The sequence below is a fragment of the Nycticebus coucang genome, chromosome 16, assembly GCF_027406575.1.
Source record: "Nycticebus coucang isolate mNycCou1 chromosome 16, mNycCou1.pri, whole genome shotgun sequence".
Taxonomy (NCBI): Eukaryota; Metazoa; Chordata; class Mammalia; order Primates; family Lorisidae; genus Nycticebus; species Nycticebus coucang.
Genome location: NC_069795.1, coordinates 59,869,516 through 60,149,530, shown reverse-complemented (window position 1 = coordinate 60,149,530; position 280,015 = coordinate 59,869,516). Strand labels below are relative to the sequence as shown.

Genomic DNA, 280,015 nt, shown 5'->3' with positions numbered 1-280,015 from the left:
AACATTGCCATTCCCCCATTAAGAATGTAGCCTGTGTCACCTTGTCTCCATCTGAGTGGGCTTTCGCGGTTGCTTCAACTGTTAGAATATGGTGAAAGCAACACTATAGTAATACTCCTTTCACCTGCCTTTCTCTCTGGGAACATTCACTTTGGGAATCATGAGCTGCTTACCATATAAGAAATCTGGCCATCCTGAAGCCACCATGTTGAAGGGGTCATGTCAAGGTACCTCAGAGAAAGAGATCCTCAGGGAGCAGGAACATAAACTGAGCTCCCAATTGTTTGAATTTTGCCAACCCAGGAACTAGACAAGTGAATGAGCCTTCAGATGACTGGAGCCCCAGCCACTAACTGAGAAGTAATCATAAGAAGTAATACTAAAGTGGCTATTGTTTGCTTAAGCCACTAAGTTTAGGTGGTTTGTTATGTGATAACAGAAAACTAACATATCTTTATACCTGAAAGCAGGGTGCTATTGTAACAAAACCCAAAACATGTGGCAGCAGCTTTAGGTCCAGGCAGATGATAGAAGAGTCTTAATAAGATAGCTAATAGACGTCTGATGGCCTTCAAGGGTTTAAAGAAAAGTTGAGAAAATATTATTGGAGCTGAAGAAAAAGTTTTGGAGCAGTAGAAGAAAGTTTAGCAATACTGTTGAGTGTGGTAATGTGGAAAAATTGTATATAATGAAATGATAAATTTACTTGAGATTTCTAGGCAGCATGGTGTAATAACCACCCATTTTCTTTCAGCTGTATATAACTGAGATGAGGTTTATTAAAAGAAGTTATTAACTGTCCGGAAAATGTGGCCCCCAAATTGTGAGATATTGCCAATTCATAAAGACAAAAACCTTAAGAACGTCCATGAAAAGGGATTCTAAGAGTTTGGGATCAAGGTGGAAGGAATATATTGTTAACTTAAAATGTTTGCACAGATGTACTAAGTTGAGATTCTGGATTCAACGCATTAGTTAGAGTGCCTGGTAGTGATTCTAACAGATTGAAATCCAAGCCCAAAGGAATACTACAGTAAATGAAGGTGAAATTCTAGAACTTCCCTGGTTATGGTAGAGGAAAGTAAGCATCCATATACTTAAAGAGATCAAATACTAAGGCTGATTTATCTCATGTAAGATCATTTTAACTTTATCCTCCAGAGGGTCCACAGAACATTCCCTTTACCAAGACTATATGAAATGCATTCGTGAGGGAGTTCTGGCATCCTTGAAAAGCCTAGTGGTGGTTATTCTCTGCAGAGAATAATTGGTTATGGCTGTCACTGAACTGGAATCTCTCAAGTAAATGGAGAAAATGACATCTGGCGGGTAACAGAGGTGAAGTGGTAGCACTTAATTACCACGAATAAGGTTGGTGTGGTACTAGGCTAACATCCTTGGACAATTTTTGTTTGAAACTCTAACTGCATGATTAGTATATCATATCCTACACCATCAGATTGTTTGAAAACCTTTATAGCTCCATATATATTTAACATTTCTCTCCACTCTACTTTTATTCCACCCCTTATACTCACTCTTTCAAGATCATTAGAGAATATAAGTTCATTCTTTCTCTAATTCTGTTTTCCAAAACTGATTTTTCCTATACCCATTCGAGTTTCTTTCTCCTATTAGCTCTAATTACTTCATGAGAAATATATATATATATATATTATTTTTTGTAGAGACAGAGTCTCACTTTATGGCCCTCGGTAGAGTGCCATGGCATCACACAGCTCACAGCAACCTCCAACTCCTGGGCTTAAGCGATTCTCTTGCCTCAGCCTCCCAAGTAGCTGGGACTACAGGCGCCCGCCACAACACCCAGCTATTTTTTGGTTGCAGTTCAGCCGGGACTGGGCTTGAACCCACCACCCTCGGTATATGGGGCCGGCGCCTTACCAACTGAGCCACAGGCGCCACCCAGAGAAATAATTTTTAAAATTGGAAAACATATGACCATTACTTCGGCAGTAATAAAAAAAATTCACAATGAAAAAGCATACAAAGTAAAAAAATTAAAAACCTCAAATATGTAAAAAAAAAAAAAAGAAAGCTGATGTGGATCATGGATAAATATAGCAGGAGACGTCCTTAATATAGAGAAAGGGGTATTATAATAACTGATTTTGATAACTCAGTTAAATCTTGCCACCTGCCTTTTACTTTGAATCTCATTCACTTTGGTTTCCTGTTTTCCAGGGCCCTAAAGAATCAAACTTTCTGAATCTTGATTGAATTAATTGAGTAAAAATTTGGCTATAGGTCAGAATAGTGATCTAAAATAAAGGTTAAATTTAATGGAAAGAAACAATTAAGTTAACAGAATAAATGTAACTGTCTGTAAAGGTGTATGGATTGATAGGGGTCTGAAAGAATAGGATATGAAGAGCGTAGCTGACTGTAAAACACACACACATACACACACCCTAGAATGAAAGGTGACTATTTTAACTTAAGTAGAAGGATTAGAAGTTATAATCTAAATTCATTGGCCACTTATCATCCTGAAGCATTCTCTTTCGTTCCAGAAAATATATTTTGTGAGGAATAGTTACAGTTTGACAGGGGAGAGGGACCAGGGAAAGGGAAAGGAGGTGAACTACCTTATATAAGAAATGATTAAAAACACTCAAAGCACTCAAGTTGGTTTTAAAAAGTAGTGAGAGCAAGTCAAAGAATTTTAAATATTTGAAAGGCTATCAAACAATTCCAGAAGATTGCTGTAAGCATTTAAGGTATGTATAAAAAGCACCTGAATTAAAAAAATAGTTCTTAATAATTGTAGTTTAAAATGTGTAAGAGAATTTTAAGAATTACAGAGATTATAATAAAGGTTAATTAAATAAATTGAAAGGAACCAGATTTCTCATTTTTTAGCAACTTTACCTACCAGATATAATGTCTTGTGAAGTAGTAAAATTATTGATCCCAGGATTTTTTTTTTTTATTACTAAATCATAGCTGTGTACATTAATGCAATCATGGGGCACCATACACTGGTTTTATGCACAGTTTGACGCATTTTCATCACACTGGTTGACAAAGCCTTCCTGGCATTTTCTTAGTTATTGTGTTAAGACAATTATATTCTACATTTACTGAGTTTCACATGTATCCTTGTAAGATGCACTGCAGGTGTAATCCCACCAATCACCCTCCCTCCACCCTTCCCTCCTCCCTCCCCTCTCTCTCCCCCTTACCCATATTCTTAGGTTATCACTGGGTTATAGCTTTCATATGAAAGCCATAAATCAGTTTCATAGCAGGGCTGAGTACATTGGATACTTTGATCCCAGGATTTTAAGTTGAAAGCTGGATGACCACCTTTTAGAGGTGGTGATGGAGGAATTATACCTTGAATGAAAGGTTGGACTATGAGACCTCAAATGCTGTTTTCAAATTCCAGGTCAATGACTCAGATTTATTATGTGCTGGTCTGAGAATTCTTTTTCTTGGCAAGTTAGGTAAACCATAGTATATTTCTCATTAAGAAAAAAGTACAGTGGATTACTTAATTCCAGTTTGCTCATTACAAAAAACTACTATCAAGGACAGGATTACTCAGTTGTAAAGGACTTTAAATCTATAAACATGAATCAGTTCTTATAAGCCCAAAACCATACTCATTATAAATCCAAATACTGTATAAGAACTGTAGTGAAAGTCGAGGTTAAGAAATATTCCTTTACGATCAATTTTAGGTCAGGAGTTCTAATTACACGCACTATTTTGAGACATATTTTCTAAGATAGACAATAACCAAAAATAAATCTAGTAGAGCAAAAATGAAAAATAAATTTAAATATAAATTTCTTTTTATATAAAGTAAATAAATATGAAAGTATGCATAAAAATAAACAAAACATCATTAATTATAATATCAACACTAAGTTCAGCTTCTCAAGTTTAGCAAATCTAATGAATGTGTAGCAGCATTGCATTCTGGTTTCATTTGTTATTTATCTGGTGACTAATGATGCTGAGTATCTTTTCATGTGCTCATTTTTAAAAACTGGGTTGTTATCTTCTTATTGAGTTGTAAGTCTTTATAAATTCTAGGTAAAATTCTTTTGACTGATACATATGTTGCAAATATTTTGTTGTAGTCTGTGGTTTGCCTTTATTTTCCTAAGACTATCAAAATGGGGCAGTGCCTGTGGTTCAAAGGAATAGGGCGCCGGTCCCATATACTGCAGGTGGCAGGTTCAAACCCAGCCCTGGCCAAAAAAAAAAAAAAAAGAAAAGAAAAGAAAAAAAGACTATCAAAATGTTTTTGATTTTAATAAAGTCCAATGTGTCATTTTTATTTTTCAGATTTTTATGTTGTACTACATTTAGTTTGTGTGTACACATGCATACCTGGTTTTGTAGTTCTTCATGTATCTCATGTCTCAATGGGAAATAACTACAATAAACTATTCAACTTTGTAGCTATCTTTTATTAACCATAGCCTGCCATTTTTCAGGTTCTACTTAAAAGTAAAGCTACTATTTTACATCATTTTTCAAAAAGGATATTTATGGTTTCTATGGAAACACATAAATCAATAATAAGGTATTTAAAATGTTACAAATAAATATACTTAAATGCCACTTCTTTTAATGAACAAGAACTGATAGTCTAAATAATTGCCTACCAAAATCTGAAATTGAGATTCTTTCCTTCTGTAAAGTGCCAATGAATTTAAAATAGGAATCATTACAAAGCTATGCATTTCCTTTCAAAGGCCTTTTAACAATTCTTATTCTTCCAAAGTTACTAATATACAAAAAATATTCCTCAGCTAGCAAGTTTTCTCATTTCATATTCATTTTGGTTAAAGCTACTGTAAAGATATCATTCAAAGCACATTTTAAGCCTTTAGTATCAATGTGAGTAAACTGTCACAATTGTAAACTAACCTTAAAACAATGTATAATTTTTAAGGTGAAATTTTGTTATAAAAAAAAGTAAAAAAAATTAAGTCATTTTTGCTTAAGTAAGCTGCTTTTCAAAAAGACTTAAGGATACCTGAAATTGACAACAGATTTTTTAAAATTAAACTAAATGACGATATCTACAGAATACTGTTGGCTACCGGTTATCTCCATTTTGTATGCTTTTAGTAATTCATTAGTTAACTAACCAACTATATGGTTAAATCTTACACTCAGAATCACATAAGGTATTTATGTAGAAAATCAATCTAAGTGAAACCAATGTTACTTTTCAACCTACTAAATATATTATTTTCACAGGGTAAAAAAAAAAAAAAAAAAAGAAAAGAAAAGAAAAAAGAAAGACTTAAGAAGCAGGACCAGAAGGGACTTTACCACTTAACTTTATTCCCAATGCAGAAATGCCTCCAAAACCTGCAATGAAGGACAAGCTGAATGCTCCAAAAAAATGCCAGTATTACTTCCACAGGTATCAGCACCATTATCAGACAGACCTAATTACTGGAAAGGTCTTCTTTATACTGAATATTTAAATTTATCTTCCTGTGAATTTCACCTTGTGGACCTAGTTATTAGTTCTGTTTCCCAAAACTGTAAGAAATACTACACTCCGCAAATCAAACAATAAATCATCAGAGTTAGACTCTGGAAAAAACAGAATGACCAAATATACAGTTACAGAAACGAACTCAAGCTGAATCTCTTGAAAAACCAAAATAGGCCTAAAAGAATTTAATATATTTTAAGTTATAAGTTTCATATTTAGATGTCATGGAAACTCATCATAAAGAATGATCCTGAATAGACTGTGTTACACATGTATTTGCTAGTTGTCATCACACAAGAGTAAGAAAAGTAAGTTGTGGTATGTTTACAAATATGAAAATAATTTTAACAGATTTTTGAAAAATATCTGTAAGGCAACATCAATGATTTAAACAGAAGTACTAGTCCAAATGTTTTTTCAAACAATGGATCTTTTAACTTCTCCATTTTTTACTCTGAATTGTAAGAGTAAACATTAAATTTTAACATACATGTCCCTCCCACCCCGTCCAAAAAACATGTCACTTTGAGGCTTATTTTTCCTGAATGGGATTCCCAAATAGTAAGCAATATATTAAAAAAAAAAAAAGCAAAAACAAAACATAAACAAAAAAACCACTGAGTCACCAATTGGCTAACTGTTTGCCCTTAACACATTCCCAAATAACAAATACCATTAAGGCTTGGCATGGTGGTTCATGCCTATAATCCTTGCACTCTGAGAGGGCAAAGTGGGTGAATTGCCCTAAGGCTCACAGGTTTGAGATCAGCCTAAGCAAAAACAAGATCCTGTCTCTTAAAATAGCTGGTGTTGTGGTGGGTGCCTGTAGTCCCAGCTATTTGGGAGGCTGAGGTAAGAGAATTGCTTAAACCTAAGAGTTTGAGGTTGCTGTCAGCTGTGATGCCACAGCACTCTACTGAGGACTGAGGGTGACAAAGTGAGACCCTGTCTCAAAAAAACAAACAAAAAGAAATACCAATAAATCCAAAGGGATGTTATTATATATAAAAACTAAGTGGATGAGGATCTTGGTTTGAGAATATACACCAAGGAATAGATCAAATAGATCTATTCAAATAGATCACAATAGATCAAATTTAAGCAGTGGTGAAAACATCTCTCTGGGTAAGAGAGGTAACTGTCTACTACAACATCTAGAAAGAGGAAATTTGTAACTATGAAAGTCATCTGACAGGTTATCAGGGCAAACTGGGTGAAAGATTCCCACAGTTATATAAGCAAATGGAGTAATTTAGTGGCTCTAGCTCAAATGACAAAGTTCAATTCACTGACAGATAAACTGTGGTTATGACTGCTTTACCCAAAATAAATGGTTTTGAATGTTTTTGCATCTATTCAATTATTTTTTTAATGTCTTAATTTTTGCCATTTTAAAGTTTTGTAAATCAAAATGTATCTGGAATTTAATTTAGTATTTCTAACATTTCGAATTTGTAGCTTTATGAGTTATGGCCTATATTTTATTAATTAAAGTCTATTTTTTTTAAACCAATGAATGTTAAAAAAACATTTAAATTAACTCATTTAAATGTTTTCTTCAAATTTAAAATCTTCTTAAAATAAAATTTTAATTAAAATATTAATTATTAATTCATTTTATTTAAGATATCTGAATAGATTAAAAAACAATCAAGGTTGAGCCCGGTGGCTCACTCCTATAATCCCAATACTCTGGGAGGGGAAGGTGAGTGGATTGCCTGAGCTCTGGAGTCCGAGGGAGATCAGCCTGAGCAAGAGGGAGACCCCATCTGTACAAAAAAAAAACAGCTGGGTGTTGTTACAAGTGCCTATAGTCCCAGATACTTAGGAGGCGGAGGCAAGAGGAATGCTTGAGTCCAAGAGTTTGAGGTTGCTGTGACCTATGACACTACAGCTCTCAACTGAGGGTAAGAAAGTAAAACTCTGTCTTACCAAAAAAAAAAAAAAAAGTCAAAGGCTGGGCAGCACCTGTGGCTCAAAGGAGTAGGGCTCCGGCCCCATATGCCAGAGGTGGCGGGTTCAAACCCAACCTCGGCCAAAAAATTCAAAAAATAAAATAAAAAATAAAAGGTGTGCCAATTACTCAGTAAATTTGCTCTGAGATAATTCTGGATCACAAGGAAAGTGTCTAAGATAGCTTTAAACACTAGTGAAGGCTGGTTATCTGAGATAAACATCTAAAAGGTAGGTCAAACTTTCTGTGGAATCACTATGAAGAGTTAATTTTGTAAGCTCAAAATTGGGGTTGGTGAAGGACATAAATATGTGAAATCAGGACCAACCTAAAATTTGTAGGATGTAAGATTATGGTGCCAATATGTAAGTGAAGTTGATAATAATCAACAGCCTGGGACAGTCTCTCCATTGGTATTTTCAGGAAAAAAAGTAGTAGCACAGATCCGTACAGGCGCGTTCGCGATGTTTCCTCCCAGAGTGCAAGTGGGCAAGGCTTGTCATCCTGACAACTCCGGAGGGTTTGTCCACACAGCTGTACTCTTGACTTTGTTGACTGCCGAGGTCCTCCTTGCGGCCTCATGAACTGCGTTGGGACCTCTGGAACAGCTGATACGGGACCCTCCAGAATCGCTGGAAGAGCTGCCCAGCAACCTGCAAAAGGTACCCTCCCGGAGCTCCTGAAGAGCTGGCCGGGGACCCCAATCAGCACCCTCCCAGACACCGGTAAGAGCTGCACCTGCACCCTCCTGGACCTCCGGAAGAGCTGCCCTGGGACCCTCGATCAACACCCTCCCGGATCTCCAGAAGAGCTGCACCGGGACCCGCAATGGGCACCCTCACAGACCTCCGTAAGAGCTGCTCCCACCGGGACCCTAGTAAGACCTGAGTGGGACCTGATAACCCGCCTGCTGGGCCTCCACACGCCCTGACCAGGAACTCTGGGAGCCGTACAATCCCATGTCCTCCCTCCTGTACCCTCCCCCTGCCTCCACACCGAACCACTCATTTGGCCATGGACTCTGGTAGCTGCATGCCCTCCGAGCCCTCCCTGCCTCTGTGCGGAGCCCTTCTCCTGGCCAGAAACTGCTGGAGCCTTGAGACTGCTATGCCAAAGTCACTGGGTGCCAGGCATCCCAGAACTGTGTGCACAACCCCCCTTCCCCCGCCCTGTTGCTGGATCTGGGGTGTCACACTCTGGAGCTGCTCCCACAACCAGAACTCCCTGGCTGGGGCAGCCCCAAGAAGAGCTACACAGGGTCACTCCCTACAAAGATCCAGCAACAATGGAGTGATTCCCTCTTGGAGAGACACCACCCCAACTCTGAAGACAGCCATAGGCAACGGTGAAAAACAATCATGAGATGAAATGTAAGGAAAAACTCTGGCAATATGAATAATCAGAATAGATCAACTCACCCAAGGAACAATGGGCCAGACACAGCACAAGATCCCATGCACAAACAAATAGCTCGGATGTCAGAAATTGAATTCAGAATCTGGATAGCAAATAAGATCGAATTAGAATTCCAAGAAGTAACCCAAAAGATGTCTGAAGAATTCAATGAATTCAAAGACCAAATGATCAAAGATTTCGACACATTGAGACAAGAAGTTGCAGCCCTCAAAGATCTGAGAAACACAGTAGAATCCCTCAGTAACAGAATGGAGCAAGCAGAAGAAAGGATTTCTGACATCGAAGACAAAGCTTTCGAACACTCCTAAACTCTCAAAGAGGAAGAGAAATGGAGGGCAAAAACAGATCACTCTTTCAGAGAGCTCTGGGATAATTCGAAGAAAACCAATATTCGTCCAATAGGAATCCCCAAAAGCAATGAAGAGGCTTCACAAGGCACAGAGTCTCTTCTCCATGAGATTATGAAAGAGAACTTTCCAGACATGCCAAGAGATCCTGAATTTCAGATAGCTGACAGTTTCAGAACTCCAGCAGGTCTCAACCCAAATAAGACATCCCCCAGACAAATCATAATCAATTTCACTAAAGTTAATATGAAGGAGAAAATACTAAAAGCAGCCAGACAAAAGAAAACCATTACCGACAAGGGGAAGAATATTAGAATAACTGCAGATTTCTCTGCTGAAACCTTTCAAGCTAGAAGAGGATGGTCATCGACTTTTAATCTCCTAAAACAACCAAAATAACTTTCAACCCAGGATCCTATACCCAGCTAAACTGAGTTTCATTTATGATGGAGAAATTAAATACTTTAATGACATTCACATGTTGAAGAAATTTGCCATAACTAAACCAATTCTCCAGGATATTCCCAGACCTATCCTCCATAAAGACCAGCGTAATCCTCCACCACAAAAGTAAACCCACCCAGAAAATTTTGATCAAATTCCAACTTCCACAGTCGCAAAGGGATTAAAAATGTCCACTGGACTCTCAAAAGGCTTATCAATATTCTCAATTAATATGAATGATTTAATTTGTCCTCTAAGGAGACACAGGTTGACCAACTGGATACAAAAACTGAAGCCAGATATCTGCTGCATACAAGAATCGCATCTTACATTAAAAGACAAATAAAGACTCAAGGTGAAGGGATGGTTATCTATACTCCAGGCAAATGGAAAGCAGAAAAAAGGAGGTGCTGCAATCTTATTCGCAGATGCAATAGGCTTTAATCCAACCAAAATAAGGAAGGATAAGGATGGACACTTCATATTTGTTAAAGGAGATACTCAATAGGATTTTAACACCCCTTTAGTCGTGCTGGATAGATCCTCCAAAAAAGAAGCTAAGCAAAGAAATTTTAGACTTAAACTTAACTACTCAACATCTGGACTTAACAGATATCTACAGAACATTTCATCCCAACAAAACTGAATACACATTCTTCTCATCAGCCCACGGAACATACTCCAAAATCGACCACATCTTAGGCCACAAATCTAACTTCAGCAAATTAAAAAAAAAATAGAAATTATTCCTTGCATCTTCTCAGACCATTATGGAATAAAAGTTGAACTCAATAACAACAGGAATCTGCATACCCATACAAGAACATGGAAGCAAAATAACCTCATGCTGAAGGACAGACGGGTTGTAGATGAGATCAAGAAGGAAATCACCAAATTTTTGGAACAAAACAACAATGAAGACACGAATTATCAGAACCTCTGGGATACCGCAAAGGCAGTACCAAGAGGGAAATTTATAGCACTGCAAGCCTTCCTCAAGAAAACAGAAAGAGAGGTAGTTAATAACTTAATGGGACATCTCAAGCAACTGGAGAAGGAAGAACATTCCAACCCCAAACCCAGCAGAAGAAAAGAAATAACCAAAATCAGAGCAGAATTAAATGAAATTGAAAACAAAAGAATTATACAACAGATCAATAAATCCAAAAGTTGGTTTTTTGAAAAGATCAATAAAATAGATAAACCTTTGGCCAACCTAACTAGGGAAAAAAGAGTAAAAGCTCTAATTTCATCAATCAGAAATGGTAAAGATGAAATAACAACAGACCCCTCAGAAATTCAAAAAATCCTTAACAAATATTACAAGAAACTTTACTCTCAGAAATATGAAAATCTGAAAGAAATCGACCAATACTTGGAAGTACGCCACCTACCAAGACTTAGCCAGAACGAAGTGGAAATGTTGAATAGGCCTATATCAAGTTCTGAAATAGCATCAACTATACAAAATCTCCCTAAAAAGAAAAGCCCAGGACCAGATGGCTTTACGTCAGAATTCTACCAAATCTTTAAAGAAGAACTAGTACCTATATTACTAAACCTCTTCCAAAATATAGAAAAAGAAGGAATACTACCCAACATATTCTACGAAGCAAACATCACCTTGATCCCTAAACCAGGGAAAGACCCAACAAGAAAAGAAAATTGAAGACCAATATCACTAATGAATATTGATGCAAAAATACTCAATAAGATCCTAACAAACAGAATCCAACAACACATCAAAAAAATTATACACCATGACCAAGTGGGATTTATCCCAGGGTCTCAAGGATGATTCAATATACATACATCTATAAATGTAATCCAGCACATAAACAAACTAAAAAATAAAGACCATACAATTCTCTCAATTGACACAGAAAAAGCTTTTGATAATATCCAGCATCCCTTCATGATCCGAACACTTAAGAAAATTGATATAGAAGGGACAGTTCTTAAACTAATAGAGGCCATCTACAGCAAACCCACAGCCAACATCGTATTGAAGGGAGTTAAATTGAAATCATTTCCACTTAGATCAGGAACCAGGCCAGGTTGCCCATTGCCTCCATTGCTCTTTAACATTATAATGGAAGTTTTAGCCATTGCAATCAAGGAAGAAAAGGCGATCAAGGGTATCCACATAGGGTCAGAGGAGATCAAACTTTACTCTTCACAGATGATATGATCGTATATCTGGAAAACACTAGAGATTCTATTACAAAACTTTTAGAAGTGATCAAGGAATACAGCAATGTCTCAGGCTACAAAATCAACACCCATAAATCTGTAGCCTTTGCATATACCAACAATAGCCAAGCCGTAAAATCAGTCAAGGACTCTATTCCTTTTGAAATATTTGGGAGTTTATCTAACAATGGATGTGAAAGGTCTCTATAAAGAGAACTATGAACCTTTAAGAAAAGAAATAGCTGAAGATGTTAACAAATGGAAAAAAATACCACGCTCATGGCTGGGAAGAAACAACATTGTTAAAATGTCTATACTACCCAAAGCAATATATAATTTTAATGAAATTCCTATCAAAACTCCATTGTCATATTTTAAAGATCTTGATAAAATAATACTTCGTTTTATATGGAATCAGAAAAAAACCTCGAATAGCCAAAACATTACTCAGAAATAAAAAGAAAGCAGGAGGAATCACACTACCAGACCTGAGACTGTACTATAAATCGATAGTGATCAAAACAGCATGGTACTGGCACAAAAACAGAGAAGTAGATGTCTGGAACAGAACAGAGAACCAAGAGATGGATCCAGCTACTTACCGTTATTTGATCTTTAACAAGCCAATTAAAAACATTCAATGGGGAAAAGATTCCCTATTTAACAAATGGTGCTGGGTGAACTGGCTGGCGATCTGTAAAAGACTGAAACTGGATCTACACCTTTCACCATTAACTAAGATAGAATCTCACTGGATAAAAGATTTAAACTTAAGACATAAAACTATAAAAATACTTGAAGAAAGTGCAGGGAAAACTCTTGAAGGAATCAGCCTGGGTGAATATTTTATGAGGAGGACTCCCCAGGCAATTGAAGCAGTATCAAAAATACATTACTGTGACCTGTTCAAACTAAAAAGCTTCTGCACAGCCAAGAACATAGTAAGTAAAGCAAGCAGACAGCCCTCAGAATGGGAGAAAATATTTTCAGGTTATACCTCTGATAAAGGTTTAATAACCAGAATACACAGAGAACTCAAACGTATTAGCAAGAAAAGAACAAGTGATCCCATCTCAGGGTAGGCAAAGGACTTGAAGAAAAACTTCTCTAAAGAAGACAGACCCACGATCTACAGACACATGAAAAAAAGCTCATCATCCTTAATCATCAGAGAAATGCAAATCAAAACTACTTTGAGATATCACCTAACCCCAGTAAGAGTAGCCCACATAACAAAATCACAAAACCAGAGATGTTGGCGTGGATGTGGAGAAAAGGACACACTTCCACACTGCTGGTGGGAATGCACACTAATACGTTCCTTTTGGAAGGATGTTTGGAGAATACTTAGAGACCTAAAAATAGACCTGCCATTCGATCCTATAATTCCTTTACTAGATATATACCCAGAAGACCAAAAATCACAATTAACAAAGACATGTGTACCAGAATGTTTACTGCAGCCCAATTCATAATTGCTAAGTCATGGAAGAAGCCCAAGTGCCCATCAACCCACGAATGGACTAGCAAATTGTGGTACATGTATACCACGGAATATTATGCAGTCTTAAAGAAAGATGGAGACTGTACCTCTTTCCTGCTTACATGGATCCAGCTGGAACATATTCTTCTTAGCCAAGTATCTCAAGAATGGAAGAAAAAGTATCCAATATACTCAGCCCTACTATGAAGCTAATTTATAGCTTTCATATGAAGGCTATAACCCAACTATAGCACAAGAATACGGGGAAAGGGCCAAGGGAGGAGAAGGGAATGGGGAGGTCAGGGTGGAGGAAGGGAATGGATGGTGCCACACCTACGGTGCATCTTAGAATGGGTACAGGCGAAACCTACTAAATGCCGAATACAAATGTCTACATACAATAACTAAGAAAATGCCGTGAAGGGTACGTTGAACAGTTTGATGAGAATATTTCGGATTGTATATGAAACCAGCACATTGTACCCCTTGATTGCACAAATATACACAGCTATGATTTAACAATAAAAAAATATATTAATTAAAAAAAGAAATAAAAGTAGTAGCAGATATTATTAATCTGTAGTGGAGGCATTTTAGGCACTAGGCAGCAAAGAGGTCTCTCTGCAAACAAAGAGGTTTTGTTTGCATCACAGTATTAAGGTAGCTGCCCAAGGCAACTCTCCATTTAGGTCAGCTTTAATTTAGACAAGGATTCTATAACGGCAGTATACTCCAAAGGAAGAATCTGAAAAAAAAAAAAAAAAAATTACCCAGCAACATTCACTGTGGTTTACTAAATGAATGAGTGAACATTGTAAGTTTAGACATATCAGTAACATTTATCTTAATTAAGATATTTACATTAATATCTCATAAGTCCATGCTGTCTTTACCAATTTTTGATTTTTTACATGTTCAAAGAACTTCAAAAAAACAATTTGTCCAGACTAAAATTGGGTGAAATGGTCAAATTCAAAGTAAAATTAGATTGATAATGTGTATGTAAAATTTAACTGAAAAGTAAGTCCAGTATTTGAAAATAATTTAGTTGCTTTGTTCTGAACATGGAAAATAGTTCAGCTTTCTGGCCAGATTTCTCTGTATTTAAAAATGAATTCCTCCCAGTAAAGCAATAATGAATACTTTTAAGAAAGAAGGATATTAGGTCCTCTGAAATATGGGACAAATTTCATTGTACTTAGCTTACTATTTTTAACTTCAATAGTTAGTTCTTCTATTTATGAGTTAATCAAGAGTCATGAGTATAAGTCTTATAACTAAGACTTATTAGTTTGCTGTGGTAGTATAAACTTAACGTAAGTCTCAAACTACTCAATATTTAATGTTCTGATTGTTTTCAAGTATGAATAGTCTAAATCCAATTCTTTGAAAATCAAGGCAAAAAAGTTAGGAATATACTTTTTTTTTTTTTATTCATTTTTTGGCCAGGGCTGGGTTTGAATGCGCCACCTCTGGCATATGGGGCCGGCACTCTACTTCTTTGAGCCATAGGTGCCACCTGGAAAATACCCTTTTGCATGAGTTCCCAAGTAGCACTGAACCATCAATGAATACTATGGTTTAAAGTGCTTTGAAAATATTTTTGGTGGTAATTTTAAAAAACAGAAAGTTCATTTCTATTTATTATTGACAGTGATAATACTTTGTAAATAACATTATAAACTGGTACCTTTTCCAAAAGTTGCATCACTTTGTTCAAAAACAATTGGGCTATGAAATTTCCAAGCTGTTTAAAAATAATTTCCTAAGTGTTATACAGGCATAAGGATGAAATAAAATTGTCTTCTCTACCTACCAACCACGACCCCACCCCCGAAATTTCTGATACTATCTTCTCTTGCTGGAGAAACTGATTTTTATAAACAACGAATTTCACTACCACAAGTTAGCAACTATTGAACAACCCTCCGTATAAAGCAGTTTATTAGATGTCAAGAAAGGTTACAAAGAAAGTAGCAGCCATAGTTTCTGCTTCTGAAGAGCTTATAATTAAGAAAATTTGGTGAAACAAAAATACACATATTTAAGTACAAATAGTGTGTATGTAATTTTTATAACAAGTTAGTTTCTATAACTTAATGCCAAGGATACAAAAGGAAAAAAGAAGATTAGTCTTGTCCTAAGAGGCAAACATTTAATCCTTTTCCTTTAATCGTGTACTTTTCTTTTGGTATTGAGTATTGGTGACTAAAATGAAACCAGCTCTCAATGATCATTTAATCTGCAAAAAAGGAAAATACTGATAACTTAGTTGTTTTTAATTTTTTTTCTTATGACAGTCCTAATTCTCCCACTCACAGGCAATCCACCTACAAAAAAGAAACAGCAATAAGAATTAAGGACCTAAGATTTCAACTCCTTTCTGAAAAATCACTTAACTAGTGTACCGATGCTGGCTATACTTGCAAATATTTCCCTACCAATAGCGACACTGAAATACAATTTAACTTTGAAACTTTCTTGCCTAGAAACCACCACTCCAGATCTCAGATCAGTTCTGGCTTACACATACACAGTTAAGTATTAACACGTAGTATCATACATAACTTTTCCTGGATTATTTCTACAACCTTTTCTTTTAAATTTCTACAACTTACAGCAAGTCACAATGACTAAATCTCAATAATCTTACTTACATAACAAAATTGTTGGAGCCCATGTGATCGAACAAGAGCAAACAATATGACTAAAATATTTTTTCTTCATGTACCACATACTTATGTACTATTTAAAAAACTGTGTTAAATATCTACTCTGCACTAATTACTATATTTCATACAAAGATGAATAAAGCATAGAAAGAGATAATGCCTACTTCCATGCCAGGGGCCACAAAACACTATTAGAAAGGCAAAACTTTCTAATTTCCACATTTCTCCAGTGAGATAAGCATTACTTATACTATTGAGGTGTCCTGAGGATAGTACTTAATGAAAGAACTGTACTGATCAAAGGAAACAGTACTGTCTTTGAATTAATTCTTTTAAATTTTCTAATTGGCAATGAACCTTACACAGAAAAAATAAAATGATACATCATAAAATATATTAACAATATTGCCTTGATTACATAAAGTAAAAACTAACAAAAACAGCTTCTCCACACCATCATTCCATGTAGAAAGCATGGCATTACATTGTTATCATACAAACTAGACTTCATCAAAATTAAAAACTTCTGCTTTTCAAAAGTCACTGTGAAGGAGAACGAAAAGCAAGAGAATAGGAGAAAATATTTATAAATCATATATCTGACAATGAATTTGTATCCAAATATTTAAGTCAGAAACTCAACAATAAGAAAACAATCCAATACAAAATGAGCAAATATTTGAACAGACACCTCACTAAAGATTTAAAAATGCAAGCAAATTAAAACCAAAAAGAAATACAACTGCACACTTACTCGAATATCTGTAATTTTTTAACAGCTTGACCATAGTAAGTGTTGATAATGGTGTGCAGCAACTCATGCATTAATAGTGGGAGCATAAATGGTACAATAACTTAGGATGACAGTTCGGCATTTTCTTAAAAAAGCTAAACATACACTCAGCATATGATCAGGCCATTCCATTCCTGAGTGCTTACCCAACAGAAATGAAAGGATTTACATGTATTTACACAAAGATTTGTCCATAAATGTTCATAGCAGCATTGTCTGTGATAGTCCCAAACATGGAACAAGGAAAATGTCCATTAACAAGTAAATGTAGTATATAAATAAAATATAGTATTATATCTGCAAGGTATACTTACCTAAAGGGAATAAACTATTACTGATCAACACAACATGAATGAATTTCATTCATATAAACTGAAAGAAGACCAAAAATGAGATCATACTTTATTTGTATAAAATTTGAGTACATGTAAACTAACATATACAGACAGAAAACAGATCTGTAGTTGGTTCCCTGGGTATATGGAAGGGAATCTGGGGAAGGACTAGAGGGAGAGATTACCAAGAGGCACTAAGACTGCTGAAAATGATGAATATGCGCATTATTTGATTATGGTGATGTTTCCTGGGTATATATGTATACATATATGGTTAAGTATAAAGTATTAAATTCATAATTTAATATTTGCACATTGTACTTCATAAAACTGTTTTTAAAAATGGAAGAAAGTTGTTATCACAGGCGTTAGTCTATGCATTACTAAAATGTGTACTCCATAAAGATAAGAATTTTTTTCATCTTTTTACTATGTATCCTCAGTACTGGCACATAGTAAGCACTCAAGAAATACTTGTTTGATAAATGAAGGACAGACAAAAAAGAAAATGCTAGTATGAATGAAAAAGTGTAAACTTGGTAGATTTTAATTTCATCTCAATCTTTACTAAGCTTATAATAAAAGTATCAATAATATCCAAAAGAAATACATTCTGAGTTTAAATGAATTAAAGGAGTACTGGTTTTATTTATCTACTGAAATGTTTCACTGCTTGGAGTCTTTAATACTTTTACTAACAATTGCACAGCTCCTTTTTAAATAACAATAAAAGCAAACACACAGTCATTATTATACTGTGTGTCAGGTACTGCTCTAGGATGCAGCATATATAATTTATTAATGCCTATTAAAACTTAACAGTAGGTTTATCTTTTCCTTATTTATAAGAATGACTAGCAAGAGCATTAATAAACATAATAAAGACAGCACTCCTTTATACTTCAAATGTTTCATCTATATCTCATTTAAATGGATTTTATAATTTTGACAAATATTTTCAGATATTCAAAGTTTAATATTTTTTGCTTTGAAAGTTCCTCTTCAACTGAAATTTATAAATTATTTTATCCAAACTTAGTTCATTACAAACATTTTTTCATCTTCAGACCAGAATAAGGCCCTACAATTCTTTCACTACTGTCTCAAAATTGCTATTACTTATTAACTAAAGGCAACATGCAAGATGAAAACCTTTTTGCTACTCAAGAGCAAAACTATGCTAGAAAACATTCAGTACTTATTTACATGAGATGTGCGCTCAGTCACACACTTTGCTCTACTTGGAAGAAAAAATGTTAACTCTTCTATCTTCTTCCTTCCCTGAATTCAAACATTATAACTACTGGTAGTATCTGGACACATTAAAATAGTCAGATCCTGGGAGAAAACCAGACTAATGATTATTAACACAAGCAGCCCACCTAGAAAATATTATTGGGAGATAGATGGCAGTGACAAGTGTTTAAAAGAAATACATGAAACTATAAAGAGTAGAAGGGTGAACAGGTTCAAGGAATGTTTAAATGAAATATAGCCAGAATAGTAACTGAAACTAAGATACCCAGAAGACACAGCTGTAACTCTTAAACTTCAGTTTTTTAAAGCCATAAAGTTTGGTAACATCTGGGCTCCAACCATAACAGTTTTATATTTATTTATCTTCTTATAAATCAATGAGGATTATATGATTCATCTTACTAACCTGTCTTTACCAAAAATTTGGATACCAAGGAACAATGTACACACCATTCATGCTGAAATAAAAATAAAACATTTTCACATCTGCTTATAAATGTTTAAGAGTTCCTCATAATTTGTGTGATAAATACGTGTACAAAGACAAAAGAATGAGGGTTTACAGAAAAAAAAGGTGGCCTTTTAAATGCTTGAAAAGATGCTGAAACACAGTAATAATAAGATTGCAAAACTGCAATTAATGTATATGGCTTTCCTATTGGATTAGCAATAATCAAATGAAATACATTTGTATTCTTAGTGAGTTTGTAGAGAAACAGACATTTCATACATTACTGGTAGAAGTGAAAAACAGGATAATACTTATAGAGGATAATTGGGCAGTATCTATCAAAACCTTAAGTAAATCTACTGTTTGATGGAGGAAGAGCAAATTTAAAAATTACCCTGCAGATTATACTTACATAGATACAAAACACCAAATACACAGGCTAGTCACTACAGCATCACTGCTTCAAAATTTTTTGTCAATGCAAACTATGTAATATACACCCATCAGAATATGCAGACCACAAGAAAGAATGAGAATGCTTTCTGAATCTCAATAAAACATCTCTAGTATATCTTGGGAGGGAATGGCCATATATATAAGAGTATATATGTATACCTTGTGTTTTGTGTAAGAAAAAGGAAAATAGAAATGCATGAATGTGTATTTTCTTGTCTATGCTTAAATAAATACTATCCAGACCAATAAATTAATAAAAGTGATTTTCTGTAGGTGGGGATAGCGTAAATAGGAATCAAAATCAGAGTGAGACTTTAGAAAAATACCTCCTTATATTGTTATATCTCCAGAAAAAAAAAAATGTAGAAACACTCTTCCTCTACTGACCTCTCCTGACATGCTGTTATGAACATTCACTAAAGAATGCAATATACTAATAGTGAATTACTGGGAAAAAACTCAGTTTTTTTCGGACAGCAATTTCTGCTGAAGCAATATATAATCAGTATTCTTGTCCAATTATTCTGGACTGGGTAGAGTCTGTCACACTGGGTAGAGTGCCCTGGTGTCATCGAATCCCACAGCAACCTCAAACTCTTGGGCTTGAGTAATCTTTTTTTCCTCAGCCTTCCAAATAGCTGGGATACAGGTGCCTGACACTTTTTTTTCCTACTTTTTATTCTATTTTTAGTAGAGAGGAGGTCTTACACTTGCTCAGGCTACTCTTGAACTCCTTAGATCAAGCAATCCACCAGCCTCAGCATCACAGAGTGCTGGGATTAAAGGCACGAGCCACCACATCTGGTCCTAGTTTTTAAACAGATTTTTAATAGTTTTATACCAAAAGGCTACTTTTTATTATTGGTGGGTTTCAGAATTAAAGAGGGGAAAAAAGCACTATAGAAAAACTGGAAACTACAGAAAAATATAACAAAAAGTAATATTCACAGAGTTAGTATAATCACTAACTGCTAGCATTTTCATTTTGGAACATCTCTGTAGTGTTTCTTTGTTCTTTTTCATTTATTATATATTGGTATCTGGAATCTGATACACTGATATATTAGATTTTAGATACACTGACATTAAATATACTGAAATATCATACCTCTGATACAGACATTACAGAATGAACAATGCAGAAATTTTCACAGATCACAGATTGAAAAAAATATAGAGGGGCTTGACTATTTTCCTTTGTTTAAAAATTCCTTTTTTTTTTATTTTGCAGTTTTTGGCCGGGGCTGGGCCTGAACCCACCACCTCCGGCACATGGTTGCTGGTGCCCCACTCCTTTGAGCCACAGGAGCCGCCCTAATTTAAAAATTCTTTATCAACTTATGTGAGATAAAGCATCAGTTAAATAGCTTGATTTAATTATTCCACAATGCATACATGTATCAAAACATACTATACACCATAAACACATGTAGTTTTTTATGTCAACTTACACATGTTTATCATATACCTTCTATTTGCCAAGCACTGTGTTGTGCACTAAGAATTGGACACTAAACAATGGTGACATGATCCCTGCCCTCACACTGCTTATAGTCTACAGCAGAGGCTCTTACATTTTTGGCCTCAGGACCCCTCTACAAATTTTTACATTTGGTGGAACCAAATGTACATTTATCTATTATATATTTTATCTGCATTTATCCTTTTACATATTTTAACTAAGTTTTTAGAAATATTAATTCATTTTTAAAAAGTAATATGTTAATATACTACTTATGTTAATATAAATATATCTTTTTTAAAAAAAGCATGTTTTCCAAAACAAAGGTTGATGAAGAATAGTATTTTTTTCTTCCATTATTACAATGTTTTTAATATTTGGATCCAAAGAAGTCTGATTTTCATGTCTGCTACAGCATTCAATCTTTTGCCATATGTTTAGTTGAAGTATCTAAATAAAGATAGCTTCACACAGAGTCATTTATGCCAGTATTTAATTATTTCATGCTGGATATGAACAGAATGGTATAACCCCCTCCTTTCTATATCCCCCTTTGCTAGAGTTCCTAGTCAATGTAAAAAAAACAAACAAAAACCACAGAAATCACAATAAACAAGGGATAAAGAAAAGGACTGTGCCACTTGCAGCAAATACATATTACTAGAAAATGCAAGAAAATAAATTGAAAAACTACTAGAATGAATCAGGTATTTGTTAAAAGAGGCTAGCTATGTGATTCTTATATTTTTTTTAAAAAAACATTTCTATATGCTAATAATAACCAATTAGAAAAATCCACGAGGAAAGGGTGGGAAGAAAATCCCAGTGACAATCAAAATACTTAAAATGCCTATAATAAACTGAACAAAAATGTGGAAAACATATTTAAAAATACTTTATTTCAATATATTAAAATACACCAAAATAGAGACTCCCTTGATTTCTAGATGGGGCGAAATATCACTATTATGAAGTTGTCAATTCTTACTAAAGTAATACATAAGTTCACTAGGATTTGTATGGCACCTATGAAAGCAATTCTAAAGTAGATGGGGGCAGGAGAAGCCAAGTAAATTTTGGAAAGGAAAACAGAGATGTGGGAATTCGTTCCACTGAATATCAAACCACATTATAAAGCAAAAGTAACTGAAAGTGTTATCTTAGCTTAAGAAGACAAAAACAGCAATAAAAAAGTTCAAAAATAAACCTAATATATAGTGATTTATTTTAGAATAAAAGTGCCCTCAAATTTTGCAAAAGAACCGATAATTCAATAATATTTGAATAACTGGTTATTCTTTGGGGGAAAAAAATAGCTCTTTACCTCACATCATCAAATAAAAATAAATTACAGATTACTTAAAAAAAACTATAAAACAATTAAGAGTTTTGTAATTTTTTTTCTACACTCTACATCAAGAGAAAGAAGGGAATATGGAAAGACACCTTTTTAGACAAAATACAACTTCCCCCACCCCCCAAAAAAATACAAAAAAAGGCAAGTTAAATTTTGATAACAAAAACTTTTTATATGACATTACAAAGTTAAAAAAAGACGGCTATAGAACAAAAGATTATATCAGACAGTGTTCCTAAAAAACTAACAAAGGTCAAAAAAGTACCTGAAAATTTGAAAAATGATGTGACACTAGTTACAAAAGTACATATAGGCACTGATTATGAAAAGATGAACCACTTCATCTAGGAATTTACAAAACATAAATGAGCTACTTGCTCAGTTATCAAACTGGCCAAAACATTAAAAAGTTCTACTAAACAATATTGGAGAGGACACAAGGTCTTACTCTGCTATTTATGGGACTATAAATTGATGTAGTTAGTTTGGCTGAGAATATGATACTTATTTAAGTGCAAAAAATGTTTACAGCTATCCTATTTTGGTATATATTTTATAAATACATGTGTAAACTGAAATATATAAAAATATCCTCCTTGCAACAATTGTTGTAACACAAAAAAATTAGTCAAATCATTGGGTAATTTGTGATACATCAGCATGAATAAATACTGCCATAGGCATTAAGAATGAGGTGATGGCTTTAAAAAAACAATAAACTATTTATAGATGTATATGTGAATAGAGATAGAGCTACAGCAATGTACGTTGTACATTAGAATATATCCAGTAAGATAGATAAAATGCCCACTGTCACCTATCCCAGAGATTCTGAATCAGTAAATCTGAAACTGTGTTCAAGAATCATTTTTAATAACTAGTGAATTTTGATAAAAGTGGCTACAATGGTCCCTCTTTGATAAACACTGGTCTACAACAGAATAAAAGAGGCTAGCTACATGATTCCTGTATTTTGTTTTAAAAAAAGCATTTCTATATGCTAATAATAACCAATTAGAAAAATTCATGAGGAAAGGGTGGGGAGAAAATCCCAGCGACAATCAAAATACTTAAAATGTCTATAATAAACCTAACAAGAATGTGGAAAACATATAACATATTAAGTGGAAAAAGAATTTCTAAAACATTATGTATTCCATGATCTCATTTAGGTTTTTTTATAAAAAAACTGTAGATGTATATGTTATTAACATATGTGTAAAAGTAAATTAATAAAAAAAAAAGTCTGGGGGGATATTTAAATTAACAAAAGCAGTGATCTCTTAGGAAGAAAGTAACATCTTTGGGAAAGGAGGAATGAAAGAGCACTTTCACACTTGACTCTAATATACTATAAACTTCGGTAGTATTTGATTTTATTTTTTGTGCTAGGAGTATGTTTATATATTACCTGAATAATGTTAAGAAAGTAAAATAAAAATCTAAAATACATTTTAATGTCATGAGTTTATAAACATTCACTTTTGTAGAATTACCATCTAGTAACATGACAAGCTGGTGCTATTTTTTGAATACCTTTTGCCTTCAGGCAAGACATTCCTTTTTATTTCCCTCATACAGAGGGAAGGATGTCTGCCTTCATCCCTATAGTATGAAAACAGTTCCCCTTCATGGAAACTGTCTATTCACGATACCTGGCCTTATTCTCCTAATTTATATTTAAAGAGAAAATTCTCAAGAACAAATTTTGGCACTTTTACCACAAAACCAACAGTTAAGCAGGGTTGACAAATGTAGGTATGAAGGAACTGCTTCTTTCTGTGGTTTTTCAAGGAAAACCACTGGGGATATAACTAGTAGGAGTCCCTTCCATAAAGCCAAAGTAGCATTGGGATCATAAGATATTAATGATTTCCAGGCCTGCTTGGGAGGGCTGATGGCTAGTAACTTCAAGTAGGAATTACTTCATGAATTTAAAATCGACAAGTTATCTAGTAAACATGGAACATTACTAGATCATCATTTACTATTATAACATGCTATCACTGCATGAAATTAATTAAATTAACATAATTACAGATTTCTTGTGAACCAGGCAACAGTTGCTAAACAGATTAATTTAAAAACTTAAAAATTACTATTAACATATGACATTATAATACATGGATCATGATAAGTTATCTTACCAATTGGTAATAATATTAGCCTAAATTTTATTCCTAAATGCTTTTCAGAATAAAGAAGAAATATTTATTTCAAGTCAAATTCTGACTCTACTGAGCAATATTTTATAAATTAGTTTTATAACTATGAGAAAAACAATCATATTTTGAACTGCTTAGTTTTACAGTTGGGGCATGTCACAATGCTACTGAATGGTCTCTTACTCCCCAATTCCAATGTTCGTTGTCCATTGCAGGTGCTTTCTCATTAATTTTCTTTGTAAAAAAAACTTCCATTTATTTTCTATATAACACTTCCTTTTCACCTATGTTCGTGCTTTTTATTATTCAATTACAACTAAGTAATTTTATCTCCTGCTTCAAAATTCCTACTTCCAAAATTCAGGAAGTCTTCTCTAACTTCAAAGATACTACAAATTACAGTTGGTACCACTGTCAATTCAAATCATCTAAGAAAAATTTTCCTTTAGCATTTAAGCAACATCTATATAGATAGCAACCATACTTTCTTAACTAAAATCCAGGACATATGATCTCAGTCAACAATTTTTCTAACTGAGAGGCTTTTGTAAATATTCAACTTGAAAATATAAATAATAAGTCACACAACGAACTGGTTTTATTGACAAGATTAAAATTACATCCAATTAAGGGTGTTCTAGAAAATCATTAACAATGTTCTAAAAAAACCTCTTGAAATGAAATTGAGAAATTTCTGGTTAATTACTAGCTTTGTTGAGGGAGGAAGACAGCTATCCTTCTGCTACACTTAATATCTCTACAGAGTATTTTGTTGATACTTCATACTACTTGTCAAGTTCATTTAAGATGACATATTTCTACCCTCAAGACACCTGTGTAAGATGGTAAAGCAGATGCCATCAATAGTGGGTGTGTATTGCCCAAGCATGGAGCAGGAAGGGGCAGGTAAACAATAGAAGCTGAGAACATCTTGAAAGAAACATTCTTTTGGAATTTTCTCAGAAAATTAAATCGATGGAGGTATGATTTGCTTTTATTCAGGGTGAAAATACAGGAAATATTTTAAATGAAAATATTATAGAATATTCCCAAAGATAATGACCCTGATACAGGATTAGTGCTCCAATACATTGAATGGATGACAGAGGAAAAGACAAAAATAAACAAAAAATCCCCCAAAACTACAGTTAAGAATAAGAGAATTCAAATATTCTGATAGAATAAACTTTCCAAAATGCTTCATAAAGCATATTAATTTAGGTAAGGAACACAAAATAAAAGCACTGAATCAATACTTGCACATAAATTACGGGGAACCGATTCCAAAATAAAACAAAATATAGTAATCAAGAAAAAGAAGCTCTTTACCATAGTCTACCAAAGATAATCAAATTTTCTACTTTTTATTTTACATAAAATGCATGCTTTAAATATGTATGTCAATAAAATTGTATTGACAATAAGTCTTCACCCATAAGCTTTTAGTAAAAAAATCTAATACAATGTTGATTTATCTTAGCTATACTGGTCAAAACTAACTTCTCTTACTAGTTTGTAAAAAAAATTTGATCCCTTAAATGTTTCAGAGAAATAATTAAAGATGGTAAGAATTATGTATTGTATACACATATTATACACAGAATGTATTATACATACATATACATAATACATGTAATGTTTTACATATCAAAGGATATTTAATAATATATTATACACATTGAAGAACATTTAATAAATGGCTATAAAACATTTTGAAAGAAATAATATAATAGCACCTTTTATCGTATTTTACATTATTTTAAGTATACTCACGAACACATACCTGATATAGAAGGTCTTTCTGAGGCAAAGGTGGGGATCGTTCTTCATACATAGGAGGTGGTTTATGTGTGGGTGGAAGATCGATCCTGCATTAAAAAGGTTAAAAACTGTGATTGTTACATTTATCCTCCTGGCCCCCAAAAAAAGAAGAGGAGAGGAAAAATCAAGGTTCTCATTAGGTTTTTCAAAAATATTTTTCAGTACAGCTCCCATAGAAAATTCTATGTTTTAAAGATATTTTCCTCATACCATATAAATAGATAGTATTCATACTAGCCTACATATTTAAATCAGTTCTTATATTTCCAGTAATCTATCAAAGATACAAAATGAAACATTGGTTTAAATGTTCCAAAGTTCACAACCAGTCTAATTAACTCATAATTAAAGAAGCAATTCAATAGAAGCATTTTTGAAAATTATTATTCAGCAAGTCATCTAGTACACGACCAGTTCAAGTACTACATGTTTTTCTATTTGACTATGCCTGTGAACTTTTTGAAAATAATCAAATATATGTGTCATTACACTTTCTTTCAAAGTGTCATAAAAGTGATTTAAAATACTACCTTACAATGATAATTTAAAAAAAAAAAAGGCTTATACTGTTATTTTGAGAATACTTCCAAAATTGTTTTTCAAAAGCCTTGGAATACTCCCCACATATACTAAACAAATTAAGATTTTGTTTTTAATTCTTTGAGATAGTCTTTCTCTTTCACCCAGGCTAGAGTGCCATAGCCTCAGTCAATCTAACAATGACCTCAAACTTCTGGATTCTAGTAACCCTCTTGCCACAGCCTCCTGAGTAGCTGAAACTACAGGGGTATGCTGCCATCCCTGGCTAATTTTTCTGTTTTTAGTAGAGACAGGGCGTCTCTTTGCTCAGGCTGGTCTTAAACTCCTGACTCAAGCAACCTCCTGTCTTGGCCTCCCTAGGATTGTAAGCGTGAGCTATTTCACTTAGCCACAAATTAAGATTTTCAATCTACAGACCATTATAAATCTTGACACCTAAAATAAACAAAGGAAGCTTTCAGAGTGCATTTATTTTTGCCAAAACAATGTAACCTATTAAAAAACCCCGGTATTTTCATATATTTTAAATATTTAGTCATAACAAAATAGATTTAAACATGCTTTACTGCTGTCTGCATTTTAGAAAATGATTTTATATATGCCTATATTTCCACACTTTTGAAGATCACAGATAACATTTTCAGTACTTGCAATTAGTAAATCAAGCAAATGCTTATCTATATTAAAGGATAAGGAGAATGAAAGTTACAGATGCTTAAATAATAAATTATCTGTGGTCTAATAACTTCTCCATAAAGGTATAAGTTAATGTTAAATAAAATTCAAACAATAAATTAAATGATTACATTAATTAGCCTACTAGCCTACAAATCATGTTGTTGAAATTACAAAAAAGCCTGAGATAATCTGGTAACTAAGATTACATCATATGCTAGTCACTCTTGAAATATTAAAGCATTCTAGTCTCACAAGCATTACACGAAATGAGGATTTCATCATCTTTTGTTTAAAATATAATTGCTTCTTTTCATCTAATGAAAATTACCACAAATTTCTAGCTCTAACAAGCCATAGGCCATTTAGGTAAGATAACTGAGGGTCATGGGAGGTAGAGTGTTGTTCATGGTCATATTACCAATTTGATTCAATGGAGCTGAAAGTGACACCCAAGTGTCTTTAATCAAAAAAGACTAGTGCTATAATTGTGCCAGATTAGTGAAGCAAACACATACAATAAGCATTTATGAAGACAGAAGAAATACATATATTCTTTGAAAGCCAGACTTAGGTCTTAATATAAACCACACACGAAACAATACCATTAATACAGAACTTCACAATTCTCATCACAATCATCATTAGTCATTTAATTCTACAGCAAAGTGTCATTTCTGCTTTATAATTCTATCTCAATAACTAGACTAAAATTATTGCTTATGTTTTAAAGAAAAAGGTGCATATTTTATAATTCACCAAAACCAAGTATTTTTCTTTAAGGAAAAAGCTTTAAAATTCTGTGTATTTAATAACTCTACATAGTTGAAAGATATATCTACACACAGACAAACATATACAATCTAAAGAAGTAATTAAAACTTCTAAGATGGGCGGCTCCTGTGGCTCAGCGAGTAGGGTGCCGGCCCCATACACCAAGGGTGGCGGGTTCAAACCCGGCCCCGGCCAAATTGCAACAACAACAACAACAACAACAAACTTCTAAGATATTTTTATGTCTTCTAAATACTACTTCATCAAAGGCCTACATTTCTATTCTGAAGGCAAGACAGCATATCCAAATTTATATCTAATAGGCCCTTGACACTGTTCATTACCAAGAAGTAGTTTGAGACATTTGGATGAAACCAGGGTCAATTGACAAAGGCATTATCATTATCTTCACTTCCATTACTTAAATACTTTAAATGAGTAGCTATAAAGGCTACTCATATCAAGACTGCTGTATACTAAATATTCTGAGTTAAACATTAGCAAAAAAGTTACCTACACTTTGTCAAGATAGGAAGGTCTCTTTTTTCGAGGTGTCAGCAGCACAGTCACAAAGATAGCAATGATGAAAAGGGCAAGGACAGCTCCAATTACAGCTCCAGCTACGGCTATGGAAGATGTCTGTTTAAATGGAACATCTGTAAAGTAATAAAAATTAGGCTTTTCAAAAATTTTTAAAGAATTCTTAAAATTGTGTATCTTAATTTCTACAACAGGCAAAAACTATTTGATTAAAGTATGCTATTAAACAGCCAGCTTAAAGGACCCCAAATTTGATTCATTAGTTCTAGCAGTATTTGGCTAACATCCTTCATTGTTATATCAGCTGGGTACCTCAGGTTTGTTCTTTTAAAATTATGTAAATACCCCCACACAGACATCAATAAGTGAATCTATTCTCTGGGCAAACAATGTCTAGGGAAGAAAAGAAGATAGAGAAAAAGATGTAACAAATTTATGTTCTTATTATAAAAGATGATAAAACACCAATATTCTTTAAGAGAAATGACCAATACAGACATTTATGATTTTTATTCTATTAAAATAATAAAAGTTTTATTAATGAAAACAAAAACCTTCAAGAGAAAAGCAAATACCCCATATCAAATAAATATCAAAAAGTGACATTGAATATTATAAAAATTCTAAATATTTTAAAATAGAAACATTAAAAAAGAACTTGCACAAAGGTTTCCTTAACTCATGTACATTTAATACAAAGTACACTTGAAATAGCTTTTCTACTACAAAATTAAATAGAAATCCTTTCCTATTTCCTGGTTATAAACATACTGTATAATTTCTAAATACCATTTCTCTTTCCCAGACTATAACCATAAATTTAGAACATATTTAACAGTTAGCATTTCACATTTGTCTAAACAATTGAGTCCCTCTATTTCATAACTCCCAAATGAGAAAATCTACTGAAATTATTACAACTATTTATTTTCAATATGTATTAAGGGATATGGCAAAAGCATGAAGCCTTATATGTTAAGTATTAATAATTTCAGCTATGTTAACCCTAATAACTAAATTTTGTGGGATGATACGTGATATTAAGTTATGTTCCTTCATATACATGATTTTATCTTTCTAATTAATAAGTTATCAATGATCACATTATACAAAGAGAACTACAATTCTAAAGTTAATTAATCTGCTTAAGAATATTCCATCAACGAATAGTAGGGAAACAGGAGTGAAACAGAATTAGGTTGGAGTAGGGCAGAAGCCTCCACTCCATGCCTTGGGAGAAAAAGTCTTTTATAACATCTAATGTAGACTTGCTATTTGGATCCCTTGGTTGGTAATAAAGAGATTTTAGTTTTCACTTAAAACTGCAATACTCTTAAATTGTAGTAATTGTTGAAATCAAGACCTGGCAAATTCACAGAATTGAAGCACTGTTGGTTTTGAAATATATTTTAGCTACTTACCATTAGTTATTTCTGTATAAATACATAAAAGTATTTTGCAAGTGTTTTTATTAAAACGCAAGTCACATGGTTTTTTAGACTGCTAAAAAGAATTTTTTTTTGCAACTGTAAAATTATCTTAGCAAATAATTCTGAATTTATTTATTAGTGAGTTATTTTGTTAGCCTCATTCTAGACTAAAACTCTTACCCCAAATAAGTGCAAGCCACCTATTTCAATAATCTTTCCAATAATGAATAGCTAAGAAGCGCAAAAATAATGTGCAATTATTTTGAACATTATAACCCATTTTCATTCTTGATATCACCCTCATTTGCTAATACAAGCCTATATTGCTCATTTCTCTACTCCCCATCTTCGCTTGAGTATGTGCTACATGAGAAAAAGATTTGTAATTATAGTATAAATAGTACTCTGCACTTGTAAATGTTAGAGAGATTTGGGGTTACTTATAATCTGTTCTATATTACCATTTTTTTCCCACCATATAAATTATAGCTTTGACCACTGTACATAGCTATAAAATAAATGATTCTAATCAGTCTTTAATAATAAGCGAAATGAAAACTACTAACGTTATGTGATTTGGCCAAGGTCATACACCTAGTCAATGGCACAGATAAAATCTTAATTACTACTTATTTCACACTAGTTATTTTAAAGGTCTCCCTTTCATGGAAATCTTTCTTTTGCTAAAAGAACCCTATCATGTTTACCCAAGTGCACAGAATTTAAATTTTTGTTCCTATTTTAATCATAATGAGAAAGCTAATACCATATATATAATACTTCCAAAGTCACCGCAAAAACTAGGTTATTCTCTGAATGAATCCAAATTAAGATTCTGTCTATAGATCATTATAAATCCTACATCAAGTGACACATCTCCTCTAAGAAGGCATTTCACTTAATTTTAGCAATAATCTGAAATTTGGTAGTGCTCAGTAAGTGATAAAACAATCTCATAGATTTTTAATACACTAAATTAATTTCTAACTGTAAATACATACCATCTTTAAAAATCCTCAAGTAATTCTAAGTCTAGATGGTATTTCTACAACACTTTAATTATGATCGACTTATCCAATTCTGTCACATTAGTCATAATTTCTAGCTTCTAGGTTTCTATAACTCAGTGTTGACAGTGTATGTACCACAAGACTTATTCTATCTTAATTTAGGCATCTTTATTTCATCTGGTTCAACCCATCCTTTGTTCGTATTTATCCCTTCTTTTTTGCATATCTCTTCTTGCTACCAGAACAGGCTGGGAAGTGCTGAAATAAGCAATTGGAAGAAAAACTAGGTATGAATCCATTTACCAACTAGATAATCTACTTCACTGAGTAATTATGTCAAATACATATGTAAGATAGATTTCATATTTTCATTTGAATCCATCAACTGAGAAAAATAGAGAAGTAATATACTTGAAATATTACTAAAAAATATTAACAGTTGATGAAAATTAGTATCAAATGCAAAGGAAAAGCTGGTATATTTTGGTTTCAAGTCCAAGTATTTTGATAAAAATTGAGAATTTAACTCCAACACTGCCTTCTCCACATCCCTGCCCACATAAACACATACATACTACATAGGCATTATTTTCCATCAAAACCAGTACAAATGAAAATAATTAAGTGAACAAATGTATAACATATGGCACTTCAAACACTAGTTTCTTAAGTGACTGACATGAAGCAACACTGCATCACCTAAAGAGATGTTCCACTAAATCTAACGATATGCTTACAAGTAACAGGAAACAAAAAGACAAAAGTGGTAAAATATTTACCATTAAAAGATGGTGTATATGTCTCTTAAAAGCACAGCTTGCTGTTATCACAGCAGCTATAGTAACACACATTCATTGGAAACTCACCTCCAAAAAACAAAAAATAACATTCCCCAATACAAAAATAAGAGTATACTCCCCTAAAGATATTATGCATACAAGGTCAAATAAGCTTACAAAAAGTATACTGCCACAAAATAAAGATACTGTGCATATGAGGTTGGACAATTAAGTTTGCAAACTCACCCTAGACAAAAGTGACACATACCTCATTGTTGGATATCATTACGGTAACGTTTGAGGAAACTAAAGCAATTTTGGAACTCTTTTTCTAAATGGCCATCAGAACTGTCATTGTCAAAGCCGGACAGTTAAATTCACGAACTCATCCTAGAAAAAGTGCTACATACCTCATTACTAAATATCACTATGCTCACCTTCAAAGTACTTCCCACCTGGTGACCATAGTGATATTTAGTAATGAGGTATGTAGCATCTTTTCTAGGATAAGTTTGCGAATTTGTCAGGCCTCATATGACAATAGCTCTGATAGTCATTCCAGAAAAAGAGTTCAAAACTGCACTGAAGGATAGAATAGGTACCAGCATCAGTGCCTCGCTTCCTAAAGAGAGTATCTTGAAAGTGACCACAGTCATATTCAGCAATGAGGTATGTGGAACTTTCTCTAGAATGAGTTTGTGAACTTAATTGTCCAAACTTACATGTCTTTGGGCAAAATATTTAAAAATAAAACCAGTTATAAACCATACAAAAAGTTTAATATAGGTAACAGAATGTTTGAAAAAATATATATGTAAATGTTATGATAATCAAGTTTTCATCACTCTGACACAAATATTTTTAAAATGTGAAAAGTACTCTGTATACAGCTAATTCATATCTAAGAATAGATATGAATCTAATCTGAGACATAATATCCTTTTTTTTTGCTTTATTCCCTTTACCAAAACTTCAGTGATGACATCCCATATTTCACAGGTTAATGTAGTAGCCTACAAACTTCCCTTCCCACCTTTTATTTATTCCTATACTACATTATCACTGTACTACAAATTTTTCCCTATAAAGAATTCCATTCTTTACTTCTTAATAGCCCCTTTAATATTTTATCTTCTCAATATGACATTTTTTTTTTTTGTGGTTTTTGGCCGGGGCTGGGTTTGAACCCGCCACCTCCGGCATATAGGACCAGCGCCCTACTCCTTGAGCCACAGGCACCACCCTCAATATGACATCTTAACCTTCATAGACATTCAAATATTTATCTCATTACCTTTGAATAAAAGTACTCTATTTGGGTTAAGTCTCCTCAGCCTCTATCCAACAAATTACCAAGAACCTAATTTGTGTCAGGCCTTGTGCTAACTACCAAGAATGAAAAGTCCCTGTCCTCACAGTATAGAGTAAAATCCCCAAAGTAGGGATGCTGAATCTATGAATTCATCCAGTGAAGTATAGAAATATTACCACTTAACTAAAAAAAGACATTATTAAAAATAGATGTTTACTAGTATGTAATACATGGATTGGCACTGGTAGCTGTACTTGCCCAGGTGTCTGGTGTTTACCTGCCACACAGGGCACCCACGGTATCATATGAGGAAAGTGGACTCTGACAGATCCAGAACAAATCAAATAGACAGTTACACCTTGACTTGGCTGTTTTTTCTCAACATAATCAACATCCTGTGACTCATATGATTTAGGAGAGTTCAGCTGAATGAACTAGTAACTTATCTAGATGTAACCAACAGTCAAAAGTATAGAGAAATTGCATGACTGCCCCAAGAGACAGATGAATACCTGACACATGGACCTAGTGGAGTTGTCAATGCTAATCTACATGTCATATACTGGTAAACATTTATTCCTAGTAAATATCATTCCTGTAAAGAACTGGCAGAATAAACATAACACCAATAACATGGGCACAAATAGAAAAAAAAAACTGATCATCTTACTTCCAACACATAAACTTTATCAATTACATTATGATGTAAAACCACAGCAAATCTAATGAGATGTGACAAGTCAACCGAAAAAATACACGTAATCAGGAAATGAGCTAAAATATACATTTACACTCATTGACAAAAAAACTCATGCTAAACCTAACTTTGCTGAAAATACTAGCTAATGTGAAAGTCAGATTTGGGATTAGCAAGACATTGAAAAACCAATTACCTTAAACATGAAGACAAGCTCCAAAAATAGTAGTTGGGATAAAATTAAGCTCCCAAACAATACTTCTTCCATTTGAGTCTACCATTTTTGAGAGATGGCATTTTTCTTACCACATCTAAAGGCTAAGTATCAACATACTCTGAACATGGAATGAGATCTTTGACTCACTGAATCAAAAAGTATAAAATCAAGATTAAAAATAAAGACAACACATTTAATCATGAGCCTTTGAGTAAGATAAAAGGTTAGCTTTTAAAATGAAATGCAAGCATAGTTTCCTAAAATACTAGTTTGTGTTTAATGAGAAAAAAATATTGACTTGCTTAAAATATTGTATCAGACAAAAGATCCATTTTTGAACAGTTTACAATGCATGTAACACACTACTATGAAAGCGCACATATAACTGGAGCACATACAAATTTCTGATAGGTACAGTCAAAAGAGTTTTCACTGATCTAGAGAGGACAGGTAAAAACTAAAATAAAATGTGCAGTTAAAATAGTTTTAGGTAACAGCTATTAATTCTAAAGGTGAAAGCAAATTTCAAAAATCATTCGAGCTACAGCTTAAATATGGAAAGGTTTCCCAGTATGGTAGAGGAAGGGGAATTATAAAGTAAAGGGAACAGCATTAACATAATTATTCAGACATCTAAGCATAAGGTATAATCAAAAGACAGCTACTAGATGTAGACATTGAGTAACTTCTCTGTTAATAGATCTACACCCTGAGCATCAAATGGCTGCACGCACGCGCGCGCGCACACACACCCACACATAATACATATACACAAAGAAGATGTGACTTCTGATGGAAGAACATACCACCACCAAGCATGCAGTGATCGTGTCCCACTGCCCACCCCACCAAAAATCAACACTTTATCTAACCAGGGCTCTAGATTTTAATACCAATTTAGGCAAAATAAAGAGGAATGCATTTGGAAAACAACTGCAATAATTCAAACTGGGAAGCTATAAAAATAATGAAGCAATTTCATCAACAAATAAATTGCAAGGGAAAATGGAGGGTGCAGACACTGATTAAAAGATTTCTAGCTATCTTCTTGTATGGTTCATATGGGTCTTGATTAAAACTGTAAAATATACATGATTAGGAATGTGAACACGTACTGAATACTTGAAATTAAGCAATTATTAATTTTTGGTATAATAATGATATTATAGTTGCCTTTTAAAATGATCCCTATCTTTTAGAGCTACATACTGACTTATAGATGAAATGTGGCAGGAGGGATTTTGTAGGGTGGTCTTTGAGTGAAGTAAGATTGACTATGAATTGACAATAGTTAGAACTAGTACATGGAGGTTAATTTAATTCTTCTGTCCTATTTTTGTGTAATTTTCCAAAATAAACTTTTTTTTTTTTTTTTTTTTAAGAAAAAGGAGTGGGCTAGGCATCTAATTCTAGTTACACCTGGCTTTCAGACAAAATGGTCACTTAACAATTAGGTTTCTCCTGGGGTATTTCTAATAATTGAAACTGTCCAATTATATATTAGTATTATACATGTAAGGAAAAAAGGCTTTTTTTCCCAAAATTCTCAAATTTTGAGGATTATTCACTTTTTAAAGTTATTGTTCTAAAGCTCACTTTCAGTTTGCTCTATTCACACTGCCCAGACAGAATAACAGTAGCTATTAACTAAAAATCAAATAAAACAAAACTTAACCCCAAACTGAATCATATTTTACCCTTCTAAATTGAAATGAACATAAATATCACCAAAGGTTGAGGGGGAAAAAATGATGACTTAAAGGCACATAAGGCAAAAACTTTTGTAAATCAATGTTTAGTTTCAAGCTCTTGATGAAATCCTATCACTATTAAAGTCAAAGTAGTCAAAATAGATTTTTTTTTAAAAAGGGTTGCTGACTGAGATATAGATTTATAATAAAGAAAACAAATATATAAAGAGAACATTTGAAAACATACAAAACTTGATGGACTATGTACTATTCAAAGTCTCTTTCAAGAATGTGCTTTTATTGGCATACCAAGAGGGAAACAAAACAACCCATTCAAATTGTATATTATTAAAACTAAACTAAACAAAAAAAGAACACCAAAAAATGCCATTGTTCTCGAATAATTTAAAGTTTGGGGAAAAATGTAACATATCTAAAATGTCAGAAATAAGAAACAAGAGTGATGCATCACAAGGTCCTTACAAACAATTCAAAACAATGGCATTTCTAATTTTCTAATCAAAGAAGCTCACAAACAGTAAGTAAAAACATTAAAAGGAAATTTAAAAAATAATTTTTGAAATGTTAATTACAAACAGAAAGCAAATATAATAAAATCTGACTTGGGCCAAAGTAACAGTGAGAACAAGGTATCTTATAGACATGTACGGAAACAAGATAATTTATGACAATGCAATGTTATTTATGATGTATATATGAAATAGAATTAAGTGGTGATGGTTAATTAAAATCAAATTTTATAATGGCCAACATGCCAATTATCCTTAACCTAATATTATGTCTTGCTTCGGGAAGAGAACTACAAGACCAGGCAATTAAGTTAAAAAAAGTTGTCCTAGAAAAAGTGCTATATACCTCATTACTGAGTATCACTGCGGTCACCAGATGATCAAAGGGAATACTTAGAAAGTGACCATAGTGACTTTCAGCATTGAAGTATGTAGTGGTTTTTCTAGGATGAGGTCTTGAACTTATAAAATAGGTTTCTATTCCCCACAAATCATTAATTTTTATAATTAAAATAGGGTTACACACATACAAACACACATGCACACACTCTAGCAAATATCATAACGAGGCCAAGGAAGGTAATAAAAAGCATGGGCTTATTGCAGAAATATACCTTTAAAGAATTTTTTAAAAACTTTTATTTAAAGATTCATTGCATGGCTATTGGGGCTAACACCTTAATACATAACTTGGTAAAAAAAAAAAAATTATCACTAGCACAAACTTAAATGAAATCCAAACCCAATATACCAAAAATCTGAGGAAGCAGCTTTATATGGCTGGTGCATTTCTAATTAACAAGTAAACAGGAAAGACAATCCAATCTATAATTTACTCTATTAGAATTAAAAATTCAATATGAGTAGCATTTCTTTCTTATATTTTACACTGATCACTTCCATACATTAACAACTTACTTGTCCATACACTTTGCTTTAGCAATATTTGCCGAAACCAAAATCAAATCAAATGTTTTCCCATATGACTACATCTCTCAGTTTTTGCACTTACAAATTGTACTTTACTATAGCCCCTTTATGAAAAACATTTAGTCATAGTTACCTTATAAAACTTTCTTGTATTTGGCCATCAGAAGCAATACATATTGTGAAAAACCTTAGTGGTTTAACAGTAGCCTTATCAAATAGAACACTATTAGGCACATGGCAAAAAATTTCAGCTATGAAGGAAGTATTTCTTCAATATCACTTCTAAACTTAATTCCTCACTTACTGAAGTTTTAATGTATTTTAGTAAAAATGGCAGGAAAAATAAGAGTTGCATTCATCTTCATTGTATTATTGAAATATTTTAACCAGTACAAAAGAAAACCCTCAAGTAAATACAAAAATGCCAAAACAGTTCAAACTTGTATGAAGGAAATAAATATAAATATGGACAAAAAATAGTAAAAATATCCTTTTATCTTTCCTAAGACAGTACGATTTTCATGTATATCTGTCAATTAGTTGTGCATATCACTGTTACTCAAAAACGTATTTAATAAAATGTTTATTTAATATGACAAGTCTTTATGTAAACAAACATAAAGTTCTAATAAGCAACAGTGCAATGCTTCCAAAAGTCTTCAGTACTAGTGTCAGATTCTTAAAATTTAGAAACCTTTTAGTTTGTCAAATGATTAAGGTACAGAACATGTCAAATACTTACTTGTAGTTTTCCAAGTCACCCTCTCCCATAAAGAAAATGAAAAATTAAAACGTAACCACACAATGGCCATAATGTAAATGAAAGTTTCTAATCAGTAAAGTCAATATTTATATTTTTGATATATAGTTCTTAAAATATATCACTAATTTTCTTCAGATTATACTCAAGATTTATACAGAATCCTAAATATGATTATTTTGGTCAGAATCCCCATCTATGTCATGGGGATATCATTGTTGCTATTTAAATAAAAAATAAAAATCACTTCAAACAGTATATTATTAAAGAAAGTGTTCTTCCAATGACTTGGAATAAAGGGTCTTAGTTTTTGTATATAAGTGGTTATAAAACCCAGATATTTTTAACAAGGTATCAGTGAACTTTACTTAACTATATTCTTAACCTGAAATTACAGTCTTATACTAAGTATAAGAAAAGATGAATAAAATAGGTTTCTAATTTCCACAAAATACTGCTAGTTAAAGGAAATAGTTAATAGTTCCTAGAATAAAGCTTTCATTACTTGCAATATACTATGAAAATGTTAGAATTTTGATTTTTTTTAGATTTAATGAGGATTGGAACGGGGTGATAGGAAGGGTTAAAAATGTTAACTACTATACCTTTTTATTTGAAAAATAATTTATGTTTCTCCTTTCACTTCATTTCCCTGGCAATACAATCCTTTTTATCAAATGAATCATCAATTAAAAAAACATTCTTTAGGTTTCAAAATAGTGTTATTATTATAATTTTATAGAATTTCACTGTATACTTTGTTTTAGCAGTATTTATCAAAAGCAATTTAATTGCCTTAAAAAGAAGAACCAGATTTGAAGATTTAGATAATGTTTCTTTCTTGAAAGATACATGATTCTGGAAAGAATAGATTTAATTATGTAAAAAAACAAAAACAAAAAAGTCATGGTATGTTTCCAGTTTTAATTGGAAAAACAAAAATCTTGAAATACACACATTTAGAAGGAAAAATGAGATGAATTGCCAATATCAGCAAGTATTACTGATTGGTTCTATAATTCATATTTTCCTAGTTAAATCCCAAATTTCCAAGTTTATTCTAAATACTTTTTCTATACATTTACCCGTTTGAATATTAACATTAAATAACTAAAACAAAATGGTGTCAAAAATTCTTTCTATAGATTCTTGGAAAAGTCTCATTTCCAAAACTAGTACTCCAGTACACTGAAAAGCCCTCTCTGCACTGTTTCAACTACGCACCATCTTTTCATTACTAAGTGTATAGTTATTACATAAGGCATCCAAATAAGACTACTGCTAATGAACCAAAATCCATGTTCACGTAATATTTTTCCAGATGAAAAAAATTATAATTATCATGTTTAGAATGCATGTATTTTATTACTTTTATAGGTTATTTTGGACAAAAATATTGACCAGCTAATAATGCTCTTTCACACATCATGTTCACTGAGTTTTACTACCACAGTTTTAGTGCAACAAAATATCTCTGAAAAGCCACTCTACAGTAATTATGGCAAGGCTCATTAAAATGCAGAGGTAAAGATTCCATTTGTATAGAAACTTAGAAAATAATGTTTGAAAAAGAAAGATGTTCCATCAGGCTAAATATTTTTTGTATACTAAAAATATATATAAACATTTCTTGAATTAGTTTTATAGTCAATTTTGATGCAGTATCATTTAGTGGTAACAAATTTTGAGAGGTATATGTTTAACAAACAGTATACTTAAGATTATAGTCTTAGGTAAACATTTAATACACAATGGCAAGGTAGTTTCCTTTTTTTTTTTAATTTTTGTACCAAAAAAGTCATACACTTAATGTTGACATTTCTTCTTACCTGTGTGCCTCAGACCAATAAAGTACTCTGCATTAAAATTTAAATCTTGAGACAGTAGTACAGCATTGAAAAAAATTGTAAAGCAGCTTAGATACATTGAACCCAGATTTTACATTTTCATTTGTCAGATTATAATATAAAAAGCTTGAAAATCAACTTGAAAAAGCTTATCCTTCCTCAAGAAAAAGTATGAACAATCTGAAAATGATCAACAAGTATGAATGCAACATTGTACATAGTGAAACCACATTTAGTGGTTGCTAAACATACCACTCCCTCCTGGAAATTACGGAACCATCTACATGTGAAACTAAGTCATCTTCATTCTCGTCATAATGTTCATCATTGACGAACTTCATTCCCATTTTTAGATTTTCATAATAATCCATTGGTCTTTCAAACCTATTAAGATTTTCTACATTGTTCCACTGAGTTTTTTCAGGCTCTTCTAAATAGTCTTTACGTATTAGATTGTTCACTGGATTTTTGTTTTCTTTTTTTACACTGTCTGGGTAAGAATCAAGCTCATCTTGTTGAAGAACATCTATTTGTGATTCTTTTTGCATATCTGATGGTGGAATGTAGTTCTTGGCAAAGTAGTCTCCACGAAACGTCCGTCTTCTCCTATAGCAGAATATTCCAGCCAAAACACTTACAAGTACTACGAAGAGAGCCCCACCCACTACACTAGCAATAATTGTGCCAATTGTGTCATCCTTAATTGTTGCCAAAGTTGACAATGGGAAGGGCAATTTTTTATGTTCTGTTGCTAGATCCTCGATGTCAGCAGTTGAGGGACGCCACTGAATTGTAGGCTGAAGTGTGGTAGTAGTAGGAGGATCTAATGGAAACAGTAAAGATAGACAAGACACAGAAAGGCAAAGAATGTCAATGAAGGCTGATTCAGCAGCAAGTTGAAAAGACAGCACAGTTGATGAATATATACTCATAGTAATGATAGTTTTTCATTCTTAATTTTATTACAATTAGAAGGCCGTGGTACTTAATATTGTTTAAAAACTGACACTAAGTCAGTTACCAATGAAGAGAAAGGAACAAACCCTATAGCATAAATCCTAAATTATTCTACTCCAAGTTTAAAAGTGATACTGTATTCCAGAAAATAGGTATTAATTGTTTTAAATGAAGAGTATTACTTAAGCATCCTATACATAACTGGCTTAAGAATTATCATAAAGATTAAATCAAAATCAAATTCACATTTTCTTAGCCAATAGCACAAGAAAATAAAATGAAAGAATAAAAAATTAAAGTTTTCTTAATATCCATTTTTACCTATTATGGTTTATTTTTGTAATATCTGAACTTATCTTTAAAAGAATGAAAAACTATAGATTCTTGTTAAGTGGACATAGTATGAACTGTTGGTTTAATAATTCTCTCAAAAATATTTTCTTTACAAAAATTCTAAAGATATTCAGAAAAGAGATATATAGTAAATACCATTATTTACTAATTAAAAATTTAAAAAGATTGGTTTAAACTGTTACCCAGATGGCCTATTAGCAAATAAAACTAATAGAAAAAATAAAAATATAAACTACAACGTAATAAAAATGTCATATCTAATACCCCATGGTAAGATAACAGAACATTTAGGAAACAAAAGAATTTCCACTATATCTGCAAAATTTAATGCTGTTGCTTTAGGATGGTATTGCAAAAAGTAGCTAATATTTTAGAGAGAACATTCTAATAATATTTAAATATTAGATGCAAATGAACCTGTGTATTGATATTAGATTACAGAGTAGCCATTAATATTAAGAAGCAACTAAATATAAATAGTAAAAATTAAAGATTGGTTAATTGTCAATTAAAGTAGTATTTACAGGTCATGTTATACACAATTCTAGAGTTTAAAGAAACAGTAAGTCTAAAAATCTTGATTTCTTCATAGATAAAAAAGACCCAAATAGTAGATAACTTTCTAAAATTAATTTTTAAATGAATGGTACTGATAGAGGTCTTAAAAAATGATTGTTAGAAAAATACTAAATCTACATGGGGTAAGTTATTCTAATTACAAGCTAAAGTAAAATACTTACTGAAACAGGTTTCATCACGGAATGCCATATGTGTAGAATGTGGTAAAAATTTAGCAAGTATAGTATAAAGTTTTACAAGTATATTATAACTAATTTCTTATGAGTTTAACTTAGTGTAACAGGTAACTCTGTCAACTACTTTGAAGTACATATTAGCTAGCATAGCATATGTAAGTGAATCAAGGACGTTTTAATTTATAAGAATATATTCACTAACTTGACAAATTCAATCTCAAGAAACAACTATGGAATTGAAGGATCATGTCTGCTATAAAAGTAGTAAAGCCTCATGGAATTCAACTTCACAGAATTAGACACTGAAGAAATAGCCTAAACATTAAATAACTTGTAAGACAACTATTATATTTTTTGAGGAAGTAAGAGTAAGGGGAAAGTCAAATTGTAAGTACTGAATGGCATCTTTACAATGATTTCCAAAGATAAAAGTATTAAAATAAAATGGCATCAACACATTTAAATGAAAGTACAAGTCATCTAGAGTGGATTATTTGCAATTAATACACTTCTGTGTCTGTAAGATTATTAAAGGTTTTGGTATCTCTTGATATGCTAGTTTTCTCAGAACACTGAATACAGCCGAACTCTCACCAAGATATAAGTGAACATTTTTATCAAGTAGCATCCAAAAACACACAAAAAAGGCTTTTCTTGTATCTACATGCAACGTTCATTATATGAACACAAACGCTTATTATCCATTTCACTCAATTTAACAAAATATAGCTTTCAGAAAAATATAACAAAAAAAATTTAAATTTTATGCTATTTAATTTGGTTAGTGGTTCTAGAAATGTTTTAATCCACCACCACTCCTTAACCAGTGTTAAAAATAGCATAACTTTACCATTGGTATCATTTCATGAAAGAAAGACTCTTGCTAATACTTTGTTATTTGTATCTTAAGCAATGGATTTTTGACAATGCATATAAAACATTTATTTCTGTTTTCTGATTTAGAAGGAGAGTCATACTTCCCGTAAGGAAGCAGTTCTATTTTTTTTGCAGTTTTTGGCCGGGGCGGGGTCTGAACCCCCCCCCACCTCTGGTATATGGGGCTAGCGCCCTACTCCTTTGACCCACAGGCACTGCGCAGCAGTTCTATTTTTTAAATCAATAATAGCTACTTATTTAGCATGACTTCAAATCTTTTCCCGTAGCATTTCTTATTTTTTCAGTAAGACATTATTTTTCATACACTTTGCTGAATGTTCAATAAATGAGTATATAATGGATATGATTCTAATTCTCCTCACCCAAGTGAAGAACTTTTTAAGTTTATTTTTCTAACTAACAAGTTCTGTCAAAAAGAAAAACAAATAAGTAAGACCTCTACAGCTATTTTGGCCTAATAGTTACTGTATCAAAAAAAAAGTAAATGGATAGACTTTATTTTTCTTTTAGACTTTAAAACTTTAAAGTGTTATTTAAGTAAACAAAATCATGCACTTTAAACTTTAAGGATTGCCAAGTAAGTGTTAATTCTTTAAAGTTTAATGCCATACCTCAATCCTAAAATCAGTATGACCCACAATTCAAGTTTTACACAAGAATGAAGAGTTTTACAAATGGGAATAGTTATTTAATATATGAAAATCCGCTCTTCTATTTTCTGATATCAGTTAGGAAGAAAATACACACTAAATCCAACTACCAAAACAATTTCTAGCAGGTATAGGTTCTAAACAAAGAGCCACTGTACCCTTCCAATTTAGTTGAATATTGAAATCTTGAATCAATGACTTCTTATCCAAAAGTCTTATTATTTATCGATGTGGGAAAATGTGTGATAAAATCAACAATAATTTCCCTTAGTGTTGCTAACTCCACTCTGTTCTTTGTGTTTTTTTTGGATTGGGGGGGCTCTTGTCTCCTAATCTCCTCTTTGGGTTCAGTTAATCTGCTGAAGAACATCAAAGAACACTGGGAAACACTTGCTTATATTTACAGAGTTTATTATAAAGGATATTTCACAGGATACCAATGAAGAGATGGTCTCCATCCATTCTGTTCTCAATAGAACATTTAGTCTCTAGTCATAAGATAACCTTTCTTTTACATATATTATTAAAAACATTTCTAATTTTGTTTTTGAGACAGAGTCTCACTTTGTCATCCTCCATAGAGTGCCATGTTGTCATAACTCACAGCAACTTCACACTCTTGGTCTCAAGAGATTCTCTTGCCTCAGCCTCCCAAGTAGCTAAGACTACAGGTGCCTGCCACAACGTCCAGCTATTTTTGGAGATGGGGTCTCTTTCTAGCTCAGGGTTGTCTTGAACCTGTGAGCTCAGGTGATCCGCCTGCCTCAGCCTCCCAGAGTCCTGGGATTACAGGCATGAGAAACTGTGTCCGGCCTCTAAAATTTTAAAATATCCATTTTAATACTGTAGTATGAAATTTTTTCTAGATAATGAAGGGTACATATAACAATCAAAAAAATTGGATCGCTTACTCTTGTGCAAATTATGGCCTCTTACTCTGATAAAAGCCTAACTACGTTTTAGTAAGTAGTCATTTTGAAAAGGCTGCACTGTATCTAGAATACCTGACATATTCCAAGCAGTTCTTAGAGGAGTTAACTCAACATAGTACATTATTATCATAAAGTCTGGATAGAAAAGTAATGTCTAATTCTTAATTACTTGAAGAAAATCACCTCATATAACACTATCTTCTTCTAAAGTACTTACAGGTAATTGTGATTTTTCATATTGACTCAAAATTTGATTTTTTCTCCTCATAAGCATTTAGTAGATATTAAGAATGTGTAAAGTTTATCACCTGTGTTACATCAGTTCCCTCATCAAAGAGAACAAAATTACATAAGCAAAGTCTGTATTTTTTAATTATTTCCTGATTGTTTTCTTCTCACCTCTATCCACTCATGCAACAAAAGTGTATTAACACCTATGATATGCTGAACATCATTGCAGACGGTAGAAATATAGCAGTGATTAAAGCAGACAAAAATCTTGTCCTCTTAGGATTTATGTTCTAGTGAAGGAAATGACAGATAAGGAAATAAAATACGTAGTAGGCCATATGGCAGTAGTGAAGAAAAAGGCAAAAAAGGACAAAATAGTAAAGGGGTGAAAAGAGAAGGTTTTCAATTTTAAACAGTCATGAAGGAAGAAAGACTTCACTGAAAAAGGTGGTATTTCAGTGAAGACTTCAAGTGAAGGAAACAGCTATGAGGATGCCTTGTGGAAGAGTATTCCACTCAATGGAAAAAATAACTACAGACTTTGAGGTAGGAATGTGCCTGTGTGTTCGAAAAACAGACCAGTGTTGCTAAACCAGAGATGCAGTAAGAAATGACTTCAGAGAGATAATCTGGGACAAAGTCATGTATACAGCCTTCTAAGTCACTGTAAAGATTTGGTTTTCATGAGAAGTCTGTGGAAGGCTCAGAGGAGAGGAGTGATGAGATCTGACAGGTCCTTTAAAAGAATCACTCTGGCTACTCATTTGATGACAGACTGAGGTGGGGACAAAGTTAAAATAGGGATATTAAGTGGCTATTATAATAGTGAAGCTGACATTGATTAATTGATGAACCTGGTGAGGTATGAGAGAAAAAGCAAAATCAAGGATAACTATCAAGAGTTATACTTGGAGCAAATGTAAAGATAGAACAACCAGTAACTTAGAGGAAGACTGGCAGAAAAAGAGATTCAGTGTGAAGAGGCAGTAGAAAGGTCAGGACTTCAGTTTGAACATGTTTAGTTGGAAATGCCTATCAGACTTCCACATCGAGTTAATGATCATTAATAGGCAGTTAGACACACAAGTTCGAATTACTGAGAAATAGACCCAGAATGTGAGAAAGTATAAATTTAAGATCAGTGGACTATACATGACTATGCCTAAAATAAGCCTTGATATTTAAGTGATTATATAATGATAACATATTGAGCCTAAGATTTACAAGTACCAAATTGTACAACAGAAACAAAAAGTAAACAATTCTTAAGTAACCACATTTTAAATTTGTAGTTCTTGTGACTTATCTTCTAAGAGACACTATATACAAATAAGTAACCTCCTTCAGATTTCCACCAAAGCACCACCACACTGGCAGAAAGGGTTAGGGATACATATAGCTCTAAGCTTCTTGCTAGAGTTACGGCAAAAAATTCTGAGTCTCTACCATATGCCAGACTCTAAGCTAACTGCTGAGTATACAGGTGGTGAATAAACCAAACACAAACTGCTTAATAGTGAGGATAGGTAATAAGCAAAGCAATAAGCATACAAGTATACACTGTGATTGAGTGCTATCAAAGTAATACAGGGAACTGTTCTTATATTGAATGATCACACAAAGACTGAGAATATAACATTTATTAAAAAATAATATTTCTCTAAAATCTCTTTAGTTTTAGATTTGAACAGAGATAAAAACCCCGAGTACTTATTACATATTTACTGTACAAACCTGAATTTCTTAAGGCTCTCTTCTTTTTCACCCTTAATTTCCATTTGTCAAACACAAAGACTGCTATCAGTAAGGAGTTGCTCAAAATGTTTTATGTAATTCTCACAAATAAGCATTCTATAGATACTTAAAGCCACACCCAGGAAAAATACGCTTTTAGTTCTCTATATATTTTATGAATATCCAAATTTATACTTAGCCAAATTAAAAAAAATTACAGTCAAAAATCTAAGTTGTTAGTGGCTTAAGGACAAATAAGAAACATTTTAAATTTTATTTCATTAAAAAATTTTTGCTAGTATTCCTATTTCACCTCTCTGTAACGTAATAAAGAATAGCACCACATTAAGTGGCAAACAATGTTATTTAACAAGGCAAGTAATTAAAGTTAATATCCTATTTTATTTATCATACAGTTGTGTACAAAGTAGCAATCAAAGCAAAAGAAAAGAAATTATTGCTTGTTCTTGGTGTAAAAACACAAGAATCTAGAAAGTCATACAACCTGCTAAAAAAATATTCAATACTATTTAATTGAAAAATTATCTATACATAAAGATATAAATGTATATAAACTTGTATAGACATTTTGCATTTTGACATTTCTTTAAGTAAAGAAATACCATCTTACATATGTATTTCAGATAGGGCTACTTTATCAAATTACTTTTGGACTATTTGGGAAAGCCTCATAAGGAGGAATCTGTATCTCTGCAGTATAAATTATTGCTCAGGATCATACTGTTATTATTACTATTTTACAGAAATATTTTAAATAACTTATTTTGCAAGTTGATAGTAACTTACCTGAAATGTAGATGACCTTTTGATCACTTCTTTGACCAAGGGAATTGGTCACTCTACAGATATAAACTCCAGAATAATTGTAAGTCAGTGGATAGACAAAATGAAGGGTACTGTCTGAAGCCAGTAAACCATCAGGCCACTGTCCATCCAACCTAAATTTTAAAAAGCATGAACTTATTTTAAACTTCTTCAAACTATATTTACTGACAGCTAGGTAAAAGTCATTACATTTTTGAGATGTTAGTTTAAAAAGAAGTATATTTTAGATAAAATTACTATAAGTATGTTAAAAGTAATAAACTTTCATTTTAATAAAGATGAATTTACATGTAAAGCCTATTAAGACCACTATTCTTTCAGAACATCAATTCATAAAAGTTTAGGTAGGCCAACATAACAGAATGGAAAGAAAGGGGAGAAAAATATATGAAAACTTAAAAAGTATATTATTTGAAGACATACCCACTGTATCAACGAAATTAAATCTCAGTGAATTGTGGATCTTCTCATAATACATCTATAATTTTCTTAATGAAAGTGTCTTGTTTAAACATATAATTTTCTAGAACCTTGCATAACATGTTTACGAATATATACTGCACCCCTCCAAAGAGTCTCTAAAGCAGCAAAAGAAGGGTTTTCTTATAAAATAATTTCAATTGTAAGTAGGCATCAGTCACAATAAAAACAAAGAAACCATTTGGTATTAGTAACAACTCTTAAAACAACATCTATACTAATTTGGCTAAGAAACATGATACTATACACACTACACTAAACCATGTTTAAGTCCCTCTGTAAGAACTCTAAAGTTGCTCATGGAAACAGAACTAAAGTATACTATTAAAAATCACTTTTCCAATCTGACAGTACCAAAGAAAATACCAATAAGTATTTATTTGGAAACGGTTTTTAAAGCTTAAAGACACTTTTCTTTTTTTTTTTTTTTTAAATAAGATGATAAAATCAAGTAAGCCCATATGCTCAAAAATACTGCAACTTAGCTAAAAGGATTTTCAAAAAGTTCATTCACTTATTCATTCATTCAATTAATAGGAGCTTACTCTTTGCCATACATATTATGCCTTGCTGGTGGTGTTGAGATGCAAGTGAATATGCAAGTAAATAAGATTTGGTCTCTGCCTTCAATGATGTAAGTACAACAGAAGATCAACTCATCATACGGGGAAATAAGAACAATAATAAAAAGGTAGAAAGAAGCAAATCAAAATTGGAAAATAGGTACAGCGATTTCATTTTAAAATCTCATGGGTATTAAGTGGAAAAGTAATCAGTAAACTCCTTTGGAGTTGTTAGTACTTTAACTTGGCAATGAAGGAAAAAGATAATATTCTTATAGGATTTATAAAACAAAAACATTCAACCTCTTCTTAGAGGATTTTGAAAAGAACATTTTTGTAAACATGAAGTTTCCAAAGGTGAATTCTTTTTCTAGGAGGTTAACAATGAATATCAACTATACCTGTTTAACAATTGCTTTTGTACTTTGATCCACAAATTCTAATGACTTCAATTCTGAGTAATTTGAAAATGACTTATAATCTTTTAGACTTGTAAATTTGAATAAGCCATAGTTAGAAAAATCTAAATAGCACATTAAACACACAACAAAAGCATCTTCTGTTCTCTTGTACCTGTGTTATATGACTAATATCCATTGTCTGCACCCTCATAAAAACCTTGAATGACTGTTACACATGAGGAAATTAAAAACTAGAGACATTAAGACTTACTCAAAAAAAGACATCTAGAAGCTTAAATATTGGGATGAGAATCCAGAACTGCTCGACTTTCAGAAATATCCTATCAAGCAGACATCTTAACTAATGACTGCTTCCCAATCTTAAGAAAATATAAATGAAAAAAAGCCTTCCTAATTTTAAAACAGTATCTTTGCTTACTGACAAAACATTGACCAAATATACTATTTCCTTACTCTCACAAATCCCACCAAAAACAAGTATAGGAATTAAAAAGTTGTTAAAAACCTATGAGAAGGAAGAGAACAGGAGGTTGAGAAAAGATGTTTCTCATCCAGAAATGATTTTGCCCAAGGAGACATTTGGCATGTCTAGAGACCACTGTCACAACTGCTGGGGCAAGGCTCCAGAGGGTAGAAGCCAGTTGCTTCTAAAAATTCTATAATGCAAGGGACTGCCTACCACCAAAAAAGAATTATCTAGCCCCAAATGTCAATAGTTTCAAGGTTGAAAAGCTCTGGTTTAGGGGAAAGAATTACTTGCAGATAGCATATGGATTATAAAGCAGCTAGTGTTGTCCAAAGAACCCAAGGGAAGTTTGGAGTTTGACTCACTGTACTTCAGAAGGTCAGGAGGCAGAGGACTAGACATAAGGAGATTAATTAAAACAAAATAATAGATTCCTCCCAAATCTATATCAGGCATTTATCTCACAGACCAAAGAATGAAGGTTTATTCTAGAACTAAACTGAAAAGCCATGAAGAAAGACTTTCACTTTTCTACTAATAACATCTGGAGCTTCACCAGGAAAACAATGATCTCTCTACTTAATCACTCTAAGTGGAACCTAGTAAGAAGTAATCTCCACTGCAGAGAGACAGTGTCCACGAAGCACTTAGTGGACATTTTAACTCCTCACTATGAAATGACTAGACAAACAAACGAGGAATCATCTGTAAAACGAAGACAGACCCAACAACAAAACAACAACAACAACAACCCAAAACTAAAAACCTTGGGTGAAAAAAAGACAATATGGGAAGTAGAAAAAAATAATAACAAAGTATCCCTGGGAATAAACAGAAAAAGATACATTTATAAAATAAGAAAAGGGTGCTATGAAAACAAAGAATAAGAACAAACTGAAAATATGTCCAAATCTTTTTAAAATCGTTAAGTCAATGGTAAAATTTAAAAAGAAAGTCTAGGAAAAAAACATTTAAAAAATATGAGAGAAGTGAAATGATATTTACCATGTAATATACGGAAGGTCCAGTAAAAGTAAACGGTAACAAAAAGGAAATGGCCTAAAAATAAGAAAATTCTTCAAAGATAACAAACAGGTCTCAAGATTGAAATGGGCCCTAAGTACTGACAAATATGAATAAAAATCCTAGCAAAGCAATTTGAAATTTCAGAGACAAAGAGATTTATGTAGATATAAACAACACACATAAAAAGAGGAAATTAGCCACAGGCAAAACAAATAGATGAAAACCAAAGAAAACAGAATTCTGGTATACTTCTTAGCTTTCTATAAATAAGTGCCTATGGTTGAGAGTCAAACAGTGATTACAGAATTTCAAAAAGGTAGTTTAATTTTATTTGGACTGTAAAGGGTAGGAACTTGTTTACGAAATGTGTTTATGGATAAAAGGGTAGATATAAAATTAATTCTTTATTTAAGAAGAAGTCAATGCTGTTAAAAGTTGATAAAACTAGAACTAGCAGTTTAAGACTTCTGATGGTGATAGTGGAGAGCAAGATGGTGGCCGAGTAACAGCTTCCTTGCATCCGGACACCGTGAGTCTGGGGAGATAGGACTCCAGGCATCTCTGGCTGGTGGGATCTGCCTATCATCACCACTGTGAGGATACAGGGAGTCAGCAAGAGACTTCTGGACCCCAAGAGGAGGACTAAAACAGTGGAAAACTGGCAAGTGGTCACGTGTGTTCAATCGGTCAAAACCAGCCTGCAACTGTAAGCTCAGTAGCAGTGAGACTGCAAACCGGAAAGGCCTTACCTGTGAACTGTTTTGGTGTCTTTGGACTTGGCACTCAGTTGAACTGCCTTGAGGAGAGCCTGAGCGGGAGTGCGGAGAACTTTGGCCATTGTCTAGGGCTCCAGTCTGAGCCGCTGAGCCAGATGGAGCTAATAGTGTTTGGTTGTGGGCCACGGAGAGCCATTATGAGTGATGTGCCCAGCAAGCTCCGTCCGCAGTGTTGCAGAGCTAGAATCGGGTGGGAGCTGGTAACCTAGCGACTGAGTAGCCTAAGGGTGGGGTCTGAGCCCCTTTGCAGCCCTAACCCTCAGGGGCAGAGTGAGACCGGTTTTGGCACACTGGGTAAGTGGATAGCCACTTCAGCAGTGATTCCAGCGACAAGCACTTTCCTGGGAAAGCTTCTGCTCAGCAAGTTTACAAGTTCAAAGTACCTTTGAAGTGGGCTGAAGAGAGATTTAGGGTGTCTACCAGCTGGGGTTTGAGAAATCAGCAGCCTCCAGTCGTATCAGAACTGTGATTAACATCTCATACCCCAGAAGACCACGTGTTGCCCAGACAATATTCAACAACATATACACACTGTTTTGTTTTTGGTTGTTTGTTTGTTTGTTTGGTTGGTTGTTTTTTTGATTATTTTCTTGTTGATGTTCAACATAGTGCTGGAAGTTCTAGCCAATAAAATTAGGCAAGACAAGGAAATAAAGGGAATCCAAATGGGAGCAGAGGAGGTCAAACTCTCCCTCTTTGCTGACGACATGATCTTATACTTAGAGAACCCCAAAGACTCAACCAAAAGACTCCTAGAAATCATCAAAAAATACAGTAATGTTTCAGGATATAAAATCAATGTCCACAAGTCAGTAGCCTTTGTATACACCAATAACAGTCAAGATGAGAAGCTAATTAAGGACACAACTCCCTTCACCATAGTCTCAAAGAAAATGAAATACCTAGGAATATACCTAACGAAGGAGGTGAAGGACCTCTATAAAGAAAATTATGAAATCCTCAGAAAGGAAATAGCAGAGGATATTAACAAATGGAAGAACATACCATGCTCATGGATGGGAAGAATCAACATTGTTAAAATGTCTATACTTCCCAAAGCAATCTACCTATTCAATGCCATTCCTATCAAAATACCAACATGGTACTTTCAAGATTTGGAAAAAATGATTCTGCGTTTTGTATGGAACCGGAAAAAAACCCGTATAGCTAAGGCAGTTCTTAGTAATAAAAATAAAGCTGGGGACATCAGCATAACAGATTTTAGTCTGTACTACAAAGCCATAGTGGTCAAGACAGCATGGTACTGGCACAAAAATAGAGACATAGACACTTGGAATCCAAATGAAAACCAAGAAATGAAACTAACATCTTACAACCACCTAATCTTTGATAAACCAAACAAGAACATACCTTGGGGGAAAGACTCCCTATTCAATAAATGGTGTTGGGAGAACTGGATGTCTACATGTAAAAGACTGAAACTGGACCCACAACTTTCCCCACTCATAAAAATTGATTCAAAATGGATAAAGGACTTAAATTTAATTTTAGACATGAAACAATAAAAATCCTCAAAGAAAACATAGGAAAAACACTGGAAGATATTGGCCTGGGGAAAGACTTCATGAAGAAGACTGCCATGGCAATTGCAACAACAACAAAAATAAACAAATGGGACTTCATTAAACTCAAAAGCTTCTGTACAGCTAAGGAGACAATAACCAAAGCAAAGAGACAACCTACACAATGGGAAAGGATATTTGCATATTTTGATAACTAGGATCTATAGAGAACTCAAATTAATCCACATGAAAAAAGCCAACAATTCCATATATCAATGGGCAAGAGACATGAATAGAACCTTCTCTAAAGATGACAGACAAATGGCTAACAAACACATGAAAAAGTGTTCATCATGTCTATATATTAGAGAAATGCAAATCAAAACAACCCTGAGATATCATCTAACCCCAGTGAGAATGGCCCACATCACAAAATCTCAAAACTGCAGATGCTGGCGTGGATGTGGAGAGAAGGGAACACTTTGACACTGCTGGTGGGACTGCAAACTAGTACAACCTTTCTGGAAGGAAGTATGGAGAAACCTCAAAGCCCTCAAGCTAGATCTCCCATTTGATCCTGCAATCCCATTACTGGGCATCTACCCAGAAGGAAAAAAATCCTTTTATCATAAGGACACTTGTACTAAACTGTTTATTGAAGCTCAATTTACAATTGCCAAAATGTGGAAACAGCCTGAATGCCCACCAACCCAGGAATGGATTAACAAGCTGTGGTATATGTATACCATGGAATACTATTCAGCCATTAAAAAAAATGGAGACTTTACATCCTTCGTATTAACCTGAATGGAAGTGGAAGACATTATTCTTAGTAAAGCATCACAAGAATGGAGAAACATGAATCCTATGTACTCAATTTTGATATGAGGACAACTAATGACAATTAAGGTTATGGGGGGGTGAGGAAAAGCAGAAAGAGGGACGGAGGGAGGGGAGTGGGGCCTTGGTGTGAGTCACACTTTATGGGGGCAAGACATGATTGCAAGAGGGACTTTACCTAACAATTGCAATCAGTGTAACCTGGCTTATTGTACCCTCAATGAATCCCCAACAATAAAAAGACTTATGATGGTTAACTACCAGAATAAATAGCTAAAATTGCTAATGCAGCCTCTGAAGAAAAGAACTGAGGGGGCAGGAAGGTGGGTAGGGTGGGGCAGGAATTTAATTAAATTTTTCTGTTATTACTATCATCAGGTATTACACAGAAAAACAATTTTAAATATGCAGGTAAGAATACTTTTCAGTTTTAAATAATTTCCCTTTCGAAGTATATAACATTACCTGCTCCATACAGATTTGAAGGGTGGTGGATTTGCATCAGCATTACACTTGAGATTAACACCTTTTCTTCCTACAAACCAATTTCCATCATACCCTGTTATTGAAACTTCAGGAGCATCTATAAAATAAATGCAGGACAGAACAGAGTGCCTTCTGTTAATGATAAATGTGACATACAATGGGAAAGCATGACCATAATAGACTAACCTTCAGAACAAGAATCATTTTTCCTTACTCTCAATATATATAATTAATGTGGAAGATAATAATCAATAAATATTAATATTAGTTGACTGAAAGAATTAATGGGCATTTACCCCAATGCCCATTCATTAGCTAATTGTAACATTTATAGCTATAGTTATTAGAGATGCTGAATATAAGAATCATAAAATTACAATCACCAAGAACAAAATACAAGTCCTATTTTGAGAGATGCTGAAATATAGGAACAAAGCAAATGTATTATAATACTTAATTTAATGAGACATAGCATTTAAGTACCATGCAGAACCAAGTTATCATATGAAATAGTCTTTAAAGAGATATTTAATCTATAAGAAAACATTTCCTAAGAAGTTATCAAATCACTAACAAAGATTAGATTCTCTATATTACAATTAATATTCTGTGGGTATGAAGAGATATAACACAGACTTTCGATGGTAAATTACAACTACAGTAAGTTATCTAGGGCCTCAATTGTGCCAAAACATAAACTTTTATCCACTCAGTATACCCAAAGGTCTTTTAGCATATGTGTAACATATAACTCGTTGCATGAGCAAGTTATCTTTTATCTAACAGTAATACACATACATGCCTTCAAACTATAAAATCCAATACCTATTATTCAACCATCATTTTGTTTAGTTCCTAAGAAGTGCCAGGCACTGTTTTAAGTGTTCGGTATTCACACAAACTCTGTATTCATAAAATTTACATTCTAATAATAATAGGGAAGATGATATTTTAAAATATTTAACCAAAACCTCTTATAAAGGCCAAGAAGAGAAAGGATGGTAAGAGAGAATAAAAGAAGGTCTAATTCAGATTGGAGACAGGGGAGGTCATGAAAGGCTTTCCTAAAGAAGTGCTAGTTCTGCATGGTACAAAGATGCTCCATCTTTTGTATGAGCCATGTAGAAAATCAGGTATTTAGCCCATGCCCAGGTGAAAGGTTAGAGAGGCAGCTCAGTCTTTAACTCTGCCAGGAAAACCTGAACAACTGAAAGGCAAAGTTTACCAAAACAAGTGGTAAAAAAATTAGCTTTTACTAAGGTACAATTATTTTAGTAATTTAAAAAAAGAAATGCCTGCCTCTGTTAAATAGCAAGAGTTAAATACTTTTGTAACTTAAAAGTGGTAATGAAAAATGTTGCTGAAAGAGCAGTCCAGATATCGGTAAATTTAATGTCATTTTCAAAAGAGAGAAAGGGTAGGTGTTAAAGTATCCCCAGAAATCATCTTCAAATTTTGAGGTAAAAATCTGGGATATAAGATCTCATCTCCTTAATTGTGTTCACATGTTTCATAGGTCTTCAATTTAAAGAAGGAAACAAGTAATGACTACTCTTAGAACCTTTTAGGAACAAGTCAATAGAGAACAAAACCACAATTATAAAAACTTATGTTAGAAGAAATACTTTTATAATCTAGGTTTATTCCAAAATGTTTATCATAAATAACACAAATTGAAAAAAAATTATAGATATGAAGAAAAATATATAGATATGAGATATACATTAACGGTACTTATAGTTGGGAATTTTATAAGACAAAGGAAAAAGTTAAGTCTGGGAAAGCAAGGTAGGAAAAGGGGGAGAAAAAAACAAAAAACCTTTTTAATTGGATTCTCCAGAGAAGTGAGGAGAAAAGATGGTATTTGTATTTAAGAATACAATGGTAATAACAATTTTGTGTAATAAATATTCTCAAATTTAACCCTATAAATGTTGAAAAGATTTTTGGAATAAGCTTTAAAAACAATTACACCAAATGTAATAAATATGTATACTTTAAAATTTCATGCATGTCATATCAAGAACAAAAGAGTTAACAACAAAGAATAGAACTCCTTCAAAAACTTATCTAAATTTATAATCTATGCATAGATGAAAATGAAAAAATAACAGAACCTAAATGCTTTTCCTATTTTTACTTCTAATCTGCCTAATTTTTATTATCCTTGCTATAAAGTATCTGTAACCATCACCTTCTTTCTTGCTCAAAATTTGAAAATGGCATACAAATTACAATGTACCAAAAACTGAGCAACTTTATTGAAAAAGGAAAAGTAAATACACATAAACATACAAACACACACATAAAAGTATCCAAAGGTCTTTTAGCATATGTACAACATAACTACTTCAATAAACAAATTATCCATGTCTAGCAGCAAGTACATACTACTACAATATAGTTTGACCTATCTAAACTCTTCCAACATAATCAGTAAGATAAGATTAAAAACAGTATGGAAAAATACAGATTTTCAATCTAGGGAATTAAAAGATTTTTGCTAAAAGCACCATGAGAAGCTCAATGAATTAAAATGAAGAAAATGTTTATCTCTAAGCATTGTCCATCATGAGGTACAAATTTCCACAATTTTCTTAAGTTCAGCCTACTTTTAAGACTTAAAAGGATAAGGTTATATAATTTCAAGTTGGAAAGCAACATTAAAGTCATGTGTTCACTTTAAAAAACAGAAAATGTTCAAGTTAAATGAAATTTTCAAGAGCATATAAACAAAAATAGAAAAAAAATGTGATAAGGAAAAGCTATAGAAACATCTAAATACTAAATATTCAAACTAAAAATAATTTGATAAAGAAATACAGTAATGGAAGAAAATAAAAGGCATGACTAATGTTGAAAAAATAAATGTTACCATTTACTTACACTGTATGTCTAATACGAAAGAATATCGGATGTCCTTTTCCAAGGCTGGATGTTTTACAACACAAGTAATACGCCTTCCTCTAGCAAATCTGGTTGGAAACAGCTTGTACTGGCTGACAATTGTTGCTGTTTCATTTGGAAAAGAAGTTGTAGTGGATTCCATTTTACCAAGATCACCTTCCCAATCAATATGTGCAACTGGTTTTCCAGTGGCTGCGATACAAATGGCTGCTACTGTTTCATTTCCTCCATCAATTAAAGAATCTGCCCCTTTTATCAGGCTCACAGTGGGTTCAACTGTTTAAATTAAAAAAAAAAAAGTTATATTCAAACAAGAACATACTTACATCTTTCTAAACCACATTTAGACATACTTCATAAGCTTAGGGACAATTACATATAAAATCTACATACACTTTTTAGGTAATACTATCATCAATTACATTCTTGGAAAAAAAGAAGATTATAAGCTAGGAAAAATGAGAGGCCAAGATTTTATGCAACTATTATAAAGATGGCTCCCCTTGACATATATATGTCTATATATATACACACACACATATATATATACACACACACATTATAGGAACAGATGAGATTCCTCCAAATAAATATATAAAAGATTTCTATGAACTAGATGATAATTTCCTTTATGAGATTAAAGATATTGCTAATATGGAAGGAAAAAAAGCAGGTATAATATATAATGCTTCATAAATACATATAATGCTTCATTTTACAACGAAAAAACTTTAAAGTAAAGTAAGTTATCATTATGAAAGCTTGCGTTAAAAAATTAAGGGACAAAAAATGTTCCCCTGAGAATACCCACAGGCGATGATACGTTTTTCTTAACCCAGTAAGTGCCTGAATAATTTCATTTAAAACACTGCCTTTTAAACTTTTCGTTCAGTAAGTCTAAAAGGAATCTGAAAATCTGTATTGCTCCCAAGTGATGCCAATGTGGCAAATTCCCCACTCTAATGTTTCTGTTACTTTAATGCGGTCCCAACTCTACCTTTCTTGACTTTAATTCTTTTACTTTATACTTAATCTTTTGAACAACCAACACATTACTTATTCAGTGTCCCACTAAAGGAGGGTTTTCAACCTTCAATGGTAATGTCTGAAGAGATTCTGAGTTTCATAGCAGTAGAGGCCATGGACATTGCTAAACAGTCAACAATGGATGGACAGCTCACCAGAACAAAGAATTCTAATCCAAAATGTCAACAAATTGAAGAAAAACTTAATCTGAAGTATGGTCGTTCCTCAGTATACATAGAGGATTGGTTCCACCAAGGCCCCTGAGTATACCCAAATCTGTGTATACTCAAGTTCCATAGTCTGCAGAACCCACATACAGGAAAAGCCTGTGGGTTCAGCCTTCTGTATATACAGGTTTCACATCCCAGGCATACTTATTTTCAATCTGCATTTGGTTGAAAAAAATCTGTGTGTAAGCAGAAATACTCCGCTCAAACCCATGAGTCAATTGTATATTGCTTTCTGCCTCTCTGCCTTGGCTCATGTGCTTCTAATCCAGAGTGACATTTCTCTATTCTTTTACTTTTATGAACTCAAAATTCAAAGACTAGCTCAACTATTTCTTCTATAAAACATTTCTTGACTACCAAGTTCACCAATTTTTTCCTATACCCTACTCAAATAACATTTAGTCTACAACTGCAATATATCAGAAACTCTTACTGGTTTTAGGAATACAAAGTTAAATTTTAAAGTGCACTACTGCCGTTCACCACCACATGTTTATAAAAAGAACATATAAAAAAACAGAATAGTAAATGCTACAATAAATGTATGCTTAATATATAATGACAAAAAGCAAAAAAAAAAAAAAAAGCATTACATTGGCGGAAGGGATTCAAGAATGGCTTCTAAAACAATGTGATTTGATAAGTAATAGTTATCTAGAAAGAACGTAGGAAGAAACAGAAAGAAAAAGGAAGCAATCCAGACAAAAGGAGAAACACATTAAACGCAGGTTAACAAAAACTGTAAAGAGTTTATTATGACTTTAAGATTTGAGTTGCTGAAAGAGGAGCAGCAAGGGATTGAATAGGTGAAGGGTGAGAAGCAGGCATGGGCAAAATCATGACAAGTCTCATAACATAAACAGTCTTGAGTTTTAAGCCAATGAGTATTGTATTACAAGGAACTACTACATTTGAAAGCAAAATAAAAAGTGATTTTATCCTTATAAACTCCATACACAATACTATATTTAACATACAAAATATTTATTATTTTCTTAATACAGAACTTTGTGTTACCTTTTTTATTGATCTCTTACACTTCATTTTTCAGATATTTTTGCCTTGTCTCCAATCAGAAAAATTTCTTGAAAATATCAATCCCTTAAATGTAAATTATATTTCCCTACAGCTCTTAGGGCAGTGTCTTAAATGTATTAAATACTCAAATATTTAATTCCATTTTTATTTTTAAATAGTTACCTCTTAACATGAAAAAACATACAAATCTAGACATAATTGCTTCCCTGTATGTCAAAGACCCTAAAATTATATCCTTATATATTAGGTGCTGTGAACTTGTTTCGTTCTCAGCAAAGAAGATGCTGAGAACAAGTAAGGAGTATAAAAGGTTTACTAGGGAGTAATAAATTCCTGGCAGAAAAGGTAAGAGAAAGAATTGAGTAAGGGGCACTATCAGCAGACCAGACAAAGTCTTTGTCAGGCCATGTGGCAGATTTAGAGCAGATTTCCATTAAAGGAGTCTCACATTGGATGAAAATGTCCAGGAGTTTGCCCTCAGCTACCAATGCCTTGATTGGCCTGGGGAACCCCCAAAAAGAACATAACTTTAACTCAAATTTATAAAATATTATAGACCAATAAAAAATAAATTCTAAAAAACAGTGATCGTGAAGGTGTCAGCTAACCATTCACCTAGCAGGTGAGCAATGAACCTTTCTGAAGGAGTTGTGTATCTCCATACACAGCCACAGGTTACTATTATTCCTTAAACCTTGTTATATTATTCAAAAAATACTTATTAGTATTTCCAAATTGGTTTACATTTAACTGCAAGTGGATATCTTAATGCTACTAAGCTTACTGAATATTTTGCCATAAAATTTATCAGATAGGAATGGTGGAATATCATTTTAGCAACAGCACAAAATTTAAATAGCTAATAAAATCTGAAATAGAGAATTTTGATATAAAAAATTAAAACATGAGGTGTCAATGGCTCCAAGAAGATAACCTCATCTTTTCAAAAATTGAAAAATCTTAACTAAATAACTAGTAGTATTTAATTAGATTGAAAATTTGAGAGGAAGTAATGAAAATAAATGTCACAGAAACTCAGCACTCAGTGTGTAATTAAAACTTAGCACTATCTTTCATGAAGAAAAATAGCTAAATTTTAGGTAAATACAGATAAGATTTTATTTATATTAAGAGAGCGTAACATGAGAACTGTGTAATAGAATTTTTAAAAAAATCACATTTGAATTTTCTCACTTTAAATTTAAATAAAATTTCACCCATTTTAAATTCTTAAAAATACTTTTATCACAATCCTTACCACTATCAACAAAATAGGCAATTCAAGCATACTTACCTAACACAGTTACAGTTGTAGAGGACTGGGCATTTCCAAGTGGGAATGTAACAGCTTTGCATATATATTTTCCAGAATCAGAGAATCCTATGTTATGTAGAGTAATTGTTGCATCATTTAGTGAATAGTTTTTAAACAAGACTCTTCCCTGATACTCTCCTTGAACAGAGAATCCATATTGAGGATGATGAACTGCAACAGTCTGTGAACTTTTACCATGTATCTTCTCCCAAGAAATTTGCGTTATGGTTTCATTTACTTCAATTAAACACTTCAATGAAACATTCTTTCCCCATACTGCTGTGACATGTGGCTCCACAATAATTGGTCCAGCTAAGGCACCTATGGAGGGGGAGGGGATACTGTAGTTTTTAAAATGGAAAAAAGTTATGCTAACATAAAATCTCTATCCCTCCCTCTTCTCTACTCATGGGGGGTGAGGGTGGGGTGGTGCATGCACTTGTGCACACACACATTTATAACTGAACAACTAAAAGAAATGAAAAGGCTACATGTTCACTGGGTTTAATCTGAAATTCAAAAACTTGTTATCAAATTGAATACCTGATAATGTGAGTGCTCCAGGAGGAAACAAACTGAATTTAGACCAAGAATTAGCTCGGAAACAAGATCCTTCCCCAATCAAGCTATCACCTGAGTTCCCAGCCTTGGCTGACACTTTGCAGCCTTGTGAGAGACTCTCAATCAGAAGACCCCAGCTGACCCATGCCTGGATTCCTGACCCATAGAAACTGAGAGATAATAAATGAAAACTGTTTTAAAACTAAGTTTAGAGATAATTTTTTACACAGCAATAGATAAATTATACATGTAGGATCTTTCAAACCAAATATAACATCAAAATATCTTCTTTTAGAGAATCCCAATATCAAGTCTCTAATTAAAAAATCATTTAAAACAGACTGATTGCCAGAAAATACTAATGAATAAATGTTTATATAAATATGAAATTATTTTTTTCCATTTGAGGGTAAAGGAAAACAAAATTCACAAGCAAATGTTAAAATGAAATGATATAAAACTTCTTCCAAATAGTACTTATTTCCCTCCTAAAAGCAGTGGAGCAAAACTTCCATTGTTTTGAGGGAAATAAGATTAATATTCATGAATACTATAGTCAAGCAAGATACTGTTCATTGACAAATACATTAGAACAAGCCCTTGGAGTGTTTACTAATCATATAGTAGGGCTGACAAAATAACTGAACAAATACTCAAACTAAGAAGTAAACCAAAATAAGCACACAAAATATAAATCAAACAAACAATAAAGAATATCTTTAGAACTTTTATTTCTAATTAAAATGTTAAAATGAATAAAAAAGTAGAAAATATCACAAGATCTAGAAAACATGTTCAACAATAAATTTGGTATAATATTATTTCCATGAACACTTTTTGGAGGAAAAAGCAAAAGCAACAAAATAAATTACAGGACAAATTTACCATCTAAGAGATAACTAAGAAATACAGAAAGGAAATAACAACCCACACTGACTATATCTTACAGTTATGAGACAAAAAGAAAAACTTTTGCTTTTTGTAATCATCGCTTCAAAAATGTTATCAGGCCACCAAATTTACTATCTATCATTCTTTATCAAGCTATCAAGTATATATAATTACTAAGCTTTTAAAATGAATCCAAAACATGCAAAATATAAAAATGTTTAAAGACACTTAAGCTAGCTATCACAAGCCTGTTACTAAACCAGAAAATAGACCAATGAAAAAGTCTAATAAAAAATTCATGCATTATGAAATAATATTCAGCTCTGCATTTAAGAAAAATACTCCACAACCAAATAGGACTATTTTAAGAAGGTAAGGATAATCCATTCATCATATTCAAAGCTCCTACACAACTTTCTCATTTGATGCTAAAAAGGTACTTAGTAAAATTTAAATCTCACTACATGACTAAAAAAAAAAAAAAAACTGAAAAAAAAAAGATTCTTAATAATAAAGTAGATTTTTCTCAAATCAGTGGCCATGATTCCATCAAAATGGGGGGGAAAAAGGAGGGGTGTGGCTATTAAAGCAAAGATCAAGATTAAGATGTTGGTGCATTATTATTACCCTTGTTCAACTGGAAATTGAATCCAATGCAATGGGAAAAGGTAAATACTAGAAAGAAACAGAAATATAATTATTATTTGAGAAATCTAATACCTATAAAGAATTGAAGAGGCCAACTGAAAAGATATTAGAACCAATGATATGCTGGTTTAGAAAACTTAAACAAAATGTATATACACTATATATTCAGCATGTTATAGTTATTATTTGTAAATATCTTTATAAATTTATTGCAGTAAAAGTTTAAATAGTATTTATAAATGTTAAAATTTAAAATGCCTGAATAGCCAAAGCCATACTAAGCAAACAGATCAAAGCTGAAGGAAATCACATTACCTTAAATTAAATTATACCATTAAATTATACCATTAATACAAGGCAACAGTAGCCCAAACACCATGGTACTGATATAAAAACAGACACACAGATCAATGGAAAAAAACAGAAAACCCAGAAGAAAAAGCCACATATCTATAGTCAATTGATATTTGACAATGTCAACAAAATCAGACAACGGGGAAAGGACACCATTTTCAATAAATGGTGCTGGGAAAATTGGATGGCAATATGCAAAAGAATGAAACAAAACCCCTACTTCTCACCATACACAAGAATCAAATTGAAAGGGATTAAAGACTTAAATGCAAGACCCAAAACTATAAAAATACCACAATAAAATCTAGAAAGAACTCTTTTAGATTTGGGCTAAGCAAAAAAAAACATGAATAAGATCTCAACACATAGGCAATAAAAACAAAAATAAACAAATGAGACTTAATTAAACTAAAAAGCTTCTGCATGACTAAAGAAATAATCAACAAGTGAACAAACAACCTGCAGAATGGGTGAAAATATCTGCCAACTATGCATCTCACAGTGGACGGATATTCAGAATTTTTAAGAAGCTCAAACAACCAAATAAATAAATAAATCCCATTAAAAAGTAAGTAAAGAACATGAACATTTTTCAAAAGATATACAAATGGCCAAAAAGCATATGAAAAAATGCTTAACATCACTAATAATTAGAGAATTGTAAATTAAAATTACAATGAGGTATTACCTTAACACCAGTCAGAATGGCTATGACAATTCCAAAAAAATCCAAAGAATAGATAATAGCAAGATTATAAAGAAAAGGAAGCATATATACTGTTGATAGGAATGTAAATTAGTATAATCTCTATGGAAAACAGTATTAAGATTTCTCAGATAACTACAAATTGAACTACCATTGAATTCACAAGTCCCACTATTAGGTATTTACCCAAAAGACAAGAAATTATCATATCAGAAAGATACGTGTACTTACTACTCACAATAGCAAAGGTACGTAATCCACCTACATGTCTATCAATGGATGACCAGATAAAGAAAATGTGATACACACACAGAGTATTACTATTAAATCATAAAAAAAGAGTAAGACCGTATCTTTTGAAGCAACATGGATGAAACTGGAGACCATTCTCCTAAATAATTCAGAAACAGAAAGTCAAATACCCTATGTTCTCACTCATCAGTGGGACCTAAACAGTATGTACACATGAACAAGGACTATGAAATAACAGACATTAGAGACTCAGAAAGGGGGAGGGGGAGGGAGGAATGAGAAATTACTTAATGAGTGTAATGCACATTATGTGGGTGACGGTTAAACTAAAAACTCAGATTTTAATAATACATAATACTATGTATATCCATGTAACTGTACATGTACCCTTTAAATTTATTTTTTTAAAGGAAAAAGGAATATTTAAAACACCAAGTAACGAAATTGTAAAGAACCTATAAACCTAACTAAGTTACTGAAATATATGAAGTTATGACATGTTTCTAGGTGAGAAGAGTTATATACGTGTCAATTATCCCCATATCGATACACCAATTCAATGTAATTATATAGAAAACACTGATAACGTTTCTGGAAAAAATAGACTAGAAATGACAAGAAATACTTCAAAAACAACAATGGCCTAGTGAGGAGAAAGGGAAATATTAAAGTAAAAATAATAAAAAGTTTGGTATTAGTATCATAAAACAATTGAAAGTGCACAAACCAACCTATATAAATAAAGTTAGTATCTTATTTGAGTGGAGAAATAATTGGTCAAGAATGCTGAAAGGACAAGAGCTAAATACCTAGAAAAATGCAGATTCTCATTTTATACTAAATACCAGCAAAAAAAGATAAAGAAGAAAAACGAAAAATTCTAGAAGGACTGAAGACCTAAATGTACATAAAACCTAATGTACATAAAACCTTTGTATATTTTGTCAAATAACACTAATTACCAATTAGGAGTGGGATTACAAAGGATTAAAGAATGAACTGGTTTTTTGTTTGTACACTTTGATGTCAGATCATTTGTTAAGAAATAATTTTCATAATAAAAAGCAAACTAAACAAAATTATCTCTCTCAGGTGGAGGTAGAAAAAGGATGGGATAAAAAAAAAGTGTTATAAACAGAATGTTTGCAAAACCTTCCACCCCCCAAGTTGAAGCTCGAACCCAAATTTGAGGTCTCTGAGCAGTAATTACATTTAGAGAGGTCATGAGGTTAGGGCACCTGTGATGGGATTAGTGTACTTAGAGAAAAAGAAAGAGACACCAGAGCTCATTACCTCTCTTTCTCTGTCTCTGTATCTAAGCCATACGTGAGTGAGAAGGCAACCATGTGCAACCCAGAAAGAGGGCCCTAATCAGGAACTGAATCTGCCAGTACCTGGATCACAGCCTCTAGAACTAGGAAAAGTAAATGCTGTTTAAACCGCTTAGCCTATGGTATTTTGTTATAACAGCCCAAGCTGATGAAGAAGGTAGTATTAGAATAACTTGGGAGCGATACTGCTAATTTTATCTCCTCACAACCCAGAAGAGCCATGGCCTAGTAGACCATCATTATCAAAAGGAATATTTGGAGAGATTAAAAAAAAAAATGACCCACTGATTAAAAAATACATTGTAAAAACTCTGCAACATTTAAGTTGGGAAAGCCTCTCAGTATGACAGCAAAGACAAAAAAAAAAAAAAAAAAAAAACCCACAAAAACAAACAAACAAAAAAGGACTAAGCAACCCCTTAATGAAAAGAGTGTAAGAGTAGGTATTTACAAACAAATACATAAATAAAACTATACATGGCTATTTTTTAAGTGGCTTTACTAGTAAATAAATATTAATGTAACTATCGGAATTTATTTTTATTTTAATTTCTAGGAGGTAAGGAGTAAATTTTAATTTCTAACTTTTCTACAATAGTATTTTTTGCTTATTACAAAAGTAAGTTTTATTGTATGCTTTCTTGCTTCAACTCTTAAACCTTTGAGTAAGGTAAGTAGAGATAATCTGGTTCTCCCTAGATTCCATGGGCTTCTAATTACATACCTCTTTTTGGTGTTTTCATTAGCCAGAGTTCTGCTGCTTGCTTGCAAATAAGAACATCTAATACATTTCCATTCCTGGACTAAAACCAAAGGTTAAAAACCACTCTGAATAAGATTTTCCTCCTGGAATCTTAAACTGTGGAGAAAAGATTTTCTGTTGTAGTTCTTAAACCAAACTCCAAATCAGAATGCTTCCTACTCTGGATGCTGTTTCTGCTCTGTGTGCCTACGTGATTTACAGTTTTGTCATAAGCTAATTAACTGAACTTATTCTTTTAGAGAGAGATAAGATTATTTCCTCCCCTACCTATAGCTCCATGAAAACACTACAACCACGAAAACACCACTTTTACAAGTCCTTTTGTGTATTTCAACAGTCATTCATTCACACTCAGTATTTATAGAGTGCAAATGACAAAGCAATTGGAAATACACATACTCAAAACACTTCTGACAAAAAACTTAATGATTTATATAACTACTGTAAGTTATTGAAGAAAAAAGCAAATGGAAGACTAAAGATCCATATAAGAGATTACACTAAAGAAGTGTAGGAAATAAAAGCATGAATAGAGTGGCCATGGTTCCCTTTCTTTTCTCTCCCATTCCCAACAATGAACTAAGAACTAACCGATGTCATCACAAATCAATTTTGACACTACCCTTTTGAGACTATAATACTATCTTTTAACACATTTCACTTCTCAACCTACAGGCATCTTGGACATTTCAAGTCCCAGGATCTTTCAAATGTGACGATCTATAAAACAAGTACATTCAAATACGCTACAAATGAAACATTTTAGTCTGTGTCCAACTATAAACAACACTTCCAAAGATCTCTAAGTTATGGATCCTTTCAGAGTCCTCTGAATTCAGAATAATTTTAAGATAACTACTAAAGTATACATTTTCAAGAAACTAGCAATATAACAGCATCAAGTTATCCTCAAAAATTTTAGTAAACTTCAATGAATAAATTTTGCAGGAACCAAATTTATCACTAGCACATTCAATCATTAACCTGCATTGTTTTATATTGATGAATGTTTAAGTCATGTCAACTTCAAAAATATAACCAAAAAAGGGGGGGCATTTTAATAAAATCCCTAAGCAATACTTAAAACAGAAATACAGAAGAGTAAAGCCTGTGAACTGGAAAACTTATGTGGAACTATTTATAAACTGCAAACAAATATTAGACTACAAAAGAATCTCTAACTTTTGTCATAACAAGAAATAATAACTCTGGGTTCATAGAAGTTACTATACTCTAAGGAGAAACTGGGTCACATGCCAAAAACTGGTTGAAACAAGCAATCATTTCTTCATTCTTTAATTTTTCAGGATGTATCAAGTCATACTTTATCCTAGGCACTATTATAGGTGTTGGGAATAATACTGAACAGATATTACTGCCCTTTTGGAGTTTACATTTTAATGAGGACCATCTAAATTGCTGGAAAACTAGCTCAGGGCTCCCACTGATTCTGCATTATGGTGAGTTGTATAATTATTTCATTTTATGTTACAATAATAATAGAAATACAGTGCACAATAAAATGTAATCATCCCCAAATCCTCCCCACCCTCATTTGTGGCAAAATCATCTTCCACAAAACCATCTTCTACAAAACTCATCCCACTGACTAAGCACAAGTCAGATACTTTGGATACAAAGCAAAATAACAAAATTTGCTTCTGGAATGAAAAACAAGATCTGAAAGAAATAAAGAAGCCCAAATTACTCCAAGACTTTTGGTCTGAAAAGTGGAATGAGAAAGTTGCCATTTACCAAAAATGGGAACTAGTACGTGGAATATTTTTAAGAGTTAGGGGTGGAGGAGTTTAGAAGTCCAGTTTTGGACATGTTAAGTTTGACAACCAAATGACTATTTAACCTGAATTGTTTTAAACAGGATATATAATAGTGCAGGAAAAAGTAATGGACTGGAGATAAAAATTTAGAGTAATATAACCTCAATGAGATTAGATAAAATCATTCAGAGTATTAACAGTGAAAAAAAGAGCAAAACAGTCTGAATATCAAACATCTATAGTGCATTCAAACATTAAATTCAGTAAAATTCAACAAAGATGGCAAAAGAATGGCTAGGGATAGAATCAAATGGATATCCAGCATGCACGCTTACTGAAGAAAATATCTAGAAAGAAAAAGTGATCAATTATTCTAAATACTACTAATAGGTCAAAAAGAACCCTGACAAGTAGCCACTAAATTTAATGACTGTTTTGGTAGAATGGTTGAGAATAAAAGGCTTGATATGCAATGTATTTAAAAGAAAATTGAGACTTATGCTTTCAGACACAGGAGTAAAAGAATTTACCCCCATTCTCTCTAAAACCACCACTATTTCAAGACAATGGTCAGAAAAACAACAAAATTCCAATCTCTGAGAGACAATAAACAAACAAGGTGAGCCCTATGTTTGATTCTAAAAGGGCATGGGGGAAATTAGACAGAGCCAGAAAGTCTTCCTGAGTTACCTCCAAAATTGTACTAAAGGTTCTAACCAGTACAATCAGGCAAGAAAAAGAAGTAACAGGCATCCAGATCAGAAAGGAAAAAATGCAATGTCTTTATTCACAGAAAACACAATCTGTATAGGAAACGATGGAATATATAAAAAAGCTAGTACTATAGTAGTCCTTAAGCAGGACCTAAGATCAACATAACTTATTAACTGTAGATATTTCTATATCGAGTAGAACCTCTAAAAGTTGACCAACCAAAGGACTATAACAAATTTGTCAACATGTAGAGGCAGGTCAACATAAGGAACTAGGTCAACTATACGGTATGTGTGATGCATGCCCGGTCTATAAAAGTTAGGTCAATTTAAGGAGGTGGTCAACTATGAAGGTTCCACTGTATTAGCAGCAAAAAAAGATGAAAATAAGATTTTAAAAACACTGCTGTTTAAAATAGCATCAAAAAAAAAAGAAAGAAATGCAAAATAGCGATAAATCAGACCAAAAATGTAAAAAATCTGTTTAACCCTATAAAATTTGCTGAGAGAAATTCAAGAATATCTAAATAAATATACTTGATCCATAGGTCAGAAAATTCAGTATTCTTAAGACATTGATTTTCTCTAAAACGATCTATGGATTTAGCACAATCAAAATTCCATCAAGCTTTTAAAAGAAATTAACACAGTACTGCTAAAATGTATTTAGAAATAGGGCGGCGCCTGTCTCAAAGGAGTAGGGCACTAGCCCCATATGTGGGAGGTGGCAGGTTCAAACCTAGCCCTGGCCAACTACTGGAAAAAAAAAATGTATTTAGAAATATAATTCTTTGTAACTCTGGGTTACACAAAGATGTTTTAAATGTGTCCCTTAAAAGCACAATCAGTGGACTTCATAAAAATTAAAAATGTCTGTTCTTCAAAAGACACTTATACAACAAGCCACAAAGTAGGAGTAAATCTTTGCAAAACATATATTTGATAAAGGATTTATAGCTCATAAAGGCCAAAATACAAAAGACTTTTCAAAACACCTTAACAAGAAACCAAACAAGCAAATAAAAAGATGAGTAAAAGATTTGAAGAGTCATATCAAAAAAGGTACATTAATAAGCACATAAAAAGATGCTCAAACTCAAAATAAATAAATAATAAAAAAGATGCTCAAAATCATTAGAAAATGCAAATTAAGACCCACTAAGATACTATATTTCATACCCATTAGAATGAATAAAATTAAACAGACAAACAATAACAATATTAGAGAAAATGTAGAGAAATTATAACTCTACTGCATTGCTGGTTGAACTGTAAAATGGTAAAACAACATTGAAAGACATTTAGTCTCTTAAAGATAAACATATAAACACCATATGACTGATCCATATCACTATATCTTTACCCATTAGAAAAGAAAGCATTATGTCCATAGACTCGTACACAGATATTTATGACACTTAATCTGTAACAGCCAAATGCTGGAAACAAACCAAATTTCCATCAAAAGATGAATAAACAAATTGTAGTATACCCTGTAACAGCCAAATGCTGGAAACAAACCAAATTTCCATCAACAGATGAATAAACAAATTGTAGTATACCCGTACAATATACCACTAAACAATACAAAGAAATATCCTAGTAGGAACAGAGGGTAACTTTCTCAACTTGAGAAAGAACAATCTACAAAAAATTCACATCGTACTTAAAATGGTAAAAACAAAACAAAACAACAACAAAAAACAAACAAGAAGCCTCTCTGCTAAGATCAGGAACAGTGAAGGATCTCTCCTCTCACTGCCTCTTCTCCACATTATACTGGAAGTCCTTATTAATAATAAGATAAGAAAAGGAAATAAAAAGTATACTGATTAGGAAGAAATAAAAACTGTCTTTGTTCATAGGTGACAAAAAACTCTTGGAACTAGTAAATAATTACAGCAAGGTTGTAAAATATAAAGTTAATAAACAAAAGTCAATTGCTTTCTTACCAGCAAGGAAAAAGTGGAATTTGAAATTAAAACACAGTGACACTTACATCAGCATCTCAACAATGTTTAAAATTAGTATGTTCAAAAAAATATATATGCAGAAAACTACAAAACTCTGATAAAAGAACTAAATAGAAAGATATTCCATGTTCAAGGATAAGAAGACTTGATAGTCTTCCTAACTAGATCTAAAGATGTAATGAAACCCTAGTCTTCCTAACTAGATCTAAAGATGTACGAATCAAAATATCAGCAAGTTATTCTGTGGCTATCAAAAAACTAATTCTAGGCTGGGCACAGTGACTCACACCTGCAATCCTAACACTCTGGGAGGCCAAGGCAGGACGATGTCTTGAGCTCAGGAATTAGAGACCAGTCTAAGCAAGAGTAAGAACCCCGTCTCTATTAAAATAGAAAAATTAGCCAGGCATTGTGACAGGTGCCTGTAGTCCTAGGTACTCAGGGGGCTAAGACAAAAGGATTCCTTAAGCCAAAAAAGGGAGTTTGAAGTTGCTGTGATCTAGGCTGACTCCACAGACTCTGTCTCCAAATAAAGAAGCAAACAAACAAACAAATAAAAACCCACAGTAAGTAATTCTAAAATTTATAAGGAAAGGCAAAACACCCAGACTAGTTAACACCCCACTGAAAAACAAGATCAGAGGACTGACAGTATCTGACTTTAAGACTTAACACAAAGCTATACGAGTTCAAGACAGTGTGCTCAGATTCTGATAAAAGGGCAGACCAGTGGAGTAGAATAAAGCCCAGAAACAGATCCACATAAATATAATCAACTGGTCTTTTGACAAAAGAACAAAGGCAAGGCAATGGAGGAAAGATAGTATTCTCAACAAATGGTGCTTATACAACTAGATATCCACACACAAAGAAGTCAAACACAGATCTTACTATATCCTTCACAAAAATTAATTCAAAATGGATTATGGATCTAATGCAAACTATAAAATACCTCGAACATAGCAAAAAAAAATCTAAATAACCTTGAATATGACAATGACTTTTTAGATACAATACCACGTCATGAAGGAGCTCAGAGAGTCTCAGATTTTAGATCATTTCAGATTTAGGCCTTTAGTATTAGTGATACTCAGCCTGACTTTAAGGCTTTACTATTATTTGGTGGTAAAATTTATAATCAACAGTAAATAATTTTCAATCACAAGAATGGTTTTTTATTTTTCAAAACCCTACTCCCATTTGATCCTGCAATCCCATTACTGGGCATCTACCCAGAAGGAAAAAAAATCCTTTTATCATAAAGACACTTGTACTAGACTGTTTATTGCAGCTCAATTTACAATCGCTAAAATGTGGAAATAGCCTAAATGCCCACCAACCCAGGAATGGATTAACAAGCTGTGGTATATGTATACCATGGAATACTATTCAGCTATTAAAAAAAATGAAGACTTTACATCCTTCGTATTAACCTGGATGGAAGTGGAAGACATTATTCTTAGTAAAGCATCACAAGAATGGAGAAGCATGATCCTGTGTACTCAATTTTGATATGAGGACAATTAATAACAATTAAGGTCATGGGGGGGGGAGGAAAAGCAGAGAGAGGGAAGGAGGGAGAGGGGTGGGGCCTTGGTGTGTGCCACACCTTCTGGAGGCAAGACATGATTGCAAGAGGGACTTAGACCTAACAAATGCAATCAGTGTAACCTGGCTTATTGTACCCTCAATGAATCCCCAACAATAAAAAACAAACAAACAAACAAACAAAAAAAACCCTACTTACAAATTTACTTCTGGACCTTTAATTTACTTGAAACTTTTTATAAGTAGTATATAAAAACAGAGAACCTGTAAATATGTAAACGTATATTCTCCAATGCAGATATTCCAAAGAACACTGTTTTGAAAACGCTAATGCAGTGTTTTCAACACACAGCACACCGGTGTGCTGCAAAAATTTTTAAAGATGGCAGGCATGGTGTCTCATGCCTATAATCCTAGTGCTTTGGGAGGCTGACGCAGGTGGATTGCTTAAGCTCATGACTTCGAGACTACCCTGAGCAAAAGCAAGACCCTCTCTCTAAGAAAAAAACAAATGGTCGGGTTTTGTGGCAAATGCCTATAGTCCCAACTACTCAGAAGGCTGAGGCGAGAGGATCACTTGAGCCCAAGAGTTTGAGGTTGCTGTGAGCCATGATGCCATAGCACTCAACAGAGGGCAATAAAGTGAAACTGTGTCAAAAAATAATTTTTTTTTAAGATTATTATCAAAAGAAGTTCAAATGCACTTTTACTCTTTTTTTCTAATCAACATAATTTAAATGTGCCAGGAAAGTTTAACTATAGGTTCAAGTGCGCTTTGAGATTTAAAAAGGGTTGAAAAACTGCATTAATTGTATCAATTCTGATAAATGATACCTCCTATAATGAGCCAGGTCAGAATCTGTATACATATGTATGTCAACATGCATTAATAATCCAAAAATCTCAAACTTACTATTTTAAAGAAGGCATCCATAAACAAGTACATGGGGCTTATGGTTCAGTCGTATACATACTTCTCAGATCTAAGAAAGAGACTTATTAACTGTACAGAAGTAACAGAGTGGGGGAAAAAACACTGCTTTAAAGAAACATAGCTTAATTTTGATATAGAATACCAAGCACAAAACATGTACTTCTGCACTCCAAAACTGTGAGAGAATAATTTGTTGTAATCACCAAATCCATGGTAATATGTTACGGAAGCCCTAGAAAACTAATACAGAAGACTATTACATTAGACCAGGCATAAGATAATAAGATCCAGAACAAGAGTAGTGATCATATGAATAGAAACAGGGAACATATTCATATTTGCAGACTACTGAGTCCAAGAATAACTGTTAATTTAGAAGTATTTTTTCTTCTCTGTTCCAAATCCAGAGAACTTTACAAATTAAAGCCAAAGAAAAGCACAATAATAACCTCAAAAGGTGTCTCATATTTCTCCTCTAGAAAAGAAAGAATTTGGACCAGAAAAGTAGTTTTCAAAGTATTCTCTTTGTCCAACTTGAATAACCTAAATCAAGGAAGAGGTAGAAGTACTATCAAGAGAATTTCTGAAGGATAGGCCTTAGAACTCTATCACAACAGCTTCACTTTCATACATGTAAAATTTTTATACATGTAAAACTATTGGGAAAAAGGGTAAGGGGAATTAGGCTAAATATAACCAGGTTAGATGTCTAGAGTCCTTTTCACCAAATTTGTTCTTTCTTTGGTGTTTTAGACAATGATCAAAGGTAGAACCCAGAAATTTATACTATAATCCAACTACACCATTTTCTTTTACCATAATTTCCATAAAGCATCACAACAGCAGATATTCTTTATCCTTTGAATCCAGTTAACTTCTTAAATATAGCACCCAATGTAATAAGCAATCTCAAAAAAAGCAATTTTTAGGTTACTATTTTTCACTGACTCTAAGACGCATATTTTCCCCCACATCTCTACAGCAGGGATACAGGTGGTCTATGCATATACAAACTGAAGACTGTTATTCCTGGCTGCACAACTAACAGTATGCACACTATGATCTATGATCTTTAAGTCAACAAGGATCTTATTATGTTCCACTAATTCCCTCTAGTAAGATCAGGACAGCACTACAATGAAAACTTGCAAGCCTGTAAGGAAATATCAGACATGGTGGTCTTTTATGTTTTAACAAGTGAATATAACAAGCCTAAACCACCACTCTTAAAAAGGCCCTCTTGCAAAGTTGGCCTTTAACTGATACTGATGAACTTAGATTTGGGGACGGATTCTACAATTAACTGATGATAATAAGAGGTTCAATGAGCCTAAATTCTATGTACAATATCATTTATGGTGAATATCTACTTTCCTTGTTAGAGTCTGGAATTTGGGGAAGTGCTGAGCAGAGAGTACATTCATGATCATCTACCAATAAAAACTCTCTAATGAGCCTCTCAAGTTGGCAATATTTCACACATGTTCCAATTTGTTCCACGGGGAACTAGGTGCATCCTGTGTGACTCTGAAAGCTTATGCATGGTTTTCCCCAGACTTTGCCTCATGGCCCTTTGCTGATTGTTCTTGGTATCTTTTCAGTATAATAAATTTAGATTTGTATATGACACTATGAAGAGTCCTCTAAGTCCTCCTAAAAGTATTGGAGACCTTCTAATATAGAAGAATAGCCATCAAAGAATGTCGGGACCCAGGACTGGCCAGGTGTCTTGCCCTGGCCTATCTAACTGTCCAGATGTGGACCACTGGGCTACCTTGCTTGGGATCAATTCCCCTTAGGTGCCAGACAGCAATTTGTCTTAGCCAGGGGGAGAGAGAGAGAGACACGTTCTTTGAAGGACAGAAACAGTCTTAGTAGGAGAGCAAATTTTAGCAGTCTTCATAGGTGCCCTCCAAGCAGAAGAGCAAAAGAGTTAGAGTGAGCAAGTCCATGAGAGAATGAAGGAATCCGGACTAACCTCTCCTGCAGCAGCTACTTGTAGAAGTGCTCCCGTGGCTATCTGCACCATGGGTGTGGAGACTGCCGAGCACTGACTCTCATGCTCTCCTGTTAAGGAGAGCCAAATCCCTCCCCCGTGCCCTTATCACCAAGGTGTTAGGGAGATGTTATGTCACAGGTGTTTCTCATAATTACAGAGCATTCAAAGCTTAACTCTCACTTCTCCTTCCCTTGAATCATCTGGTCTCCTACAAAAGAACTCTACAGAATGAAGGAAAAAGCATGGCACAAAGAGGCAAAGCAATATAAAAACGTAAGAGTCTGAGGCTAGACACTGCGGCTCATGCCTGTAATACTAGCACTCTGGGAGGCCGAGGCGGGTGGATTGCCTGAGTACACAGGTTGGAGACCAGCCTGAGCCAGCGCAAGCCCTCGTCTCTAAAAATAGCCAGCCATTGTGGCAGGTGCCTGTAGTCCCAGATATCTGTGAGGCTGAGGCAAGAGAATCACTTAAGCCTAAGAATTTGACATTGCTGTGAGCTATGATTCCATTGCACTGTACCAAGGGCAACAGAATGAGGCTCTGTCTCCAAAAAAGTAAGAGTCTGAATGTGAAGAACAGAAATACATTAAACATGTACCAATTCTGTTTCTCTTTTCATGGATACACACAAGTTATGATAAAAACTATGCCTATATGTATGTTGAAAAATATGAAAGTCTAGTAAATATAAGTGAATACATATAAAATATTCGAAATGACGAGAGTACTGTAACTATTTTGTTTTTTCCTCTCTTAATGGTATAGCAAATCATAATATATCATAATTGACGACTATTTAATAATCAACAAAATACAGTATTTGTCACAATTTGATATCCAAAAGCTATAAATCAACATCTACAGAATAAGAATCTCACGTAATCAAGAAGGCAATGGAAGTTATGACACCAACAAAAAAAAAAAAAAAAAAAAAAAGACTAATAGAGATTTTAAAAGACTTTATATTGTTTCTACATTTCATATACTTTCTAAATACTTAAATTAAAATGTTTTATGTGAATCACTAACTATAATTCTAGAAAAACATTAATACAGGAAGACTTCATTTGGTTTAAGAAAAACACAAAGCAGGTTCAGGAGGCTGAGCAAGATGGCGGCCGAGTAACAGCTTCCTTACATCTAGGCACTGTGAGTCTGGGGAGATAGGACTCCAGGTATCTCTGGCTGGTGGGATCTGCCTACCATCACCCTGTGAGGATACAAGGAGTCAGCAAGAGACTTCTGGACCCCAAGAGGAGGACTAAAACAGTGGAAAAATGGCAAGTGGTCGCGTGTGTGCAATCCGTCTAAACCTGCCCACAACTGTAAGTTCAGAAGCAGCGAGACTGCAACCCGGAAAGGCCTTACCTGTGAACTGTTTTGCTGTCTTTGGACTTGGCACTCAGTTGAACTGCCTTGGGGAGAGACTGAGCGGGAGTGCAGAGAACTTTGGCTGTTGTCTAGGGCACCAGTCTGAGCCCCTGAGCCAGACAGAGCTAATAGTGTTTGCCTGTGGGTAACAGGGAGCCATTGTGAGCAATCTGCCCCGGCAAACTCTGCCCTCAGGGTTGCAGAGCTAGAATCCGGTGAGAGCTGGTAACCTAGCGACTGAGTAGCCTAAGGGTGGGGTCTGAGCCGCTTTGCAGCCCTAACCCTCAGGGGAAGAATGAGACCAGTTTTGGCACACCGGGTAAGTGGATAGCCACTTCAGCAGTGATTCCAGCGACAAGCACTTTCCTGGGAAAGCTTCTGCTCAGCAAGTTTACAAGTTCAAAGTGCCTTTGAAGTGGGCTGAAGAGAGATTTAGGGTGTCTACTTGCTGGAGTTTGAGAAATCAGCAGCCTCAAGTCGTATCAGAACTGTGATTAACATCTCATACCCCAGAACACCACATGTTGCCCAGACAATATTCAATAACATATACATACTGCTTTGTTTTTGGTTGTGTTTTTTTTTTTTTTTTTTGGTTTGGTTGTGTTTTTCTTGTTTATTTTAATGTTGTTGATGGTGTTTTGTTTTTTAATTTCAAGCTTTCCCATACAGATCCTTTTTCTTTCTCAATTTTTCTAGTTTAATTATAATTTCCCATTGCTGCCTTTTTCAATAACTAGAACTTCATTTTTGCTAGTGTTTCTACCGCTATTATTTGGTTTATCACCCAATTTTATCCAGTAAAGTTTTCTGTTTTCTTGTTTTGGTTTGATTTATAGCATTTTTGTCTTTCATCTCTACTTGGTGGAGGTGGGGTACTGTGTCTGATCAGGTTAGCAAAGAGCTGCTGACCTCAAGGGAACCACCCAACTGGGCACCCCCAGAAGGTGGGTTTTTTTAAGGTTGTGTCAAAGTACCCTACTGTACACCTATATTGCTCTGTCTCCCTCTTTCTGAGCCACTCTTCTTTTTGTCAATAGTCCTTTTGCCCACCCCCTCTCCTTTCTCTATTTTTTTTTTGGAATCACTCGGTCCTCCTTTCTTTCATCCCTTTTCTGCTCTTCAACCTTCTCACCCTTCTGGTCCTGTAACCCTTAGTCCACAGGCACGAGAACTTAAAGAGCAAGAGGAAGTGAAAGGAAAATTAGGGCAAGGAAACAGATAAAAGAAATCACTCATGAGGAAGAATCAGCAAAAACTCCAGGCAACATGAAGAACCAGTCCAGAACAACCCCGCCAAGGGACCATGAGGTAGCTACTGCAGATGATTCCACCTATAAAGAAATGTTAGGAATGACAGAAAGGGAATTTAGAATACACATGTTGAAAACAATGAAAGAAATGATAGAAACAAGTAGGAAACTGCTAATAAAGTGGAAAATAACCAAAAGGAAATCCAAAAACAGAATCAAATAAGAGATGAACGATATGAAGAATATAAAAAGGATATAGCAGAGCTGAAGGAACTGAAACAGTCAATTAGGGAACTTAAAGATGCAATGGAAAGTATCAGCAACAGGTTAGACCATACAGAAGAAAGAATTTCAGAGGCAGAAGACAAAGTTTTTGAGATAACTCAGATAGTAAAAGAGGCAGAAAAGAAGAGAGACAGAGCAGAACGTTCACTGTCAGAATTATGGGACTTTATGAAGCGTTCCAACATACGAGTTATAGGAATCCCAGAAGGGGAAGAAGAATGCCCCAGAGGAATGGAGGCCATACTAGAGAATATTATAAAAGAAAATTTCCCAAACATCACCAAAGATTCTGACACACTGCTTTCAGAGGGATATCAGACCCCAGGTCGCCTCAATTCTAACCGAGCTTCTCCAAGACACATTGTGATGAACCTGTCCAAAGTCAAGACAAAAGAAAAGATTCTGCAAGCTGCCAGGAGTAAGCGCCGGTTGACCTACAGGGGCAAATCCATCAGAGTGACCGCAGAGTTCTTTAAAGAAACTTTCCAAGCAAGAAGACAATGGTCATCTACCTTTAATCTACTTAAACAGAACAATTTCCAGCCCAGAATTCTGTACCCTGCTAAGCTAAGCTTCAAAATTGACGGAGAAATCAAATCATTTACGGATATACAAACATTGAGGAAATTCGCCACAACAAAACCAGCTCTACAGGAAATACTGCAACCTGTTCTGCACACTGACCACCACAATGGATCAGAAGCAAAGTAAGAACTCAGAAATTAAAGGACAGAACCTAACCTCCACACTGATGCAAAAGATAAAACTAAGCAATGGACTCTCACAAAATAAGACGAATAGAATACTACCACACTTATCAATTATCTCAATAAATGTTAATGGCTTGAATTCCCCACTGAAGAGACATAGATTGGTTGACTGGATTAAAAAACACAAGCCATCCATTTGCTGTCTGCAAGAAACACACCTGGCTTCAAAAGACAAATTCAAGCTCCGAGTCAAGGGCTAGAAGACAATTTTTCAGGCAAATGGAATTCAGAAGAAAAGAGGAGTTGCAATCTTATTTTCAGATACATGTGGATTTAAAGCAACTAAAGTCAAAAAAGACAAAGATGGTCACTTCATATTGGTCAAGGGAAAAATACAACAAGAAGATGTTTCAATTCTTTATATTTATGCACCCAATTTAAATGCTCCCAGATTCTTGAAACAGACCTTACTCCGTCTGAGCAATATGAGATCTGATAATACCATAATAACAGGGGACTTGAACACTCCTCTTACAGAGCTGGACAGATTCTCTAAACAGAAATTAAACAAAGATATAAGAGATTTAAATGAGACCCTAGAACAACTGTGCTTGATAGACGCATATAGAACACTCCACCCCAAGGATAAAGAATATGCTTTCTTCTCATCACCCCATGGAACATTCTCCAAAATTGATCATATCCTGGGACACAAAACAAATATCAACAGAATCAAAAGAATTGAAATTTTACCTTGTATCTTCTCAGATCATAAGGTACTAAAGGTGGAACTCAACTCTAACAAAAATGCTCGACCCCACCCAAAGGCATGGAAATTAAACAATCTTCTGTGAATAACAGATGGGTGCAGGAAAAAATAAAACAGGAAATCATTAACTTCCTTAAGCATAACAACAATGAAGACACAAGGTACCAAAACCTGTGGGATACTGCAAAAGCAGTTTTGAGAGGAAAATTCATCGCTTTAGATGCCTACATTCGAAAAACAGAAAGAGAGCGCATCAACAATCTCAGAAGAGATCTTATGGAATTGGAAAAAGAAGAACAATCTAAGCCTAAACTCAGTAGAAGAAAAGAAATATCCAAAATCAAATCAGAGATCAATGAAATTGAAAATAAAAGAATCATTCAGAAAATAAATGAAACAAGGAGTTGTTTTTTTGAAAAAATAAACAGATAAACCATTGGCCAGACTAACGAGGAATAGAAAAGTAAAATCTCTAGTAACCTCAATCAGAAATGATAAAGGGGAAATAACAACTGATCCCACAGAGATACAAGAGATCATCTCTGAATACTACCAGAAACTCTATGCCCAGAAATTTGACAATGTGAAAGAAATGGATCAATATTTGGAATCACACCCTCTCCCTAGACTCAGCCAGGAAGAAATAGAGCTCCTGAACAGACCAATTTCAAGCACTGAGATCAAAGAAACAATAAAAAAGCTTCCAACCAAAAAATGCCCTGGTCCAGATGGCTTCACTCCAGAATTCTATCAAACCTTCAAGGCAGAGCTTATTCCTGTACTGCAGAAATTATTCCAGAAAGTTGACGAAGAAGGAATCTTCCCCAACACATTCTATGAAGCAAACATCACCCTGATACCAAAACCAGGAAAAGACCCAAACAAAAAGGAGAATTTCAGACCAATCTCACTCATGAATATAGATGCAAAAATTCTCAACAAAATCCTAGCCAATAGATTACAGCTTATCATCAAAAAAGTCATTCATCATGATCAAGTAGGCTTCATCCCAGGGATGCAAGGCTGGTTTAACATACGCAAGTCCATAAACGTCATCCACCATATTAACAGAGGCAAAAATAAAGATCACATGATCCTCTCAATAGATGCAGAAAAAGCATTTGATAAAATCCAGCATCCTTTTCTAATTAGAACACTGAAGAGTATAGGCATAGGTGGCACATTTCTAAAACTGATTGAAGCTATCTATGACAAACCCACAGCCAATATTTTACTGAATGGAGCAAAACTGAAAGCTTTTCCTCTTAGAACTGGAACCAGACAAGGTTGTCCTCTGTCACCTTTACTATTCACAATAGTGCTGGAAGTTCTAGCCAATACAATTAGGCAAGACAAGGAAATAAAGGGAATCCAAATGGGAGCAGAGGAGGTCAAACTCTCCCTGTTTGCTGACGACATGATCTTATACTTAGAGAACCCCAAAGACTCAACCACAAGACTCCTAGAAGTCATCAAAAAATACAGTAACGTTTCAGGATATAAAATCAATGTCCACAAGTCAGAAGCGTTTGTGTACACCAATAACAGTCAAGATGAGAAGCTAATTAAGGACACAACTCCCTTCACCATAGCTTCAAAGAAAATGAAATACCTAGGAATATACCTAATGAAGGAGGTGAAGGACCTCTATAAAGAAAATTATGAAATCCTCAGAAAGGAAATAGCAGAGGATATTAACAAATGGAAGAACATACCATGCTCATGGATGGGAAGAATCAACATTGTTAAAATGTCTATACTTCCCAAAGCAATCTACCTATTCAATGCCATTCCTATCAAAATAGCAACATCGTACTTTCAAGATTTGGAAAAAATGATTCTGCGTTTTGTATGGAACTGGAAAAAAACCCCGTATAGCTAAGGCAGTTCTTAGTAATAAAAATAAAGCTTGGGGCATCAGCATACCAGATTTTAGTCTGTACTACAAAGCCATAGTGGTCAAGACAGCATGGTACTAGCACAAAAACAGAGACATAGACACTTGGAATCGAATTGAAAACCAAGAAATGAAACTAACATCTTACAACCACCTAATCTTCAATAAACCAAACAAGAACATACCTTGGGGGAAAGACTCCCTATTCAATAAATGGTGTTGGGAGAACTGGATGTCTACATGTAAAAGACTGAAACTGGACCCACACCTTTCCCCACTCACAAAGACTGATTCAAGATGGATAAAGGACTTAAATTTAAGGCATGAAACAATAAAAATCCTCCAAGAAAGCATAGGAAAAACACTGGAAGATATTGGCCTGGGGAAAGACTTCATGAAGAAGACTGCCATGGCAATTGCAACAACAACAAAAATAAACAAATGGGACTTCATTAAACTGAAAAGCTTCTGTACAGCTAAGGAGACAATAACGAAAGCAAGGAGACAACCTACACAATGGGAAAGGATATTTGCATATTTTCAATCAGACAAAAGCTTGATAACTAGGATCTATAGAGAACTCAAATTAATCCACATGAAAAAAGCCAACAATCCCATATATCAATGGGCAAGAGACATGAATAGAACTTTCTCTAAAGATGACAGACAAATGGCTAACAAACACATGAAAAAGTGTTCATCATGTCTATATATTAGAGAAATGCAAATCAAAACAACCCTGAGATATCATCTAACCCCAGTGAGAATGGCCCACATCACAAAATCTCAAAACTACAGATGCTGGCGTGGATGTGGAGAGAAGGGAACACTTTGACACTGCTGGTGGGACTGCAAATTAGTACAACCTTTCTGGAAGGAAGTATGGAGAAACCTCAAAGCACTCAAGCTAGACCTCCCATTTGATCCTGCAATCCCATTACTGGGCATCTACCCAGAAGGAAAGAAATCCTTTTATCATAAGGACACTTGTACTAGACTGTTTATTGCAGCTCAATTTACAATCGCCAAAATGTGGAAACAGCCTAAATGCCCACAAACCCAGGAATGGATTAACAAGCTGTGGTATATGTATACCATGGAATACTATTCAGCCGTTAAAAAAAAAAAAAAAAAATGGAGACTTTACATCCTTCGTATTAACCTGGATGGAAGTTGAAGACATTATTCTTAGTAAAGCATCACAAGAATGGAGAAGCATGAATCCTATGTACTCAATTTTGATATGAGGACAATTAATAACAAGGTTATGGGTGGGGAAGCAGAGAGAGGGACGGAGGGAGGGGGGTGGGGCCTTGGTGAGTGTCATAGTTTATGGGGGCAAGACATGATTGCAAGAAGGACTTTACCTAACAATTGCAATCAGTGTAACCTGGCTTATTATTGTACCCTCAATGAATGCCCAACAATAAAAAAAAAAAAAAAAGAAAAGAAAAACACAAAGCACATACTCAGCTTCTAATATTGCACCAGAATGCCTTCAAAATACCTTCACACTATGGAGAAGTGTTGTGTCATGAAGTTATTTCCTCTCAGTTCCAAACTGTACCCTTCTACATAGGCTCTGTAATAAACAAAATTGCTTTAAGTATTTCTCCTGTAATGTGAACATAGTGTTATGCTTTCTTAGGGGATGGGACTGAAGAAATATTGCAGGAAGAAAAGGCTACTGAAACTAAAGAGATTGTATCAAGGTTGCAGGACACAAAATTCAACTGAGTTGAAAACTATCAATGAATAATTCGGAAATGAAATTAAGACAATTCTGTAGACTACTACCATCAAAAAGAATAAGTATGAATGAATTCAACAATGAAGTACAAAATATATATTGAAAATTACAAAGTAATGTTAAAAAATCAAGAAAAACAAAAGATTGAACTACAGATTCAACACAATCTCTATCCAAATCCTACCTGGTACCAATCCTGAAGTCAGTAAGTTCAACCTTAAATTCATATGGAAATTAAAGAAACTTAAGAATAGTCAAACTTAAAAATTAAAGAAAAAAAATTAGAAGACAAACACTACTAAATTTCAAGACTCCGCAAAACTGCAGTGATAAAAAATATGTAGCAAAAATTATAGTAATCAAAACTGTGTGACACTAGGGTAAGGAAATATATGGATCAAAAGAATAGAACTGAGAGTACAGAAATAAATCATCACATTTATGATCAATTTATTTTCAACAAGAGGACCAAGTCAATTGAATGGGAAAAGAATAGTCTGTTCAACAAAAGGGCTTGCAACAATTAAATATCCATATATGAAAAAAGAAGATGAACCTGTTCCTCATGCCATACACAAAAGTTAAATCAAAATTAGGCTTAAATTTAAGAGCTAAAACTATAAAACTCCTAGAAGAAAATACTGTAGTAAACTTTCATAAACTTGTGTTAAAGAAACCCTTCTTTGATGTAACACCAAAAGCACAAGCAACTAAAGGATAGGAAAAGAAATAAACTGGAAGGGCGGTGCCTGTAGCTCAAAGGAGTAAGGCGTAGTTCCATATACCGGAGGTGGTGGGTTCAAACCTGGCCCTGATCAAAAACGGAAAAAAAATAAAGAAAGAAAGAAACTGGAGTTCATCAAAATTAAAAATTTCTGTGTTAAAATGGGTAACATCAAGAAGGTGCAAATATAACCCACAGACTGAAGAAAATATACACATACATAAGGTACTTTTCTCTAAAATATGAAAAACAAAAAATTCTTAAACATCAATTATAAAAATACAAATGACTCAAATGAAACATGACCATATGACTGGAATAGACACGTTTTCAAAGAAAATATATAAATGCGCTAGGTTTGACAGCTCATGCCTATAATCCCAGCCCTTCAAAAGCTGTGTGCACAACAAAGGAGAAATGTCCAGCATCTATAAGAACTCAATTCAGCAGAAGAAAAACAAACCACCTCATTAAAAAGTGGCAAATAACAACAAAAATTAACCAATGGGACTTAATTAAGCTGAAAACTTTCTGTACAACTAAGGACACAACAGTCAAAGCAAATAGACAACCTTCAGAATGGGAGAAGATATTTGCATGTTATGACTCTGACAAAGGCCTAGTAAGTAGGATCTATAGAGAACTTAATCAACAACAAAAAAAGAGCTAACAGTTCCACCTATTGCTGGGCAAGGGACATGAACAAACTTTCTCTGAGGAAGACAGAAGAACGGCTAATAAACATAAGAAAAACTGCTCATCATCCCTAATTATCACAGAACTAAAAATCAAAACCACTCTCAGATATCATTTACCCCCAAAAGGTTATCCCACATCGCAAAATCCCAGAGTTGTAAATGATAGGGCAGATGTGAAGAGGGGAACACTTCTACACTGCGGGACTGCAAACTAATACAACCTCTTTGGAAGGAAGTATGGAGAATCCTCAAAGAACTCAAATTAGATTTCCTATTTGACCCCACAGTCCTACTACTAGACATCAACCAGAGGCAAAAAAATCTTTTATCCTAAGGACATATGCACCAGATTTTTTACTGGAGCTCAATTTACTGTCTCCAGAAATGGATTAACAAACTGGCAATATGCATACCATGGAATATTATTCAGCCATAGAAAAGTTGGTGACTTTGTATTAACCCGGGTGGAGTTAAAACACATTCTTCTCAGTAAAGTATCATAAGAATGGAAAAGCAAATATCCAATGTACTCAATACTAATATGAAGCCAGTAGACCATCTAATTCATACCCACATAGAAAAATTCATTTCAATTCAAGTTGGGGTACGGGGAATGGGGGAGGAGTGTTGGAGTGCTCCCACTGAATGGGCGCAATGTAGGAGTGTATGATACACCTTTTGGGTGCAGGACATAGTTATAAGAGAGACTTCACCTAACAAATTTAAATATTGTGATCTGGTTGTACCCTCACATTAACATGAAATGAAAAAAAGGCAGCAAATGATATGAAGTCATTTTTCAAAAGAAGATATACAAATGGTAAAAAAAAAAAAAAAAAAAAAAAACCACAGAAAAAAATGCTCAACATCACTAGTCAATCAGGGAAATGCAAATTTAGACCACAATGAGATACTATGTTACTCCAATTAGAAGGGACATTATTAAAAGATTTAAAAAAGGCCAAGCGTGGTGGATCACACCTGTAATCGCAGCATTCAGGGAGACCAAGGGAGGTGGATTGCCTGAGCTCACAAGTTCGAGACCAGCCTGAGCCAGAGGGAGACCTCATCTCTAAAAATAGCCAGGCATTGTGATGGGCGCCTTGTAGTCCCAGCTACTTGGGAGGCTGAGGCAAGAGAATCATTTCAGCCCAAGAGCTTGAGTTTGCCGTGTGCTGTGACACCATGGCACTCTACCGAGAGCAACAAAGGAAGACTCTGTCTCAAAAAAAAAAAAAAAACACAAAAAGACAATTTAGGGGTGGCATCTGTGGCTCAAAGGAGTAGGACACTGGCCCCATGTACTGGAGGTGGCAGGTTCAAACACGGCCCTGGCCAAAAACTGCAAAAAAAAAAAAAAGATTAAACAAAAAAATAAGGAATGCTGGCACAAATATGTTGAAGAGAACACTTATACACTGTTGGGTGAGAATGTAAATTATTACAATCTCTATGGAGATTTTGCAAATAACTAAAAGTAGATCTTTCTTTCAATTCTGCCATCCCACTGAGGATATAACCAAAACAAAATAAGCACATCAAATAGACACCTGCACTTATATTTCTATCACAGTACAATTCAATAGCCAAGATATGGAATCAACCCAAATGCCCATGAATCAATGAGTGAATAATGAAAAATTACCAATGGGATACTATGTATACTATTTGGATGAAGAGTACACTATCATCCCTGACTTGAGCACTATACAACATATACATGTAACAGAATTCAACCTGTACTCCAAAATCTACTAAAATAAAAAAAAAAATTAAAGTCACAAGTCTGCATGTATTTAATTCTTTGAAAAAGAACTACTCACCGCTAAGTACAATGAGCTTTTCCAATTTTCCAATAAAAAATAATATGACTAATTTGCTAATCAACAATAAAATCCCTTCATATATACTCAAATAAATTATCACTGCTTACAAGAGATATGCCTTAAATTTTTAAGGATACAGAAAGCTGAAAGTAAAGATTGGGAAAAGATAAAATGAAAACACTCACCAACATAAACCTAAGGTAGCTATGCTAAAACTAGACAAAGTAGACTTTAAGTCATGAATCAATGCTTGAGATACAGGGCCATTTAATAATGATAAAAGAATCAAGTTCCAGAAAGATAGCAATTCCAAATCTAATGTGTACCTCATCACCTAACCTCCAAATGTACAGAGCAAAAATTCAGAGAATCAAAAGTAAAAAAACAGACAAATCCACATCATGGTATATAATTTTCACATACCTCTTAGGAATTAATTGAAGGAAAATGAAATCTGAAAAGATGACGATTTGAACAAGGCAAACCAACATGATCTAATTAATATACATAGAGAGAGAATACTATACCTGACAAAGGCAATGCACCTTCTCTCAGATCTACATGAAATTGTCAAAACTGATATATATTGGGACCAAGGACTGAAATCATACAGCTTGATAATGTAGTTAAAGCTAAAAATCATTAACAAAGATAACTTTGACATCCCCATAGGTTTAAATAAAAAATTTCTAAATAATCCATGAGTCAAAATGATTACATGGAAATTTTACAATACTCTGAATATACAAAAAATGCAGTTAAAGTTATGCCTAAAGAGAAATATTTATAATAAATATGTAATTACATAGGGTGCCCATAAAGTTCATGTGCAGTTTAAAATACTTGTCTGTTTATAAGTCTATTTTGTCTAGTTTTAGCATAGCTACATTAGGTTTATGTTGGTGAGTGTTTTAATTTTATCTTTTCCCAATCTTTCTTTACTTTCAACTTTCTTTATCCTTGAACTTAAGGCACATCTCTGAAAATACTTGTCTATTTTAAACTGCACATGAACTTTATGGAACCCTGTATATAATATCTAATTATATATTTGTATAGTTTCTCTTACATCATTTGAGCCTAAATAAAAGAAAAGAGAAAGGCTGGACTATCCATCTCAAGAATGAGAGGAAAAAAAAAAAAATGGGAGAGAGAGACTCTACTCCACCAAAATAAATAAATAAATAAATAAAAAAGTAGAGGAAAATAAGATAGAACAGAAAATAATGGAATAAAAAACAAAGTAGACAGGATCAGCAATAAGCAAAAAGTTAGTTCTTCAAAAAGTCTAATAAAATTGATAAACTCCTGGAAAACAAAAAAGAAGGCACAAAATGCCAATAAGAGAAATGAAAAGGCAAGGCATAACTGCAGATCTTTTTCTTGCTTCTTAAAACGATAGCAAGAAGATCTGATAAAAATTTTCCTCTCAATATCCAAAAGTATAAAGTTAAAAAATTCCTGCAAAAATGCTTAGTACCCAAAGCTGACACAATAATAAAAATCTAACTATGACTATATTTATTAACACATTGAGTCTAAAAATCCTCCCATTTAACAAAAAATATCAAAACAAAATGAAACCTCCAGTTCCAGCTTTCTCTATCAATTCTACCACTCAAAGAAAAACATAATACCATTCTCAAACTCTTATACAAGACAGAAAAAGATGTAACCCTTCTCAATATTTTAATAAGTCTGGCATAGCCTTGCCACCAAAACTTGTTAATAGCATTATAAGAAAAGAAAATTATGAGCCAATTTAATCATTTAAAAACAGAGAAAATAACAGCAAATTGAATCCCCTGAAATAATAATGGATATATTTCCCCAAACCAAACTGGGATTATTCTAGAAACACAAAGATGGTTTTAATACTTTCATAAATATGATCCACCATCAATAGAGTTGTGTAGCAGAAGCATTTTGGGCTCATAAAAACGTGATTCACCACCTTACAAAAAAAAGGGGGAAAAATTGCATGTTCGTCTTCAAGACAAAGCATTTGATAAAATTAAACACTCATTCATGATAAAAATTCTTCGCAAACAAGGTTTAGAAAGAAACTTCCAGTCTTAGACCATTTTGTGTTTCTACAGAAGAGTATCTGACACTAGGCAATTTATAAAGAAGAAAGGCTTATTTGGCTTATGATTCTGATGTCTGGAAAAGTTTGAGACTGGTGAGGCCCTCAGGCTGCTTCCACTCATGGAAAAACAGAATGGGAGTCTGCGTGTGCAGAGATTACATAGTAAGAGAGGAAGCAATGGAGCAAGAAGAGAGCTACCACGCTCTTTTTAACAATCAGTTCTTGTGGGAACTAACAGAGAACTCACTAATCCCCTCCCTTCAGGGAGGATATAAATCTATTCATGAACAATCTGTTACTGTAACTCAAACAACTTCCATTAGACCCCACCTATCACACTATGGATCTAATTCAACATTCGGTTTGGAGAGGTTAAATATCAAAATGATAGCACTTCCCCAAATTGATTTAAAAAAAAAAAGGTTCTATTAAAAAGAAACTACAACAAATATCATACTCAATTTTAACACGATGAACATTTTTACCTCTGAGATTACAAATAAGAAAATGATGTCTGCAGTCACCACTTTAGTTCAATTGCATATTGGAGGTCCTAGCCAATGCAATAAGACAAAGAGAAAAATATATAAAGAATTAGAAAGAAAGGCTTTCACTGCCACAGTGGGAATGATTGTGTAGAAGAAAAATTCAAAAGATTGTATAAAAATGAGAAATAAGTAAGTTAAACAAAGTCTCAGGATGTAAGGTCGCAATATCAAAATCAATCACATATGTCACTGTAAATAATTAGAAAATATCTTATGAATATTATTTACAATAACATCAAAACCCAAATAACTTGAAACAAATAATCCAAAGAATTTAGACTACATTTTAAAAAAGTATATTATACAAAATCCCTACCCACAAAAAACTAGGAAGTTGTACTTAAAGAAAACCTCAGTAAATGGAGAAATAAACCAGGTTCATGGATTGAAGACTCAGTCTTGGAAAGGTTTCAGTTATGCACCATATGATTATATATAAATTTACTGTACTCCCAATAAAAATTTTTCAGGCTTTTTATGAAAACCAATAAACTGTTGCTAAAATTAATATGGAAAGAAAAAATAAGACTAAAATAAACTTGAATAGGTAAACTTACTCTACCCAATACCAGAATACATTATAAATCTACAATGAGATTTTGTGATATTTATGCAAAAATAAAAAAATGAACATGGAACAGAGTTCAAAAATAACTCCAGGCATATATGGCTATTTGATTTATTATAAAAGTAACACTGTATAATCTAGAGGGTCTTCTCCACAAACAGTGGTAGCTAGGTACACAAATAAGGCAAAAATACAGATCCTACCTAATATACCCACAAAAATTAATTTTATTTATTTATTTGTTTTCTTTTTTGAGACAGAGTCTCACTCTATGGCCCTGGGTAGCATGCCCTGGCTTCATAGCTCACAGCAACCTCAAGCTCTTGGGCTCAAGTGACCCTCTTGCCTCAGCCTCCAGAGTAGCTGGCCCTACAGGTGCCCACCACAATGCTCAACTAGTTTTTCTATTTTTAGTAGAGACAGAGTCTCATTCTTACTCAGGGTGGTCTCAAACTCCTGAGCTCAGGACATCCACCTGCCTCAGTCCTAGGATTACAGGCGTGAGCCACTATGCCTGGCCATAAAAATAAATAAATTTTAAATGTATCATAGTAAGGCAAAAAAATAAGGCTTCTAGTAGAAAAATTTTCATGATGGTGTACTATTAAAAAGACTTGCAAAAAGTCACCAAGAACTAATTGAAAGAAAGATTGGTTTTGACCACATGGATAGATTATTAAGGACTCTAAATAATATGTTCATCAATAGAAACTATCACAGTGAAAAGGTCAGAGTGGAAGAACATAATTACAATATATTTAAGTAAAAGTTCCTATTTACCATACATAAACACAAATCCTACAAATCCATAAAACGATAAAAGGGACTCCAGCTGAATATAAAGGAAGAGAAACAGGCACTTCACAAGACAAGGATGTTCAAATGGCCCATAATCCTTATATCTCAGCCATTAAAAAAAAAAAAAGATGATATCAAAATGGTTAAATGAAAATACTAATATTACAAAGGGTTGGTGAAGAAGTAGAACAACTTAAACTCTTAACTTTTAACAGGTTATTGGTGGAAATATACATTGTTAAGTAGATACAGGTTCTATCCAACATTAAAACTGACATGTTATAGAATAGCCATGGAGCAAAATATCATACAGTGATGAAAAAAAGTTCTGCTACATGCAACAACATGGATGAATCTCACAATGTCAGCACAGTAGCAGTACAAAGTTCAAAAACTGGTAAAAACCAACTGCTGTGTTAGAAGTCAGCACTGTAGTTATTTCTGGTGAAGAGACAAGGATTTTTGAATATGGAGAAGTATGAGAGGGACTTTTGGAGTGCTGGTAATTAATTTATTGACCAGGGTAGAGGTCTCATGGATGTGCTCACTTTATAACATTTCATCCAACTGCACACTTACATATACTTTTCAGTATGTTCTTGACAATAAAAGTTTTAGTATTTCATGAATCTGTCTCAAATTTTTTTCAAACAAACTTATATCTCACATCATCAAATGCTGTATTTACCAAGAATCAAGACACAAATCTCACAGTTAATGTGGTCAAAACAAAAATCATCACCCTGTTGTTACGGATCAGAACTATAACTCCTAGTACCTGTGAATATGATCTTACTTGGAATTCAAGATTCTACAGATGTAATTAAGATGTAAATTAAGATGAGGTCATACTGTAGGAGACTTGGCCTTTAACCCAGTATGACTGTTGGCCTTATAAAGGGAAAACACCATGACAGAAACATACAGGGAGAATGTCACGTAACAAAAAAGCAGAGATTATAGTGATGCAGCTGCCAAGGCCAAGGTATGCAAAAGATTGACAGCTACAAACAGAACCTAGGGCAAGACAAGAAAGAATTCTATCCAGAGCATCAAAGGGAAGACGGCCCTGCTGACACCTTGATTTCAAACTTCTAGGATCCTCATCTGAAAGATACTAAATTTCTAGTTTTAAGCCACGCAACTGGTGGCACTTAGTGATAGCAACCCATTCTTTTATGTATGTAACACCTGATTCTTTTTTTTTTATTAAATCATAACTGTGTACATTAATGCGATCATGGGGCATCATACACTGGTTTTATAGACCGTTTGACACATTTTCATCACACTGGTTAACATAGCCTTCCTGGCATTTTCTTAGTTATTGTGTTAAGACATTTACATTCTACATTTACTAAGTTTCACATATACCCTTGTAAGATGCACTGCAGGTGTAATCCCACCAATCACCCTCCCTCTGCCCCCTCCCCCCTCCCTTTCCTCCTTCCCCCTATTCTTGGGTTATTACTGGGTTATAGCTTTCATGTGAAAGCCATAAATTAGTTTCATAGTAGGGCTGAGTACACTGGATACTTTTTCTTCCATTCTTGAGATACTTTACTAAGAAGAATATGTTCCAGCTCCATCCATGTAAACATGAAAGAAGTAAAGTCTCCATCTTTCTTTAAGGCTGCATAATATTACATGGTGTACATATACCACAATTTATTAATCCATTTGTGGATCGATGGGCACTTGGGCTTTTTCCATGACTTAGCAATTATGAATTGGACTGCAAATAAACATTCTGGTACAAATAGCTTTGTTATGATGTGATTTTTGGTCTTCTGGGTATATGCCTAGTAGAGGAATTATAGGATTGAATGGCAGACCTATTTTTAGATCTCTGCGAGTTCTCCAAACATCTTTCTAAAAGGAATGTATTAATTTGCATTCCCACCAGCAGTGTAGAAGTGTTCCCTTTTCTCCACATCCATGCCAACATCTCTGGTCTTGGGATTTTGTGGTATGGGCTAATCTTATTGGAGTTAGATGATATCTCAAAGTAGTTCTGACTTGCATTTCTCTGATGATTAAAGATGATGAGCATTTTTTCGTATGTCTGTAGGCTGTGCGCCTGTCTTCTTCAGAGAAGTTTCTTTTCAAGTCCCTTGCCCAGCCTGCGATGGGATCACTGGTTCTTTTCTTGCTAATGCGTTTGAGTTCTCTGTGGATTCTGGTTATTAAACCTTTGTCTGAGACATAACCTGCAAATATCTTCTCCCATTATGAGGGCTGTTTCCTTGCTTTACTTACTGTGTTCACCTCAACTTCCCATTCAGCAATCTTCATACTATTCTCCCTTCTGTTCCTAAATTCCAAATACACTCATTCTTCTCTACTCCTCATATACTTAGATCAAGAAGCATTACTTTGCCTTTAATTATCTCTTGTTTTTTAAGCCTTTCCCTTTAATTTTTACCATTACCATCCTAATCAGGCCTTAATAACTCATCTAGATCACAGGTGTCCAACTTGTTGGCTTCTCTGGGCCACACTGCAAAAGGAGAGTTGTCTTGGCCACACATTAAATACACAGACATTAAAGAAAACTGATGAACTAAAAAAAGATCACGAGATAATTTTCATGTCTGCCACACCACAGATAAGCAAAGAAGTCCTCACATAATCCTAACTATGTAGCGGCCCATTCACAGAGTCCTTTAAAATTGGCAAGCAGATCCCAAATTTGTGATCACTAATATAGAAAATGTATGTATACAAGTAATAAAACATCTTAGGGTGGTTTTTGGTATTTTTTACTACAAAAGTAAAAGTGGGCAACATAAAACTATAGTATATTTGGCACTGTATTTAAGAAACTAATGCATCAGTATCTGGTTCAATGGAAGTAGTTAAGATAGTCAGTTCTCAAGGTGCTCATGAGATATTTTTGCTCTAATTTTATTCTTACTGTGCTTTACTCCTACAGTTGCCCACAAACACAGGTGCTTCCAAAAAGCGATGACATGAGTAAGATAAGACTGTGAAGTAAGGGATATTTTTCTCGGGATGACAGGACCTATGAAGTCTAGTAAAGAGACATGATCAAATTTTTCATTGAGGTGAATGTTGGATTGCAGTTCCATGCATTCACTGTGAAAATTGATAGGTAACATATATACATCAACCGAAAATGGTATCTAAAATGCACCAAAATATTGAATACTTTGCCAGAAAGGAATCTTGAAATGTTTTCAAATTCTTGCATTAAATCGAAAAGCAAGGCAATATACTTCTTGCTGTTCATAGGACTGTTTAACCAACATGCCAAAATGCATAAAATTGTTTGCCTTAATTTGAACTTGGCATAATTTCAATTTCATTTGGAACACTACCATTGTTTGAAACATAGTATTGAGAAATTGGTTTCTACCTTGAAGATGCATGTTTAACTCTTTTAAATGAGCAGCTAAATAAAAAAAAAAAATGCTAAATTTGTAAGTCGGTTTTCATTAAATTCTAAAACAAATTTGGTTTTTGATACCATAAATGACTTGATAACATATTGCAATTCATAACATCTTTCCAACATTTGGGCTCAACTTAGCCATTTTAACCTCTGAAAAGTAAATGATGTTGCAATAGTCAGCCTCAATACTGTTAAAAATTCCTGGAATTGGCAATGATTCAATCCCTTGGTCCTTATGAAATTCACAGTCTTGATGATGATTTACATGTTATCCATTTCTAAAGCTTTTGTGAACAAAATTTTTTGATTGTACTACACAATGATAAATGTACACCATCAAATGTGAGCTTTGGTGACAACTGCATCATCTTCCACTAATTTTATATGTCCCTCTCTTTTACTTATCATTGCTGAAACATCATCAGTAGCTATACCATATATGTTGGCAATGGACAAAGGAAACTGTCTTAACATACTTCTTACTGTTTTGTATAAATCTCTTGATTTATACACCAACAAAGACATTTCTTCAGTGACATATTAGTCATTAATATTGCTAATAAAAATGGCAAGTTAAGCCATATTTGTGGCTTCAGTGCTGTCATCTATAGCCAAAGCATAATCTTTGACAGATTTTCCAATTTCTTCAATTCGCCCAGCTATCGTCTGGTGAGAAAACTGATTTTAGAAATAGCCCTTTTTTTCCCAGGCAAATTATATCTGCCATGCTTTCCATACATTGCATTTACTCACCATCAGTAAATAGTGAGTTTATGTGCTATTAAATATGCTACCATATAACTAGTTTTTACAATGGAATCTGTCTGAGCTGTAACTTTTTTTTTTTTTTTTTTTTTTATTTTTTTGTAGAGACAGAGTCTCACTGTACCGCCCTTGGTAGAGTGCCGTGGCGTCACACGGCTCACAGCAACCTCGAAGTCTTGGGCTTACGCGATTCTCTTGCCTCAGCTTCCCGAGCAGCTGGGACTACAGGCGCCCGCCACAACGCCCGGCTATTTTTTGGTTGCAGTTTGGCTGGGGCTGGGTTTGAACCCGCCACCCTCCATATATGGGGCCGGCGCCCTACTCACTGAGCCACAGAAGAGCTGTAACTTTTTAAAAACATTTTCGTTGCAAAGAAACTTTTTTCAGTTCTGCTATGTTGTCCGTACAACACAATCTATTATGTGCATGCAATCTGGCAACATATTTTGCACGTAGTATCTTTTCAAATTATAGTCTTTGAAAAGTTGCACAAATTTCCTACAAATGAAGCCGAGTGCCTTAATACTTGCCTCAACAAAAAAAGCAGGCATCTGTCTACTTTTCACTGAACAATCTTCCTTTTGTCCTTAATTTTTCCTTTTGGGTTTCTGTTTTCTTTTGCCATGCTACAGAAGCTATGCTGAGATAAAAACAATAATAATAAACAACTATATTTACTTTTATTATGAAAATTAATAAGAAAATAGAAAGCACCTAATAAACACATGTACATGTTAAAAATAAAAAATAAACAAAACAAAACTTCCAGACACACACACACACACACACACACACACACACAAAGAAAACAGAAAGCATGGTTTGGGCCCTTCCACATATCAGCTGCCTCTCACAAGGCAATGCTGAGGGTCTAGTGTAAAGTTTAGCAGCTGATGTGTGAGAAGCCACCAGGTGTAGAGGTACTCTTAATAATCAGAATGCTAACCTTTTACTTCTAAATAACATTGAACACCTAAAATTACAATGGCAGGTTGAAATATTATTGATAATTATTGCCTCACCAAGTCAGCATGAGCACATGTAACGTCTGATGGTGTCAATTAGACAGTCTGTTCCTGGAATATAATACAGCAAAAGCCACACACCTCCATAAAACTGAAGCCACACATAGGTACAACAGTAAAAGCATATGTTTATGTGACACTGTGACACAATGCTGTCATCTACAAAGTTCATGCTTGAAAACTACACAGTTGAGTTCCACCAAGAAAAAAAAATCACTTAATGTTTTAAGTATGTTTATGATATTGTTTGGGCCATGTTCATAGCCATCCTGGGCCACAGGTTGGACATCCTCGATCAGCCATCTCACCTATGATAAATCAGTATTTCTTAAATCCTACTTTCCTTGTCTCTGCTCTCAAATTTTCAGACACACTGATTTCAGATCACTTCATATTCAAAAGGCACTCATATGATTCTATTCTACTTCCTTCAGTACAGGAATATAACTGGTTCCCAGAAGCACATTTTGTTCTTTATTGGTGAGTTTTTCACAGTATCTGGAATAATCTCTGGGAGACTTACATCTCAATTAAATTAAAAACAGCCACTAATAAAAACTGATTACTAACCTCACAACATCTTTTATGTTTTACAAGTCATGTTATTTCAACTCATACCTTCAATGCTGAGTCATCATTCATTCTCAATTGATATCTTATTCCATTTTCCCCCAAAGGTTCTTGTTTCCTTTTTAAAAAAGGTTTTGAATGTGTTTTGTTCTGTCTTGTTAGACACCGTCTTACAAGGCTGGAAACCTCAAACTCCTGGGTTCAAACGATCCTCCTGTCTCAGGCTCCCGAATAGCTAGGACTACAATGCACACCATGGTGTTCAGACTCCATTTTTTTCCCAAAGGTTCTATACTAAGTTCCGATATCACCCCACACTCACTTATTCTAAAAACATATCACTTAAGTCACTAAAGATCAAAGCCTCTTTTTAACATTCTTCTCTTACACCTAGAAGTGTCTCTACATCTTCACCTGTCGTTTTCTTTTCCCTATTAAAGAGAAGTCTTTCATTTAAAGACTAGTCTCTCCCAACTGTTTTTCTACTCACTCTCTGTTCCTGAAACTCAGCATATCAACATGCTTCTCCCACTCCCACCCCAAAGACATATAAGTCATGAGAAAAATTAAATCAAAAAAGAAAAAGTTTTTCAAATTTCTAGAGTGGACATTAGTGGATAATATATCTTCTCAGGTTATAGCAACAACAAAATCCAATTTCTAAGAGAAGCAATCCTAGCATCAGGGTGAAGCTATAATGTCCAGTATCTAAGAGAAAAACAAGAAATAACTTTAATAGACTGCCCCTCAATATTATCTTGGTATGATTCTAGATATAGTTCTAGATGCCTAGCCTCCTTTGGTTCCTGATTTCCACACCCTGACGCACCCAATATCCTTTAATGAATTGTCTTTCAAGTCAAGTTTCTGTTGCTTTTTGTTGTTGTTGCAGTTTGGCTGGGGCCAGGTTTGAACTGGCCACCCTCAGTATATGGGGCCAGTGCCGCCCCCTGTTGCTTTTGTTTAAAAAAAAAAAAAAAAATATATATATATATATATATATATATATGAATGCTTCACGAATTTGTGTGTCATCCTTGCACAGGGGGCATGCTAATCTTCTTTGTATTGGTCCAATTTTAGTGTATGTGCTGCCGAAGTGAGCACTGATGTTTGTTAATTAAAAACTTAACTGTATTAGTCAGTTCAGGCTGCTATGACAAAATATCAGAGACTGAGTAGCTTACATGATAAGACATTTATTTCTTACAGTTCTGTATGATGAAAGTCTGAAATGAAAGTGCTAGCATGTTCAAGTCCCTAGGAAGGGGACCTTGGCTTGCAGATGGCTGCTTTCTTGCTTTGGATTCTCTCCCTGTTCTTATAAGGGCACCAGCTCATCGCGGGGCTCTAACCTCCTGACTACATCTAAACATAATTACCTCTCAAAGGTCCACCTTCTCCTAATACCATCACACTGGAGGTTAGGGCTTCAGCATATTAATTTGGGAAAATAGAAGAGACACAAACATTCAGTCTCTAATAACTGATACATTATTTTTTCCTCTCAAATTATTCTCTCTCCCTCTTTCCCAAGAGTAGACCCTAATCTATACTACTCCTTCACTATCCCCTCATTTGTTAATCCCTTCAGATTTGACTTTTTCTCCCAGCCATATTTATCAAAATTACTAACAGTCACCCATGCCCTCCTCTCCAAACTACTAAATGTATTCATTTATTTATTAAGATTTTTTCCATATCATTTATCTCCTTCCCTCCCTCTGACAGCTTATCCGATCAAAAGACCTCAATCTTAAAAATTTTTTCACCTCCCTCCCTTCTTCCCTTTCCTATCTACTTTTCTTTTTCTTTTCTCCTTCTCTCTCTCTCTCCTGTGTCCCTTTCTCTCTTTCAAATAACTCATCCAATCTAAATATCTGATACCAATCCTGATAATTCCCAATTTCATATTTACCTCCTACCTCTCTTAATTTCCCACCATAGTTCAAAAACAACCCAGAAGCATCACAATTAAAATGCTCTCAAAAAACAAACAAACAACAACAAAAACAACTATGCATGAAATAAAGAAATCTTTTCATCATCTTTCCAGATAATTCAAGGGAGAAATCCATGTTAGTTCATAACTCCTCCTTCCTCATCAACAATGTTATCCATATACCATATAATCTACTTCTCAGATCCCTTCCTCCCTTTTAAATACCTCTGTCAAACTGACATTTATCTCTATAATCCTCTCTTTCCCATGGATTAATGTGATGGTTTTCTCTTTCACTTATGCCTCATAACTCCAACGTATCTTTTACATTGCTGCTAGAGCTTCTCAATAGTTAACCTGCATTCAGAAGCTCCTCACTACTTAACTACAGTCTAATCTCCTCAGCAAAGTACAATTAAACCTTTGTAAGTTGACCAAACAAGCAACTGTAGCAAACTGGTCAACATATGGAGGTAGTCAACATAAAGGACTAGGCCTATACTATACTGATACATACATGTGGTGCATGTCTGGTCTATGAAAATTAGGTCAACTTCAGGAGGTGGTCAGTAGTAGAGAGGTATTTAACTAAGTTCCATTGTATTTAAAACTCCATGACTTCCATAAAAGTCCATGCTTGATTTAAACTACATGGAAACATTAATTCTTTCTAAAGAGTTCTTAGTCATCTTTTTAACTTGTATGCTCTTTTTCACTGATTTTTTCTAAAAAATGGAAATCTAAACTCTTCTATCAAGAGTCAGCTAGAAAATTAGCTCCTTTAAGTCTTCTTCCATCCCCAGTTAAACTGCTTATTCCTCTATAATCCCATACCAATTAATTTATATTTCTAACATGAGAATTCATTTTCCCTTACATTACTGTTAGTTGTATTTGTAGAGCACTTTACTGCAATTTAAATTTGATAGCAATTCTGTGAAAGAAGCATTGTTTAGATAGAGAGAAGTAACTGGATTTAAAACACATACACACTCACACACACACTTAATTCTGAATCTCCTGACAATTAATTTTGCATTTCTTAAGGGCAAAGACTCCAAGGGATTTAGCAGAGTCCTTGCAACAAATGCTTTGAGTTTTATGTTTGAAGTAAATATTCTTTTCTGTTTGAAATAACCCTGTTTTACCTGTCTGAACTCCTGAAGACATTGCTCATCACTTTAACTCTTTCAGGCCTTACTGATCTTTTTTTTAGGCTGTATCAGACCACTGCGTATGTTGTTACAAATGCCAAATATATGCTGTTAACCTTACTAATGCTTTTATAAGCTTTAGAGAACCACCACACTTTATTCCACTGTGATATCCTCTATACTACCTAGCACACAATCGGTGCTCTATCACCTGCTTCCTGGTTGATGCTCAGTAGTTCTCCATTTATCCCCTCCTCCAATTTCTAAGCCCCTCATTTTCTGCTTAACAGGTATAGATCAACTGTTGTCACTAACTTTACCATTCTAATCATCTAATGGGAAAAAAAAAAAATCCACAGTGACTATTTTAAATAACTGTAGAGGGCAGCAAAGCAACAGTAGTAGCCTCAAACAAAAATATTTATTTTTTCTTAGGGAATTTCAGGTTTATTTTCATATTTTAACAGATGCTGTCAAGATTAAAGCTTCTGGAGGACAAGAGATTTTGGGGGATGCTATTACAAATTTCACCAGCTACTTGAATGTTTTAAACATTTTCAGTATCAACTATAAATATATACATAAAAAAAAAATCTATCAATGACCAGATCCTTTTATATACACATGGAAAAATAAGTTTCATAAACAATGTATGTTTTCAAAATAGCCCCTATAAATGCTGACTCCTTTAAGAATCTAAAAGTTAAAAATGTTTTTTCATTAAAATTGTAAAAATAATCTATTTCTTAATTTTATTTTATTAAATACAGAAAAGAATGTCAGTCTTATTTCCTGTCTAAAAAAAAAAAAAAGATGTTCTCATTAGTATTACTGGTTCTAGAATTGATGAGGCTCCTTTGTGTTATTCAAAAAGAGTCAACAGTAAGGTCTATACCAGCTTAAAAAGAAAAAAATTATGAATCCTTTGACATTGCATGAGTATATAACAACAAACACAAGGCAACAATTTAAAAAATAGGAATTCCTTGCTGTTATTTTAATATTGACATTCATTGTTTTTAATATGTACTGGGCAGACAAATTGTATCATCAAAATAAACATATATTTATAATCTCAGAATTGCTTATAAGAATAAATAACCACTACTACAAAAGTGGTTACTTTTAGCAACTATTTCTCCAACTTTGTTTTGGTGGTAATTTTTTTTTACCTCCCTTAAATTGAACAAGCAAGAATGCAGATTTTAGAGTGGCTGCTACAGCCATTAACATATGCAGACTCATAATTTAGAGAAAAATGTTGCTATGGTAGTCTAGCCCTGTGCCCTTACCAAGAAGTACAGAATTGTTAGCTGTGTACCTTTCTCTACTTGAATCCTTCAAAAAATTAAATGAAAGAAATTAAGAAATACTTTTTATTTCACATTTAAAATACTTCTGAACAGGCAGTTTATTGTCTGACTCAGTATTAAATTGAATATATAGCCATGAATATCTCTGATCTAAATCAAATTAGTAGAAAGTGTGAGTTCAATATAACAGGACATTTGTGAAATGAATCAATCTAGCCCACAGTAGCTATGACTAAATTAAAAATCTTACTAATAATCTTCAAAAACTATGGCCCAAGATACTTTTATATTGCAATCTTTTTTTTTTTTTTTTTTTGGTAGAGACAGAGTCTCACTGTACCACCCTCAGGTAGAGTGCCGTGGTGTCACACAGCTCACAGCAACCTCCAACTCCTGGGCTTAGGCGATTCTCCTGCCTCAGCCTCCCGAGTAGCTGGGACTACAGGCGCCCGCCACAACGCCCGGCTATTATATTGCAATCTTGACTGTCATGGATAACTCATAGAAACAGAGTTCTTAAACAATATTGATCTTTCAGATTACTAATATGAACACTTCATTAATATTTGTATTCTTCCTCTGAATTGAAACAATAGAAAAGTCAAGCACACTCTTAATTATATACAATGTTCTCAAACAGTGAGTTGGAGTCCTGGCTGGCTCTGTTCATCTATATTTATATTTGCCCCTTGTCTTTTTTTATGTCTTTCCCAATAGTAACGTTGGTCTCTTTCCATTACAAAATAGATTAGGTTTCTTAACTCTACCCACTTTATTCCTAAAACTCAACCCAGAGTGAGGTGTCATACATATGATATGTCCAACAGAATCCATTTACACAAAACAATTAGATAATTACATAGCTGATTTTGCAACACCAGAGAGGAAGATTTGTTATTCTCCTATGAGGTCAATTTCACAAACACTTGAAAGTCAAAATGGGTAAAACAATGGGTAATAGAAAGAAATAAAGAGAGCAAAAAGAAAAAAAAATCAGTAGAGAAATCTCAAGTAATATCTTTAAGTCTATCAATCTTCACTAGTTTATAACTCAAACTTAAAATATATATTCCTGTTAAGATAGGAATATCAAGAGTACAAACCTCTCTAACAATATATTCCCCTAATTTGTTCTACACAACATAGCTTCTGCAACATAGCAGGTATTACACAAAAAAGGATTTGCTTAGTCTGTAAGATGGTATATTTCACTAAATATTTTTTAGACCATTATCAACTAACCCACATTTTAACTTTCCATGAGGAGTATATGGTTAGTTTTTTTCCAATCCCAAATGCACACATATTAAATCATGGTACTTTTTTCCAAGTCTTCCTATCTTCTAAGACCATTATTTCATAGAAGTATGTTGGCAAACATTGTTCTAAACCTAAAAACATGGAAAAAAACAAAGAACAGAATTGGCATGCTCACACTATGCAAGAAGGAGTAAGAGAAGACTTCATGAAGAAAATCAGTCTTATAAAGAGCTTTTCAAAATTTGATTAGGTAGGAAGGAAGAGCTGTCTCATTCTAGACATTATGTGTTAAGGACTAGAGAAGCACATAACCCACTTCAGAGAATATGAATAGTTTAGACTTGCACTGTCCAAAATGGTAGCCACCAGCCATACATGCCACAAGTGTGACTCTTTTTTTTAACCTTGAAAGTTAATGGAATCCAAATAAAGTTAAAACAACTATCATCTCTTCATTCTATAGAGCTACATGTATAATTTACTAATTTAAAACTATAAAACAATAGTGTGAAGTGATAAAAGGCATATCATCAATTCTTAGCCATTAAATCCAATTATCACCTGGCATGCTTTTATACATGGGTTAAATTCCAGTTTATGAATATCTCCTCACTATGTAACAGGTCTTCCCTACTTATCTTAATCAGCAGAATGAATAGTGGGCAGTCAATAGTTGTACAAGAAAAACAATCTCCTAAATGCTATATTAAAGAGAATAAGTAAAATAACAATATCAGTTTACAACATCCTTTTTAAAACAATTTTAGTACCTGCAAATGGCTATACGTAGACACACGGGTGAGTCAACATGATGAGCTCAAATGATGAGCTGTGTTACAATTAATGAGTCTTTCAGAAAAATAACTTGAAGCCTACCCTTAAAAAAGTTTTACAACAAATTTTATTTAAATAAATGATTAAAATATATCAGAACCTATTACAAAAAATAAAAATCTTAAAAGTTTTATTTAATTCAGGAAAGAATATGGGTTCAAGACAAAAATATATAATGTAATAAAAAATATCACAGATTAATGATGCTGAGACCTTTGGATCTATGTGCTTGGCAAACAAATTTATCTTTAAAATTCCATTACTGACTAAAGGTTATTTTATTTTACCCTACTTTTACATATTAATGGCAATTATTAACTAAATGTCTCATCTTTTGCAAATCATACAGTGCTTATCAATTTTTATGAAAATGTTAAAGATTTCAGAATATGTTGTAGCATTATTTACTAACTAACTTTTTAATGGGTAAGTTACAGAATGTCAAAAGACTATTTTCTTAAGGTTAGTCACAGCCAGCTTCTCTTCAGTAATTTTCAAATCATTGGCAATAACCCATACCTTTTATACCTTAACTATACAGAAACAAAACAAACATCAGAGTTGCTGAGTCACTAAGTTGTAAATATACTCATATATTTAGGTGTAAGTGACATAAACAAGTTTAAACAGTAAACACACACACACACACACACAATTGCCCAGCTCTCCTAAATCCTATTTCTGATGCTGTAGCTTACCTCGAGTAAGGAAAATTGGATCTTTTCTGCTTGCTTCTAAATTTGGTTGACTTTCAGTAACATGTTTAATAATGAAGAAACAGTCATACAGGGGTAAATATGTACTATAGGCCCCAACCTCATACTACCAGTAAGTTAATAAAGTAGACCCTAACTGGGTCTCCCTTTTCCAACTCTCATTTCCAATATAATTATTAACATTCTAAGTGACCTTCCAGAATAGCCACATCTTAAAACGCACTGGACATCGTTAAGTGAAGAGTCAACCAGGCTCCATACAATTACATAGATTGAGTAGTTTGACTGTATTCTAATATTCTGAAAATTGCTCTGTTTATCTTAAGTAAATTTAACAAATATTTAGTCAGTGATTGGGGCTATGCACTCAATATACAGATGTAAAGTGCAAATACAGCAAGCAAATTAACTTGAAAACTCAATTTTTTTAGGACACCAGTGTAGAATTTAAGAATTATCAATACCAACCCGGTTGGTTTATGTTGTGCAATATAATAAATGCTAACAATTAAGAGTTACTATAGTCTATCCACTCTACTAAGTGTTTTCTTTTATTCTTTCATTTAATCCTTACAAGAACCCAATCAGCAAGGTGATAATGTTATGTTTTCTTAAAAGAAGAGAAACTTGAAGTCTGCAAGGTTAAACAACCTGCCAGTGATTCACAGTTAGCAAGTGGCAGTCTGTTTTCAGTATCAAACTGGCTCTTTAGCAACTGAAGCACAACGTGCTGGGAATACAGGAAGGGGACACAATAAGATACAACTCAAATGATTTTTTTTAAATGACTGATATTTTCTCTCATTTTACATTCTTCTATCTTTACCAAATGGGTTAGATATCTCTCTTCCAGACAATTCATGCATTTCTCTATCATATTTACACACCAAACAGTTCTATAATTCTGTTTTCATTAGTTTATCACAGAGTTGTAAGCACCATGAAGGCAAGCCTCTTTATGTACCAAGTGTCAAGTACGTAGAAAGTGATCAAAGGTTCCATCTCCTATTAGATCTTTTCTATCTTAAGAACTGATTAAAATGGAAAGAGGCATAGAATGGGACCTAACAAAGGTCATATATTTTATCTTCTCATTCATCAAAGCCAAATGCTGGCTAATATTATCTACCTCTCAAGAAGAATGCAGGAAGAAAAAGTGAAGTAAATCTGATCATTTACCAATTTTTTATTATAATCATAAAGACACACAAGTTCAGAATAATGAGTCTTTATCAAGTCAGATGAATGTTATAAACCGAGTATCCTTGACCTTTACACTAGGAATTTTTTAGGTTTAAAAAAAAAAATGTGGTAGTTTGTCAACCTGTAAAATTCTCATTTTAAAAGATTAGTTCTCCAAATAAGATAATGTTCACCTCCTCCCAAAAAACAGTAAATCTGATATAAATATCTTTGTAACTTTCGGATATGAGGTCTATCAATTGTGAGGGATATTTTTAACAGTCACATTAGCATAATAAAGTTAATGTTAAGGCTTTACTAAATGTAAACTATATCAAAAATAGCAAAAAGAAAAAATCTGCAAGTGATTAAAAAAATAAAGCATTCTGATCAATAAATCATCAGAAACAGTCATCTTTTCAGGGCTTAAACATATTGTCAATTCTAAAACCAGCTCTGCTTGGTCAAACATAAGTACATGCCAAACCTTGTAAGTAGTACTATGAATGTTAGCACTACTGTATTAACAGTACAGCAGTTAGATCAACAAGTTATTAGATCAACAGCCTACTTGAAAAAAAAATTTTGTTTCTATACTATTAAGCATCCATAAGTCACAAAAACTATGTCCTATTCAAAGACTGAATTCTAAATTAAAGGCTGATGGAAAAAAGTTGTCATAAGGGTTCACAAATTAGGGTGTTAATAACACTATAAGCCAAAAAAAGAAGTTCTTTAAATGAGCAGTGCACAGTAACACAAAACTGGTGTCTATCTCTACAACTACAAGCAAAGTTGACTATGGAAACTTCAATTCATACCTGCTCTAAATTACGGTCCATTTGCCTACACTGCTTAAGTTTCTAGACTCTAAAATAAAGTATCAAGTCCCTTAAATACTACATTATCGAAGAGATTTTTTTAAATAAACTGTTTTCTGTGACCACGTGAAAACCAATGTATTTTTCAAAAAGTAATCAACAATACATTTCCACAATCACTAGGAATCATGTAAATTCTCTCTCCTATATAAGCTGTAGGTATTACCTAGCTTCAGTCATCCATAGAGCTTTGCCTTGATCTACCTCTGCAGAGGTATAAATAGTCTCTCAATACTTACATAAACTAAGGCAGGATAGTCGCCCTCTCCAACTATCCTACCCTCACCCAATTGTTAAGTAGTAGCATCCTCAATCTCCCTTAACAGAAAAGAAAAGCACACAAATTCAATCCAGAATCTTGCATCAATTTAAAGAAGCATAGTATTAAGAACTGTGTTTTGTAACCAAATATTTGGGGACTTGGAACATAAGAACAGTGTATATTAAATAATGTGCCATTTATCACACTATATTCTGTGTAAACCAGAAACTTCACCATTGCAGTGCTAGAAATGTGGCAGTTAACTGATAGAGGAAATTCTCAGCCTGTGGTGGGACTCCATCTCATCATGAAAATTTTGCCTTCCTCAGAACCAACTACCTGATTCAGGATTCTCTTTCTTGTAAATCACACTATCCAAGAAATTCACACACATCTCTGCTTTTAATGTATATTGGTAAAAGTTATATTTAAGGTTTCAAGAAACACTGAAAACCTATCTTTGAACATGCTCAAGCTTTACCCCTCTACCTTTCTCATCATGTAACAGCCCTCAAATAATAACGTCCCGCAGTGTTTTGATATTGTCCAAAGGCATTTAGAACTAATTTCCAAAGATTGGTGGACTTAATTTTCCCAAACCATCGTCTTCATTAATTAACACGTCCAGTTCTCTTGCATGAAAGACAGGTGTGCTTTTTATAGGATCCTTCTAGCCTCCAGTACCTGGGAACAGAACTTACAAAGACGCTAGTTCCCCAAAGTAACAGGAAAAATGGTAACCTAACATGTGGAAGAAAGAGAGGGGAAAGAGGTGTGGGGTTGTTTGATTAGAACAGCCAAGTCAAATGCAATCAAGTATTTAACCCATCTTGATCTTGGGGTCAAAAAGGGTTTGCGAAAATAAGAACGGACATATAGGTAAGCTAAAATAACAGACGTCCGACAAACTGGAAAGCAAAGAGCGGGCTCAATCCATAGATCCAGAGGCTGCCAGGTCAGAATGGGGCCGCAGGACGCAAGAAAAGCGACTGTAGGGGATGCTGCAGCAGGGTGGGCTAAGATGGTGCCTTCTCCGGGTAGAAGGCCATGAAGGATGCACCCGAAGGCTTCATTCCATGGAGCTCTTATCCCTAGGGTTTCTGGGCTCACAACTCAAGTTTCATCGGGGAAGAAAGGAGGCGGCAAACCGACATCCCGGCACCTTAACCTCAGTCCATAAGTCCATGCTCTCGGATTCCCAGTGAACGAGCGAGGAAGTAACGGTCCCTGGAACTAACCCAGAGGAACCCCGCGCACGAAGCACAGCCACCAACCCCTGGCCATCAACGCGGCGACCCGCGCGGCCGCGGGAGGGCGGGGGAGGAGCGGGCAGCCGGCGGGCGCCGCACTCGCCGGCCCGGCCCTTCCACAGCCTCGCCCCGGGCGCGGCGAAAAGTTTCCAGCCAAAGTCCACGGCACTAGCTCGCGCAGCCAACCGCCGAATACAACCGCTTCGCGTCCCCGGAGAGTGGCCCGGACAACCCGGCCGTGGCGCCACGACCCTCGGTCGCGCCTCCCTCAGCCCGCACCAACCGCCAGGGTTCACCTACCACAGAGCCGGGAGAAGAGCAGCAGAGGGAAAAGCAGCAGCAGCAGCGGCGGTGGCGTCGGGGGCGGCAGCAGGAGCCCAGCTCCGGGGGGAGAAGCGGAGGTAAGTTGTGCTTTGCCGCCTCCGGGACACAGCGGGGCCAGCCCCGGGGTCCGCGCCATCCCCCACTCTCCCCCCGGCACGCTCGCCCGCCCGCCCCGCCTGCTTCCCCGGCCCCGGCGCCTCAGGCTCTGGGCGGCGGCAGAAGGTCCAGCGCGCGCGTCCCCAACTCCCAGCTCTTGCGCCGTCAACGCCAGCTGACACTCAACCGAGTGCTCGCGCCTGCCTTGACTCCTCCGTCGCCGACGCCACTGCCTAGGCTGAGGCGGGAGCCGCCCGCCGCAGCCGCCACTCCCCTCCCCCCGGCACCCGCCCGCCTCGAACTCCTGGGAACTCGGAACGCACCACCCCGCCCCACGCGGGAGGGGAAGAGGAAACGGACCCTCCGAGCGGGCGCTGTGACTCGCCCGCCCTCCCCGCACAACTCCGGCTCCCGTCTGATCCCGGGATGCGAGCCGCTTCGCCTCCCCCGCCCTCCTACACACGCTCCTCCCCTTAAAAAAAAAAAAAAAACTCTCCTCATCCACTTTGATACAGGGCTTCTCCCAAAACAGAGCTTTAAAAAGGACTGGAAAATCTGGAATCGGTTAGTCGGCCCCGCCCCTCATTCCTGCTTGGTTTCTACCCCCTCCCCAGCGTTTCCAATGGTCTCGCCCACTCCGCCCCTCGCGGGTTCACCGCGGCCCGGGAGCAGACCAAGGGAAAGGCTGTGGGACAATCGCGCTGGGCACTCTCCTTTCCCCGGCTGCGCTCAGTCTGGCTGCGACCCCAGACGAGAAAGGGGTAGGGAGGGGAAAGCATGATGGGGCATCCCTTTCGTTGCCCCTGCTAAAGGTTCCCGTCTGGGAAGCTGGACACAGCCTGCTGGACTAGTCGTCTCCCACCTCGCCGGGGAGCTGGGGACTGAGAGGAGAGAGACTTTCTCTTTCTTCCTGCTCCCTGGGACAGCTGTGCCTTCCGAATCTCTCCCTTCTTCCCTGCCCTACTTGTCCTCCGCTCGCCGGGGCACGTTTGCACAGGCGTTTTTCCTGCTTTCTCTGGGAGGGCGGCTTGGTAGAAGGGTCAGCCGAACTGGGCCAGGAGAGAGGTCCCCAAAGGTTTGTTTTCTCGCTCTTGCTTCGCTCCGGCCGCCGGGCTGTCCACTTTCTGCGCCTGGCGACTGGCAACAGGAGGCGGTGGATTTCCCTCAACCAAGGGCTTTGAGTGCGTTGGCGTTTTTCTTTGGTTTTGTTTCATTTGCATGTGTGCACGTGTAGTTTTATTTTCTTGCCTGTTTTTCTTTGAACTGGTTGCAGGAAAGCGGCCTCGGGAGATACTAAACATTTACCCTTAAGAGGAGCAGCGTCTGTGGTCCACCATGACCCCAAACGGCTGACCGCCCTGTCCTTTTCATCCATCTGCCACGAACTATCCCTGTAGCTTGACCTTGGAGCCACAGCCACACGCAGTTCCGCGGGGGAAGGAGAAGGGTGGGCAGTTTGGACTGTCCGGGGTGGGAGGCGGTTTGGAGGAGGAGGACACTAGTCCTTAGGCCTGACACCGTTAGTTTCACATACATCCCACCATCTCCACCAGACAGCCACAACTGTACTCCAGTAAGAAGAGAGCTGAGCCAGGATCAGCCCCCGCTAAACTAATGCTTGCCTGTGGCGCAGCCCAAGCTTTTCCGGGGCTTTCAATCGCTATCTTCCTACCCTCCGCCTACTGGCTTATAATGTTTTACTCACCTCCAAGGCAACACGTCATTCTACCTCCTGCCCACTTCTTTTTTTTTTTTTCCTTTCTTTCTTAACTTCCACCTCCCGTCGTGACTCCCGGCTCTTGGTCTAGCTACCTTTTCCTCCACCCCCTTCCTATTTTCCCTCCCAGCCTGCCTGCCTGTGTCATCCGGTGTAAGCCTGTCTCCTGCAGCCAAGGCTTTTCTATCACCTATCCTCAAGATGCGCTTATGAATAGACCTTGTCCTGCATCGCTGAGGGAGATCCCTGATGGTGATCATAATTGACGAAATGTAGCTATTGTGACATTCCTCAGCTGTGCTGACACCACTGTTTCCCTTGAGAAAATTTCTTTCCTTCTATTCGCATTGGCTAAACCTAATTTCACTGCTAAATTTAGAGCCCACTGTGTAAGACTAGCTAATTATCTATTTAGATAGCACTTTAACACGTTGAGACTAGTTAAATGTTCAACAACCAAATTTTAATACTACTAGCCAATTTCATTACCCCAGGCTTTCCCGGATAATTTCCAGTCTCCAGGAAAAGTAATTTTAACCCACATTTTTGAAAGTGGGGAAGACTTAATACGAGGGCCATCATGTAATTACTACAGAGACTATAAGGGACCAGTAGGTTGAGTGCTTTTCTAATGGATATGAAGTTTTAAAAAATAGATTACCTGTATATTGGATGAAATTGATTAGTGGCATGCTATGGTTATATTCTCTGACCTAAAGAGAAGAGGGAGGAAGAAAAAATAGTATTTATAGATGTTACACAAGCATTAAAAGAACACCATGATAGTATTTTATCTTTAGTATTTATTTATTTTATTTTTTTGGAATTTATTTATTTATTTTTTATTAAATCATAGCTTGTGTACATTGATATATTCATGGGGCATCATTCACTAGCTTCACAGACGGTTTACCAAGTTTCACATATACCCTTGTAAGATGCACCTTTAGTATTTAGATAGTATTTCACTTTCCACAAAATGTAGCAATTATTATTATCCCTACATGACTGGTAGAAGAACCTAGGCATATAAGTTAAGTGCTCTATAAATTATACCAGCCATGTGCAGTGGGTTTCCTGCCCCAACCAAGTTCTTGTCTTTCAATGGGCACCACTGACCTCTGGAAATTGCTCCTTAAGTTAAAAACAGATTTACTGAGGTAACTCAAATTTCTACTTTCTAAAACTGTCTAGTCTTAAACTACCTTTTCTTCAGATGAATAACTTTTAGACAAACCCACCCTAAACTTTCCTGTTGGAAAGTTTTACTGTCTACTGAAAAACATTTGATATTATATGTATACAAACTCATTTTTTTCAAGAACCAGAATTACTGTTAATTTTTTTAAACCTTTAATGTGAGAGAATTACTGGTTTTTATATCAGTTTTAGTTTTCTAACTTTATAGATATGCTCACATTTGTTGAGTAACAAACTGGTTGAAGGTATACTTACTTATAGCTCAACATTAATATGACACCACTGACTACTGAAATATGCATGTGTTTTCTCAGAAAATGAAAAATTATCTGCACAAAAAGCAACCTAATCCTAATGCCAACAGTGGTTTCACTGTCTTGGTCTAAGGACTACTGAAGGTGTCCATCCCACTTTCTGCCTCAAAGACTGCCAATTATCAAGGTTCATTAACTCTTAACTAAAAAACAAAGGTTGACATCTTAACAAAGAAGTAATTATGTACAGTGCTGGGCATTTTACATTTACCCAAGTAATCTAAATGAAAGGTTTGAGACTATTAGAATTTCATAGCTGACTTTGAAACAAAGGGAGTATTTTATAGGAGAGGTAGGATATTATATACTTCAGCTAATTCTCCTTACCGTCAGCAAATCTTGTATAACCTGCTATGTGAAGAAGCATAGTTTTCCCTCAGTGGAAGAGATGAGGAGTACTTTGTGGAATGTTTGAACTTGGTACTATATTTGATAATAAGCTGATGTCACCCTGCTAGAACCACAGTCTTCTAAAAGAGAACCTTTTTAAGTCTTTAATACTTAAAGACAAACTGCAAACCCATGAAAAAGTTCACTTACTAGCAAAATTTTCACTATACTCATGTTTGTCAAATGTAACAATTTCCTACTGAAAAGATTTTTTCTGTATGTTCATACTACTTTCTCCTTCATATTTTCTTTGAGTCTTTGCTGAAATTTCACTTAATCATTGAGTCCTTCTAGGACCATCCCATATGAAAGAGCTGCCCCCCATTCCAATTACTATCCACTTAACATGCTTTGTTTTCGCCACTGTACTTGCCATTTGGCATATTATGTCTGTATTTATTGAATTATTTCCCTTCACTAGAATGAATGATAATTTCACAAAGGAAAGCAAAGATCTATTTTTTTTCACTGTTAAAACCCAAGCACCTAGAATAATCTCTTCCATATAGGTTCCATATTTGATGATTAAATGATAATTATTGTGATATAGCATGGTCAAGTACACATCTAGTGACAAACGAATTTTTAAGATCTTAAGCACATGGTTGATCATGTTGAGGTTTTTAAACTGGAAGATAATTACTCTGACCCTTACTTAAGACTCTTGATCAAATTGCTACTAGTGCTGCTTAATAAACTACTGTTTCTCTGCTCCATATTGATAGTCCTACACTGATTTTTAATACTGGGGCTAGGAGTATGCAAACTAGATGTCTCCTTTGCCAACTAGCTTACTATATGTTGAATCAGTACGGAGAGTATTGAAGGTAAGAATAGGAGAGAAGGGACATGTTCCTTTTCATCTGCTGCTTGTTCCTGTCAGCATCTCCTCAGAAGTAATTGTCTATTGCCCTGTCTTTAGCAGTTGGTTTCAGCCTTCTACGTCTTTTATACTCTAAAAGCCAGACTTATCTTGACTCTCAAGGGTACCATCTCCAGCCAGACTATTCCTCTTTCTCAGAAGTCCTCACGCCAGCTCAGAAGGATCCCTTCTCTGAGCTTCTGAGTTCTAATAATCCAACTTTTCCCTTTGTTCTCCCAGTTCTAAAAGTAGTAACAGCTTCTTACAGTGCATATCTCTGGATCACCTTAGTGTTCCCTTTTATGATCTGGAGACTCCCTCCAACCTCCGTATAACATTTCCCTGGATTAAGTTCCCTTGGTTACATAGTATGGTTTCTATATTCCTGATTGGACCTTAGTTGATGTTCTGTTTCTCAGTGATATTTCCCCAAAACTTCCCTATAACAGTTACTTTTCTCTAAGTCAAACTTTTTAAAATTACAGAACTAGAAAACCCCAAGTCCTGACTCCAAATACTAACAATAATATTCTTGCAAGCATTGGAAGGATGGATAGTGTTGAAGAAACTAGAAGAAACCAGAAATGTTACAGAACCAACATTTCCATCAATTAATGTATAAAAGCTATAAGGAAAATGAGCAATTTTTTTCTTTCATTGGCAATATTCAATTTAAACAGAAATGGGTTTGAAATAAGTAAATTTGGAGGTAGTTATGTTATCATTTTAGTCATCTATACATATGCTTTGAATTTTTGTTGCTGTTCCTCCATTGTAAAAACAAACATAAATTTCTCACTTTAGATGCTTGATGGTTTATTTCTTTTATGGACCTTGACTACACTTGAGAATTATTATGAAATTAAAGATAAAAGGAATAAACATTCTTCTTAGTAAAGTATCACAAGAATGGAAAAGCAAATATCCAATGTACTCAGCCAGTAGACAATCTAATACATTCTGACATAAGAGAAAAACTCAATTTAATTCAAGATGGAGGAAAAGGGAATGAGGGAGGGGGAATAGGGCAGGAGGGGAGAGGATTGGTGTGCTCCCACTTAATGGGCACAATATAAAGGTTTGGCACACCTCGTGGGTGCAGGCCATAACTTCAAGAGGGACTCTACCTAACAAAAGCAAATATTGTAACCTAGTTGTTCATATCCTCATATTAACCTGAAATAAAATAGAAAAAATAACATAAAAGAAATATACAGTTTGATAAAAAAAATAAGGCCCCATATTTGATAGATCAGTACGATTACCATAGTTTCCAATAATCTACTTACTACATATTTCAAAATAGAAGAGAATAATTCAAATGTTTCTAGCAGGAACAAAAGACAAATATTTAATGTGATGGATATCTCAGTTACACTGACTTGGTCTTTACAAATTATATGAAAGTCTTAAACTGTTATATGTACCCCCCCAAATTATGCATATCTATTATATATTAATTAAAAAATAAAGGATTATTTGTGAAAAGAGGATTTGGACTTCTCTCTCTCTTATACCTACAATGAAAACAGATATACATATCACATAACTATCTGAAGCCTAGACTTTTTCTATAATACGCAACTCTTTTGCAGAGGTGGTAGTGTTCCAAAGAGTATAGTTTGAGAAACTGATAAGTCAGGAATAAAGAAGAGTTATACTATATCATTATGGTAGGCTAAGTACAGGTAGGTTGATTTTACAAAGATGATCTAGCTATTTTGTGCTATATTCTGTGTTAGGTATTGGGACTAGAAAACCCCAAGTCCTGACTCCAAATACTAACAATAATATTCTCGCAAACATTGGAAGGATGGATAGTGTTGAAGAAACCAGACAAGGAGTCCCAGGTCTGCCTAAAAGTGACTGAGAAGGCCTCACAACAGAGATAATATTTGAACAATCTTAAAGAATGAGGAGGAGTTTTCTATATGAATGAGGGGAAGCAGCAGAGGGAATAGCAAATGAATGACATGTAGAAGGTTATATGGAAAGTTACAGAGACATGACAGAGTATGATTTGTTCTAGAAACCACAAGTATGTCTGTGCAAGTAGAGGGTATCATGCAAAGGGGAATTAGCGGATAAGATAAAAATGAAGTTAGGTGGTTTGGCAGGGATTTTTTAAATCTTGTAAAGAAGTTTGGGTTTTAGCTGGTATATCATGAGAACAATTGAAGAATTTGAGTAGGAGAATGACAAGATTAGATGTGCTCAAAAAGTCAGAGAAAAGTGTGAAGGTGAAGATGGATGGAGTGTCAGGGGATTTGGGAGTATATAAGCAGGAATTTAGTAAGGAAGTTGTTATAAGCAGCAGAATGAATAAAGGACTGAATTTTTGTATGAAGGACTGAATTTTTGTGGATAGAATAAATTCATTTCCACAATAAATGAATGGAAAAGATAAAATGAATTCAGAAGAATTTTAGTATTTTAAAATAAAATAGTTTTTTTTCCATTTTGGGTTGAATAAGGTATAACTAGCTAGGAGATAATAATCTAGGCAACTGAGAGAAACAAGAGGCAAAAGTGCACAGAGCAAAGTAATGAAAAAAGATGCATTCAAAGAAGATAATGAAAATATGCACAGAGATACAGATATTGAAAGAATAGAAAACATAGAGAAGAAAATAGGGAGTAAAACCCAAGGCTTCAACAATGCAAGTGATGACTTTTACATTACTGAGCAAAATTTTGGAGCAAATTTTATAATTTGCTCCCACTGAATATTTTTGAGTCTCATGTCTCAGTAACCAGGTTTATGTAATTTCCAGTACAGTTTCTTTTACATAGTCAATAATAAATATTTTTTGAGTGGAAGGAATGAAGGAAGAGAAGGAAAAGAAAGAGTAGCCTTATAGGTGATTTTGCTATTATATTTAGATTGAACTAAACTAAAGAAGCCTGATGTCCGTGTAGGTTCAGTAAAACTAAGAGTCATTTTTTTTACCCCATGGGTGTCTCAACATATCCTGCCCAAAGCGTTGTTTCTAACCTGTAACCTTTGATATCTACCCCCAAATCATACTCATCAGCCACTCATGCCCCCAAACAAGAAAGATGCACTTAAGAGGCTGTATGATATGTTAAAAACCCTGGAGTCACACTGCCTGGATTACAATTCAAATCCTCACTGTGTGACCATGGGCAAATTCTTATTATGTTAATTTCCTCATGTGAATATAGCAAAAAGGATTATTCCTTCCTTACAGTATTTGTTTAAGGATAAAATTAGTTCATGAAATGTCTCTAGAATAGGCCTAATATATAAAGCCCCAAGAGGTGATAATTGTGGTAGTAATTGTATTATCAGTAGTAATAGTATTTTAACCATGCATTCAAGAATTGCATATAAATCTTCAAGTGGGGAAAGGGTAATGAAAAAAGGGGAAGGGGAAAGGGATAGGGTACTTTCACTGAATGGGCATGGGGTGGTTGTGTTTGGCCCACCTTTTGTATGTGGAACACAACCACAAGAGGGACTCTACTTAACAAAATCAAATATTTTGACTTGGTTGTCTGTATCCTCACATTAACCTGAAATAAATTTACTTTTAAAAAAATTAAAAAAAAAATTCATGTAAATCACAGGAGGCTGAGAGTAGACTTTTGATGAGCCTCATGTTCCCAACAATCTGGTAAAAAGCATGAAAATAGTTCCAATAAACTCTCACTTCTATTAACTAGATTGTGCTTATTCAGCATCCTTCATTATTCCTTACAAACATTTGTAGTTTACTTCCAGAATACCCCACCCCCCCAAAGGTTCACATCATAATCCCCCAAATCTGTAAACATATCAGATTACATGGCAAAAGGAATCAAGTTTGCAGATGTAATTAAAGTTGCTAATCAGCTGAACTTAAAAATAGAGATATTATCCTAGATCATCCAAGTGGACACAATATAATCACAAGCATCCTTAAAAGACAAAGAGGAAGCAGAAGACATGAATCAGAGCAAACGATTAGAGAGATGCAACATTACTGGTTTTGATGATGGAGGAAGGGGACAGCAAGCCAAAAAATATGAAAGTCTGAAGACTGAAAGAAAAAGCAAAGACACTAAATCTTTCTGTTTTATGGCCTAAGGTGAGGTCTACAAATTCTTAGACTCTAGAAAAGAATGCAAACCTACACCCCCCCCACCACCCTGATTTTAGCCAAAGGAAACTCATGTTAGACTCCTAGTCAGTAGAATAGATAATAAATTTGTGTTGTTGTAACCCATTAATTCTGCAGTAATGTATAGCAGCAATAGAAAACTAATACGTCTGCCAACCACCTTATCTTAATTCCTTTGATCACTATCCCATGACTTTAATATAAAACTCAATTTATTTCTAATCACCTGATTTAGCTTCCTATGTCTTAGGCCTATTGCGTTCTCTGACTTAACTCTTTGTGTTGCTCATGAGATCTTCAGAACTCTGTTCAACCATGAAAAAAAAACAAAACACCTCCATAACTTTACCTTTAACATTCTCCTACCTTCTCCAAATAAATGTAACATGAATTTATCTCTTAAAATTTGAGAGCTTATATACTGCTTTGGGGCCTGGACTATGTTGCCACTATCACCTCTGGACCAAGGAAGAAGAGATGAGGCCAAGCAATTTCATGCATCTCAAGAATAAATTCTATTGCTGCTGCTATGGGCTGCTGTGGGACCTAGGCTTTAAGAAACTATGCCTCCCACAGCTGCCTGCCTACCCTCCCCCCACAGAGAGCAGGTCCACTCTCCTGGAAGCAGGCCCACAGAGTGGGCCGCTGCCCCCACTTCACATTCTACCAGCAGCCCCTGCCTGTCATAGCCAGTCACCCAGAGAAAGGGAAAGGTTACTAAAAACAGTAGAAAATTGTCTAATCACCTATAAAGAAACCAACATCCAAGGATAGTACATCAAGCAAAGTGACCCTTCATAAATGAAAGAGAAATAGTCTTTCCTAGACAAACAAATGCTGAAGGTATTCATCACCACCAGACTGCCCTGTAAGTGATGCTCAAGGGAGCCCTAAACTTGGAAGTAAAAGAACAAAATTTACCATCATGAAAACACATGAAAGAATAAAACCCACTGGTAAATTAAACACACAGATGAGGAAGAGAAAGAACTCAAATGTTACCACTATAGTAAACCACCAGTCCACAATGACAGTGGATACAAGGAAAAGAAAGAGAGAAAATATAAGAATATACATAATAAACAGAAAATAGTTAATAATATCACAGCCTCAAAACCTCACATATCAATAATAACTTTGAATGTAATGGATTAAATTCTACACTTACAAGACACAGACTGGATGAATGGATAAAGACATTTAATCAGCAATGTGCAGCCTATAAGAAACACACTTTACATATAGATTCAAAGTAAAGGGATGGAAAAAGATAATCCATGGAAGAAGAAGCCAAAGGTAAGGAGTGGCTATACTTTTATCAGATTAAACAGGCTTAAGTCAAAAATAGTTTTTTTAAAAAAGGACAAGAAACATCACTATATACACTTGTTGCATATCAATACACCAAGAGGATATAATTCCAAATGTATATGCACCCAACACTAAAATAGCCAGATTGATATGCATAAAGCAAATATTTTTAGATCTAGAAAGGGATACAGAGTCCAATAGAATAGTAGTGGAGGGACTTGAACACCCCACTCTCAGCATTAGAGAGATCATCTGGACAAAAAAATCAACAGAAAAATTGGGTTTAAACTGAACTCTAAACCAAGTAAACCTTACAGGCATTTATAGAACATTCTATCCAACAGCTGTAAAATACACCTTTTTTTCATCAGCACATGGAAAATTCTCCAGGATAGACCACACATTAGGCCATAAAACAAGCTTAACAATTTTTTAAAGACTGAAATCATATAAAATATCTTCTCAGACCACAATAGAATAAAACAAGAAATCAGCATCAAGAAGAACCTTGGAAACTATAAAAACAGATGGAAATTAAACAACACATTCCTGAATGACTACTGGGTCAATGAATAGATAAAAATATTTCTTGAAGCAATGAAAATGGAAAGACAGCATACCAAAACCTGTGGGAGACTGCAAAAGCAGTTCTAAGAGGAAATTTTATAGCTACAGACACCTACATCAAAAAATTAGAAAGATTTTGAATAAACAACCTATTAATGCTCCTCAAGGAACTAGAGGCAAGCCAAAAATTAGTACAAGGAAAGAAACAATAAAGATCAGAGCAAAACTAGACTTAAATAGATACTAAAAAACAATACACTGGGTCAATGAAATGAAAAGCTGTTTCTTGAAAAGATATACAAAATTGACAAGTCAACCAAGCTTGTCCAACCAAGAAAAGAAGAGAGAGAGAAAACCCAAATAAACAAAATCATAAATTTAAAAGGACATGTTACAAGTGATACCACAGTAATACAAAAAAATCATCACAGACAATTATGAACAACCGTATATTCACAAATGACAAGGAAATGCATAAATTACTTGAAACATACAAAATACCAATATTGAATCAGGCAGAAATAGAAAATCTGAACACACTAATAAAGAGTAGTGAGATTGAATTAGTAATAAAAAGTCTCCCCAAAAAGAAAAGCTCAGACCAGATGGATTCATAGCCCAATTCTACCAAACATATAAAGAAAAACTAATACAAATTCTCCTAAAACTGTTCAAAAAAAAAAAAGGCAGGAATTCTCCCTAATTCCTTCTATGAGATGAGCATTACCTGACACCAAAAACAGAGAAAGATACACACACAAAATAGAACTGCAGGCCAATATCACTGATGAACATAGATGAAATGTAAAAATTCTCAACAAAATGATAGCAAACTGAATTCAATAGTACATCAAAAAGATAATACACTACGACCAAGTGGGATTTATAGCAAGATGCAAGAAGGGTTTAGCATACACAAATCATATCATTGATACTTCATATCAAAAGGCTAAAAGACAAAAATCATATAAGCATCTCAACAGATGCAGAAAAGCATTTGATAAAATTCAATATTGCTTCATCATAAAGACTACTCCCTAAACTAGGAATAGAAGGAACTCACCTCAAAATAAGAAAAACCTTATATGACAAACCCACAGATAACATCATACTGAATGGGAAAGGCTATGGCCTAGGATCAGGAACAAGATAAGAATACCTACTTTCACCAGTCGTATTCAACATAGTACTGGAAGTACTAGCTACAGCAATCAGGCAAGAGAAAAACAATAAAATGTATCTAAATTGGAAGAGATGAAGTCAAATTGTCCCACTTTGTTGAAGACATGATCTTGTATCTAGAAAAACCTAAAAACTCCATCATCCTAGACTTCAGAAAGCTACAGGATAAAAAATCAGCTGAGCTCAGTGGCTCACACGTATAATCCCAGAACTTTGGGAGGCCAACAGGAGGATCACTTGAGGCCAGGAGTTCAAGACCAGTCTGAACATAATATCAATACCTTGATTCTAAAAAATATAGAAAACATTAGACAGATGTGCTGACATGTGTATAGTCCCAGCTCCCCAAGGCTGATGGCAGGAGGATTATTTGAGCCCAGAATTTTGAGGTTGCTGTGAGCTATGATAATCCAACTGTACTCTACCCTAAAAGAAACTCTGTTCTCCAATCCCCATCCCCCCAAAAAACAAAAGAAATCAACATGCAAAAATCATTAGCATTTCCATATACCAATAATGAACTTTCCGATGAAGAAATCAAGAAGACAATCCCATTTAAAATAGCTGCAAAAAAAATAAGCTATCTAGGTATAAATTTAACTAAAAGATCTCTACAAGGACAACTGATGAGGAAAATTGAAGAGGACATAAACAAATGAAAAGACATCCCATGGTCATGGATCAGAAGAACTAAGATCATTAAAATAACCATACTGCCCAAAACAATCTACAGATTTTACACAATCTGTATTAAAATATCAGTATCATTTTTCACAGAATTACAAAAAACAATCCTGGCTGAGTGTGCTGGCTCACAGCTGTAATCCTAGCATTCTTGGAATCCAAAGAAGGTGAAACTTTTGAACTCAGAAGTTCAAGAGCAGCCTGAGTTAGAGTGAGGCCCCCATCTCACCTTTATCAAAGGTGTCAAGAATATACATTGGGGAAAGAATACCCCTTTCAATAAATGGTGCAGGGACCCAATTAACGCATCCTCTGAAATAAATCCTTTCTTCCTTGACAGTCAAAAAAAAAAAAAAAGTACAGGGTGCAGGGAAAATTGGATATTCATATACAGAAAAATGAAACTTGGCTCTTACCTTTCCCCTAGCAGAAAAATCAACTCAAGATGGGTTAAATAATTAAACATAAGACATGAAACTATAAAACTATTAGAAACAACATAAACACTTCAAGACATTTGTCTAAGCAATGATTTCATGGCTAAAATCTCAAAAATACAGACAACTATAACAAAAAAGACAAATGCGACTAAAACTAAAAAGCTTCTGCACAGCACAGGAAACAATCAAAGATGAAAAACAACCTGTTGAATGGGAGAAAATGTTTACAAACTACTTGTCTGATAAGGAACCAATATCCAGAATATACAAGGAACTCAAATAACTCAATGATAAATACTATAATCCCACTAAAAATTGAGCTATGGACATGAATAAACATTTCTTAAAAGAAGGCATACAAATGGCATGGGTTTATGTAAGAATTCTTAACATTGCTAAGCAATAGATAAATGCAAACCACAGCCACAATGAGATATCACCTTATTCCAGTTAGAATAGCTATTATTAAAAAGACAAAATATAGCAGATGCTAGCAAGGATGCCAAGAAAAGAAACTTTCATACCCTGTTGGTGGCAATGTAAATTAGGACAACACTATGAAAATAGTACAGAGATTTCTCAAAAAACTAAACATAACTACCATATGATCCAGCAATCCCACTGATGGGTATTTACCAAAGGAAAAAAAATCTCTATATTAAAGTTGTATTAAAAAATCTCTATATTAAAGTTGTACCTCATGTTTACAACATGAGTTGTAAATCTCATGTTTATTGCAGCACTATTCATAATAGCAAAGATATGGAATCAAGCCAAGGTCCATCAAGAGACAAATAGATAAAATGTGTATATACATTTTATATATATATAAAATGGTGTATATACATAATAGAATACTATTCAGCCATAAATAAGACCGCATTACGTTATTAGCAGCAACATGGATGGACTTGAAACTCATTATCTTAAGTGAAATGAGCTAGACACAGAAAGACGTATATTACATATCATCACTTATATGTGGGAGCTAAAAAAATAAAATGATCTCATGGAGATAGAGAATAGAATATTAGATACCAGAGGTTAGGAAGGATATGTGGGTGTGAAGAGGAATAAAGAAAGATGGTTAGTGGGTATAAATGTACAGTTTGAAAGAACAAGTAAGCCCCAATATTTCATAGCAGAGGAGGGTGATTATAATAGTTAGCAACAATGCATTATATATTTCAAACTAGCTAGAAGAGGGGACACAAAATTTTATAAACACATAAAAAAGATGAATACTTAAAGTGGTAGACACCCTAAATACCCTTACTTAAACATTGCACATTCTATGCATACAACAAATACTCACTTTTACCTAATAAATACATACAATATTTTGTATCAGTAAAAAAGTTCAAGGTCTTTTTTATCCTTTTCTAAAAGAAAGCTTCTGTTTTTTTCCACTCAGTTCAAGCTAGGTTGTCTGAAACAGGGTTGGATGTATCTACACTAGAGCATTATTCTGTAACGTTCATTCAAGAACTCTTCCTCTTCTGAACTTCTGTATAGACTTTTTGTTCTGCATCTACATGAAGTCCTTGATAGCATCAGTATTTTTCAACTTTCTGTGAACCTTTGGTCTCAGTGGTAATTTTTCATTAAAGAGCTTTTTTCTAGCCTGCCTCCTATTTTCCTACCAATTTATTATCCCTCTTTTTTTTTCCTGAGCTACATTTCTTAGTTATTCATTTTTTATTAAATCATAGCTGTGTACATTAATACAATCATGGGGTACAATGTGCTGGTTTTATGTACCATTTGAAATATTTTAATCAAACTGGTTAACATAGCCTTCACAGCATTTTCTTAGTGATTGTGTTAAGACCTTTATACTCTACACTTAATAAATTTAACATTTGTTACAGTAAAATAATAAAATGCACCGTAGGTGTGTTCCCACCAATTACTCTCCCTCTACCCATCCTCCCCCCCCTCCTCTTTCCTCTTCTTCTTGGGCTATAGTTGGGTAATAGCATTCATATGAAAGCTATAAATTAGTTTCATAGTAGGGTTGAGTACATTGGATACTTTTTCTTCCATTCTTGAGATACTTTGCTAAGAAGAATATGTTCCTGCCCCATCCATGTAAACATGAAAGAGGTAAAGTCTCCATCTTTTTTAAGGCTGCATAATATTCCAGGGTGTACATATACCACAATTTATTAATCTATTCATGGGTTGATGGGCACTTGGGCTTCTTCAATGTCTGGGCAATTATGAATTGGGCTGCAATAAACATTCTGGTACAAATATCTTTGTTATAATGTGATTTTTTATCTTCTGGATATATACCTAGTAGAGGAATTGTAAGATCGAATGGCAGGTCTATTTTTAGATCCCTTACTGATCTCCAAACATCTTTCCAAAAGGAATATATTTGCATTCCCACCAGCAGTGTAGAAGTGTTCCCTTTTCTCCACATCCATGCCAACATCTCTGGTTTTGGGATTTTGTGATGTGGGCTAATCTTACTTGAGATAGATGATATCTCAAAGTGGTTTTCATTTGCATTTCTCTGGTGATTAAGGATGAGCATTTTTTCATGTGTTTCTAGGCCATGCCCCTGTCTTCTTCAGAGAAGTTTCTCTTCAAGTCCTTTGCCCACACTGAGATGGGATCACTTGTTCTTTTCTTGCTAATACGTTTGAGTTCTCTGTGGATTCTGGTTCTTAAACCTTTGTTGGAGACATAACCTGCGAATATCTTTTCCCATTCTGAGGGCTGTCTGCTTGCTTTACTTACTGTGTTCCTGGCTGTGCAGAAGCTTTTTAGTTTGATCAGGTCCCAGTAATGTATTTTTGGTGTTACTTCAATTGCCTGGGGAGTCTTCCTCATAAAATATTCTCCCAGGCCAATTTCTTCAAGTGTTTTCTATGCACTTTCTTCTAGTATTTTTATAGTTTCATGTCTTAAGCTTAAATCTTTAATCCAGTGGGAGTCTATCTTAGTTAATGGTGAAAGGTGTGGGTCCAGTTTCAGTCTTCTACAGGTTGCCAGCCAGTTCACCCAGCACTATTTGTTAAATAGGGAATCTTTTCCCTACTGAATGTTTTTAACTGGCTTGTCAAAGATAAAATAACAGTAAGTAGCTGGGTTCATCTTTTGGTTCTCTATTCTGTTTCATACATCTACTTCTCTTTTTTTGTGCCAGTACCAGACTGTTTTGATCACTATCGATTTACAGTATAGTCTGAAGTCTGGTAGCGTATTCCTCCTCCTTTGTTTTTATTTCTGAGTAATGTATTGGCTATTCAAGGTTTTTTCTGATTCCATATAAAACAAAGTATTATTTTTTACATATCTTTAAAGTATGACAGTGGAGCTTTAATAGGGATTGCATTAAAATTGTATTTTGCTTTGGTTAGTATGAACATTTTAACAATGTTGATTCTTCCCAGCCATGAGGATGGTATGTTTTTCCATTTGTTAACATCTTAAGCTATTTTTTTTTCTTGGAGTTTCATAGTTCTCTTTTTAGAGATCTTTCACGTCCTTTGTTAAGTAAACTCCCAAATATTTCATCTTCTTTGGCACTACTGTGAACAGAATAGAGTCTTTGACTGCTTTTTCAGCTTGACTATTGTTGGTATATGTAAAGGTACAGATTTATGAGTGTTGATTTTGTAACCTGAGACGCTGCTGTATTCCTTGATCTCTTCTTTTGTAGTAGAAGCCCTGCTATTTTCCAGATATACAATCATATCATCTGCAAAGAGTGAAAGTTCCATCTCCTCTGACCCTATATGGACACTTTTAATCACCTTTTTTTGCCTGATTACAATGGCTAAGACTTCCATTACAATGTTGAAAAGCAGTGGAGAGAATGGGCAACCTTGCCTGGTTTCTGTACTGAGTGGAAATGATTTCAATTTAACTCCATTCAATATGATTTTGGCTGTGGGTTTGCTGTAGAAGGCCTCTATTGGTTTAAGAAATGTCCCTTCTATGCCAATTTTCTTAAGTGTTCTAATCATGAATGGATGTTGGATGTTATCAAAAGCTTTTTCTGCATTGATTGAGAGAGTTATATGGTCTTTGATTTTTAGTTTGTTTATATGATGAATTATATTTATATATTTATGTATATTCAACCAGCCTTGAGACCCTGGGATATAAACCACTTGGTCATGTGTATAATTTGTTTGATGTGTTGCTGGATTCTGTTTGCTAGGATCTTTTTGAATATTTTTGCATCAATATTCATTAGAGATATTGGTCTATAATTTTCTTTTCTTGGGTATTTTTATGGTTTGGGGATCAAAGTGATGTTTGCTTCATAGAATGTGTTGGGTAGTATTCCTTCTTTGTCTACATTTTGGAAAGGTTATGTAACATAGGTACTAGTTCCTCTTTAAAGGTTTGGTAGAATTCTGATGTGAAGCCCTCTGGTCCTGGGCTTTTCTTTTAAGGGATATTTTTCATAGTTGATGCTATTTCAGAACTTGTTATAGGCCTGTTCAAAATTTCAACTTCATTCTGGCTAAGTCTAGGAAGGTGGTGTGCTTCCAAGTATTTGTCTATTTCCTTTAAATTTTCATATTTCTGAGAATAGAGTTTCTGGTAATATTCTTTAAGGATTTTTTTTAATTTCTGAGGAGTCTGTTGTTATTTCATCTTTGCCATTTCTGATTGATGAAATTAGAGATTTTACTCTGTTTTTCCTGGTTGGATTAGCCAAAGGTTTATCAATTTTATTGACCTTTTCAAAAAAATAACTTTTTGATTTTTGATCTGTTGTATAATCCTTTTGTTTTCAATTTCATTTAATTCTGCTCTAATTTTGGTTATTTATTCTCTTCTGCTGGGTTTGGGATTGGAATAGTCTTCCTTTTCCTGGTGCTTGAGATGTCCCATTAAGTTGTTTACTTTCTCTCTTTCCATTCTCTTGAGGAAGGCTTGCAGTGCTGTAAGTTTCCCTCTTAGGGCTGCCTTTATGGTATCTCAGAGGTTCTGATAATTCGTGTCTTCATTGTCATTTTGTTCCAAAAATTTGGTAATTTCTTTCTTAATCTCATCCATGACCCAGCTAATATTCAGCATAAAGTTATTTAGTTTCCATGATTTTGTATGAGTATGCAGATTCCTGTTGTTACTGAGTTCAATTTTTATTTCATCATTATCTGAGAAGATGCAAGGAATAATTTCTATTCTTTTAAATTCGCTGAGGTTAGACTTGTGACCTAAAATGTGATCAGTTTTGGAGGATGTTTCATGGGCTGATGAAAAGAAGTGTGTTCAATTTTATTATGATGAATTGTTCTGTAGATGTCTGTTAAATCCAATTGTTGAATGATTAAAATTAAGTCTAAAATTTTGTTGCTGAGTTTCTTATTTTAGGATCTGTCCAACACTGCCAAAGGATGTTAAAATGTCTGAATATTATGGTGCTGGAGGAAATCAAGTTGCCCATGTCTGTTAGAGTTTCTCTTGTAAATTGGGGTGCATTCTGGTTGGGTGCATAAATATTAGTAATTGAAATATCATCATATTAAGTATTACCCTTAACAAATATGAAGTGACCATTCTTATCCTTCCTTACTTTTGTTGGTTTAAAGCCTATTGTATCTGCAAATAAAATTGAAACACCTGCCTTTTTCTGTTTTCCATTTGCCTGGAATATAGATGACCAGCCCTTCACCCTGAGTCTATATTTATCTTTTAAGGTAAGATGAGATTCTTGTATGCAGCAGATATCTGGCCTGAGTTTTTGTATCCAGTCAGCCAACCTGTGCCTCTTTAGAAGACAATTTAAGCCATTCACATTAATGGAGAATATTAATAAGCCTGATAGAATATGGGGTATCAAGTTTTTCAAAAGTCCAGTGGACATTTTTAATCCTTTCGCCACTGTGGAAGTTGGAATTTGATCCAAAATTTCTGAGTGAGTTTACTTTGGTGGTAGAGGATTGCACTGGTATTATGGAGGATAGGTCTGAGAATATCCTGAAGAGCTGGTTTAGTTATGGAAAATTTCTTCAATATGTGTGTGTTATTAAAGTATTTAATTTCTCCATCAGAAATGAAACTCAGTTTAGCTAGATACAGGATCCTGGGTTGAAAATTATTTTTTTTAGGAGATTAAAAGTCGATGACCACCTTCTTCTAGCTTGAAAGGTTTCAGCAGAGAGATTTGCAGTCATTCTAATATTCTTCCCCTTGTAGGTTATGGTTTTCTTATGTCTGACTGCTTGCAGAATTTTCTCCTTCATATTAACTTTGGCAAAGTTAATTATAATGTGTCTGGGAGATGTCTTATTCGGGTTGAGTCATGCTGGGGTTCTCAAACTGTCTGCTGTCTGAATTTCAGAATCTCTTGGCACGTCTGGGAAGTTCTCTTTGATTATCTCATGGAGTGGAGCCTTTGTGCCTTGCAAAGCCACCTTGTCACCTCCAGGAATTCCTATAAGGTGAATATTAGTCTTCTTCAAATTATCCCACAGCTCTCTGAGAGAATGATCCATTTTTGCTCTCCACATCTCTCCTCTGTGAGTGTTTGGGCGTGTTCAAAAGCTTTGTCTTCAATGTCAGAAATCCGTTCTTATGCTTGCTCCATTCTATTACTAAGGGATTCTACTGTATTTCTCAGACCTTTGAGGGCTGCAAATTCTTGTCTCAATGTGTCAAAATCTTTGGTGATTTTGTCTTTGAATTCATTGAATTCTTGAGAAAACTTTTGAAATGCTCCTTGAATTTCTAATTCCAACTGTACCTCCATTCTATGAATCTTATTTGCAATCCAAATTCTGAATTCAATTTCTGACATCTCAGCCATTTGATCTTCTGGTGTCCACCATGTTGTTCCTTGGGGAAGTTGATCTACTCTGATTATGCATGTTGCTGGAGTTTTTCAGCTGATTCTGCCTAATGATTATTTTATACTGTTGGCTAGATGAGCAAATAAGGTGATGTTGGGTTGGGGGCTCTTGGAGTATGGATTAACTAGCCCTTTGCCCAAGAGCTGGGACTGGTGTCTGTACCTTTTCTCATAGAGCTTTGCAAAGGACCCATACAGTGCTATGGCCTGAGACACTGGGGACCTGCTTGTTGTGGTAGGCCTAAGTGGCTCTGTCTTGTTTTCAGCTGGTCTCTGTCCAATCTAGTGAATAAGTAACTCTGTGTTGAAGTCTCAACTGCAGAGAATTACCAGAAACTAAGTCACCCTGCCCCCTGGGCAACAACTGGAAAAGGAAAAATCAAACCTTCCCACAACCACACACCCAGGGTACTGCTTTGGAAGTCCTCGGGTGATTGGTCCAGGTTAAGAGTTCCAAATCAATTTTCCCAGTCAGCACCCAGTCTCAAGTGGGAGAGTTCAAAAAGTCTCCAGCAGCTAGATAGCAGGGGTCTATTGGCAACTCGAGTATGACTTGCTCTGGTGCTCCATGGAGTCTGAAGGATCCACCCAGCAAATGAATTAGTCCAGGACGTTTGATGCCTTCTTCCCCACTTGCTCCTCTGTCACACCCAGTCACTTAAACCTGCAGGACCATGACCCATTTCCCTCCAATGAGCAGATGCTCTAGGGGTTTGTGCCTGCCTAAGTCACAGGGAGATCTATGTCTCCTTGGAGAGACTGCCACATTCTGCTACCAGCCATCAGAGGTAGCTGCAGCCTGACAACCTCAGGTGCTTAATGGAAGCTGGGGCAATTTACTAAATTCCAGCTCCACCCCAAACTGATGTTGCTGCCACTTATATTCTCACAGAATTAGTGTTTCTGCCCTGGCTATATTCCCCTGTGGACCAGGCTCTGTTTGAGTTCACAGAAACTGCGGCTCATCCCCACCCTGTGCCACTGCCATTGCACCAATTCTCACAGACCTGGCGTCTCTGTCTTTGCTCCATTCTGTGTTGGGGTGGGCACGGTTAAAGCTCACACTCAGCTCTCAGTTCCTGCCTCTCCCTGGGCTGGTACTGGCACACAGCTCTCAGTCTGTTTTTCCCTGGGCTGCTGCTGTTGCCCACCAGCTTTTGACTCAGCTATGTTCTCCTAGGGGCCTTGTCCTTCTTAGGCTCACTAAAGCAGCACTTCAGACTCAGCCCCGCCCTGGTAGTATGCCATCTCTGTGCACAGCGTATTCTAGTCTCTGTCCCCACCATGTGCTGCCAGCCTGGTATCTTCTCAAGCATACCCTTTACTCATGGGGCTGGCGTTTCTATTCAATATCTTTTTGGCCAGTGGCTGTGACCAGGGTAGAGGCCTGGCCTGGCTTTCTCTGGTTGCCAAGAGAGGCAGGGAGTATCTCTCCAAGATATCCCCAGGGGTGTGAGCCCTATTGTTCTCGCCACTGCCACTGGTGCTCTGTGCCTCAGGGGCAATGCTTCTCCCTCTCCCTCTCAGTCCACTGTCCTCTCTTTACACCCATGCCACAGAATCAGTATAGACCTGCAACAGCCCATGCCTTGTCCACACCTCTCGAGAAAATGTGCAAGAATCTGGATTCCATGGGGCAGGCTTTCAGACCCCAGGGTGAGAGTGGAGGGGAGTGCTGGGAGTTCAGAATTCCAGGTAGAGAAAATATACCATTTTATGCCTGGTGGGAGAGTTCCATGGCACACTAATAGGTCCTCTCTGGGGAAAGAGTTCTGGTTTTTAGAGAGTCCCTCCCATTGGATAAAATAGGAGGAGATCTGAACTCTGCTTGCTTGTCTGTATAAAGTGTACTGAGAGCCATTCTCATGGGGGAGGGGAGTCCTGTCTAATTGATGATGGATTTTGTACCTATTGTTTGTTTCCTTGAGGTCACAGCTCACCTCAGCAGGGTTGATGTACATTCTTTAACCTTCTCTCTTGGCTCAGCTCCAAACCATCAGCTTACTTGCTAAACATCTGTCCTTTAACTCTCCTTCTGGATGGGAGCCTCTGTAGGAAGCTGACTCCAATCAGCCCTCTTGCCTCCACCCCTCTATTATTCTCCTTGAACGTATTATTTTTCTTCCAATTTTTGTCTTACACCACTTATCTTTAAATTAGTTACTCCCATTCTGGCTTTTCTGCTCTTCTGTTCAGACTAGACTTCATGATAAACTTTTCAGTAATGCATTGATCAGCCCTTGTCTGCCTTGCTAACTCTCACTAGTGAATTCAGCATTCCTGCCATAATCAAGAGTTACTTGATAAAATCTCAATAGGATGCCAATTACAATTATTGAAATTTCATGGCATCAAACTTCTCCTTGGATTCTCAAAACTATGCAAAAATAGTTATCTTTATTTAAGCCTCTGCAATAACTGCTTCAAAATTTTCCCTTTCTATTTAAGCCTTTACCCTCTTCCTTAGCCCATGAATTCTCATTGGATAACATTGCTTCTTGTTTTCTTGAAAGAAAATGAAGCAGTCCTAGAGAATTGCATCAATTACCTTCCAATTTAACTTGTCTCTCTTTCCTCTCAGCAATAATTTAACAGTCAATTGGCAACAACCTCATCTCCACCCTCCCTCACAAATCACAACGTATGCATGGTTATACTTTAAGCAGCTGAGGATAGTAGAGCATAGATACAACTCACCTCTTAAAAATAGATCAAATACTTGGAGTACTAGAATTTCTAAAATCTAATTTCATAATCAGAAACACCACTTCAAAAATAACAGACTGCTGATAGCTCCACTGCCTTCTTATACCCAAGGTCTTTTTATTAAAGGATTAAAAGGGCCAAAGGAGTTGACCTAATGAATGGAATGCAATTTGGTTGCTATCAGTTAGCTCACCAAGTGCATCAGTTCTATTTCTTTCATGATCAAATACCTAATGCTTATATAACAATATCCTTACTATGTAAAATGTATATAAATATTTGTGTAAAAGGTTTTGTTGTTTTTACATGTGATTCTAAGACTACATGTGCTAGATCTTTAGATTAGAGGAAGCCTTCACTTTCTAATTTTCTTATGCTTTTACTTTACCCATCAGGCATTTCATAAGAATACCATCTATTTAATTCCTTGAAGTTGTTTCTTCCTATCTATTGCAATAACTATCTTTTTTTTTTCTTTTTTGAGACAGTCACTCTGCTGCCTTGGGTAGAGGTCATCATAGCTCACAGAAACCTCAAACTCTTGGGCTCAAGTGATAAGCAATCATTTTGCCTCAGCTTTGCAAGTATCTAGGACTATAGGCGCCAACCACCATACCCAGCTAGTTTTTCTATTTTTACTAGAGTCAGGGCCCTGCTCTTGCTCAGGCTGGTCTCGAACTCCTGAGCTCAGGCAATCCACATACCTCGGCCTCTCAGAGTGCTAGGATTATCGGTGTGTGCCACCAGGCCCAGCCTTATAACTATCTTTATGATTAAATTACTGTGGAATATACTAGATTACTCCCACACAACTGTATTAGCTAGGATTTTTCAGAAAGAACAAAAAAATAGAATATACCATATAAATAGATAGGTAAGTAGATATGTAGAGGTTAGACAATTAAGTTCATGAACTTATCCTAAAGAAAGTGCTACATACCTCATTGCTGAATATGACTATGGTCAATTTCTAAGTACTCCCCTTGGGAAGCTATACACTGAAACCGACACCTAGTCTTCCCTTCAGAGCAATTTTAGAACTCTTTTTCTGAAATGGCCATTAGAGCTGACATGGTGTGAGGTCTCACAATTAAGTTCATGAACTCCTCCTTGAAAAAGTGCTTTGAAAGGTGAACTAGGTGCTAGCATCAGTGCATAGCTTCCAAAGGGGAGTAGTCGGAATGTGACCATAGTGATATTCAGTAATAAGGTATGTAGCACATTTTCTAGGATGAGTGCACCAACTTAATTCTCTGACCTTGTATAAAGGGTGATAGGTAGATGAGAAGAGATTTATTCTAGAAGAACTAGATCATGTAATTATGGAGGCTGAGACGTCCCTTGACAAGCCATCTGCAAGCTGGACCCTAGGATGCTGGTAGCATGGCTCAATCGAAGACCAAAAGCCTGAGAACCAGGGAAGTTAATGTTGTAGTTCTTAGTCAGAGGTTGAAGGCCTATGAATAGCCTGGTATAAGTACTGGAGTCCCATCCCCACAGAGTTTGGAGTTCTGATGTCCAAGGGGAAGAGGAAGTGAGCAGACATTCCAGGACAGAGGAAATACTTTTCTCTCTTTTTTTGTGTGTTCTCTGGGCCCCCAGCCAATTGGATAGTATCTGCTCACGTTCAGGGCAGATCTTCCCCACTCAGCCTGACTCACAGGCCAATCTTGTCTGGAAACATACTCACAAACACACCGAGAAGTAATGCTTTACCAGTTCTCTAGGTATTCCTCAATCCAGTCATGTTGACACCAAAAATTAACCACCACAACAACTTATTAAGATAAACTAATACATAATTTTTGTCAATCTCTGTATTTATAACATGAAAGAAATCCCCAACAAAGTGATTCTTTTATTTCTTGGTAAATTAACTGTTCAGTATTAGTAAATGTCTTTTCCTTGAGGGGGATTAATTGACAGTGACTGAAGGAACCACCCTTTTGATGATATAATAGAAGATATACTTTATTTATTTAGCAAATATTTATTTCAGATCCTCCATACTCTATCTAGCGGAGATGTAGCAATAAATAGATCACATATGACTTTCTCTTTAATGACTTTTCAGTTTGGAATGGGAAGTATATGTTAAATAATTGTGCATTTAATTATTTAGTCTCTCTTTTCTCTTATCTTTTAATTCTTTTTTTCTTTTCTTTTCTTTTTTTTTTTTTTTTTTTTGGAACAAGGTCTTGCTCCCTCCCTGGATAAAATACAGTGGTGTCCTCATAGCTCACAGCAATTTCAAACTCCTTGACTGAAGCAATCCACCTATCTCATTATCTCAAATACCTGGGATTCTAGACACACACCACCACATCTGGCAAACCTTTCTATAATACTTTTAGAAGAGATAGGGTTTTACTTTTGTCCATGTTGGTCTCAAACTCCAGGTCTCAAGTGATCCTTGTACCTTGGCCTCCCAAAGTGCTAAGATTATGGGCATAAGCCACTATACCTTGCCTATTTAGTCTCAATTTTATGATTTTTATGAGGAAATGTGCAGAGTGCCAACACATATATACTGAGAGACCCAGATTAATAAGTTGTGCTAAAAAGTAGCTTTATCAATGAACTGTTCTTTGAGCTAAGACCCAAAAGATTAGCTAATTTGAAAAATTAGTGTAGGAACACACTGTGTTTTCCTTCAATCATGGGCTAGAAGCCTGCAAACCATATATTGTCAACTCTTTTGTAAGCACATTTCCTGTTAATTTCTGCCAGTATGCATGACTAGAGAGATATAAAAAGTAAGAGTAACGAAGAAACTTTATCATTCTGCTTATTATGGAGTTTCTGATAACAGTAATAGAAGTAACTGAAAGCTCTGGGATCCAGTAGTCAATAGAAGTTGTTTAGCAGCGTCTGCATAAAGGCAGGCTCCTGTTTATTTCTGACAGCAGCAGGAGGAGGTAGAGTGCCTCTAATACACAATATATTAAAGGGAAGCAAAGGATAGTGAGCTCTAGCCAAGAGTGGTCAGCAGCTACATGACCTCCAGGTAATATCTCTCCCATTGAAATGATTCTTTGATTTTGTTTTTCTAGCTGTATGCTGACTAATACAGAATAGAATAATGGCATAAGAGTCTAGCAAGGTCAAAAGGGGCCAGGTAAAGGAGCTTGTCATAGATTGTATGAGGTATTTTGGACTGCATCCTAACAGTAATGGGAAGCTACTGAAGGATTCTCAAGAGAGAAGTGACATTATCAAACTTCCATTTTTAAAAAGAGCAATCTGACTACTGATTCACAAGCACGATATGTTTTTCCATTTGTTTGTGTAGTCTGTGATTTCTTTCTTCAGTGTTTTTGTTGTTGTTGTTTGTTTTGTACTATGGCATCATAGCTCAAAGCAACCTCAAACTTTGGGTTTAAGCAAGTCTCTTGCCTCAGCCTCCAAAGTAACTAGGGCTATGAGTATGTGCCATTACACCTGGATAGAACTTCTATTTTTAGTAGAATCAGGGTATTACTCTTGCTCAGACTGGTCTGAACTCCTGACCTCTGCCTTGGCTTCCAAGAGTGCTAAGATTACAGGTGTGAGCCATTGCCCTCAGCTTCCTTCAGTGTTTTATAGTTCTCTTTGTACAGATCTTTCACCTCCTTGGTTAAGTATATTCCTAGGATTTTATTTTCTTTGTAACTATTCCTTAATTTGACCCTCAGCTTGACTGTGGGTGTGTTACTGATTTGCGTGCATTGATTTTGTAACCTGAGACGTTGCTGAATTTATTTATCAATTCCAGGATTGTCTTCTGGAGTCTTTGGGGTTTTCCAAATATAAGATTATTTCATCAGTGAAAACAATGATTTGACCTCCTCTTTCCTGATTTGGATACTCTTTGTTTCTTTCTCTTGTCTGATTGCTCTGGCTAGACTTCCAGCACTGAGTTGAATAGACATGGTGACAATATTACCCTTGTCTTGCTCCAGCTCTTAGTGGAAATGCTTTCAACTTTTCCCATTTAATATGATATTTGCTTATATGATGTATTGGTCTGTCCCATATGACTTGTATAATCTTCAGATATGTGTCTTCTATGAAAAACATAAGATTACATGAGTAAAAAGACAAGAACGTCCAGTATCATGTTATTATTCTGGGGACAATAAATATACAATATAAAAAAGAGAAATTTGAGATTTCAATATGGGAAAGTAAGAGGTTAAATAATCACTATTTGTAGGCAATATAATTAAATTATGAAAATCCAAAGACAGGCTCAGTGCCTGTAGCACAGTTGTTATGGCGCCAGTCACATACACCAAGGCTGGCAGGTTTGAATCTGGCCCAGGCCAGCTAAAACAACAATGACAACTACAAAAAATAATAGCCAGGCATTGTGGTAGGCACCTGTAGTCCCAGCTATAGGGCGGCTGAGGCAAGAGAATTGATTAAGCCCAAGAGTTTGAGGTTGCTGTGAGCTGTGACGCCACAGCACTCTACCAAGGGCTACATAGTGAGACTGTCTAAAAACAACAACAACAAAGGAAAACCCAAAGATAATTAGCTAAAACATCTATTAAAGTTAGAATTCAGTAATGTCTGCAAAATTAATACACAGAAATGATTCACCCTAAATATTTAAACAACAATGAATTAGGAGATCTAATAAGAGACAGGATACACTTACAATAGTAATAAATATGATAGAGTACCTAGAAATAAGCTTAACAAGAAATATATAAAACTTATATGAAGAAAACTTTAAAACAGAAATTATAAAATGAAAGGAGAAACCATGGAATTTTTTTTTTCATGATCCTGGGGTAGGGAAGGACTTTAAGTTCATCACAGAAGTAATACAAGTAAAACCATGAATAAATCTAGGTATACAAAATTTTCTTCAATGCCAAAGAAAAATTGAAACACATATTACACAAGCTATCTTTACCTATAAATAATTTCTACAAATCAATTTTTTTTAAAAACACAATATGAGAAAGAATATGAACAAAGTAAAGGAATTACAAATGGCTTTTAAATATTTGAAGATACTCAATCTTATAAATAAAAGCCTTAGAAGCAGCTTCAGAAGCAAAATTTTTTCTCCGAGCTCCTTCCCTCCTGTCTCTGGTCTTTCATTTTTTCCTGAGGCAAGCAATGGAAACGAGAATCTCTTTCCTCAGGAAGGTCTTAGAACCATAACTCTTCTTCCCTAATCAGTCATAAAACCTAAAAAATCTTACTCTAGCTCCCCTCCTGCACTCTTTCTGTGTAAAAAATTCATCCTAAAAATTACATGAACTACATTTTCGATTGTAGGTCATAAAACTTCCATTCCAGAAAGGGTCCTGCCTGATACCCAGAAAGAAGGAATGCTTGTTCAGGGAAGTCAAAAAGAATCTAGACAAACAGGTCTTACTGCGTTTTCCCACTCAGTCTATTAGCATTATATTATAGACTTTTTGTCCAATTATGTTTTTACACAACTGCACATACTTTGTTTAACATAGCATAAAAAAGAATAGATTCCCCTGTACTTCAGGGTCTTCATTCTGAACTCCCCTGTGTCACATAAAACCATGATCAAATAAATTTGTATGCTTTTTTTCCCTGTTACTCTACCTCTTGTTAGTGATTTTCCGTGAACCTTCAGAGGTGACGGGTAAATTTTCCCTCATCCCCTATACTCTCACGTAGTTTTGGTGGAACTATAGTTTGGTTTCACCTTTATAGATAATAATTTAGCAATATTTATCAAAGTTACAAATGTATTTACCTTTTAGTCCTGTAATCCCACTAATAAGAATTTAACCTATATCTATATTATTCATTACAATGTTGTTGCTAATAGTAAAGGTTTAGAGACAAATGTCCAACAATATGGTTAGGTTAAATAAATTATGGGATAATCATAATCTATGCTATGCGATTTAAAGAAAATGACTCAATATTTTATGAATTAATATTGTCTTCAAGAATATATTTTTAAATGACAAAAGCAAGGTACATAACTGTGCGTATAGAGTATTATTTTTCTTTTTTCTTTCTTGCTTTTTTTTTTGAAAATTAGAAAAGAATGTTTGTATAATTTTACTTGTGAGTACATAGGCTATCTCTGGCAGGACACCTGCTCCAAGAAGAACATAAGGAACTGGAACTAGAAATGGAAAGGAGACTTTCCATCACATCCCTTTTGTAATTTTTGAACTTTGAACCATTTAAATATATTGTTTACTCAAAATAATTAAAACCTGAGAATAAAAACCTGTGAGTTTCCAGGAAACATACAAAGAACAGAGACGTACAGAATATGTGGAGAGATTGGCCTTACATCATAAAAGGAAACCTTCCCTCCATTATTACAGATTGAAAAGAAAAGAAGGTAGATGAAGCAGGATTTGGTGTAGGAGCTCTAAGAGTTGAAGAAATTTTTCACATGGAACTTTTCTTCAGAAAATACTGTAGAAAAAGTTTTTTGGGGGTTGTTAAGAAGGACGCAAAATTGTGAAAATGGAAGTACAGCAGAGATAAAATCTGAGAAGAGAAGTTTGAAATAATTATTTTGAATATAGGAGATGAGCTGACCATAGAAATGAAAAATTGCAAGGCAGTTTAAGGGGCAGTTAAAAGTTGGGCATTAGAGATCAAAACTAACATCTATCTGTTCAGTTGTCTGCTGTTTCTCCATCAACTCCTAGCTAGTTGGGACAAGACAGAAAGGTTAATGAAAATAATATGTTTAACTTTTCACTTTTCTTGCTAAGGAAAAGACTGAGGAGGAAATGATCTCTGTGAGTGGAAGGACACCCTGAGAACTGGATGATTAAGTTGCCAGGAAGTGCTACCCTGGTAGGGAAAAGTACCATTAGACTGTTTGCCATCATTTGTCACACAGAGACAAGAACAAATTTGCAAGTACTTGCTTACACAAATCCCATTTGATTTTCTTATGTTGTCAGACATTTTGTAAGTTCAAGCTTCATGTATAAACAAGTTGTCAGCTTGCAAACTATTTGTTAAATTCAGTATAGTAAGAATCTGTTTTGAGAGTTTTTTAAAAAGTACTTAAAAAAAAAAGAGGATAGTATACTAAACTGAATTTTTAAGGTATCTACCATTTAAGGCAAACTCAGAAGTAGAACTTTGTCCTGAATCATGCTGATCTATAATTGTTAAAACGTTAAAAGAAAGACGATGAGTATCTACTGTTCTTGGCACACTAAGCTGTTAAAAATTGAAGCACATAAAAGTAATAATACATTATTATTTTTAAGCCTTTCACCTTTAATATACAATATAGTACTCTGGATATGTTCAACAGAACTGCTTTTTAAAAATCCAAATTTTTAAGATCAAAAATAAATGTGATTTCTCAGAAATTTAATCTTCAGTCATAGATGGGCTCTTCTTTTGCTTAACACTTTTAAAATTATATGTGAGAAGACACAATAGTTTATTTTTGTTGTAATAACATGGCGTCCTATTAACAATGAAGGTAATATTCACTCCCTGAAATTCTGTCCTTGAAATACTCCATAAAAAGTTCTTTAAAAAGACCTACAGTGGTAGTTCCCTGTTAGTGCCCAAGCATTGCTTCCCATAGTGGTCTTTAAATAGCAACAATGAAAAGGCTGCTTCCTCAGTGTTGTCATTGAAAAAGGTATTTTCCTTGTTCTAGCCTCAGACTCAATATTTGAGGGTAATCCTTTTGTAATTGAATGCTCTTAAAATAGGTATTCTTTAGCGATAAGCCAATGGTTCTGTGCATATTCGTACGTAGGAATATAAATTGTACGTATTTCTAATAACAAAAAATTCCTTGGCTTTCTGCATAGGAGAATAGAAAAGACCCATTGCGTTTAGTAGGACCCATACTTGTGAAGAATTATGAAAATAGAAAACATTTGGATGAAAATTATGTACCTATTTAAACACTAAGCAAATAACAACAAAATATGTCTAAAATAGTACGGTTTCATATGCCCATGGTACTACAAAGATAGTGCCATTTTAAAAACTAAAAGCAGAAACTTGAAATGTATACAGTATCTCTTTAAAATTTGTTTCTGACACAATAGGGCCAATGTACTTTTTGAATCAGAGAATTCTTTGATGAAAAGGTTCCATTTTCTTCCATGTTATACACAGGGAAACTTAGGCTTGTAGGGGAGAAAAGATTTTTTTTTCTCACCCATCATTAGGTTCTTGGCTGAGTTCCCCATAACGAAAGAAAGATTAACAAGAGAAAAGCAAACAAATTTATTTAATATAAATTTTACATGACACAGGAGATTTCTGAAGGAAGTAAACACCCAAAGAAACAGGTAATTTTTGGCTTTCACAATGAAAGCTATAACCCAGTTATAACCTCAGAATATGGGGAATGGGGAGAGGGAAGGAAGGGAGGAGGGAGGATGAGCGGAGGGAGGGTGATAGATGGGATTACACCTGCAATGCATCTTACAAGTGAAATTTAGTAAATGTGGAATATAATTGTCTTAACATAATAACTAAGAAAATGCCAGGAAGGCTATGTTAACCAGTGTGATGAAAATGTGTCGAACTGTTTATAAAACCAATGTATGGTGCCCCATGATCACATTAATGTACACAGCTATGATTTAGTATTAATAAAAAAAAAAGAAAAGAAAAAGAAACAGGTAAATCTGGGTATATTTCATGCTAGGTTTGATAGAAAAGTATATAGTTGTGACAAGGTATAATTGAACAAAGTGTGTATGAGCTAATAATTGAGGGGAGCAGGCTGTCTTACCTTGTGAGAAGGCCTTTGGGTATATTTACCTTTCTAGCTATCCCCTGAGCCAAAGAATATGGAAGGAATTCTTGGGGACAAAGCCATGCCTCAGATATCAAGGAAAGTCATGCACTACATAACAATATTTCAGTGATGGAGGACTGCATATGATGGTGGCCCCATGAGGTTAGCATGGAGCTGGAAAACTTCTGTCTGACCTACTGTGCCACTAATCTTTACAATTCAAAGAGGGACACAGAGAAGCTAGAGCCAGAAGCCTCAGGGCAGCAGTCAGCTCGTGGCAGTTTGTTTTTCTCAAAATGGGAAGTATATTGAAAAGAAGTTTCCCTTGTATGATGAGGAGTGTAAGCCGTGGAGTGGCCAGGCTTCCCCAAACTTTTCTGAGACTTGGCAAGGCAAAAAGAAAGGTGAGATCTTGTCATCCCAGTAGAGAGAGGTAAGATAGGTGATTAAGAAGCTGTTTAATTGGTACAAAGCAAATTATCTAAAACTACCCTCACATGAAGAAGTAATGATGCCTCTAACAGTTATTTATAGCCTGAGAGCTCTGGAAACCAGTAAAGCTTTAAGACTGACTATTCAGGCCAGTGTGTGTATTCTATTAACTGAAAAACCTGGGGAACAGTTTAGGTGGAAGGTGAAGAGTGGTAGACTAGTCTAGCTACAAAATATGTCATTAGAGCCTCATGGTGCCTGAAGTGATATACAGAATAACTCTCCCAGTCATTTTTTGGACCGCTACAGTACGCTTCTGTAGGCATGCTTGATAGAATATATTCTATTTCCTTGTTTACTTTATAGTTAAGGGAAAGGAAGAAAATTGAAGCCACACACTCCTATCTCTTCTCCCTACATCTATTCCTGCAAATCCACACACAGTTTGCTGAAAGATTAAAATTTCAGAATCTGGAAGGGGCTGTACAGATCATCCCATCTTAATGTGTTTGCTTTTTGTTGACATAGGCAGTTGATTCATACACAGAACTGAATCAACTGAGCTAAGGTAATGTGATGTAGAAGGGAGGATGCTATACAGGACAGGAGAAACATATTCAGGTCCAGACCTATCACTCCAGAGCTTGAGTAAATCAGCCAATTTGGGGGGAGCCTTAGTTTCCCTATCTTAAAATAACAAATTTGGATTACATCAATGGCTCTCAAAGAGGGGTGAGTGGGTGGATGCTTCCCAGTTGAGACCCATTGGAATAAACTGTTTAAGTCAATTCCTTGAAGTTCTAATGCTACAATATTCTAAATCTGTGCTATAACAAAGCCAGTGTCTGTATATATATTATCATTCATTTCTTGTGGTTATGCAGCAATTTATTTTGGAAAACACAATAAAGAAGAAGAAGGAGGAAGAGGAAGGGGAGGATAAAAACCCTACATTTGGAGTATCAACTGAGGGCAAACATAAATGATAAGTCATTTTCATTTTTTAACATCATGAAAATGTGGTAACATTACTATGGGAAGGTCATTTAACCCTAGTTTAAATGGGTTGATTTAATTACTCTTACTGAAATAACCCTAGTGTCCCACTATATGATCAGTATAGCTTTAGAGATCAGTATCTTCCTAGAGGATTTAGACATTTGAGTTAGTTATATGACTTATTTCAGCAGGTTTGTGCATACGTTGTACAGCAATTCACTGTAGAATTCACTGTAGAATCACTGCACTCATGTTGCAATGTTATAGTGCAGAGCTTCTGTCAGACACAAAGACTTATTTTCCTGATGATGTCAATGACCAACAGGTCGAGTTCCAGCAGGAAAAATGCCAAAAATTGCATCTATCTCAAACTATTCTCTTTTTAAATTTACATTTCAAAATTTTTTCACTGTTGTTAAAAAAATTTTTATTTTGAAAGCATTCTTACAATTTTGTTTTCCACAAGCAAAATGTAATATTTACTCTAAATCTGGCTTGGTATTTTGGCTACTGGCAAAAGTTTTCAGCTGCCTACTAGACATTGCCACGACTAGAGTGCATTCAGTCATTTGTGCCTTGTTAAGAATATATTTTCAATGAAGCTTCATTGAGGAGGCAAATCGATGATATTTTGTAGCCTCAAAATAGGTTACTGGTAGATTTTCCTGCCAATATAATTTGAAAAATAATTAATAGACCTTTTTTTTTTTTTAGTAGTTTTATGTTTTATTTATTTATTTATTTTTTATTGTTGGGGATTCATTTAGGGTACAAGAAACCAGGTTACAGTGATGCATTTGTTAGGTAAAGTCCCTCTTATCATTGTGTCTTGCCCCCTAAAAGGTGAGTAGTTTTGTGTTTTAAGAAAACTTGAGCCCATTGTACAGAGAATTACCATTTATTCTCCTCCCCTCCCCAGTTTTCCCCTATTATTAATCTCTTGCATGTGTGGAACATTTGTTACAATTGAGCCAATATTGATACATTATTCACTGAAGCCCATAGTTTGCATTAAGGTTCACCTTTTATATTGTAACATCTTTTTTTTTTTTTGAGACAGAGTGTTACTTTGTCAGTAGGGTGCCCTGTCATCATAGCTTACAGCAACCTCAAACTCTTGGGCTCAAGTGATCTTCTTACCTCAGCCTCCCAAGTAGCTGGGACTACAGGCGCCCACCACAACACCTGGTTGGGGGGGGGGGTGTCTCACTCTTGCTCAGGCTGGTCTTGAACCCGTGAGCTCAGGCAACCCACTCACCTCGACCTCCCAGAGTGCTGAGATTACAGGCATGAATCACTATGCCTGGCCACATCTATGGATTTTGACACATGTATAATGGCAATTCTCTTTTGTTATAACAGATCCAGTAAACCAATTAGATTAAATAGATTGTCATTAATTTATAGCAGCAATAAACTTAGAAACACCTTATGTAAAATTGGCTACTCGCAAAAATTTTCAGCTGCCTACTAGACATTGCCGATTATGTTTCCCTATGCCCACCATGTCTAAACTCTGATTTATTATCTTCTTCCCCAGGAAAAATTCTCCCTCCAAGTCTCTAGTTCTGTCAGTGGCACAACTTTGCCAGCAAGCAGAGTAACTCCTGCTTTATATGCTGGGGTCAGGATGGCACAACTGGTGCTCATACAGTTATGAGTGTTAATTAAGTTCTTTAATTTCATTTTTGCCTTCCTGTTGCAACCTCAAAACAATAAAATTTAGTACCAATTACTTTAGATTAAGACCCAGAAAACCTAGATACCGATATTAACCTTGATACTCATATTGAACCAGATGTGGAACTTTAAACACGGTCCTTTACCACACTGGATTTCAGTTTCCTATAAAATGGGCCATGGGATTAGATGATTTCTCAGCTGATTTCCAGCTCTAATTTAGTAACTCCTCATTCTCTTTCATTCCCTATCCTGGTGACTTTTTCTTCACTTTCTCTCATCTTGCAGCCATCATCTATCCAGGTCCATTTATCTCATGCCTGTGTTAGCATAACCAAATTTGGATTAGGCTCCCTGCAATCACTCCACATTATCAAATGTAAGACTGGAGAGTGAATCACCCTGAAATGCTGCTTTTTATCTCTGTACATTTGTGCTCAAAATATTGAATAGTTTCCTATTAACCTGGAGATGTACTAAGCATCAAATATTAATTCATTTGTTTCTCCTAGGCCAGAACTTGCAAATATAAGTGCCTCCAGAGGCCAAGCAGGCAAAAGAAAGGAAAAACTGGTTAGATATTATAGCCCATTAACTACTACATGTCCTACTGAAAAGAAAGTTGGTGAAATTTGGCTTCTTCATATTGCTACCATGTGGGAAAGTGGACCTAGTGATGCCAGCAAGATCTTTCAATAGTTGAAGGAAAAGGAATTGATATTTCTTTGTAAAACATCACAATTTTTAAACGTTGACAAGTATTTTACTTTGTGATTTTATTTTTTTGTTAATTATATAAAAACTGCACCCAAAGTCAAAATGATATTGCAAGTTAAATTCACAGAAGTCTTGCCTCTATTTCTGTCCATTCCATTCTGTTTCATCCCTCCCCTTATAAGTGATTGCTTTCATTAGCTTTGTTGTAGCCTCCATCATTTATTTTTAAAAAATAAAAATGTTATATATATATACTTATATTTCTTTCAATTTCCTACACAAACAATAGCATACTATAAACGTTGTCTGCCTCTTGTTTTCTTTTTTCACTTACTATGTTCTGAATTTATGTTAGTATATGGATAACTTTCTCATTTCTTTGCGCAACTATATAGGATTTTATGTAGGATATACTATTGTTTATTTCAGCAATTGATAAACTACAACCTGATGGCTAAATTTAGCCTAAAACTTGTTTTTTATGGCCAAGTTAAGAATAAGTTTTATCTTTCTAAATGATTGAAAACAAAATCAAAAGAATAATAATATTTTATGACATGAAATGTATATAAAAGTCAAATTTCACTGTCCACAAAGTTTTATTAAAACATAGTCATGATAATATGTTTATTATCTATGGCTGCTTTTATGCTATAAGAGTTGAGTACTTCCAAGAGAGATCATGTGACCCACAAAGCTAAAATATTTATTCTGTGTTTTTTTACAGAAAAAGTTTGCCAACACTGGTTTATCCAGACAGTCTATTATTGTAGATGTTTTGTTGTTTCCAGTGTACTGAAAATAATAAATAAATAAATGAATTAAATAAAGCCTTAAAGTATAGCCTTGGACATAATTTATTTTGTATTTTTGCCAGTATATATTTACAATAGATGTTTAGAATTATAATGGCTGTATCAAAAGGTAATGCACATGTAATTGCAGTGAAATTTGGCAAATTACTTTCTTTTTTTTATTTATTTGCAAATTACTTTCTGTAGGCATTGTATAATTTTTACCTTCCCACCAACAGTGTATGAGATACCTGTATATCCACAGCCTAGCCAGGGGAACATATTGGCAACTATTAATTAAGTTGTTTTAACGCAAAGACCCCAAAAAGGTATGTCTAAACATAAGCTGCAGTAAGGGCTACACTTATCTGCAGAACTGCAATGTATTATTGGTCAGGTTGTGTTGTGCAAGAAGGGGTCCAGTTCTAGGAGACAAATGGAGACAGAAAGCCATCCTTCTTCACCTAATTTTGTGACCTGGTATGGGCCTGTCTGTGTCTCTGGAGAAAAAAAAAAATACCTTTGCCTCATTAGTCCAGCCAGAGAGAGTCACCATTTTCTAGTCTATTCAGTGGATGGGACTTTTTGCAGTTTATTTACTACAGAGAGTGAGAGACTGGGGAAGGGGAGCAGCTCCCCAATTTGTGTTACCAATTGTAGGTCATTTAGATGTAGGACTCATTTCACCCACCTCTTTTTCCTGCTCTTCCCTAATATCTACTTTGCAAATGCATATCATCCTATGCTAGCTCAGTTCCAGTATTCTCAGTGAAGTTTTTCTTAATTATTCTCATTCAACTTTTATTTTTCTTTTTAATTTCTATCACCTTTCTTATGTCTCACAGCCTGTCATTAAACTGGTTCATTTCCTTGATTGTTTTATCTCGTCACCTTCTTTTGCCCCTCCTCTTTCTTAAACCACTTTTCTATCTCCTATCCCCTTCCCTCTTACAGACCCTGTTTCCCAAAAATAAGACATCCTCCAAAAATAAGACCTACTTACAGGAAAGATAAGACGTCCCCTGAAAATAAGACCTAGCGCATCTTTGGGAGCACACCTTAAAATAAGACACTGTCTTATTTTCGGGGAAAGACACCTAGTGCATCTTTGGGAGCACACCTTAAAAAAGACACTGTCTTATTTTCGGGGAAACAGGGTAGTAGAGTGGTAGGAACATAGCAAATGTAGTGGATGAAGGCAAACACATACTGAAGGAGATGCATCACATTTTCCAAAAGTGCATTCAGAAAACACCTAGAGACTCCCACTGGATGGACTTACTGGGGGGATGGTGTATATTTGAATAAATGCTAACAGGGAGGATCTGATGGTCTTCCCCTACCCCCGATTAGCATTAATTAATGTCATATTAGAGGTAAGTGTTAGTTGGGGGTCAAGATAAGCTGAGGTCAGAACCATCAAGGCAACTACAGATAATAGGATATGGATGAAGAACCAATGGGTGGGAAATCAGGATGGTTTGCAGGAATGCTAGGTGCTACCAAGTGCTCTGTTTCCAGACAGAGAAGCATCAATGTGAGGGTGCTAGGATGGTCTCATTGGCTTGTCGCTATTTAGCAAGAAGTGACTGGTTTATGGGGGCAAGGAAACTTTTTTTTGTTAAGATCTGATTAGTAAATATTTTAGCCCTGCAGGCCATAATGTCTCTTTTGTAACTACGTAACTGTTGTTGTATCTCAAAAGCAGCCATAGGCAATATATAAATGAATGAGTGCCGCTGTGTTATGATGTTATGATAAAAGAATTATGCACACTAAAATGTAAATTTTATATAATTTTCATGTCAGTTTTTAAAAATGTATTTAAAAGTGTGAAAACTATGCTTCTCTCACAAGCTGCATAAAAACAGGCAGTGGCTTTTATTTAACCCCCCTGATATAAAGGCACAGATCTATCAAGAAGCTGAGTTCCTTGCTTGTTTCTATCCATGAAACCATCCATTAGTATGTTTGATTTGGGCTGTTTGTGAAATAATTTTCTTGTACAGAAATTGGTATGATTGGTAATTTGGAAAATAAAATTGCTATTTCTATTCTTCCTTATAAAATAATGATAATGGTAATTGTTGCCAAGTACCTATTACATGTCTTGTAATAGGTACCTATTACAAGTACCTATTACAAATCTTTCATATATTGCTTAATCCCACCATTCTTAGGAGAATTGAAAGCTTCTGTAACTTGCTTGATGTCACACAGCTAGTTAATAACTAATCCAGAATTTAAACACTGAAACACAGAATGTGCACATACTTATGAATGAATCTAGCTTAAAATTGGGGTAAAGGCCTATCATTTAAATAGTGTTAGTAGGTAAAACATACACCATGATACAGATGGAGCACTCCAAATCTGAAAATCTAAAATCTGATATATTCTAAAATCTGCAACTTTTTGAGCACTAAAACACACTCAAAGGAAATGCTCCTTGGAGCAGTTTGAATTTTGGATTTTCAGATTTGGGATGTTCTCCTGGATAATGCAAATATTAAAATGGCTGAAAAATCCAAAATCCAAAACATTTCTGACCCCAAATATTTCAAACAAAAACTATCTAACCTTTAATAGTAAAGTACACTCTTTTACCAGTCAAGTTTCACAGTTTAAAGGAGATTTAAGTGCTACCAAAATGTCTTTTGCAAGGTGAAATTAGTACAAAACTTCAGTAAAAAGTTCATCAATTTAGAGTTTCAGATTATGATGTGATAATCAATAGGCAGCACATGACCTGTGCAGTTGCATAGGGTCCTGCATGTAAAGGCCCTGTACTCATGCTTGGTTTGATGCTCTGCTGTTGATATTTTGAAATTATTCATTAGTTGACAAAGGGCCTTACATTTTCAATTTTGCACTGGGCCTTGCAGATTATATAGCCAGTCCTAATTCAAACAAAATTTTGTTATCGTATGATCTGTACCTTTTTTTCATTCTCTAAGAATTCCTAGGATGTTTATGTATGGGGTTGCCAAATTAATTAGTGTTTAATTCATTACCTTCAAGTTTATTCACAGTTATCTATTGTGTTTAGACAACAACAAAGAAGTCTTTTCAAAATTGGAACGAAAATATTTTCTACCTAGAATTCTTACTTTACATAAAGTATCAAGCACGAGGGTATTGAGAAGAAAAATATTTTTGGTCAGCAAAGATGTAAAAAATTTGCCTCCAGCAATGCAGGGAGTAAATCAGGAAATAGTTGCTTCAATCCAGCAGAATTGTCCAGGCAGTCCCAGGATGGCTATGCAGTACGTCTGGAGAGCAGCAATCCCAAATGAAGCAGCAAGTTGAGATAGAAACTGGGTGGTTAGGGTGGGAGTGAAGGGGGACCCACTTGATAAGTACTTGATATGATGAGACTTCAGAAAATTCAGAAAGAAACTGCAAGAATAAAGTAAAATAATTAGGAATTCCAGGAACAAATTCAAAAAGCTGCATAAGAAAGGAAATATTGCTATAGTACAACTATCTGGCTGCCAGTCCAATTACTTGATTCTATAGTGAATATTTATATATACTGAAAATAACCTAAACACTCTAAAGTTATTTTACTAAAAATTATATAACTGTATTGGAAGAATTAGGGAAGAGGTTGTCATTATAATAGCTAAATGTTCATTTATCAGCAAGGACATAAATATAATAGTATCTAATATTGATAAATTAAGAATAGTAATATAAACATTAGTTATAAATACTGAAGCTTGCATTTCAAAAATGGTTCTCTAGGGAACAGGACTTGATGTTAGGGAGCTATGAAGAAAGAAATAGTCGATACTTATTTTAATACTTTCACTACTTTTTGATTTTTATAAGCATATGTATACATCACTTTTATATAAATATGATTTTAAAATGATTATTTTCAAATTTCAAAAGTTTTTAAACTTTTTAGTCAGCCTTTAAACTGATGGAAATGAACAGAGTGACTGTGCTGTAATCTGTTTAGTTTTCTCTGATAGACATATGAGGGAAATTTAAAAAATTCATGGAAAATGTGTATTATGAAAAAAAAAACTATTCATGGATTTCAAACCTTTTTGCACCAAAATAAACTTATGCTAATTTATTATAACATGTCTGAAGAGGCTCTAGTTTGAGGCACTAGAAAGGATATGGCATCAGCTTGAAAAGAGCCCCAATCAGAGCTACATGAATTTTACTAAAATTGAAGCAAGAGAAAACATCAAATTTATAGTAAAACTTGGGTGTAAAATGGTGAAGTCATTGATGCTTTATGAAAAGATTATGGGGACAATGCCCCAAAGAAATCAGCAGTTTATGAATGGATAACTCATTTTAAGAAGAAACGAGATGATATTGAAGATGAAGCCCTCAGCGGAAGACTATCGACATGTTTGCGAGGAAAAAATTTGTCTTGTTTGTGCTCTAACAGAAGAGGACTGACAATTAACAGCAGAAACAATAGCCAACATCATAGACATCTCAGCTGGTTCAAGTTACACAATTCTGACAGAAAAAAATAAGTATTATTTCCAGTAGATTGCTGCCACAACATTTTTCCAGATCAGGTACAGAGAATAGTAGTGCATTCAGTGGAAATTTCAAACAAGTGTGATCAAGATCCCAAAGTAGTTCTTAGAAGAACTGAAATATGTCTTTACCAGTGTGAGCCTGAGGTGAAGCACAGTGGAAGAAATTGCTACTAAGAGATGGAAGGGGCCCAGTGAAAGCAAAGGGGTTGGTCAAGAGTAAGATCACAGCAACAGTTTATTGGGATGTTCAAGGCATTTTGCTTTTTGACTTTCTTGAAGGACCGAAGAATAATAACAACTGCTTGTAATGAGAGTGTTTTGAGAAAGTTGGCCAAAGATTTAGCAGAAAGATATTGTGAAAAGCTTTGCCAGAGAGTCTTTTTTCACCATGACAAGACTCCTCATTCTATCATTAAACAACAGTAATTTGTGTGGAAGTTTGGATGGAAAATCATTAGGCATCGATCTTACCGTTCTGATTTGCCTCCTTTTGACTTTTTTTTTTTTTGTCTCCCTAAAAAATCTGTAATGGACACCCATTTTTCTTCAGTTGATAATGTTAAAAAGACTTCATTGATGCAGTTAAATTCCCAAGACCCTTTAAGAATGGACTAAGTGCTGGCATGTCACATACAAAAAGATGGAACTTATATTGAGAAATAATTTATTTTTCCTTTTTGTCTTTTCATTCTACTTTTCCATAAACTGTTTGAAATCTTCTTGTGGTAAGAGACCCTATTTTCCAAACTAGCCTATGGAGTTTTAGTCCATATGTTTTAATTCTTACTTTACTGATAGAAGTGTTTTAAAACTTAATTAGCTATAAAGGGATTTTAGGTACTTGGATGAAAGGTTTAGTCAATGTTGAAGCTACTTTTTCTAATGAGAATTTTTAAGGTACATTTAGCTATGACTTTTATTTGACACCAAATGATGAGAAAACATAGGAAATGGAATATCAGAACTACCACTGTGACATTTTTTTATACTCTGCTTCACTTTTTAAAACTTTGCACATTTTTAAAATCAAAAGAAAATTAGCATTTATACTTCCCGGAGGTCACTAAAGTGAAGGAGGAATAAAATGTACATAGTAAAGTTAAATCAAGTTTTAAATATAACAAAAATTAACTGTGAAGACATATGTAAGATGAAAAGGTTTAATGATTTTAACATATGTCCTGTCATCACCTGGTATCAGGTGGTATTGAAGAAAGAGAAGAATGTTGTGATATAAAAATTTAAAGAGCATTTATTGAGCACTGACTATATGCCAGACCTTGTTGCTAGTTTCTTTCAAATATATCTCTTCCAATCCTTCTCACTTCCATTGTGCAGATACAGAAATGATCTTCAGAAATGTTAAGTGACTTGTTCAAAATTACATAAGCAATATGGCAAATTTACCACTGAGTCTAATTCTATGTTGTATCCAGTTCAACATGCCATGGGATTTTCTAATAAAGCAAGTGAAACAGAAATGTAGATGATGAGACAGGAGAGAAGAGAGAAGAGCGGAGAGAGAGAGAACATGAACACAGGGTACAGTGGAAACTGTGTCAATTTGGTACCACATTAAAAAAAAAATTGAGATGCAAAGTGAACCTGAAACTTTCCAGTAAAGTTTGTTTTAGGTTGGACAAGCAGAAAGAAGATGAAGATAATTTGGGGAGATTTGGACTCAGGCTAGTTTAAGAAACAGGAAAAATAGTGGCTGGGTGCGGTGGCTGGTGCCTGTAATCTCAGTACTCTGGGAGGTGGAGGTGGGTGGATTTCCTGAGCTCCAGAGTTGGAGATCAGCTGAGCAAGAGCAAGACCTTGTCTCTGAAAACTAGACAGGTGTTGTGGTGGGTGACTATAGGCCCAGCTACTTAGGAGGCTGAGGCAAGAAGATCACTTGAGCCCAAGAGTTTGAGGTTGCTGTAACTATAATGCCATGGTACTCAACTGAAGGCAATAAAGTGAGACTCTATCTCAAAAATAAATAAATAAATAAATAAATAATAAAAAAGAGAAAGAAACAGAAAAAATAACTTAAATCTTAAATCTCTAGATTGGTAATTCTCAAAGCATGATCCCTGGAGTAGCAGCATCAATATTACCTGAGAGTTTATGAGAAATACAAATTCTTGGACCTCAATCTAGACCCAGACCCAGACCCATGCTTCTCAAAATTCAGGTGCATAGGAATTACATGGACAGCTAGTTACGACAAAGATTCCTGGGACCCACCCTCAGTGATTCCAAGTCAGCTGGCCTTTGTATTTGAATTGTAGATCCCGATCCTGTAGTATATTATCAATTAATTTTTGTTCAAAGAGCAGATAAATGAATGACTGTTTCATCCAGACAAGGAATTAGGAAAAGGCAGTGAGATAAGTAGAAAGGATGGTTAGAATTGGTTAAAGAATCGGGAAGATATATAGAATAGCTAGATCAAACTTTAAAGACCTAGTAGTTAAGGTTGAACTGAGTGGGGTTGAGGTTTGCATCAAGCACTTGTGCTAAGAGATAATTGAGCACTTTCCTCAGTAGCTCTAGTTTGGTTTTATTCCTCTGGATTTACTAAGTCTGAAACATGGCAAGAAAGGGGGCCTTTTTGTCTGTGATTGTAGCTAGCTTTATCCAAAAGCCCATGGATCATTGAAGGGAAGGTGGAGCAAGTAGAAATTAATTTCTGATATTCACCATCATTTTTTTTTTATCTCTAAGGTAACTCTCAAAATGAGATGTTTGGCCAAGACCCTAATGACTAATTTCTTTCTTCCTTTCACATCAGCAGTAAGAAGCAGTTCTGGGGGACATAGACTTTTTTCTTAAAGTGCAGTTTTGTAGTAGAAAAAATGGAATCCTAAAATAAAAAGTTAAAACTTAGAAAAAATTAAGTATTTAATATAAAGCATATTTTAGTCTTAAAAAAATCCCATACCCCCATATCTTAATACCATTTTCAATTTATTACTCAAATCTGTAAAGAAATGTGGAAGCCACATTTTCAGATTCAGTTGAACATACTGTATGTGGTGTTATGAATAAAGAATTATATAGGTTCTTTGTAAATTTGGGGTCACATAACAAAACAAACACGTCTATACCAGAATTCAAAAATTCACAGAAAATAATTGTGAAAGAAAAGCAGTTTTTCCCTTTCTTTCAGAGAGAGGCCAGAAGATTCATAGAATTCTAGAGTAGGGAGGAACACTTGGGAAGCTCAAACACTATTCATTCTAAACAGAGAAAGAGAAAATAAAAGGAAAAATAAAGTTCGATTATGTGTCCTAGATACTAAAGGTAAACAAAAATACAAATGCTAAACCTCTGAATTACAATTACTGTAGAGGACAGTGCCCCACTGTGCTGGAAATATTATTTTTTCAGTTAGTTAAAGATATTAGAATTGTTTCTCAAATGTTGGCTTTTGAATCTATCCTACTTTGGGTTGTTCCAGAAACAGACCCTGAGATAAGGATGTCAGTTCAAGTGGTTTATTTGACGGTGATCTTAGAAAACAACAGTGGGGAGGTAAGGGAATGAGATAGAGAAGGGAAGGCAGCTAATAAACTATACCTCATTTAACAAATTACCTCTGAGGATAAAAGGAACTTAATCCTGCTGCAGAACTCTGGACCTGGTGGAGAACTTGTGCCTCAAAATTCTCCCATCAACTCCAACAATGAGTCATTAGTTAGAGATGGGATGAGAAGCGTGGGTAATTCTCTGGCTCTGCTGATTTGAGATGTCTGTGGGCAGTGAGCGCTCCACCCAGGGTCATCTATAGGATTTGCAGGGGTTGGAGCAAAATCAAAATGAAACTGTGACTCCATACCGAATCTCAGAGTCATAGCATTCTATAATAGACATACTCTTATTTGACAATGTGAATGTTACTTTCTTTGCATTATTATTATTATCATTGCTTAGTATTTCGATGCAGCAATTCTCTGATTTCTTTTCTGAATGTATTTATGTTCGTTCATTCTTTACAAGGTTTTTGTTTCTAGTCCTTATCTTAAACATTGTTATTGTTAATTAAATTTTAAGCCTCTTTAATTTTGTGAAGGCAAAAAATGGAAACCTAATAAACACATGTATATGTAAAAATATATATATATTTTTTACATATTCAGGTGTTTTTTTTTTCTTTTTTTCTTTCAAAGAAAGAAACTTGTGAGATCACTTGTGAAAGAAGCCTTTTTCCATTCTTCCCCTTTCTGTCACACACATACACACACACACACACACACACACACTTCTACTCACATGAAGATACTCACAGGAAAAGTGAAAACCCTCACAATTGGCTGGTCCTTGCTCCCATCCTATCCTGCAGTTGGACACATGGGTGTGCTGGATACATGTTCCTGACCCTGACTTTCATTCAAACTTGTGCACAGGTCCCCTCCAGGAACAGACGGAAGCAGAAGGACTGGGTCAACATAGGGAAGAGGCAGAGAGTCAGCAGGAGGAGGATGGAGAGTGTATCAGAGGAGGTGCCACGCCTCTGTGCAGCCCTATTGTCCCACAGACTTTACTTACAGAATCAAATTCAAAAATAAACATTAAGAATTTCAATATGGCAACTGCAAAGAATTAAACCCCACGCATGGGGCAACCCTTCTGAGTACAGGCACCCGTGCAGCTACACTGTTATACAGCTATGAAACCATCCTTGGTTCCACCAGCCAGACAAACCCTCTAATAGAGATGAAGATGCTGATAGCTGGAGACTAGAGTGGACTATAAGGGTTAAAGCCCAACAGGGTATGCTGCAGGTTCAAAGATTTAAACTGTAGATACCCATTCCTGTCATTAATCTCACCTTCCAAGTGAGATCATAGGGAGCTCTTTAAAAACCCTAGAAAAAGTTATTCCAAAACTTCTGGATAATCTTTCCTTTTGGCTCACTCCTATCCATCAGGGACTTATGTTGTACATCTTGCTTTATCAGCCATGGTAACACTTATGACTTTCTTAAGTAGGCTCAATCATGTATTGAATATGTTTGTTGAGCTCCTATTATGTACTAGACACTGTGCTAGGTGTTAGATACTTAGTGATGAGCAAGACTTACAAGCTCTCTATTATAATGGTGATTATATTCCAAGTTTTACTTAAGAAATCTGCTGATTGTATCTCACTGAAATCTCCCTACCTCTTGGAAATAATGCTAGCATATGGGAAAGAGGAAAAGTGATACCGTTATTTCAAGTCTGTTGCAGACCTTGAGAATTATTCGTGAAAATGCAATAGCTACATTTGCCTACCTTTTAAATCCATTTAGAATCCTTGCTAAGCTATAAATTCAGTGGAAAGTCCCTTGGGTTAATTATAGATTATATAAAAAATAGTTCTTTCTATTCCTTTCCACAATAATAAGCTCACCAGCATATCATCCAGGATAAACACGTAAGTAGTAGTTTTTAATATACTGTGGTTCCTAATTGTCCTAAGATTGCTCTAAAGAGCAAGGCTATTTAACAATTTGTCTGTACTTCTCCACCCAGTTCATGGGGTTCACTTTTTCTTATCAACGTGAATTAAGCAGAAACTCATTTTCCCTTTGGGACTCCACCAGTTATGATCTCAAAACTGCTCCTGCTTTCCAACCTGTCTCCTTGTCTTAACAAAAAACAAAACAAACAAAAGAACTGTTCCTGAACATTTGAATCTTAACTTTTACTGTTCCTTTGCAATATGAAAACAGCACTACATAGGTGGTTTGCCTCTTTTTTACTCTATCTTTGGTGTGAAGCAGATTTTAGAAAATAACTCATTCACACCAATGAGGCTTGCAGAACTGTGAAACAAAATAATTCTCACTTTGTTTCTTAGAGAAAATGGTCATTGTTTCTTATTTCTGAGGTAGTTCTTGGGATGACAGCTGAAATGGTAAGAATAATTCAGAAAAATAGCTGTGTGCATCACAAAAGCCCAAGTGTAATCTTTTCTATTATACAACTAATCATCAGCTCTTACTGACAGTTGATACTGTATATTAAGACAAGAGGCATTTATATTCCTAGATATGGTATGAAAAGCCTCTTATCTTTCTTTCACCATATTTGTAGTCATTTCAAATACTATTTTCAGCATACACTATGTATATTGTAAACATATGGGAGTAATGTATCTCAGAACATACCTATTTAAAACGAAGCAATCTTTATACATTTGATTGGAGATGATCACACATCACTTGCATAAGAGACACCAAAATAAAGAAAATCATGTAGAAATTAGTTTCTTATCAGTGCTGAAATACATATTGATGGCGTGTGTACATACATTTCACTGATAAAATCATTTGGAAGTAAAGGATTTAGGAGGCTTAAATCATGTTTTGTGCCACTTTCAAACTTTTTTGTTTTTAATATCATATTGTAGAGTAGTAATTCCAGGACGTTCCATTAATGAAAAATGACAATAGCAGAAGCAATTCTCCATTTTTCATTTATAAAATCTCTACTATTAAGGAAACATATGAGAAAATCCTATATAAGTGAACTTCCATCTGAGTGAAATAAGTATTAAACTAACTTTAATCTGTTTTGATTGCTCTTTTCCATATCTAGTGCAGAACCTCTAGCCCCCTGCAAACCTTCCCACGGTGATTTTTAATGGTTATTATTATTATGGTGCCTTCCATTTTCTTTATTTTCCTTATCTCCAACTCTGACCTAAATCTGAAGATGTCTGATGCTGAGGAGTCCATTTTCTACTAGGTTACACGAGGGTTCCCTGTGACAGCTGTCCATGTGGCCCATGGATGTCCTGCTTATATCTTGCTCTGACTTGCTGCTGTGAGAGGAATGGATCTCACTCTTTCTGGGCATTGCTCTCTTGGCAGTTATTTCCTTCTACTGTTAAGTTATCCTTCAAGTAATGTGACAGGATCCTCCAAAAAGTCAAAATTTTCACTACTAATTAAGTATTTTCTCTTGCTTCTGCCATCAGAAGCATATTCTATGCTGAGCTTTCACTCTTCCAGTTCTCAAGTCTCAAACCCAGGATGGCCCTGGATTCTTCCTGTTCCTTTGCACCCTACATCTAACCCATAAGTAAACTCACTTGCCTCTATTTTTCAATATGTCCAAAACCTAAATGAAAGCACAGGTTAAAGAATAAAATGGTCGTTAACTTAGTCTCTTTTATGTTGCTAGGACAAAATTCCCCAGGCTGGGGTATTTGTGAATGTAAAGCTAGTGAATGATGATATCAATGTACACAGCTATGATTTAATAAAAAAAAAAAAGAAAAAAAATATGTCCAAAACCTGACCAGTGTTCACCACCTTCATCTAAGTCTTCATCACCTCTTGCCTGGGCTATTATGTTAATAATGGCTTCCTGACTGATGTCCTTGCTTCCAATTTTGCTGCTAATCCAGAAGCCAGAGTGATCATTTAAAAACCTGTGGCATGTTTCTGCTCTCACAACTCCAATGTTGTCTATCTTATTCAGAATGAAATAAAAGGGATTAACCTTGTTTCACAAAGCCTTAAATGATCGAGCTCCTGGCCTCCTAATATTTCATCTTTACATCTGCCTCCCTCACTAACTCCTTACACCCAAGCCTCACGTTCATAAAGCATCTTCCCTCAACGTATAATTGTTCTTTGAAACTGATGACTTCTCAAAGAGGCCTTTCCTAATCTCATCACCTTACATTAAAAAAGTATCTTTTCGGGGAGGCGGAGCAAGATGGCAGCCGAGTAACAGCTTCCTTGCATCTGGGCACCGTGAGTCTGGAGACATAGGACTCCAGGCATCTCTGGCTGGTGAGATCTGCCTATCATCACCCCTGAGAGGATACAGGGAGTCAGCGAGAGACTTCTGGACCCCAAGAGGACGACTAAAACAGTGGAAAACCGGCAAGTGGTCACGTGTGTTCAATCCGTCTAAACCCGCCCGCAACTTCCACAGGCAAGAGAAATTAAAGAGCAAGAGGAAGTGAAAGGAAAATTAGGGCAAGGAAACAGATAAAAGAAATCACTCATGAGGAACAATCAGCAGAAAACTCCAGGCAACATGAAGAATCAGTCCAGAAAAACCCCGCCAAGGGACCATGAGGTAGCTACTGCAGAGGATTCCACCTATACAGAAATGTTAGGAATGACAGAAAGGGAATTTAGAATACACATGTTGAAAACAATGAAAGAAACGATGGAAACAATGAAGGAAACTGCTAATAAAGTGGAAAATAACCAAAAGGAAATTCAAAAACAGAATCAAATAAGAGATGAACGATATGAAGAATATAAAAAGGATATAGCAGAGCTGAAGGAAATGAAACAGTCAGTCAGGGAACTTAAAGACGCAATGGAAAGTATCAGCAACAGGTTAGATCATGCAGAAGAAAGAATTTCAGAGGTAGAAGACAAAGTTTTTGAGATAACTCAGGTAGTAAAAGAGGCAGAAAAGAAGAGAGAGAAAGCAGAACGTTCACCGTCAGAATTATGGGACTTTATGAAGCGTTCCAACATACGAGTGATAGGAATTCCAGAAGGGGAAGAAGAATGCCCCAGAGGAATGGAAGCCATACTAGAGAATATTATAAAAGAAAATTTCCCAAATACCACCAAAGATTCTGACACACTGCTTTCAGAGGGCTATCGGACCCCAGGTCGCCTCAACTCTAACCGAGCTTGTCCAAGACACATTGTGATGAACCTGTCCAAAGTCAAGACAAAAGAAAAGATTCTGCAAGCTGCCAGGAGTAAGCGCCAGTTGACCTACAGGGGCAAATCCATCAGAGTGACCACAGACTTCTCTAATGAAACTTTCCAAGCAAGAAGACAATGCTCATCTACCTTTAATCTACTTAAAGAGAACAATTTCCAGCCCAGAATTCTGTATCCTGCTAAGCTAAGCTTCAAAATTGATGGAGAAATCAAATCATTTACGGATATACAAACATTGAGGAAATTTGCCACAACAAGACCAGCTCTACAGGAAATACTTCAACCTGTTCTGCACACTGACCACAACAATGGATCAGCAGCTAAGTAAGATCTCAGAAATTAAAGGACAGAACCTAACCTCCACACTGATGCAAAAGATAAAACTAAGCAATGGACTCTCACAAAATAAGACGAATAGAATACTACCACACTTATCAATTATCTCAATAAATGTTAATGGCTTGAATTCCCCACTGAAGAGACATAGATTGGTTGACTGGATTAAAAAACACAAGCCATCCATTTGCTGTCTGCAAGAAACACACCCGGTTTGAAAAGACAAATTAAAGCTCCAAGTCAAGGGTTGGAAGACAGTTTTTCAAGCAAATGGCATTCAGAAGAAAAGAGGAGTTGCAATCTTATTTTCAAATACATGTGGATTTAAAGCAACTAAAGTCAAAAAAGACAAAGATGGTCACTTTATGTTGGTCAAGGGAAAAATACAACAAGAAGACATTTCAATTCTAAATATCTATGCACCCAATTTAAATGCTCCCAGATTCTTGAAACAGACCTTACTCAGTCTGAGCAATGTGATATCTGATAATACCATAATAACAGGGGACCTTAACACTCCTCTTACAGAGCTGGACAGATCCTCTAAACAGAAATTAAACAAGGATATAAGAGATTTAAATGAGACCCTAGAACAACTGTGCTTGATAGACGCATATAGAACACTCCATCACAAAGATAAAGAATATACATTCTTCTCATCACCCCATGGAACATTCTCCAAAATTGATCATATCCTGGGACACAAAACAAATATCAACAGAATCAAAAGAATTGAAATTTTACCTTGTATCTTCTCAGACCATAAGGCACTAAAGGTGGAACTCAACTCTAACAAAAATGCTCGACCCCACCCAAAGGCATGGAAATTAAACAATCTTCTGTTGAATAACAGATGGGTGCAGGAAGAAATAAAACAGGAAATCATTAACTTCCTTGAGCATAACAACAATGAAGACACAAGCTACCAAAACCTGTGGGATATTGCAAAAGCAGTTTTGAGAGGAAAATTCATCGCTTTAGATGCCTACATTTGAAAAACAGAGAGAGAGCACATCAACAATCTCACAAGAGATCTTATGGAATTGGAAAAAGAAGAACAATCTAAGCCTAAACTCAGTAGAAGAAAAGAAATATCCAAAATCAAATCAGAGATCAATGAAATTGAAAACAAAAGAATCATTCAGAAAATTAATGAAACAAGGAGTTGGTTTTTTGAAAAAATAAATAGAATAGATAAACCATTGGCTAGACTAATGAAGAATAGAAAAGTAAAATCTGTAGTAACCTCAATCAGAAATGATAAAAGGGAAATAACAACTGATCCCACAGAGATACAAGAGATCATCTCTGAATACTACCAGAAACTCTATGCCCAGAAATTTGACAATGTGAAAGAAATGGATCAATATTTGGAATCACACCCTCTCCCTAGACTCAGCCAGGAAGAAATAGAGCTCCTGAACAGACCAATTTCAAGCACTGAGATCAAAGAAACAGTAAAAAATCTTCCCAACAAAAAATGCCCTGGTCCAGATGGCTTTACTCCAGAATTCTATCAAACCTTCAAGGAAGAACTTATTCCTGTACTGCAGAAATTATTCCAAAAAATTGAGGAAGAAGGAATCTTCCCCAACACATTCTATGAAGCAAACATCACCCTGATACCAAAACCAGGAAAAGACCCAAACAAAAAGGAGAATTTCAGACCAATCTCACTCACGAATATAGATGCAAAAATTCTCAACAAAATCCTAGGCAATAGATTACAGCTTATCATCAAAAAAGTCATCCATCATGATCAAGTAGGCTTCATCCCAGGGATGCAAGGCTGGTTTAACATATGCAAGTCTATAAACGTTATCCACCATATTAACAGAGGCAAAAATAAAGATCACATGATCCTCTCAATAGATGCAGAAAAAGCATTTGATAAAATCCAGCATCCTTTTTTAATGAGAACACTGAAGAGTATAGGCATAGGTGGCGCATTTCTAAAACTGATTGAAGCTATCTATGACAAACCCACAGCCAATATTTTACTGAATGGAGTAAAAGTGAACCAGACAAGTTTGTCCTCTGTCACCTTTACTATTCAATATAGTGCTGGAAGTTCTAGCCAATACAATTAGGCAAGACAAGGAAATAAAGGGAATCCAAATGGGAGCAGAGGAGGTCAAACTCTCCCTCTTTGCTGACGACATCATCTTATGCTTAGAGAACCCCAAAGACTCAACCACAGGACTCCTAGAAGTCATCAAAAAATACAGTAATGTTTCAGGATATAAAATCAATGTCCACAAGTCAGTAGCCTTTGTGTACACCAGTAAGAGTCAAGATGAGAAGCTAATTAAGGACACAACTCCCTTCACCATAGTTTCAAAGAAAATGAAATTACCTAGGAGTATACCTAACGAAGGAGGTGAAGGACCTCTATAAAGAAAACTATGAAATCCTCAGAAAGGAAATAGCAGAGGATATTAACAAATGGAAGAACATACCATGCTCATGGATGGGAAGAATCAATATTGTTAAAATGTCTATACTTCCCAAAGCAATCTACCTAGTCAATGCCATTCCTATCAAAATACCAACATCGTACTTTCAAGATTTGGAAAAAATGATTCTGCATTTTGTATGGAACCGGAAAAAAACCCGTATAGCTAAGGCAGTTCTCTGTAACAAAAATAAAGCTTGGGGCATCAGCATACCAGATTTTAGTCTGTACTACAAAGCCATAGTGCTCAAGACAGCATGGTATGGGCACAAAAACAGAGACACTTCGAATCGAATTGAAAACCAAGAAATGAAACTAACATTGTTAAGTGTGGGTCCTAACAGGTGTTTGGTGGTAGGGCACCCTCCTGTACTGAAGGGTAGCTACTGGTACAAAATTTGGTATTTCTGGATCTTTGGGTAAATATTATAATTATAGCATTATATCCTACTGTCTTCATCTGCTTCATGTTATTTACAATATCAGAGACTGGATAAGTTATAAAGAAAAAGAAGTTGATTTGGCTTATGATTCTGATGACTGAAAAGTTCAAGATTGGGCATCTGCCTCTGGTGAGGGTCTCAGGTTGCTTCCACATGGGAAAGGGAGCTGGCTTGTGCAGAGATCACATGGTGAGAGGCAGGAAAAAGGGAGAGCAGAGAGATACCCGGTTCTTTTTAACATTCAGCTTTTATCAGAACTAATAGTGTGAGAACTCACTCACCATGGAGGGAGAGAAGAAACCATACTGAGGTTATCCAGGAGCCCACGGTCATCACTCTTTTCATCAGTGTACAAAAAGATACTTGCCACTTCTGAGATTCCAAGGGTTTTAGGAGCTGTTTGCCAGAGAACAAGGGCAGAGAAGATAGATAGATAGATAGATAGATAGATAGATAGATAGATATAGATAGATAGATAGATAGATAGATAGATAGATAGATAGATAGATAGATAGATAGATGTAGATATCTTGATGTATAGATATAGATTTCTTATTATATCACAAATAACACAAAATGGACTTTTTCTAAACATGTAGTTTCCAAAGATATATATGTAAATGGGAATGTGTTTTCCTGCCTTTGTCTTCAATGCCTTTTTTCTTTCTAATCCAAGTAATAGTTTATTTTCTTTATAAACGGCAATGTATTTAAAACCCTCCTTCAGAACAATGCAATTTAAATGAGCCTATTTTAAAATTGGCCATTTATCTGCAAGAAGCTTGATTAGGCCTAAACAGCTGTCCAAGTACACATTTTGAAAGTCTTATAAAAGTTTTGTTAATATCCTCTGAAACTAAAATCACTTTTCTAATCTGTAATTAGTCTCATTAATCCATGGGCAATAGTATTAGTGGCCTCTCAGGACTCTTGTAGACTAATAAGGGGGATCAGAGAAGCAGAGGAGAGAGATGGGGGAAAAACAAACAGAAGAATTAGGTCATAAGATAGATAGTAATTAAGTCCTTTACTTAACTAACAATCATAACATCTTTTGAACTTTTCAGAGGTTTCATGCCTGGGAAAAATGGGAACGTGAGAAAAATCAGATACAAATAAAGGATGACCTTATGGAGCATAGAATGCCAGTATAAAAATCTTGAGGCCTAGGGAAAACTTGTTCTAAAATTTCAATTCAAGTTCTTGAATTAGACAATCTCATTAAATAAGCATTCCCAGCCATTACCATAATATCATTTCTGCAGTGTTATGATTACAGAGAATGCCATAATTTAGAATTCTTCTATTAGAATTTTCAATAATCTTTGTTCACCTGAAAAATGGAAACTTGCCCACTTCTTCTAAATAATGTAATACTTTAAAGCAGGCGTCCTCAAACTTTTTAAACAGCAGGCCAATTCACTGTCCCTTAGACCGTTGGAGGTCCGGACTATAGTTTAAAAAAAAACAACTATGAACAAATTCCTATGCACACTGCACATATCTTATTTTGAAGTAAAAAATAAAATGGGAACAAATACAATTCACACCACCTCATGTGGCCCGCGGGCTGTAGTTTGAGGACCCCTGCTTTAAAGGCTACTGAATTACAATTATTTTGTTAATCTTTATATGCTAGGCTGAATGATTAATCCATCAAGGTTTAAAATCATGTTTTTCAGGTGTTTTGATATGGAATTAGTCTTTATCAATAGCCTAGATTTTTCCCTTTTTTCAGTAGAGGTCATTAGACTAGATTGGTTTAAAGCTATGGTTCTCAAACTTCAATGTACATTGGAGTCATCTGGAATCTTTGTTAAAATTGCTGGGCCCCGGGCGGCGCCTGTGGCTCAGTGAGCAGGGCGCTGGCCCTATATACCGAGGGTGACAGGTTCAAACCCAGCCCCGGCCAAACTGCACCAAAAAAATAGCCGGGCGTTGTGGCGGGCGCCTGTAGTCCCAGCTACTCAGGAGGCTGAGGTAGGAGAATCGCCTAAGCCCAGGAGTTGGAGGTTGCTGTGAGCTGTGTGATGCCACGGCACTCTACCGAGGGCAATAAAGTGAAACTCTGTCTCTACAAAAAAAAAAAAAAAAATTGCTGGTCCCCAATCTCAGAGTTTCATTCAGTAGGTTTGAGATGGACTCAAAAATTTTGCATTGCCAAACTCCTAGGTGGTGCTTATGCTACCGGTCTGGGTGCCATATTTTGAGTCTAGCATAATGTTAAATTAAGCAAGTGGTTATCTGATAAATAAGTTTGTTTGAATTTATGTTCTGTTCCTTTATTGGAAAGATATTATTGATCATCTAAATATAAATGTTTAGAAATAGATTGTTCAGATGTAGTTTTTAAAATTCTAAGGGCTCTTTGCTGTATCTTACCAAATATTACTTGGGGCTAATCTATAACACACATTCTCCAGATTGGAAGCATATGCAAAATTTGAAGTTCTAGCTGTAGAAGAACATCTACATATTTAAAAACCTATTAGCCCCTGACTTTCATCTCCTAAAACCAATCAAGTCAATAAACTCAAGAGAAGTACAGATAATATTGAAATATAGTCTAATTAACATCGTCTAGTTTGAATTATATTCATTGATTGCCAGATTAATACTTTATTTATACTGCACCTACTTCTAAAACTTTTTACTAATGCATCAAATCTAGCTTTCTTAGAAAGTCTTTCACCTACCCTGTATTTCTTTATATCTCCTTTACCTGAAAAAAATTCATAGATTAGATGTGCAAAGCCAAGCTATTAAGATGTGATTCACAATGAATAGATTCTAACTGGAAATAAATTCCTCACCCAACTATCTTTTGTTTAATTAACTATCCAGGCTGAAAGCTAAGGAAGGTACTATTGGAATAAAGATGAGAAACCAAAGAATATAAAATTTACTTCTAGGGTCACACTAAGAAAAAGAAAAAATACCCTCTTAATAGATCTTTTTCTTTATTTGGCAAAATTGCATTTGTCTTGCTATACATAATAGTGCAAATTTTATTTTTATGTAAGAAAATGGTTTCTATTGCTCATCTTCTCACACACATCATCTTCACAAATATATCTAACGCAGTGATGTCTCCTCTCAGCCTGTCTCTCCACCTCAGACAATACAGTGAAACACCACGGTGTCTCCTCTCTAGAGAAGATTGGCAGCATCACCTTGGACGTGGTACCATCAAGGTTATTTGGAATTGATAACCTGCCATCTTCCTTTATAGTCCCAGGGTGACTTGTTATTTTCACATGTCCTGATGGTAGCTATTTCATGTTAACTACTTTTTTCCCAGGCTTATGAGTTTGCAGAGGTGTTTCTAATTTATAAAACAATGCCTATCTTTTTAAATATATTTTTACGAAAAAAATAACAATTTCTATGAATAAAATACAGATATAAATATTATAAATTCATTTGAAATTGAATTTTGAAACATATAGAGTGGATAGCATATTCCCCAAAGTCAAACCTTAGCAGACTATATTACAATGACTTAAGACCCTTTTAGAAAAGATGCTATTCTTCCCTTCCTACTTTCACAGTCCTCATCTTAAAGAACTTGTCCATTTCTCATTCTTAGAGATATCTTTTCCTCAATTCTTGTAAAAATGTACCCCAAAAATGAATCCATATAAAAATGGACACCGGAATCTAATATTCTGATAAAGTTGATTGATATCAGGGGACGATCTAGGGTTTGAAAATGTAATTTAGAAATTTTAGGTAGGTGGCTGTAGAAGCTAGTTTTGGAAAATAATGTAGATTCAGAAATGGAGGATCCTATCTTTTATGCACCGAAAAGTACAGGGAAATTGCACATAGAAAAAGAGAAAAGGAATGCAGATCGCACAAAGAGCAGAGCTAGGAAAGTATTTGTGCTGGAGGGTTTGCCAACTTGCTTTACTGTTCCTGGACATCCTGCACATCTTGTCCTCTGAAACAGCTTTGCTTAAGCTAGTACAAGTGAATTTCTGTTTCTTGCAACTAACCAATGCTAGACTGGGGGACAATCATGGTTAAAAGTTCTGTATTTCCAGTTGGAGGGATAACAGTATAACAGAGATAACAGACTATATCACAGCCCTGATGTTGTTTAATTGAAATGTTTCTTATTATAATTTTTCTTTATTAATAATTTATTAATAAAGTGATGGATATATACATTAGCTTGATTTAACCATGCCATATTGTACTCAAAAATTATACCGTCATAAATATATACAATTGTTCATGAATTTATAAGAAAGAAAAGTTTAAATTAGAAAACTAAAAAGTAATACATGCTCCATGTAAAAAGAAATCAAAGAATACGAAAGTATGAAAAGTGAAAGATACATATTTCAAGTCTCACTTTGTGCTAATTACATTCCTCATAAGTAAATTCCTGTTAACTGTTGTTGTATCCTTCCAAATGTTTTATAATATGTTTATAAACAAAAACTCCATATTAATATACACTGTATATTATCTATCTATCCTATTTCAATTTAAATATAATGTCTCTTGTTTATTCTTTTCCAGTCAGCTGCAGGAAACATCTGCTCAAGCTTCTTCTGTGTAAATCTTTCATGGGTCGGAGGTCAGCCATCAATTGCTTTTTAATCTTCCTTTGTCAAGGTCAAGCAATCTCAGTTCAATTAACTTTTCATTGGTAATTCTATTTCACATTTTTTTCTCTTTCTTACAATAGAAAAACTGGTCTGAGAATTAAGTGCACTAATAAAATTTTCAAAAAAATCTCTAATATTATGTTTTTAATACAGGCAAGCTCTGCATCAAAGTGTCACCATCTGTGTAATGGGGTCAATGATTTATCCAGTCAGTTTTGTGGCCTAATTTTGTTTGACATTCAGCTGATTACCATCAGCTAATAGATACTATAATCATGTGTAGTGGGATGTCATCTCAGTTAACTCATTGTCTCTTTTAAAATTGACACTAAATAGAAACATGAGTTTCTTATTGAATAAGATGTGACTATCTTCAAGCCAAAAATAGATGACAGATTTTCTTCAGAGATATTCCCCGTTTCTCCACATTCCCCCAACAATAGTGATCATCTGAATAATCTGTTACATTTCAATGTCTGAATACTTACCTAGAGAATACTTAGAGAAAGTTCCTTTAATGAATTATCTACCCTACCCTAAAGTAGGGTACATAATTTATTTTTTATGGATTTGGTATTTCTGAAATATTCATATAGAAAAAATATCTCCCAGTGAAGAATTTTTTTAATATTATTTTTTTAATTAATGGTTTACATTTTTTAAGTATATATGAATATAAAGAAGTATATAAAACCTATCTGTAGCATTTAAATAATGAAATAAATACCTCCTCAACCATCTCTCAGTATGAAGAAATAGGACATGACTAGCAACTCAGAGGCACCTTGCCAAATGCATCCCTTTTACTCTCTCCCATTGGTAAGCTCTATCTCAAACTTTTATTATTTTTCTTTTTCTTTGTAGTTTTGCCATCTAGATATTTACCTTAATCATCATTATATTGTTTAGTTTTCCTAAGCTTAAATTTTGTACAAATTGAATCATATTGTACATATTTTTCTGTGAGTTTTCTTGATGAAAGCAAGATGATTTTGAGATTCATTTATGTTGATGAGTATTGATTGAATTCATCAATTTCACTTATGAATAATGTTTCACTATATGAATATTCTACAATTTATTTATGTATTGAATTACTGATGAACTTTTGGATTGCTCTTAGTTTTGCTATTATTTTTGAATATAATTCTCATGGACATGCTGATACTAGACATGTCTGCCTAGCAGAGGGACTGCTTAATTTCATCGAAAACATTTTTTTTAACATATAAAGAAAATCTTGGCAATGCTTAAGTGAATTAATTTCAGTAATTTGGTAATAGATTTAAAGTCTTTTTAATATTTCCTAGCAAATATGTACCTAGGATCATATATAAAGGACACGTGCATGTTTGCAGATAGAATGCAAGGTAAAGACTTAGGAATTATTTAATTAGCTTTACCAGCTCCAGTAGGAACTCTACACTTGCTGAAGAAAACATGGCAAAACTAAAAACTCATTGTCATTGTGTGTGTTCCTTGCTAGACCACCAAGCAAGAACACATTTGCCCAGCTAAGCCCTTCTAAAACCTTCTGAGGCAAGAACACATAGAGACAAGTCAAATATTTGTCTAGCTGACTTTTCCTGTCATGTTGGTCTTTATACAGGTGGCAGTCAATGATCCCTTCAAGTTTGTTTCTGGCCCTTTTATTACCATTCATTACATTCCAATTCCTAGCCAAAAAAAAAAATTATTAAGAGCCCAGTTAGTCATTGTATTATAAATGAAATCATGGCTTAGTATTCTTTGTTATTGAAGAGAGCTTAATAATTTTGTTTAACCTATATTTTACGTTGGGACTCTAGTTGTAATATCAATTCTTCCTACACAGTTTGAATGATTTGTATGCCACATATAAGTCTAGACATTTGGAAAACAAGGGTTTCTATGATAATGCACTCAGGGTCATTTGCAACCCCAGGGAGGCCTGAGTTTGCTCACTATCTCCCTCTGACAGGAAATATTAAGAAGTCAAGTACTTCTTGCCTTGGAATGAGGCTCTTCTGAGTTCTTGGGGTGGGGGTGTGAAGACACAGTTTTCTGAATTCCCTACTTGCTTGCCCTGACATCAGTTACCTATTATTTTCTTATTCAGTTTTCTTACCTGAATTCTTGGCTTTGAAAAGCTTAGTTAATTTCTTTGGTTTCTTAAGGACCCTATTCTACATTGCAAATGATCATGGTAAATGTAATTGGAGGTATCTTAATTTAGAGCTTGAGTGTGAATAACTGCCCTCAGCAGTGAACTACATTTCCTAGCACTGTATTATATTTCACTTCACCAAGAAATCCGTCTCTTTCTCCCTGACACTCACCCGAGAGTTCTCCAAGAGTTGGTCCTTCCAAGAGTTTTTTCTTGTCTTGTTGCTAGCTCTATTGCATATATATATATATTTATATATAAATATTTGCAATTAAACAATATCCAAAACAATTCTTGTGTTTAAAAGTTCTTTAAATCCAATATGTAGTGGCTTCTAGCTCAAGGATAATAGGAATATTAGAGTGTCTGAGTTTAGCTGCCTTCCCTTATCTTTTTTTTTTTTTTAGTACTATCTACTTGCTAAGGCATTAGAGATGCTATGAAGTCTAACTCAAATGTTTTCCATTACAATATTTTCTTTAGCAACACTTAAAGTTAAAAAAGGAAGTAGTAATATATACTCTTTCTGCTACTGTGGGGTTTTGGAGTCATTACCTGATAGGGTTGCTAGAGTGTGAATTTCAGATAATCAACAAATAGCTTTTTAGTGCAAATACATCCCATGTGACATTTAGGGCACACTTATATGAAAAAAATTATTCATTGTTTATCTGAAATTCAGATTTAACTGGGCATCCTGTATTTTACTCTGCTAAATCTGGCAATCTTAGCCTTAAATGCCAGCAAATGTTGGTTACTCTTTTAAAAAACACTACTTCCTCTAACACCATCCGTGTACTTCTTTGTAAAATCTAATTTTATAAAATCCCTTCTAGTTACTTTAGCAAGAACTTCTCTACCCCAACTTTCAATATCTGATCACTCCTGATATCTGATTATTTTCCTCATCTTCCATCATCTTCTAAGGAATGCCTGATCATCTTGGCTTTTGCTCACTTTGAATGCTGTTAAGTTGGTTTAGCCAGAATCTTCTGAACCTTGATTTCCACTTAGTAATTTTCCATCAACTGACCTCCACCCTGCTCTTTGCCTATAAATTCCTGCTTATCCAGTCTCTCTCCCTCACTACAAGACCTTGTTTCAGTGGCTCTCATGTTATATATTGTGATGATTCTGAGTAAAGTCTTCCTTACCATGCTTTAACAAGTATAATTGAATAATTTTTTAATGTGTCTAAGGATGAAACTTATAATAATGAACTTTAAGCTTTATACTAAAGCTGAGTAGATTTGCACTAGGTAGTGAAGATCATTGTCCAGTGATTTTTGAAGATTTCAGAGAAGTATCACTTTTCTCCCCAAAACTCTTAGTTCTCTATAGGGACAATGATGTCCCATGAAAAATCATCCTGAGATTCCAATATTCTAACTCTGTCTATTTACACACATAGTAATTTCAGGAAGATATAAGCCTGCACATGGAAAGACTGACTTGGGATAAGGCTGACCCACCTCACTTATGCAGACCCACTCTTCTCCAGTCAGTCATGCTATGTGGGCTTCACTTTTTTCTATCTTCATGGTGACTTTATTTCTGTGGCTTCTTTGCCAATTTTTTTTTTCCCTGGGTGGGCCTCTTTTGCGGATATGTTAATCTACTCTAATGAGTTTTTAACAATCTTGAGTTTTGAGAAGTGGTTTGAGCTTCTGTCCTTTTATATCCCAGGAAGCCATTCATATATACAAATGTAATTCCCCCAAGCAATCTCAAAAATATGGATAATGGCAGTAGTTTCTTTTGAAAAATGAAGGGAGGAAGGAAAAAAAGGGAGGGGAGAGAGAAGGAAAGGGAGGAAAAAAAGTCAGGAAGGATGGGGTGGCAGGCAAATGGAAGGAAGAGAGAGAGAGAGAGAGAAATGGAAATTTCTACCTCTATGAAGAAAGATAGAAAAAAGATTTGACGTTCCATTTCAATGGGCACAGTTAAATAAATAATACAATAAATATTAAATTTGGGGAGAATAAAGCAGCACTTATCCCCAAAGCTAGCAATAATCCATATTAATATAATATCTTTAGCCTTCCAAAAATGTTTCTACGCATGTTTGTGTGACTGTGAGTGTACTTTTCTGTGGGAGTGTATCTATAGTCATACATTTGAATGGATTCATACTCCATAAACTATTTTCAAATCTGCTTTTTAACTTAGTAGTATATTATAATGTTTTTTCATATAATTATACATCTAAAATGTTATTTTAGTAGCTGTGGAATATTTCACTGATGGAAGGCATAATTAATCTAATCAATCATCTGTTTTGTACTTTTAGCTTATTTCCAATTAACATCTTATGGTTAAATTTTTGCATACATCTTTATTTCCTTAGGATATATTATTAGTTGTTGAATTTCTGGAACCAGGTAGAGGGTATTTTTTCATATATGTATATATTTTACTTTAAAATAATTTTAGACTTACAGAAGAGTTTTAAGGGTAGTACAGAGAGTTTATATATACCCATCATCCATATTCTTCTAATGTTAACATCTTACACATGTATTAAGAAGTTAACATTGGTAAATACTATTAATTGAGCACCTACACTATTGTCTTTTTTTTCTGTTCCAGAATCCATTTCTTAAAACCATGTTGCACTTAGTTGTCATGTCTCCTTAAATTTTTCAAATTATTTTTTCATGACCATGGTACTTTTGAAGAGTCCCAGGGAACTATTTTGTAGAATGTCTCTCAGTTTGAATTTGTCTGATGTTCCATCATTATCAGACTAGAAATTATGACTGTATGGTTTAAAGGTTTCTGATGTATACATTATAAGGCTTTTTACCCAACATAACTGACAGGTTAGTTGAAATAAGTTGTTTAAAGAGGAAAATCTTGAAAAATGACACATACCCACCTCATAAGTTTTATATACTTTGTGTTCTTTTACTTGCCAGTATTTTGCAATTGGGCTAAGGTTTTGGTTTCTTCGTCTTATTTTCTATTATTAGTAAATTTTACTGACTGACGTTCTGAATCATCATTCTTTCATAGATCACAACTATAATGAAGCAAATCATTTATGCTTCTCATTTCAATTTGTTTAAAATGGAGAGATAAAGCCCTTGAAAAGCAGGTCTTGAAGATTTTTACAATTTTCTTTTAAATTGGCCTCATCCAGAACTAATGCGACAGCAATTTTCTTTTTCTTCTTTTTTTGAAATTTATATTCATTGATTCTTTTCAAAGCACTTGGTTTCCATTGGGAAAAAAATCACTTTTTCCCTTCTATATATTATTATTAAATAACAACTATAATAATGAATACAACGACTGAAATAAATAAGTTTAGGAAGAACATAACTGACTCTTGGTAGATAAACCTCTTTGGGTACTAACCATTGAGAAAGCAGTAGTGTTTGTGTGAATTTGAAAGCTGCTTCCTCGCTTTGAGTGTTCAGTATGTGGAAGGATTACTCAGTGTGCTTTGTAGAGAGCATGGTGAGTGCTGGTTGATCCTGAAACTCGTTATGAAAAGGTCATTTAAGAGAGCTGATGACGTAAAGCCAGTTGTCCTCCAGGGGAGTTGTAACTTATTTATGTTCACAATTACATAGTAGGAGAATTTCTGGTCCCTCACCCTTGGTAACTCTAGATAATAGTATGTCAAATTTGTAGTTTATGAAACTAGATTATATAGAAATAATCTACATCAGTAGTGGATGATTATATCTTTTTTTTTCATTACACTGAATGTATACATTTATTTTGGGAGACTATCCATTAAGTGGTTCCTTCTCTGAAAATAAAACCTTGTATAGCTCTCCATTTATTAAGGTTCCTTTTATTTTTTACAAAATTTTCTTCTCTTCCTTGTTAGCTTAGAGCTTTTTTTCATTTCCATACAAATTATATATATATATATTTCTTCATTTATTTTTACATATACATGTGTTCATTAGGTTTCCATTATTTTGCCTTCACAAAATTAAAAAGGCTTAAAATTTAATAACAATAACAATGTTTAAGATAAGGACTAGAAACAAAAACCTCGTAAAGAACGAACATAAATACATTCAGAAAAGGAATCAGACGATTATATCTTGATGATGACTAATAAGACTGAATTTTTTTCCATTTTCTTATAAATAATCTGTTTTTATTTGTTTACGATCTTATTGTATTTCTACACAGTTAGCAACTAAATTCACTGACCTGTCTTTATTTCAAGGTTTCCATACTGTGACCTGCTTCAATTACCTGGTAACTACTGTTCTATTAATTCTTGTTTTATAAATCTGGGTCTGCACTATGCTGTTTCAAAGCAGTCACTGTCTGGTGATTCTCAGCATGAACATCATAAACATTTTCCTTACTTAAAAAGCCAGATACTGAAAGAGAGGGATTATTCACCAATAGACGAGGGATTCAGCATTGGGATTAGAAACAACGTGTCCAGATAACCCATGTTATTTGCACTTACTTGGCCTGTCATTTCTGTCCCTTGTCTCTCTACATCCACTTCTACCACCCTCCTTTTGCTGGTCTTCCTACTGTTCTTGGAACACACTGAGCACATTCCCACCCTGGGTCTTTCTGCTAGCTGTTCCCTTTGCCAAGAACATTCTTTCCCTAATTATCTGCATGGCTAGCTCCCTTACCTCCTCCAAGTCTTTGCTCAAATATTACCTCTGCACTGAAGTCTACACTGATGGATGACTTTACTTTAAACTTCCCACCCCTACCATTTCTGACTCCCCTTATTTGGTCATTTTCTTTAGCAGTACTTACACTTTCCTCATATTATATCATATGCTTATTTATTACGTACATTGTCTAATTCCCTCTACCATTACTAGAATGAAAACTCCATTCTATAGCTAAAGATCATTGTTTTGTGTTTGATACATTACAACATCTCAGGGAAGTGTCTGAATCATAGTAAATAGTTAATACATATTTGGTAAGTGAATAAATCAATTTTAAAAGAAGATTTCAATGTATGAAAAGGAGAGGATTTTTTTTTATCATTTTACTTATTAATGATCTATTTTTTATTTATTTATGATCTTATTGTATTTCTGCACCTTTAGTAACCAAATTCACTGACCAGCAGAAAGGGAAATCCCTTCTATGGCACTTTGTCTATTTAGGCAAACATAGATGTTTTGTTTTATTTGTTTATTTATTATTATTTTAATAGTTTAGGGGGTATAAGTTAAATTCTATTACATGTGCATATTGTATAGTGATGGAGTCTGGGCTTTTGGTATACTTATCACCCAAGCAGTGCACATTTTATTCCACAGGTGAATTTTCATTCCTCGCCCCTCCCACCTTCTCCTTCTTTGTATCTCCAATGTCCATTACACCATTCTGTATGACCTAGTGTAGCCACCGTTTAGTTCCCACTTATAAGTGAGAATGTGTAGCATTTGTTTTTCTGTTCCTGAGTTACTTCACTTAAGATAATGGCCTCTAGTTCCACCCAAATTGGTGCAAAAAACACAATATTTCATTCTTTCATATTGATGAGTAGTACTCCATGGTGTGTGTGTGTGTGTGTGTGTGTGTGTGTGTGTGTGTGTGTGTATCTCACATATTTGTTTTTTCCATTCATTGGTTGATGGGCACTTACGCCAATTCTATATCTTGGCAATTGCGAATTGTGCTGTGATAAACATAAAAGTGTGAGTAACTTTGATATAATGATTTCTTTTCTTTTAGGTAGATACTCAGAAGTGGAATTGCAGGAATGAATGATACATGTACTTTTAGTTCTTTGAGAAATCGCTACACTGATCTCCATAGGAAATGTACTAATTTACATTCTCACCAGCAGTATGTAAGTGTTCCCCTTTCATTACACCCATACTAATATCTACGGGGCTTCTTGACTTTTTATCAATGGCTATTCTAATCGGACTAATATGGTATCTCATCCTGTTTCAATTTGCATTTACCTAATGATTAGTGATATTGAACATTTTTTCCTATATTATTGGCTATTTATGAAGAAAAATGCCTGTTCATGTCATTTGCCCTTTTTTTAATGAGATTGTTCATACGTCTTGCTGAATTATTTGAGTTTACTTATAGATTCTGAAGATTAGTCTTTTGCTGAACACATAGTTTGCAAATATTTTAACCCATTCTGTAGGTTGTCTGTTTTCTCTGTTGATTATTTCTTTTGCTGTGTGGAAGCTTTTCAGTTTAGTTATGTCTCATTTGCCTAATTTTGTTTTTGTTGCATTTGTTTTTGAGTTCTTAGTCATAAACTCTTTGTCTAGGCCAATGTTCAGAAGAGTTGTTCCTAGTCTTTCTTCTATAATTTTTATTGCTTCAGGTATTATATTGAAATATTAATCCATCTTGAATTAACTTTTCTATATAATGAGAGACAGGGATCTAGTTTCATTCTTCTGCATATGGCTATCCAATTTTCCCAACACCATTTATTGAATCATATATCCTTTTCACAGTGTATGTTTTTGTCTGTTGTGTGTGTTGAAGTTCAGTTGGTTGTAGGTATTAACACATGGTTTTGTTTCTGTTTCTCTATTCTCTATTGATCTATGTCTCTGCTTTTATGGTTATTTTGGTTATTATATCCTTGTAGTATAATTTGGGTAGTATGATGCTTCCAGTTTTGTTCTTTTTGCTTATCATTGCTTTGGCTATTTAGACTCATTTTTTGTTCCACATTAATTTTAAAATTGTTTTTTTCTAATTCTGTGAAAAATGACATTAGTATTTTGAAATAAATTTCGTTGATTCTATAGATTACTTTGAGTAGTATGATCATTTTAACAATATTGATTCTTCCAATCCATAAGCTGAGGATGTTTTTCCATTGTTTATGTTGTCTATGATTTTTCATCAGTGATTATAATTTTCCTCCTACAAATCTTTCACTTCCTGGTTAAATTTATTCGTAGGTATTTTTTTTTTTTCAGCTGTTGTAAATGGGATTGAGTTCTTGATTTGTTTTCCTCCACTTGGTCATCGTTGGTGTATAGAAATGCTGCTGATTATTGCACATTGATTTTATAACCTGAGACATTGCTGAATTCATTTATCAAATTTAAGAGTCTTTTGGAGGAATTGTTAGGGTTTCTAGGTATAAGATCGTATTATCAGTAAACAGAAATAACTTGACTTCCTCTTTTCCAGTTGGAATGCCCTTTATTTCTTTCTCTTGCCTGAATGTTCTGGTTAGGATTCCAGTTCTATGTTGAATAGAAGTAGTGACAGTGGCATCCTTGTCATGTTCCAGTTCTTATAGGGAATGTTTTCAACTTTTCCTCATTCAGTATAATGTTGGATGTTGCTTTGCCACATATGGCTTTTATGATTTTGACGTATGTTCCTGTTATGCCAAAATTTCTGAAGGCTTGTTATTATGAAGAGATGTTGGGTTTTATTGAATTCTTTTTCTACATCTACTGAGATGATCATATGGTTTTTGTGTTTGATTCTGTTTATGTGGCAAATCACATTTATTGACTTGCATATGTTGAACCATCATTGTATCCCTGGCATGAAATGCACTTAAATTTAGTAAACTTTCCTTTTGATGTATTGTTGGGTTTGATTTGTTAGTAATTTATTGAGAATTTTTGTATGTATGATCATCAGAGATGTTTGATCTGTAGTTTTCTTTTTCTTTTTGCACCTTTTCTTGGCTTTGGTATTGCCTTCTTAGAATGAGTTAGGGAGGATTCACTCCTTGGTCTTTTGGAATAGTTTCAGTAGGATTGGCAATGCTCGTTTTTTATGTCTGGTAGAATTGGGGTATGAATCCATCTGGTCCTGAGCTTTTTCTTTGGTTGTTTTGGGGAGATTTGTTTATTATTGATTTAATCTTGCTACTTTTTCTTGGTCTTCAGGGTTTCTGTTTCTTCCTGGTTAATTCCTGTAGATTTTCTCACTTATGAACATATAGTTTCTGATGATCTTTTGTATTTTTGTGGTATCAGTTGAAATGTTTCCTTTTTCTTTTCTGATTATGTTTATTTGGATCTTATTTTTATCTTTTCTAGCCAGAGGTTTATCAATTTTGTTTATATATTTGAAGCACATGTTTTTTCAGTTAGTTGAACTTTATATTAGCTTTTGGGTCTCCATTTCATGTATTTCTCTTTTTATCTTGGTTATATCCTTTTTTCTTCTAACTGGGCTTGGTTTGCTCTTGTTTTTCTAGTTCCTAGAGGTGCAAGGTTGGGTGTTAATTTGTGATCCTTCTACTTTTTTGAAGTAGACATTTAATATTATAAACTTCCCTCTTGATACTGATTTTTTTTTCTGTGTCTTACAGGTTTAGGCATGTGGTATTTTCATTTTTATTTATTTTATAAACTTATAAAATTCCTGTTATTTCTTTGTTGACCCAGTGATAATTCAGCAGCATGTTGTTTCATTACCACATTTTTGTGTATTTTCTGAAGTTTCTCTTTGTATTAATTTCTAGTTTTATTATCCTCTGTCTCTCTTCAGCTGGGCAGAGCTGCAGCTCTGTCAAGCTGAAATCAGACCAAGAGTGAAACACTGCCAAGCTTTAAACTCTAAAACTCTCACCGTGGGCCTATGACTGGGGTGGGGGTGGGGTTGGGGGGCTTGTAAGGCAAACAGCATAGGCAAGATAGTGGGAGTGGGGTGTCAGTTGTTCATGACTTCTTCTCAGAGCAGCCTATAACAGGCAGTGAGAATTGTCCTAGGAATAGTAGGAGGATTGGGCTCCCATATCCCTTCCTTACCTGGACAGGGCTGCAACTGTATCAGCCCAGTCTTAGTGTGAGAGTGATGTATTGCCTGGTCATAGACCCAAAAACTGTTTTGGGGTCTGTGACATGAGAGAGTGGAGCCCTTCTCAGGGAGCCTGTGCTGGCAGGAAACTGTCTGGAGTTCAGTTTACTCAGGACTCTGTCTCACAGCAGCTCACAGCAGTCAACTGCAGGATAGTGGGCACTGTTCCAGATGCATGCTGGAAAGTCTATTTCTTTCTGCCTTTCCCCAGCCTGGCAAGGGCTGCATCTGTATTATCCCAAACTCAGCCCAAGGGTGAGGCTCAGCCCAGTGTCAAACTCTCAAAGTGGCACTTTGGATGTGCTACAGGAAAGGTTGGAATTCCACCTAGGCAAGCAGTGTGATCTGGAAACTGTGAAAAATGCTGCCCCCTGATATCTCAGTCTCATAAACAGTTCCCAGCAGAATGGTAGGGACTTTCCCAAGGGTGCATGGGAGTACCTGGGCTCTGCTATCCCTCCTTGGAGCTGCACAGTGGCTACAAGCATGCCCAGGGTTCCCCATATCAAGGCTTTTAGAATGGCACGTGGCGTAAGCTGCTCTAGGCTCAGCCCAGTGTCAAACTCTCAAAATGGCACTTTGGATGAGCTACAGGAAAGGGTCCCCTTTCCTGTGGGTATGCCACATGGGTCCACTTTCTCGTGCATCATCTCTGTGCTAACTCCAAGTAGCTACATGTGGAACTCCCAAGACTTGTATACGTCAGGGGGTTCTCTTGTTGCCAAGATTGTAGAAGCTCATCTTGGAAAATGAAACCCTGGGGGCATCCAGATGCTTCTTCTGGCTATTAGCCAGTCCCCAGTTGGGCAAGGTGCCCTGAACCCTCTCTTTACCCACTTTTGGTACTTCCCTTCACTTCTCTGGTGAATCCTAGCATTTTCTCCCAGACAAACTGTGAGAATCTTCAAAATGTGAGAATCTTCTTATTATACAGTTCCTTTCTGTAGAGGATGCACATACCTTGTGTCCAGTCGGCCATCTTCGAAATACATTCCAAGCATAAGTACTTTAATCAGAGCCCTTTGTATGTATTGCTGCCACTTTTGTTGGCCATCCCGTAGGAGTGAATTTGGATCTTCAGGTCACATAGCCCCATTCTGTTTGTCTCTTCAAATGCCTTTGTTTGCCTATACAAGCCCAAAAAGGTCTTACACAAAAAGCCACTCTATAACTTAAACCTTTTCAGGTTAGAGATTCCCACACTCTAGGGCAAACCATACAGTTTTAACTAGTGTAGGGAGTTTCTCTCACATAAAATTCTTGACTTACTACTGGCTGATCAGGACCTTAAGTTGGGCATCCCTGGGTATAAGAAACTTGAGGGAATACTTCTAATACCCTGCTTTTAGTGCTCAGAAGCTGAATATCTGGCCTAAGGCAATGTTTTTCTCCCAACCTTTTCAGGAAAAAGAGAAATCACTGTAGGCAAAGACATTGTTGTTCTTCATTTTATTTCAACTCACTGAGACTATAATAGTTTGCCTTAAAATTTTTAAAGTAAGTTTCAAGAATGTTTTGTTTTAGACAATAATGAGCAGCTGTCAGTTCCATTTCTACTTAGGATGTAGTAAGCCACAAAAAATTGTTGCTTCCATATTTTTTCTTAAACCCATCAGAGAAATGAAGTTTCAAGACAGCTAAAGAAACTGAATATCAAAGCCCCCTCTGAGTAGAGAGAGGACACATGAATTGTTTCATCTTTAGCAGAGCATAGGTGAAAGAAGAGGCTTCCATGAAGGTAAGAAGAAATAGCTAAAATTTCAACAAATTCTTAAAGGCTAAGTGTGGCCTAGCATATCAATTTAGAATATCTGGAAGGCCCATTCTCAAAGGGAATTCACAGTCATTTGTAAAGTCTTTTCCGTGGGCTTTTATTGTATGCTCTTAAGAAAGATTGGCATCAGAGCAAAATAGCAGAGAAAGCTGTGCTTGAAACTACCAGAAAGAAGAGGAAGTTTGGTTGCCATGGGGATGGATGCAGGGATGCTGAGAGGGTCCTGTCCCCAAGGCACAGAGCACAGATTTTACCTAACACTAAGCCTAGATTAAGAGAATCATGAACAACCCTAGTTACTAGCAGTAAGTAGCCTTGAAATAATAAGCAATAGAGTTAACTGCTGAGGGACTAGGCAAGAACTGGGAGAGACATGTCCTCTGAAATGTGTATTCATGGGCTGATGAGATCTAAGAGTAGAGCAGGGACACACCATGGAAAGCCTCTAGCACCTCTAGGTCTCATACTAAACACAAACTCAACACTAGGGGAATATAAAGATTTGTGTGCTGAGATAATGACAGCAACAAAAAAGTTCAAACAGGACTTTTTTTTTTAAATAATGGTTGAAGAAGAGTTGAGCAAACATATCTGATGGTAACTGTGGTCTAATCTTGTACCCACCTCCTAGTTGTTGCACCAATATTCATGGTGTTGAAGCCATTTTAATGGCTATGGCCGTGGTGAATTATAAAAGAATACATTTATCATTGTTTCCAGTGGAATGATTTTTTTCAAATATTACATGCTGGAAAACATGTACAGACAATTTGGCTTTATGAAATTTCTGCTAGGAAAATCAATAGAACATAGACGATGCTAAATGTTAAAGTTATTTTTTTTAAAACAATATTTCCCTAGGTTCTCCAGCACATTCTCAAGCAGTTCTTTTATAAATTATGTAAACATTTGCAAGAGGCTATAGAATAACTAAAGAGACAATTCGTTTTTCAAGGTTAAATTTACTTATAATGTCTCATTCTTAGAAGGTCCTCCACTTTATGTTCTGCACATAAACATAATAGCACAGTTAGGAAACAAAAACTCAAAAATGTTGATTAATATAATTTCCATCACTTCATCTATGAATTTCCCAAGATTTCAACTTCAAATTTACATATAACATATGCTCAAAAGAGAGAGAGGAAGAAAACAGTAACAGCATTTACTTGTAATGTTTTCAGAATTTCAACTGAAAATTTGTTGATTACAAAATCAAATTTGGAATTCAAGATTACACTGAAAGCATACAGATGCAATTTTTCTTAAAAAAGCAACAATCACCTCAAACAACTCTTTTCTGTTTACATAAAGAGTTAAAAGCACCAACAATTTGGTTTGCTCATAAATTGTAACATAGCTCTGTTCTATGAAAAGTAGAAAAAAATACCTGAATCTTAAAGTAATTTTCTTAATATTTTGGTGGAGATAGAAAAATATAATCAAATTAACAATTCTTTTGTTTATAGGTGATGATAGTCCTAAAAAACAAAGTCAATTACTACCTATATTAGAGCTTTGTTGGAATAGTCCGATGTTCCTGGGAATGGTCTGAAGGATAAAAGAAAGGAAAGCCTGTGGCTCAATCTTGTCCGATGTGTAGACATAAGGTTTCACCAAATAAAAGTCAGTGGGACTATGTCTTTCCCATGTCTTCCTTAGGGAAAGGATGGTCTTTTTAAAATGTCTATATACAGACACACATATACATGTGTATTTATTTATATATACATTATTTATTTATTTTGCTTGCTAAGATAGTTTTTGATCTTCTTGTTCAGGTATTTTAAACCTTAGAAAAATGTAATGGGCACTTTGATTGATTTTTCTGGGGCACCCAAAGCAAATGAAAAAAGAATCATTTGCTTCAAGAATTAGTTGCCACATACCTTCTGGATTAGAGCTTCACTTTTATTCCGATGTAATTTGAACATACAGCATAGTCTGTTAAATCTTTTCTCTATTTCATTTTTATCATGCTTTCTTTTTTTTCTGAGTACAGCAGTAATATATGTTTATTATATAAAATCCAAGTATTATAGATATATGTCTTCCATAAAATTTCCCAAAGACATCAATAACTTAGGATGTGTACTTCCCATTGTGTTGCTTAAAATAGTATGATAGTTTGTGTTATAGAAAAAAATGATAAAAACCTTAGGATAAGATGCATGTGTGTGATTTTAAGGTTACATACTTATTCTCTGATCTTCCTTAGACCATATTCTTAGTCTATTCTCTCCTTATAAATTATGATACCACTATTTTCAACCCAATCTAAAGAATACCTTCAGGCTCAGCTCAATGATTCAATGGTGCTATCAGAAGTTGTCCAAAAGAAATCCATTTTGTTTGAAATTAGGTTTTGGCTAAGTAAAAATATCTCTAGTTTATTTTCCAAATGATGAAAAGATGTCAAAAAAAAAAAAAAGACACTGGAACTGAAAGAGTTTTGGCTTAATAGCATTCATTTAAAAGGTTAACTAAATAATATTTAAATTGCTTATATTTAACTTTATTATACTGCTTATATACACTAACACCTCACCTGCATATAACTTATTTAGCCCACAATCTCACCTACCCAGAACCTAGCTTGAAACCAAAAATAAAACCAAAACGTATCAGAGAACATGTTGTGTATCATTCTGACTTTTGAAAATTATTGTTTTAAGGCCCAGCATATGCACTATCTTGGTGGATAGTTATTACGTGTGTGTATTTGTAAAAAAATAGTATTCTCCCATTGTTAGATATAGTGTTCTATGTTGGTTGGGTACTACTATTCAAATCTTTCACGTACCTTTTTCCTATCTATTTGTTCTTTCAATATCTTAGGAGAAATTTTAGAACCTTCCACTCTAGTTTCTCTTTTTCTATTTTGCTTCATTTTGAACCTCTTATTAGGTTCATACACATTAATGATTGTCATGTCTTTTTGGCAAATTAATTCCTTTATAATTATGAAACGTCCTTCTACATCTCTAATACTTCTTGTCTTAACATCTATTTTGTCTGCTATTAATATAGCCACTTACATGCCAAGTTATTTTTTCATGTTTTCCCCCATTATTTTACTTTTGACCCTCTATATCTACTTACTTAATAGCATTTCCTTTAAAAAAATATACATATTTACATATTTTATATATATATACCTTTAATTTTTTTTTATACAATTGGCAATCTGTGTTTTTAAATTTGTATGTTCAGTGCTACTTTAGTTAATGTAATTATTGACACTTTGAGATTTAAGGCTACCATTTCACTTTCCATTTTCTATTTAATTTTTTTGGTTAATTTTTTCCTCCTACCCCCTTTTTGTAAATTAATTTAATATTTCTAAGTATTTAATTGTATTTCTTATTTTGGCTATATAGTTCCATTATAACTCTTTGGTCCATTTTTTTCTAGTGGTTTCTTTAGAGTTTACATACACATCCTTAACTTATTTCAGTCTGCTTGGAATTAGTGATAGCATAGGATATATAATTTAAGACTCTTAGAAAATTATGCTTACATTTATCACCTCCTAGATTATTGCGCCATTCCTATCATCCATTTTACTTGCACCTCTATAGAATTTCCTATAATTCATTTTTATTACTTTTAAAAACAAATTAAATTGTATTTTAATGATATTCAGAAACAGGAACAAAAGTATTTTCTATTTACCTACATATTTTTTATCCCTGGTAGTCTAAGTCTGAGGTTTTGTGTGGTCTCACTTCACTTCAGCCTAAAGAATTTCCTTTATGATTTCTTATAGTGTAGATTTACTGATAAAAATTATCCCTTTCTTTTTATGCCTGCAGCCTCTGCTATACTTCCAGAGTCATTAGAACCTGCATCACCACCAGGAATCCTTCAGTAGGCTCCTAAGTTATCTTTTCATTACTAGTTTTATTTTATTCTTAATATTTTTGCCAGATTTATACTTCTAAAAACATCAATCTGATAATCTAAGTTTATTCTTAGAATTTCCAATAAAGTCTAATAGCCTTCATGATAAATATCAGACTCTCAATCTTGTTATTCAAAATTCCTTGGTATCTAGTCCATGCCTCCTATTATAATTCTTGACCTGTATCTGATAATGCCAAAGCAAACTCCTTTGAGTTCCTAGAATTCTAGCTATCATTTGCTGTTAGTTATGTATTTTTACAAATATTCAAGGTAATAATTTTGTTATATACCACAGAAGAAAACAAGAAAAACTTAGCAAAATCACAAGTACTGTCTAAAATTTAAAGCAGAAGGGGATAGAGATTTCTCCCAAAGAAGTCTTTCAGAATTTAAATTTAATCTCCTTGAAGACAAGCAGGTTCCTAACTTTTGACTGGGAACCAGTAAGTCTGGATCCATTGTTAACTGTTATGTCCATTGTATAAGTTAATAAATAGTTTCCATTTGTTATTTGCTATGATCTGGTGTCTTTACATACTTCAATAAAATGAGAGATGAAGCAATTTTCTTTAGGTTAAACAGATGTAGAGACAGTATTTAACCTCAGTTCTATAGGACTATAAGGCCGGCAAGTATCAGAACTCTTTCTGTTTTCACGCTGTAGAGACTATTGTTAACCTAGATAGTTGTCGAAAATTATCCTACTGTTGTCATAACCATAGATCATAAACAGAGAGCTAAGGTAATTATTGTTGCTGTCTGTTTTAGAACAAAAATCTCTTACTAGTGAATAACCCCATCAATGTTCTAATTTTCTTATTTGTAACATGTTATTCATAATCATTCCTTATGGAAGGGAATAGAAATTCTTTGTAATAAAAGTAATGCCAAGTATTTGTAAGGTATTATAAGATATTTATAATAAAAACAAATGCCTTATAAACTTCCTTGAGTTGCTTGAAGAAACGTATGATAGAAAAGCAAGTTATTAGTAGTTGAAATGTGATTTCCTCAAGTCCCGCCAATCATTTTAAATGCAATCTCTTGGTAACAGTTTGTTCAGCCAAGATTAACATAAGCCAATATACACATTTTTAAAAAAATATAACCCAAGTACTTTGAGGAACACTGACATATTTTAGATTAAAATGCCAAAAAATTGAATTTTCTTAATTAGTTTCAAAAATGACATCTTTTAGAGGAAAAACTGTTTTTCAAAACACCTCTATGTCCTTATGTTACATCTATCATACCAGATACTGAGTTATATAAATGTGAAAAAATAATAAAAGGCAACTAATCTCAATAGCTATAGCTCACATATTTTCCTGGTTGACATATGAGGCAAGTTGCCTCAAAAGTCATTAGCCACGTGTTCTGCAGATAAATCTCATAATGTTGCTGTTTATCTTGGCAGCACTGTAAAATACTAGAAAGCTGTGATTAAAATTCTCAAAGTTTTGGTGAAGCCCTAAAACTTAAAAGTTTTAAGCTATAAGAGGATTTACTCATGTTTTTAGTTTGTAAAATCAAACAATAGAATCTTTTGGCTCTTTTGCATCCTCGAATATAGCTGCAAATATCCCGTTCTTTCTTTTTTATTTTTAATTGTTTTTAATTTTGCTATTTATTTTTAAAATTAATACAAGGGTACAATTTTTAGGATACATTGTTCTCACTTCCAAGGTCAAGTTCAAGTTGTAGAAGAGTCCTTTACCCAGGGGATGTGCTGAACACCCTCCCCTTATGCACGTTAGGTGAGGTCCTGCCAATCACCTTCCTCCTTCTCCCCTGTCCCTCTCCCTCCTCCCACTCTCCCTTGCTAGACTATATTTTTATTTTATTGTTCATATGGGCATATAATTGTTTATATATTGGTTTCATATTAGTATTGAGTACATGGACTTTTTTTCCATTGTTGAGGTACTTTTCTAAGAAGAATGTGTTTCTACTACAGGTAAACATAAAAGATGTAAAGTCTCCGTCTTTTCTTATGGCTGAATAGTACTCCATGGTACAAATATGCCACAGTTTGTTGATCCATTCATGGTTGCTTCCACTACTTAGCAATTATAAATAGAGCTACAATAAACATTTTGGTACAAATGCCTTTTGGTAACATGATTTTTGTTCTTCTGGGTAAATACCTTGTAATGAAATTGTGGAATCAAATGGAAGGTCAACTTCTAGTTCTTTGAGAATCCTCCATACTTCTTTACATAACGTTTGTATTAGTTTATAATCCAACCAGTAGTTTAGAAGTGTTCCTTTCTCTCCACATACACACCAGCATCTGCAGTTTGAGGATTTTGTGATGTGTGCTAATCTTATTGGAGTTAGGTGATATCTCAGAGTGGTTTTGATTTGAATTTCTCTGATGATTAAAGATGATGAACATTTTTTCATGTGTTTGTTGGTCATTTGTCTGTCATCTTCAGAGAAGTTTCTGTTCAAGTTTCTTGTCCCCTTAGAAATGGGATTGTTTGCTCCTTTCTTGTTGGTTAATTTGAGTTATCTGTAGATTCTAGTTATCAGGCCTTTTTCAGATTTATAACATGCAAAAGTCTTCTACATTCTGAAGACTGTATTGTTTGGTTGTGGTATCCTTAGCCATGTAGAAGCTTTTTAACTTGATCAAATCCAAATTATTATTATTATTTTTTTTTTTGGTGTTGCAGCAATTGCCAGTGGGGGTCTTCCTCATAAAATCTTTTCCTAGGCCAATATTTTCAAGCATTTCCCCACACTCTCTTCTAGAATTTTTATTGTTTAATGTCTTAAATTTACATCTTTTATCTAGCAAGAATCATTTTTTTTATTAATATTAAATCATAGCTGTGTACATTAATGTGATCATGGGGCACCATACACTGGTTTTATAAACAGTCTGACACATTTTCATCACACTGGTTAACATAGCCTTCCTGGCATTTTCTTAGTTATTGTGTTAAGACAATTATATTCTACATTTACTAAGTTTCACATGTACCCTTGTAAGATGCACCACAGGTGTAATCCCACCAATCACCCTTCCTCTGCCCATCCTCCCCCCTGCATCTCCTCCCTTTCCTCCTTCCCTGTATTCTTAGGTTGTAACTCGGTTATAGCTTTCATATAAAAGCCATAAATTAGTTTCATAGTAGGGCTGAGTACACTGGATACTTTTTCTTCCATTCTTGAGATACTTTACTAAGAAGAATATGTTCCAGCTCCATCCATGTAAACATGAAAGAGGTAAAGTCTCAATCTTTCTTTAAGGCTGCATAATATTCTATGGTGTACATATACCACAATTTATTAATCCATTCGTGGATCGATGGGCACTTGGGCTTTTTCCATGACTTAGCAATTGTGAATTGGGCTGCAATAAACATTCTGGTACAAATATCTTTGTTATAATGTGATTTTTGGTCTTCTGGGTATATACCTAGTAGAGGAATTATAGGATTGAATGGCAGATCTATTTTTAGATCTCTAAGTGTTCTCCAAACATCTTTCCAAAAGGAATGTATTACTTTGCATTCCCACCAGCAGTGTAGAAGTGTTTCCTTTTCTCCACATCCACACCAACATCTCTGGTCTTCGGATTTTGTGATATGGGCTAATCTTACTGGAGTTAGATGGTATCTCACGGTAGTTTTGATTTGCATTTCTCTGATGATTAAAGATGATGAGCATTTTTTCATATGTCTGTAGGCCGTGTGCCTGTCTTCTTCAGAGAAGTTTCTCTTCAAGTCCCTTGCCCAGCCTGCGATGGGATCACTTGTTCTTTTCTTTCTTATACGTTTGAGTTCTCTGTGGATTCTGGTTCTTAAACCTTTGTCAGAGACATAACCTGCAAATACCTTCTCCCATTCTGAGGGCTGTCTGCTTGCTTTACTTACTATGTTCTTGGCTGTGCAGAAGCTTTTTAGTTTGATCGAGTCCCAGTAGTGTATTTTTGAAGCTGCTTCAATTGCCCGGGGCGGGGGGGGGAGGGTCCTCCTCATAAAATACTCACCCAGACGGATTTCTTCAAGGGTTTTCCCTGCACTCCCTTCTAGTGTTTTTATAGTTTCATGTCTTAAGTTTAAATCTTTAATCCAGTGACAGTCTATCTTAGTTAATGGTGAAAGGTGTGGGTCCCGTTTCAGTCTTCTACAGGTTGCCAGCCAGTTCACCCAACACTATTTGTTAGGAAATCTTTTCCCCACTGAATGTTTTTAATTGGCTTGTCAGAGATCAAATAACGGTAAGTAGCTGGATTCATCTCTTGGTTCTCTATTCTGTTCCAGACATCTACTTGTCTGTTTTTGTGCCAGTACCATGCTGTTTTGATCACTATTGATTTATAGTATAGTCTGAGGTCTGGTAGCATGATTCCTCCTGCTTTGTTTTTATTTCTAAGTAATGTCTTGGCTATTCAAGTTTTTTTCTGATTTCATATAAAATGAAGTATTGTTTTTTCAAGATCTTTAAAGTATGACAGTGGAACTTTAATAGGGATTGCATTAAAATTGTATATTGCTTTGGGTAGTATGGACATTTTAACAATGTTCATTCTTCCCAGCCATGAGCATGGTATGTTTTCAGCTATTTAACATTTTCAGCTATTTCTTTTCTTAGAGTTTCATAGTTCTCTTTATAGATATCCGTCACATCCTGTGTTACATAAACTCCCAAATATTTCATCTTCTTTGGCACTACTGTGAATGGAAGAGTCCTTAACTGTTTTTTCAGCTTGACTATTATTGGTATATATAAAGGCTATGGATTTGTTAATGTTGATTTTGTAACCTGAGACACTGCTGTATTCCTTGATCACTTCTATGAGTTTTGTAGTAGAATTCCTGGTGTTTTCCAGATATACAATCATATCATCTGCGAAGAGCGAAAGTTTGATCTCTTCTGACCCTATATGGATACCTTTGATCTCCTTTTCTTCCCAATTGGGATGGCTAAAACTTCCATTACAATGTTAAAGAGCAATGGAGACAATGGGCAGGCTTGTCGGGTTCCTGATATGAGTGGAAATAATTTCAGTTTAACTCCGTTCAATACGATATTGGCTGTGGGTTAGCTGTAGATGGCCTCTATCAGTTTAAGAAATGTCCCTTCTATACCAATTTTCTTAAGTGTTCTGATCATGAAGGGATGCTGGATATTGTCAAAAGCTTTTTCTGCATCAATTGAGAGAATCATGTGGTCTTTGTTTTTTAATTTGTTTATGTGCTGAATTATACTTACAGATTTACATATATTAAACCAGGCTTGAGAACCTGGGATAAAACAGACTTGGTCATGATGCATAATTTGTTTGATGTGTTGCTGGATTCTGTTTGTTAGGATCTTGTTGAATATTTTTGCATCTATATTCATTAGTGATATTGGTCTATAATTTTCTTTTCTTGTTGGGTCTTTTCCTGGTTTGGGGATCAGGGTGATGTTTGCTTCATAGAATGTGTTGGGTAGTCTTCCTTCTTTTTCTACATTTTGGAACAGGTTGAGTAATATTGGTACTAGTTCCTCTTTAAAGGTTTGGTAGAATTCTGACGTTAAGTCATCTGTCCCGGACTTTTCTTTTTAGGGAGATTTTGTATGGTTGATGCTATTTCAGAACTTGATATTGGCCTGTTCAACATTTCCACTTGATTCTGGCTAAGTCTTGGAAGGTGACATGCTTCCGAGTATTGGTTAATTTCCATCAGATTTTCATATTTCTCAGAGTAAATTTTCTTATAATATTCATTAAGGATTTTTTGAATTTCTGAGGAGTCTGTTGTTATTTTGTCTTTGTCATTTCTGATTGATGAAATTAGAGATTTTACTCTTTTTTTCCTGGTTAGGTTAGCTAAAGGTTTATCTATTTTGTTGACCTTTTTAAAAAACCAACTTTTTGATTTATTGATCTGTGAATAATTCTTTTGTTTTCAATTTCATTTAATTCTGCTCTAATTTTTGTTATTTCTTTTCTTCTACTGGGTTTTGGGTTAGAATGTTCTTCCTTTTCCAGTTGCTTAAGATGTGCCTTTAAGTTGTTAATTTCCTCTCTTTCTGTTCTCTTGAGGAAGGCTTGCAGTGTTATAAATTTCCCTCTTAGGACTGCCTTCCCAGAGGTGCTGATAATTCATGTCTTCATTGTTGTTTTGTTCCAAAAATTTGGCAATTTCCTTCTTGATCTCATCTCTGACCCAGCTATCATTCAGCATAAGGTTATTTAACTTCCATGTTTTTGTGTGAGTATGCAGGTTCCTGTTGTTACTGAGTTCAACTTTTATTCCATGGTGGTCTGAAAGGATGCAAGGAATAATTTCTATTTTTTTAAATTTACTGAGGTTAGACTTGTGACCTAAGATGTGATCGATTTTGGAGTATGTTCCCTGGGCTGATGAGAAGTATGTGTATTCAGTTTTGTTGGGATGAAATGTTCTGTAGATGTCTGTTAAATCCAAATATTGTATGGTTAGGTTTAAATCTAAAATTTCTTTGTTCAGCTTCTTATTGGAGGATCTATGCAACACTGCCAAAGGAGTATTGAAATCTCCAACTATTATGGAGCTTGAGGAAATCAAGTTGCTCCTGTCTGTTAGAGTTTCTCATACAAATTGAGGTGCATTCTGGTTGGGTGCATAAATATTCATAATTGAAAATCTCATCATATTGAGTATTACCCTTAACAATTTTTGTCAGTGGTGACAAATGTGGGTCCAGTTTCAGTCTTCTACATGTGACTAACCAGTTCTTCTAGCACCATTTATTAAATTGGGATTCTTTTATCCAGTGCATGCTCTTGTTTGGCATATCAAAGAGCCAATGGTGATATGTAGCTGGGTTCATCTCCATATTATCTATTCTATTCCATAGGTCTATGCCTCTATTTTTGTGCCAGTATTATCACTATAGACTTGTAATATAACCTGAAGCTTGGTAACGTGATGCCTCCAGATTTGCTTTTATTTCTAAGAATTACATAGGCTTTTTGCTTGTTTCCTGATTCCATATAAAATGAAGTATTATTTTTTCAAGTCTTTCAAAGTATGACATTGGTGATTTGTTGGGGATTGCATTAAATCTATAGATTGATTTGGGTAGTATGGACATTTTAAGAATGTTAGTCTTCCCAGCCATGAGGATGGTATGTTCTTTCATTTGTTAATGTCTTCTGCTATTTCTTCTCTGAGGGTTTCATAGTTTTTTTCATAGAGATGTTTCATGTCCTTTGTTAGATATATTCCCAGGTATTTCATTTTCTTTGGAGCTATTGTAAAAGAAATAGAATCTTTGATTTTATTCTCAGCTTGACGGTTGTTGGTATATATAAAGGCTATTGATTTGTACTGTATAAAGGCTCATGTGGGTATTGAGATGCTGCTATGTTTCTTGATCACTCTGTAGTTAAGTCCCTGGGGTTTTCCAGCCCTAAGATCATGTTACTCACAAAGAGTGAGACTCCTCTATCCCCATTTGGATATGCATGACCTCCTTCTTTTGCCTTAAAGCAATGGCTAGAAATTTCAGATATAGCAATGGTAACAGTGGACATCCTTGTCTAGTTCTAGATCAGAGTAGAAATGAGTTCGGTTTTATCTTATTCACTGTGATATTGGCTGTAGGTTTGTAGTAGATGGCCTCTATCAGTTTAAGAAATCTCCTATCTAAGCCTATTGTCTTAAGCATTCTTATGAAGAAAGGATGCTAGATATTGTTAAAAGTCTTTTCTGCATCAATTGGGAGAATCATATGGTCTTATTTTTTATCTCATTTATGTGGTGAATTATATTTATGGATTTACATGTGTTGAACCAAACTTGCACCCCTGGACAAAACCCACTTGATAATGGTGTATAACTTTTTAATGTGTCACTGTATTCTGCTTTCTAAGATCTTAATAAATATTTTTTCATCAATATTCATTAATGATATTGGTTTTTATTTTCTTTTTTTCTTGGGTCATTTCCCAGTTTGAGGATCAGATTGATATTTGCTTCATAGTACATGTTGAGGAGGATTCCTGACCTCTCTAGGTTTTGGAATGGATTATGCATTGTAAGAGCTAGTTCCTTTTTGAATGTTTGGTAGAATTATAGTGTGCAAGTATCTGATCCAGGGATTTTCTTTTTTGGGAGATTTTGTATAGTTGATGATATTTCAGTGCTTGATATAGATCCATTCAAAATTTCTAATTCCTTCTGGTTGAATTCAGAAATATGGCGTGCTTTCAGTTATTGGTCCATTTCGTCTACATTTTCTTATTTCTAGGAATAGAATATTTTGTAGTGATCATTGAGGATCTTCTGTATTTCTGTGGTATCTATTATTTCTCCTTTACCATTTATAATTGAAGTTATTAGAGATCTTACTTTTTTGTTTCTGGTTAGTCTGTCTAATGCTTTATTAATTTTATTAATCTTTTCAAAGAACCAACTTTTTGTTTCACTGATTTTTTTTTTTTATTAAATCATAGCTGTGTACATTAATGCAATCATGGTGTACAATGTGCTGGTTTTATATATAATTTGAAATGTTTGCATCAAACTGGTTAACATAGCCTTTCTGGCATTTTCTTACTTATTGTGTTAAGACATTTATATTCTACATTTAGTAAGTTTCACATGTACCCTTGTAAGATACACTGTAGGTGTGGTCTCACCAATTATCCTCCCTCCACCCATCTTCCCCCCCTCCCTTCCCTCTCCTTTCCCCTTTCCCCATATTCTTAGATTATAATTGGGTTATAACTTTCATATGAAAGCTATAAATTAGTTTCATAGTAGGGCTGAGTACATTGGATACTTTTTCTTCCATTCTTGAGATACTTTACTAAGAAGAAGATGTTCCAGCTCCATCCATGTAAACATGAAAGAGGTGAAGTCTCCATCTTTCTTTTTTTTTTTCTTTCTTTCTTTAAGGCTCCATAATATTTCATGGTGTACATATACCACCATTCGTTTTTTTGAGTGATTCTTTTGTTTTCAATTTATTTAATTTTACACTAATTTTAGTTATTTCTTTTCTTCTGTTGGATTTGAAGCTAGATTGCTCTTTCTTTTCTGGCTGCTAGAGATGGCCCATTAGGTTGTTGACTTGCTTTCTTTTTGTTTTCTTCATGAAAGCATTTAATACTATAAATTTCCCACTTAAGCATGCCTTTGCAGCACCCCAGAGGTTTTGATAGTTTGTGGCTTTATTATCATTTTGTTCCAGAAATCTAACAATTTCTTTCTTAATGTCATCTTTGACCCAGCTGTCATTTAGCATAAGATTCTTTTGTTTCCATGACTTTACTTGAGTATGAAGATTTCTGTTGCTGTTGAATTCAACTTTTATTCCAGGATGGTCCAAGAAGATACAAGGAATAATTTCTATTCTTTCTAATTTGTTGAGATTAGACTTGTGTCCTAAGATATGATCAATTTTGGAGGATGATCTGTGGGCTAATGAGAAGAATGTGTATTCAGTTTTAATCGAATGAAATGTTCGATATATGCTTGTTAAGTCCATTTGTTCTAGGGTCATGTTTAAGTCCATTCTTTCTCTGTTCAGTTTCTGCTTGGAGGATCTGTCTAGTACTGTCAAAAGATACTGAAATCTCCAGCAATTATAGTGCAGTAAGATATTGTATTGTTCAGATCAATTAAGTTTTGTTTTAAAAATGGAGGAGCATTCAGGTAGAGAAGGTAAATATTAATTATTAAATTCTCTTCATGTTGTGTGTTTCCCTTGATAAGGATGTAGGGTCCATCCTGTCTTTCCCTATTTTTTATTGGTTTTAATCTAATTATATATTCAAGTAAGATTGTAACCCTGCTTTTTCTGATTTCCATTTGCCTGGATTATTGTTTTTCAATCCCTTCACCCTAAGTCTAGTTCTATCCTTTGGGATTATGTGTTTTTCTTGGAGATAATAGATATCTGGCCTGAGCTTTTGTATCCAGTTAGCTAGCCTGTGCCTCTTAGGAGGAGAATTCAAGCCAATCACATTTATTGAGAGAATTGATAGGTGTGGTGGAGTTTTGGTCATCTTATTTTTCAGCAGTTTAGAGCATATTTTTATCCCTTTCACCATTGTGGAAGCTAGGCTTGTTATTTAATTTCTGGATGAGTGTACTTTGTTGATGGACCATTGTGCTGGTCATTATGAATAGTGGGTCTGAGTACTTCCTGTGAAGGTGGTTTAGTTATGGCAGATTTCCTCAACATTTGTATATCAGTAAACTGTATTATTTCCCCATCACAAATGAAAAAATAGTTTAGTGGGATACAGGTTCCTGGGCTGAAAATTGTTTTGTTTAAGAAGGTTAAACATCAATGACCATCTTCTTCTGGCTTGAAAAGTTTCTGCTGAAAGATATACAGTCATCCTAATATTTTTATCTTTGTAGGTAAGACTTTTCTTGTGTGTGGCTGCTTGTAGGATTTTTTCCCTTCATATTAATTTTGGCAAAGTCTTACATAATGTGTCTGAGAGCTCCTTTGTTTCAACTGAGTTGTGCTGGGGTTCTGAAACTATCTACTATCTGAATTTCTGTGTCTTTCACAATTCTTGGGAAATTCTCCACCATAATTTCTTGGAATGGAACATCTATGCCTTGAGGGCCATCTTATTCTTTTTCAGGAATCCCTGTAATTCAGATGTTTGCTTCTTTCAATGATCCCATAACTCTTTCCGGAAATACTCTGGTGTTTTGTTTTTTTTTTGCCCCTTTGAATGCCTGAGATATTTCAAAGGTCTTATCTTCAGTTTGTGAAATTCTTTCTTCTCTATTCAATGCTATTACTGAGGATCTCCACTGTTTTGAAGTTCCTCAATTGCCTTGTTTGAAGCTCTGCTATATCTTTCTTCATTATGTTCATATTCTTGGTGACTTTTGTCTTTGAATTCATTGATTTCTTAAGACAACTTTCGAACTATTTTTTGGATTTCTATTTCGATCTTTTCTTCCATTCCAATTATCTTATTTGCCATCCATGTTCTGAATTCTATTTGTAACATTTTAGCAATTTCTCTATGTATGGTATTTTTTGTTTTAGCTCCTTTGTAAGCTCTTGGGGGAGTTGATTGTTCTGATTTTTGTGTTGCCAGAGTCCTTCTGCTGGTTCCTCAGCATGAATATTTTCAACTTTATATGTATATATGAAATATATATGTATGTAAATAATTTTTATACATTATATACATATATATTTTTTAGTTGAAATGATAGGTTGTCTCTGAATAATTGTTGAGAAATAATCTTATTGGGGACCCTTAGGAAATAGGAAACACTGTATTGACCTATTTGGCAGAAAACTAGTGGGAGGGGAGACTGGATTGGGAAGCCCCCAAAACTGGAGCTAACCACCCCCCTCTCCAATGAACTGGGGCTTGTAATTGTGGCTTTTCCTTTACAGCCTCACAAAGGTCCCTTTCGGGCTATAGCCAGAGACTCTGGCTTGGTGAGATAGCTCAACCTGACTCTGTCTTGATGTCAGCCTGCCCTCTACCCCATCTTAAGGAGTCATGGTATTATGCTGGAATCTAAGCTGGGCAAAGATTTAAACACCTGCAGCCCAAGCCCCCCACCAGCATTAGCTGGAAGAGGAGAATCCGCAGACAGACCCACTGAATCTACCCCTCACTGCTGCAATAACTCTACCTCTCAAGTTCAGAGCATTTCCAGGTGGATAGCTCTGAGGGAGAGTTCTACAGTACAAGCAACATCCACACAAAAGAGTTCAGAGGGTCACCAGGTGGGTGAGCTGAATGAGAGTTCCCGGTGAGCTGGAGAAGGGTCTTTTCTAGTGGGAAATAGTGGGAAAGGGAATCAGAAAATTTCATTCCTCTCTCTACCAAAGTTAGAATTGTGGTGCCACTGTTTTTGTGCTGTAGCTCAGTGGCCTACACAATGCCCCAGTTTCTCAGGAAACTTGCCACACACTCTGGCCTCTGCAGGGGGCAGTCCTTTAGGCAACCAGGATAGGAGAAAGGTGAGCTGTGTGCTCAGGACTGTGGAGATAATATTTGTTCACTTTTGTGTCAGTCAGGATGTGGCCTGGGCTTAGAGGTCGGATCTCTCTGGTGTAGGAGGACTGGGATTGAGTGGCTCACTCCTGTGGGGTGAGATGAATTGTCGTTTGTTCCTTGCTTGCTTGAGGAAAGCCCACCATGGACCTCCCATTTGGGGGAGGGGGTCTCCCATCCTCTTGGTAATGGGAGCCTTCAGACTAGTCACTCTGTACCTGATCTTTGTTGTTTTTCTTTCTCTTTCTTGGTCTCACAGCTTGTCTCAGCAGGGATGGTGTACACCTCACTTTCTTCCTTCTGTGCTCAACTTCCCACCTTTGGCTTATCAGAGTCCACTTTAGCCCAACATCTTCCCTCTGGACAGAAGCCTCTGGTGAAAGCTGCTTCTAGTTGGCCATCTTGACTCAACCCACCCCTAATATCCCTTTCTTGGTCTAGAGCAGTGGTTCTCCACCTTCCTAATGCCTTGAACCTTTAATACAGTTAGTTCCTCATGTTGTGGTGACCAGCAACCATAAAATTATTTTCGTTGCTACTTCAAGTACATGAGGAACTGTATTAAAGGGTCACGGCATTAGGAAGGTTGAGAACCACTGCTCTAGAGAAATATATCTATAAATAAACACCAGATAAGAATTCAATATACATATGTGATTTTATTGGAACTTTGGAAGAATTAGAAGAAGCCCTTGAGAAGTATAACAATTATATTACTTTTTTTTATTATTCAGATTAAAGGAAAAAACTTAAAAGACTATAAGGCTAGACAAATTTTAACAAAATATTTTAGAGATGAATACTAAGCAGAAACAGAAACTAGGTAAAATTATTATAATTTCAGATGCTGACTGTATGAAAAAATTATACTTCAATACGAAGTGAATAAATTATAGTATTTGGGGAATTATGTATGCTGATGGGGAGAACAAGAAACTTTAGGAATAGATCACTGCTGGACTTACATCATCAGTGTAAAACGTGTTAGATTTTGAAGTTCTTATTCCATCACCACTTGGTATAATCTTTGAGCACATAGTTTTTCTTTGTAAAGACATAGTTAATTCTTTGTAAATTTTTAGGTCCTATTGCTTCTTCAACATCAAGGTCACATATCAATCAATTTTACGTCCTTCTCAGCCATATTATTTCTTGTCTATACCATTCATTTGTCCTACTTTGAGGATATTCCTGAACTATTATCTCAAAGTTTAATTTAATTCTTAAGAGTTTCAGGGCAGAAAACAAATCCTTTATTTCTTGGTGTGCCTCTTTATGAGGTTGGACAATTAAGTCTGCAAACTCATATGAGAAAAAGTGCTATGAACCTCACTGCTGAATATCACTTTGATCACCTTTGATGTATTCCCCTTGGCCATCTGAGGACTATTAGAGATAGAGAGCAATGAGATATGTAGCACTTTTTTTAGGATGAGTTCAACAACTTAATTGTCAGACCTTGTACAATGGACATCTCTGATAGCCATTCCAGAAAGAGTTCCCAAAATTGCTTTGAAGGGTGAACTAGGCACGGAGGTTGGTGCATAGATCCCCAAGGGGAGTACCTTGAGGTGAGTGTAGTGATATTCAGCAATGAGTTATGCAGCACTTTTTCTAGGATGAATTCATGAACTTAACTGTCTGATCTAGTATACTTGCTACAGTAGAGACATTTTAAAATTCACTGAAACCTGTCAGATAAACATACTGTTTGAACAAATGTGTTCTTCTCTTCTCCTCAAATTTTCAGCACAATTAAAGGAAGGAATTAAAAAAGTAGTGATTTACACAAGACAATAAGAATTGGAGTGTGGACCACAATAGATAAGAATAATAAAAAAAATTGGAGAGAATATAAAAACAATAAGGCAGTGGAAGATTAATCTTAAAAGTAAGCAGAGATAAAAGTTTTAATCCTATTGATTTGTAAAACCATGTAAAGGCTCTAATCTTAGAGGTAACAATTATGTAGAGGAATAGGTAAGATGAGAATTAAAAACAAAAGAATTGGTTTAAAATATAAATTAATGTAAGATATGAATTAGAATTAGATAGACATCTAGGTCCCTACCCTCCCCTGAGAAGCAGGTGCAAACCCTTCTTTCACCTTTCACTCTGAAATACTGCCTAGAGTGGAAACTGGAGGCTTCCACAGTACCTGCATGCTGGGGTCTCAAAGCCCAGAGAAAGGGTATTTTCTTCCTCCAATTATTTTCTGGAAAGGCAGATTGGTGTTCCCAGGGGGAAGGCTCAGGACCTCCATGTGTAGGAATCTTTATTTTTGGCTCCTTTAGGTTCCTTAGGAAGACTTTTCTCCACACACACTTCCCGTATCTAACTCTCACTGGCTTCTCTTATTGGTGGGTTTGAGGAAAAGGAGGAAGTGGGAGTGCTTGGTTCTGCACCTTCCTCTGGTTTTGGGAGCGTGCACTTCTAAGGATATGCAAACCGAGGTCTGCTCCTCTGTGTGGTACCAGGTAGAGTCTCTCTTACCAGGAATGCCGCGGAATGGGGAAGTCTGGCCGTTTTTCCAGGGCTGCCAGTGATGCGCTGCCGGTGATTATATGGGATAAGTCTTCCCCAGTTCGGCAGTTCATAACTAGGAATCTCATTGTTGCTCTTTACCTCTGCTGGAGCTTTTCAATAGTAGTAAGGTGCTGTTTGGGGTCCATTACAAAGTACTATGTTGTCCTTAGTTATTATTATTTATGTGGCCAAATCTAATTCGATGTTAACTCTATCAAATATTTGACTGTAGTGTCTTCAGTTTTCTTCGTTCTCCCGTGAGGTTTTCTATGGTCAATTTGTTGACAGTGTACAAACAGTCTTGTAAATTTTAAATATTATGGCTTTATATAAAATTCTTTTTTCTACGTAATGAGAAAAAATATTGAAAATGTAAATAAAAGTTCTTAGTTGAAAGATAGAATAGCACTTACAATTTTTCTCCTGGGAAAACATGAAAGTTAGGAATATGAGGATTCAGTCAGTTAAGGGAAAAGTTAATAAAGAAAAGTTAATGAAAGTGCCATATTTTCCCATTGTATCCCCAGAGAATGAGGTTACCTCGCACTGGGGAGGTTACCTCAAATTGATTTATATGACAAACATGGCTTTGTAACAGAATTATTGAGCATCTTTTGGGTGCAAGGCACTAGTTTAATGCTAAGGATACAAAAGTGAACAAAACAGACAAAAATTTTGTCCTTGTGGAGATTACTTACTAATGGATAAGAAACAATTAGACATAAATAGGTAAAATAAATGGCATGTTGAAAGTTATAAATGTTATGTAGAAAAAATAAAATAGGAAAGTGAATATGGAGTGTTGAGATTGCAGATGAGAATTGTGGTTTTAAAATACGGAAATGTGTCATTTGAGGAAAGACCTGGAACAAATGAGGCAGCAAATTATGTTTGTTTTTAGGACATGGAAAATTTCATAAAATATGTTCATTAATAGAGAGAGCCAATTTATTTTTTAATTTCAGTTCTGCTCCTGTTTCCAGACTGAAAAGTGAGTCTGGAGAATATCATATGAACATATTGGTTTGTCTTATTAAAACTAGGTGCCTTTGTAGTTGGTGCCTCATAGTTCTTCAGTAATCCTTTATTCATCAAGTTGACTCTGCATCACATTTATCTAATTTTTGCTTTGCCGAGCTTGTATATTTATATGAGCCTTCTTTTACTGTGAGGAGACATTGTTGCTTACCTCTTAATTAAGGATGGTGAACATACCTATTATGAAATTTCCTAACTTTTTCTCAAACTATCTTTGTACTTTATGCATCTTCAAACTGTCTTCATAGTTTCATTCATTTTTAAACTTTTCTCTTTTCAAAGGAAGATGTGTCTCTTTTCCTTTTCAAGGCATTTTACTTTCTGTGTCTATCATCCCCAAACCTCTGTCTCTTCTAGGATCTTGTCTAAACTACTACTCTCCCTTGCATTTTTCACCATCTCCTTATGTATTTAACTCTTTTTTTTTGGACCTATACATTTTATGAAATTTTTCCTGTCCTGAAAACAAACAAAAATAAGGACCATATCACAAAAATGTCAATATTGTTTTACTTTTCTGTTTTTCTCATTGCCTAACCTCATTTTTTAAGAAAATGGTTTTCTCATTACAAAAGTAATATATACCTCAGAAAATTTGGAAAACAAGGAATTCAAAGGGAAGACGTCTGCAAAGCAAGGATGTCCAACCTTTTTACTTTTCTGTCATACATTGGAAGAATAAGAGTTGTCTTGGGCCACACAGTAAATATACAAACACTAAAGTTGATTAGCAAAAAAAAAAAAAAAAAAGAAAAAGAAAAAAGAAAGGAAGATCTTCACATACTTTTTGTGATATCAGACACTACAGATAACCAAAACTGTCCTCATAAAATCAGTATGTAGCCTGCAGGCTGTAGGTTGGACACCTCTGTAGGGTATATTCTTATATTATTTTTCTAATACTACACTTTTTTTCTGTGACAAATATGGTACAATTCAGTTTACATGTGTCTCATAGTGTAGGTTACAAATTGTGGTATTATTGGAAATGTCTTCCCGTGTGTTTTTGTTTCCTGCAATTTGATTTTAATGGCTACATAGCGTGCTATTGTGTAAGTGTACCTAAATTTACTTAACAAATTCATAATTCTTATTGCTACCTGAAATTATATTATATATTTATATTTACTTTTTCATGATTTATTTCCCCCACTACAATAGAAGGTCTATGGAAGTAGCGAGCTTGATTTGTCTTATTCTCTGCTGTTCAGTGCCTAGAATAGTTCTTGGTACATGTTAGTCACTGGATAGTGTTTTGCAGTGGGCAGGTCTGTGCAAGCCTACCCTCAAAGATGGAGGGAGAAAGCTGAGGGGCTAAAGAAAGAGTCTGACATACTCATTTTCTCAGAAAGAAACATTTGATAGCGAATCATAAGCAGAAGCCATTTCCCATGCAGCCAGGAGACAGTATGGTGGATCCCTCTGCCATTATTCCTCAGATCTAAGGCTCATTTATCATAGGGAAGGAATGTGTAGGAGTATTGAAGTTGATCTCTCGGGGAAAGGAAGAATGCTTTGTGAATCTTCCTAAAGGCAAGGTTTGTGGGCAAGATAATTTTGACATAAGCACAGGATTTAGGGTAAAGAATTCTTAGCTGCATTCCTAGGAGTTAATTAGAAGTCAACATGGCAGGTTAGCATTTAAGATGGAGTTGCTTTAGACTTCACAAATAGATGTTTTATTTGTTAAATGAGTCAATATATTGTTACATATTTAAATTGCTTTTTTTTTTTTACTATTATGTATAATACTGCAAGAAAGTTATACACATTTGTGTAAATTAGTATAAGTTCTTACAGGGTGAAATTTTTACATCAAATCATGCAAAATTTAAGGTTTATAATAAGTTGCATGGTATTATCTTGGATAATTGTACCAAAGAACACCCCCATTAGCTGTGCATGAGTGTGTCTATTCTAGCAATCTTTTCCAAAATTGTATTTTATTATTTAAAAAAATTGTTATTAGATATAAAGTATTATTTTCATTTTTAAAATGCATTTCTTTGATTATATGGGGACTTTGAGATATAATTTATATGATTTAAAATTTTTGGTATTTGTTAAATTTTGTTAAAAATATGGCCTATTTTGGTGAATATTTCATGTGTTCTTGAAAATTATTTGTATTCTGTTGATGTTGGGTACAGTATTATATTAAATATCACTGCAGTCAAATTGGTGTTAGTCTTCTCTGTCCTTTATCTATTCTTTCAATTAATGAGAAAGGAATATTGAAATTTTCAATTGTAATTTTGAATTAATCTATTTCTCTTCTCATTTCTAATAATTTTGCCTTCTGTATTTAGAAATTCTGTTGTTTGGTGGGTAAACCCTTGGATTATTATGTTTTAGATTATTATGGATTAGTATGTTTTGAATTATATTTTCTTGGAGAATTGACCTATCTCTCTCTATGATTTCTCTTTATCTCAGCAATATTCCTTTTTTCTCAAGTCGGCTTTGTTGGATATTAATACACACATAAGTACTCAAGCTTTCCGTCTTTAATATTTGCATGTTATATTTTTTACTTCTAATTTTTACTTTTAATCCATTTATGGCGGTATATATATATATTTTTTTTTTTTTTTTAGACAGAGTATTCTTGGTCACTGTTGGTAGAGTGCTATAGTGTCTTAGCTTACAGCAACCTCAGATTCTTGGGTTCAAGTGATCCTCTTGCCCTCCCCCTCCCACGTAGCTGGCCCTACAGGCACCCATCACAATGCCTGGTTATTTTTTAGAGACAGGTTATTTTTTAGACACAGCCTTGCTCTGGCTCAGGCTGGTCTTGAACCTGTAAGCTCAGTCAATCCACCCACCTTGGCCTCCCAAAGGCTGGGATTACAGACATAAGTCACTGCATCGGGCCTTATGGCTTTATATTTCAATTAAATATCTAATAGTGTTAAGTTATGTTGCGCTCTTTTATCTGATATGACAATTTGCCTTTTAAATTGATGTAGTTAGGCCCTTTATATTTAGTGTATTTATTGAGATGTTTAAAATCTACCATCTTGCCAGTTGTTTTCTATTTGTTACTTTCTATTTTTTTCCCTCATTTTTTTGCCTTATATTAGACTAAACTTTTTTTATGATTTCATTTTTAACCACTATTGGCTTCTTACTCTTTCTTTTTTATTAAATTTTTAAATAGTTGCCCTAATACTTACAGTGTTCATCTTTAAATAGTCAGTCTGTATTATAGTGCATTATATGTATTGTAAGTACTTTACAATCATATAAAAAAAATACAATAATATTCTCACTGTACTATTGTCATACATTTTATTATTACATTTGCTATTAGCATACATTATATTGCTACTATTTTTTTGTTTTAGGCAGTCAGTTATCTTTTAGAGCAATTAAAAATAAGAAAAAAGTTATAACTACATTCATTATTCCATTTCTAGTGCTCTTCATTTCTTTCTGTAGATTCAGGTTTCTGATTGGTATGGTATGCATAACTTTCTTAACATGGTATATAGCTCATCTCTGATGGCTGTAAATTCTCTTTGAGTTTGTCTGAGAAAATTTTTATTTCTTCTTTATTTTTGACAGATAATTAATTCACTGGTTATAGAAGTAGAAATTAACAGTTTTTCTTTCAGAACCTTTAAGGTGCACTCAATGTTGTTCTTCCTTGCATTATTTCTGATGAGAAATCTTATCTTTGTTCTTCTGTATATAATATATCTTCCCCCCAATCTTTGTGTTCATGATTTTCTCTTTGTTCCTGGTGTTCCTTTTTTGTTTGTTTTTGAGACAAAAATTTCACTGTGTCACCCTAAGTAAAGTGCCATGGTGTCATCATTGCTCACAGCAACCTCAAACTCTTGGGCTTGAGTAATCCTCTTTCCTCAGCTTCCTGAGTAGCTGGGACTACAGATGCCCACCATGATGCCTGTCTATTTTCCTATAGTACATATGGAGTCTTGCTCTTGCTCAGGCTAGTCTCGAACTCCAGAGCTTGAGTGATTCTCCTGTGTCAGCTTCCCAAAGTGCTTCACTTACAAGTGTGAGCCACTGTGCCTGCCCTGTTTCTGGTTTTGAACAGCTTGACTATGATATGTCCAATTGTTTTTTTCTCTTTTAAGATTATCATGCTGGATGTTCTCTGAGCATCTTAGATCTATAGTTTGGAGTTTGTCATTAATTTTGGAAAATTCTCAGCCACTGCTTCCTCATAAAATGTTTTTCTATGCTGTTCTCTACTGTCTGTCTCATATTTCAGTTATACATATGTTAAACCATTTGATATTAATTTTTTTCTTCACCCATCTCTCCCTCCTACTTTTTTGTTGGCAGTTGGACATCTTGTGTAGGATAACAAAGAATGAAATAAGTAATTTTTATGCCTGGAAATGGTATAATACCATTTCTTCTACTAGGCCTTCATATGGGAAAGGTGAGTCAGTTAACCAAGAAGTTAGGCTCTATTTGCATTTTGTTGTTGTAATGATAACTTTGTGTGCAACATCAGTTTTCAATACATTAACATTACTTTGTACCTAGGATGGAAGTTGATTCGTCAGGAAGTTTTTGTGAATGTTTGCTCCACATGTGCTTTAAATCTTTTCTTGGAGCTTTGACTAAGAGAACATCTCTTCATGATCTTGCTTCTTTTCCTATAGTAAACTGCTGTTTTTTGCTACTCAGCTTTAGCTGCATGATGGTAGGGGAGTGTGTATGTGGCGGGGCATTCTGTGTTGTTCTGCTAAAGCTGTGGCATGGGCAGCAACTGTGTCCTGGGTCGTGAGAGGGGATGACATGTTTGCAAGACCCTTAATGGTCTGGAAAAGCTTTTGTTCTTATTCTTCCCCTAGAACAGTGGTTCTCAATCTTCCAAATGCCTTTAATACAGTTCCTGAGGGTCACAACCCACAGCTTAAGAACTGCTGCCCTAGAAGCAGTGTTTTTCTTCTTCCCACCCCTTACTTAAAATTGATTTTCAACAGTGCCCTTAAGGTAAATAGGGTTTGTTTTCTTTCTTCAACTGTTTAAGGCCTTTGAAGGCAAGTTTAATCCTTGAAGGCAAGGATTCTGGTGGGGTTTTGTGCTTTTCCAGAAGAGACTGACTATCCTCTTCCAAGGACTGCATCTCAAGAGAAGATTCATTAGTATTCTCATCACTGTTTTTGTGATCAATTGGCAAAGTCTATGGAGAAGCGCCTTCAAGTGAGTGCAAGTTCTCTTTGTGCCTACAGCTCACAGGAGTTCCGTATTCTCTGGGTAGTTTCATTCTTTAAATATTTTAGCTGCATTCTTTTTTACATCTGTTTAGCAGCATCTACCATGTATAATGCATGTTTTTAGCTCAAATTTGGGGAAAATGCCCCTCTAGAAAGTGCCCAGCTCTCTGCCAAGAGAAACACATTTTGAGAGGGTTAATGCTCTATGGGAAACGTGATGATCACACTGCCCTCCCACAGCCCTCTGTTCTGTAAAGGCTGCCCCTTTCTTCTCTCCTGGGATCCCTTCCCTCCCCACCACATCAAAGACTGAAATGACTACATGCATGGCTGGTGGGGTGGTAGTTTCTGAGGCCACTCATCTCTGTGGGCAGCCAGGTGAGTCCCAGGGACCTGTGCTGGGGCTCCCAGTCCACTCTCCATGGCCAGGCCTGGGGCCTTCACCCTATGGCCACAGCTTGCCTTACCAGTACTGCCACCACTCCTTACCCTGATCACGGCACTTAATGGAGGCTCCTTTGGCTCCCTCCAGCCCACTCCCACCAGCTCTTCATTCTCCTAGACTAGAAACCCATGTATCCAGCGGGCCCAGGTGGGAGGGTGTAGTGGCTCTGAGAGGTCTGTTGGACTCCCCTGCTCCTGAGCCATGCATAATGTGCACTCTTATTTTCCCCCTCAGAAATTTGGGCAAAAAGGTGAGCATTATATATGGCAAAATATCGTACTTCACTCAGCAAGTTCTTGCTTTCCATGTATCTTTGGAGGTGCCTACTTTTCCTTAGACTTTAGGTTAGTTTGTTGATGTACCATCTCAGCTGACTCGATGGGTTTAAGTATTACAGATTTTCCAACAATTTATTATTGTGTGCTCAGTGTGAGGCTATATGGATCTTCAATATTGAACCATCACACCTTAAGTATAAAATTGAATCAGGTATTGGAGCTAAAGGACTTAAGCAGAATAGGCAGTCGATCCACTTGTTCTACTCACAGGAATTGGCCATGGGGGATGCCTTCCAGCTAAAAAAGTCTTATGCCTTTTCTAGTAGAGAAGATACATCTAGTTAAGATTTTACCTGAAAGAAGTTGGAAGAGAGATTCCTGACATCTTTAAAGTAGTGACAACAGTGAAATATTTGGATTTTACAATTTTTATTTTTCCAGTGCCCCTGATAGATTTTTTTTTTAAAGAAGAAGAAATAAAAGAAAAATGATAAAAGGCAATAGAGCTCAGAATAATGCTGAACAGTGCTGGAAAACCTGCTGACCATCCTCCCTGTCTCATATCATTTACTTATAATCTTAAAGGATATTTGATAAATTCAACATGGTTAATAACTAGTGAGATTGCTGATTTTTTGGAAATGTACATTTAAGCCATCTGGTTACACAAGCATGGAGCCTTGTTGATTAGACGATGGTACAGCTACAACTTATTGTGAAATTTAGCTATTTCATGCTGGGTGAATGAAACTCAAATTGTCACAGTATCAAGTGCAATAAAAGCCTTATCTACTTGCCTGTCCTTCCTGCCAAATTCACACTACGAATACACATTTCACATTACGAAAAGACTTAAAAGTACTCTGAAGTGAAAACCATTCAAAAGTCTCCAGTTACTCAGTTACTGCTGTAAAAACACACAACAGCATGACAATTGCATATCAAGCTAATCTCCAAAGTAATAGGATACTCTTTAAATCTTTTGAACTATTCTCTTTTGTATTTTAACACTACAGAGTTGTCAGAGAAGAGAATGGAGAATCCCATACTACCTTTGGATATTAAGTTTTAAAAATGGAATTAATTGTATATTCAGTCATTAAAAAATGTAGGTCCTTAAATCCTGATGTTCTGTAAAGTTTACTTGATGGACTTGTATTGCTACTGAACACTGCCAGTCATAGGCCTTAAATAGTAGACTTTGTTCTATTCCTGCTTCTTTCTTCACACCAAGTGCCTTAAAATTTCTGTAAAACTCTCCACTTTTTTGCAGCTTTCAGATAGAAAGCCCTAAGGCCTGGTTTCTCAGCAACAGTGCAACCCTCTTGTCTGCTTCTTTGCACAGCTAAAAGTAGCTGTGTATTTTAATATGTGTTTTTATATGCTTACATGTTTATGTTCATCCTATCTGATGGCAGAGGCTATTCTTTTCAAGTACAGAGAATGTATGTACTCCTTCTACATCTGTTATACTGCATTGTTTCATATTGTTCTTTTGAATTAGAAATAAATTTATAAATCAATCTACACAGTACTGATATTTTGAAAATTCTTATATCCAACTGAAATCCAAATCTGGCTTGAATTTAATATGCAAAAGAAGGCAAATTTTTATTGAAGAAAGAGTAGGAGACAGTAAACCTAAGACAAGATTCTGCATTTCAAGCAAGATGCTAGGACCACATTTTGAACACCAAGATTCTAGACTAGTAGTTTTTAAATTTGCTCCACATTAGAATCACATGAAGATGCCTCACTGCCAGCCCCAGACATTAGAATTTTTAAAAGTTTCTTAGAATTCCTGGAGTCAAATGTCCTCATGGTCACCTGTTATCCTGCTTATGACAGCATGAAAAATAGCCTAAAATCAGTAATTACACTTTGGTGTTTTTAAAGTCTTTCAACCAACTCATTCCTCTTCTGCCATGACCTCTCCCTATAGAAATTTTTCACTGGAAACTTCAAAAAATTTTTCATTTTCTCTCAAAGTCCAGCTTCCTACTACCTTGCTATATCACCCACCATAAGTATCCTTAAATTTCTTCCTTTTTAGTGTCCTTCACTTCTGTCTCCCAGGCTACTCCTGCAAATTCTGGATTCTCCTTATGCAAAGTTATTCATCATTCAGCTTTTCTCTCTATTTCACAATTGTTACAGCACATTGGAATCCGCTGAGGAACATATACCATACCAAAGTCCAGGCCCTACTTTCTTCCTCCTGAGACTCACCACAAGATTTGTAATACTCAGTTTTGTCTGCCATTTTGGTTTTCTTAGAATAGACTCCTCTGTTCCTTTTGGAGTCTATTCTTCCTGATCTCTGAATGCATATTATATTTCTCTTGTCCTTCTGTATCATATCTATTAATTTGTGTATCTTGAGCCATCTTTGGATCCCAAGGATATACTCCATTTGATCATAATGAATGATTCTTTTAATGTGCTGTTGAATTTAGTTTGCTAGTATTTTATTGAGGAATTTTGCATTTATGTTGATGAGGAATATTGTGCTTATTATTTTCTTTTGTCAGAGTGTAATTTTGTCTGACTTTGATATCAGGGTTATGCTAGACTAATTAAATGAGTTTATAAATTTTACCTCTTCTTCAGTTTCTTGGAAGAGTTTATGAAAGTTTGGTATTAGTTGTTCCTTAAAGGTTTGGTAGAACTCAACAGTGAAGCCAACAAGTTGTGGGCTTTTCACTGATGGAAGACTTTTTGTTACTGACATTATTGGTCTGTTACAATTTTCTATTTTGTTATGAGTTAAGTCTTTCTAGGTTGTATGTGTTTAGGAATTTAGGTTATCCAATTTTTTTGTATGTATTTTTTCTTATTAGTCTTTTATGAGCATCTATATTTCTTTGGTATCAGTTTTACCATCTCCTCTTTCATTTCTGATTTTATTTTTTCAGTCTTTTTTCTGTTTTTATCCCCAGTCTAGTTAAAGGTTTGTGGATTTTATCTTTTAAAAAATTCTTGGTTTCATTCATGTGTTCCTATTTTTTTTTTTTTTTTGAGTCTCTCTTTCGTTTATTTCTGCTGATCTTTCTTTCTTTTTTCCTTCTACTAACTTTAGGATAAGTTTTTTTCTTATTTCTTTAGTTCCTCGAGGTGTAATTTTATGTTGTTAATGTGGAATATTTATTCTTTTTTAAGTAGGTATTTATTTGCATAAACTCCCTTTAAGAATTGCTACTGCTACATCCCAAAAGTTTTATTATTTTGTATTTTTATTTTCATTTATCTCAAGATATTTTTTAATTTCCTTTTAATTGTTTCTTTAACCCATTTATTCTTTAGGGGCATGTTGTTTAATTATTACATATTTGTGAACTTTCAAAAATTCTTCTTATTGTCAATTAAAAGTTTCATATAGTTTATGATTGAAAAGATACTTGATATGAGTTTAATCTTCTCAAATTTCTTAAGATTTGTTTTAAGGACTCAAATGTGGTATATGTGAGAATGTTCTATGTGTGCTTGAGAAAATTGTGTTTTCTCACATTGAAATGGAGAATGGAATGTTCCATAATTTCTGTTAGGTTCAATTGGTCTAAAGCTTAGTTCAAGTCCAGGATTTTCTTACTGATTTTTTTGACTGAGTGATCTGTCCACTGAAGTCCTCTACTATTATTATATTTATGTCTTTCTCTCTCTTTATATATATATTTTTTTATTAAATCATAGCTGTGTACATTGATATGATAATGGGGCATCATTCACTAGCTTCACAGACTGTTTACCAAGTTTCGCATATACCCTTGTAAGATGCACCGCTGGCGTAATCCCACCAATCCCCTTCCCTCTACCCACCTCCCCCCTCCCTCCCCTCCCTTTCCCCCTTCCCCTATTCTTAGGCTGTAACTGAGTTATAACTTTCATGTGAAAACCCTAAATTAGTTTCATAGTAGGGCTGAGTACATTGGGTACTTTTTCTTCCATTCTTGAGATACTTTACTAAGAAGAATAAGTTCCAGCTCCATCCATGTAAATATGAAAGAGGTAAAGTTTCCATCTTTCTTTAAGGCTGCATAATATTCCATGGTGTACATGGACCACAATTTATTAATCCATTCGTGGATCGATGGGCACTTGGGCTTCTTCCATGACTTAGCAATTATGAATTGAGCTGCAATAAACATTCTGGTACAAATATCTTTGTTATGATATGCTTTTTGGTCTTCTGGGTATATGCCCAGTAGAGGGATTACAGGATTGAATGGCAGATCTATTTTTAGATCTCTAAGTGTTCTCCATATCTCTTTCCAAAAGGAATGTATTAATTTGAATTCCCACCAGCAGTGCAAAAGTGTTCCCATTTCTCCACATCCGTGCCAACTTCTCTGGTCTTGCGAGTTTGTGATATAGGCTAGTCTCACTGGAGTTAGATGGTATCTCAAAGTAGTTTTGATTTGCACTTCTCTGATGATTAAAGATGATGAGCATTTTTTCATACGTCTGAAGGCCACATGCCTACCTTCTTCAGAGAAGTTTCTCTTCAAATCCCTTGCCCAGCCTGGGATGGGATCCCTTGTTCTATTCTTGCTAATGCGTTTGAGTTCTCTGTGGATTCTGGTTATTAAACCTTTGTCGGAGATATAACCTGCAAATATCTTCTCCCATTCTGAGGGCTGTTTGCTTGCTTTACTTACTGTGTTCTTGGCTGTGCAGAAGCTTTTTAGTTTGATCAAGTCCCAGTAGTGTATTTTTGAAGCTGCTTCAATTGCCCGGGGTTCCTCCTCATAAAATACTCACCCAGCCTGATTTCTTCAAGGGTTTTCCCTGCACTCTTCTCTAGTATTTTTATAGTTTCATGTCTTAAGTTTAAGTCTTTGATCCAGTGTGAGTCTATCTTAGTTAATAGTGAAAGGCGTGGGTCCACTTTCAGTCTTCTACAGGTTGCCAGCCAGTTCACCCAGCACCATTTGTTAAATAGGGAATCTTTTCCCCACTGAATGTTTTTAATTGGCTTGTCAAAGATTAAATAACGGTAAGTAGCTGGATTCATCTCTTGGTTCTCTATTCTGTTCCAGACATCTACTTCACTGTTTTTGTGCCAATACCATGCTGTTTTAATCACTATCGATTTATAGTATAGTCTGAGGACTGGTAGCGTAATTCCTCCTGCTTTGTTTTTATTTCTGAGTAATATCTTGGCTATTCGAGGTTTTTTCTGATTCCATATAAAACGAAGTATTGTTTTTTCAAGATCTTTAAAGTATGACAGTGGAGCTTTAATAGGGATTGCACTGAAATTATATATTGCTTTGGGTAGTATAGACATTTTAACAATGTTGATTCTTCCCAGCCATGAGCATGGTATGTTTTTCCATTTGTTAATATTTTCAGCCATTTCTTTTCTTAGAGTTTCATAGTTCTCTTTATAGAGATCTTTCACGTCCTTTGTTAGATAAATTCCCAAATATTTCATCTTCTTTGGCACTACTATGAATGGGATAGAGTCCTTAACTGTTTTTTCAACTTGACTGTTGTTGGTATATATAAAGGCTACCGATTTATGAATGTTGATTTTGTAACCTGAGATGCTGCTGTATTCCTTGATCACTTCTAAGAGTTTTGTAGTAGAGTCCCTGGTGTTTTCCAGATATACTATCATATCATCCGCGAAGAGCGAAAGGTTGATCTCTTCTGACCCTATATGGATACCCTTGATCGCCTTTTCTTCCCTAATTGCAGTGGCTAAAACTTCCATTACAATGTTAAAAAGCAATGGAGACAATGGGCAGCCTTGTCTGGTTCCTGAACTGAGTGGAAATTATTCCAATTTAACTCCATTCAATATGATATTGGCTGTGGATTTGCTGTAGATGGTCTCTATCAGTTTAAGAAATGTCCCTTCTATACCGATTTTCTTAAGTGTTCTGATCATGAAGGGATGCTGGATATTATCAAAAGCTTTTTCTGCATCGATTGAGTGAATCATATGGTCTTTGCTTTTTCATTTGTTTATGTGCTGGATTACATGTATAGATTTAGGTATATTGAACCAGCCTTGAGATCCTGGGATAAAACCGACTTGGTCATGCTGTATAATTTGTTTGATGTGTTGCTGGATTATATTTGTTACAATCTTGTTGAATACTTTTGCATCTATATTCATTAGTGATATCGGTCTATAATTTTCTTTTCTTGTTGGGTCTTTTCCTCATTTGGGGATCAGGCTGATGTTTGCTTCATAGAACGTGTTGGATAGTCTTCCTTCTTTTTCTACCTTTTGGAACAGGTTGAGTAATATAGGTACTAGTTCCTCTTTAAAGGTTTGGTAGAATTTAGACGTGAAAACATCTGGTCCCAGGCTTTTCTTTTTAGGGAGGTTTTGTATGGTTGATGCTATTTCCAAACTTGATATGGGCCTGTTCAACATTTCCACTTGATTCTGGCTAAGTCTTGGAAGGTAACGTGCTTCCAAGTATCGGTCAATTTCCTTCAGATTTTCATATTTCTGAGAATAAAGTTTCTTGTAATATTAAGGATTTTTTGGATTTGTGAGGAGTCTGTTGTTATTTCATCTTTGTAGTTTGTGATTGATGAGATTAGAGATTTTACTATTTTTTTCCTGATTAGGTTGGCCAAAGGTTTATTTATTTTATTGAGCTTTTCGAAAAACCAGCTTTTTGATTTATTGATCTGTTGTATAATTCTTTTGTTTTTAATTTCATTTAATTCTGCTCTAATTTTGGTTATTTCTTTTCTTCTACTGGGTTTGGGGTTGGAATGTTCTTCCTTTTCCAGTTGCTTGAGATGTCCCATTAAGTTGTTAACTTCCTCTCTTTCCGTTCTCTTGAGGAAGGCTTGCAGTGCTATAAATTTCCCTGTTAGAACTGCCTTTGCATTGTCCCAGAGGTTCTGATAGTTTGTGTCTTCATTGTTGTTTTGTTCCAAAAAATTGGCGATTTCTTTCTTAGTCTCATCTCTGACCCAGCTATCATTCAGCATAAGGTTATTTAACTTCCATGTTTTTGTATGAGTATGCAGATTCCTGTTGTTACTCTGCTTAAGTTTTATTCCATGGTGGTCCGAGAAGATGCATGGAATAATTTCTATTCCTTTAAATTTACTGAGGTTAGACTTGTGACCTAAAATGTGATTGATTTTGGAGTACGTTCCATGGGCTGATGAGAAGTATGTGTATTCAGTTTTGTTGGGATGAAATGTTCTGTAGATGTCTGCTAAATCCAAATGTTGGATGGTTAGGTTTAAATCTAAGATTTCTTTGCTCAGCTTCTTGTTGAAGGATCGATCCAACACTGCCAAAGGAGTGTTGAAATCTCCCACGATTATGGAGCTGGAAGAAGTCAAGTTGCTCATGTCTGTTAGAGTTTCTCTTATAAATTGAGGTGCATTCTGGTTGGGTGCGTAGATATTAATAATTGAGATCTCATCATATTGAGTATTACCCTTAACAAATATGAAGTGACCATTCTTGTCCTTCCTTACTTTTGTTGGTTTAAAGCCTATTGTATCTGCACATAAAATTGCAACACCTGCTTTTTTCTGATTACCATTTGCCTGAAATATCGACGGCCATCCTTTCACCCTGAGTCTGTATTTGTCTTTTAAGTTAAGATGTGACTCTTGTATGCAACAGATATCTGGCCTGAGTTTTTGTATCCAATCAGCTAACCTATGCCTCTTTGGAGGACAGTTTAAGCCGTTCACATTAATGGAGAATATTGATAAGTCTGGTGAAGTTTTGGGTATCGAGTTTTTCAAAAGTCCAGTGGGCATTTTTATTCCTTTTGCCAGTGTGGAAATTGGAGTTTGATCCGAAGTTTCTGAGTAAGTTTACTTTTGTGGTATAGGATTGGGTTGGTCATTATGGACGATAGGTCTGAGAATATCCTGAAGAGCTGGTTTGGTTATGGCAAATTTCTTCAACATCTGAATGTCATTAAAGTATTTAATTTCTCCATCACAAATGAAACTCAGTTTAGCTGGATACAGGATCCGGGGTCGAAAGTTATTTTGCTTTAGGAGATTAAAAGTCGATGACCACTCTCTTCTGGCTTGAAAAGTTTCAGCAGAGAGATCTGCAGTCATTCTAATATTCTTCCCTTTGAAGGTAATGGTTTTCTTTCTCCTGGCAGCTTTGAGGATTTTCTCCTTCATATTAGCTTTAGTGAAGTTAATTATGATATGCCTGGGGGATGTCTTATTGGGTTTGAGTCCTGCTGGGGTTCTGAAGCTGTCCGCTATCTGAATTTCAGAATCTCTAGGCATGTCTGGAAAATTCTCTTTCATAATTTCATGCAGAAGGGCCTCTGTGCCCAGTGAGGCCACTTCATCTGTTTCTGGAACTCCTATGGTTCGGATATTCGCCTTCTTCAAATTATCCCAGAGCTCTCTGAGAGAATGATCCATTTTTTTCTCTCCATTTCTCTTCCTCTTTGAGAGTTTGGGAGTGTTCAAAGGCTTTATCTTTGATGTCAGAAATCCTTTCTTCTGCTTGCTCCATTCTGTTGCTGAGAGATTATACTGTATTTTTCATATCTTTGAGGGTTGCAAATTCTTGCTTCAGTGTGTCTAAGTCTTTGGTGGTTTTGTCTTTAAATTCATTAAATGCTTGAGACAACTTTTGAATTTCTCCCCGAATTCCTAATTCCACTTTGTTAATCGTGTCTGCAATCCAAATTCTGAATTCAATTTCTGACATCTCAGCCAGTTGTTTATGAATGGGATCTTCAATTGCATGTGCCATATCTTTCCTTGGGGTGGGTTGATCTATTCTGGTTATTCATGTTACCATAGTTTTTCTGCTGATTCCGCCCCATGGTTGTTTTACTCCCTCTGATTTTTTCCCCTGGGGCTTTGTCGAGGGCCTGTACAGTGTTGTGGCCTGAGAAACTGGTGCCCTGTCTGGTGTGGTTGGGCTAAATGGTTCTGTCTTGTTTTCAGCTGGTTTCTGTTCCACCCTAGTGAAACAGATACTCTGGATTGAAGTCTTAGCTGTGGAGAAATATCAGCAATGAAATCACCCCGCCCCCCACCGGCAAACAATTGGAAAAGAAAAATCAAACCTTCCTACCACCATGCACTTAGGGCACCACCTGATTTGTCCTCAGGCAATTGGTTCAGTTCAAAAAGGTCCAAATCAATTGTCTGAGTCTGCACCTGTCTCGGGTGAGAGAGTTTAAGAGGTCTCTGGGAACTGGATCACAGGTGTCTGGTGACTACTCTGGTGTGGCTTGCTCCAGTGCTGCGTGGAGTCAGGAGAAGCCACCCAGCCAATAAATCAGTCTGGGAAGGTTGCTGCCTCCTTCCCCACCTTGCACCACTTCACACCCAGTCACTAATAGCCATGCAGTTGGCTGACCCAGTTCCCTGTAGTGAATCGGTACTCCAGGAGTTTGTACCTGCCCGAATCACAAGGAAGTCTGCCAGGCCGCTGCGCTTTGCCTCTCTCCAGCAGGAGGAGGTGAGGCCTGACAACCTCGGGCGCTTGATGAAGGTTGATGTGTTTTCACTCAGGTCCAGTCTCGCCCCTGATTCATGTTACTGACAGAACAGAACAGAACAACTCTGCAGTTCCCCTGCAGAAGAGAAGCTGAATTGAGTTCCAAATCAGCTTGTCTTTGCTCTTGTATTGTCTATAGGCTGACGATCCCCTGAGGGCCAGGTGCGTCTTAGGTTTAGTAAAGCGGACCTCTGTGTCAGTCCTGCCCTGGGAGTTTCCCTGGCTTGCAAGTTGGAGTTGCCTCAGGCAAACTCAGAGTCTCTGGTTGCCCAGGGAGACAGGGGGTGTGGGTTCAGAATATTCGGTAGTGAGCCGTATTGCTAGCAAAAGAGGGCTGCTGCTTTATGGCTCAGGCAACTGCTGCTCCAGTGTAGCTCCCTTCCAGCCAACTGCCCTCTCTCCGCTCGCATACCCCAGAGTCTGCACCGACCAGCTGCAGCCCAGCACTGTCTACACCCCTCGAGCAATCGCCCACGATTCTGGACCCCTGGGGGACAGGCCTCTAGACCTTGGAGCAAGAGCAGAGGGGAGTGCGCGGAGTGCTGGGAGCCTGGGGTTGCAGGCAGAGAACACACACAGCTTTACACAGTTTTATGGTGGCCGTATTGTCACCAAAAGACGGCTGTCGCACTGTGCCTCAGGGAACTGCCACTCTGGTGCAGTCCCCACTCTGCCGACCAACTGGGACTGGCCTCCAGACCCCAGTATGAGCAAAGGGGAGCTGGGAGCTCAGAATTCCAGGTAGAGACTATATACAGTTTATACAGTTTTATGCCTGGCAGGAGGATACCGTGGCATCCTAGTAGGGGAGGTAGGTCCAGTTTTTAGAGGGTCTCTCCCGTGGAGTGTAGTGGGAGGAACTTTGAACTCTGCCCAGTTGTTTGTGGGGCATGCTGAGCCATTCTCATGGGGGAGGGGACTCCCGTCCACTTGGTGATGGATTTTGTACCTTTTGTTTGTATCCTTGTGGTTGCAGCTCACCTCAGCGGGGTTGACGTGCGTTCTACAACCTTCTCTCTTAGTGCTGCTCAAATCCACCAGGTTACTTGCTGAATTTTTGTCCTTTAACTCTCTTTCTGGACGGGAGCCTCTGTGGAAAGCTGGCTTCAGTCAGCCTCTTGTCTCCTCCCTTTCTCTCTCTTTAGATCTATTAATATTTGTTTTATATATTTAGCTCATTGGATGTTGAATGTGTATGTATTTACAATTATATGTTCTCAATCAGTTGATTTTTATCAACTGATAAAATAAACTTCTTTGTCTCATTTTACAGATTGAAAGTCTATTTTATCTGATATAAATATAGCTATTGTTGGTTTCTTTTGGTTTCACTTTGAATGAACTCTTCCATCCTTTCATTCTCAATCTCTGTGTCCTTAAGGTGAAGTGAGCCTTTTCTAGCTTTTGTAGGTAGGATATGGTTGGATTCTTTTTTTCTTTTTAATCCTTTTAGCCACTATATATTTTTTGGTTAAAGAATTTTCTGTAGTGGTATACTGCATTTTTATTTTGTGTGTTTGCTTTGAAGCCATCATGAGGCTTACATGAAATATTTTGCAACAGTCTACTTCAAACTTACAACAACTTAACTTTGCTTGCACAAAACTTCTCTACCTTCTTATTCCCTTCCACAATTTATGTTTTTGATATCAGAAATTGCATCATGTTATAACATGTATTCTTCAACAATTTATTTTAGCTATAGTTGCTATTAATAGTTTTGTCTTTTAACCTCATCTAGATATAAAAATGGCTATACACACTACCATTGCAGATGTGGAATATTCTGAATATGGCTATATTACTTATACGTTTTGAGTTTTATTCTTTCATAAATTTTATTTTATTAATTAGGAACTTTTGTTTCAGCTTAAAGAACTTGTAGCAATGCTTGTGAGGCAGGCCTAGAGGTGTTGAACTCTCTTAGCTCTTGTCTGGGAAAGTTTTCATTTCTTTATCATTTCAAAAGGACAGATTTCCTTGCTAAAGTATTCTTAGATGAGAGATTTTTTTTTCTTTCATTGCTTTGAATATCTCATTTACCTTCTCTTGGTCTGCTAATAAATCCACTGATAGTCACATTGAGACTTTTTTGTATGTGTTGTGTTTCTTTTTTTTTTATTGTTAAATCATAGCTGTGTACATTAGTGCAATCGCCTGTACCCATTCTAAGATGCACCATAGATGTGGCTCCACCCATTGCCCTCCCTCCACCAAAACCTCCCCCCTCCCTTCCCCTTCCTTGGCCCTTTCCCCATAGTCTTGTGCTATAGTTGGGTTATAGTATTCATGTGAAAGCTATAATTTAGCTTCATAGTAGGGCTGAGTACATTGGATACTTTTTCTTCCATTCCTGAGATACTTTGCTAAGAAGAATATGTTCCAGCTCCATCCATGTAAACATGAAAGAGGTAAAGTCTCCATCTTTCTTTAAGGCTGCATAGTATTCCATGGTATACATGTATCACAATTTGCTTGTCCATTCGTGGGTTGATGGGCACTTGGGCTTCTTCCATGACTTAGCAATTATGAATTGGGCTGCAATAAACATTCTGGTACAGATGTCTTTGTTATATTGTGACTTTTGGTCTTCTGGGTATAAACCTAGTAAAGGAATTATAGGATCGAATGGCAGGCCTATTTTTAGGTCTCTAAGTGTTCTCCAAACATCCTTCCAGAAGGAACGTATTAGTGGGCATTCCCACCAGCAGTGTAGAAGTGTGCCCTTTCCTCCACATCCATGCCAACATTTCTGGTTTTGGGATTTTGTTATGTGGACTACTCTTACTGGGGTTAGGTGATATCTCAGAGTAGTTTTGATTTGCATTTCTCTGATGATTAAGGATGATGAGCTTTTTTTCATGTGTTTGTAGATCTTGCGTCGGTCTTCTTTAGAGAAGTTTTGTGTTTTGTTTCTTATCTTTTGCTGGTTGTTCGAAGAATTTTTTGGTCTTTGATTTTCCTTTTTTTTAATTATTGTGTTCCTTGGTGACATCCTCTTTGAGTTAAATTTAATTGGAAACCTCCATACTTCCTAAGTTTAGATGTTGGCATCTTTCTCCAGATTAGGGAGGTTTTCAGCCATTATTTCTTAAAATATGCTTTCTGGCCCATTTTCTCTTTCTTCTCCATCTTAAATTTCTAATACTCATTGGTTAGGTCTCTTGATGATGTCAAACAAATCCTGTACGATTTCTTTTCATTTTTTTTCTTCTTGTCCCTCTGGATAAGTTTAAATGTTCTGTCTTTGAGCTTACCAGTTCTTTAGCTTGATTGAACCTGTATTTTTAGTTCAGTGACTGTAGTCTTCATTTGTGGAATTTCTTCTTTTTTGGATCTATTTCTGTATCTTTGTCAAACTTCTCATTATATATGTATATATTACTTTCCAAATTTTATTTGTTTTTTAACTGTATATTTTTGAGGTTCACTGAACATTATTAGGAGGATTCTTAAGACTTCTTTGTAATTTCATTTACCTACCTTTTTTTAGGGTCCATTGCTGAAGCTTTGTTAGTTTCTTTTGGAGATGTCATAATTTCCTGAATTTTTGTGTCCTTGTGTTAATATCTGCAAATTTGAGGAGATAGCCACCTGTTCTAGCATTTATGGCTGTTTTTTGACAGGCATAGATACATACATCTTCACTATGTAGTCTAGTTTGTGATTCTGAATGGGCCAGTTGTTAATAACCCTAGACAGGCAGAGCTTGCTTTTGAGTTTTCTAGATGGCTATGGTAGTTGTTTCACTCTCTGGGAAGGACCCTTGGTAATGGTTTAAGACTGATGTTTCAGTCCAGCTGCTCATGGGTTCAAGCCAGATAGAAACTTCCCATCACTTCTGGAAGCAACCAGCTTGGATTTTGGGGTGGGAAAGGATATTAGCTGGGACTTGATTATCTGTTACTGATAGAGGGTACACAGAGCTACCACCAAGATCTGCGTACAGGTGCTGTGGCTTTTTTCTTTTTTCTTTATTTTTGTTTGACCCCAGGTGGTCCTATTGTGCTATTTTCCCCTGCTTTCTCCATGAATGGGCTTCCTAGGAGCATCTCATAATGCTAGGAAAGCTGGATTTCAGCCTCCTATTCTCTTTTTCCTCTGTGGAGACCCTTTCTGGAGGGAATCCTCTCTGTGTAGTGTTGTACAGACTTGGGGGAGTGAGATGGGTGACAAGGTTAAAGTGAAATCATTTATCTTACCCTTTTTATGTGGTTTTTATTGTGTTCTGTGCACCACACAGGTGACCCAGGATGATTATCCATTTTTGGAGTTTTTACCAAGGTGTTCTTTTGCTAGTTGAACTTTCTTTGGATATTAGTTAAACCTGGATCTCTTATTCTACAATCTGGCTGTTCAGTGATATTTTCAACAAAATAATTATTTTGTTATGCGATTTAAGAAGATAAGCTTTTATTATATTAAATATTAGATATTTATTTATAAGACCCACCTCTATCTTCCAGAAATGGCCCCTTGGATAACTAAGTTGTCATGTTAAAAACATTTGGTCCTCTCTTAGTTACTGAGTAATACATTTCTTTTTCATCTACTTTTCTGCTTTGTATCAGTCTTTTTAACCCATGTTTTAATATCACTATCACAAGTTAACTTAAAATTGCATTTATTTGGTTGTTTATGAAAGTATGGTGGTAAATGCTTCTTTTTCTTCCCTTCCCTTAATCAAAGCATTTAACCCACCTCTCTCTCCTTTTTTCAAACACTGACCAAACGTAATTTGTTCAGAATGTTTCCCCTACTTTCTTTTTATCCTCTCTCTGCTCTGGTTCTTGTCTCCTATATTGAAACTAACACCTAGACAATTTGTTTCTTGGTCACTGTCATTGCTCACCTCCAATTTTAGCTCTTCAAATGATATCACACGTCTCTCCCCACACATATGCTAGTAATTTAGTCACTCGACATGTTTACTCCTCAAATTTATACAAAACACATTTAAAATTTCACTTTTAATTTTCATCTGTATTTCATCCCGGTTAGAAAAAGAAAAAAATACAGAAGAGAAGCATCTGCCAGAGCTCCAGTTCTTGTTTCAATTTTATTGTGCTTATTTTTTTGATTTATTTGCTGTGAGATAAACTATACTATGGTTTTGTAGTACTTCGCTCTTGCCATCTCAAACAAAGTGCTAGTATTTCCTTAATCTATGAATACATAGTATATTTGCTAGTGATATTTCTGTATATTTGAATACATCATATATATGGATGTACGTGTTCACATATATAACATGTATTTATAACAAGGTTTAGAAGATTGGCAAGCTTAACCATCAATGGGAAAAAGCCCATTTCTGTTTTAGCACAAAACTACTAAAGAGACAGTTCTGTTTGCCAGTTTCTTTTAGGTGAGTGACCAATTGTTCCCTTGTTTCCAGTTTTAGTGAAATTTCTGCCATGGGCCAGAAATACTCTAAACTTTCCAGTTTACCCTTTGAGTACTCCCAGACTGTATCCAAAGTCTTAGAATTTACCATACGTACTCAGTTTTTCTTTCCTTAAATCATATTCTTATACTAATTTCTTGGTCTTTACTTTAGCTTCAGAATTCACTCAAATATATTTAAGTAACTGCAAATGATGCAGCAGGCAGAGTAAGAATAAAGAGACAGGCTGTTTTGGTAGTATGCAACAGGACTAGAAGTGATAATTTATAATCCACGTTGCTTTGTGACCCTCAGCCACTTTTTGCCTCATTTCTGGTAAGTTTGGGCTGGTGTGCTGATAGTAAGTATTGACATGACTTGTAATAGATAGGCAAAAATTATTTACTTCTTAAATCAAAGAATCCCATTTTCCTCTAAACTTAAGTGAAACTTGCTCAGATTATCTGGATTTTATGTTTAAGTCTCCTTTGGCCCTGAAAGATATCTAAAAATCACTCTCTGTGTTACTATTTTTTCCCCTTCAGATGTAGGGTTATCCATTGATTCTATCTGCAATATTAACCTCATCACATGTGACCTCAGGAAATTCATTAACCTCTCCAGTTCTTCGGGTTATTATATTTCCTACACAATAAGATACACAGATCAATCGGTTTTCTATGTACTTACTTCTATTCATTTCAAAGCACCTCAGTTTCTCTTTTCACAGCTCTACAATTATTTAGAGTAAGCTTGGGTAACTTACTGGCTTCAAGATTAACCTTTGTTATTCTTCATAGGACACAAAAAGCAGTCTTGCTCGCTAAACATAACCTATTAGTAATAATTTGTGTTCAAAGTATCTACTATTCCTCATCTTGATTGAAAAGTTACCTTTTGTGTTCAGACATTTATATTCTACATTTAGTAAGTAAGAAAATGCCAGGAAGGCTATGTTAACCAGTGTGATGAAAATTTGTCAAATGGTCTATAAAACCAGAGTATGGTGAAAAAAAAAAAAAAAGAAAAAGAAAAGTTACCTTTTGGAAATGCAGGAACCTGATGAACGAGAATTTTCACCACCTTGGCTAGAAGGGTATAAAAACCTTCCAACAGTGCATGTTAGATTTTTCTCCTCAGGAAATCCTTGTATTTTAGCTCACGGTGCCTGTGAAACATGGTAATGTGTCTGCAAATTTCAGTTGACAGAAAACACATCAGTTAATCAGCAACCTCAGAAAGTAAACAAAGCTGAGCCACAGACAAAATTGCTCAGCAGCATGAGTGTTTCTTGAAGGTGGTGTTAGGAAAAGCCTACAAAGAAGAGAAGAAAAACCAAAGGTCATTCTTCCTGTCCTGGGTAGAAAACTTCCCTCTAGTCACTCACAGAATGTTGTCCATTAAATACTTACTCATCTCCCCTGGCTGGTAATTAGCAGGTGAGACTATGCACCTTGGTGCTTCATATTTTGTCCTCAAAAATCCTTTCCATTTTTTCCTCTTTTCTTTTTTTTTATTTTGAAACGTGAAAAAAAAAAAAACCCACTCAAAACAAGAACACACATTATAAAACTAGACAGAGTAGTATAACAAACACCCATGTGCTCATGTGGATTTTAAAAATGTGTCGGTCTTCACATTTTGCTTTGGAAGCATACACAGATAAAGCTGACATTCTTTTGTTCATTTCTCCCAGTATCCATTTTTTTTTTTCCTATTTCCCTCACAGAGCGAGCCATTTTATGGATTTAACATGATCTTCCCAGTTAGTTTTAAAAAATTGCTTAAAAGTGTATCTTTAAAGTAATGTATAATTTTGTTTGTATGTATAGAAATTTACATAAATGATAGTCCCATGTACTTTATGTAACCATTTTCTCACTTTCCATTCTTATACTTTTGCTGCCCTTTCGTTCCTTTTTTTCTTGCATAGCCTTTCTCCTCATTTACTCTTATATGTGGCTAACTGCATACTCTTCATTTTTTTGCCCTCCTCATCTTTGTCCTATTTTCTTATTTCAAAGATACACATACATAACCAACTAAACTTTACACAGGAAAGAACAGCATAGCAAGCCTCACCTATCCTCTTGCTGATAGATCTACACAGAGATAACTTGGAGTGATGTGAGCTTTACTACCAAAAAAAGAGAGTTAAGTCAACACCAGCAAAGGAGAATAAGTAGATGACCTTGAAATCTCTAACCCCTTGACCAACTGAAGTGTATAACAATGGAAAATGACCACTTGTAGGTTATAGATAAGCCTTGTGAAAGTTGAACAGTGAGGGATGATGTGGATTCCTCAGTCTTAATTTCCTTCTCTTTCCCTGTGATGGAAGCATCTGGAGTTTCTTACAACTTGTACACAGTTATAAGGGGTTTGACATTTAAGAAGATCTTATGCTCTTCTTAACTTTTTCCAAAAGTTCGATGACTAAGTCTGAGACTTTCCATACAGGATAGAAAAATTATTCTCTTTAATATGCATACATCTCCCATGTAATTTTCCAGTTCACTACTGAACTCCCACTTAGATCTAAGAGCCATATGTATGGACTCACTGCATTCTTGACCAGTTCTTTCCCTCTCCTAGGTTATCTGATGCTTTTGGTATGGGGCTTCTTTATTACATGCTCCCACCCTCAATCAAGTACTGACACTCACTTGAATTTTTTTCCACACTTTTGATTTAACTCTTCTTCTCGTCAAAGAATCTGAGAGCATATTCATACTCAGGTAAATTCTTCAACCTCTTTTTGAGGAGCTTGAGTCATATGGCTATCCTGTTCTTCATTTTCACAAAACTTTTATAGTGCAAGGGGAAGCTAAAGAGAGGAAGGTGAGGTCCTTTTCCCCCTGAATGATTTGATATTCATGAACACTTCCTTCCTGTGTAGTTAGTCCTTGACTGAGTCACAATTTAGCCTCACTTGCCCAAATAGATTTAACCTTTTTAGGGGAAAGATCATGGCTATATCCATTCAATGTATTTGTATGAAGCAGGTATATCAAGAAACTCTCCAGGTACATTGAGCTTTTTATACTTTCTCAAAATGAATATAGTATGAATATATCATAGGCCCTTGAACATATGCTTATCTTTGCCTGGGACATTCCCAATAAAACCTTTCCTCACTCTGACTTTTGTTCCAGTCTACCCGAAATGTTTATCTAGATAATACATCTTCATATATGATGTCTCCAAAAAATTTCCCTTGGTATTCCAAGTCAGAGAGAAATCTCCTCATTCCTCACCATACTACCTTTACTGCTGACTTTTGTATGCCTCCCCAACTAGATTGCAAGTTCTATATCTATCATTTTCAGGTCACACTTTAGATGACAGGCACAGAATCTGTACCTAGTAAAAAGTCTTCAAATGAGCAGGCTTAGATTTAGGGAATTCATTTTTTTTTTTGACAGAGTCTCATTATATTGCCCTCGGTAAAGTGCCGTGGTGTCACAGCTCACAGCAACCTTAAACTCTTGGGCTCAAGTGATTCACTTGCCTCAGCCTCCCTTGTAGCTGAGAATACAGGTGCATGTCACAACACCCACCTATATTTTTGTTGTAGTTGTCATTGTTGTTTAGCAGGCCTGGGCTGGGTTCGAACACACCAGTGCCAGTGTATGTGGCCGGTGCCCTAACCCACTGAGCAAATGGGCGCTGAGCCATTGGAGTTCTTATTTTACTTTGTCCAACAGCCTTGTAAAACCAATTAACTTTTCCCACCTCCCCCTTTTTCTTTTCCTAGTTTTCTTCAGCAAATTCCAGAGGAAGGAAAGTTGTTTTGTTCTTAACCTATGTGCACAGGATTAACCTGGATAAATTAATCCAGTACACATATGCCTGGTTCAAGACTTTGGAGGAAAACATCTTTCCACATTATTAACTACCTAGGTTTGCCTATAAAACCTTAATTTAATGAGTCTGAAACTTACCTTGCTAAAAAAAACCCTTATTTTGAGCGTGAAACGTCAGTTAAAGAAACTCAGATAATGTTGCTGGTAACACATACATTAACATCTCCTATGTATAATGTATAGCCTTTTTATCTTATGATTTCACATGGGTTTACCAACACTAATTAACCAGTAGAAACAAGATCCACTGTGCAGAAAGTAAAGAGATGGCATCAGTAGCTCCTTTTATCATTGTAAACTAAAATCCCCATAGATCCTTATTCATCAGTGAGAAAGTACATATGAAAAGTTTTGTCAGGTCAAAGTATTTCTTTATCCAGGAAACTTTCTTGTCCTTTTGTAATCATTCCTACGTAGACTGTACATTTTTTGAAAACTTTTGAAACTTTAACCCTTGTATATGTAGCCAAATCAGATATAGGAGTTTACTAATTATTTTTACCTATCCCTTTCTGTATGGTCCTTTGCCTGTGAGAGGAAAAAAAAAATCTGGTAATTCATGTCAAACTAGTAAAGAAAAAATGGCCCTGAAATATACCAAATGGCAGTTCATTGACTCATCACATTTACACTTACATTATAGATTATATTAATGTAAATTCAAGCTGCTAAAAATTACTCCCACAAGCAGCTGTGTAAAGTCACATTTTCTTCCCACACATTTTTTTGGTAATAACTGAAATGTTAGAGTAATTTCTTAAGATAGTTGTAGAAGAAAAAATAAAGATTGTGTGCCAGTTTCCAGATAAGGAAACTTGACTTCAGTGCTGTACCTATTCCTGAAGAAATACTCTCAAGAGCTAAGGTTCCTCTTGCTTGAGTGAGCCCACTCCTTTCCAATACTAAGGTGTGGCTGCTGGTAGATTATTGTCCTTACTTATGTGGAATAGTCTCTATAGTGTATCATGGCACAAAAGTTGGTTCTAGATTCAGACAATCTTTATTGCTGCATTTTAGCTGTACTACTTTTATGATTTATTTATCATCTATTCTTACTTGCCAGGTTTGTTCTGAAGGTCAAATTAGATAATATAAATTAGGTGCCCATATCCTGTCTACCATATGATACTACTCAATAAATATTAGTTCCTTTCTTTCTTCTGTGTGCCTTTGCACATTTTCTTTGGCTCTTGATATATTCTCTTCTGTCTTCTGACCTTCAAGGAGAAATACTTAAAGCACTTACGTGGAGAATTTCTTTAATTACAGTCTACATGGATTGGTATCCTACTTTAAAATGCTTTTATTTTTAATTGGGTCACCAATATGTTACTGCATTTTTCTAGTTATATGTATAAATCCTGAATACTCAACAAAAATGTCTGTAGACTTGTGATATTTTATTTTGATATAGCTACTATAGTATCTAACTTTGCACGTTAGAACCTATGGACTCTGTGAACTGTGTAATTGACTATTATTAACTACTGACCATCTAGATGTATAAGATGTCCAAAAGGTTAACCTTTAACAAGACAAACACGGTGACTTACCCACTCTAGGGTTTCTAAGTTCTAATGACTTTGGATAACTAAGCACTCATTGTACAGTTTCTGATTATATCCTTAAGTATTTAGATGGTGGGTTTAATTTTAGTGGCATGAGAAACAAGATTCAGAAAAATTAACCAATAATATTTCTTTGAAGACAAAATAAAGACAGTTTTTTGAGAGCCCTAACCAACATAAATTGAAGATAGGAGATTCAGATTTAAATGTAGCTATATTATTGTATTTATAAGTGCATGGAAAAGTTTGCAGAGAAAAAATTGTTGAAGATTATGAGGTAAACCGAAACACCCTCATACTTACGCAAAATTTATTTCTTTCAATTAGCTAGTGTTGCTCTAGAGAAATTATTTTCCATCATTAAATGTATAAGTCCTTGCTGTGCCTCAGTCCAGAGCAAATTACATGGCATTGCCCATTCAAGAAGCAACTCAAATGCAAAATAATACTTGTAATTCAAGAGTGTAGTTCTATGATTTTTTTTCCCTTTTAATGCTAATGTGACTACATTATAGTTTGTTAAGGAAAAAATTGGTGTATGCCTGCTGGCCTGATGTTATTACTAGTCACACTTTCACTGTTAAAAATAACTTACTTTGGGCAATAATTTTTTCTTCACCCTTTTTTGAATTCTAATTGTTTTTGTGTTCTTAGAGTCTTGTGTTCTGGGGCCCTTCTCCTCAGATTATTACTTAGAGCTGGTCATAAGGTGGGATCTCAACCCATGCAAGTGAAATGGTTCCTGTTTATTGAAAGGTGTTCACGAAAAAGATATATTGCAGTCCTAACCCCTGGTACCTGTGAATGTGACTTTACTTGGAAATAGCATCTTTGCAGACGTAATCAAGCTAAGGAAAGGCCATATTGGATTAGAGTAGGCTCCATAGTCAATGACTGATGTCCTTATAAGGCAAGAAAGATTTGAAGACACAGAGGAGAGACAGAGGGAGGAAGGCCACGTGAAGACTTGGGCAGAGGTCAGAGTTATGTTAACACAAGGCAAGGAACACAAAGAATTGCTAGAAACCACCAGAAGCTAGAAGAAGCAAGGAAAGATTCTTCCCTAGAGCCATCAGAGAAAGCATGAAAAATCCTAATTTTATACTTGTAATCTTTAAAACTGTGAGAGAATAAATTTCTATTGTTTTAAGCCACTCAGTTTATTGTGATGTTACAGCAACCCTAGGACAATAATTTATTTCCTCAATTCTCCTGTTCTAGAAGATGACTAGGGCTCACAAAGTGAAATTTGTATCCTCTACCCATGTCTTAAGTTGAAGTGTCCAAAATGTATACAATTGATCCTTGAATAACACAGTTTGAACTGTATGAATGTGAATTTTTCCTAATAAATACACTGGAATAAATATTCTCAGTAAATATTTTGGAGTTGCGACAATCTGAAAAAACTTACAAGAAAGACACATGGCCTAGAAATATTAAAAAATCAACAAAAAGCAAATATTTAGTGAAGGTATAAAACTTTATCATTTACTACCATAATATACAGGGCGGCCATAAAATTCATATGCAATTTAAAATAGTGTGCACACGAACTTTATGGTCATTGGTATATATAAATCTACTATAAAAAGTTAAAATCTATCAAAATTTATGCATGCAAATACAGACTGTATATGGCCCCCTTCGCAGTCAAGAGAACTATAAAGATATAGCATTAAATCATAAGTGTAGGAAAATAATTGTGGTAATGCTATACTATTGTATTTCCCAACTGCTTTCTGTTGCTATTGCAGTGAGCTCCGGAGTTTTGAGTATTCACTTAAAACATCATTTGATGGTAATCATCTTTGTGTGAGTGGTTCCTCTCCAGTAAATAGCATATCTCAGTGAAAAGTGATCTCTCATGGTTTGGGGGTATTTTTCATATTTAGTACACTACCACAAACCTTGAATAACACTGTGGGACTCATACGAAGTGCCACTAGTAGTGATGGAAGTGCCCCTAAGAGACAAAAAAGTCATGACACTACAAGAAGCTGAATTGCTTGATGAGTACTATTGATGAGGTCTGCAGTCACAGAAGCCTACCGTTTCAAATAGAAGATTCATCTTGAAAATGAGTGGTGTAAACTTGCCATATCAATAAATAGAGTACTGAAAAAGTCTTTATTTTTTTAAATTTAAATTGCGTTTCATTTCATTGAATTTAATTTATTTTTTAATTTCAGGTTAATGTGAGGGTACAAACAACCAAATGATGATATTTGAATTTGTTACATAAAACCCCTCTTGTAGTTATGTCCTGCACCCAAAAGGTGTGCCATATACTCCTACATGGTGCCCATTCAGTGGGAGCACTCCAACTCCCCCAGCTTGAATTGAAATGAGGTTTTCTCCTATGTGGGCATAAATTAGATCGTCTACTGGCTTCATATTAGTATTGAGTATATCATATATTTGCTTTTCCATTCTTGTGATACTTTACTGAGAAGAATGTGTTTTAACTCCATCCCGGTTAATACAAAAGATGTGAAGTCACCATCCTTTTTATGCCTGAATAGTATTCCATGGTATGCACATGTCACAGTTTGTTAATCCATTCCTGAATTGATGGCATTTAGGTTGTTTTCATGTCTTGGTGATTGTAAATTGAGCTCCAGTAAACAATTGGTGCATACGTCCTTAGGATAAAATGACTTTTTTTTTCTTCCGGTTGATGTCTAGTAGTAGGACTGCGGGGTCAAATGGGAGATTTAATTTGAGTTCTTTGAGGGTTCTCCATACTTCTTTCCAAAGACATTGTATTAGTTTGCAGTCCCACAGTGTAGAATAGAAGTGTTTCCCTCTCTTCACATCTGCACCATCATTTACAACTCTGGGATTTTGTGATGTGGGCTAATCTTCTGGGGATAAGTGATATCTGGGGGTGGTTTTGATTTGTAGTTCTGTGATAATTAGGGATAATGAGCATTTTTTCATGTTTGTTAGTCATTCTTCTGTCTTCCTCAGAGAAAGTTCTGTTTATGTCCCTTGCCCAGCAATAGGTGGAATTGTTAAGCTCTTTTTTTGTTGTTGATTAAGTTGTCTATAGATCCTACTTATCAGGCCTTTGTCAGATTTGTAATATGCAAATATCTTTTCCCATTCTGAAGGTTGTCTGTTTGCTTTGACTGTTGTGTCCTTAGTTGTGCAGAAAGTTTTCAGCTTAATTAAGTCCCATTTGTTAATTTTTGTTGTTATTTGCTCACTTTTTAATGAGGTGGTTTGTTTTTCTTCTGCTGAGTTGAGTTCCTATAGATTCTGGACATTTCTCCTTTGTTGTGTACATAGCTTTTGAATATTTTCTCCCATTTTGTGCATTGTCTATTCACTTTTTTGATTAGTTCTTTTGCTATGCCCAAGTTTTTTAGTTAAGTCCTAGTGTATGTTTTTGTCTGCTTTGTTAAAGAACAGTTGGTTATAGAAACATGGTTTTACTTCTGGGATCTCTATTCTGTTCCACTGATCTGTATGTCTACCTTTATACCTATACCATGCTGTTGTGGTTATTATAGCCTTGTAGTATAATTTGATGTCAGGTAATGTGATGCCTCCAACTTTTTTCTTAGGATTGCTGTAGCTATTCATGCTCTTCTTTGGATCCATGTGAATTTAGAATTTTATTTAAATTCTATGAAAAATGGTATTATACTTTGATAGGAGCTGCACTGAATCTATAGATTTCTTTGAGCTATGTGACCATTTTCACAATATTGAGTCTTCCAATCCATGAGCTTGGGATATTTTTCCATTTGTTTGTGTTGTGTATGATTTTTTCATCAGTGATTTGTAGTTCTCCACCACCTTGGTTAAATTCATTCCTAGGTTGTTGTTTTTTTTCTTTTTCTTTTCTTTGCTATTCTTGATGTATATGTTTCTCAGCTTTGTGGTTATTTATTGATTAATTTTAGTTCTCTGTACATCCTAGTTAGGTTGGTAATATGCAAATATCTTTTCCCATTCTGAAGTTAGCTATTTGCTTTGACTGTTGCATTTAGTTGTACAGAAACTTTGGTTTTTTTTTTTTTTTTTTTGAGACAGAGTCTCACTATGTCCTCAGTAGAGTGCTGTGGCATAACAGCTCACAGCAACCTCAGACTCTTGGGCTTAAGTGATTCTCTTGCCTCAGCCTCCCAAGTAACTGGGACTACAGGTACCTATCACAACGCCTGGCTATTTTTTGTTTGCAGTTGTCATTGTTGTTTGGCAGGCCCTGGCCAAGTTTGAATCTGCCAGCCCAGTGTATGTGGGCAGTGCCCTAACCACTGAGCAATAAGCACTGAGCCCGTACAGAAACTTTTCAGTTTAATTAAGTTTTATTTGTTGATTTTTGTTGTTGTTGCAATTGCCACAGAAGTCTTCATTATAAAATCTTTCCCCAGATCCATATCTTCAAGAGTTTTCCTACAGTTTTTTTCTAGAATTTTTGTCATTCGCTACCTTAGATTTAAATCTTTTATCTGTCTTGAATCAATTTTTGTAGGTGGTGAAAGGTATGGAGTCTTATCCAGTTGTCCAAGCACTATTTTTTGAATAGGGATTCTCTCTGCCAGTGTATGCTTTCATTTGGTTTATCAATGATCAGATGGCTAGGAGGGACTGGTTTCATCTCTTGGTTTCTTGGTTTTCTATGCAATTTCAAATGTTTGTGTCTCTATTTTTGTCCCAATACCATGCTGTTTTGATCACTGTGGACTTGTAATATAGCCTAAAAGCTGGCAGGGTGATGCCTCCAGCTTTGTTTTTATTAATAAGAATTGCCTTGGCGATATGGGTTTTTTTTCCTAGTTCCACATGAAATGAAGAATTATTTTTTCCAGTTATTCAATGAATAATGTTGATATTTTAATGGGGATTGCATTGAATCTGTAGATTGATTTGTGAAGTGTAGATATTTTAACAATGTTGATTCTGCCCAGCCAAAAGGATGGTATGCTCTTCTACTATTTCTTTCCTTAGGGTTCCATAATTTTCTTTGTAGAGGTCTATCACCCCCTTTTTTAGGTACATTAGTCCTAGGTATTTCATTTTCTTTAAAGCTACTGTAAAGGGAATTATGTTTGTGGTTAGTTTCTCAACTTTGCTGTTATTTAAATATATAAAGGCTACTTATTTGTGGACATTGATTTTGTACCCTGAGACATTACTGTATTTCTTGATCACCTCCAGGAGTCTTGTGGTTGAATTTCTGGGGTTCTCTAAGTATAAGTATAAGATCATATCATCAGCAAAGAATGAGAATTTGACTTCCTATGCCCCCCGACCCCCACCCCCGTTGGATGCCCTTTATAGCCTTCTCTTGTCTAATTGCATTGGCTAGAACTTTGAGCACTAGGTTGGCAATAGAGGACAGCCTTGTTTGGTTCCAGCCCTAAGTGGAAAAGCTTTCAGGTTTACTCCACTCAGTGAGATATTAGCTGTGGGTTTGTGATAGATGGCTTCTGTCAGTTTAAGAAATGTACCATCTATGCCTGTATTCTTGTTTTCTTTCTTTCTTTTTTTTTTTTTTTAAGAAAAGGATACTGAATTTTATCAAATGCTTTTTCTGCATCTGTTGAGGGGATCATATGGTCTTTGTTTTTGCTTCTGTTGATATAGTGAACTACATTTTTGGATTCGTGTATGTCAAACCAGCCTTGCATCCCTGAGATGAAGCCTACTTGATTGTGATATTTAAATTTTTAATGTGTAGCTATAATCTATAAGATTTTGTTGAATATTTTTGCATCTGTTAGTAAAATTGGTCTGTAGTTCTCCTTTTAAGTTTGGTCTTTTCCTGGTTTTGGTATCAGCATGATGTTTGCTTCATAGAATATTTTGGGGAGGATTCCTTCCTTCTCAGTGTTTTGGAATAGTTTCTGTAGTATGGGTATAAGCTCGACTATGAAGATTTGATGGCATTCTAGTGTGAAGCCATCTGTTCCAGGGCATTTTTTTGTTGTTGTTGGAATATTTTTTATTGTTTCTGTGATCTCAGTGCTTGATAGTGTTCTCCTCGAGATATCTATTTCTTCTTGATTAAGTCTAGGGAAAGGGTGTGATTCCAGGTACTGGTCCAGGTACTTCCATATTGTCAAGTTTCTGGGTGTAGATTTTTTTGTAGTAGTCAGAGATACTTTCTTGTATCTCTGTGATACCTGTTGTTATTTCCCCTTTTTCATTTCTGATTGATATGATAGGAATTTTATTAGAGATTTTACTTTTCTGTTTCTGGTTAATGTAGCCAATGGTTTGTATATATATATATATTTTTTTTTTTTTGAAGAACCAACTTTTTGTTACATTGATTTTCTGAATGATTCTTTTGTTTTCAATTTCATTAATTTTTGACTTAATTTTGGCTATTTCTTTTCTTGTGCTTAGGTTTGGGAATAGAGTGTTCTTGCTTTTAGATTTTCTTAAGATGATTCATTATCTTGATAGTAGTGTGTTTTCTTTCTGTTTCATTGGAAGTAGGCATCTAATGTGATAAATTCTCTCTTAAGACTGCTTTGCAGTATTCCACAGTTTTTGGTTAACTTGTAGCTTCATTGTTGTTATGTTTGAGAAATTTAACAATTTCTTCCTTTATCTCTTCCTTGACCAAATTGTCATTCAGCATAAGGTTGTTTAATTTCCATAGTTTTGTGTGGGGATGACAATTTTTGTTAGAGTTGAGTTCCACCTTTATTGCTTTGTTGTTGAGAAGATATAAAATATCATTTCAATTCTTTTAATTTTGTTGAGTTTTAATTTGTATATTAGGATATGGTCTATTGTGGAGTGTATTCCATGGGCTGATGAGACGAATATATATTCCTTAGCTTTGGGATGGTGTGTTCTATATATGTTTATTAAGACCATTTGTTCTAGAGTTACATTTATGTCCCTTGTATCTTTTTAGTTTCTGTTCAAGGGTCAGCTTACTTCAAATGAGGTGAAAATTCATCCTCAGTTTTGGCTATGTGAGAAAGTTTCCCAGATTTAATTTTGCATTAACAGAGACCATATATTAAGTCAGACCATCCCAAACATACTCTAAATTTGGTGAAAATCTTTACAGTTTGTCTCATTTAGTATGGCAACCACAGGTAAACTGAGAAATTGTCAGAAACTCTTTTAATGTTTATACACATAGATGAGTGTGGAAATAGATTTATCTATAATTTTTTTAAACAAATATCTATCTAGTTATTAGTTTTAACGAAGTTATTTGTATCTATCTAGTTATTAGTTTTAATGAAGTTATTTATCTTATGTGTATAACTTTCACTCACTCTGTATGAAAACAAAATGTGTACTCTTAATATTCTGAAATAAAACCCAAAAATTAAAAAACAACTTGTGACTATATTGATATACATGTAGCTATAGATATAGATAACTATTTTATCTCTATATGTCTCTATGTCTATATCTCTAGCTATCTAGATATGGTATTTTTCAAACAGTTTTTGTTTATCAGTTTAACATGCATATTGATCAGCTAGATGGATCAATATTTATAGGTAGATACAGATATATAGAAGTAAATGTCATTTACATACCCAGGATGTACTATGAATTAAAACCAACTTTCTACATGCTTTACTAAGATGCTGTTAGGATTTAGGGGCATATTCAAGGACTGATGGCACTAATGGCAGAGAGATCAGGAAGGGGTGGATACTGCTAAAACCCTGCTGGGGAAGGAGGAATGAGCCATCTGGATCTCCAGCTGAGGCCAATTGGATCCAGACAAGAGCTGCCAGTGGGGATGGTCTGTATCTGGATGAAGGCCACCCCTTCCTAAGGAAGTGGGCTGGCTCCAGAGCAGACAGAAAAAGATGGTCTTCTCAGGAGAAGGAACTTGGAAGACAAGTTCTCTCAGAGGTCACAATAGGGACAGACACGTTATAATTATTAACACTGACTGAAGAAGGCCAACAAGATGATGAGGACTGTTGAGAACATAGAAGCATTCTTGATTTCTGTCCAGGGAATCATTTATTCTGGTAAAGAGGTCAACTTTTTGGTGCTCTTGCCCCTTAAATTTTTGCTATGCAGAGGAGTCTTTTTATTTGAACTGAAGAGTCCAAACATTTTATTTTATCAACCTCATCCCAGATGTTATGTTTCCACTGAAAACATCTTTCTTCTGGTACTACTGTTGTTATTTCTTTACTCTTTACTTTTCCTGAGTCATTTACATTTTTTCTAGTAGTGTCTACTAGATACAAATAGTCCCCCAGTTACAAACATCCAACTTACGTACAACTTACACCTATGAATGGAAGCTGTTACAGATGATTGAAAAGTGTGCCTATTCTAACTTATGTACAAATTCAACTTTAGAACAAACCTATGGAAATTATCTCATTTGTAACCCAGGGACTGCCTGTACAGGTTTAGTAAAATTATAGTTTTACTTTTATACATTAACTAGTTAGTAGATTTGTGTAATCACCATATTAATTATGAGCTGGCAAAAGGAAATCTTGTTATGTACCGTAATTCATTTATTTGGTTTGCTATGGTTTGATCATGTCCCCCAGAAAGCTTGTGTTAGAAACTTAATCACTAGTGAAACAGTGCTGGAAGGTGGGGCCTAATGGGACGTCCTTAAATGATGAGGGCCCCACCATAGGAATGGATTAATGCCAATTATAAAAGAGCTATAAAAGGGCTTGAGGCTACAACTTCCCTTTCTTGCTTTCTTACTGTGCAATGCATTCTGTCATGTTATGATACAGCAAGAAGACTCTCCCCACATGTGGCATTTTGATCTTGGACTTGCCAGTCTCCAGAACTATAAGAAATAAACTTCTGTTCTCTATAAATTATCATTCTATGGTATTTTTTCAAAGCTTCCCCAAAGAGATTGAATAGGGTATGAAATGAGATCTTGGTGAAATTTTATCTAAGTATGTGATTTTTAGTGGCATGTTTTTTCTTCTAGTTTTATTGAAGTATAATTAACAAATAAATAAAATATATACATGTCTTAATGTACATATATACCTTATACATATGTATATATGTACAAAGTATGTATGTACAAGGTATATATGCATTTCTTAATGTATGCTTTGTATATATACATTGAGAAATGATTACCATAATCAAATTAATTGTATATACATCACCATATGAAGTTACCATTTGTGTGTGTGTGTGTGTGTGTGTGTGTGTGTGAGTACAATTAAGGTCTATTAGGCTGGGTGTGGTGGCTCATGCCTGTAATCCCAGCACTCTGGGAGGCCAAGGTGGGTGGACTGCTTTAGCTCACAAGTTCGAGACCAGCCAGAGCAAAACCCTGTCTCTAAAAAATAGCCAGGCATTGTAGTAGGCAACTGTAGTCCTAGCTACTTGGGAGGGTGAGGCAAGAGGATCACTTGAGCCCAAAAGTTTGAGGTTACTGGGAGCTATGATGCCATGGCACCCTATCAGGGGCAACAAAGTGAGACTCTGTCTCAAAAAAAAAAAAGAAAAGAAAAAAGATATCTCTTTAACAAATTTCAAGTGAATAATACAATATTATTAACTATATTCAACATATTGTACATTACAACTCCAGAGCTTGTCCTCTAACTGAAGATCTGTACTCTTTGACCATCAGCTCCCCATATCCTTCATCCCCCAGCTCCTGGCAATCACTGTTCTATGCCTCCATAATTTCAATTTGTTGAAACTCCACGTAGAAGTGAGATCACACAGTATTTGTCTTTCTGTGTCTTGTTTATTTCACTTAGCACAGTATATTTCACATTTATCTGTGTTGTCACAAATAGTGTGATTTCCTTTTTATGAATAAATATTCTTGTGTATCTAATGTGTAATATACATATTATATGTTACATATAAAAACACATTTTCTTTATCCATTCATTCATCAGTGGATACTTAGGTTATTTCCACATCTTGGCTAATATGAATAATACAGCTGTGAACATGGGGGTGCAGATATATCTTCAAGATACTGATTTCATTTCCTACGATATATACCAAGAACTAAGATTTTTGGATGGTGTAGTAGTTCTATATTTAATTTTTTGAGCTGTATATTTCCACTAACAGTACACAAGGATTTCCTTTTTTTCTACATCCTCAACTCTTATCTCATATTTATAATAGTTATCCTAAAATGTGTGAGTTGATGTTTTATTCCTGTTTTTGTTAAACATGTAATTTTTTAAAGTCAATATTAGATCAAAGGAATTCAAGGTGATTTCTATGTTTATTGACTTGACCTGTTCTAGTGCAGAATGATTCTTTGGTATTAGCCACTTCTCTGCACATTGGGATCGTGAAAAGCATTGTAGCCATGAGCACCATGTCAAAGGATTCAAAGAAAAAGTCATGCCAGGAAATTTTTGTTCATTAACTATCCTCATCAATTTTATTTATTTTTTTAATTGAATGAATTGGTTTTGACACTATTTTGACAAGAATTAAACAATGGCTTATTATTATCTAAATTTTGCATCAGATCCACTGGAAATTTTGATTTTTATGGTTATATTTTAACCACTTCTTCAGCTTTTGATTCACCGGCTATGTGTCAGTTTTGCAAAACCATCTCAAGGCAATCGGATGGATTCCTTTTAATAAGCCATTATTTGCAAAAATGTTCAGCTGTATATTATACTCAGCAACTTAAGTTTCAATACTAGTCTAGTTTTTGTCTCATTTCTTCTCCTTTGGAATGCTGACTTGTACTCTGTATATTATAACATATTGCTCATTTGTTTCTGTACATGAGTCCAGAAACTGAAACCCATCAAATTTTATATTCCTGGTAGTCAAACCTTTTCATATCTATGAATACCAAAGACTATTATTAATGTGAGGGCCTTAGCCTTTCTACTATTGACAGTAAGTAAACTACTCTAGACTTTTACCTTTTTGTTTCCTGTATACCTTCTGTGGGATGTGATACTTGAATAGTGAAAACATCAAGAAGGAGGTTGGCTGTAGCAAGATGAAGCAAGGTCTTAATCACTCAGATAAAATTAGTCATTGGAGGACCATCTCCTGGATAACGGAGAGTAGATTGAGAAAGGCTGAAGCAGATGCAGAAAAATGTAAAGTGGAGGTGTCTAACACAGTCTGGCAGATCTGTAAACCTAAAACCAAATAAAACAGCAAAAGAAGATTAATAAAATAATAGAGGGTTAAATAGTATTGTAAAAGACTATATTTCATTTGAGACTGTTTCTACTGGAACATATCACAACCCTAAATGGAAAACAAAGGCTATTAAGTTGCAGTCAACCCATGAAATTATTACTGCAGACATTCATTATTTTTGAAGCTGCCTACTGACTGCCCCTTGCCTGAAGAATTACATGCCCAAGTCACAATGGAACACAATCACTGAGTTTCAGATATAAATTCATCAATCTGTTCCTAAACCTATGATATTGTTTCAAGTAAAATTTAGGTAAAATATATATACATACTTTTGCTTTTTAAAAATATCACTTTGGTGACATATGTTACCTGATATAAATCTAATGCTGAAAGTCCAAATGTGCCAGATTTTGCACAGAAGCCAAATTAGAATATTTTTGTATTACATTTAAATATATGGCAGGAAAAATAAAAAAAATCTGAAGATGAATTTTGAACAGAATCATCTTCATATTATATGAATAGATATTGTTTATTTGTCATTTACTCATTCAAACAAACATTACTTGGGCAACTGCTTCGTCCCAGATACTGAGGTAGGAAGGAGAAAACAAAGTTGAATAAATCATGGTCCTTGTTCTTGAGGACAAGTCCACAGAAATTCAAACGCTACAGGATAGAATAAGTAAATGCAGCCTGGGGGTTGTGTGTGTATGAGAGGCTATGAGAGTACAGAGGAGAAACGTGTAAGTGGAACTTGGTAGTTAAGGAAGGACTTTTTTACCATAAAGTGACATATGCTGAATTTATAAAGGGTATCTTCACATTTTGCTTTGATGTAGGTAGAGCAAAGAAAAGAAGAAGTGAAAGTAAGTTGTTCTGATAGAATGCTAAATGAAAATGTAAATTCCCAATACCCTCCTAAGTCTTTTACAAGGATCCAGACTTAATAGAGTTACTAACATTAGAATTTGAGTATACACCATGCTGTTGGATTCTTGATCTAGGTAGATTGCAAGACAGTACAGAATCCATTTTGAAAGTTGCTATTTTTATTTCTGAGGAATGAATTTTTGAGGATGACAAATTTAACAAATTTAAATTTTGTTATAATGTGTTCCAGATTATCAATTTTATAGGCTTAAAAATTTTATAGTCATGCTCTGCATAATGACATTTTGGTCTCAACAGACCACATGTAAGACATTGGTCCCGTTAGATTGTAATATAATATTTTCACTGTACCTTTTCTATGTTTAGATATGTTTAGATACACAGATTACTTACCATTATGTTACAGTTGCCTATAGTCTTCAGTACAGTAACATGCTCTATAGTTTTGTAGCCTGGGAGCAGTAGGCCTCACTAAATAGCCTAGGTGTGTGGTAGACTGTACTATCTAGGTTTGTGTAAGTACAATTCTATGATAAAATTGCCTAAAGATACCTTTCTCAGAATGTGTTCCAGTTAAGTGACATATGACTGTACCTTCTTTATTTGTTTGAGTTTAGTGAGGAATCCTATGCTGTAATGCAAATCTGGAGAATGGATGATTCTCTCGTGTAACAAGGGCCCCATTGAAGTGGTCTGATACACATCAGTTGTGATTAGAACAAAGTAAACTTCAGTTCAAGTTGAGATATCCATTTACATAGGGCTCTTGTTTGCCAGAGTAAGAAACACTTTTTACAGGTCAGTGTACTTTCAAAATAGAACTTGATACATTTTCAGCATAAATAAGAACCTTTAGATTCTTTACACTTACTGGGTCAGTAGAAACTGGTTTGACTTACTGGTAAAGCTGTATTTCTCTTGACTTGGCAGGGAAATATGGAAAACACTTTTTTTTTGATATTCCATAAAGATATAAGGAATATATCTTATATATTATATAAGGCATATAAACAAGAACATGTAGTAAAATAAAACTAGGGGAAAATGTATTCAGATTTAGTTCTTTGAATAAAAACATTAGACTCTAAACAGAAAAACTTGGATATTAGGTGAGTTAGTTTGATTATCGTAGATAGAAGGATTTTATCATGTAGTATGTATATGGTTGACTACAATGATAACATTATAAATAAGAGTATATCTTGTATATCACATATTTGGTATAATCATAGCCCAAAGAGAAATTGAATAATAAGGTATTTTAAGAAACCTAGGAATTAGGATGAATTTGATGAAGCTTCCATGTAAGTTGAATTTATAGTGTCAGCCAAAGAGAGATTCATTTTTCTGATATTTTTGGTACAAATTTTGTACATCAAAATTACTTTTTCTATCTCACTTTTTAAAGCTTTGGCAATCATTTAATGTATGTTAGTGCTGGAATTTCAAGTGCTTTGAAGCCTATATAAGAGCATGATGGATTTAGGCTAAACTGTGGATTTGATTTCTTCAGTATTTATATTTCCTTTCCTCTATCTTTCTTCAAGATGTATAAATCAAACTTTAAAATATTCCATTCATTTCTCATCTCGTTGTTAACAACAACAACAATAACAATTTTAGCCATGTAGTGTGTGTTGAGAATCTAACATTCATGTCTCCAATGTGGTGGGCTTTCCTAAATCAAGATTGATCCAGGGGAAGTGGAGACATAAATGAGCAACTGAGAGAGTGACCAGTGATTTATATTTTCCCAAGATTTGAACTTTTTTGGCTTACATCTGTCACTTGAAAAGGTTTTCCAGTCTCATCTTCTATATCCACCCCGTGTTTGAAATGGCAACCTCCATAATTTCTTGCAGTTTACCAAATTTGCAGTGTACTTTCACTCCCCTGTCTTTATTCATGTTGATTTCTCAGTCTTCATCTATTGAATCTTTTCTACATGCTTATGAATCCATTCAACGGTCACCTCCTTAGTATAGTGGCATGGGGTTGAACACAAAGTGGCCTGGGCATAAGTTTCTTTCATAACTCAGCTATCTTGGGCAATTTTAAAAATCCTTTTGAGCTATAAATATCTTCATCTATAAATTGGGGATAAAATTGAACCTGCCAGCTCTGATATATGTGGCCAGTGCCCTAACCACTGTGCTATGGGCACTGAGCCATAAGCCTTGGCTTTTTGTTTAGGTTTTTGTCCTAAATTGTATACATCATTAGGGTGATGATGAGATAAAGAGTATGACTGGTCCTTACCCTGCACCTTGCTTTATGAGGATCTCTAAACACTTTGCAGCAGTAAAGCTTTCTTCCTCACTTTACCTTTGTAGTCCTTGTCCAGAAGTGCAGGGAAGAAGAAAGGTGTAGGTGATGAGAAAGAGAGATAGAGAGAGAGAAAATGTATAAGAGAAACAGGAGGGAGAAAGAGAGAAAGAAACAGAAAGCACTCACAACTGGGTAATGCTGGTGACAGAATACTTGGCATACTTCTACATCTGTTGGAAACAGCCAGCCAAACCACCTGTCGTATTTAAATTCCCTATTCCTCAGGGACCTGAAGCTTGCAGCAAAAGGCTTAAAGATAGCAGAATCCATAAGAATAAAGTTTTGGGTCACCCAGTTTTTTACCCCAGGGATCCCTATGAGACCATTCTCTACCATAAGCTCTTTAATTCAATATAGAACATTTCTGAAACAGTGCACTCTTTGTCTAATCTAGTTTAAAACATTCTAAGGAACAAAGGTTTCACTCTCCTCTAACGGAGATGAATCAGAAAATTCTATTGTTTACAAGGTCAAGAAGTGTGTCCTTGATTGTCAGCCAACAGAGTCACTTTCAGATCCTCCTCGGATTCTCTACCTCATTCCTTTTCTATGTCGGATTTTGAATAGAGGAGGCTGTGACTTATCTTGGCCCATTAAATACTCTGCAGGATGTTTTAACACACTGAAGAAAGGTTTAATCTGCTTCTATTAAAACCTAAAGATCTTTCACCCCTTTCCAGGAGCTACTAACTTTAGGATGCTCTTTCTCTCCACGTCTCTCCATGTCTGTGTCTCTCTCTTTCTCACCTGTTCTGTGTTTTTCTTTAGTCACCATAGTTACACAGTCCCTAAGCCCTACCTCCATTGGCTTATTTTTGAAGTGTTAATATTTATTTATTTCTCTCCCTCCATTCCTCTGTTCCTCCCTTCCTTCCTGTCATGGTAAAAGTAGAAAATCTGCTTTCACAGTTTTCTAACTCAAGAGAGTCTTTTCTGGTCAAATTGAGAAATTCAAAGGTGAGCTGTTCAACACCTTCATTTTGTGATAAAGGAAACTGATACCCAGAGTGAGGAAATGAGATACCAGAAACAATCAGGAAGAATTCAAGTCTCCCAAAGCCTAGCCCAGAAAAGTACCAACAATGTCCTTCCCAACATACAGAGAGAAGGACACTGTCTTGCTCCCTGTCTATATCAAGGGATAAACACTCCCCAAATGTGGTAACAATTTCTGTGAGCATTTGCCATGAAGTCTCAGAGACAAACAATGTGGCAGCATCCTCAGGAGTTTACAGGAGTCCTGTATCTGCATCAACCTGTCTGGCTGGGTTCCAGGCTGCTCGCTCTGGGATTTCACCTTACCAGGCTATGAAAATTCTCTGGCATATTTTGGAGGCTGGCATCCTGATCCTCACCTGGCTGTTGGGGATACTCAGCTAAACTTAAGCAGCCATACCAATTCTGGCCTTTGTTGGGACAAAGAATTTGTATTTGGCCTTCATAACAAGCCCTCTTAGCTCCTTTCTTAGTGTAAGCAAATAGTGTGTATAACTTGGGGTCACCCGTCAAGGCTCTGGGACCTCACAGCTTAGGTTCAAGTTCCCAGGGTATCCTGATCTGCTCCTAGCCTTCGGGACAATATGTTATCTCTTTAACACTCAGATTTCTCATCTATAAATTGAATATAAAGTATAGACAATATTAGAACCTTCCTTATAGAATCGACTTAAGTATCAAATAGCAAGCAAAGAACACTGGCATTTTCAAAGCACTCAGTAAACATTAGCTATACTGTTTATTTCTACTCAGTGCACTCTGAGTAAAAGAGAAGTCACCACATTTGCCTGACTGTCGCTGGTCATTACTGGACTCTAGCCCCTCAAATACCTTTATTTCCTCTGCTCAGGTTTTTCTGAGAAGGCTATAAGGTGACTCCCAGGTGCTCATATACAAGACTGACCATGCACTATGCGGTGTCTTCCCAGCACCACTGCTGCATTTCTGGGTCCTGCTGCCTCCTCTGGGTGCCGATTTTGCTGCTCTTACTCATATCAGGTCGCTCCTGCACTGCTGCCCCTTCTTCTGGGGACTGCTGTGGCTAGTGAAACGGGGGGTTATTGTGTAGTGAACTAGAGTGGAGGGAAAAGACTTATGTCCATTATTTTGGCTTTATTAGAAGTTATAGTTTGGCTTTATTAGAAGTTCTTTCAAAGTAGTAGGTAACTTGCACCCCCAATGTCTTTTAGTTTTTACCATAGCCTGCTATTTGCTTGGGACCCAGATGTGAGTCCTCAGGGGCCTATAGTGGCGGAAACCAGGCTGATTTTGTCAGCTGAGGCTTTGGGCACCATTTCTTCTTTTTTTTTTTTTTTAGGAAAAAATTATCATCTAAGAGGTTTCAGAGTCCCTTGGGCAAATAGACTAGTAGACAGATCTCTGGTCCACAACATATCCCTAAGTATGTTTGAATCATAGCTAATGCTAATGTTCAGTTAATGTGACATAGCAGAATTCATATTCATAATATTTATCTGAGCTAAGTTAAAGATGTTATCACATTTAGGAGGAGGAAAATAAGGCACAGTATACGTGACCGGCCACCATTTGAGCCACAGTTAAAACTCCTAGGCAGTAAAACCTGACATGCAGGAAAGCTATGGGACTTAGCTTTTTGATCTTAACAGCAAAATCTGTCTCAAAATGGCTAATTTAAAAATCCAGTCTGCCTAAGGCATGTCAGTATTTAAATGAATGGTATTGGTTCTCATTTTTTGCTTCAACTTGCATCATGTCTTAGAGCTGTCACTTACTAAAGGGCTAGGTGTAGGAGATGCCAGGGATAACAAGGAAGTGATTTGTCAGCTTAAGGAATGTCACTGGTCATCAAAGAGACTTTTTTCTTTGGTATGAGCTGCAAAATCCATTTGAATCACAAAGTCAGGTGGTGACACTTGGTACATCTACAGACACTAAACATTTGTGACAATTACAGGCTCTGCACATGGGGAAGAACAGAACTGATTTACCTGCGAGACAGATGGACTAGGTAAAAAGGACATGGAAAAAAAGAGGTTATATTAAATATCAACCAATATGGAAGCTAAATTTGACCTGACTAGTTCCAATGTGCTGCCACTACCTTATCTCTTTAAGGGTCATGGAAATGAATCCTCACAAAGGGATGGATTCCACAAATTAAGTTAACTGGAACTTTATAAGGCAGAAATAGTAACATTTATTGCAGTATATTTATGTACTATATAAAATTTATCCTTATAATATTATTAGGTTAAATATTTATGTAATAGGAAGTCCCATGAGGGATTCATAGCATACGTGACATAGTTACTGCTCTTAAGTTACTGTATTCTACTTTGAATAAAGATACACATATGAGAAAGAAGTTGCAATTCCATGAAATAATTTTGTAAAAATAATGGGATAGAATTATTTCCTTTATTTGGGATGTCCATGGTGGTTTCCTCTAGGAAATGTGATCTAATCTGAACTTTGAAAGATTGGAAAAGAATGAGTTGAAGGGAATGAAGGGGAAGGAAGGCTAGAAATGCAGACTGGGGCTAGTTTGTGAGTTCTTTTAATACTAGGATTTAATACATTCTTGAATAGTAAAAAATAGCAGCATTGAAACTGATAGACACAAAGCTGTGTTTTGGTGAGTCAATCTTGGGGTCATATGGGATGGATCATGGAAGTAAGACTTAAGAGAGGCAGGCTGTTTCAGAGCCTTGGAATATTGTGTGGGGTGAGCACTGGTAGATGTAATAGTAGCTGATAGTTGATCTATAAAGAAAAACTTACTCAAGGATGTGGGATAATTAAATAAGCAAGTACTTGAAGAGTCACAGGCCTTGATATGTATTTAAAGATGAAGAAAAATTAACAAACAGAAGTGACCTCATGGTTTTAAGCTTGGATGACTGACAACACAGAAGGACCAATAATGAGAAATGAGAAATCAGAAGAAAGTGGTTATTTTTCCTTGGATTAATGTTAATACTTCCAAAATATTCTTAAGAAAAAAACAACCTTCTCATGTGAACAAATCAATTTTTAATTCAGTTCAAATTGCTATCTATTGAGAAAAATTAAGATAAGGTGTGTGAGGGTGGGTTATATGGCTTATATAGTATAAAACATGTAAAAAGATAAAGCATTAAGTGTAATAGCAGTATCATTGACTGATTTACCCTCAGAATTTTTAAAAAATTATTCTCTGAAAGTGTATATATATATATATATACTTTTTTTTGAGACAGAGTTTCACTTTTTCACCCTTGGTAGAGTTCCATGATGTCACAGCTCACAGCAATCTCCAACTCCTTGGCTTAGGCAATTCTCTTGCCTCAGATTCCCGAGTAGCTGGGACTACAGGCACCCACCACAATGCCTGGCTATTTTTTGTTGCAGTTTAGCTGGGCCTGGGTTTGAACCCGCCACCCTTGGCATATGGGGCTGGCATCCTACCCACTGAGCCACAGGCGCCGCCTTGAAAGTATAATTTTTATATGGAACTTCATTCATTTTTGTCTAATCAATCAGTACTATTTACTGAGGTATTAGTTTTAAAAGATTAAGTAGCTAACCCCTTAAATGAATAGGGTTTCAGCTAATTATTATTTTCTTTAATAAGAGATTTTTTTGTAACAATATTTTATTTAATTTTGTTTTATTTATTTTTTTAAGACAGAGACTCAAGCTGTTGCCCAGGGTAGAGTACCATGGCATCATCATAGCTCACAGCAACCTCCAACTCTTGGGCTCAAGTGATCTTCTTGCCTTAGTTTTCTATTTTTAGCAGAGATGGTGTTTTGCTCTAGCTTAGGCTGATCTTGAACACCTGAGCTCAGGCAATCCAACTGCCTCGATCTCCCAGAGTGCTAGGATTATAGGTGTGAGCCCCCATGCTTGATCTCTGAAACAACGTTTTAAATTTGAGATTGATGATACTAGCTGATTTCTTCTATGTTGCTAAACTATTCTTGAATCACATGAAACTGAACTTGAATCCTTGCTTTCTACTTAATAATTGTGTTGGCTGTGTGTGGTGACTTGTGCAGGTAATCCTAGGACTTTGGGAGGCTGAGGTAGGAGGATAGGTTGAAGCCAGGAGTCCAAGACCAGCCTGGGCTGTATGGTATGAAAATTAAGTTTATGAGCTTGCTACCACATACTTCTGTTGGCAGGACTGTACAAACAACTTGGTATATCAGTGTCGCACAGCTGTGTTCATGTCGACATGTGTCAGTGTCTTGCTGAGTGGCATTCATTATTGTTGTTGCGTGGTTTAGTGTGCCATAGTGGGAATGTCAGAACTTGAATTAGAATGAACAAACATTCAATTGCTTGTTAAACTTGGCAAGAATGGAAGTGAAATCAGGGGCACATTAGTACAATTATATGGGAATAATGCCATGAAGAAACTGGCGGAGTACAAATGGATTGAATGTTTTTCTGAAGGGGAAAAAAGCATCACTGATGAAGAGAGGTCAAGGTGGCCAGTAACAAGCAGAACTGATGAAAAAATTACAAAAATTCATTGAATTGTGGATCAAAATAATTGGCTTACTGTGAAAAGCATAGCTGACCAAATAAAGATGGATAGAGAAAGAGTTAGGAAAATTTTAACTTAAAATCTTTGCATAAGAAAGGTGTGTGCAAAAAGGGTCCTAAGGAGCTCACCAATGAACAAAAGAAGAAGAGGGTCTAAGTTTGCCAAGACCTTTGGGGAGGCAAGATGATGTTTTGGGCCATGTTATTGCAGATGATGAAACATGGTGTACCAATACGACCTAAAACAAGGTACAATGGAAGTCAAGCAATTCTCCACAGCCAAAAAGTTCTGTCAGTCCAAAGAAAGAGTCAAAATGATACTGCTACCCTTTTTGATATCAGAAGGATTGTTTATTTGAAACAATATTTGAAAGTGCCAAAAAGGTTTCATAAAAAAGTTAGAGGAAAATGAACTGAACTTTTCAGCAGTAACTCATGGCTTTTGCATAATGACAATGCACCAGCTCACACAGCACCATCTGTGAAGGAGTTTTAGCCAGTAAACAAATAATTGTTTTGGAACACCCTCTCTACTCACCAGATCTGGCCCTTGCTGATTTTTTGCTTTACCCAAAGATAAAGGAAATATTGAAAGGATATTTTGATGACATTCAGTACATCAAGGGTAATATGATGACAGCTCTGATGGCCATTACAGAAAGAGTTCCAAAATTGCTTTGAAGGTAGACTAGGAGCTGGTGTTAGTGCGTAGCTTCCTAAGGGGAGTACTTTAAAGATGACCATAGTGATTGTCAGCAATGAAGTATTTAGCACTTTTTCTAGGTTGAGTTTGCAAACTTAATTGTCAGACCTTGTAGGGAGACCCTGTCTCTACAAAAGAAAATAATAATAATGATAATTGTGTGATCTTTTTTCAAAGTAAGTCCCTTTGTACAATAAGACATAGTGAAGATTAAATGGGCCAATATGTGTGAAGTTCTTGCTGTAGTGCTTGGCATATAGCAAGCTTTGAATAAATGTTAGGTGATACATATCTGCACAGATTGATCAGCAGTTATAAACTGCAGAACCAAATAGTTATCTTTAAATATTCAATTTAACATGACCTAGAATATCTCTGCCTTGGCAGAGCTCAATAACCAAGAGATTATCTCAGATCCTGGGTTATCCTATCAATAGGAAATCAGTTGGTTGGTGGTTTGTAGCTTACAGCCCCACTGGATAGGTGTTGACTGTTGAAAATTGTGTTGCCTTTCCATTATGACCTGCTGGGATTCCATAGGTGCAGGTCTAAGTAGGGAGGGGAACTTTCAAACTATGGTCATCTCATCTGTCATTACCTAGACATAGTACCATTCAGCCCTTAGTTCAATGTACACACATACTGAAACAGACATGCCTACACAGCTTTGTGTGTATGTCACGGCTGGGTTGGCAAGTTTTCTAAAGAAGTAATTTCTGCCTAACACAATCTAGGCCTATTCTGGAGCCTGATTCTCTAGTGCAGAATCTATTCTTCCTAGTAAGATTTTCACAGGATCCTAAACTTAAGTTATAGTCAGCCACAAACCATATCACCCTCACTCAGCTAGAGGTGTTTGAATATGCTGCAACATCAAAGGGAACAGGGTGAGATTTTCCAAAAATCACCTTAAAATTATGTCTATCCCCATCATATTATTCTTAGAGCTTCATATTCTAGCGGATATAGGATGGAACAGCTTCGGTCTTTGGGGAAAAAGAAAAGAAAAGAAAAGAAAAGTGTAAGTGATATACTTACACTCCAGAATAATGGATGCCTATTTGTCTTACATCCATTTGATTAAAAATGTTTCTTCCCTTAGATAATTGATGTCTCCACTAGAAGCCAAAGGGATTGGCAGTTGTTAAAATGCATTGTCTCTCATTAGAAAACTTCAAGTTCCACCTCAATAATCAGCCATCCACACTATTATTTTTATTCTTATTATTATTATCATTTCAGAATTGAGGAGCTAAAAAAATTCCCTTGAGATGATGAGATAAAGAAGAAAATCTGACTCTTTTAAAATCTTATACTCTAGTCAGTTATCATTCTGGCTTTGATCTGTCATAGAAAAGAAGATAACCTAGCATTCTAATGAAGTTTTCTCAGATGACATACTGAATTTCAGATGACCATAATTATCCTTTTTTAATACTAAAAAATTCTCAATAGTTTGTTTTTAAAAAGTCTCAGGAAATTCTTACTTCTCTTAGTTCATGTGAAATACAGGTTAACTTTCTTCTACTTTTAATAAGGAGAGAAAAAGCCTACTTGTTACTGTGTGATCACTGTGTTAGCTTGACATCCACATCAAAGAAAACAGCTTTCTAAGCAAGGCTGTCCTTAAAGCCAGAGACAGACTTGCAGTAACTGAGAGCCAGAAAAACTTGATTTCTAGAACTGTGATCAAACTGTCAGGAGAATGCTGCTTCCATGGGAATCAAGACAAGCCCACCTGTCTGATTTCTTTTCCAGACATTACTGAGAACTCCAAAGGTGATTCAACCTGAAGAGTGAAAGGCATCAAACAATTGCATCACTATTTCCCTTGAGGGTCCTGAAAATTTAAAAAACCCTCTTAAATTAGCCAGCTCTAATTAAATGTTTAGAATCTACATCCCATCATTCAGATAATGGAGTGCCTCATTGTGGATTTCTTTTTCATGTTACTAAGAGAGTGGGAGATTGAAATTCTTATTTTATTTTATTTTAATTAACATAGCTTTCACCTCATTTATTTAATCACAGTGTTAAGACATTTGTGCTCTATACTTGATAGATTTGACTTGTACCCTTGCAGAACAAGAGCATATTGCAAGGGTACAAGTCAAATCTATCAGTTTTGACCCCCCCTTCCCATCTCCCTGCCCTTCCCTCCTTCATCCTGGGCTATAGTTGTGATTCATCTTTCATATGAAAGTGTGGGTGATTATAAATTGGTTTCATAGTAGTATGGGGTACATTGGATATTTTTTTCCATTCCTAAGATACTTTACTAAGAAGAATATTTTCCAGCTCCATCCCTGTAAACATAAAAGAGGTAAAGTCTCCATCTTTTTTTAATGCTGCATAGTATTCCATGGTATACATATACCATAATGTATTAATCCATCCATGGATCAATGGGCACTTGGGCTTCCTTCATGACTTGGCAATTATGAATTGAGCTACAGTGAACAATCTGGTGCAAATGTCTTTGTTGCCAAGTGATTTTTGGTCTTTTGGATATACACCTAGTAGAGGATTTGCAGGATCAAATGGCAGGTCTACATTTAGATCCCTGAAGGTTCTCCAAACTTCTTTTCAAAAGGAACATACTAGCTTGCATTCCTACCCGCGGTGCAGAAGTGTTCCCTTTTCTCCACATCCACGTCAACATCTGTAGTTTTGTAATTTCGTGATGTGGACTACTCTTACTGGAGTTAGATGATATATCAAAGTGGTTTTGGTTTGTATTTCTCTGATGATTAAAGATTATGAGCATTTTTTCATGTGTCTATAGACCATGCACCTGTCTTCTTCAGAGAAGCTTCTGTTCATGTCTCTTGCCCACAATGAAATGGGATCATTTGTTCTTTTCTTATTAATGAGTTTGAGTTCTCTATGGATTCTGGTTATTAGACCTTGGTTGGAAATATAACTTGCAAAAATCCTCTCCCATTCTGAGGGCTACTTGCTTTACTTACTGTGTTCTTGGCAGTGCAGAAGCTTTTTAGTTTCATCAGATTCCATTAATGTATTTTTGGTGTTGCTTCAATTGCCCAGTGGGTCCTCCTCATCAAGTATTTTTCCGGGCCATTTTTTCCAAGTGTTTCCTCTGCACTCTAAGAATTTTTATAGTTTCATGTATTAATTTTAAGTCCTTTAACCAGTGAGAGTCAATTTTTGTGAGAGGAGAAAGGTATGGGTCCAGTTTCAGTCTTCTACAAGTCGCCAGCCAATTCACCGAGCACCATTTGTTAAATAGGGAATCGTTCCCCCAATTATATTTTTGATAGGCTTATCGAAGATCAAATGATGATAAGTGTCTGGGTTCATTTCTTGGTTTTCAGTTCTGTTACATACATCTGCCTCTCTCTTTTCATGCCAGTACCATGATGTTTTGATCACCATAGATTTATAGTATAGTGTGAAGTCTCCTTCACACTATAGATCACGCAATAGGTATAGAAGCGTGATCCCTCCTGATTTGTTTTTATTTCTGAGTAATGTCTTGGCTATTCGAGGTTTTCTCTGGTTCCATATAAAATGAAGTACTAATTTTTCCAGATCTTTAAGTATGACAGAGGTACTTTAATAGGGATTTCATTAAATCTGTAGATTGCTTTGGGTAGTATAGACATTTTAACAATGTTGATTCTTCCCAGCCATGAGCATGGTATATTTTTCCATTTGTTAACATTTTCAGCTATTTCTTTTCTCAGGGTTTCATAATTCTCTTTATAGAGATCTTTCACGTCCTTTCTTAGGTACACTCCCAGATATTTCATCTTCTTTGGCACTATTATAAAGGGAATAGGGTCCTTGATTGTTTTTTTACCTTGACTATTGTTGGTATATATAAAGGCTACAGATTTGTGAGTATTGATTTTTATATCCCGAGATGCTACTGTATTCCTTGATCACTTCTAGAAGTTTTGTAGTTGAGTGCCGGGGGTTTTCCAGTTATACAATCATATCATCTGTGAAAAGTGAAAGCTTGATCTCCTCTGATCCTATTTGGATACCCTTGATTGCCTTCTCTTGCCTGATTATGATGGCTAAGACTTCCATTACAATGTTAAAAAGCAGTGGAGACAATGAGCAACATTGTCTGGCTCCTGATCTGAGTGGAAATGATTTCAATTTTACTCCATTCAATACGATATTGGCTGTGGGTTTGCTGTAGATGGCCTCTATTAGTTTAAGAAAAGTCCCTTCTATACCTATTTTCTTAAGCATTCTGATGAAGAAAGGATGCTGAATATTATCAAAAGCTTTTTCTGCATCAATTGATAGAATCATATGGTCTTTGTTTTTTGTTTATGTGATGTATTATATTCATAGATTTATGTATATTGAACCATCCTTGGGAATCTGGGATGAAACCCACCTGATCATGATGTATAATTTGTTTGATGTGTTGCTGGATTCTGTTTGCTAGGATCTTATTGAATATTTTTGCATCAATATTCATTAGAGATATTGGTCTATAATTTTTTTTTCTTGTTGGGTCTTTTCCTGGTTTGGGGATCAGGGTGATGTTTGTTTCATAGAATGTGTTGGGAAGTATTCCTTCTTTTCCTGTGTTTTGGAAAAGGTTAAGTAATATAGGTACTAGTTCCTCTTTAAAGGTTTGGTAGAATTCTGATGTGAATTCTGTGGCTTCACTTCAGAATTCTACCAAAACTTTAACGAGGACAAATCCTCTTGGGGTTTTCTTTTGTGGGAGATTTCTTATAGTTGATGCTATTTCAGAACTTGATATAGGCTGTTCAACATTTCCACTTGTTTCTTACTAATTCTAGGAAGGTGGCTTCCAAGTATTGGTCAATTTCCTTCAGATTTTCATACTTCTGAAAATAGAGTTTTTTGGTAATATTCATTAAGGATTTTTTAAATTTCTGAGGAATCTGTCATTATTTGGCCTTTATCATTTCTGATTGATGAAATAGGCATTTTACTCTTTTATTTCTGGTTAATTTAGGCAAACGTTTATCTATGTTATTGACCTTTTCCAAAAACCAACTTTTTGATTGATTAATCTGTTGTATAATTTTTTTGTTTTCAATTTCATTTAATTCTGCTCTAATTTTAGTTATTTTCTTTTCCTCTGCTGGGTTTGGGGTTGGAATGTTCTTCTCTTTTCAGTTGCTTGAGATGTCCTATTAAGTTGTTGACTTCCTCTCTTTCCATTCTATTGAGGAAGGTTTGCAATCCTATAAATTTCCCTCTTAGTTACTGCCTTTGCAGTATCCCAGAGGTTCTGGTAATTCATGTCTTCATTATCGTTTTGTTCCAAAAATTTGGTAATTTCCTTCTTAATCTCATCTATGACCCAGCTATCATTCAGCATGAGGTTATTTAGTTTTCATGATTTTGTATGAGTATGCAGCTTCCTGTTGTTACTGAGTTCAACTTTTATTCCATGATGGTCCGAGAAAATACAAGGAATAATTTCTATTCCTTTAAATTTGCTGAGTTTAGACTTGTGACCTAAGATGTGATCTATTTGGGAGGATATTACATGGACTGATGAGAAGAATGTATATTCAGTTTTGTGAGAATGAAAATGTTCTGTAAATGCTGTTAAATCCTATTGTTGAAGTCTAAAATTTAGACTGTTAAGTTTAGGTCTAAAATTTCTTTGTTAAGTTTCTTGTTGGAGGATCTATCCAACACTGCCAAAGGAATGTTAAAATCTCTGACTATTATGGTGCCTGAGGAAATCAAGTTGCTCATGTCTGTTAGAGTCTCTCTTATAAATTGAGGTGCATTCTGGTTGGGTGCATAAATGTTAATAATTGAAATCTCATCGTGTTGAGTGTTGCCCTTAACAAATATGAAGTGATCGTCCTTATCTTTCCTTAATTTTGTTGGTTTATAGTCTATTGTATCTGTGATAAAATTGCAACACCTGCTTTTTTCTGATTTCCATTTGTCTGAATTATAGATGACCATCCCTTCACCCTGAGTCTATATTTATCTTTTAAGGTAAGATGAGATTCTTGTATGCAGCAGATATCTGGCCTGAGTTTTTGGAACCAGTCAGCCAACTTGTGCCTCTTTAGAGGACAATTTAAGCCATTCACATTAATTGAGAGTATTGATAAGCCTGTAATATTTTGGGTACTACAAAAATTCCTGTGGACATTTTTAATCCTTTTGCCACTGTGGAAGTTGGAATTTGATCCAAATTTTCGGAGTGAGTTTACTTTGGTGGTAGAGGATTGTGCTTGTCATTGTGGAGGATGGGTCTAAGAATATCCCGGAGAGCTGGTTTAGTTACGGCAAATTTCTTCAACATGTGAATGTCATTAAAGTATTTAATTTCTCCATCATAAGTTAAACTCAGTTTAGCTTGATACAGGACCCTGGATTGATAGTTATTTTATTTTAGGAGGTTAAAGGTCGGTTACCATCTATCTTAGCTTGAAAAGTTTCAGCAGAGATATATGCAGTCATTCTAATATTCTTCCCCTTGTAGGTTATGGTTTTCTTAGGTCTGACTGATTGCAGAATTTTCTCCTTCATATTAACTTTGGCAAAGTTAAATATAATGTGTCTAGGAGATATTTTATTTGGATTGAGTTGTGCTGGAGGTTCTGAAACTGTGCTGTGTGGATTTCAGAATCTCTTGCCATGTTTGTGAAGTTATCCTCTATTATCTCTTGGAGTTGAGCATCTGGGCCTTTCGAAGCAACCCCTTTTCTTTCAGGGATTCCTAAAAGGCAAATATTTGCTTTTTTGGAGTGGTCCCATAATTCTATCAGGGAATGGTGCATTTTTGCTCTCCACTTCTCTTCCTCTTTGAGCATTTGGGAGCATTCAAAAGCTTTTTCTTCAATGTCAGAGATCCTTTCTTCTGTCCGCTCCATTCTGTTACTGAGGGATTCTACAGTATTTCCCAGATCTTTCAGGGCTGCAAGTTCTTGCCTCAATGTGTCAAAATCTTTGGTAAATTTTTCTTTGAATTCATTGAATTCTTAAGACAGCTTTTGAAATGCTCCTTGAAATTCTAATTCCATCTTTACCTCCATTCCATTGATCTTATTTACCATACAAATTCTGAACTCGATTTCTGATATCTCAGCCATTTGTTTATGAATGGGATCATCTGATGTGTCTGTTTTGTCATGTCTTGGGGGAGTATAATCATAATACTCTGATTATTCATGTTGCCAGACTTTTTCTGCTGATTCCTCCCCATGATTATTTTTCACCATTTGGCTAGATGGGCAGGTAAGGTGAAGTGTGTTGCCAAGGATGGGACTGGTAACTGTAGCTTTTTCCCTGTACAGTATTTTCCTGTACAGTATTACAATCTGAGGCTCTGGGGACCTGCTTGGTGTGTTGAGGTTAGGGGTCTCTGTCTTGTATTCAGCTGGTCTTTGTCCAATCCTAGTGGATCAGTGACTCTGGGTTGAAGTCTCAGCTGTGGAGAAACAGAGGCAACTAAGATACCCTGCCCCCTACAGGCAACAACTGTAAGAGGAAAATCAACCTTTCCTGTTACCACACAACCAGGCTACCACCCAAGGTTGATTGGCCCGGGTTAGGAACTCCAAACCAATTGACCCAGTCAGTACCAACTCTCAAGTGGGCAAGTTCAATAGGTCTCCAGCAACTAGATAGCAGAGGTCTACTAGCTGCTCAAATGGGGCTCACTCTGGTGCTCCTTGGAGTCAAAAAGCCCCACCCAGTAGCAAAGTTGGAGCAGGAGGCTGGTATCTCTTTCCCCACCTTACACATCTTCCATACCCCACGGGGCTATGGTCCTACTCCCTCCAATAAGCAGATGTGCCAGGGCTTTGTGCCTGCCAGAATCAAAGGGAAGTCAATGTGCCCTCGGCCCAGCCTCCACCCTCTGCCACCAGCTGGCTGGGGGAGCTGAGGCCTGCCTGCATCGGGTACTCAATGGCAACTGGGGAGTGTTCCACTGGAGCTCAGTCTGAACCTGAGGATAACAAGTCAGCAAATGATTTTCTCCCTCACCCACCAGGCCTTTGCCCCAGATGCTCTGCACCACTGGTATCCCTATCGGGCGAGGCCTGGCTTCCTCTGGCAGTCCTCAGAATTGTGGAGGTTTCTCTCCAAGATTAGACCCCAGTGGGACTGCTCTACTGTTGATGAATCTTCATGGGAGGTGTCCCTGTGCAGCTCCCAGGCAGCTCCCATGCCCAGGGAGGCAGCTGTTGCAGAGGCTTTGGGAGTGCGGGGTGCATGGCTCTAACAGTAGGGCGGGGTGCCAGCAGCAGGATGGGGTGTGCAACATGCGGTTCTTGCAGGGCTAGGTGCCTGGTGGCTTTGACGGGGTGGGGCATGTGGTGGCTCTGGCAGGGTGGAGGCTGGGTGCTCTGGAAGAGCAGTGTGCAGGGCTCACAAGCCTCCTCTCGTAGCTGGTTTGCACTTTCACAGAGGCAAACTCGACAACTTCCCCCATTTTGTCTGCACTACTTCTGGGCTCACTGTTACAGTGCAGGTTTTCTCCCATGGCCCTTGCAGTGTCCGGAACTGGCAATGAACCCCAGACATTCTGGTCTCTGCAGGGGTTAGGCCTCTGGACTGTCAGGCGAGGGGTGTAGGGTAGACTGGAAGTTCAAAATGGCAGGGAAAATGTTAGTTCAAATTTCATGCCTGGCAAGAGAGTGCTCAGTGTCACAGCAGGGTGCCTCTGGAGAAGTAGTCTCCACTTCCTGCAACTCTCTCGTGGTGTGAGACAAGAGGTCCTCAGTTCACCACTTGCCTGTAGAAAACCTATAGCAAGCAAAAAACTAAAACAAAAACAAAAAACAACAACAAAAAATAAATCTCTTGGGGGAGGGGATGTACACTTTTCCTTTGGAATGAGTTTTGTGCCTGAAATTTGCTTTCTTGGAGTCATAGCTTGCCTCAGCAGAGGAGACATGCAGTTATCACTCTTCTCTCATAGCTCGGCTCCCAGTCTTCAGCTTTGTTGGGTATTTTCTGGTCATTATCCTTCCCCCTGGATGGGAGCTTCTGTCAAAAGCTGGCTCCAGTTGGCCATATTGCCCCTCCCCCAAAAATTCTTTACAAGAAGATTTTTTAAAAGCATGTAAAGAGCAAAAGGAAATGGGGTAAAAAAGGGGGAGAAGGAAAGAAATAGCAAGCCCAAGGCTATTCTGGATCCTCTGTGGATACATGGACAGTGGCCATAGATATCATTGGTATGTGTTGACAGAATTGGTTTATGTGGTCACTCTGGTGGTGTGCTAGCCATATTGATTATGAAGTGATACATACAGATTATTAAGATCGGTAAAAGTGCCTTACATGGCACACTGGCTTATGGCATGTTCAGACCAAATCAAGTTACTTCATATAAACTATTTCCTAGAAAGCATAGAGGGACTCACCAAGCACTTTCCTTTTCAGTTTTCCTGACAATAAGGTTATTTTTAAAATTTATTGTAAAGTGTTTTTACACAAAGGAAATGTTTTGTGGAAGAAATTCATGACAACATACAAGTATGTTTCTTTAATTAGAAACTGGATACACTCTACTAAACATTTTATTGGAATATTTATTTCTCACTTTAGGACAAATTCCCTAAGAGAAATGCTTTATTATTAACTCTGTCAATATATAAAAAGTCAGTACAGGGACGAGAATACACAATTAACAGGGCAAGCCTCCAGTTCTTCATTGTTTTTTTGACATTTCCAGCCATACCTTCTCCCAAAGATGATAATAGCAAGCAGAACATCTAACACTAAATCTGCTTAGATTGGTGTCCTGTTATCCCTTGTTATTTTCCTTCTTAATACAATTTGGTTGTAAATAGAAAGTGGAGGATACCATTATAATCCTGCAAGCTGTTTCACTTGAATAGAGGGAAAAATGAGATACAAACCCATGCTGCTTTTATGTTCTTAGACAGCACTCTTGACTCACTTGCAGACTAGTGGTGTCTTCATTTTTGTTGTTTGGGATTTTTTTGTTTGTGTCTTTGTTTTTTAATGTTATAGGTCCTTTAAATTATACCATTATAGCCAGTGTAGTCTTTGGATGAACAGCATCAGCATGACCTGTGAACTTGCTAATGCACATTCACGGGTCATGTGGATGCAGAAATGCACATTTTCAGGTGAATCCCAGCCCTATTGAATTGGAAACTCCATTGTGGGGGTCCAGCCAGCCCTGTTTGACAAGCCCTCCAATGTGATTCTGGAGCCCACTGCCCTACACTATCCAGCTCCCTCCTCTCACACCATTCATAGAGTGCAGCCATGACTTATCACAGAGTGTAGCTCACTGCCTTTAACTAAACCTGCTGTCTTTGCACATTGGTTAGCACAGCGTGCTAAACAATTATGCTAAGCAGATACAAAGGAAATATTTGAGTTTCTTTCCGCTTTCCCTTTTGGGGGGAGAAGCATGGTATTTTTAAAGGCAGACACGTCTAAGTTTAGGTTCTGATACATCTTAGTAGTTGTGGAGCTTTGAAAGAAGTTATTTAACCCCTCTAATTCTTGTATACTTCACTTGTCAGTGTATATTCTTCATAGAGTATGAAATGAGATCAGGGCTAATGCTAGCGCATAGAGTGCCTTTATGTGAATTAGAGAAAAAGGTACCCCCTCTGGGGGGACTAATTAGGAAAAAACATTTATTTGTTAGGGCTAACATTGTCCATGTCTCTTCTCAGATGTGGCAAGGAGAAGGTGAACTGGATTTCAGCCCTAACTTCTGCCTGCGTATCTGAGCACCTTTGTTCCAAGCATAATTATATGCAGAGTTATTGACCGAGATAATATATATAAAGCAGCTGGCGTATATCTGTTACAGCTGAGGGAGAGTAACCTACACGGTAATCATTTGGCTATCAGTTTAAATTGATACACTGTTTAAACTGCCCCCTGCAACAAAAATTTTAAAAGAATCATCTTATTGCACAATGCTCTTGACTTGTGGACCAAATTAAGAGTTTAATTGAAAGCATTTAATTTTATCCTTAATGCAATGTGGATATAGCCTCTATCTGGACCATTAAAAACCAAGGAGATCTGGAAAAAAATCTGCTGCGCATTTGCTACCCAGCTACCACCTATGAACTACTGGTTGATTAAATAATTAAATAGGGAATTAATATTCGAAAATAATAAATAAGACTTAGACAATGCATGAAATAAAGAGAATAAACTTCCTAACGTATTTTCTAGTTGATGAAGACAGATTTCAAATCCTTCCTTGAGGACAGTTGTTAATAGAGAGAGAAGCCTGAGTTGCTTTAAAGAGTATAAAGAAAAAGACCCAAGAATGGGCAGAGTGAAGCTTTCAGCTGCTTCTCAGTATTACCTAGGGTTAACCCTTTCTGGATTTAAGAATTGGAGTGCTTTCACCCTAGAACCCACTGTTAATGTTTAGTTGTCTTAGATTTTGATATTCATTTTAGCACAGCTCGTTATTACTTACCATCAGTTCCCTGATGTAAAGATCTGGGAATGTGCCTAACGCTCATCATTACATATTAAATCAGCATAATGAAAATAATGGAACAAAACATTGGGTTTAAAGCAGCAAATTCTTTTAAGGCTATACTGAATCCTTATCTATCTATACAGTACTGCTACCATAATTAAATGCTATGTGAGGCAATGTAATAAGATATTATGTGGCCAAAGTAAAATGCTAACCTAAATAGCATCCTTAACACATAACACATGAAATAAAATTAGAAATCACTTTTCGAACACTGCTCATGTTACAAGATGTCAGAATCATACATAATGCAAGAGTGGAACTGCTTACAGAGAGTTTACACAAGAGAATTTAAACTTACTTCCATGGACATGAGGAACTGCTCTGTGAAGCATGGGCTCTGATGAGATTCTGCCTGGCTCTAATGACATTCCAAGGGAACATTCTCTTTCCAGCTGATGCATATTTATTTATAGGGTGCCGAATGAAGGAGCATTTTTACTATGGCAGATTGCACCTCCACCGTATTTTTCATTAATCATTTTTTCTTTGGCATCTTCACCATTGCTTTATTATCGATCTGTTTTTGAACCCTCTATGTGAATAAACCTACAATCACAAAATTACCCATTGATCAATGTCAGCAAACACATTCCTGCAAACACAACCTTTAACTCCTTTTCTCCCTCAGCCCTCATTCTGTTTCATCTCTGGAGCAAAGGCCTGAAAAAACAGATGATCCTTGTATAATTCCCTGAAGGCTAACAAATCTAGACTGCAGTAGGCTTACAAAGCTGAACATAAAGCTCATCTCAATGAGAATACTTTTCCTCTGTTGCCCAGATTTTAAGTCAAACGGTCTTTCTTGCTCACTCTAACAGTCTGCTCTGTGTTAAAGACTGTTGATCATCTATTGGTTTTTGTTGCCATATGCAGAGATATCACTATCTCTGAATACATGTAAGAAGTACAAACATATTTATCCACAGACTACCCTCTCTAATTTGGACATAATTAGAGAAAGGGCTATTTAATTAGTGAAAAGTCTTAAATTATAGATGGCTGATTACTTTTGAGTGCATAAAATAGCAGGAAATGACTAACAAAATGTTGCCAAGTACAGGACCTGCCAGGCCATTTTTAATGAACAGCTAAAGATCATTGAAATTAGCACATTAATTGTATGCATGTAAATTGCTTCTGCTAAATGTATTAAAATGTTGTTCTCTTTGTAATCATGTTGAAATTATTTGTTTGGTTAGTACACCCCTTTAATAATTATTCTTGAAAGACAAAAAAGTGAACTTCCACATAATTCTTGCCTAAATCCAAACACTACCGATTACAAGCGTCCACGTTTTACTATGCATACAAAGTACTCATGACTTATTTTTTAAGAATCCAACATGCGCATCTAATAAAACCTTTCTTCAGTTACTCATTTCCTTACTTAGTGTCTTTTCCTCCAGACTTCTGTGGAGGGTAAGATCTCAGACTCCAGGTCAAACTTCCTTAGTGTGAAGCTCCGCTCTATCATTTAGTAGCCATGTGACTTTGGACCTATAGCTAAATAACTCTGAACCTTAATTTTCTCATCTGCTCTGTAGCATCAGTGTGAAAATTAAATGCAATAATGTTTTGAAAGTGTTTCTTAAATTTCCATGATGATAAAAATCACCCTGGGCACTTGTTAAACCCTAGTTTTCCAGGCTCCGCCTCTGACTACCCCCAGGTGATTCTTTCCCTCTGGGAAACGGTGTGGAAGCACCTGGCTCATAGTAGATTCTCTTCTGTCACATCCTGTGCATGGTATGTGGCACTAGCGAGCCAAGAAAAACAAAGAGAAAATAAACTGAAAATACAAGAAAAAAAAGGCATCACAGCATCCATGATGGGTTTTCCTTAAATAATCCAATGCAGAGGCCTTCTTTCTCTTATAGACAGTAGTTTTCTCCACAGTCTAACAGTTCCATTTGTTCAAAAGATAAATCTCTTATTGTGTAGGAATCTGTTTTCTTTTGAAGTTATATCCATTGTTCTTGTGTGATATTTGGAGCAACATGGAACAAATCCGCTTGCCTGTCCATTTGACAGCCTTTCAGACATTAAAAGAACTCTCTTATCTCCTCTTGATCTTCTCTTTCCAGGCTAAATATACCAAGTTCCTTCATCCATTATTGGTCAGAGAACATGGTTTCTATAGTTCTCACAGTCTTGATCACCCTCCTCTGGAGCCACCTCGAGACTGTCAACTTTCCACTAAAAATGTGTTTTGTGACAGAACTGGATGGTTTCTGAATAGGACAGCATATAGATAAGCCATAGTTCTACAAAAGATGCTTAAAATAAATTGTATTTGGAAAGAATGGCGCACTTCCATTAAACGTTTCTAAGCTTAGTTCTTTGATTTACTATGTGACCTCAACTGTGGCACTTAACACTTTTAGAATCTTAATGACCTTGTGTCTGCCTACTTACTCTCCTCATAGGGTTGTTCAGAAAATATAACATAAAATAAAGTGGTTTGAATGATTATGTGCTAATTCTATCACCAGCTCAACAATGAAGCTATATTAAAAATAATGGATACTAAACATTCAGTTATATTTTCAAATTAAATAAGAAAAATGATTCGTTAGCTGAAAACTTGATATAAATAAAAGGTAGCACTTTAAAAAAGTTTTTTCTTTTGATTTTATAACAAAATATATCACACAGTGGCTCATATCAGGCTCATAATGCATTTTTAAAATCCCTGAATTTTTTTTTTTTTTTTTTTTTTTGCAGTTTTTGGCCAGGGCCAGGATCAAACCTATCACCAATGGTATATGGGGCCTGTGCCCTACTCCTTTGAGCCACAGGCACCACCCCTGAATTTTTTTAAACATGGATTGTTGTTGGACCAGGCTACCTGGTGCCGTGTTTGTACAATCACGTTTTTGAACTGGAATTCTATGCTTTACTTTAAAAAAAAAAAAATTGCCTCATATGCTTCCAGAATGAAGGTCTATAGTCAGAAGTATGGACTTTACTATAAAATCATAAAGACCTACCTGTTAGATCTGAAGAGCAAATTGGACACCACCCTCACTTCTTCTGAGTTTGCTGGAATTCTCTTCAGGAAGGAAAGTGTAATTTACAGGAGTGTGCTCCTCATCAATTCATTTTAGAGATTTTATTATAGGTACTTTCCTCTCTTCTTTTTGCTTTTCCTTCAGTGTTTTCTCAAGGTAAAATTTAGAGGAAATGAGAAGGAGGTCTGTCTCAATCTCTCATAAGAGATTGGGAGAAATAAGTATGAACGAACTAAGTATGAAGACGGTGTTGATATTTTAAAATATTTAATTACACAGGGACATATTTTTTGTCTAGTAGTGAGAAGAAAGCAGGATAGCAAACTGTGCATATGCTATGCATATGGCAGAATAACAGATGTGCAGAATTCGTGTACGTGTGTGTATGCTTATGCACATAGAAAAATAAAGAACATTGGAAGGAAATAAGCCAAAATGTTCAAAGTGATTATCACAGGTTAGTGAAATTATAGGTATTTTCTTCTATTTATTCTTCCTGTATTTTATAAATTTTCTATAGTGAGGATATATTACTTTTATAATCAGAAAAAAAGCTAATAAGAAAGTGAACAAACTGAAGAAAGACTTTTGCTGCTTGGTGAAAAGTTGATGTTTATATTAAAAACAAAATTGCCAAAACAAAGCAGTATGTATATGTTATTGAATATTGTCTGGGCAACACATGGTCTTCTGGGGTATGAGATGTTAATCACAGTTCTGATATGACCGGAGGCTGATGATTTCTCAAACCCCAGCAGGTAGACACCCTAAATCTCTCTTCAGCCCACTTAAAAGGCACTTTGTACTTGTAAACTTGCTGAGCAGAAGCTTTCCAGGAAAGTGCTTGTCACTGGAATCACTGCTGAAGTGGCTATCTACTTACCCAGTGTGCCAAAACTGGTCTCACTCTGTCCCTCAGGGTTAGGGCTGCAAGGCGGCTCAGACCCCACCCTTAGGCTGCTTGGTTGCTGGGTTACCAGCTCCCACCCGATTCTAGCTCTGCGACCCTGAGGGCGGAGCTTGCCGGGGCAGATTGCTCACAATGGCTCCCTGTGACCCACAAACACTATTAGCTCCGTCTGGCTCAGTGGCTCAGACTGGAGCCCTAGACAACGGCCAGAGTTCTCCCAACTCCCGCTCAGGCTCTCCCCAAGGCAGTTCAACTGAGTGCCAAGTCCAAAGACACCAAAACAGTTCACAGGTAAGGCCTTTCCGGGTTGCAGTCTCGCTGCTACTGAATTTACAGTTGCAGGCGGGTTTAGACGGATGGAACACACGTGACCACTTGCCGTTTTTCCACTGTTTTAGTCCTCCTCTTGGGGTCTAGAAGTCTCTCGCTAACTCCCTGTATCCTCACAGTGGTGATGATAGGCAGATCCCACCAGCCAGAGATGCCTAGAGTCCTATCTCCCCAGACTCACGGTGCCCAGATGCAAGGAAGCTGTTACTCAGCCGCCATCTTGCTCCGCCTCCGGAAAAAAACCCATATAGCTAAGGCAGTTCTTAGTAATAAAAATAAAGCTGGGGGCATCAGGATACCAGATTTTAGTCTGTACTACAAAGCCATAGTGGTAAAGACAGCGTGGTACTGGCACAAAAACAGTACTTGGAATCGAATTGACACTTGGAATCGAATTGAAAACCAAGAAATGAAACTAACGTCTTACAACCACCTAATCTTCCATAAACCAAATAAGAACATACCTTGGGGGAAAGACTCCCTATTCAATAAATGGTGTGGGGAGAAATGGATGTCTACATGTAAATGACTGAAACTGGACCCACACCTTTCCCCACTCACAAAAATTGATTCAAGATGGATACAGGACTTAAATTTAAGGCATGAAACAATAAAAATCCTCCAAGAAAGCATGGGAAAAACACTGGAAGATACTGGCCTGGGGAAAGACTTCATGAAGAAGACTGCCATGGCAATTGCAACAACAACAAAAATAAACAAATGGGACTTCATTAAACTGAAAAGCTTCTGTACAGCTAAGGAGACAATAACCAAAGCAAAGAGACAACCTACACAATGGGAAAGGATATTTGCATATTTTCAATCAGACAAAAGCTTGATAACTAGGATCTATAGAGAACTCAAATTAATCCACATGAAAAAAGCCAACAATCCCATATATCAATGGGCAAGAGACATGAATAGAACCTTCTATAAAGATGACAGACGAATGGCTAACAAACACATGAAAAAATGTTCATCCTCTCTATATATTAGAGAAATGCAAATCAAAACAACCCTGAGATATCATCTAACCCCAGTGAGAATGGCCCACATCACAAAATCTCAAAACTGCAGATGTTGGCGTGGATGTGGAGAGAAGGGAACACTTTCACACTGCTGGTGGGACTGCAAACTAGTACAACCTTTTTGGAAGGAAGTATGGAGAAACCTCAAAGCACTCAAGCTAGACCTCCCATTTGATACTGCAATCTCATTACTGGGCATCTACCCAGAAGGAAAAAAATCCTTTTATCATAAGGACATTTGTACTAGACTGTTTATTGCAGCTCAATTTACAATCGCCAAAATGTGGAAACAGCGTAAATGCCCACCAACCCGGGAATGGATTAACAAGCTGTGGAATGTATACCATGGAATACTATTATACCATGGAATACTATTCAGCCATTAAAAAAAATGGAGACTTTACATCCTTTGTATTAACCTGGATGGACGTGGAAGACATTATTCTTAGTAAAGCATCACAAGAATGGAGAAGCATGAATCCTATGTACTCAATTTTGATATGAGGACAATTAATGACAATTATGGTTATGGTGGGGGGAAACAGAAGGAGGGAAGGAGGGAGGTGGGTAGGGCCTTGGTGTGTGTCACACTTTATGGAGGCAAGACATGATTGCAAGAGGGACTTTACCTAACAATTGCAATCAGTGTAACCTGGCTTATTGTAGCCTCAATGAATCCCCAACAATAAAAAAAAATAAAAATAAAAACAAAATTGCATGTATACATTTTTCTATTAGTGCCAACTCTGAAAGGTGGGGAACAGACCTTCTGTTATGTATTCCCCATTTCGTCTGACATGTAGGCCGCCTCCTTTAATGATGAATTCCAATGAGGGAAAGGCACCTGAGGCAAATCAGAGGAATTTTATTACACTGTGACACAAATCTTTAGAAATGGCTTTCTGTCTCCAGGCGTCCTCAAACTTTTTAAACAAGGGGCCAATTCACTGTCCCTTAGACCATTGGAGGGCCGTACTATAGTTTAAAAAAAAAAAAACAACTATGAACAAATTCCTATGCACACTGCACATATCTTATTTTGAAGTAAAAAACAAAACAGAAATAAATACAATCACACTGCCTCATGTGGCCCGTGGGCCGCAGTTTGAGAACCCCTGGTAGGCCATCAAACAGCCCACACCTGGTATAAATCCTGTCTCTTTTTTGGAAAGTAATCTTAAAGGAGAGTTCTCACACACTGAGATGCATGTTGACTTATTTTTAAAAATCCAAATAGAATTCTCATTTCCACATTAGTAATTCTAGTCTTTTACCTAGATTTAGGAAGTCAGGGCCTTGGTACTTGACCACTAGACTGAAAGCTCCATGACACCAGTGACCATGCTTGTTTGTTTTTTAATTCATCTGTGTCATGGCCTGATACTAAGAGCAGCAGAACAAGGCAGAAGTAAGCCTTTCAGCCAGCCAACTGGGATACAGAACAGCTGTCTCTTACCTCCTCCCTGGAAAAACGACAGAGAAACCTTGAGAGACCTGATCAAAATGGACCTGAGTAGGTTCTGCTATAATGTTGGCCAGTTTGGGAGGATCAATAAAGGTAGCCTGGGGAATCTGGCTGGAATCTCCTATCCAACATTACCAAAGTGTTGAAACCTCATCCTTTTGGGAATACCTAGCACAGATCATTACTAAAGCTCTATAGCTGAACACTTTTTTTTTTTTTTTCCTTTAAGAGGTAGATTACAGATGGCTGTAAATTTACCCTAAAATGTTTGAGAAAGGGTCAAGACAGGGCCCAGGCTGACAAAGTGACAAATGTCAGAGTCAGTAGGGACCACATCCTCAGGAAATGGAGACAGGGACTTTGGCACACACTATGAATTATCAGAACAGGTGAACAAAACAAGAAGGGGCCACGTCTTGGAAACTAGAAGCTTAATGTGACTTCAGATAGACTCCCCTCTTATTGGGGCTTATGACTGAGGTTAGAGATGGTCTTTGGGTTTGGGGTGAGAAGGACAGATGAGAGTCTGAGGAGGCTGAGAAAAGAGACGGATGATTTATAATGGATGCTGAGGGGCCTTGGCTGGCTGATCTGAACCACTAAAGACAGTCAGATTCTTTAAGGGGAAGCCAGAAAAGATAACTCAGTAGCCACCATATGCCTTCAACTTGCATAGAACATGTATTCTAAGATTTCCCTCCATGTAGTAAAGCTGCAGAGAATCTTATGCCTTAAATTACTAACTACAGTATGAGGATCCAAAAGATTTATTATGAAGAGAACCCTGAGAACTGAGTTCCTAAAGCTGGAGTTTCAAGGGAAAACCCACTTTTGTCCCCTGGTGGTGGCAGACAGAGCAAGAGTTGCTAGTTGAGGTGCAGGATAATATATGCCAACTCAAACAGGCTTTTAGGGTATGGCACCTTGACCCAAATTCATCATTCAAATGGTTAGAATTTCAAATGTAGTGGAAACTTGAGAGAAATATGAATGGAGCCCTTTGAACCTCTCATATCTGGACAATTTGGTCAGTTCCATGCTAAGGCTCATGTGGTTTCCAAAGGATTCTTTCTCATCTCTGAAGAGATTCAGACATAGCAGTGCTAAATTATGCTTATTCTAAGTTCCAGTTCCATGTGTCAGGAATCCTTCTGAGCTAAAGTCACCAAATAGCCACTTGGTACTAGTCAAGCCAATTCCTCTTTGAAATTGCAGTCCTCTGGCCTGGCTTGAAGATCAATGTAAATCTGCTAACGTCCTTCTAGCTGATCCTAGCCACTGTCTCTAGATTAACTTTTCTAGAACTCTTGCTTTCTTTATGTTATTTTTTTCCTATTCAGTAAATATTGATGGCTTTCTGTGGAGAATTGGGTCTTAAGTTGTGGTTCTTGAACCAGTAGCATCGGTATTACCCAGAAAGTTGTAAGGAATGTAAATATCTGGCCCCTCCCCCAGACCTACTGAATTAGAAACTCTAGTGATGAGTTACAGTGATCTGTTTTAACAAACTCTGAGCTTGAGAACCAATGCCATATAGCGCTTTCAATTTTGCACTCAGAGCACTCTCTTCTTTATAGAATTGTAACACTGGTCTATTGTATTTGGGATTTATTGACCCTGTCATGTGTTATGATTATTTTTTTTTTATTTGTGTAACTGATGGTACCTTCAGAATTATAAACTCCCTGAGGTCTTGGTCTGTGTGTTTTCTAGATTTACTAACTTGTAAAATCATAAAGCTGGAAAGACCTGGAAAAACATACTAGTCAACCCTTTAATTTTGCAAATCTTTGAGCAGGACCATGCATGTAGTGGACATTCAGGTAACATTTGTTAAATGAAGTAACAAGCCCACAGGAGCCACAGAAGTGAATTAATACAGCTGAGATCTCAGTGTCATCACCTTAATGTAGATTCCCTTTTGGTCCCTTCTGGGTTTATGAATGCCTGGGGAAAGCCTTGGGTACCTTTGTTAGCTTCTCCCTCATGGTCCTTTGCATGTGCTTTGGAACTTGCTTGCTAAGCGCAAGACAGCTTAGTGGTTTAAGATATAAATGGCAGAACAGATGAGTTAAGAACAAAACAAAAACTAAAAGTTGATATTGTTTTTCTTATTGCTGCTTTGAGATTCAACATGAAGTATGAATCTGTCATACAGGAGAAATAATATCTTGCCTGAATATCCAAAGCATAAATAAAAATTAATTGCAGCACACAATTGTTAATTATCAGGCTTTGGAGCATTCCAGGAGCAGTTGCTCATGAATACCTATTTAGCTAAATATCACTCTCTGACTAGGACATGCTGACATTGGCTATAAAGACACTTGTCAGTTGGTAAAACTTCTTGCATTTGCATAATCTAGGTCCAGGCTGCCAGTGGTCAGTATGCTTGTAAAGGATAAGTTGCCACAGCAGAAATAGGCGTATTTGGTTCATGAAGCTACTCTTTCTCCATCTTGTGAGTGTTTGCACCCAAATCAGAAGATTTTTGACTTCCAAGGATGGCCACATCATTATTCTTCTAAATGAATTGGGCTGTGGGTGTGACAGGCATTAGTGTGACTATTTTATGGCAGGCAATAAATCATAGTAGTGTGCATACATACATAACTTTTATACTGCATTTTTATTATCAAGTTGAATGTTTTAGGGCTCTATTAGAAGCTGTTTCTCCCAGAAGAACAATGACCTGAAAAATGTATGCATTGTTCTTTGGGGAGAGGACAAGACCAGTAAAAACCTTTGTATCTCAGAGATAAAGAGAAATTCAGAAAGGCCACTCATTCTCATAGGTTAAATTTACATACTAAGGAAAAGGAGAGAAAAATAGGAAAGGGGGTGCTTCCCCTCCATCTTTTGCAAATAAGAGACAAAGAAGCAAAAATAGCCTATCTTGTTTCTGCTGGTAAAGTCCATTAAAACAAATTTACATGGACTTTTCTAGTTATTTTTGTGATGTTTGTACTGAGTCTTGCTTTAAAAAAGAGTGCTGCTATGATGCTTAGAAAGTTGCAGGGCAATGATATTGATTGAAGTATTGGAGCTACAGGCCTGGACTTCCTGATCTTATTATTTTCAAGTCCTTGCTGTTCTCCAGTTTCTGCAGCCCTCCTCTCACCCTAATTGTAGCCTGTTCACTGAGACTTCTAAACTGTCTATGACCAGGCTTGACATGCACCACGAGGCATTTCAGAAGTTTTAATCTAACGTTTTTGTTTGGTATCATCAAGTTTTTAGTCTGTCTTTGTTGTGTGCTATAATTTCTAGAAGAATATAGCCTCTTGTTCCTTGGATTCAGTATATACCTTGTGCTGTAGTTCTTATACCTGGATTCTTGTCTCGTTACCCAGGACTGATTCTGTCTTAGGAATTTTCCAGATTTGCCCAAGTCTTCTAAGGACACCTAAATCCCAGCCTTATATTTTCCATTCCTTCTCTCTCTCAGCCACTGGGGTCCAGCTCCTGCACCACAGGCTGACTGAGGCTCTACTATCATGGATTAGGCTTTCTGAGGCTGCCTGCTTGAATTTTGGGACACTTTTGCTTCTCCTTGGCACAATGCTATGCTTTTATATTGAGTGAACTTCCACTGTTTCTTTTTCCTTTCTTTTTTTTGAAACAGAGTCTCACTGTCGCCTTCAGTAGAGTGCCATGGTGTCATAGCTCAGAGCAACCTCAAACTCTTGAGCTTAAGTGATTCTCTTGCCTCAGCCTCCCAAGTAGCTGGGACTACAGGCACCCACCACGACACCTGGCTATTTTTGGTTGTAGTTGTCACTGTTGTTTAGCAGGCCAGTGCTGGATTTGAGCCCGCCAGGCCTGGTGTATGTGGTTGGTGCCATAACCACCTGTGCTATGGGCATTGAACTGAACTTCTACTATTTCATGTTTTCTCCTTAATGCTAATTTTCTAGCTGTATTATCAACTCCTGTGTTCTGCAATATTCTTCAGATACTTTGTTCTGCCTGTTAGAATGGACATTCACCCAGCACATGCAGCTAGGCGATCCTGGTGGGTCTTATTTCAGGTCCCAGCTTCTTTCATTATGACCTGCCCAGGCAAGGGCAATTTTTACAAGCTCAATGCTTGTAAAATATGTTCTTTAAAAAGTTTTTTTTTTAAATACCACAGTTGAATCATTTTTATTCTAGTTAGGTTGTGTTACATTCAAAGAATTAGTTCCATACTTTTTTATTACTCTATGTGGATTGTGAAAATAGTTGCCTTTCTGTATTTGCAGTTCCTTTAAGTAATGAAATGAAAATAAACTTTGCTTTTAATGGAAATTTTGAGAAAAATTCTTAGAGAAAATTTATATTAATGCTGCTATAATCTAAATTGTGCCCATTCCTGTCCTGATGTCCAAAGTACAAACCTGAGCCTTATTACTGTGCTTATTTACGGCCATCAATCCCACTATAAATATGAGGAGTTAAAGAGCAGTCCACAGCAAGAGACATATATGTGTATGTTGAGGTGGGCGAGGGAGCCGCAACATGGAGGACTGAGAATTCCCCAAACAGGGACTTTCTCGACCACCCGAGACAAAGGGAGAAATGGTGCAAGAAATTCACATATAGAGTTTCTGTTAAAAAATCAGCTGAGACCAGGATAGACAGACACCATATCAGCCTGTAGCAAGGCAGATAGGTGCCATGCCCATTTGAAATCTTAGGAAGTTTTTATTTAAGATTTTAGGGTATGTGTTTACAGAAAGAAGAGCTAAGGAGTTAATAGTCTTGTGAATCAATCATGCAGGTGGTCTTTTGATTATGAAAAAGGTTGTCGGGGGAAAGCACTACATCATAGAACAAGTAGGTAATGCACAAAGTACTCTTAGAGAAGATGGGTGTGGGAGTTGAGGCCTGAGGCATTCCCATGGGCCGCCTCTGAAATGTCTGCCTGTATTATATTTCTCCCCATATCTCCTCTCTTTTTTTTTTTTTTTTTATTGTTGGGGATTCATTGTCCTCTCTTTTTGTTTTCTAGCAAAAATAGCTTTAGATGGAACCATCCTTTAATCCTTTAGACTAAGGGTAAAGTCTGTAGGATTTTAGAGTTTTATCGATTGAAGTAAACAGCTATCATTGCTTCTGTGTATTTAATCCCCCGGAAGAGTCCACAAAGGGCTCATCCCTGGAATTGGATTCTCTTCTTCCTTCCATTGCCAGCTCATGGTAGGGTTGTACAGATGGGCTGGAATCTAGAAAGGTCCTGTTGGCGATAAAATAGCAGCATAACCCTGCCCTTATGCCAAGAGTTTGGCAGGTCCTAGCGATTGATGACTTCTCAGAGGTTCTTTGTATAACACCTGAGTTTTGGGGGTTTTGTTGAGAGGGTTGCGGGGGGAATGTCGTTCTGTGGTGGTAAGGCTGTCCTTGGAGAAATTTAAAAAAATTGAGAGTAAATAATGTTTTATACAACCTGTGTGTATGTATGTATATATAAATATATGGCTACATACATACATACTCACACTCACACATACCCACGCTCATTCATTTATATATATACACATGCTTGTCTCATGCTGGGACTGAGAGGTAGGTAAGGACAGGGGAAAGCAACTCTGTTCCCTTGACAAATGTCAAAGGATTTCCTGTTAATATAACACTACCACACATGTGAGATCTCCTTATGCTGTATCTAGGGTTATTTTATTTAAGCCTTCTTAATTTTGTTCCTACTTCACATGTGAGAAACTGAGGTTTGGAGAAGTTGATTTACCTGAGTCCACACAGAAAGTAATTACTGGATTAGGGATCTGAACTCTGGCACTGTTACCCAAATTTGTGTCCTCCAGGCTATATTGCTTTCTGCTTGTTTTCTGTGATGTTTTCAGACTATTTTGATATAACCCCAAGAAGCAATATAGAGTGTAGGAACAAAATACAAGTAATTGACATTTACTAGTTGATTACTTTCAAAGAATTTTTATATACAGTATCTGCTTTATCCTCAGAAAAAAATAAGGTAGATGGTATTATTTTCTTCACTTAAGAGTTCAAAACAGAGACTCAAAAATTAAATAACTCCGTATCTTGTGAGTAGCTATAGTTTCTTCATCTGTCTATTGTTTACTATTCCATCGTGGAAGCCTATCATGATATCCTGACAATGGACACTTAGTTTTTCCAAGTTTTTGCTATTGAAAATAGTGTCTTTATGAACTTTTATATGAATATTTCTAGTGCATAGTTTACATAAATTTATCTCAGGTATATCCCTGAGGATATATTTTTAAAATGCACAATTAGGACAATAAATAAAAAAAAAGGGCCATGTGTGCACCAATGGTAAGAGTGTATCCTAAACCAGTGATTCTGTTTAAACTAATTCTATAAACTGAGTTAGAAAAAATTCTTTAAATCTAAGGTCTCACTTTTACCTGCCCCACCTCCCTAAAAACAACAACAACAACAAAAAACCTGGCTGGATGACTAGTCTGAGTGGTGGAGCTGGGACTGATTTCCAGTTCTGTAATTAGAGACAGTTGGGCCTGCCCAACTTTAATATATGACATTATTCTCACCTTTCTTCTTGGGTGGCCTGTGAACTACAAACTTCACAGGTTTAGAGAAGAGAGTATACACCACTGAGTTGCAAGTTTGTTTTTGAGAAGACATTTGGTTTTGAGAAATTACTCGAGAGTGTTTATATTGCTTCATCCATGAGTCTGTATTCTGTTAAGCTTGAAATGAAAAGAATGGCTTTGTGGTTTAGTTTTATGAGGGGACCAAAGCCATAGAGCTATGATCCAGTGCATATAACATTGAAGGATCACAATTTAAAGTCCAATAATTCTTGCCGTATGTCTTCACAAGAGGATCTTGAAGTTTTATGAGAAATTATGGCCTATGAATTTTTAAGAGTTATGTGCAATTTATAGTTAAAGAAAGGAAGTGCTGAAGTTTTCTGGAATGGTCCAAGGCTGTCATTAGAAAAGGCCTGACAGAAGCCCAGGATTATTGACTCTTTGGCTAGGACCCCTGGCAGGATTAGCTGTGACCCAATGATTCAATGATTCTGAATGGCTTCAGTTGGCTTTAAATGGAAATTTTCCTGTTCCAGGGGCCCTATTAATTTAAGGAAAGGACAGGGAAGCCAGCATGAATTGGTTCCCCAGAAAATTTAAGAAATAGTCATATTGCAGAGATTATATTAATGCAACTTTTGTAATGTACTCAATGATTAATGTTTTGCTCTTTAATGAGAATTGTAAGTACCATAATAACATGATCCAACAGATATTTAAACAGTACAAATACAAATGGTTATCAACATTTTATATGGAACAAAGCATACTTGAAGTATTTAAGTTAATAAATAAAAAACATAAAATTAATATAGCCTGTTTAAGATAAAATATGAAATGCTATAAAACTTTGGTGATCTGTATACTTTCTGGTGGCTGGCCAATAGGATTAATTAAATTACTACAGAAAATTCAGCACAAAATATTATCGGATTTAACCACCCACAGAGTGTGTTATTTGTTATTGTTTCATTAGGTGAAATCAAAGGTTACAGCATATCTTCTGCATTGATTTTCAGCCCAGAGGGGTAAAGTTTTAAAATGAGATGCTGCAATTTTAGTAAAGATCAGGAATTTAATAAAGGGATAATGCTCAATTATCTTATCTAGAAAAGTAAAATTATCTTATAACTATTTTATATGTGCATTCTTAGCCTTCAGATAGCAGAGAACTTCTTTGATGTTTACATTTTGAAGCTTGTATATTAACTAACGTAAGGTTGAATCTGGAAGGGGAGCTGTGAAGGTAGTAAGGTCCTTATGGAGAAAGGAATTGTTGTCAAGCCCAATGTCAATATTTACCCACATTTCATGCATGTTGCCTCTGGCCATATCCTTCAAAAAGCCCAGAATATAGGCTGAAGCCTGCAACACAGCAAATAGTCATTTCAAAGTCTCTTCATCTTATGTTTGTTCGTAACAAGTGGTAGGAATCCCTCTTTATTTATTTATTTTTTTAACTACTCCAAATGGGTGTGTCTTGTCTTGCAACTGAGATCACTTAATTTAGTGGTTCTCAAAGTACAGTCTCCAGGCCAGCAGCATCATTCAGGAACTTGTTTGAAATAAGAATTATCTTTTATTAAGACCTACTAAATTAGAATCTTTAGGGATAGGCCCCAGTGATCTCTGTTTTAAAAGCCCTCTCTGTCATTCGGGTGTCTGATAAAGTTAGAAAATAACTGATTTAAAGTATATCAATCATTATAATCAATATAATCATTTTTTTTTGGAACCTGTATCAAAGAGTTCCTATCCCAGTTTTGATTCATGATTCTAAAAATAGAAAATGCACTTAATTTGTAATGCAACAGTCTGTGATGTTTATTATCATATTTTAGTCTTTTTTTTTTTTTTTTACTGCCTACTCAGAAATGAGTAATTGTTCTCACAAATCATTCATTTTCTTTCCCTTTGAGAGACTAGTCTTCAACTTTTCACTTAATATGAAAGGTCATCTTCAAAAAAAATTGTCTGATGCTTCAGTTATTTAATTCTCTAGAGAGATTCTGAGAAGCAAATTTGGTTCATGCCAATCATTTCTTTCTCATTTCTTAAGAAAGATAGTCACTTCACTGTCAATAATGATCAGCAATTTTTTTCTCTAATCTCTACTTTAGGACTAGCCAAAAGTTCAGTGGCCAAGAGTTGTTGCTTTAGGACTTCAGAGTTGACTTTAATTCTGCTTAGGCAGCATGTTCATGGGGGAAAAGTCAATCATAAAGAAAGTTGAAGTATAATAGGTTTGGGGAGACAGATGGGCTTGGATTGTGACATGTAAATTTGTATGTATTATATATTCAATTATTTCTGATGTATGAAATTCAGGGGAATCATATGTTCTAGATTCAGTGAGATTTACATAGCACAAACCTCTTTTGCATCTTGTCAGACAAAAGACCCATGTGGATTGAATGTGCTCACGTTCATGTGAGCACATCTAGTCCCTGGAGGAAGAATATCATCAGAATAGGGTCACCAGAAGGGAGATGAATGTGTGCCCTATGGAAACACAATAGCAGATTCTGGGTAGAAATTGGAAATCCAGGGACCACTGAGATTCGAGGGAGGACCCACATGGACCAGGGCAGAGAGGAGGGATGCTGAGAGTCTACCAGCAAGGTGGAGAAAAGGAAGTGGATGCACAAGGAGCCAGGGGTCTGAATAACCATAAGGCCTCCGTTGATAGTATTCCGTAGTCTAGGATTCTAGTGGGGAAGTGAGTGAAAGAACGCTTCTCGGACAGAATTGGGCTGGGTGGTATTGACCACTGTCTGAGCAACTCTTTTCTGAGTGAAGTCAGGCAGAGACATCATAGACTCTGTATTAATAGCTTGATTTATAGCTGAGTACCTGGCCAGACCTTCTCAGTTTGGTCCTCAAACCATTAGTATTTTTGTGCATTTAGAGAGGGGATCAATTAAAGGGGGAAATTGGCCTCTGAAGCCCAAATTATGGGAGGCTGGCTATAGAGCCTTGCATTTGGAAGTCCACAAACATTGACTAATGCCTTCCCGATGTCAAGTACCATGGAGATACTAGGGATCAAGTAATGAGCATGAATTCCTGTCCTCCGGGGCTCCAGGCCTAGTGAGGGTGATAGATATCTAAACAACTTATTATAATTCAATCAGATGATTTTTGTCGGTGTGGAGTATTATGTAAGAACCTACAGTTTGTTTGTTTGCCTGAGGAAATCACCTAAATTTACATATAAAAAGTGATACTATACCTAGGCCAGGTAATGAAGAGGGTATTGAAAGTAAAAGGGTGAGTGTTTAAGGAGCTGTGTTGTGCTCAGTCCACAGTGAGCCATCTGTTTCTGCATCAGCATAGGATACCTGAGAGTGAGTGGTGGAGTTAAAGTTGGACAGATGGCATGGAATCACATCACACAGGACCTGTGTGTGATCTTGCTGGGGGACTAGGGAACAGAGCTTTAGACAGAGTAGTGATATGAAGAGATTTCTTTTAGAAAGATCATTGTAGATGCTTTATGGAAGGATAAAGAGTAGAATAGAGAGAACAGAGGCCAAATTCAGGAGTAGAACCTTGTAAAGTGCAGTGAATGCATGATGCAGGCCTGACTTAGGCCTGACCAGTGCCAGCAGGGTAGAAAAGCAAAGTTGATTTTTGGAGGCTTGAATTTTTCTTGCTGACTTCTCAGTTTTATTTCTAGTTCCACTTCTTTAGAGGCTTCTGTGGCAATGCTGTTATAGATGCTGCTTCTGTAGTTGCTTTAGATGGATGGGACAGATAGAACTTGAATCTACATTCTCTCATTTGTTACACGAACCTTTTCTCCCCTCTGAAAGAATTTACCAAAATTTCCTAACAGTGTGAAACTAAACCTAAGAATTCCATGTTAGTATATTAGCAAATAAACTCTGTCATTAGTTACCATCTTTTATGACAAGTAATAACCTTTGAATCTGGTATGTAATTTAAGTGGCTTAAATCAAATTGATATTTGCTATGTGAAAGACCTGTTAGCTTCACTGAGGAATAACCAAAATCTACTGGATATGCTCTTGCAGAGTTTACCAATCCTTCCTTATTCTCTATAGCCACAAATCAAGGAACTTTCTCAATACTTTGTTTATTCATGCATGCATTCATTCACTCATCCTATTAATCCAATAGTCTCAACAAATATTTGTTGAGTACCTACTATGTTAAAGTGAAATAAAGATATGAGAAACACATCAGAGTTGGAAATAAAAATAGAATAGAAAGTTCTGGGTGGAAATTCCTGCATTTAAAAATACTCTGAGACTTTGGGCTACTTAATTTTAATACTGTATAATTTCCTTACTTTAGAAAATAATGCTCTGGAAACTTATTAAGTTGTTAAATATAGTTGATATCCATGGATTTATGCTAGTTATGGCAGAATCTTAGTGAATGTGGGTTATGTTTGACTAGGAGGGATTCCTTGTCCAGGGAGCAGTTACTTCAAAGACTTTTCTCTCTCTTTTTAGGAAATCTGATACCTCCTAGGCCAAGAAGAACAACATGAGAACTCTCTGAAGGTCATTGAATTCCTTTAGAGAAGTCCACAAGAGAAATCTGAGATCTATACACCATTGAATCTATGATAGCTGAGGATACATTACAAAGAGTCAATGTAGTACCTATTTCCTTTAGCATTTGGCTCCTGGTCCTTTTGTTGTGAACTCTTTGTTCCTGCAAAGCTGGCTGGGATCAGAATAGCGAGTCCAAAAAATCTTGCCAATGACAAAGGTTCAGTATCTCTCATCTTCATCCCCACACATGTCACTGATGAATATCATCCTGAAGATACAGAGGGTAGAGTCCACCTATCAGAACATGACCGTCTACAAAGAAGTTTAGAATCATCAGAGCCACTGGTGGAGACACCTGAGAGTCATGTGACTGAGGTTTCACAAGGTCCTTCCATGCTTCCAGTCCAGAGGAGAAAGCTAGACCCACTCTCTAGTAAGCCAAGGAATGTTAGGAAGGTTGTAAGGGCGAAGAGAATGAGAAAGAGCAAGAGAAAGAAGAAAAGGGAGGCCAAATGCCCGCCCATTCTTCCAACGCCTTCGGCACCACCACAAAGTGAAGATGAGACTATGGATAACAGTCATGGGGATAAAGATAATCCTCATCTTCCCAGTAAGGTAGGGATGAGGCATAAGGTGGCAAAATCCTGGGCTTTTTGGAAACTCTTCCATAATAAAAATAAGGACAGCTTTTCACCTGGAATGGGAGAAGTTGAGGATAAAGGAGCTTGAGAAACAAACTGAGATCCTTGGGCCCAGATACAGCATGAAAGAACTGGCTCAGAGAGTCATATTTTTTGTTTATTTTTTAAAATTGGGTATTAGCTTTGAGGGCTTTTATCTTCTTTCTTCTACTTTCAGGAAAGAGTACAGAGCCAGCAGGATGAGGGTTGCTGTGTGATGCATCAAGAAGAATGCCAGATCCAGTCCTGTGAGCTCCCAGTGCCTCAGGAGTCTGGGCCCTCATCTCCTGCAGTGACATCTTTGGCATCACCACCCCTCTGCTTTGGTGGCTTCCTAAGCTGTGTCTGCCAGACCTTCTCAAGGTCTAGGAAGCAGAAGCCTCCCAGAAGAACGAGTAACAAGCAAGCTGAGGCAGGCCATGATGCTGAGGTTCTGAGACCCGGTCTATTGAGGGGTCTGGGCAAAAACAAAGTGCTGCCTCACCAAAGCCTGTAGCAAGGTGATACTGATGTAGCATTCTCTTGTTGTTTAGTTTATAGTTTCCCTGTATGCCACAGTTTTTCTTAGTTGAGTTCTTGCCTTTCAAAGAGATAGAAAGCTGCTTTTATGATGAGATCTGCACTTCTAAACAGGTAGTAAAAGCAAAGTAACTTTGAGGCTTTCAACTTCTACCCAGTGGTAGAATTACTCCTTACTTCCTTTCCATTAGACTGAGGTCGGATTTGCTCTGGAGCAGCAGTCCCAAGATTCATGTTTATTTGACTCATGTATTCAGTAGGCTGAATTTTCCCGTACCTTCTCTGAGGATGGAACCCACACAATTTCATTATTTTGAGTAGTATCTTCTGATACCTGTAACCAAATGGAGACTCTTTATGTCCAGCACCTCTTATTATTTTCATTTACCTTTGGCTGGAGGTTCATTTTTCATTCTTCTTCAGTACTTTGTTGAAATTCTTCTACTTTCTATCTAATTTGAATAGCCTCAGGGTGTGGTAGCTGCTACTTTTCTTATTACCTCCTCCATCTCTACCCAGTGTTTATATTCCTTTTTGTCACTTGTTGGTAAGATACCTGGCTCTTCCTTCTGAAGTAAATCTTTGGTGTTCTCTAGTCATCTGTATTGAAACAGTCACACAAGGTAATGTTCCTCCTTGTCAGACTTAATTAGACTCTTACAGAACCCAGAGTTCTCCTGAGAATCTTAAAAAAGATAAGTAATTTTTAAAAAGTTTAAGATCATTTTATTTTCCCCTTGTTGTCCTGGAATGCTAGGGTAGTCCTTTGCCCAGGGTGTAAAACAAAAGTTTGAATTAATCTTAAACCTTCCTGGAAGGGAGTATGTTTAAAAGAGTTTAGGAGTTTCCCTAAATAGGTTTATTACCTATTACTATTTCCTACTTATCCAAGTTCCCCAATTCATATAAGAATAATAAATAAAAGTTTAAATAGAAATAAACATGCAAAGTACTACATAAGAAGAAAGTAGTACTCTTTATTTTCTTTCATCATTAACACTGACCCTGATCATTACTATGCTAAAATCAGAAAAGGGACCAATATGTTTGCTTTCTTCTTTTTTTGTCTGGAACAGGACTTAGTACTGTTGGAAGAATGTAGTTGGGAAGGGAATCGAATGGGTTTTAAGAGTCATGGGAAATATCCTCTAAGGTGCCTTGGAGGTAATTGGTAAAAATCAACCTTGAAGTCTTGTGGTTTGGTGAGGATCTCAGATTAGAATTAGACATTTTGTAAAAAGTTGTACTCAGTGCAAAATGTAAAATGGGACACCGTTCTAAACTCAGTTCTGCCTTGGTACTTTTAATTGCCTAAAAAGTAGTTGATGTCTCATTTTGGAGAATATGGGGTTTTAATTGAGCTAATTGGCTATTATAAATGAGTACAAGCTATTATATAAAATTATCTAAACTGTACCTATATTTAGATACATATTTTCTCAATTTAATACAAGTATAAGAAGCATATTCCCAGGCAAGGTATAATGTATGGAAAGTTTTGAGTCATAGAGCCTATTATTAAAAGCTCTCAGGAATGTAGATATTAGTGTTGCTATTAATACTTTATTATTGTTAATGTTTCTTAAGATGTGTCAGGATGAGCTATTCTGTCAAAGAAAAACTATTAGTTGGAGACTAGTTAGTCATATCTCCAGCCCCATCTATAATACTGATTTTCACATGAAACTTATTTACTACAAATTTAAAATATAGTTTTCAGATAAGTACAAATCTATACCAGCATTTAGTTTTGCATTTTTTCTGCTTATGTGTCATGACCTCTCATTCACAAATAAGAGAAAGGGCATCCGTGTCTCCGATGCATTTGTAAATGAGAAAGTATAAGTTCTCAGGTTTTAAATTTTGTTTTCTGTCTTTATGATCTGAATTATTAAACATGATTTATGACTTAATAAAGCTGGTTTTGAAAAATATACTTGGCAAAGTAGTATAGCTGTACCAAAGTAAAAACAAATGAAAAAAATAAAACCTGCTACTATTGATGACAGATAAATCTTAGGAGTTATTTTTTAAATTTGTTTCCCCTGCAAAGAAGATACACAAATATTGTAAATGTGTTGTAAACAGAAATAATTAAACAGTATAGACATGATTATATTGAATATATTTAGTTTCCTTTTTTTTTTTCCCCAGGGAACTCAGAGAACTAGGTAGGTAGCAAGCGTTGTGCAGATTAATGAAGCTAAGATTAAACAAGTCAATAAAACTCTTACAGCACTTTTTTCAAGATCATTCCCTTAATCTGATAGGGAATCATAAAAATTTTTTAAATAAATTATTTAACTACTAGTCTATTTTTTCTTTAAAATATGATTATTTATTTTTGCTATGGTCCGAATTCCAACATTCCATATTGAAATTATTTTTTACTGATCATTTTGTTTTTGTCACCTTATCCTCACATTACTGTCCAAATTCCAATTAATGTCATCACTATTCACCAGGAAAAAAACTCACTCTAATATAAAATTATACCAAAAAAATAGAGGAGGTTTACTTATTAACTGAGTTTTGACAGAAAAAGCAAAAAGTATCTAGTTCTGTCATCTTACTTATAGAGAAACCTGAAACAGAAATATAGAGCTCTCTCAAAATGACTTAGCTGGTTAGTGGCAAAGCTAAAGCAAATAATAGCTAACATTAGATAAAATATTGTGCTTTATACACACGCCACTAATGTTCAGGCAATCTGCATAGGGTTGATATGATAATTTAAGTTCAGAAATGTCCCAGGACTGGCAAGTCCTATGCAGTAGCTAAATTCAGATCTGTTGGTTTCTGAGGTCTCTTCTCATTACATTCTACCTCTCAGAATTATAATATAAAATTTCTTTGTTACAAGTCTGTGTAATAAGAAGAGGCATTTTCAATAATTTGCCAAGATTTAGATTTTAACCTTAACACACATGCAATAAAAATAGACCAATTAAAAAGTCTAATTAAAAAGATTAAATTCAAAAGCTTCTGCACAGCTAAAGAAATAATCAACAGAGAAAACAGACAACATATAGAATGGGAGAAATACTCATAAGTTATACATGCCATAAGGAGCAAATAACCAGAATCTAGAAAGAATTCAAGTAAATCAGCAAGGAAAAAACTGCTAAAAAGTGGATAAGACATGTAAACAAGCTTTTCAAAAGAAGAAAGACAAATGGCCAATAAACATATGAAAAGTTGTTCAACACTACTAATTATCAGAGAAATGCAAATTAAAATCACAGTGAGATGTCATCTTACTCCAGTTATAATGGCTTTTCTTAAGAAGTCCAAACAATAGATACTGGCATGGATACAGAGACAAAAGAATACTTATCCACTGCTGGTGGGACTGCAAATTAGTACAACTTTATTAAAAACAGGATGGAGATTCCTCAAACAACTAAAAGCAGACCTACCATTTGATCCAGCAATCCCATTACTGGGTATTTACCCAAAGAAAAAGAAGTCACGTTATTAAGGAGACTTCTGTACTAGAATATTTATTGCAATGCAATTCATAATGGCAAAGATGTGGATGAGATCAACCCAAGTGCCCCTCAGTTCTTGAGTGGAATAACATACAGCCACAAAGAAGGATGAATTAAAGCTTTTTACAACAATTTGGTGGAACTGGAGACCATTATCCTAAAGAAGTATCTAAAGAATGAAAAACAGGCTGGATGTGGTGGCTCACACCTGTAATCCTAGCACTCTGGGAGTCCAAGGTGGGTGGATTGTCCTGAGCTCAGAGGTTCGAGACCAGCCTGAGCCAGAGTGAGACTTCATCTCTACAAAAGAAAGCCAGGCGTTGTGGTGGTAGGCTGTAGTCCCAGCTACTTGGGAAGCTGGGGCAAGAGAATCACTTCAGCCCAAGAGTTGGAAATTGCCGTGAGCTGTGATGCCACAGCACTCTACCGAGGGCCACAAAGTGAGATTCTGTCTCAGTAAAATAAATAAGTATGTAAATAAAAGGGGAAAATAAAATTAAATAAAAGACCCTTGAGACTAAGACAACTGAAAGCAGAATTAAAGAAAAAAAGAATGGAAACACAAACATTACACATACTCACTATTAAACTGAACCTAACTGATGAACACACGTGTGATTAGAGGAGGTAAAATCACATTATAACCAAGGTATTTGTACCAGAATATTTATTGCAGCCCAATTCATAATTGCTAAGTCATGGAAGAAGCCCAAGTGCCCATCAACCCACGAATGGATTAATAAATTGTGGTATGTATATACCATGGAATATTATGCAGCCTTAAAGAAAGATGGAGACTTTACCTCTTACATGTTTACATGGATGGAGCTGGAACATATTCTTAGCAAAGTATCTCAAGAATGGAAGAAAAAGTATCCAATGTACTCAGCCCTACTATGAAACCAATTTAATAGCTTTAATACAAAAGCTATAACCCAATTATATCCCAAGAATATGGGGAAAGGGGAGAAAGAGGGGAGAGGAGAGGGGAGGATGGGTGGAGGGAAGGTAATTGGTGGGACTACACCTATGGTGCATCTTACAAAGGTACATGTAAAATTTACTAAATGTAGACTATGAATGTCTTAATACAATATCTAGCAGGGTGCTGTGAAGGCTATGTTAACCAGTTTGATGAAAATATTTCAGATGCATATCACACCAGCACATTGATTGCATTAATGTACACAGCTATGATTTAATAAAAAAAAAAAAAAAAAGAAAGAAAGAAAAACTCAGTGGAAGTCAAGCAGGGGGATGGAGGAGAAGGGGATGAGCAAAAACCTACCTAATAGGAACAATAAACACTATCTGGGTGATGGGCACACTTATAATCCCCACTTAAGCATGACAAAATCAATACACGTAACTAAAACATTTTTACCCTTGTAATAGTTTTAAATACGAATTAGGAAAAAGCTGTTTCTATATTAGGGTATAAACAATAAAATAGTTAACCTAAGTATGACTGATAAAAGAATATTGCCATGTAATATAAACAAATTTTTTATCATGATATCCAATTAAACTGAGACAATTACTTTACTGAAAAGTGATCAAGAAGAAAGAGATAGCACATCATCAAAGCAAGGCCTTCCATTTGAAGGAGTCAGGGGCCAAGGCACAACAAAGATGAATTAGGCCCCATAGAAAGCTAAGAGACTGTGGGGTATTTCCAAACTGTTTTCAGGTAAAATGTTTGAGACTTGGGCCATAGAAAGACAGGCTCTTCTGCATAACCCAGTGACCCTTGAAATAAGTGACTATACCCCTGCTAATAAACTCCAGGCTCTAAGTGGAAAATTTAAATTTTCTCACGCTACAAAACATTCTTTTCATTCTGATTTGACAAGGCCTCTTGCAAGACAAAAGAAAAGAACTACAAAACTGAAAGATTCAAACCACTGGGCTGTGTGATCAAGAAATACAGTTCTTCATTTTTGCAAATTCAAAGATGTGAGGACAGCTATTGGATGGGGGAAAGTCAATTGGTACAGATTTCCTGAGGTATTTTCTGCCAGCTGCATGTACAAAGAATTGCAGCCCTGCCTCCATCCTGGACCCTTTGTGATAAACCATCTCAGAAACAGATATGGTTACCACCCTCCTCCTTGACAGTGCTGAGGTCTAGTAAAGTTTGACTAGGATTCTTCCTCATGGACACCCTCCCCCACACACTACCTTTGCCTTAAAGTCAGTCCTACACTTGGAGGGAAGCTGGTGGATAGTTACTTTGATAGAAGTTTCAATAGCTTACATGAAAAGTAAACCTCAAAACAGATGACAAAGAGTTTTAAACAAGTTACATAATTTTAAATGAATTCCACATTCTAAAATTCAATCACAAATGATTTCTTACGTGACCTTGACTTCTTTCCTAATTATAAAAACCTTTCTGATTCTAAGATGCCTGTGAAAATACACAATCCTGGATCATTATGGGAGTAACTCTTTTGGTGAACAACACAGTAAATCCATTCACAGGAGAGTAGTAAAGCAACAACTGGAGTTGTTAATAACTACCGTGAGAAATATCCCTTTATATCTGTCCTATTACTTGGAAGAAAGGAGAGTTATAATGCTTATGAAAAGTTTCAACCAGCATTTAGTACCAAAACTACTTTGCCCTTGATATTCAAAAAGAATCTCTGGCTAAAATTTATATAATATAAATATGAAACAACATATGAAAAATAAAACAATCTCATGGCTGCTTTTCTAAAAATTATCATTTATCTTAATTTAAAATTTGGCTTTAGGCTGTGCATGGTGGCAAACACCTGTAATGCTAGCACTCTCAGAGACAGAAGCGGGAGGATCACTGCAGGTCAGGAGTTCAAGACCTGCCAGAGCAAGAGCAAGACCCTGTCTCTACAAAAAGGAGAAAAATTAGCTAGGCATGATGGTGCCTGCCTGTAGTCCCAGCTACTTAGGAGGCTGAGGCAGGAGGATCACTTGAGCCCAGGATTTTGAGGTTGCAGTGAGTGAGATTATGCCACTACACTTTGACTTAGTGCAACGAGCAAGATTCAGTCTCAAGGGAAGAAAAAAAAAAAAGGTTTCATTTTAAAATTAAAACTATGAAGCAAAAGTCTGTATCTAATTCTGTAAGTTATCTAATTATAAATATGTAAACGTATAATAAGTTCTTGTGAAATATCTGCCTAATAAGCCTGTGAAATATCTGTGAAATAAGCCTGGATTGAAAAGACAAATATCAGATCCTAGTTTTGCCATTTACTACTGTATAACTTTGGCTACTTATTTAAATTCATTAATCATTGGCTTCCTCATCTATAAAAGGAACATATCCCTGGTGGTTTTTATGAGGATTTCATGAGATCATGTTTCTGAAAAATCCTAGTGGCTTTTTTTGCTGTTTTGCAGTAGAAAACTTTTAACAATATATTG

General features: G+C 35.6%; 2 protein-coding genes and 1 non-coding gene across 13 annotated transcripts; 1 reads left to right on the top strand and 2 right to left on the bottom strand.

Annotated features, from left to right (window-relative positions):
- Positions 1–39,319: 39,319 nt before the first annotated feature.
- NECTIN3 (nectin cell adhesion molecule 3) lies at positions 39,320–107,396 on the bottom strand. Of its 2 annotated transcripts, none has more exons than XM_053564958.1 (6): positions 106,893–107,396; positions 60,263–60,604; positions 56,654–56,950; positions 53,747–53,864; positions 47,147–47,298; positions 39,320–40,652 (listed from the first exon to the last, which is right to left on the bottom strand). In XM_053564958.1, exons 1-6 carry the CDS (start codon positions 107,050–107,052, stop codon positions 40,072–40,074), a joined length of 1,650 nt encoding a protein of 549 aa, XP_053420933.1. In that variant the 5' UTR covers positions 107,053–107,396; the 3' UTR covers positions 39,320–40,071. The 2 variants fall into 2 exon arrangements, with proteins under 2 accessions (XP_053420933.1, XP_053420934.1); XM_053564959.1 differs by lacking the exon at positions 106,893–107,396 and adding an exon at positions 62,363–62,381.
- On the bottom strand, positions 96,799–96,905 carry LOC128568225 (U6 spliceosomal RNA). Its single transcript, XR_008375047.1, has one exon. It is a non-coding gene; the product is annotated as a U6 spliceosomal RNA (small nuclear RNA).
- Positions 106,862–276,889, top strand: LOC128567619 (uncharacterized). Of its 10 annotated transcripts, none has more exons than XM_053564965.1 (6): positions 106,862–106,993; positions 163,644–163,701; positions 171,567–171,684; positions 176,261–176,382; positions 271,870–272,529; positions 272,773–276,889. In XM_053564965.1, the coding sequence occupies exons 5-6, from the start codon at positions 272,308–272,310 to the stop codon at positions 273,088–273,090; spliced, it is 540 nt and encodes a 179-aa protein (XP_053420940.1). In that variant the 5' UTR covers positions 106,862–106,993; positions 163,644–163,701; positions 171,567–171,684; positions 176,261–176,382; positions 271,870–272,307; the 3' UTR covers positions 273,091–276,889. The 10 variants fall into 10 exon arrangements, with proteins under 10 accessions (XP_053420940.1, XP_053420942.1, XP_053420946.1 ...); XM_053564963.1 differs by lacking the exon at positions 163,644–163,701 and adding an exon at positions 126,117–126,216 and having other exon boundaries at positions 106,925–106,993; XM_053564966.1 differs by lacking the exons at positions 106,862–106,993; positions 163,644–163,701 and adding exons at positions 125,400–125,472; positions 126,117–126,216.
- Positions 276,890–280,015: the final 3,126 nt, after the last annotated feature.

Excerpts from the sequence above, each read along its gene's own strand:
- NECTIN3 (XM_053564958.1), bottom strand. The coding sequence starts at position 107,052 with ATGGCGCGGACCCCGGGGCTGGCCCCGCTGTGTCCCGGAGGCGGCAAA. Across the intron at positions 53,865-56,653 it reads TTTCGTATTAGACATACAGT|ATGCTCCTGAAGTTTCAATA; the intron begins GTAAGTAAATGG and ends TTTATTTTATAG. Across the intron at positions 40,653-47,146 it reads AAAGGTCATCTACATTTCAG|ATCCTCCTACTACTACCACA; the intron begins GTAAGTTACTAT and ends TGTTTCCATTAG.
- LOC128567619 (XM_053564967.1), top strand. The coding sequence starts at position 272,308 with ATGCTTCCAGTCCAGAGGAGAAAGCTAGACCCACTCTCTAGTAAGCCA. Across the intron at positions 272,530-272,772 it reads ATCCTCATCTTCCCAGTAAG|GAAAGAGTACAGAGCCAGCA; the intron begins GTAGGGATGAGG and ends TTCTACTTTCAG.